Source organism: Pantherophis guttatus, chromosome 1 (assembly GCF_059756535.1).
Source record: "Pantherophis guttatus breed Tessera chromosome 1, ASM5975653v1, whole genome shotgun sequence".
Taxonomy (NCBI): domain Eukaryota; kingdom Metazoa; phylum Chordata; class Lepidosauria; order Squamata; family Colubridae; genus Pantherophis; species Pantherophis guttatus.
In genome coordinates, this window is record NC_142063.1 from 170,131,677 (window position 1) to 170,420,034 (window position 288,358).

A 288,358-nucleotide genomic window follows, 5' to 3' on the forward strand; every position below is an offset into this window, starting at 1 on the left:
TGTGTGTAAGAAAGAGGAAAAAAAAAAGGAATGTTGACTTTGGGTTTTGACAATTAAATGGGTTATTTTTATAGTGGCTAGTGGTTATTATCTGACATAATTAAAAAGTTGATATTATAACTTTACTATGTATTTTACTGCACCAAACAAAGTCAGAAATCATTGCTTTTTGTTTCTTAATTATTTTTCTCCTTCCCTCACTTTATCCCCTCTATTCCCTTTCCTTTTCCAGTTTTCCATTATCTTTTATTTCTATTTCTATTTTATATTAAGATATTATATTTATAGTCTCCCAATGGGCAGCAGGGAGCTTGCTGGCTGCTGGAGAAAAAAACCCTAGAAACTAGTGGATTGGGATTTCACTGAACTAGGGTTGCATAAAAATCTTGGTTTACATAGGAAGAACCTGGCTAAAGATATATAGATATAGATATATATCTATTTTCTTACTTATATATATATATATATCTGGTTATGAACACATCTGACTACCAAACCAAATTAACCAACCTACTCCAAGACTCCACATACAAACCCCTAAACACAGATCCCACAACCTACCTGGAAAAAACCACTAGATCCAAAATAAAAGCCTCCCCCATCAGCGAAGAGATCCAGCAAAGAATCATTCCCAGAGAGAAATCATCCAGATGCCCTACACTCTATGGTCTCCTCTAGATACACAAAGAAGGAACCTCACTTAGACCCATAGTCAGCTCCATAGGCTCACCTCTACAAAACCTAGCCAAATTTCTTGCCAAACAACTACAGCCCTATGCAGAATCCATCACCTCACACGTAAAAAACTCATTCCAGTTCATAGAGATCATAAAGAAACAAAACTTACAGCCCAGCGACCTACTTGTGAGCTTTGATGTCATATCCCTCTTCACCCAAGTGCCAATCAAAGAAGCCTTGACAGCTATCCAAAACAAATATAACCTCCCCAAGCACATCCTAGATCTGACCAACCACTGCCTATCCAACACATACTTCATCTATAATGGACAAAAATACAAACAAATAGAAGGAGCACCCATGGGATCACCCCTCTCACCTGTCATTGCAAACCTCTACATGGAACACTTTGAAACCCAAGCTCTAGAAAAATCCGATCACAAACCCAAACTCTGGCTCAGATATGTGGACGACACCTTCATAATCTGGCCACATGGGAAAGAAAAACTGGACAACTTCCTCACACACCTCAACAGCCTACACCCCAAAATACAGTTCACCATGGAAACAGAAGCTAACAACCAACTTCCCTTCCTGGATGTCTTAGTCTACAAGAAATCCAATGGCTCCCTAGGACACACCATCTACCAGAAGAAAACACACACAAACCGCTATCTGCACGCACTCTCACACCACCACCCAGCACAGATCAACTCCATAGCCAAGACACTCATCTCCAGAACAAAACGCTTAGCTGATGAACAACACCTAAAAACCGAACTACACACTAACGTACTAACATCCAATGGATTCCAAAGAAATAAGATTACCAACCTAATCCAAAAAGAAACCCCCACTAAAATCCAAGACAGAGAACAAGAAAACAGCAAAGCCCTCCTCCCATACATAAAAGGCACCACAGACAGAATCAGCAAGATCCTCCACAAACACAACATCAAGACAGTATTCTGCACAAACTGAAAAATATCCACCATCCTAAGAAACCCCAAAGACAAAATTGAGTTAGAAAATCAAGGAGTATATGAAATCCCATGCACCGCCTGCCCCACCACATACATTGGACAAACCAACAGAAGAATAAGTGCACGCATTGAAGAACACAAAAACTCAGTCAGAAAAGAGGAACCACCATGAAGATGTGGCACGACCACGAACGCGAAGCCAAACAACAGCAACGCAGCTCACCAGCTCAAATCCCCCTGCAACTCAGACTAACCCGAGTACAACCAAGCCCCTACCCAAACAGAACACACCCATAGCCAATCAGAGTACAGCCAACCACCCATCCAATCAGAGCACAACCAAACCTCCAACCAATCAGAACACATCTCCACCCAATCAGAACACAGCCAAGCTCCCACCCAATCAGTTCACATCCCCACTGGCAGTTAAAAGGAAGAAACAGCTGTGATCACACATTGCTCCTAGAAGCACGAAGCCGAAAACACCAGCCTGAAGATGACGAATGAGACTTCGTTGAAACGTTGCAGCCCTAGTTCAGTGAAATCACAATCCACTAGTTTCTAGGCTTTTTTTTCTTTCTGGCAGCCAGCAAACACTCTGCTGCCCATTGGGAGACTAAGGAGACTAAGATAGATATAGATATATATTTGACAGAATAACATCAAACAATGTATTGGCTATAGCAGGAAGGCATTTAGAAAGTATTTCAGAAATAATTCTTTCAAATTGTTCATATAATTTAGGAATAAATCATGTGGTACATGCAGATACTTCCACGCCTGTTATTTCTTTTAGATATTTAATTTATATACAAAGATACATGATATGTATGCTTGTGCAGCAATGTGTGTTGCAAACTGCAGTGTTGTAAGCACAAGCTTTTGGCATCATTTTGATTTACAAGAGTGCCTCTAGGAGAACACATAAGTGTTCTCCAAAAATATAACTGGCTGATAGCTTCAATCAAGTGCAGCAAAATTATTACTTGCTCAAGACATTTTTTTGAAAAAGCTTAGCTTAAAAAGAGGTAGTAGAGAGGGGGGCACTCTAAAAAGAATGATGGGAAAGGGGAGCAATCACACCAGTTTGCCCTCAGGGAAACCTCAGAGGGTATTTTGTAGCAACTATTCTGTGAAAGCATCCGTCAAATGTTTTCAACATTCCAAATGTGTGTACTTATGGAGTCAAAAGATAATCTCAAAAGAAATATAATTGTCACACATGCTATCTGACTGTGTTTACATTGTAGTGGTTTCAGAAAGGCTTACTCAGGGGAAACAGGGAACAAAGATATGAATGCTTATCTCAGATAAAGCATTTCAGCAATCTCAGAAAAAATGTTTAAGAGACTCCACCTTAATTGACAAGTTAGAGCTAAGTCTACTAACAGAGACGTAATCTATGTTGAATATGTAGTAAAACCGGTGGGAGGCTCTGCCCACCAATCTTGACGTCATCAAAATGCTTCTGCGCATGCGCAGAAGAGCACACGCGCATGTGAGCAAAGCGACTGCATGCGCACAGCCCAGTGGTGGGTTCCTCCCGGTTCGGTCCGGTTCGGCCGAGCCCGTAGCGGTGACGATATGACGTCACTGAACCGGTTCTCCCCCCCGCCCTCCCACCCCCCCACCCCCCACCCACGTTATTCTTACCTTTTATTTGGCCCCACCCCCAATCTATTGCTGCCTCCTGAGTCCCAGCTGATGACTAGAGGGAAAAAAACTGTTTAAACTTTTGCCGCGGGGCTTCAAAGGGCCATCCTACAGCTGATCAGTTAAAAGCAAACAAATGAGTCGGGTTGTAAGTGCGAGGACTTGGTCGTAAGTGCGAGGACCTTCCAGAAATGACTCTGGCCAGCTAGCCATGCCCACCTAGTCACATGACCTCCAAGCCACACCCACAAAATAAGCCACGCCCACAGAGCCGGTAGTAAAAAAATTTAGAACCCACCCCTGGCGTGGCCCCGCTGCGAACCGTTAGTAAAGGTAAGTAGAACCAACCCCTGCCTCTTATGTACCTACCATTACAATGCTGGGCCAAGTTGACTGTGGTTGACACTGGAGTATTTTAGATTATTCCTGGTGGATTATTTCAATCCATTTTGGATATGGCTTGTTTGGGTGGCTCAAGAGTTTAGAGCAGCCACAATAACTGATCACAAAGCCAACACACATCAGTAGTCACATACTCAATTTGGCCTCTTCTTTTGGATGGGATAGTGTTTCATGGGTGATCCCATTGAGATAAATGAGCCACTGTCTGGTTAAAATTTGATATATAACCATTCTCATGTAGAACTATGATAACTGATCTAGCCAAAAAAGGCTGTCTATAGGAGGGTTCTTATAAGAGCTTCTGTTGATGTTTCAGATGAGTTTTAGGATAGGGAACTCATTAGAATTATATATACATTTGCCTCCAGCATTCTTTCAGAACCACCACAGAGTCAGCTTTACGGTACCTGGAAGGGTTCAATGAGCTGAAGCAGCAAAGAAAGACACTACAGCTCAAATAGGGAAAATTTGTCTCACATCTGATAATGTAGAGCAAGGGTGGCACAGTACTGGTCTGTGGCCCATTGGGAATCGGGCCCCGCAAGCAGTAGCAAAGTAGGAAACCATCTCCTCTCCCCCCTGCCCTGCCACCGCCGCTGGTCCACAAAGTCAGAGAGGTTGGAGACTGCTGATGTAGAGAGTAAGGAAGGTGACCCGGACAGAAATAGGTCAGATCCATTATCAAAACAACAAGGGAAAAACATGGCTTAAGCCCCAAGCAAGAAAAAGTGATGCTCAAAAGATTCAGGCAGACGCCTTCCTAATTCACATGAATGTAAAGCGGGGGTGGGCAAGTAAATCATGGACACGTTTGGAAGATTCTGTTAATGTAGCCAATGTTGATTAAAAAATAGTTTTAGTCTTCGTATGGAGTTGATTATTTGGTTTGGTCTACATACTGGGACTGACTATCTTGTAATTCCTAAGGATGGAAATAGGCTGTTTGGGGCAGTGCCATGTGCCCACTTCATCCTTGTCCAACCTGTCTTATATCTGTATCAGGGGCAGGTTCCAAATCCCGTCGCTACTGGTTCGCTTGTGGGTGTGCACACGGGATGCTTCTGCGCATGCGCAGAAGTGTCCAGCTGAGTGGGCAGAGCCTCCCGCTGCTACCGGTTCGCCCGATCCGGTGTGAACCGGTAGCAACCCATCACTGATCTGCATACCATGAAGATCTGGGAATGGACCTGCCAAATATTACTAATCACCCCCTGAGGAAGGGGGGGGGAGGTTGCCTTTCTGTTTAACAGAGGCATTTGGAAAACAAGGAGATCCACTAGTCTCCCAAGAGATCTTTCAGAGGTAATCTCTCTGCTTTCAAGGTTAACAGCCACTAATCTCCATGACTCCATGAATTGGTCCAACCCTTTTTTGAAGTCAGCCAGGCTGGTTACCAGGACATCTCATAGTAGCAAATTCCAAAGCTTAATTATATGTTGTTAATTTTTTTTTAAAAAAAGAATCTCCTTTTGTTTGTCCTCCCAAGATTAAATGGGTAATCTTTGCTTCTAGTATTTTGGGGAGGGGAAATAAGTTCCGTGTATTTAGGTCACACATAATTTTGCAAGCCTATTCTCTATTTGTTATCAACTTTGGCTACCTTAAGAGAATCTTTCAGATCTATCTATGCTTTTTAGATTAAAAAGGCTCCGATATTGCAATCTTTCCTTCAACTCCTTGATTATCTTAGTAGCTCTCCTCTGAAAATGCACTATTCCAGATGCAGTCATATCATTGATTTGTAAGGGTATTATAATATTGGCACCTCCATTTTCATTAGCATTTCTTCTTATCCCTAATATGCTGGTGTTTTTTTTCCCCTCCAGCAGATGAACACTATATGGGCACTTTCACTGAACAATTTATCATTACTCCAAGAATTCTCATCGGTCTCTACTAGCTCTGATACCCTTTGTTTGTAGTACTTATGATTTTCGGCACCAATATGCACTGTATTATACGTAGTGGCTCATGTCAGATGACATCTGTCTTTTTCATGCCCACTCCATTAATGCAGATATTCCCCCAGCCATACTTAATTCCTGATAATATATCAATTCACTAAAAAGGACTGTTTTTAGGACAGGTGGAGTCAGAGTACTTTTTATCAGCTTTGGCTGTTGGACCATTTGTGTCTTTCCTGGACAACAATAACCTCAAACTTTCAAGTTTGATTTCCCTAATAAGCACTATGTATGACTTTCTTGTGTATCTCTTGGAAGCTTCAAGTAGTATAAAATTAATCTCTGGAATATCCTGCAGAGACCATTTTATACCAATTTTGAAATCTTTATAGTGGTTGCCAATTTGTTTCCATTTAATATAAGATTTTACTATTCTGGAAGCCCTAAATGGCTTTTTCCTAAGACCCCTGATAGAAAACCTCCTCTTAGGAGATTGGGAAGACCCTTCCTATGACAGCCATTGCTTTCTCTATGGTTGCCCTGTGGTTGTGGAACTCATTTCTCAAGATCATACGGTGATTGCCATCCACACAGACCTTTGAGAACTTTTAAAACACTCTTTCAATCGGCCTACAAAGAAAAGAAAAAAAATAGATCTTATAAACAGGGAATAGCAATGCGACACAGCGTTCATGAATGCCAGGACATCTGTAATCCACCAATAATGCCTGCACTGCTTCCCAATTCATTTAAATTTGGTGTAGACAAAGGATAATCATATTACATTATACAAGACTTGGATAGTTTGGGGGTGTGTGTGGGTGAGGGGTGCAAGTTACTCTAAATTCCCCATGGCTGTTTTTTTAAAATTGTGCTCAGGAGAAGCTTTTACTGGGATAAGTAAAAGATCCCAGCTAATTCCAGAAAAATATTAATTAATCCTATAAAAATTTCTCTTAAATTGGGAGGATTTGGTGTGACTATGGATATATTTTTGTGGTTTTCTTGGAAGGGATGAACCATTGTTTTCATTCAGAGTGGGTTTTTTTTTCAAATCTCCAAGTCTAACCTGGTGTTCCCTGGGGGTGTACTCTCAAACTATTTACTAGGCTCAATCCTACTTAGCTTCCAAGCTCTGACAAGGTCAGCCAGCCAGCCTATAGATAATCTTTTAAATACAGGAAGATCTCATGTGAGTATTGCAAATTTAGTTAAGCACAGATATGCTAGGCATTTGTGCATTTTTTTTTCTTAGTACAAATATCCCACTGACCCTGGAAACTGATAGCAATCTGTGAGACATTGATAGTAACTGAAGGTGTAAATGCAAAGTTTCTCTCCAGTGCTGCAGCATTCAATTATTCCAGCACTGCATGGAGTGTTTCTGAAATTTATGACTCATCATTTGCTTAGCAAGCATCCATTTTTCAGTGCTGAATAATCCAGTTACAATGCTAGTGTTCTTTATTTAAAAATATGTGATCCGCTAACAGTGCTTTCTGATTTTTCAAAATAAAAAAAAACTATATTTTTGCTGCTGCCGCTGCTGCTAGAACAAAAAATTGTAATCAGAAATACAAATGCACATTCTTTCTTCAATAGTGTGATAGACCATGTTCTATACAAGAGCTGTTTAAAATTAGCTGTACATCAAGCCAGATCAGCCTTGCTGTAAGGAAAAGATGGGGATTGCCAGTCCATACATTGCATCCCCACTTTTAAATTGAAATCATCATATGCTGCACTAGCATGCCACAAGGAAGAAAACTAGGGTAGGGGCCGTCACAAACAGAAATACGAAACAGTTTTTACTCATAAGGAGGGGGTGTGGAAAAGGATAAAAGCTAAGTGTTGCCATGGCAATTTTTGCGTGAAGGCACTTGTTTAAATCTATTTGATTCCAACCCTTCTTGTCTCTCTTTTGAAATGGTGTTCTCAAAATTTCCCTCATGCCACAGCTCTTCAGTGAATAATCCCTGCATAAAATGAAGATGAAGGCTGTAATGTTATCTCCTCTGTTAACACTTACTGAAAATGAGAGCTTCAGAGGAAGCTGGCATTCCTATTGCTTTTTTCTTTAAGGCTCACAGATGGCCTTGCTCTCAAGAAATCAGAACTGGGAGGGGCTTCTGATTTCATTTAACCCAACTTCCCCCACTGAAAAAAATTCCACTGCTACAAGATTCTTGACTGGGGGCCTCCAGTCTCTACTTTGAAATTTCTATAAAAATAAGATATTTTTTAATCTGTATCCTGGGTACCCAAAGCATAATTTATAACCTGATTAAATATCTCAATTCCATGCATGAAAAAAAGATACAATCATTTAATGTAAAGATATATGAAATCTTAGAAATACAATATAAACTCTCCTTTTTCTGTTGGGTTTAAGCCTGCTTCCTTATCATTATGCTCTATAGTAAATAGAATTAGCTCATCATTATTTCATTTTCAGAGAAGAGCAAATTATTATTCATTGGGCATGCTCCAGAGGTGGTATTCAACCGGTTCTGACCGGTTTTAGTGAACTGGTAGCAGAAATTTTGAGTAGTTCGGAGAACCGGCAAATACCACCTCTGACTGGCCCTGCCCCCCGATCTATTGGCTGCCTCCCGAATCCCAGCTGATTGAGTCCCAGCTGATCGGATGGGACTTCTTTTGTTGTCCTGCACAGGAACAGAGCTGAAAAGCAGGTTAGTGGAGTGGGGAGGGAATTGAGATTTTACAGTATCCTTCCCCTGGAGTGGGGTGGGAATGGAGATTTTGCAGTATCCGTCCCCTGACATGCCCACCAAGCCATTCCATGCCCACCAAGCCATGCCCACAGAATCGGCAGTAAAAAAAAATTGATTTCACCACTGGCATGCTCCTATAACATGTTAGATATAAATGCCTAACACACATTGACCATGGCATGGCAGGGGTTAACATCCATCCACCAGACCCTTCCCTTGATCCCTCCTTACCTTAGCTCCGCCTCCCAGGTATAAAAGGTGTTGTCCAGAGGTCCCAAGTTTACTCCAGATGATTACCTGTAATAGTAAACATGATATAAATAAAGATACCTGTAATCAAACTTACCTCGTGTTGGAGTCATTGGGTTAGATCCTTGGAAACCTATAACATAACATACTTAACTAGTTCAGGGTTACTATATTGTGGGAAAACTAACAGTAGGTCAAGCGACCCAATCAACCATTCTCAGGAGTTTTGGTTTAACCCAAAATAGTCTTAGTAATACATAGGGAATGCAATCCTACATCTACTAAGTCATTTGTGTGATGGAAACATCTCTTTACATTTTTCTTTCATTCAGTCATATCCAATTCACAGAGACGGCCTGAACAGGTTCCTGCACTTTTCTTGGCAAGGTTTTTCAGAAGTGGTTAGCCATTGCCTTCTTCCCAGGTGATTGGCTCAAGGTCATTCAACTGGCTTTTTGCCTGAGGTAGGACTAGAACTCGTGGTCTCCTGGTTTCTAAAGTGGTATCTTAACCACTACACCAAACTAGATCAGTTTGAAAACTTAAAAACCAATTAAAATCACATTTGCAACATTATTGTTTATTTTAGCACTAGAGATATTCACTAGGGACAAAAGACAGGATGATAGAAATATAGGAGTACAAGTGAAAAAGGAGACATATAAATGAAGAACATTTGCAGATGATCTAATAGTAGAAAATTTCCTGGAAGGAATAGAAATACTAATGGATCTGGATAAATTAAAAGAGTTTGGTGAGTTAGCTGCATTTAAAATTAAAAAAAAAAATTAGAAAGGTTAACTGCAGATGAAGCCAAAACAAAAAGATAAAAATCGGCTTTCAAATTGAGAAGAAGGTAAAATATTTAGGTATTACTAATATGCTGTAATATGAATTGTATGTTGTACCAGCATAATTATGTTAAAGTGTGGAATGAAATTAAGAAAAATATCTTAAACAGGGAAAAGTTAAAATTCTCATTGCTTGGTAGAATATTAGTGATAAAAATAAATGTACTATCTAGAATGGTGTTTTTATTCCAGACAATATCAATATTGAAATTATGTAGCTTTTAAACAATGGCAAAAAGACTTATCAAGGTTTATATGGCAGGAGTAAATAGAGAATAAAATAAGTTTTTACAAAATGCAAAAGAATGAGGATTAGTGTTATCCGGTCTTAAATTGTATTTTACTGCATATTTTTTAGTATGGATGAAGGAGTGAATATTGATAGGAAATAAAAGAATGTTGGAGTTGGAAGATTACAATTTCAGATTTGGATGACATAGTTTCCTATGGTGTGACACACTGAAGGTGAGTATAATTTTTTTTATCTGAGAACTATTTTATTAAGAATATGGCATAAATCTAAATCTAAATACAACATAAGGGGGAAATTAAGATGAAGAGAACAATTAGGTACAGAAGGATATTCTTTTTTAAAAAAAGTTTTATTGTTTTATTACTACACATTATGACAAAAACATAACATATAAAATATAAATATATCCTCTTTTTAAGAAGTGTTTCTTTGTGGTCTGCTATCCACTGTGACTTCCCCCCCCCCGCCGCCATCTCTCTCATATTGTTTCATTTTCTTCATTGCCATCTTTTTGATTGATTACAATCAAGAAGGATATTCTTTTCAGTGTTTTATTCTTTTCAATATTTTTTGATGAAATAGAGATTTAGCACACACAAAAGGACAATAGGAATTGAGAAGAAAACAGAATTTGAAGTAGAGCCATGTACAAATGACAATCAAAGCTAAAAATATATAAATTATTAAGATTTGAAACAAGATGAACAGGTTAAGGACTGTATGGCAAAATGGGCTGCAAATTTTGGTTATAATATAACTATAGGTATATGAGTGAAAATATGGGAAAATAAATTGATAAGCCAGGTAGTTACTGAGGGTGGAGGCAATGGCATTGTGACACCACTATGAAAGGTTGCCCTTATGTTGTGATGCCACAATGTACCATATGTTTCATTATGGTTAGGAATGGATGTTTATTCATATAGACATTTAAAGGTTAAAACCAGCACTTTGAATTACACCTGGAAACCAATTAGAAGCCACAGAAGTCCCTGTAACACAAGTTTAATGGCTGTCTCACCCACCAGCATGTGTGTGGCTTTGTTTTGTATTAATTACAGTTCCTGAATAGTCATTAAAGGCAGCCCAAAACACATTCCAGTGAGCAAGTTGTGGGTGCTGAAATGGTTGCAATAAGGGGACTTGTTCATTTATAAAACAGATGCCATATTGAAGCTCTTTTCCCATTACACATTTAAGCCAATGAGTCACTAATAGAGTCAGAAGTGGCAGCATATTATTATACTAACTGAATAAAAAGTCACCACCTTGGGAATATAAAGTCTCATCCACTTTCTCTTCAATGTGCCTGCAGTGAGTTCTTTTGAATTTAATCAAGGAAATAAATCTTTGCAATCTACCTATCTATCTATATATTAACTGAAGCATTTCGCACAAAATGTTAAAATGTCTCTGCAAATAAAATCATAGTCTCTTGATATATTAAAAACTAGCATATTTGTTTTGACCTATGCCTTAAAAACCAATTACTAAGTGAGAAATAGTTATTCTCACGGTTCTGAGCCTAGCCAGTAAGAAACGAGGTCACACCATTTGTTGGTAGAGCAATTCCCCTTTACTGGTCTCTCGACTTGGCACGTTTCCAAATTTGGAAACTAGCCAGCATTACCGGCTTCTGCCTGCCAGCTGATTATGAGGGCTAGGCAAGGATTGCTCCAGGATTGCTCCAGCAAAGGAGCTCCAGGTTTGCTGAAGCAAGCAAAGACTCTTCGGGCGCTGCTGCTTTACTTTACCGGGGCCAACACCCGACACCCAGCAGTGCACCCCATGCGACCCTCTTCCCCCTCGCTTGTGGCAACTCTGAAATGGCGCGCAGGGGCATAGCTGCGATGTTGCCATCTCAGATGTTGACAGGTATGCTACAAAAAGGCAACTCAGTGTCCTCCTGTTACTAGGACAATGCATATACAGAGAAAAGTGAAACTGGGATTCACCTTACGGGCACAGTCCAGGAACTCTTTTTGAAATCTCTCCATCCATATCTTAATAAAGACGAGATTCCTAATAACAGTAGCAGCTGTTTTAGTCCTTAGACCTGGTTTTCCCTCTGTTATGAAACCCAAGCAAATCCATTCTCTCAGAAGTCTGAAGATGAAAGACTAATTCCAGTTCAACCTGTTTACTGTTTTCTAATTAACCATGACTCACTGATTGCAGCAACGTTAATATCAACCACACCTCTTGAACTGAAATGTATGGACTGAAATATCAATATCTTTCATAAATGCAGGTTCTGATGCATATATTTTACTGAATCTTGCATCAATGGAAAAATATCAGGGGTATAAAATTATTACTCCATTTCACCTGTGTGAGAATCAGTTTATCAACTGTCAAGCTTTCTGTTCCCATATCTAAGGTCCAATATGCCCTATACATATTGATGGGGTTAATAGTCAAGCATCAGTTCCCACATAAAGTCTCATATTGACAGCTCTAGCTTTATTTTAAACTAAATGCTTTCAGTTCTTTTTATATGTATGTACATTTCTGTCAAGATATACTTACTAAAAAAGAGGATGTGAAAACAAGAAAAGTTTATTTTAAAAAATGAAAGAACTCCTAAATATTGTAGCATTTTAATGTCCTGTTCATACTAAGATATACACCACCACCTCTCTAGGTAATTTTGCCATTAGGTACTTCAGCCCTATGACCAGGGGTGAAATCCAGCAGGTTCTTACAGGTTCTGGAGAACCGGTAGTGGAAATTTTGAGCAGTTTGGAGAACCGACAAATACCACCTCTGGCTGGTCCCAGAATGGGGTGGGAATGGAGATTTTGCAATATCCTTCTCCCAGGAGTGGGGAGGGAATGGGGATTTTGCAGTATCCTTCCCGTGGAGTGGGGTGGGAATGGAGATTTTGCAGTATCCTTCTCCTGACACGCTCACCAAGCCACACCCACCAAGCCACACCACGCCCACCAAGCCACGCCCACAGAACCGGTAGTAAAAAAAATTGGATTTCACCACTGCCTATGACATAGGGTTTTGGGCTACAATAAAAAACTGGTAGTACTCCTCTGAGTTTGGTAATAAAGGGAATAACTAAAGTCTACTTGACTCATGTAACAGAGATTTGGAGGAGAGACGGAGATGGGCTGATATCTATCTTCCCAGCATCTAGCCTATGCTCTCTAATTTATACCCTAACCCTAACCCTAGCCCACCAATTAGGAGAGAGTATTTTCCCGCTCCAACAGAGGACCAGAATGAGAACTTCAACTGATAACTATACACTATATACAATATGTAACACTGTTGGTTCTTCTTGATGTCTCAGTGGCTTTTAATACCATCAATCATAGTAGCCTTCTAGATTGCCTGATAGATCTGGGAACAGAAGGGATTGCAATAGTTCTATTCCTATCTCTCGGATGGATTTCAAGCAATGTTGCTTAGAGACGGTTTGCTCCTTGAAATGAAAATTATTTTCCTCTAGGCTCTAATTTGTCTCTCAATGCTTTTCAGTATTTTCATTAAACTTTAGGAGATTTGGATTTGGGGCTGCCAGTAGGGTGAGGACTTGACTACCAGTAATGGTATGATTTCCTTGAATGTCTACTTATAATTAGGAATAGGTTGATAAGGGAGAATGAGTTGGAACTAAATTCAGACAAAGGTAAGATTCTCTTCGTGAAAGATCATAGTTTCAAAGAGATAGTAGATCTGGCTTTCTGAATGGGATTATGTTCTTCTAAAATAATCAGTTTGGGGTACTTTTAGATCTGACTCTGCTTCTCTAGATTAAGGCAATATCAGGATTACCTTTGATAAACTTTAGTGAATAACCTAATTGCTTCCCTTTCAGGAAGAAAATACCCTTAAAACTGTAGTGTGTAACCTTCAAGTTTGATTACTCTAAGACACACTTCACGGGGCTGCTTTTGTGTGTTGTCAGGAAACTCAATTGGTGCAGAACTCAGCAATCAGACCAGTCACAGGCTGCATTATTTCTGTGCTACAAACACTGCAACCGCTGGTAATTTGTTTCTAGAAGGAACACAAAGCACTAGGTATTATCTTTAAAGTCCATGATAACTTGGCCTCAAAGTAGTTGAGAAGACACCCCTTTCTACGTTTCCATTACCTGCTTACTGAGAGAAGTTTTTATCTAATTAAAATAATAAACACCCCTTACATGATCATATTTTTCAAGCCTATAAAACTGTTCAAATCATCGCAACATGTGTGAGGCGATGTTTCCTTCTGCAAATCCCTGTAAATAAGAAAAAGAGTTATCAATGATATTTTACATTGATTTTAATTTCTGTGATTAACAGACTCACCTGAGACAATCATCTTCATTCTAAAAGGTGATGACAATACTTTGGGTGTTTGTATATTTAATTTTACACTTTTTCAGCGTTGCTCTTCTTTCCAATTCAGCCCAGAGCAGTTTACAAAAGAGCAATAAAAACATCCTTAAAAAGAATAATCAAAGTAAAACAACAATGTTTAGAAACAAGAAATACAAAAATTAAATTAAAAGGTCCAAATGAAATTTAAAAAGGAAAAAAAATGACAAGATTACTACAGGAAATGTAACAGACACAAAAGAGCTGAAACAAAACAAAATAATCATTTTTTTGGTCCTATGAGCTTCCTATAGTACTGGTTTCCCTCTGTTTTATTAACTGGAATATATTGCTGAATAAAATTGACATGCATGACATTTTTAATAAACATTTTCTCAACTTGTCTGAGTCTGGGGGAGTTCCCAATTGTACTGTAACCAATTGTTCTATAAGAACCACCTGTCATTTCCAATCCCTGATCTACAATTGAATGCCCCAGGGCTATTTGCCTGCCTTTAAAAATCAGGCCCCCAATTACATGGGAACCATCTACCTATTGTGTATGTCTATTTCAACGACATTATTTTGGTTTTGAGGCTTTTAATTTCCTCTCTGCATCAGGTAAGCAAATATGGGGAAATCTTTCTGAATAACTTCCTTTGCCTTCATAATTATAGCTGAAGAATGAGGAAAACAAACTAAGTGATTAACATAACTATTCTGTTTGAGGTTGGCCACAGCAAGAAATGAACTACTCAGCCCTCTGTGTATCATAAGCTATCTAAAACTATTTCCTGCGGTAAGGAGCCCTTTGTTGTTTTTTAAGAGATTAAGTGGTTGAAGGGCTCTCCCAAAATCAGTCTTGCTACTCACGGTGGGAAGTCAAAAGAGTAGGGGATTGTTTTGAATCTGGGACCATTGTTATTATTAGACTTTTATCCCTTCTTATACTGTATATACCTAATGTTGTATGGCAGGAATTGGCAAGTATATCTCCCAGCACAAAATCAACTGATGAACTGCAACAAAAGGAAGTTATAAATCAACAACATCTGGAGAAGGAGAGGTTTCCCACCTCATTAAAGGGGGATTTTCCTTCCTTTCTTCCATTGTATTTCAAACTGTTATCAAAACAAAACAAGATTTCACTAAAATAACCCTTCACTAAAATAAGTCTTTGCACAAAGTTATTAGGGCATTAAAGCCTCTTATTCAAGCGGCCACAAGTATATCCTCTAGATCTCTCTAAGCAAACCCCTTCTTTGTGTCTCATGAGAACTCAGCCAAAGGGCAACCTGTCAAAGTTGACTTTAATACACTGAATTTGAATTGAATTTCAGCCATCTGAGTAGCTATTCCTCAGTTTTGGAACTCTAATTGAGCAGGGCCTACCTTTCCGCTAGGCAAAGTAAGAAATATATTGAAAAGTTTCCATGTTAAGTTAGCCTTCTTATGATGGAATGGAGGTATTATGTTCACTGGCAGCAAAACATCTTCAGCCTGCTCTTGTTTCAAACATGGCATGTCTTTATTATGAACATGATCATTTAGAAGCAAAGAGTTCATTTATGCAATAGTGATTTCTGTTAAGTATTTCTAAGGATCTAGTCCAATAACTCCAGCACAAGGTTGAGTTTGAATCAATACTTGTTTATTAACACATGTTACTTATCTCTTGCAGATACACTTCTGGAATGCAACATGGACTCCTGGACAAAACCTTATATACCTGGAAGGCGGGGTCAAGGTGAGGAGGGGTCATGGGAAGTGCTGGGTAGGTTGGGTGGTATTAACCCTTGCCCTGCCATGGGCACACAATGTTGGGCATTTACATGTAACAAATCCCCCTCTAAATGCCTAACGGTTGGGGTAGTGTGTGCGTGTTGTATATGTACACCCAATTTCGAAGTTAGGTAAGCGTGCTGTTTATTTTGTAAGGGTTTTGTTAAGATGTCAGCAATCTGCTCGACAGTCTCACAGTGTACAGCTTTGATGAACCCAATGTTTGTTAACTGCCTGACATGTTTGTGTTTGATGTCTATGTGCCTTGACCTTTGGCCCACAGCGTCTGTCGTAGAAATGTCTATGGCTGCTTTATTGTCTTCATGCACAATGATCGGATAAGTTGGTTCAGTCCAGATGTTAGAAAGCAGGTCATCAAACCACGTCAAGTTATTGGCTGCCTTTGATAGGCAGATGTACTCTGCTTCTGCTGTGAATGTGGCCACCAGATTTTGTTTTCCGGTGTACCAGTGTACCGGGCAGTTGTTAATGAAGAATACGTAGCCTGAGGTGCTTTTTCTGCTCTTTGTGTCGCCTGCCCAGTCAGCATCCGCGTAGCATGTTAATAGTGGTTCCTTGGAGTTCACCGGCTCTAAACACAGGCAGGCATCTATGCTGGGAGGAATAGGCTCAGGCTCAACCCATCCAAGACCGAATGGCTGTGGTTTCCGACATCCCGATATAGTCAGTTGACGCCATCGCTGACTATTGGGGGCAAATCGCTTGCCCCCACGGAGAGGGCTCGCAACTTGGGTGTCCTCCTGGATTCACAGCTGTCTTTAGAAGAGCACTTGACGGCCATGACCGGGAGGATTTTTCATCAGGTTCGCCTGATTCGCCAGTTGTGTCCCTTTCTGGATCGGGACTCCCTACACACAGTCACTCATGCCCTCATCACCTCCCGCCTGGACTATTGTAATGCTCTCTACATGGGGCTCCCCTTGAGGAGCACGCGGAGGCTCCAACTGGTGCAGAGTGCGGCCGCGCGGGTGGTTATGGGAGCAACATGGCGCTCCTGTGTAACACCTCTCCTGCGCGAGCTGCACTGGCTCCCGGTGGTCTTCCGTGTGCGCTTCAAGGTTTTGGTTACCACCTTTAAAGCGCTCCATGGCTTAGGACCTGGTTATTTACGAGACCGCTTACTACCACAAATAGCCTCCCACCGGCCGGTACGCTTTCATAGAGAGGGGTTCCTCCGGGTGCCGTCAGCCAAGCAGTGTTGACTGGTGGCCCCCAGGGGGAGGGCTTTCTCTGTGGGGGCACCTACTATCTGGAACGAGCTCCCCCCGGAGATACAGAGGATTCCGGATCTGCGCACCTTCCGCCGTGCTCTTAAGACCCTCTTATTCCAGCAAGCCGGCCTGGCCTAATTTTTCTCCCCTTTCTTTTAAATTTTAAATTGAAATTTTAATTTGTTTTAAATTTATTGGGATTTTAATTGTCGTGGGCTAAATCATTTAATTTGGTTTTAAATTGTTCTTAACTTTTGTATTTCTGTATTTTATCCTGTGCCTGTTCACCGCCCTGAGTCCTTCGGGAGTAGGGTGGTATACAAATTTAATAAAACTAAACTAAAACTAAACTAAACTGTATTTAAGGTATCTGAGTATATGCTTCGCCCCCTCCCAGTGATATTTTCTTGGTTCGCTGACGTGCCTGGACAAGAGGTTGACTGCTAGAAGGATATCAGGCCTTGTCCAGTTGGCTATGTATAGTAGGGACCCGATGACTGACGTATATAGTGTGTTGTCGTTGAATGGTTCGCCTTCTTCGTTCATGTGTTTCAGGAAGTCAGTCTGCATGGGTGTCTCACAAGGTTTGGCATCCTTCATGTTGCATTTGTGTAAGAGTCCTAATATTTTTTCTTTCTGGGAGATTCTGAATCCTTTTTGTGTCTTGTTGATTTGGACCCCTAGGTACTTGTTCACTTTCCGTAGTGTTTTCAGTGCGAAATGTTTCCCAAGTTTCTCTGCAAATTCGTCGCATTTCCGTTTGTGTTGGCCAAAGTATAAAATATCATCTACGTAAACGAGCACGTATTCAATGGAAGTGCATTCTCTCTTGATGAAGAAGCAGAGGTCAGCAGAAGTGGCTGCGTAGCCCATATTCTTGAGGATTTTCACTAGACATTCATACCACCTCTTTCCAGACTGCTTCAGTCCATACAGACTTTTGTTTAATAGCCAAGTATCTCCCTTTTGCGTATTTTTCCCAGGGGGTGCTTTGACAAAGATTTCCTTGTCTAATTCTGCATGTAGATAGGCTGTCTGCACATCAAATTGGTAAACTTCGAGGCCTAGTATGGATGCTATTACTAGGGCGCTCTTGACGCTTTCAGCCCTAACAGTGAGTGAGTATGTATCCGTATAGTCCTCAGGGTATTTCTGTGCAAACCCCTGTGCTACGAGTCTAGCCTTATATAGGGTCTTGTTGTCTTCAAGTTCTTTAATTTTCAAGCCCCACTTTGTTCCAATGAGTGTTTTGTTTGCTGGGGCCTTAGATGGGGTGTATACATTTAGTTCTCTCAAGCTGGCCATCTCTTTCTCCATGGCTTGTTCCCACCTAATCCTCTCTTCCTGTGGCAACCTGAGTACCTCTTCATATGAGTTGGGTGTTATCTTGGTTGTGTGTATGGATAGTACGTAATCTTCAAGTCTTTTTGGGATCTTATTTCTGTTTTGCCTTATGGGTCTACTGGGTTGTGTTTCTGTGTCGTGCATGTACCTGGTTTCCTTTTGTGTGAGTGAGTCTACTTTTATGATTGGGTGGTCTTCTTTCCATTCTTTGGTAGTTATCCTTGGAGCTTGGGTTTGTGTTTTTCGCGTGCCTTGGTTTCTGCTGTGTCTTGTTTGCCCTCATCCCTTATGTCATTTGTAATTTCCTGCCTGGGGAGTACTTCGTTGAGGTGTATCTTGGACCAGTTTGTGTTTTCATGGAATACTGCTGTTCTAGATATGACAAATCTGTTGTTTTTGTCAATGAATCTGTACCCTTCTGTTCCAGATTCATACCCCATGAACCTTAGTCTCCTTGACACCTTGTCTCCCTTACGTCTCAATTGTTTCGGAATATGCACATCTGCAGTAACCCCAAATATGTGCAGGTGTGCTATCTGGGGTTTCCTGTTGTACATAACCTCGTAAGGTGTTTTGCCCACTACACTAGACCACAGTCTGTTCAGGGTGTAGTTGGAGTATGTGAGTGCCTCTGCCCAGAAAGATTGTCCTAGCCCTGCATCTTCTAGCACGCACCTCACCATGGTCTGCAGAATACAGTTTTTTCGTTCTGACACTCCGTTCTGGAATGCGGAGAACGGCGAAGAAGTAAAATGTAATATCTCCTGTTTCTTTAACCAATTCGAAAATTCCCTTGACAAGAACTCAGACCCCCTGTCCGTCATTATCTGTTTTATCTTTGTGTTGTGTTGTGTTTCTACCCTTTTATAAAATTCCTTAAAGTTTTGAAACGCTTCACTTTTGTGGTTGAGTGTATATACATACCCATAACGACTGAAGTTGTCCACTATTGTTAAAAAGAATCTCTTTTTGTATTTTATAGAGGGCTTCATGGGGCCCACCAAATCCATATGTACTAATTGGAAAACTGAATTGGTGGTGCGTGTGGCCTTTTTAGGTCTAGATTTGGTTTTAAGTTTAGAACACTTAGACATAGAACACTCTAGGTAATTTTTACAACTCTTTACTTGTAAACCATTTGAACAATCGGTCATTTTTTGGATGACTGAAAAGCTGGCATGACCCAACTTCCTGTGGAGCAAGTGAGCACAGTTATCGTGAATGGGCTTTCCAATGGACAATTTCTCCTTGTGTGTTGCATCGTGAGGGTGTTTGTCTTTGGTGGTGTCATCTGTCTCGTCCCCCTCTATCTCCTCATGAGTATCTACCTTGTTCCCCTTATTTCCTATGTTAGTGTTGGTGTTTGGCTGACAATCCCTTTCAGGTTGGAGGTATGTTAGTCCTCCATCGATGACTATCTTACCAATGTCTTTCCCATCTTTAGTCATATAGGCCTTTCCCCCTCTGAATGTAGTCTCTATGCCCATGTCTTTGCTAAGTTTGAGTGTAGCCAATATATTGTGTGGTATTTCGGGTATGAGTAATACCCCCTCTAATTTGCCTATCCCTTTTATGTGCGTGTTTCCCTCTCCTGTCACTAGCACTTCATTCTGATTAGCTACCTTGATGTGGTGGTTCCTTTTTGTGAATGAAGTGAGGATTTTCCTGTCATGAGTAGTGTGGTTGGTGGCTCCAGAATCTAGGAGCCATGCATTCCCTTCTCCTGATTGCATGTGTGTGTTCTGATGTTCCCTAATGCCATACAGCGATCCAGGTTGGCTATCCCTGGAGCTGTCTCTGTATCCCCTCCTGTCCCTTGGATTGGGGGAGTCCCTACGTCTGTATCGTTTGTCGGGTGAGTGCCTGTCTGAGAACCCTTGTCTTCGGCCTTGTCTGTCTCTGCGCTGAGTGTAGTCCCTGTCCCTTGACTTTCTAGGGCAGTCCCTCTTATAATGGCTCCTGGAGCCACAGGTGAAGCACTCGGGGGTGTTGTAACCCCTGGTTTGAAATTCGACTCTCTTTACTGGTCTGCTCTCTTTGCGACTCATGGCGCGGTCCCTCCTTAAGCTGTCTTCAGCTATCAACCTGTTTGTAAGTGTTTCTAGTGTGAGATGTTCGATGTTGAGGCTATCTAGTTGCACTATAAAGTTGTCCCAACTAGAGTCTAGGGAGTTAATGATTATGCTTTTCTTTTATTTTTTTGTAAATATTTTTTATTTATTTTTTCAAATTTAAACATAAAAACATAACTTTCAAGAGCAAAAATCTCGATCCGGTCATAGATGGTTACCACGCTTACATTCCTTTCACAAGCTCAATTCACAATTTCCATTACATCTTTTATAAATAAACAAAAAAGAAAAAAAAAGAAGATAAAAAAGAAATTCAAAACTTAAGAAAAAAACAATTTTATCTCAAATTTCACATTTTCATCTATATAAATCCATTATATCTATCCAAAATTAGTTTCAAATTCACTTTCACTCATTTTTACATCTGCATAACAATTCTAAACGTATCTTTATTCTTCTTTACCTTATATCTTATACAAGTCATATCAAAATAATTTTTACAATATTCTAACCTCTTATTAAGTGTTTACCTTACAATTTTATCACCATTTATTCTTAGTTTCAATTCAATACCACTCCATTTTTATTATATTTTATAAAACAACATTTTCTCTAATTTTAATCCTTTGACCCTTATCCTCAAATCAGTTTACCTTAGGTTTTTTTTTTCCTCCCAGTTTACATATTATACAGATTTCTCTCAAAGGCATATTTTATTTAATCCATTTTCTAATATATTTTCCACTATATTTCCCTCTAATATTTAAGTATCTTCCAGCTTATTCTATTTGATTAATTCTCAGCTTGATCCCCTCCAAAACACCAACTATTTAGTTGATTTTAGAATAGTTCCTCAATCTCCTCCAACTCTCCTCCTATTTGTTTGACTGTTTCCAGCATTTTGTGGGCTGATTTCCAGCATAGTCTCCTCCTTAACTCCCTCCATTGTTTGGCTGATTTCCAGCATAGTCTCCTCCAACTCTCCTCCTATTTGTTTGGCTGTTTCCAGCATTTTGAATTAATTTCCAACGTATTTCCACCGAGTCTCAAACTCTTATCTAGTTGGTATCCATCCCACACATTTTAACTGTAATATAATTATCTGTTTTATATCATTTTTCCATCCTGCTCTTTCAATTTAAATCTCAGTATATGTCATAATAGTCATCATTTCCAACTTGTATTACCTTAATTCAATCACTAGCATCTGTGTATCTTGTATTTTGTTCAATCAATCCTTATTCATCAGTTTAACATTTGTTTGCAAGTTAATATTAAAATGTATTACATCAAACAGTACATTTTTTATTATTTTTATCCCCTTGATATCATCCACTATTTTAATAGCCACCTCTTGTTTTCTATTTTTATTATTTCACAACCCTTCCTGTTTTTATCCAAAAATCATATATACCTAGGCTTTTAAACTTTATCATATATACATAGGCTTTTAAACTTTACATTTCAGTTAGTCACATTTAAATTTATCCACTTTAATTCTTCCTTTTCTTCCTTTTCCTCTCTGTCCAAAGTGCTCTATTTCAAGGTTCATCAGTTCAAAGTAAAGAATTTCTGAATGTCCCTTTAAAACTTTTAAAATGTCTGATCCAAGCGTAGTGCATCAGCTTCCTGTCTTTGTTAACTACGCCACACCTACTTTTGTCAGTCTCCATTGTTAAAATCCAAAATGTTCTTTCTTTCTTCTTTCTTCTTTCTTAAAATCATCTGGGACAGAGTAGGAATCTCCAAAATCCTTATATCCAATATTAATTTCAAGTAATCCAAGGTAAAAAGCCAATTAACATGTTTCTTTTCCACCCAGAAAGGGAAATCTCTTTAATCCACTTCTCTGTTTAATCACTGGAGACTCCATGGCTATTTCTCTATCTTCATTAGCTTCATTTTCTTTTAGAGGCATTAATTCTCAGGAATATCCATTTCTCCTCTCCACTCCAGTTAAAGGCACAGTCAAATTTCAGAAATTTATTAATACCAAATCATCCAGTTTAAGTTTACTGCAACAAAATCCAATTTGGGTCTTTTACCCATTTTTTTTCCCTTTTCAATCTTTAAGCCCCGCAGTCCAACAGCCGCTTTTAATTTTGGGGTCTTATTTTCCAATAATTCCAAATAGGTACATTATTGCCTGGGTTGGTGTCACTCACCCGGCTTCTTGATTTTTGCTCTTTCTTCATCTTCTTCCTCCAGCACAATCCTTGTTCCTGGTTGCCGCAGTTTCAGGGCAGCCACCATGGCTGCCGTCCTCCTGCCGCCGGCGTGAAGGAGAAGCCTCCGGCCCCGAGGAACCCGCCTGTTCCTCTTGGCCACCCAAGGTGTTCCTTCTTGTCCCCCTGTCCCTACAAGACAGGGGAGGTCCGCAGACCTATTGGCGGCAGCTTAGCAGAGGGGATTTGGCAGGGCTCAGCGGAGCTCGCCATTTCCCCGTCTGTGTCCCACTGACGCCAACCGGAAGTCATGATTATGCTTTTCATGCTTTCTTCGGAGATTACTTCTCCTCTCTGTATTAATTCAGCCCTGGTAGCATTTAAATTTAGGACATGCTCACCCATGGGGGTCCCTATTTTGTGCTTGGCTGAATGGAACTCCCTAGATATCCTTGTGGTTGTGGCTACACTCTTGCTATAAAACAGATTGAATATTTTTTGCAGTATTTCTGCTACAGTCAATGGTGACCCAGGCTAGGGTAGATGCTAGGTGAGATGCTTGCAATCAATATGTAATAAGCCCTGTGGTGCAAGCAATCTGTATCAAAAGTCCAAGGTTTTCTTGGTGGGTCATTAATTAAGAACAATAAATTTTCCCTTAAGAAAACAATCTGGAGCTGATGATTCCACTCTAAAAGATTAGTCCCATCTAGCTTTAGTTTGGAAAGTCACCTGGCAAAGTCATTGAGTTGTGTGGTAAGTTACTCACAGTCTGGTGCTGTCCATGGTTTTGCAGGTGAGGGAACTCACAATATGGCATGGGAATGGTAGATGCTATTCTGTACTGAATTATCTCTATGTTCTGACTTATCTCTATGTTCCTCCCTTCTCTTCCTGCAGGTGGCATCTGGGCATGTGCGAGGCCCATTTCGCGCTGGAGGCCGTCCAGAGAGGAGCTCATGGCTGCAGTTCTCAGGCCTAGGCCTAGGCCTGCTGGTGGAGCACTTGACTCACCCCTGGTGGTCTGGATGCATCGTTGGACCCTGGAAGTCGCTCCTGGGCTGTGTAATCCCCGGCGAAGAATGGCTGGAGGCTCGGGATCGAAGCGGTCGTAAGTCGAGGACTTTCGAGGATCGGTGGTGCAGCGGCGGCAGCGATGGCTGGTCCTGATCCGGATGTGCTAGCTCCTGGTCTGTTGGAAAAGCCTGGCGGAGGTCGCGGAGCAGGTAAGTAGCTGGTGCATCTTTCTTCTCTTGGATCCCTCGTAGTTAGTGAGGCGGGTGGTGAGTTCGAGTCTTGCCTTTGTTCTGCACCATAGGCAGTCGGGGTTTCTTGGTCGTCGTGGAAGCACGTTGCCCCCTTTTGTAGTGATAGGGTTGGTGTCTCGTAGCCGGTGGTCATTCTGGTGCCTTCTTGGCCCTCGAGGTTTTCCTTGCGGCTTGCGGCTGGTGCGGGAGGCTTGAATGCGGAGCCAAAGGCTGCCGCTAGAGTCTCTATTGCTTTCTCTATCTTGAGCTCACTAGGCAAGTTCTGATTTACTTGGATTTGTCTATTGCAGTTGTTTTCTGGATGCTCTCCATTTGTTTTGGGGTCTTGGTGGTTTTGCGCCATTCGGTTTAAATCCCGGCTTCCCATTGGTTGCTGGCCATTCCAAGATAGCCGCCGGGAAAAGGGCGCAAAAATGGATTCGGTTACCTCGGAGTCGTCCGACTGGGCTGGCCTGTCTCTTACCGGTGCTGTATTTCCTTGGATCATCTCTGGGGCCTCGATCGCTGCTCCATGTTTCTCAAGAAGGCTCTGGAGGTCCGCGATGAGGTTTCCTTCGTTGCTGCACGACTCTATCAGCTTCAGGATGGACAGTCTGAGCTCGCTCCTCTCTTGTGGCGTTTCTTTTTCAGGTTCGGTTGTTCTCTCTTGTAGCCTCTCATCGTTGGGTAGTGGGTTCAGGTTGATGCCCTGCTGCCTCTCTGTCATTGCATCTCTCGCTGCAGCACCCCTGGGTGTTAGTTGTGCAGCCATCTGTCTGGTGAAAGGTCTTGCATTTTCCTTGTTCTTCTTTCCAGAACAAGCAGTTGATCCATTCATTTTTCAGAGTTATGGGCTTAAACCATCCTCTGCTACCAATCTGTTAAGTGTTTCTAAGGATCTAGCCCAATAACTCCAGCACAAGGTTGAGTTTGAATCAATACTTGTTTATTAACACATGTTACTTATCTCTTGCAGATACACTTCTGGAATGCAACATGGACTCCTGGACAAAACCTTATATACCTGGAAGGCGGGGTCAAGGTGAGGAGGGGTCAAGGGAAGTGCTGGGTAGGTTGGGTGGTATTAACCCTTGCCCTGCCATGGGCACACAATGTTGGGCATTTACATGTAACAATTTCAGTACTTTGTTATAATTTAAGAAAGATTGTATAGGCAGTATTAAATATGCAGTAGTAATGCCGTTTTATAAAAATTGGCTTCTCCATTAGAAACAATAGAAACAGTAGGCAGCAAAAGCCATGTAAAGGAAGACATATATTTTATGCTTAGAAAAACATATGTTTTCTAGCTCTGGATAAAGAGACATTCATTTAACTATAAATAAGGAGGCATCTGTTTTCACTTTAAGTAAGGGAACTCCATTGCTATATATTATCATTTTTTGATAATAACTCAAGCATTCTGTTCCATTGATCCATTGACTGGTTAAATCTCTCAACTACAAAACTTTACAAAAAAGGGAGATGGGGAGCAGTTCTTTGCAACTGACTTTCCAAAGCTACTTGACAGCTTTGTGTGAATAAATATATGTTCTTTGACCTCCACTGATTGTCTGGTGATTTTTACTCAGTTCCCAGCTTGGGAAATGAACAAGAGAAAAATAAATTTTGATCCTCCTGACAGTACATTTTATATAATTTTGTACATTAAAAATACTGATATTATCTTATGGAGCTTCAACTTTGCCATTTTTTTTTCAGGTAAGACTGGCACTGGGGACAGTGAAGCGACAGGCACAAATGTAACTGCAGTTGAGAGGCAAAAAAGCTTCAGTTCTTAAATTCACAGTCAACATACCCTCAGTTAAGGCACAGAAATGCTATTTTTAAAAACAAGAAACATTCCTGTAAAGTAAGCTCATTACAACGCATTTTTATGCTAGTTAGACATGGAATTTTTAATTATGTAAAACTAAACTTTTGAATCCTATAGCTGTTTTTTAAAACAAGCTCTGCTGGGGGTATGAATGGGAGAAAACCAGATACAGTATATTCTTCTCCATTACCCATCTTCCCTGTAGCTAAAGCATTGCATTCTGTAAGATAAAGATAGTCTTTTGTGACTAATTCAGGTGGGCTTGCTCATGTCGGCACAGAATTTAGATAATATAAGCAATTGACAAGATGTGTGCTGATTTGTCTGGAAGAAAAGTAGGATTGCTTGCATTTTGTCAAATATACCTTTATATAGGAAGGTGTGTCAATGCTTTACAGTATACCATTTAGTTTGCCTTTTATCCCTTGCTCAGGGATAAAGCTGGCAAATAAGAGCATGCGTTATACACTTCTAATACATCTTCTAATCAGTCAAGGTGCTATGTTGGAGGTGCGAGCCCCCTTTTTTTGGACAGGTTGCCTAAATGATCATATGGAACTCAAGCATATCTGAAAAACTACTCTACATTAGTTGCTGTTCTATAATGTGAGCAGCAAGCAAGTGTCCTAATTAACGTTTGTTAAAAATTCCAAGGAGTACTGACATGAAACAGATTGGTGGAAACTAAATAGTCCTTTGAAAATCTGCACATGCTGCAAGTCAACCACTCTAATTAAAATTCAAACGCCAAAGGAGCTATTCCGAATTACTCAGGTTTAAACAAGGTTGCACAGTTCCACTTCTCTGCAAAAGGATCTCTAATATGCAAGCATTTCAAAACACAGAGTAAACTGCATATTTTGAATTTTCTGTATAGGACTGGTAGGCTTTCTTAAAGACAAAAGTGTAAAATGAATCTTAAGAAAACATAGTATGCAGCTATTAGGGATAGATGATAATCACACTTGCAGAAGTTGAGAAGTTGGGATAATTGTGTGCCAGAATTTATTCAAGTCCCATATACTACAGTATTAAGACACGAGGTAATGGAGTTTTGTTCCTTTAGAATCAGTAATAGTTTGGGGGATTGGAGGGGTTCCTTTTGGACTCTCCATTAGCATTTTGAGAAATGTAGAGGTGAAGATTTGGGGGTGCATATTTGAGTGACTGCAGTGGTGGGATTCAAGTAATTTAACAACTGGTTCTCTGCCCTAATGATTTCTTCCAATAATCAGTTTGCCAAACTGCTCAGAAAGTTAACAAATGGTTCTCCCGAAGTGGTGCGATCCGGCTGAATCCCACCACTGAGTGACCAAGAAGTGGAAACAGTAGCAGTGTGAAAACACCTCAAGCTCACTCCATTAGCAACAATGTCTGGCCCCTCTATGTCCTCCCTGGATAGGCCACAGGGACTGAAAAGTAGAAGTGTGAAACACATGGGAAAGGTTATAATATCCTGTCGTCCTGGCCAGATGAGGTTTTGGTTAAGCCTCCACTAACACAATAAATGGTGAGTGCTTGTGAAAAGATTAATATGAAAACTGCTTGGCTACGCACATAGCAATAATGACCATGGGAGCTGTTAGACAGGCAGCCAAAATCAATGTTACATTTCGTTGTGAGAATTGGTCCTCAAGGCCTACCGCTCATATGCTGCCAACTGCCAGAAGCATTTACAATCTCTACTTTAAATCCAGGGTTTTTTCCAGCTCCTCTTTGGGGCTGACCCCAGCAGACTTTTCTGTTTGGCTTGAATGAGAGTTTGGCAAAATTGACTGATGCAAAGCTGAGCTGTCCTCTGGAAATAGGAAACCTACCACATGCGTGTGGAGGAGGGAGCTCTGCTCTCTGATGATTCATCCCAAGAGTTTCATGCTTCTAATGTCTACATCAGAAGAGAATGAGTGGAAAATGGCAATTATCCTTATGCTTTTTGACTGAGAAAGATCTGCTGGTTCTGCTTTGTCAAGTGAAAAGGTATCTGACTAGTCATTGCTATGATCGGTGTACATAAAACACATTTTTATTCAGACTAGTGCAAGAGGTCTAATTAGAAATATTCATGAACTTATTGCTGCCAAAGAGATATTTGTTAGAAACAAGCTATTTTTTTTTTAAAAAAAAGTCAGCTGTTGAGAAGAGGTTCTATTGCAAGGAGCCGGATCTTCTGTCTGGATAAATCTGTCCTCCAAGCCACATTTAATCCTTACAGAATTTGATTCCTCTATAACATTAAAATCCACAGCAGGAACCCTGATACATCTGTTGATGCCAGTACTAATGATCAATAAGTGTCTATCCCTTACAGTTTCTGGGCACTAAAAACCTTTCATTAATTTATCTCAATTAGGTCTACCTGTCCCATGATCTTCCAGGTCTTTATTGTTGTAGTGTGGTCCCCTCTTTATCTTCAAGTGGCAACTATTGCTTTCTTCCATCAATCAATCATAAAGCAGATTCTTGACCTAGAGAGAGATGACAGAACATATTGATCGCTCCCAATAACCACAAAAACAATTGGAATTGGCAACCACAAAGAACATTGGCCAAAACTTGCAAAATGGTCCCAGTGAAGACAGAATGAGGATACTCAATTTCTTGGAAGTGTAAGTTTCACTTACTGTAAATCAGTGTGAACTTGGTACCTGGGCTTTCAATGGTTTTAATGTGATACTTTTTCTATCCAATATATTCATACTGTATATGAATCCTCTCTGATATCTAGTGCTTTGAATATCTATTGTAATTTATGTACCTGAAACATATAACTTATTTATCCAATCACCGAACAAGGACTAAGAAGTCAGCACAATTTGAAGTGAAATCTAAAGAGCAGAATTTCTTCGTAAAAGTCTCATGCAGCTAAATCATAATAACCATAATTCTTTGTTTTAGCTTAGGAGGTTGGTGGCAACGAGGGAAGAATTATTCCTACTCATGACCCAAACTGAAACTGCAAAAGATATTCCCAATAATTCCCCATGTCAGGTCTTTGGTGCCTTTCTATTAAATCACAAAGTGATTTAAGAAATTAATTAAGAAATGAACCTCAACTTTTTGGAACAAATTGATTTATTAGAAATTTTGCCCCATATCCAATACAACCGAATTAACAGACTTCGGACTTTGGGGGTCTTCTAGTCCAACCCCCTGCTCAGACAGAAAAACCCTATACCATTTCAGACAAATGCTTGTCCAATCTCTCCTTAAAAACTTCCAGTGTTGGAAAATTCACAACTTCTGGAGGCAAATTGTTCCACTGGTTAATTGTTCTAACTGTCAGGAAATCTGTCCTTAGTTCTAGGCTGGTTCTCTCCTTGATTAGTTTCCATCCATTGCTTCTTGACCTGCCTTCATGTACTTTGGAGAGTAGGTTGACCCCACATATTAAAAGAAATAAATAAAAATCTTCAATATATATTTTGTTGTTTGTTTACATGTTCTTGTTCTCTGTCTGTTTAACCTATTCCCAGTATTAACCAGTGATTAACCTATACCTAAAGTGGCCATGTCAGGAATCCATTCAGCTTGCAAACTCTGCCAAAATTAAAAATTGAGCCAATATCATATAATAAAGAAAAAACAGAAAACAGAAAACATCTGCATGTGCAGCGGTGTGGGTTGCTACTGGTTCTACCCGGATTGGCGAACTGGTAGCGGCAGGAGGCTCTGCCCACCCACCCCAGACACTTCTGTGCATGCACAGAAGCATCATGTGCGAGCGCGCGTGAGCGCATGAGCAAACCAGTAGCAACAGGTTTTGCAACCACTACTAATTTGTACAGGCCCATGCTTACATGCGCATTCACACACATATATATGAATAATGCCCTCATCGGCTGCTTGTATATACATTTCTAAGATTATTTTTAGATGACATGTTTATTTTCCTGAACATGTACCTCTGTTATGCAAAAACCATTTTAATATTAGATGTTCTTCAAAAATGTTTATTATGATTATAAAGACTAGCAGGGTAAAATTTTATCCACTTTAGCACAGCATCTAATTTCACATTTGGAAACTAATTTAATGGAAATAGTGAAATTAAATGGGATTCAATTACAGCCTTCTGAATTTGAACACTGTATTTCATCATCGTCACCCCAATGCATAGTTAGGGAAGTTGGTTATGAGAAACCATTGACAATGACAAGTAGAATTTTTCATATTTAAATAAATATGTTGTAGTCTTTTGTTAGAGGCTTACAAATAATTGTAGGGACAACCCTATGTGTCTCAGTTCACAAGAGAGGATGAAAAGCATCACAAATGTTCTGCTCATTCCTGCCACCAATAAAACGATTCTAGCAGTGAAGCTTAAAATAAAACTGACAAGAGATTTATCTATTTCCTCCTTCCCTTTCAGACTTGCTTTATTGGTAGCTCTGCAGTGCAGAAACTGTATTCAACACATTACTGGATGCAGGAAAATCCATCCTTCCTGCCAGCACTATCTTTCCTATGTGTTTGAGGGAAGGAAGTATATAGAAATCTTTTTCTGTGTATGTTTTAATTATCTTTTAAGCAATAGTCATTTTATTCAAATTTTGCAAATGCTATAAGTGGACAGAAAATGATTATATATAACTGCAGAATCTTTCAGACTGGTGGTCTTTTCTTGAAATTTGCAAATGTATTAGTATGCTGAAAAAAAACCTACCTTGAGAGAGCTTGCCCTTTGCATAATGGCTGCCATGGAGATCTAAATTTTAATCTCTTCACCCAGGGATTCCCACTTTGTCTTTTTTTCTGAGAAGCTGGATACATTTGCAAACTATGTTCTGTGCTTCAGTTAACCATGCTTTCTTTTTTACTTTCCACAAAAATTGATGAAGCACCTTTGGGGCTCAAGTGCATTCTTGGAAATAAAAGTGAAGCTGAAGGTTGGCAGCTGGAAATTTAAAATACTAACTTTTCAGATGCAAAGTGAAAAGTAATTTCTTAAATGTACACATTTTGGAGGGGATGAAGGAGCCCGGACAATGCCAAGGGAGCAATTTGAAGCACATTGGTACCTTGGAATTGATTTTCATTTCTACAAAGGTAAAGGTTCTGAGAAATTCTAGCAACAAATTACTGCAATAGAAATGACAAAAAACTGCAACAGTCCACTGGATAGGTGTCTTGGTTCATTTTTACATTTTAATCTTGCCTTTATTATCTTTATAAATAACTCAAGGTGGCAAACATATGTAATACTCCTCTCCTATCTTCCCCACCACAACAACCATATGAAGCGAGTTTGGCTGAGAAACAGCGACTAGCCCAAGGTGGCTTTCATGGCAGGACTAGAACTCACCATTGCCTAGGTTTCAAGCCTGGCGCCTTAATCACTGAACCAAATTAGTTCTCACTCTTCACTCTCACATTCCCCTGAGAGTGGTATATAATAAGCTTTACAGGAAAAGGTTGGAAAAGTGCTTGATAACAAACGGGTTTAAATCATGAATATGATAAGAGGTAATTTTTTCTGTATTCTTACCTAAATTTCACAGATTGTCTAAAGCTGTGGTGGCGAACCTATGGCATGGGTGCCACAGGTGGCACACGGAGCCATATTGCTGGGCACCCGAGCTCAGCTCCGGCACACATGTGTGCGCCAGCCAGCTGATTTTCGGGCCTTCTGGGCCCACCAGAAGTCAGGAAACACACTGTTTCTGGCCTCCGGAGGGCCTCTGGTGCGGGGGGAAGGCTGTTTTTGCCATCCCCAGGCTCCTAGAAAGGCTCTGGAGCCTGGGGAGAGCAAATAACAGGACTACTGGGCCCACCGTGCCATCACGTGCCAAAAGGGGTGGAGGCACGGAGGGGGGGCACATAGAATTATGGATGTGGGCACAGGTGCGTGTGACCCCACCACGCTTCACCCACTTTTGGCACGCGATGGCAAAAAGGTTAGCCATCACTGGTCTAAAGTTTATTCCTGGTGAAAAGCATTCCTGAAGATAAAATCTCCTAGATAGGGGTTTTTTGGGGGTGGGGGATGGGGGTGGAGGTGCAGAAAGGAAGACCTTGTGTAGTAGTTTCTACAATATTAAATTTCATAAATCTGAAACAAGATCAACACAAATCCTGAAATGAGCGTTTGGAAATATCTTTCTTCCCCAAATTGAATTCCAGTAGTAGAAAAAAATTCACAGAAATCCACATATAATCCATCCATCCAGAATGATCTTGGTTTTTGGAAAACTGTATGAGTCCCCTCTCCCTTTCTGTTACCCCAATAAGTTCATATTGGGTGTTACAATGAACAACCTAATGCCCCCACCCCCATATTGCTCTGGATTACTTTTTTGGGGGTTGGGGATGACGACATACAAAGTAATCTGTAATTGGTAAAAAAAAAAGGGGGGGTCTTATTTCCTCATATGCATTTGACTGGCCCCACGAGAGCTACTACGATGTGTAGATCCATTGCTATGTACATTTTGCACAATGGATTTTGCCTTATATCTGCTATTGAAAACTTTAGTAAAGCCACTAATATTTAAAGATAAGGGTGAAGACAAGAGGAAGTACAGCAGACAAGCACCAGGAGGGCTGTCAAGACATTCTTCATATAGAGATTTCTATTGAAAGCAGTGGTTGTATCATAACAGCCTAGTTTTTCATCCAGCTGTTCTTTTCCCAAGAGCTGCAGCCATAGTTATAGGTTCCAATGTAAAGCCACTTAGTGTGCAGAGGGAGAAAGCGATGGCTCTCTTGAACAAAAAAAAAAAAAAAAAAAAGTCAAACAAGCTGCATTTTATTTATTTATTTATTTATTCAATTTATATGCCGCCCCTCTCTGAAGACCCAGGGTGGCTCACAATACACTCAAAAAGTCACTATAAAAACACTTAAAAATTAAAAACATTAAAAACATTAAAACCCATTCACACCATTCATGGCTGGATCTCGTCAGAACGCAAAGCGAGATCAACGGCCCAGGCCTGCCAGAAAAGCCAGGTCTTCACTGCTTTTTGAAAGGACAATAGGGTGGGGATGGTCCGGACCTCAGAAGGTAACTGGTTCCAGAGAGCTGGGGCAGCCACAGAGAATGCCCTCCCCTGCAGGCCCGCCAGCCGGCATTGTTTAGCTGACGGGACCCGGAGGAGACCAACTCTGTAGGATCTTAACGGTCGCTGGGAGCTATACGGTAGAAGGCGGTCTCAAATATAACTGCATATAACTCTGTACCACCTGTACAGTCCCTGTCCTATGGAACACCTTATCCATAAAGTTCTATCCTTTAAGCCTCCTGTTACGCTTTAAAGACGTGGCTTTTTCCCCAAGCATTGGGAGATTAGATGATGGCACATTAGCACAGATTGGCACCAGGTTCTTCACCATTTCTATCTATGAGATAAGGGAAGCTTTTCAAGGAGAAAAAAAATATTGAGAATATTGTATAGATCAGTAGTGGAATTTAAATCCCGTTGCTACTGGTTTGCTTGTGAGCACGCTTATGCGCAGAGACGTCTGGGCAGGTGGGTGGAGTGTCCCACCGCTGCCGCTACCAGTTTGCCCAATCCAGGGTGAACCGGTAGCAACCCACCACTGGTATAGATGAAGTCATAAGGATCTCTGTATATTACAGTCAAAATATATTTTGAATTCTTATTTAATGAGAAGAATATGAAGTATTTGTCCCTCCCAAGGTCCCTGAAAACTGATGGCCCAAAGATTGTATAAGGTTCCCCAGGAGTTGTTGAATTGTGTCTTCAAGGATCCCTTGATATCGACCATGTTGGCTGGGGGCTCCCAAATGAAACTATTACTCTGCAATTATTCCACAGAATGTAAATTCTGGTTTGGCCATCATTTTCTCAACCTCCTATCTTTTCCCATTACTTATTGTGTCATTTTTTTCAGATAAAATTTGTTAAATTTGCTAAGAAGAAAAAGACAAAAATTATGTGCCACACAGTACCTTTTAAGTGATAGTGAAAGCATTTATGGTTTGAAATACAGTATTTACTCTATATGAATAATCTTTTATTCTAATTCTCAAGGTTACACTTGTATGTAACATCTTGGAAAATAACTTATTTTTACATGTAAATTTCTTAATAATATTTGAATTATTTAATTGTTTTTGAATAACAAAGCACAAAGCAGAAACAAATAGACTTTTCTAGGCTTTCCCACTTTTTTTTTTTCAATTTGTTCCCTTGGGTCTGAAATAGATTCAAAATTGTCCCTGGTGGGAAATATGAGTGAATATCTCTTTATTTTTTTTAGATAATTCAGGGATATTTGGCTGCTGCCAAAAATCAAAACAGCCGTTCTTCTATTTTGTACTATCTCCATGGTTACTTTTTCAACATCTTGAAACTGGCTTGCAATTGTCACCAAAAAGTAAAAAAAGGTTCATTAAAGAAATCTAAGAAAATAACCGAGAAATATCTTTCAGTTAAATCACTGAAAAAACGAGATACAGTATGATTGAATGATTAATGTGTTGGACTAAGATCCAGGAAACCCAGGAAAAACAGGTTTTAAATTTAATTGACAAGTAATAAATGTCTGGAAAATGCAAGTAAATACATTTAACTCCTTTGATCTTGGCAATGTTTTATTCAACATGTCTTTTGCCTGTGCACATCTGATTAATAAAATGTTACATGCTACAGATTTTATTTTTATTTATTTAAAACATAGCCACCATCTTTCAACCAACTCCGGCTCCGTCTCAAAAATTAAAAGATACATAAAATCATTTTACAAAATATAAAACTCAACCAGTTAAAGCGTAAAACATCAGAAGTAAATAAAAACCTGGTGCCAGTCTGTGCTAATGTGCCATCACCTAATCTCCCAATGCTTGGGGAAAAGATCAGGTCTTATGGACAGCTAAGAGGCCTGCTGAGCTTTGGGGGCGAGGTGTTCCATAGTGCTGAACAGGTTGTACAGAGTTATATACATCTTGTCTGACCAGTGGTGGGTTGCTCCCGGTTTGGTCCGGTTCTATAGAACCGGTAATAAAACCGGTGGGAGGTTCCGCCTACCCGCCACAACCTCATCATGGGTGATCTGCGCATGCGCAGAAGCGCGCTTGTTCCCGCCGCGAACCGGTAGTAAAGGTAAGTGGAACCACCCGTGTGTCTGACCCTGCTTCCTCATTTTTTTGTTCAAGAGAGCCATCACTTGAGAAAGCACATTCAGTGGCTTTACATTGCAACCTATAACTATGGCTGCAGCTCTTGGAAAAAACAGCTGGTTGAAAAACTAAGGCTGTTACGATATAACCACTGCTTTCAATAGAAATCTATATATGGAAGAATGTCTTCACAACCTCCTTATTAACACTCAGCTTTGCTACAGAATATTCACATGCATAGAGTATGTACTATAGACAAGAGCAAGGCAATAAAACAGTTTATGTTTCTGCCGAGCTGCGTGGAGTGCATGGGGATTTATGTTATTCATAGAGCTGCTGTATTTCGAAAGGCTGCACAATGACTGATGATTTTTAACCCCCTTGGTTGCCTAGCCAGAGAAGACTGATTAGATATTGTGTTTCCAATTTCTTTTCAATATTCCAGGGTTGCACAGCTGAGTTGAAATGCCTCCTGTACAAAATTTCTATGCATGCTAAAGGATCAAGTTCCCACACAGGGAAAAAGTCCATTTGGATGCTTTCAGATACTGGCTTCCTCCACATAGAAAACTGGTTTAACCTTCACAAGTGTCCAGTTTTCTGCAGAATGGTGAGGAAGACTTTCGAAACAACTTTCTGTCACTGATGGGACTGTGCAACATGTGAGAAAGACAGCTAGAATTGTCACCAGGTTCTTGTGGGAAATTAATATTTCAGGTTAAGAAAATAATATTGGAAGATAATCCTTTTCTGAATGTTAGCAAATAGAACTCTTAAATATCTAAGTTATGCTGGGGAAAATCTGCTATCTTTAAAACTAATACATATTTGAATGTGGATAAGTATTATTTTACTGGTAGGGCTGTAATTCATTTGCAAGCTATTTAAATACTCTGACCACTTCCCAATACTTTTGACAGATTCAAGACTAGTAGGATCATTACTATATGTGTGTCTCATTTGAGTCTGTTCTCACGATTGTCTTGAAATATAGGAATGTGAACAGTATTCCAAGTTTATATTCCTGCAATCCACAGAACAACCAGTTTTAGATGGTCAGTGCGTGAATTGAAATGCACATCAGTGGACAGCCTGATAGGATATGCTGTGTCAGGCTATTAGCAGTGGCAGCAGAGAGGTTAAAAAGAACAGAAGGTCCTGGAAAATGTGGGAAGGCCAGCTGGGAGATGCAGAAGGTGGGAATGACAAGCAACAGCCTTGCCCTACTGAATTTTGTTTCATCTAAAATATAGAATAACTAAAATGTTCCAGGTTTTGCTTTTGTGACTGGTTGATCTGCTGAGTTGAACCAACAAACCTCTAGAAAGTTATGATTTCTCATTGTTTCATACTCCTATCTCCATCCATCACTGAGTATGGTCTGAAATCTATTTTCTTCTGTTGCTGATCCATATCCTACCTCTGTTGCTGGACTCTGCTGATCTGGGAATTGAATGTATTCTTAATTTCCTGAAATGTTCACAATACTGGGGTCTGATGCCATATTTTATAGCTGAAAAGATAGTGCTGAGCACTATGCAATTTTGTCTATTTTTTAATTATCATAAATATTTTGGTTCTTAGGCATATGAAATACAGTGAACTTCACTTTCATGGTAACTAGTGGCACATGCTGGCCAGTTGAGTTTTGGGCCTTCTGGGTCCACTGGAAGTCGGCAAACAGGCTGTTTCCGGCCTCCGGAGGGTCTCCGGGAGGGTGAGGAAGGCCATTTTCGCTCTCCCCAAGCTCCTAGAAAGGCTCTGGAGGCTGGGGAGAGCAAAAAATGGGCCTTCTGGTCCCACTGGAAGTTGGCAAACGGGCCGTTTCTGGCCTCCGGGGGAATGGGGGTGGGGAAGGCTGTTTTCGCCTTCCCCAAGCTTCTAGAAAGGCCTGGGGAGAGAGAAAAATGGGCCTACCGGGCCCACAGGGTGCCAGAAGCGGGGTGGGGTGGGGGGGTGGGGTCACACGTGCATGTGCGGGGCACATAGAGTTATGGGTGTGGGCATGTGTGCATGCAACCACCCCCCCTGCTCCTGGCACACGATGGCAAAAAGGTTAGCTATCACTGGGCTAGGTTATATTGAAACAGTTTTTTAAAAAACTAAATGGAAGCGTCTCATATTCTTTTAATCAGTTAACTTTTTATCTCTTTCAAAAATATGCATTCTTAGATATTTAATAGCTTTTTAAAAAATAAACTCATATTGGATTTGAAGAGCGAGGAACATTTTTCTGCTGCACTGTATGTGTCCATTCATATTGCATAAGCAAATAAAGCTAATTTATTTTTTTTAATATAGAAAAGCATTTATTGTAGAATTTAGAAAACATTTTCTAAATACTTGAGTGTGCATACATAATGTTGGTGTTTTGAATACCGTATTTTCCGGCGTATAAGACGACTGGGCGTATAAGACGACCCCCGACTTTTCCTGTTAAAATATAGGGTTTGGGCTATACTCGCCATATAAGACTACCCCTCTTCCAACGCACACCAAATAAAAATTAAAAAACATCAACTGTCTCACCCACAATGTAAAAGCAGCTGTGCTAGACCCAAAATGGCCCCTGCAGCAAGCAGGAACCTCACACAGCCACAAAAAGTCCAAAAACCCAAGTTTCACACTTTACACACACAAAATTCCACATACAGCTTTGTGAGATTTTGTGTGTTTGTGTAGTTAGAGTGAAACACTACAGAAACACACTAAATCTCAGAAAGCTGCACAAATATTATTTTATTTTATTTTTATTTTTATATGAAAGCTAAATTTAAAACTTCCTAAACTTTAAATGGCTAGGTTTAAAAAAGAACAACTAAAAAAAACCCCAATTAACTATTTTTTTTAAAGATCCCAAAGGGGAAAAAAACTTACCCAATAGAACAGGGGTCTCCAACCTTGGCAACTTTAAGACTTGTAGACTTCAACTTCCAGAATTCCTCAGCCAGCTTTGTTTTGCTGGCTGAGGAATTCTGGGAGTTGAAGTCCACAACTCCCTGCGCAGGGAGTTGCTTGCTGATGGAATGGATTCAGGCAAGCGAAGCAAGGCAAGCGTTGCGACTAGCAGCTAAGGTAAGCAAGCTGGAGGGGGAAAACTTTTTTCCTTTTACATGGCTCTGGCGATCCCAGCTGAGTTGCCTGATTAGCAGGCAACTCAACTGGGATCGTCAGAGCTTGGATCGCCAGAGCCATTTAAGGCTCGTGAGAGCCTTTCGGGCTGGTCTGCCTGGTTACAGGAGAACAACACCCGGCGTATAAGACGACCCCCAACTTTTGAGATTTTCATGTGTTAAAAAGTCGTCTTATACGCCGGAAAATATGGTAAGTCCAGGAAGTTTAACCTGCAATCAGAAATTAACTTTTTAAGAGTTCTATTTTTCTTTGTAAAGTTTATGAAGATTGGACATTCTCCATAGATGCCATTTATCTGACTGTAAAATAACTATCTTATAAATTAATTGTATACACAGCTTCTGTGTCTGACTACCAACATATGTAATAGATGCATGCACATAGATGAATTAATTTTTGTCCCATTTCAGATCTGACTCTACAGTTTACTATATTTAATAAACAAGACACCGCAATATACACAAGCAATAATAGGGCCAGTTTAGTCTATGGTTAAGGCCAGGGGTGGTATTCACTTACCTTCATTACCAGTTGGCAAATGTGAGAGCACACCTTCCACACATGCGCAGAGCGTCAAAAATGGGACGTGATGACGTCCGGGTGGGCGGAGCCTCCCGCAGCCACTACTACTGGTTCATCTGAACCGGATAGAACTGGTTGATACCACCACAGGGTAAGGTACCAGGCTAGAAAACAGGAGACTATGACTTCAAGTTTCACTTTCGCTGTGAAAGCCAGTTGGGTGACTTTGGGCCAGTCACCCTCTTACTGCTCAACCCACCTCACAGGGTTGTTGTGGGGAAAATAGGAAAAAAGCATGATTTCAGGTATGCCTCCTTTCACAACTCAAGAAAGAAAACCCCCGACTCCATTTTCATAGAGAAAGGTACTTTTACTGAGTATGAATTGAATGCAACCAAAGAAAAGCAAGGTCTGAGACAATAGGGGCAAAAATCACATATAGAAAGCATCCCCAAAACCCTCCCCCCAAGGGTCAAATCAGGATTAATCAATCCACATCCCCCCAAGATGTCATGTGGGGTGCAGCTTCAGATGGCACCATCCCTCTGGTATGCCAGGACGGTTGATCTTGACTGGTTATCAGCACACCTTCCAGCTGCAGAGAAAACTTTCTCCAATTCACTCCCTGTTACGAGACATCTCCACCAACTCGCTTCCCCCCTCCCAACTACCCAGACAGCTCCTCCTCCCTCTGTAACAATGGCAGCCGTAGCAAGGAAGCAATATAGAAGCGGAGGCTGACACATGTTGGATATGTTTGCTGCCTTGAGCTATTTGTAAAAAATAATAAACCTGGGATACAAATAAATAAACAAAGCAATAAATAAGCACATGCAATATGTTAGTCCAATCCTTATGATATGATGCTTTTCTTACAACTGTCCTCTAAAATCCAAAGGTCTTAAGTTTTTGGAAGGCCATAAGAGAAAGAGTCATTTTCACTTCTGGCAACAGCTGTTTTATAAGAAGGGAAACTCCACAAAAATCCTGATGTGACAGTAACTCTTCATACTGATACATCCAAGTTATCAAAACAGTGAAGTACAAACTGTGCCTCCTTCACAAAAGAGGCAATTTACTTCTAATTTACTACAGGTAGTCCTTGACTTACAACCACAACTGAGCCCAAAATTTATGTTGCCAAGTGAGAAATTTGTTGAGTTTTGCCCCATTTTACAACTTTTCTTGCCACATTTGTTAAATAAGTCACTGCAGTTATTAAGTTAGTAACTTGGTTGTTAAGTGAATCTGGCTTCCTCATTGACTTTGCTTGTTAGAAAGTTGCAAAAGGGGATCACATGACCCCGGAACACTGCAACTATCATAAATATGAACCAGTTGTCAAGCATCCGAATGTAAATCACATGACCATAGGGATCCTGAAAATGGTCATAAGTGTGAAAAATGGATAAAGTCACTTTTTTCAGTGCCGTTGTAACTTTGAATGGACACTAAATAAACTGCTATAATTCAAGGTCTACCTTTACATTGAAAAAGCAGGACAATTGTTTGTTCCCTCAGTTGCTTAGGTACAGGAGTATCATTTGAAGGTGGAGGGCTTGCTAGAATTCTTATATTATAATCTCAACATTAATTCCTTGGATTAATGATTTCATCCTAGAATCAGGGTTCTGTTTTGGCTTCTTAGGATACGCTGCCAGCTGATAAATCCTTCTACTACCAAATCTGATCTGTGTCTGACTTCCTGGCCAAACTGATGAGGTCTGCAAATACCATATACCCCTCTGGGGCATCAATGTCCATATCCACTGCTGAACTTGGTTGTCTGGTGGCATGCTGTCTGCTTTAGTTCCCTTAATATGAATGACAATGCAAACCACCATCACACCAAAGAAAAGTATGTGCGGTCAATTCAAGATGCCCTCTTCTACTAAATATGTTCTTGGATGAGGTTCATTTGCTGGTAGCTGTACAAGATGAAGCCTTCACTTTTTCCTCCAATATATGTGGCACCACTACTGCAACTCAGTCCACAGTAAAGTGCTGCCAGAGTTGAATGCCAGAAAGCAGAAGCACTTTATGAATATTTCTTACCCCCCCACCCCTTTGCTCAAGAGTTATCATTCTATGACCACTGGTTATATGTGTACTGGGCTTTCTATATCCTTTTTATGAAATATTTTTCTACTTTTGCAAATTTTAGAAGTTGTTCTGCTTTTTCTCTTATCATGTGATTGAGTGTGAGTGGTGCAACTTTAGCTACATAAGCAGGAATATTCTTTGTGAAACCACTGGTGTAGGATGCTTCTCTCTTTTTACTATTTTTAAACATTTTCTTTCTTTCTGCTTCCACTCCTACACAGTAGGCTATTGAAGATTGGATAGATTGCAGTTTCCTCCGGATTGCATGTTCTCAATTCTAGACAGCCAGATTGTTCATTCTTGGTATATACCACAGAAGGCAGACATTGATCTAACTGAATTTCACAAAATAATGCAATATGTTTTTAGTACCCAGTTTGCTTAAGTATCTTCAGGGTGGCTTACAATGTGGTTCTATTTCCAAAACCACTGATTATATTTTGTACCACAGGTAGGTTAGTTTTAATTTTGTACGAAGTTTACAACAGTCCACCTCTATGTTTATCTCTAGAAATGTTCTCATAGTCTCCGAAAACTGAAACCAAATTGACAGTTTTGAAAACTATGAAGGTATGAGACTGGCACCAGGGAGATCGATTCTAGTTCACTCTCAACCAATGGAAGCTCACTGGATTACTTTGGGTCAGTCAATCCCTCTCAACTCAACTATAAAGTTGTTGATGTGGGGGAAAAAGAAGAGGCTGAGCACCTGAACAAACATCAAGGTACAAAGCTAGCCGCACCTCCTCCAAAAATAAATCTCTCTTGTTAAACTTTTCTTGTTTAAGAACAAAATAAATGGTTTTCAGATTCATATTATGATTCATAATCTAGCTTTTGAAAAAATGTTGCAGTTCAATTTGACAAGTTTTAATGTCTTCAGTTGAATCCACCCAACATTGCAGTTGGTAAGTATAATTCAAGCAATTCCTCAAATTAGGTTACTTCTGATACAGTACATTGGCCCATTGCAAGGATGTAGCCTTTTGAAGCCTTTGATATAAGCATCTGTATATTACTATTTATTAAGGCATTTTAACTGTACCCTGATCATATGATTAGTATTGACTTTTTATACTATATTGTTCTATGCTGGACTTTGGAAATAATAAACTTTTAAGTTTCATGATTGTGGAATCCAACCCTCTTCATCAGATGACTGAAACTATTGAGTCACAAACTCTGACAAAGCAGATCTAAAGTTGATATGTAATACAGTCACAAAGATTTAGGTCTCAATCAATATGATAATTTTCTGATTGTATCAAACAACATTCTGCTTAAAATGCCTCAAGGTTCTTATGTTCAGATGGTTAATGTTAAAAAAGTAATAATACAGTAATACAGTAAAGAAATGATGAAGGACAAAAAGGGAGTCCAGGTAATATGCAGAACTGTGCTGAGAATAAAAAGCCTTAAATCTGAATAGGCAAATGTATAGACAGAGAGTGGGAGACATTCTTGTTTCTCCCATCTCCTCTCCAGTCACTTTCCCGGTATCCTAGTGACTCGTCGGACGCAGTCTGAATACAATCCCTCGCAAACCTTTCCCCACGCATCCTTCTCCTCCTGGAAGCCAGAAAGGCAAGTGGACGCACCACTCCTTCTACTTTCTGGGTAGCCCCCTCCTTCACTCACCCCCGTCGGGATGCAGGCACCGGAAGTGGGAACAGAAAGCGGTGGGCAGTAGGGAATCGCCAGGAAAGGGGGCGCGCGAAAAAGAATTTTCATGGAAAGCTTTGGCGCATGCGCAGTGGCCGCCGCCGCTGCTGTCTGTGATTTGCGCCGCGCCTCAGCTGAGGAGCGGGCGATGGGTGGGAGGGAGAGAGAGAGAGTGGGTGAACTTGAACCCCGCGGCCAGCCGGGGTTCGGCGAGCGCTGAGCGAGCGGCGGAGGACGCGGACCTAACTGCTTGCAGGCGTTGTGGACAAAAGGCCGGACGCCTGGGTTTTTTTGGGGTGGGGGGCGGTGTTGGAAAGGAGGGACCAGAGGGGCGGGGCTGAGCGCGCACGCGCGCGCGCGCGAGGATGTGAAGATGGCGGAGCTGCAGATGCTGCTGGAGGAGGAGATCCCGGGAGGGCGCCGGGCCCTCTTCGACAGCTACACCAACCTCGAACGGGTGGCCGAATACTGCGAAACCAACTACATCCAGGTACGGTGCGGTCGCTGTCTTTCCTAATCGCCCCCCTCGCTGCAACAAAGAGAGAAGGGGTGAACGCTCGGAGTGCGCGCTCGTATGCATGCATAGATGCAAGCTTGCATGCATGCATGCCATACGGAATGTCGAACTCCCTCTCCTCCCCATCCCAGGCATGTCAACTGGCCTTTGGGGCCTAGGAGGAGCTTGGAATGGCATGAGAACGAGGGGGAAGTGGAGAAGGAGGTGGGTGCTCGTTGAACGCCCACACAAAAAGCCGTTGGGTCTAAGATTTGAGAGGTGCCCCTAATCCAGAGATTTCCTTTCAGAAAGATGTGTCCTGTACACAGGCTAATAACGCCTGGAGCTCATAGCTATCTGGGATCGTTAGATATAAAATGTTTCCCATTCTGTAACTGGAAGAGTGTGCTATATTTCTGCTTGCTACACCTTGGAAATAAGGGCAAAAGGTGATTTTGGACTAATAGGTGAGGAAATTTTTCACAGGCGACAAGAATAAACCCCTAACTCCACGTGTAATGCTACTCCTTAAGAGATGCTACATGTACCTTTATTAAGGATTCCTTTTCTCTCCCTGAACGGTGTGCTCCATTTAATAACTACTGCCCTGTAATGTTAATGTTGTGTTCCTTACAATTAATAACATAATTCAAAGCTATCGTTATCAGACTGCCTGATTTGCTAAAATTGTGATTTGGCACCAGTTCTGAATGTGATGTCAAAATGCACTGAGCTTCAAGGCTCCTACTGAGACGTGGTAATGAGCTGAATATGTGGCTTGGCTATCTGATTACTGTTCTGATTTCTGCTGATTCTTCAAAGAAAAAACCCCCCTGATTTTCTCCTTCATAAACAAAGCTAGAGACTGACATGATGCTTCAATATTTAAATTGAAAACATAAGGAAATCTTTTTAATTTAGAACTTTATATGCATTTTAGTGTTGCTTTTAGTGAAATGGGCAGGTATATAAGATGGCTGGATGGCTGGATAGGTAGATAGATACATAGGTAGATAGATAGGTGATAGTCTAATTGCAACCTCTCTGTCTCATTTATAAACAGGGAGCGATGTTCTTAGTATCTATTACTCAGTGTACAGCCTTATTAATATAGCATATGGTAATATAATTTAGTAGCTTTCTGCTTGGTGATTAGAATTTTGTATTTCCAATATTTTTTCAGAGCAGTTAGTATGACCAGTTAAAACATCATTATTAAATTCTAAGATATAAAAACAAAGTCAGATTTTGTTGGGGTGATGTTGTAAATTAAGATTTAATTATGGCTTTCTGTTGACAAAGATGATGTGTCGAACAAATGAATGCAATGAATTTGCTTCATGGGCGAGTTATGAAATTGCAGTTCCTTTTTGATTATCAGATAGGTTTATTACTTATGAAATTGGTTTAGTTAGCTATCTAATCTTGAATGTGAAGTTTAAATTATCAAGCACTTAAACACATCTGGGTCTTAAGGAATAGGCAAAGAAAAGATGGGTAATTCTCTTATGTAATATTTTACTTTTCATCATATCAATTTTATAACATGTTTCTGATTTGAAGACTAAAATGTATGTGGCATTGATAAAAATTTTGAAGTTTTAGAACTTTTCTTTTTCTATGTACAGTGTAAATAAGTAAAATGTTTTTGGCAGCAAAACGTATTCATAAGTTTCTATTTTCCTGTATATGAATGTACATATTTGAAGATCAAAAGAAGAACCGATAGTTTTAAAAAGCACTAAGAAAATGTGCAGTGTGACTTGCTTATTGGATATTGAATTCTATAATCAGAAAGCTTTTGTACTTACTGTAGTCTCTCATGAGGCATGTATGGCTTCTCCATGTTATTCTTTACATACAATGAGTTTATAGTCCAAGGCGAATGTAAGATTTTTCTTTGTGATACTGTAACATAAAATGAATAAAATGTTTTTTGCTATATTGCTTTAAATTGTTGCATGCATTGAGGTTGCAAAAATGGTACCATATTGTTTATTGGTTTTGATTTTAATGAATTCTGTTAGTTTCACCTGGGGATGATTGGATTTTTGAAAGATTTTGCTGAAATAATATATGCCAAGGGAATCTTTATCAGTATGTTATATTATAAATCTGAAGTATTCCAATGAAAAATGTAGAATTTAAGGGATAATGGTCAAGGAGGAACAGTTTGGGATAGCACTTTATATATTAGCCAGCTATAATGTTAAAATAAATCCTTCCAATTGTTTTTGGGCAAATATTTGTACAAGGGCTCAGTAGATTTCTTTAGATTATTTCTAAATTTCCTGCTGAAAAGCAAAAATGCAGTCTGTACCTTCGTAGTACATTTTCAATCTGTTTCAAGCAGCTTCTTCTTTTTATTCACTCTTCATTTATTTGGTGGAGATTTTGTAATTTTTTCTATACAGAGTTCATGCTGACTTTCTATGAAGTTTTTCTATTTTCAGTCTAGTTTCTTTCATTCACTTCCTTCTTTTTTCCATGATCATTCCCCCATGTTACACTCTTGACACTACAAAAAAAAGGAGGGTCTGTCCTGCATATGGAATTGCTCATTGCCTTGCATCCTTCATTAATTCTGTAGTGAGGAACAGACTTTTTAAAAGCACATATTATTAAACAAAATTATCATCTTTCCCATTCACTCTCAAATATGTTTTCATATGTTATGCCTAGAATAACATTTTTTCCCATGTTCGTTCAAAATATTCACAATTTTCCAAAAAATGAGCTTGTCACTGTATGTATTCATCAAAACATGCCATAAGATCAGGCCATGTTCACTTAGAAGTACTATAACTTTCCTGTATCTCTTTGCTTCATTTCCTTCCTTCCTTCATTCCCTCCCTCCTTCCTATGCTCTTTACCATTTCCATATGCCATTGTTGTCACCTGTTGGATACATAGATACTAACTGCTGCCACTCATTGCTTTAATAGTATAGAGAGATTATAAATTGGGTTACCAGCTTTAATTATATCCCTGTCATGTGCAGCATTTCCAGCTGAGGACAGTGCTAGTCAGTTTTGCACATTTTGCTGTCTATGTCATTGGTGCAATCAGAGCTAGTTTTACCCAAGCATGCTGAATGTACAAGCTTGCATCTTTAACCTATAGATTTTCTTGTAATCCAATATACTCTTGTTTTCATCTCACAACTGAAGAAGTAAAGGCAGTTATTGATATATAGTCTGAGTGCAAAGAAAAACTTTAAAACATATTTTTATTTCTTTCAAAGCCTTTAAATTTCTATCTAAATTAAAAATTGAAAAATTCTGATATGCAATTGGCTCCTTATTAATTTGATGAATGACTTTTGAATTTTACTTGATTTGATTTTTTTAGGGTGGTGTTTTATTGTGAACAATCCAGAAAGCTTTGATAATTGGGCTGTTTATTTATTACAAACAAGTAAATAAAGTGCCATGTTGTCGAATGAGATTACAACATCATGGGTGAAAACATGGATAGTATTACTGGTATTATTTTACTCTTGCTTTATTAGGTGAATGAGGGATATATTACATATTAATCAAAATTATGCTGTAAATGGTTAATATAAGCAGACCCTGGGTTACAAATGAGATCTGTTCCCAAGTCTGTCTTTAAATCAAATTTGCAGATAAGTCAGAATACTTATTTAATATCATGATCCTACTTAAAATGACGGACGTAATTTGAGCCAACAAATTACGGAAGCAATACAATGTTTGCATGAGTGTCACAAAACAATGCATATTTATTATTCCATCCTTCCGAGGTTGGTAACACGAGGACCCAGATTGTTGGGGGCAATATGCTGACTCTTTAAACTGCTTAGAGAGAGCTGTAAAGCACTGTGCAGCGGTATATAAGTCTAAGTGCTATTGCTATTGCTATTCAAACCATTTGTATTTGTATTCAGTTTTTTTAATATAATAGGCCCGTGATGGTGAACCTATGGCACACGTGCCAAAGGTGGCACATGGAGCCATATCTGTGGGCATGCAAGCGTTGCCCTAGCTCAGCTCCAGTGTGCCAGCTGATTTTTGGGCCTTTTGGAAGTTGGGAAATGGGCTGTTTCCGGCCTCCAGAGGGCATCCGGGGGTGGGGGAGGCCATTTTCCTCTCCCCAGGCTCCTAGAAAGCCTGGGGAGCCTGGGGAGGAAGAAAAACGGGACTACTGGGCTCACCATGCCATTGCGTGCCAAAAGCGTGGGGAATGTGGGGGCGGGTCATGTGCGCATGCACGGGGCGCATTGAATTATGGGTGTGGGCACATGTGCATGCGACCTCCCTACTTTTGGCATGCGACAGCAAAAAGGTTAGCCATCACTGTAATAGGCTTTAGGGCAATCTAAAAGTTGTCCGAAAGTTGGATGTTCTTAACCTGGGGAGGGGAACTGTCTTTTATTTATTTATCTATCTATCTATCTATCTATCTATCTATCTATCTATCTATCTATCTATCTATCTATCAATCAAATTTCTATACCGCCCTACTCCCGAAGGACTCAGGGCGGTGAACAGCCAAGATAAAATACAGATAATACAAATATTAAAAAATCCCTTAAAATTATTAAATATTTCGGCCGAAACACAGATTAAAACACCCAATTTATAAAATCACAAATTAAAAAATTTAAAAAATTTAAAAAATGGGAGTTAGGCCAGGCCAGCTTGCTGAAATAGAAAAGTTTTGAGAGCACGGCGAAATGTGCGCAGGTCCGGGATCTTCCGTATCTCTGGGGGGAGCTCGTTCCAGATGGTAGGCGCCCCCACAGAGAAGGCTCTCCCCCTGGGGGCCGCCAGTCGACACTGTTTGGCCGACGGCACCCTGAGGAGCCCCTCTCTATGGGAGCGTACTGGTCGGTGAGAGGCTATTGGTAGCAGAAGGCGGTCTCGTAGATACCCCGGTCCGATGCCATGGAGCGCTCTAAAGGTGGTAACCAAAACCTTGAAGCGCACCCGGAAGACCACCGGGAGCCAGTGCAGCTTGCGCAGGAGGGGGGTCACATGGGAGCGCCACGTCGCTCCCATAACCACCCGCGCGGCCGCATTCTGGACCAGCTGGAGCCTCTGGGTGCTCCTCAAGGGGAGCCCCATGTAGAGAGCATTGCAGTAGTCCAAGCGGGAAGTAATGAGAGCATGAGTGACCGTATTTAACGAGTCCCGATCCAGAAAGGGACGCAACTGGCGAATCAGGCGAACCTGATAAAAAGTCCCCCTGGCCACGGCCGTCATGTGCTCTTCTAAAGACAGCCGTGAGTCCAGGAGGACACCCAAGTTGCGAACCCTCTCCGTGGGGGCCAGTGACTCGCCCCCAATAGTCAGTGATGGCACCAACTGACTATATCGGGATGTCGGAAACCACAGCCACTTGGTCTTGGATGGGTTGAGCCTGAGTCTGTTTCTCCCCATCCAGATCCGCACGGCCTCCAGGCACCGGGACATCACTTCAAGGGCATCGTTGGGGTGGTCCGGGGTGGAGATGTACAGCTAAGTATCATCAGCGTACTGGTGGTACTTCACCCCGAAACCACGGATGATCTCACCCAGCGGCTTCACATAAATGTTGAACAGAAGGGGCGAGAGGACCGACCCTTGTGGCACCCCACATACAAGGGGCCTCGGGGTCGACCTCTGCCCCCCTGTCAACACAGACTGCGACCGGTCAGGAAGAAAGGAGGAGAACCACCGTAAGACGGTGCCCCCCACCCCTAACTCCATTTATCATTTATTTTATTTTATTTATTTATTTAATTTGATTTGTATGCCGCCCTATCTCCATAGGACTCAGGGTGGCTCACAGCAATCATGTAATACAGTTCTCTTTTCAAGCGAACAAAACTAAAAAAGTCTGAACCCGGCTTATTGCCTTAATTTGTTTTGACTCCTGCTAAACAGACAAGAAAGTTATATTTCAATTTATATCTGAATTTTCTTGTGCAATATTTTCTCAAAGATGGAGCGCTATTCTGTGCTTTTTTATTCAAAGCATCTTTGTTGCATGGTTGCAGGTATACTAAAAATCTTTATGGACTACATCAGGGGTGTCAAACTCAAGGCGTCTGGTCTGCATCCAGCTCGCAGGGTGCTTAAATCCAGCCCATGGGGCTGGCCTACAAATATCAAAGGACCGGCCTGCGATGCCTCTGCTGGCCAAAATGGGCCGAGTGTGGGGGTCCCCCACGGCCCATTTTTGGCCTTCCTGGCCTCCTGTGCCAGCCAAAAGCGGGCCATACAGAGGCCTTCCAAGGCCTCCGTGCGGCTTGTTTTTGGCCGGCAGAATGCTGCTGGAGGCAAGAGAGGCTGAAAACGGGCCAAGCAGGGACCCCGGGAAGCTCCATGTGGTCCATTTTTGGCTGGCAGAGTGCTGTAAGTGGCTGTGGGGGGCAAAAATGAGGCGCAGGGGGCCCACGCATGACCCCGCACCCCGTTTTGGCCAGCAGGGTGCCGCAGGAGGTGTCCGTTCCATCTCCCCCCCCTCCAGTCTGCAGAGGAGAACTACAATGCTGATCAGGCCCTCGAAGAAATCCAGTTTGACGCCCCTGGAGTACATCATCAATTTAATATATTGGTTGGAGGAATGTGAGGTGTTCATTAAATCAGAATATCTTTAAATTTACCCCATTTGCATCAATTTACATCATTTGTGTAATTATATAATTAACATAAATGGCCTCATTTGTAGTAAAACTTGGATTTAATGGATAAACCCTAATTTTCATGGCTAAACTGTCAATTTAACAGGAAATAGACATCAAACGGGATATAGTTTGATCAGAAAAGTTTTCCATTGTATCTAATGTCTGCTAAACCAGCTATTTGGTGGACAAACCTTTGATTTAACACCTATTAAATGTAAATAAGGAATGGTCCTCAAATTAAAAAAATGTTTTACGTGAAAATTGCTAATTGATGTTCATAAAAAAATTTTCTGCATTATCATAAGATTAGAAACATACCAATTAATGGTCATTTAAAAAAAAGTGCAAAGATGTAAACAAGTAGTGCTTCTGATTGATGTTTGATATTTTTGCATCCTTTTAAAAGATTTAAAAGTATTGCTGTTTCAATACCAAATGCAGCTAAAAACTCAATCTTCTGTTTTCCATTCGGCTGTCTATAACAGAAAAAGTTGTGATTTATACAGCCATGTATCCTTCATTACCTTTTCTGAAATGCATGTGTTTTTATAAAATATTACAAAAAATATGTCATAGATAAATAAAGAAATGTAGCAAAGCCAGATTATTTAAGAAAATTAAGAAAAATATAAAAAAATGTATGGACAAGAATTACTTCATTTAATAGTACTACAATTAGTTTCTGAAATTGCTTATGTAAATTCTTGCATATTTCACAAAATATTGTCAATTATTATTTTTAACATTTTTGAAAATATTTAAACATTAAGATTTTAAAATGTTCAATATTGATCTAATTACTTTGCATGTTATGAAATTTTTTTTTATTTTAATCCTAAGGATGTTGAATTTCTGAATTTCCAGGGTGGAAACTGTTGAAGCCATAATTAAATCTAAGTTTTTTTTATGTATATTATGCAATCATCACAATTCAAGTTGAAGGAGTTATCTTCATCAATTCTGAACTATTAATTATTTTTCTTAAGCTTCTATTCTGTGAAAGGAGATACAAGCATAAGCTAAGGTTAGTTGGAGAAATTTCTGATTATATTTGCTGATTACTCTCAGCTTTCTGGAAAGCTTCTCCTGTGGCTGCCACAGGCGTGTTTAAAGCTTATCATGCCATGTTCTTATGACTCCCATGTGCTACCAAATAAAGGAAATAAATGAAGCTGTAGGATATTTTAGGTTTGATTTTTAGATAGTGAAAGCAGCAGTGCATATGACACGATAAAGGATTGAATTAGCCATTGGTGGCTGTTGAGAAGCATATGAAGTAATAGGAACAGCTAGCTGGTACAATAAGGGATGTTACAATTTATGCTTATGCCATGTGAATGTGTCCAAGAAGTTCTTTAAATAGACAATATTTGGCAGAAAAACACGGGTTAATAACATAGAATTAATCTTTCATTTCTTATGAAGGTTTATAATTTAGATTATCAGTTCATATGCAACTAACTGAAAATTTACTATTTTTAAACAAAACAAATAATAATCACTCTATCTCACACAGAATTGTAGCACATAAAATTAGTGCTTGAATATTTGTACTGTCTGTCTGAAGAATAGGTTGCCTTTTTCCCTTGGAGATAAAATAAGGATGATTTAAAATGCACTTTTAATTATTTTAGGATAATTCAGAAGGTATCTTCCCTGTGGTCATGATACCAGTCCCAAAAATGTAGCAAAAGTTCTCCCACTGCTATTAATGCCATGTAGGACATTAATATAGAATCATTACATTGAACTGTTTGGGAGGACTGCCTCTTGCTGTTCTGCCTTGGTTGGGGTAAGTGCAAGTTGACTTCTTTTGGTGCTTTTCATTGGCTTCACTTATGGTTACTTAAGAATTTGTTGTTGTTTTTCCCCCTTTAAGGCAACTATTTCATATGCTGCTATGGGCAATCAGGTTCTTACAGAGTAGCTCTAGGTTTGTTCTTTAAAATCAAATTTCCATTCTTGATTTATCTAAGACAGGGGTGTCAAACTCGTTTTCATTGAGGGCTGCATCAGCATTATGCTTCAGCTCAGAGGGCCGGGGTGGGTGTAGCCAGCTTGATGTCACTCGTGTCGGGTGTGCCTGTGGTGGCCTGAGCATTCTGCCAGCAAAAACAGGCTCCCGAGCTCTGTTTTTGGCTGCAACGACCTCCTGCAATTGCCTGCCAGCAAAAATGGAACTCGTGAGGGCTGCCTGCAGCCCTCACAAGCTCAATTTTCGGCTATGACAACCTCCTGCAACCCTCTGCCAGTGAAAACAGAGCTTGGGAGGCCACAGTCCTCCCAAGCTCCGTTTTTACTGGCAGAGGCACCGCGGGCTGTTCCTTTGCTGTTTCCAGGGTGGCCCAGTGGGCCAGATCAAAGCACTCCATGGGCTAGATCCTGCCCCCCAGGCCTTGAGTTTGACATGCCTGATCTAAGAGATTAATTAGAATTATAGCATCATAGGGCTGGAAGGGACCTCAGAGGTCTTCTGGTCCAACCTCCCTGATCCAGGCAGGAGTCTTATACCATCCCACTCAAAGAGTTATCTAGTCTATTTTTGAAAATCTCCAGTGATGGAGCAATCACAACCCCAGGAGGCAAACTATTCCACTGATTTATTTCTCGCTCTGTCAGAAAATTTCTCTTTACTTCTAGGCTGGTTCTGTTTTTAACAAGCTTCCACCGATTACTTCTTGTCCTGCACTCTGGTGCCCTAGAGAATAAGCTTATTCTTGTAATCACAAGTCATAAAATATAGCATGGATGTGAATATTCTTGTCGATGAGTTTGTTAATCTGCATAATCCAATAAGAATTTAGTTTCTCTTTAATACATAAGATATAGTATCGAAAGTTGAAAAATGCTTTGGTTTAAAAGAACCTTAACTGTTTTTTGAATAGTGCCATTTCTATTACCAGATTTGCCAGATTCTATTGCCAGATCCTTTTACTCCTTTATACTGAGATTGGCCAATGTTTCTAACATAGAAGACATTTAAGTGACATTGCCATAAATCCTCATCTCTCAGTGTTACTATTAGTCAGCCACAAAGATGTGGGCATTTCCTCTGGCAGCATTATTGCACTATTTAATAATGTTACCTACAGTATCAGGGAATATATCCTTGCTTACCTTTCATCAAGTTATATGCTACTATGTGACAGCAGCTGTAGAGAAGTATTGAGATAGCCTTGAAGAAGCAAGGCAGGAATAGTTAAGTAAACATCAGTTCAGTCCTGGGAAAGAAACTCAAGAGTATTCCACCTTGATTCTCTTTGATGTAAGAGCTGGCAGAGGGAAACCTCTTCAGGCTTTAAAGATTCAATTATTAAACCCTACCTACAACAATAGAGTTCTAGTAGTCTTTGCAGTGTCTATTTCCTGATTTGGCCAACCTCAAAACCTGGCAGCATTTCCATTTCTTTTATTGTTTCCCCTTTCCTACACATATGTATGAGTGTGAATGTATATATCCCTTTATATGATGGTGATATACATTTTTTCTTGTTTGTTTATTCAATTTATGTAGCTTATTTTATAATTATTTAAAATTTATGTAGTCTTGTCGTTTGAACATTACTGGGTATAGAGCTTGGAGTTTAAAAATATGCAAACTAACTTTGATTTAAATGATAATTATAGCAATTTAAAGGTTGGGCCTTCTTTTATCAAAGGCAGGGTTATGTTAGTATATTCTTTCTAAACTATCAGGAGGATTAGTACCAAGTTTTGACTGAATTATGATTTTGGTGGATTTTTCTTCCATTTGTTGGATTTAACTAACCTGTTATAGTATATAACATTAATTTTGCTATACAATATTGAAGTGCAAGCAATATTAAATTCTATAACAGATTTTTATAGTAAATATAGGCAAATAATTTGGGATCCATAGGAATTAGCAATTTTAATAACCAACTGCTGTATTATTTGTAGTTTTTTATTGACTCCCACTTTGTTCCCTGTTGGATAATGATCATGGAGAGGAAAAGCAGCTACTGAATATTTTTGAAGCCTGAACATTAAATGACCATGGATCCCTGTTTTTCTAAATGTTCATCCCTTGAGAGATTGCAAAAAGAAACCAAGACCCCTCTCATCATTAAGGTTTTTTAAAAAAAGAGTATAAAGAAATACAACAGGATGAAGATTTCTATCATGTTATATACAGTGTGTTTCTAGAAATGAGATACGGAATGCATAAATTCTAATAAATAATCCTTTAGAATTGTGCATTTTTGCTTCTATCAAAAGTACCTCACGTGTTCATAATATGGATTGTGCTGAACAGAGTAGTTTACTCTGATTTTTTTAAAATTAATACTAAAAAAGGAAGGAAAAATGTAAAAATAAAAGGAGTAGAAATAGAATAGAGTAAGAATAAATAAAACAAAAAGAAAACCAGCTTCATCAAATAAAAAAAACTATTAATTATATCACTATATTGCCAAACCCAAAATAAGACTGCAGTCCTGAACTGGTTGAGGGAGGGAGGAAAAGGTTCAGGGTAGCTACATCCTAGAATCTCCCAGAGTATAACTATTAGGTCAGAAGGTAATAGCAATAGCAATAGTACTTAGACTTATATACTGCTTCATAGTGCTTTACAGCCCTCTTTAAGCGGTTTACAGAGTCAGCATATTGCCCCCAACAATCTGGGTCCTCATTTTACCGACCTTGGAAGGATGGAAGGCTGAGTCAATCTTGAGCCTGGTGAGATTCGATCTGCCAAACTGCTGGCAGCTGGTGATCAGCAGAAGTAGCCTGCAGTACTGCATTCTAACCAATGCGCCACCATGGCTCATTATAGCTTTAGTCTAGCAAGATTCTGTCTATTGGGTATAAGCAAATCAAGAAGTGGACTTGTTTAGAGCTCACTGTGATATCTTTGGGCTTAGACCTGACAGATAATAACATTTCAACAGTTTTTGATATCTGTTACGTAAGTTCTTTTTGACAACAGTCCAAGAACAATGGATCCAAATTTCTCCAAAAGTAGACAAATTGCAGTTTTGGAATATAATTTAGCAACACATTAACATTGTTAAATGCTTTATCTTCATGATTTCATTCATTTATGTTTTGTAGATTGTATTTTTTTAAACTTTGAAAATTTTTGAAAGTATTGTCTGTAATTATCTAATTAATGTACTCATTTAATTTTCATTTTCAAAAGCCTATTTTTTCATCCACTATTTTTTAAAATAAGGATTCTTTCAAAAGATCAGTTTCCTATGAGAGCAAGGATTGTAGATTAATTTTTCTTCAAAACTATTAAAATATTTCTGACCAACTTCAATGCTGGAAATATGTTAAGCTTCCTATAACACTCAAGTCAAATTCTTAAGTGCCAAATAACAGCATCAAGGTGTGCCTAAATCAGTATATATTAATGTTATTCTCCATAGTGGTGGAGACAGCAGCCAGGAATGGGTTGTACTTGTCTGTTCAGTTGAAGGACTGAGTCTGTCAGAGTTGTTAAGTCCCTCCCTTGTTGTTAGGGGCTTCCAGCTTTTGACTCAGTCCTTCAGACTGGATGGACGTGTCACGTGCTTCTCTCAACCTTTTTCCTGGATGTTTATTCCTTCTCTGGATTATCATTCCTAACTGATTTTTCTTCAGATTGTCATCAATTGTGAGTTACTGGCTGACTCCCTTGAGAGGTTGAGTTGCTGCAATTTCCCTCCCGCTGGGGGCTTCAGCCCTAACCGTTGTGGGTGTGCAGCTGTCATTCTAACAGATTGTTTTACACGTGGTGGATTCCGTTGACCGAACACTGTCCGAGCTATTTGTGGAGTCTAGCGCTCCCTTGCCAGCTGTGGGACTATCTGTGGAGTTTCGTGCTTCCCTGTTTCTTGGAGGCTTTGGAAGAGCTTCATGCTCCCGAATTGAGCTGATCGGTCAGCCATTTTACACTGATCTGCATGCCGCTCGACATTTTGACTGGTTGGTGGAGCTTTGTGCTCTTGTTATGGACTGTCTTTAGTGCCAAACCAGTTTCAAGAGGTTTTTTCAGTGCTCCCTTGTCAGCTCCAGCGGCTGTACACCTTTGGGTGATTTTAAGTGCCGCACCGTGTTTGCGGGCCTCCCTTTGATCAGCCCTTAGCAGCTTTGCGCTATTTATTTATTTAATTAATTAATTAATTTTTTATGCCGCCCTTCTGAAGGACTCAGGGCGGTGAACAATCAAAATAACATACATATAAAAATGTGAAATAAAAAGCAATTTAAAATAATTAAACGAATTTGGCTCATCAGTTAAGATCTTCAGCATAAAATTTAGACAATTAGAAAAAATTTATGCCAGCCCGGCTTGGTGAATCAGAAAGGTCTTAAGTGCACGACGGAAAGTACGGAGATCTGAGATCTTGGGCAGGAGCCGGCGGTAAAGCATTTGCGATTGGCATGCTGCAGTTTGAAATCCACCATTTTGGAGCTTCACATTCATTAATTAGCACCTGTTGACAGCGGAACACTCTGCCTTCTGGTGATCTGCTACGGCCGGGCTCCGTTCGAGGAACTTAACGGACTTGACAATTCCCTGATTGTCACATTGCTGGCTGCATCAAGGGGTTTCTTTCTGTGGAGCTTCGCACTCTTATGTTTTCTCACCCCTATGGCATTTGGGAGCTTCGCGCTCTGTGAACACACCCGCCTGACATATTTCTGACGTCAGTGCTAACAACTCCTTGTGTGAGGGAGTATTGACTGCCCGCTATGAATCTTTGACACTTCTCCTGTCGGGTTACCTGAATTATCGACTTACCATGCCTAAAGCCTTATTCAAATCCCGGAACAGCGGGAAGCCAAATAGACAAAGTGGCTGACCCAGGGCTTACCACAGGTGGGGCGGTTTCCTCCATGGCAAGGGACAAAGAACCCACGGGCAGGGCCAAACAGGGTGCCAAGGGTCACTCTAAGGCAACCCATGGTGACAGCATCTCTAAAGCATCCCAGTGTGATGAAAGGCGCAGGGATCAGGCCCTACAGAAAATTTGTGCTAAAGCAAATACGGCCAAGCCTTCTGCTCGAGTATCTCAGTTGGATCCCTGCACGTCTAGCGCTTTGCAGAAATTAAACCAGTCTCCTGGCGCTACCCCAGATCAGGTCTCCTTACAGGATTTTTCCTTGCCCGGTCTATGACCAGTTGTGGGGGTCCTATTGGTGCCCCTTCGGCTTCCCATAAGGATTGTGGGACACCTGGTTTAGCCCCCAGAGTGCTGCCCCTTGATATTCTGGCTCCTATGACCGACGAGTTACTGCCAATTTCGGATCCGTCGTCAACGTTGCCCGCTGACCTTCAAGCCTTTATTGCAAGGGCGATTTGACAAACTATTGAGGCTGAATTTCAGCAGCCCATGAGGGCGGGCTCCACTATGTCTATCCTATCTGACAGACCCTCGGAGCCGGGCCCAGAGGATTTCCAATCTAGGGATCCTGGTTCACCAACCCCGTCTCGAGAGAGCTGTCTATTGTTCTTAGAGGACAGGGATCGCGGTGACCCTGACCTGTCAGATGATGAAGGTCTGGGGCCAGAATAGCCAGTGTTCACTGGCTTATTCCCCCCATCAATATTTTAAGTCCTTGTTTTTTAAAGCCACTAATGTGGCTTGACTAGGCTCATCTGCTGAGGATCCTTCTACATCTCAACCTTAGGAGGCAGGGACCCTTTGTTTTCCGAACCAGATAAATAGGTGCTCTCTGTGCCTTCTCCACGATTCTTCGTGGATGTGGTACAGCGCCAGTGGACAGCTCCGGGATCAGCCTCTTTGCTTACAGCAGCAGACAAATGATATTTTAATGCAGGAACGGAGTTAGCTCAATTACTCCAGATTCCTTCAGTCGACGCACCCATTGTGGCTTTATTGTCAACCTCCAACATTCCTGGAGAGCCCGAGGACGGTCTGAGGCTGGACCGATCACTTCAGCGGGTTCACCAGGTGCTGCATGGGCTATTCGCTCAGCCACTACGTCTTCTTTTTTCAATTGGGCAACCCTGATCTGGCTGTGGCAGTTGCAGGACAAACTGCCAGCTGGCGATATCAGACTGCAGCAGGACCTCAATAAAATCATAGCTGCAGTCCAGTTTTCGGCCAATGCTACCTTAAATTCGGCCCGATTTGCCTCCCAAGACTTTGGCTTCTGCTGTGGTGTTGCGCCGCCTTCTTTGGCTGAAGAACTGGCAGGCGGATGCCTGCCACAAGTGGTGCCTTGCTTCTGTCCCATTTAGTGGGGTGAAGTTATTTGGGGAGGCGCTGAAGCCGTTACTTGTAGAGACCAAGGACAAACAGAGAGTGTTGACTACTTCTCACTGCAGGGGCGAGTTTCGCTACTCCCCCTTTTCCTGTCGCCCTCAATTTTGGGGTTCCGACTGGGGGCCTGCGAGTAACCAGGTGCAAGGGGTATTTGGTCCAAGGCAATGGGGGCAGGCAGAGGTTGATCCCTCCAATCTAAACGGCCCTTTTGAGGGGGAGGAAGTCGTTCATTCCGACGCCACAGATAACTGCATTAATAACCCACCCATCGGGGGCAGACTAGCCCTATTTGCTGACCGATGGGATGCAATTACATCAGACGCATGGGTTAGGAATACTATATGATCTGGCTTATCCCTGGAATTCCTTTCCACTCCCCTGAGATTTTTTATACGTTGCCCAGTATCTAACGGTCGCAATAAGAGAGTCCTCATGGATTTGGCAGTGAGACATCTCCTGGACATTAGGGCTATCCAAAGGGTACCGGAGGACTGGGCAGGGGTTTAATTCCCTTTTATTTCTTGTTCCCAAGATCTCGTGTGTGTGTGTGTGTGTGTGTGTGTAGACCTGTTCTGGACCTCAAAAGGCTGAACCGATACATTGTGTATCGGAAGTTCAAAATGCAGCCTCTGTGTTCTATTCTTGATGGCATCAGGGAGGGCGATTTCCTCACCTCTATTGACCTCACTGAAGTGTACCTGCATATTCCAATTCTCCCTCTCATCGGAAATACCTAAGGTTTTATTATGCAGGCTTTCCTCAGCACCCTGTACCTTTTCCAAAGTCTTAGCCGCCTTGGCGGCTCACCTCGGGGCCATGCCTGTCCATCTCCAATGTTACTTGGATGACATTTTAATTTTGTCCTCTTCTGTACAACAAGCCACAGAGGACCTTCAAGTAACACTTCAAATTCTCACGCCCCACGGGTTCTCTATTAACATAGAGAAGAGTCATTTGACTCCTTCAACCCGTCTGCTACATCTGGGAGCGGTGATTGATTCCATTGAGGGCAGGGTGTATTTGTCCCAGGAGCGGCAGGACAGCCTCAAGAGTCCTGGTGTGTAAGGTCCAAAGGAAGTGTAAGGTGTCATTGCTCCTGCTATCACAGCTCCTAAGCAAAATGATTTTGGCCATTTTCATCACTCCATGGGCGAGATTACATACTAGAGACCTTCAATGGTTTCTTTTGCCTTTCCAGAAGGCGAGTAGAGGCAACTCATCAGCCAGGGTCTGGGTCTCCAAGGACGTTCTTAGATCCCTCAACTGGTGGCGGTCACCAGCCATTGCCAAAGGCTGTCTATTCCATGAACCCCAGCAGCTGGTGGTGACAACGGACGCCAGCCTCTTTGGCTGAGGGGCACATTTCCAGTCGCAAGTGGCTCAGGGCAGGTAGAGCGCCCATGAACGGCAATTGAGCATCAACTGGCTGGAGTTCTGAGCAGTGTATCTGGCCCTCCATCAGTTTCGGAGGTCAATATCGGGCAAACACGTTTTAGTGCTAACAGACAATGTCACCACAAAGGCGCATGTAAACTGCCAGGGGGGCACAAGGTCCAAGTCTCTGATGTTGGAGGCCAAGAGACTGGGCTTGTGAGTGGAGCAACATCTTCACTCCTTGACAGCGGAGCACATCTCTGGGGTGTCCAATGTGCAGGCGGACTGGCTCAGCCTGACGGCCATTGACCACGTGGAGTGGCGCCTGCACCCGTCACTTTCCCAGGACCTGACAGCCCAGTTTGGCGCTCCAGAGGTGGATATGTTTGCTTCCCCAGAGAATGAGCAGCTCCCACGTTTTTATTCGAGGTTTCCGGCTCCACGAGCACAGGGAATAGACGGTCTCTACAGCCCATGGCCACGGGGGCTCCTTTATGTGTTCCCCCCACCCCTCCTTCTGAGGGTGCTGCAGAAGATCCTAGAGGAGCGAGTGGAGGTTGTCCTTCTTGCGCCTCATTGGCCCAGGAGGTCTTGGTTCGCTGACCTCAGGACATTGTCTGTGGCTCCACCCTGGAGGATCCCTCAGGGCATAGCTTCGCTCAGCCAGGGGGTGTTGGTCCACCTGGACCCACAGTGGCTCCAACTGACCACCTGGCGTTTGAGCGGTGTACTCTGAGTGGGGACAATTTCTCCTCCAGGGTTATCCAGACTCTTCAGACTTCTCGGCGGCCTTCCACAGAATGTATTTATTCTGCCACTTGGTGGGCATTTTGTAATAGGTGTGACTGTAGGGGTCTCTCCCCTCTCTAGGCCTTGATAGCCCAGATCCTGGAATTTCTCCAGGACGGATTAGATAGTGGGCTATCGCCTAACACCATTTGGAGGCATGTGGTGGCTCTTTCATCTGTCCTAACTTGCGGGTCCCTTACTTCCCTATCTCAGCATCCCACCATACGGAGATTCCTGAAAGGTGCCACTAACTTATGTCCTCCCGTGGTACACAGATATCCCACCTGGGACCTCTCCATTGTACTGAAATCCCTTACGGGAGCCCCATACGAGCCCTTACGGACCACCAGCCTTCACCTTTTGTTGTGTAAGGTTGCCTTTTTGGTGGCGATTATCTCCACCAGGCGTATTTCTGAGATTGCCACCCTCTCAGTTCGAAGTGACCTCTGTGTGTTTCACGCGGATTGCGTGGTGCTTCATCTTGATTCCTCCTTTGTTCCTAAAATTAACATGTCCTTTCACAGGTTGCAGGAACTGATCCTACCCAATTTCTGCCCTAATCCTGCCCACCCCTTAGAGTGGCGTTGGCATACTTTGGATGTTTGACGGGCTCTCCGTATATACCTTAAGAGGACTGCTGACCTACAAAAAAGTCATTATTTCTTTTATTCCAGCCTCTTTAGGTTGCAGGGTCACCCCGACCACCATTGGCAGGTGGATTCGTCAAACTATCGCCAAGGCGTATGACCTGCGTTCTCTACCAAAGCCTGCACATGTGACGGCGGATTCATCCCGCAGTGCTGCCACGTCGGCGGCATGGGCCACGCAGACATCTTTGACGGAGATCTGCAGGGCGGCTACTTGGACTTCCCCTTTGCCCTTTTTTTAAACACTATAAATTGGACAAGTTTGCCTCAGCTGAGGCAGCATTTGGCCACAGGGTCTTGCAACGGGTTTATACCGAAGGGGAGTAGTTCGGGACAGTAAACTTTGATATGTCCCATTCCTGGCTACTGTCTCCACCACTATGGAGAAGGGGCATTGGTCTTACCTGAGACGCATCTTCTCGTTGGGTGGAGACAGCAGCAGCCCCACCCTTAGGCTGTCTGGTCTTCATTGCTCACTTTCTTTCTTTTTGTTCTGATACGTTGAGTCTGTTTCTTCGTCTTCTCCAAAAGCTGGAAGCCCCTAGCAACAAGGGCGGGACTTAACAACTTTGACAGACTCAGTCTTTCAACTGAACAGACTGCTGTCTCCACCCAACGAGAAGGTGCGTCTCAGGTAAGACCAACGTCCCTTTTCACTTCAGTATGTTACTGTATGTTAAAAAATATGCCCTGTCTTATAATAAACTCAAGGTCAGTTATGCCTTAGTTAGTCACTTCCTCTTTCAGTTGCTGCAATGTGTTTTACTTAGGACTATCCTTGAAGAAGATTTGGAAGCTACAATTTCCCAAAAACTGGAAACAAACACTAGTTTTTGGCAAAAATATCATAAATCATGGTTATGTGAACATAGGAGGCTGTAAATAAGGGCCAGTTGCCAAGTATGCAAAATATGATCTTGTGACCATGGGGGGCATCAGAACTTTAAATGGTTACTGATTGTAGGTCGAGGACCACCCATATTAAGACCTACCTGGTGGCAATAAAAGCGGCAAAGTGTAACTATTTTTCCGCTCTTATTGCGTCATCAGATAATCGCCCGGCCGCCCTGTTTAGGGTGACCCGCTCCCTGCTCCACCAGGAAGCGTGGAAGGACCCCTTGGAGGGTAGAGCCGAGGACTTTGTACAATATTTGTATGACAAAATCGCTCAGATTCGGGAAAATTTGGACTCTGACTGGGTAGATTCGGGAGGGAGGATGGAGGCAAGTCTTGAGAATATTATCTGGGAAGAGTTTGATTCTGTGACTCTGGAAAACATGGACAAGATACTGGGCAGACTAAGCGCGGCCACATGTTTATTGGACCCATGTCCCTCCTGGCTGGTGCTGGCCTCTCGGGAGGTTACACGAGGCTGGCTCCAGGGGATTATAAATGCTTCCTTGAGAGAGGGTGTCTTCCCTGCTGCCTTGAAGGAGGCGGTGGTGAGGCCTCTCCTCAAGAAGCCTTCTCTGGACCCAGCAGTGTTGGCTAATTACCGTCCAGTCTCCAACCTTCGCTTCATTGCGAAGGTTGTTGAGAGTGTGGTAGCGCGACAGCTTCCTCAGTACTTGGATGAATCGGCTTATCTAGATCCGTTCCAGTCGGGCTTCAGGCCTGGATACAGCACGGAAACGGCATTGGTCGCATTGGTAGATGATCTCTGGAGGGCCCGGGACAGGGGTTGCTCCTCTATCCTGGTCCTATTAGACCTCTCAGCAGCTTTTGATACCATCGACCATGGTATCATGCTGCACCGGTTGGAAGAGTTAGGGGTGGGAGGCACCGTGTTGCAGTGGTTCTCCTCCTTTCTATCTGATCGGTCGCAGTCTGTGTTGACAGGGGGGCAGAGGTCGACCCCGAGGCCCCTTGTATGTGGGGTGCCACAGGGGTCGGTTCTCTCACCCCTTCTGTTCAACATTTATGTGAAGCCGCTGGGTGAGATCATCCGTGGCTTTGGGGTGAAGTATCATCAGTATGCTGATGATACTCAGCTATACATCTCCACCCTGGACCACCCCAATGATGCCCTTAAAGTGATGTCCCAGTGCCTGGAGGCTGTACGGATCTGGATGGGGAGGAACAGACTCAGGCTCAACCCATCCAAGACCGAGTGGCTGTGGTTTCCGACGTCCCGCTATAGTCAATTGGTGCCATCACTGACTATTGGGGATGAGTCATTGCCCCCCACGGAGAGGGTTCGCAACTTAGGCGTCCTCTTGGACTCACGGCTGTCTTTAGAAGAACACTTGACAGCTGTGGCCGGGAGGTCTTTTTATCAGGTTCGCCTGATTCGCCAGTTGCGTCCCTTTCTGGATCGGGACTCGTTAAAAACGGTCACTCATGCCCTCGTCACTTCACGCCTGGACTACTGTAATGCTCTCTACATGGGGCTCCTCTTGAAGAGCACCCGGAGGCTCCAGCTGGTCCAGAATGCGGCCGCGCGGGTAGTTATGGGAGCAGCATGGCGCTCCCATGTGGCTCCCCTCCTGCGCGAGCTGCACTGGCTCCCTGTGGTCTTCCGGGTGCGCTTCAAGGTCTTAGTTACCACCTTTAGAGCGCTTCATGGCTTAGGACCGGGGTACTTACAAGACCGCCTTCTGCCACCAATAGCCTCTCACCGCCCAGTACGCTCCCATAGAGAGGGGCTTCTCAGGGTGCCGTCAGCCAAACAATGTCGACTGGCGGCCCCCAGGGGGAGAGCCTTTTCTGTGGGGGCACCCACCATCTGGAACGAGCTCCCCCCAGAGATACAGAAGATTCCGGATCTGCGCACTTTCCGCCGTGCCCTCAAAACATTCCTGTTTCAGCAGGCCGGCCTGGCCTAACTTTCCCTTTATATTGCTTTTTGATTTTATTTTAAACTGGGATGTCTTGAATTATCTAGGACCAGAATGTTTAGTATATTTTAATTGGTTTTTTATTATTAACGTTTGTATGACATGTATTTTTATCGTTCGCTGTTCACCGCCCTGAGTCCCTTAGGAATAGGGCGGTATATAAATTTAATGAATAAATAAATAAACAGTTTTTCTTGAGAACAATCAATTGATGGATCTAAAACGAAATTATAATTCCCAGCTACCATTATATAGAGCCATGGTGGCACAGTGGTTAGAATGCATTATTGCAGGTTAACTCTGCCAACTGCCAGCAGTTCAATCCTGATCCTGACCAGCTCGAGGTTGAGTCAGTCTTCTATCCTTCCTCATTTCAATAAAAAGAGGACCCTGATTATGCTGCAATATGCTGACTTTGTAAACTGCTTAGAGAGGGCTGTAAAGCACTGTGAAGCAGTATATAAGTGCTATTGCTATATATAGTGCATCTGTAAGCAAAAAAATAATAACTGTAAAACATGTATGCAAAATGTCTGATTTATTTCCAGTTGGCCTATAACTATTTATTAGTCATCTAAAAATCAACAATGGTAACAATGGGTCTGATCAATGCAATTCATTTTAAGCAAATGCTTTTCTTCAAGAACTAGTTGGAAGGCGCATCTTACCTTTCCAGCTCTGTCACGTTCCTCACCATTGTGTCCAGGGAAACACATTGTTAAAAAAAAAAGTTTCCCTGGACACAACGGCGAGGAACGTGACGGAGCTTGAAAGGTAAGACCTGCATCCCGCTTCTCGCCCATCCCACCTGCCACTCCCAAATTGCATCTCTAGAGGGAGCGGGTGGCTAAGCAAGGGGCAGGAGCCCTGCCATGCCCAGTGAGTGGGCGTGGGGGGGAGAAGAGACGGCAAGGGGAGCCACGTCTCATTCCATGCGTCTCGCTTCTCCCCCGCCCCACCTGTCAGAAATGAGTCTTTGAGAGATTTGACATATTGGTACAGCCGTGAGTGGTAGGACGCCAGCTGTGCCAGTATGATGAAGCTCGTGGCGGTGCTGCAGTTTGTGTGTGCAACGGCACAACAAGCCTTGCTCCACTGCTCCAATGTCATAAATGGATGAGGCAGTGGCGGTGACAGGACACGTCAGGGCAGGGGTGGTCAGCCGCTCGGCCGTTACGAAGAGCAGGGAGGGGAGGTAGTGGCAACGACAGGACATCCAGTCCCACGCTTGCCGCCTCCTCCAACCCCAAAATAAGACCCTCCCCGATAATAAGGTCAAGCCCTTATTTTGGGGTTCATGTACTGGGGGAAACACAGTACATACGCGGGTGTTTGTATTAAAATGACTCCTGGCGAGATTTCTTGTGGAGACATGCCTAGATCCTAGACTTTACGACTTTCCCCAGTTAAAAATCTGAATCTCAAACTTCAGAGACAAAAAGGGTCTTTATTTTTTGCCTTATCCTGATGTTACAAATGTGATTGATTTCTTTGTTTTTAAAATAACTGTAGAAGAGACATTATCATTTTTTGCTGATATATTCCCAGCAAAACATCCCCCAAATAGGAGCTAGGGTGCAATAAGGATTAAACTTTATATTTGGTAAGCAGCGTTTAGAAATTCTCTCTAATCCAAATTGAACCCCAGTAAGTATTTCTCTCTCAGAGCCACTAGAGGTAGCTCATCTTCTTCTTAAAGTTTAAGATACAGAATGTTTTAGAGACATTGAACCTTGAACCAATTTGTTTTGATAAATTGCAACCATTTTTCAATGCTGTGTCTTTCACCATGGTCCCTGGAATCCTCTGTGTATGTGTGTGTGTATGTAATTCCAACATATTTCTAACCTCTTTCGAATCATTGTAATGAAATTTCTCTGTATTTTTTTTTTAACACTTCAATGCTTATGCTTCCTATTTATTGACTGCAGCACAACCAACTATTCAAAATTTGTAACCCCTTTTGGCTCAATTCTGGAGAGTAATTCAAATGTCAAAATAGCTCCCTGGATATCTCTGGAATGTTGGGCTACTTGCCAAAATTGTTATGTCTTCAGAAGTAGCCAAAGATTCTGGCATTGAGAAGTTGGATCACCAATTGATACTGTAAAGAATTTTTCTGATTGTGAAGGAAACAGTGCTGTCCAAGTGGGTGAGCCAGAAGGGAAGGTTGCTTTTTACGATAACAAGATATGTTGTCTTCAAAATTCCAAAGTTAATAGACAAGTGGTAATAGACAATAATTGTTTTTGTTTGGTAACAAGTGGTTTCAGTATGATTTTGAACAATTCATTAGAGGGAGGAAGAAAAAGATGAGATCTTGTCATCTTAGCCAGAAGTCCAGTTTGGTCTGATTGTACTACTGTTTTCCTCTCCCCCCCATTTGTTAGGTGAATTATTGCAGTTGTTAAGTTAGTAACATGGTTGTTAAGTGAACCTGGCTTCCCCATTGACTTTGCTTGTCAGAAGGTTGCAAAAGTGTATCAAATGACTCTGGGACACTACAACGTCATAAATATGAGTCAGTTGTCAAGCATCTGAATTTTGATCATATGAACGTGGGGATGCTGCAATGGTAGTACGTATGAAAAACAATCATAAGTCACATTTTTCAGTGCCATTGTAACTTTGAATGGTGTACAAACTGTTATAAGTCGAGGACTACCTGTACTTTGCTTGGCTTTGGATTCTGTTATCTTACTGGATTGGCTTTGAGATTTGGAGGATGGTGTGGCTCCACCCCTTGTGTAGCTTGATTCTGGAAATGTTTTTTAATTACATCTGTCCACCTTAGGTATTCTGCTCTGAGTGTTACCTTAACATTTGCATTTTTTGTATTTTATCTTACTAATATTAATACTTCTTTCCTGCACTCCTGCAAATGACTCTGAGTATCTGTATCAAGACACTTGATGAAGTCATCAAGAGATTTGGAGTTAAGTGGTGTAACTAAACATGATAGTCATCTTATAAAGATAATAGTTCAGGGAAGATTGTATTTCAACCCCATGAATTGGGTAAACAGTCTACCCTGCATGGGATTGCATTATGTTCTGCATGTATATGTTGATAATAATGCAAAAAGCTTTGTGGTTAGATTATTGTCAGAATCATTTTCCTGTGCGCTGCTCCCACTATCAATGCATGGGTTAATCCTTCAGTCTTTGGCAAACAACTGAGTGAAAAGAACAAAGGTTTTTCCCCTTTCCGGTTCCCAAGCCACGCCCCTGATCCCATGATCCCCCAGTCTTCACTCAGTTGTTGGCAAACAGTAGTGATTTTTGGAGCTCCACACTTTTCCTAAAGGTATAGTGTTTCTGTGGGGTTTCCTTCCCTTTCTTTCTTATTTCTCCTAGTTGCTTTACTTTCCTCTTTCCTTAGGCAATTAGGTTTTGTTTTGTTGATTTTGAATAGCCTGCTTTTCGCGGTTTTTTTCTCACTGCGTGAATCACTATTTCAGCGACCTCCAGCTGGAAGGGGGGGGAGCAGAGCATAGCCACTCACGTAGCTCGCTCGGCTAGCTCCTGATTTTTAAACCGCTATTTCTCCCGCTTGCGGTCCTGCCGCCAATGATCCGCACCTCTCCAGCTGGCCAGCGGGCACAGAGTAGCAGCCCGCCTATTTTAAACTGCTCAGCTCGCAAGAAACAACACCGGGAGCCGAGCAGCTTTGCCCTTCATCAGCTGGGCGGCAGATTCGGAAACTCCGGCCGCCCACGCTGCACGATTGCCTCCCCATCCGCCTCTAAGAGCGATTCCGCTGGATCGGCATCGGGGCGAGGGCGCGAGGCGCAGCGGAGCCCCGGAGAGCTCAGCAGCCCTCCCTGCACCACAGAAAGAGCTCTCACCAAGGCAGTCGCGCGGCATTTGGTCGGAGCCTCGGGCCGCCATTGTGAGTCCGTCGCCTGAGTCAGGCACAGCAGATCGCCTCACCACATGCCAGCGCCATATTGGGGGACCTTCGGGCCGCCATCTTGGCCAGACTCACAAGCCTGCGCCCCCATCGACCAGCAGGAACGGCTACAGAGCCCGCCCCATGCCTGCTGGGGGCAATCAATCCTCCTCCTCCCCACCATCTGAGGAGAGAATCCGGGGCAGCTCGAGGCTCTCCTTGGAGAGATTACCCCTTGACTCGTGGAGCTACAGGGCAGGGGGTCTGCCCGAAGAATCCAGCGGCTGCAGCCATGTCTTGCTCCCCTCCGTCCTCAGATATGGAGCTGGAGCTCACCCCCCCCGCAAAGAGTCAAAAGGGGGGAAAAAGAAATCAAAGAAAAGGCATGAGAGCTCTGTCAGCAGGGCTGCTTCAGAAGGGTCCCTACCTTTCCAGGATAGGGACGCCTTAAGGAGGCACAATGCACTGGAGCGGCAGTGGGAGAGGGCTCACAAGGCAGCTTCAGCGACCCCATCCAGAGAGCCTGTGCCATTGGAGCCCGCACAGGCCCCTCCAAGAGAGGCAGAGCTGGGAATCACAAGTGTGGCCGACATTGCAGTGACCCCAAGAACTCCAGACTTGGCCAGGGCGGGTCGAAGTACACCCTGCTTCGAGGCAGGCTCAGGGGCCGGACCAGAGACTTCAACGACCCCTTCACCAGCTCAGCATCGGTCCAAGGAAGCAAGTTCCACACCATCAAGGGCAAATCCTCAGCCTCAGGGGGGGCCAGGAATGGCAACCCCAATGGATTTTCAGGCCATGTTCTCGGCGGCCCTGTCGTCCTTTTTCACTGCATCCTTGCAGCAGGTGTCTCAGGCACCTGGACAGGCCGCACCGGGCCAGGCACGGCAACACCAGCTCCAGCCCCATCCTCTTCTGGAACAGGGCCAAGGCTCCTCGTCTGAGGAATCAGACCAAGCGGAGGAGGGGCCTGAGGAGATGGAGTTATCAGAGGATGAAGGCCTAGCACCGGACACACCGGCGTTCACAGGCCTTTTTTGCCCGGCCCTATTCAAGTCCCTGCTCCACAAGGCTAGGCTCACAACCAACCTGGGAGTGCCAGGGAACGTCACAACAGCCACCCCTTCAACGGTGGGCCCTCACGACGCACTCTGCAAATCCGCAAAAGGACTGCATTCCTTGCCCTCAGCTGTTTGCGGATGTGATCCAGAATCCCTGGGGCCAGCCAGCCTCGCTAGCAATACCCAGCAACCTGGATAAGAAACTCTACTGCTCGGCCCCAGAGTTAGATGACCTTCTGGCACTCCCTTCAGTAGACCAGCCGGTGGCAGCGTTAGCTTCTAGCTCGTTGATCTCCACTGACCCTCTGGACACTCTCAAGGCAGAGGAGAAGAGGATGGAGTGGGCCTTCCGCAAGGCTCATCAGGCAGCGGGCTGGGCAATCAGATCAGCAACGGCAACTTCCTTCTTCAACAGAGCGTCGCTCATTTGGCTCCGGCATCTGCAGGACAGGCTTCCCCCTGAGGACACCAGACTGCATCAAGACCTAAATAAGATAATAGCCGCTACAGAGTACACAGCCGACGCTTCTCTGAACTCAGCCAAATTTGCCTCAAGGGCCCTGGCTTCAACCCTTACAGCCAGGAGACTCTTCTGGCTCCGGCCCTAGAAAGCCGACTTCAAAGCCAAGTGGAAGTTGGCGGCCGCCCCATACAAGGCACCAGAGCTGTTCGGCGCTGCACTAGAGCCCATGCTAGTAGAGGGGAAGGACAAGAGGAAGATCCTCCCATCAACGTACCGGCGCCAGGAACGCAGATACACACCTTACCCGCCTCAACAGCCCTTTCGTGCCAGCGCTGGACCCAGGGGGTCCTCCTCGCATCGCCCCCACTACCAGGGAGACGATAGATTTCAGGACAGACAGCAGTTCCGAGACTGAGGACGAAACCAACAGCCTAAGCGCAACTTCCGTGGTGCCGGTCCTAAGCCCGCCAGAAGGGGGAAATGACTCCAGGCCACCAGGCCCCATAGGGGGAAGGCTCATCCTCTTCCACCAACACTGGGGCAGTTCAACTTCGGACTCCTGGGTAAGGCGTACGACCTCTTCAGGATTATGCATCGAGTTTTCCTGTCAGCCTCCACACCGGTTTGTCCGCTGTCCAACGCCGCGATCCTCAAAGCTTCAGGGGCTAATGTCGCAGGAAATTGCCCACCTCCTGGCAATCAAGGCCATAGAACCAGTCCCGCACAGCCAGCAGGGCTCAGGCTTCTACTCAACCCTCTTTTTGGTACCCAAGAACTCCAGGGGCTGGAGGGGCATACTGAATCTAAAGCATCTGAATCTGTCCGTCCAATACCACAGGTTCAAGATGCACTCCCTCAAGTCCATCTTAGCGGGGGTGAGACAGGCCAACCTCTTCAGTCGGTCGACCTCCAGGAGGCTTACCTGCACGTACCCATCCATCCAGATCACCGTCAGTTTCTCAGGTTCGAGTATGCGGACCACCACTACCAATATCGCGCGATGCCATTCGGACTTTCGTCGGCCCCCCGCACTTTTACCAAACTAGTGGTGGTGGTGGCAGCCAGGCTCCGAGCCATCCCGATCCGGGTGCTCTGTTATCTGGACGACATTCTGGTTCTATCGTCCATGCCTGGCCAGGCTGCCAGAGACATGAAGACGGTACTGGAGGCATTCCAGGATCACGGCTTCACCATAAACTTCGAAAAGAGTCAACTCCAGCCGACAACCATTTGCTTCACCTGGGGGCGCTAATAGATTCAACCAGCGGTCAGGTATTCCTTTCACCGGACAGAGTCCAGAGCATCCAAATCCTGACACAGCAGATCCTGGCAAGGAGGAGGGTTGCCCTAATCCACCTCTCATGCCTCCTCGGGAAGATGGTGTCCTGCTTCGGCATCATACCGTGGGCATGCAGACACTCGAGGCCCCTCCAATGGTTCCTGCTCCCCTTCCAATGAGCGGGAAGGGCAAACTCCAAGCGGGAAGTACGCCTCACTCTCCAGGTCCGCTGGTCTCTCAGGTGGTGGATATCGCCCTCTCTGCTCAAGGGGTCCAGTTTCCTAGAGCCGGACCGATTGATACCACCGACGCAAGCCTTCGAGGGTGGGGAGCCCACCTCCACAACCTAGTAACACAAGGACAGTGGTCAAGACGAGAACGACAATGCAGCATCAATCTCCTGGAGCTCCGGGCGATGAGACTGGCACTGCGCGACTTCCAAACAACGGTGCAGGGTCATCACATCTTGATCCTGACCGACAACATCTCCGCCAAGGCGCACGTCAACAGAGAGGGGGGCACAAGATCCCGTACCCTGATGCGAGAGACCGCGGAGCTGTTCAGCTGGGCGGAGAGGCACCTGCTCTCGATCAGGGCAGACCACATATCGGGGGCAACCAACGTCAGAGCGGACTGGCTCAGTCGAGAAACAATAGATCAGGCGGAATCGCAGCTCCACCCTCATCGGTTTCGACAGCTCGCCTTACGTTTCGGAAGTCCGGTGGTGGATGTCTTCGCAACCCCGGCCAACGCTCAGCTCGCTTGTGTCACACTACCCAACACCACAAACGGAGGACCACGATGCTCTGCGCTGCAGGTGGCCCGAGGGTCTGCTGTACGCATTCCCACCAGTCCCTCTACTCCCACGCCTTATCCGGAAATTACTGGCAGAGGAGGCCGATCTGCTCCTGGTAGCCCCGAACTGGCCCCGGAGACCATGGTACACCGACCTAGTGGCGCTGTCCGTCGTCCAGCCGTGGGTGATCCCCCCACAGCAGCTCGTTCTGTGCCAGGGGGCGGTCATGCACCCAGACCCCCAGTGGCTTCAATTAGCCGTCTGGCATTTGAACGGGTCATCTTAAAGAAGGACAACATACCGGACAGCATCGTCGTCACCATCCAGGCGGCTAGGCGCCCGTCTACGGCACGCATCTACGAGGCATCATGGCAGGCATTTTGTCGCTGGAGCGCCTGCCAGCATATCGATCCAACTTTGGCAGATATTCGAGATATCCTGCGATTCCTACAGGATGCCTAGACAAGGGCCTGGCTCCGCAACCTTACGAAGACAGACAGCGGCACTGTCGACGGTCATCTCATGCGCCCCGTATCAATCGCTCTCGCACCACCCACTCATTAAGGGGTTTCTGCATGGGGCCACTAACCTGCGACCACCCATGGTTCACCGCTACCCGTCTTGGGACTTGCCGCTCGTATTGCGGGCTCTGACCAGACCACCATTCGAACCTTTAGACACGGTTCCTCTCAAGCTCCTGTCGTTTAAAGTTACCTTTTTGCTGGCTATCACCTCGGCCAGGAGGGTCTCAGAAATAGCGGCCCTCTCGGTCTGCAAAGATTTGTGTATCTTCCGTGAGTCCACGGTGACGCTACGCCTAGATCCGGCCTTCATTCCGAAGGTCAACTCGTGGTTTCACCGGGCCCAGGAACTCATCTTACCGGACTTCTGCCCTTCACCTCGAGACCCCAGAGAGAAGAGGTGGCACACACTGGACGTTCGTCGCGCAATCCGCATTTACATCCGTCGGACTGCACCCTTTTGCCGCACAGAAGGACTCCTGGTCTTCTTCAACCTGACGTCTATGGGATAGAACAGTGGTCCCCAACCTTTTTATCGCCGCGGCCCGCTGAGCGCACGCAGGGGTGGGGGCACGGCCCAGGAGCTTTTGCGCACGGCCCAGTGCGCAAAAGCGGCCGGGGGACATGAACGCTGCAGCGCAAAGGCTCCTGGGCCGTGCGCTGCAGCGTTCATGTCCCCCGGCCGCTGCGCGGCCCGGTGCCAGGTACTCCACGGCCCGGCACCGGTCCACGGACCGGGGGTTGGGGACCACTGGGATAGAAGATATCAGCAGCCACGGTCAGCAGATGGATTAAGGCCTGCATCACCATGAATGCCAGACCAGCTCCTGGCAAGATACTACCTCATTCTACCCGCAGCGCGGCCACCACGGCGGCATGGGCCACTCAAGCCTCCGTCATTGACATCTGCAGAGCAGGGACTTGGTCGTCCCTCACACCCTTCATCCACCACTACAAGATCGACGCGTACAACTCAGCCGAGGTGTCGTTTGGCCGCAGAGTTCTCCAGAAAGTGCTGACGGATGAGAACTGTGGGGGCAGTCAGCTTCCCGCCCAGGGGGTTTGAGCTTGGGTATATCCCATGCATGGATAGTGGGAGCAGCGCACAGGAAAATGGACGTTGTCTTACCTGAACGTCCCTTTTCTGGGCGCTGCATACATTATCCATAACCCTCCCTTCATGGCTGCCTGCCCGGCCTATAACTAAGACTAGTTCTTTCCTGTTACGTTAAGTTGGTGTTAATAAAGTTGAGTTTAAAAAGTACTTCATGATTTGGTTCCTTGTCTGCTGCGCCTTCGTTCAGACTGGGGGATCATGGGATCAGGGGCGTGGCTTGGGAACCGGAAAGGGGAAAAACCTTTGTTCTTTTCACTCAGTTGTTTGCCAAAGACTGAAGGATTAATCCATGCATGGATAGTGTACGCAGCGCCGAGAAAAGGGACGTTCAGGTAAGACAACGTCCATTTTACTGGAATAGTAATTTTATAAAAACTTCATTGGCTTCTAAAATATTTCTAGTATAAGTTCAAGTTGTTAGTACTGAAGTGAGCATATGTCTGGCCAATTTTTTCATAGTATTGAGATTGTTATGGGAATTTTTTTATGTCCCATACTTAGGAGTCTTTCAATGATTTAAACCAAAATTAATCATAATGAATTATTCTGTTCTCCAGCGCCCTGCTTGGAGAATCCAAAGCATGGGTAATGTTCACGTTGAGCTTGTCAGAGACTGAGTGTATCACTTTAAATTTTCTGCCTCGGTTCCGCCCCTTCTGCTCGACTGCTGTCAGTTTAGTTCACTCAGTCGAGTGGAAGAGACTGAATTTTGGCTTGCTCTTACAATCCTCATCGTTCTCAATTTTTTCTACCCACGCTTTGGGACTCTTTTCTTTTACCTTTGTTGTTAGTATTGTTATTTTCACATTCTGGATTGCTCGTATTGACTTGACTTCGGATTTCCAATTCCCTAAGAGGGGGTGAGTTCCCCCTCAGGCTTCAGCCTGCCTGGGACAATTCATTCTTCTTCTCAATTTACCTTCATTTGACGTTTGCTTGAATTTCCGCCAGAAGCAAGGCTTCCTTGTCTGACTTTAATCCTCACTAAGCCTGGGGCGCGTTTTTCAAACTTTGGACTCGATTGGAGAACGCTTAGCCTGAAGCCTTGTGCCTGGCTAGCGTTTCTCGCGGCTATTGGCTATCTGGTGTTGCTGGCTTCCGGGGGGAAATCGCTTGAGTGACCCCCGGATTGTGCCGTGGATTTTATCTCGGGGCCGATCGACCCACCGTGGCATCGCCCGATCGATTTGCCTGCCGCTCGCCCTGCCTTCGCCTCAGACTCGCCTTGGAGCGTTGGTTTTTCCGCCCGCCGCCATTTTACTTTCTACCTCTCCCGCCGACGGTTGCACTCGCCTCTTCGTTTCGGAGGGATCTTCGCTGAGACCGTGCTCTTCTGCCTTCTGGAATTGACTGCCGGGCTGCTCTTTGCTTATTTGCGGTGTTATTTTATTTTCTAAGTTGGCCCAGCCTCGCTCTGCTCGTTTCGGCATCCAGCGCATGCGCAGAATCTTCCCCTGCCGGCGAGCACCTCGGACTTCTCAGTGCTGTTCTCGGCCTTCCTGGCGTCATTCCCTCCTACACCATTAGTTGCCTACTCATTTCAGCCATATAACGCATGCACACAGACTGTGACCCTCTGCTGTAACTGTACTTCTCCAGGAGTGTTAATTCGTTTTCTGTCATCTACTCATTGCTGTGTCGTGCTGCTCCACCTTACAACTTCTCACGTCTCCTAGGACTTGCATTGCTTCCGGTTGCTTCACTTTGTGACCACCGTTTCGCTTAACGACCAAAAAAAACATTGTATCTATACTTACATACTTGACTTCTGTTGTTCTCCCTTCTGACCTCCGCTTCGTTTAGTGACCACAAAAAAAACAAAACAAAAAAAACCCCCACCTCACCTGACTTCCTGCCTCCTTCGATGGCGACCCTGGACCTTTCTTCTGATCCTGACCTCTCAGACGATCAATCTGTCATGGATCCTCCCCCTGCAAAAAAGAAAACCAAGTCACAGTCACGTTCTGCACGGGCGGCTTCCGCTCCCCCGCCATCCTCGATGCAACCCGTTTCCGGGGGTTCCCATTCATCTAAAGATGAACAACGCCGACATCGCGCTCTCGAGCGACAATTCCATGTCGCACAACAAAAAGCATTGGCCTCTGCTGCTCCGCCTTCGTCGGGATCGGGTCCTTCCTCCGCATCGATAACGAATCTTCCACCTCCCGCCAAGTCCGGGAGTGTTTTCGCACCTTCCCACCCTGAGCTGGAGTCCGGCTCGTGTCAATCGGCTAGCCGGCCTGCCCCATCGGCTACATTTACGCCTACTGCTGCTGGTTTGCGACAAGCAAATGCTTCTCAGCCTGAACCCCCTTTGGATGTCCAATCCATCGTGGCGGCTACTGTATCTAATCTAATGGCCTCGGGCACTTGGGCTCCCGCTGTTACCCAGGCCTATCAGACATCTCAGAACCAGCCCCAGTCTTTGAATTCTACGTCTTCCAGGCGTTATTATGACTATGAATGCTACCGGGACTCATTCCACAGCGAGGACTCCACCTGGGAGGAAGAGGAACATATTGACTCTGAATTTTTGGAAGATGAGGGTCTTCCGCCGGATAGACCCCCTCTGACCAGACTCTTCCGACCGGCCTTGTTTAAGTCTCTCCTTCACAAGGCCAAGGTCTCTACTAATTTGGCGGATTCCTCCGGTCAACCATCAGCGTCCTCGTCTGCCTCCCCCTCTGATGGGCTCTTTAATCTGCAGACTGCGGCTCAGGATACTATTCCTTGTCCTCAGCTGTTTACGGAAGTCATCCAACGCCCATGGAGCCTACCGGCCTCTTCGCCAGCTCCGAACGGCCTGGACAAGAGGTTATACTGCTCGGAGCCTAATCTGTAGGAGATGCTACAACTGCATTCCGTGGATGCGCCCATGGCCCAATTTACGGCGTCATCAGTTCTGACCGGCGACGCTGCGGACGGCTTACGTACTGAGGACAAACGGGCAGAAGCTCTTCTCCGCAAAAATCATCAGGCGGCCGCCTGGGCTATCAGGGCTGCTACGCCCTCGTCCTTTTTCAATCGTGCGTCCCTCATCTGGCTCCGCCAGTTGCAGGATCGCCTACCCCAGGACAAGCGCTTACACCAGGATATTAATAAACTGGTTGCGGCAGCAGAATATTCGGCGGACGCGTCACTTGACGCAGCCAAATTCGCCTCACGATCCCTCGCAGCCACTGTCGCTTTCCGCCGCCTCCTGTGGCTTCGACAATGGAGAGCTGACAACAAGTCAAAATGGCAGCTGGCTTCAGTCCCCTTCAAAGGGACGAGCCTTTTTGGCGAGGCGCTTGATCCCATACTCGTTGAAGATAAGGACAAGCGGAAGGTGATGCCGACCTCCTTCAGACGCGGGGATCGCCGTTATTCTTCATACCCTCAACGGCCGCCCTTTCAGGCAGATTCCGGACCCAGCGGGTCCTACCAATACCGTCCGCCTTCCCAGGGCCTCTATAGACCCCCGACCATGCCAACTTTCGTGACAGGGGCCGTTGCCAGTCCTCCTTCAAGAGGCCTTATCGGGGCTCCACCTCCCGCCCCTACAGGAGGGGGAAATGACTCTCTTTGGCTCCCATTGGCGGTCGTCTACATCTTTTCCGGTCTCAATGGGAGCAGACTACGACGGACGCTTGGGTCCTCCAAACCATCTGCCTCGGCCTCACCTTAGAATTCAGTTCCCTCCCTCCTCCCAGATTCATCACCTGCCCTGTCCCAGCGAATCCAATAAAACGGGACTTGATGGTGACGGAGATCCAACATCTCCTCGACATTCGGGCTATAGAGGCGGTCCCCCCAAGTCATCAAGGGATCGGCTTCTACTCCGTCTTTTTCCTGGTGGCCAAAAATTCCGGAGGATGGAGGGGAATTCTGGATTTAAAGGCGCTCAACAAATTCATAAAATACCATCAATTCAAAATGCAGACGCTGCGGTCGATAACGGACTGTATTTGTCCGGGAGACCTGATGACTTCCATCGACTTGAAAGAGGCCTACCTGCATATTCCCATTTGTGCAGCACATCGTCGGTTACTCAGGTTTACCTTCGACGGTCTGCATTACCAATACCGGGCGATGCCATTTGGCCTGTCGTCGGCCCCGCGGGTATTTACGAAGGTGCTGGCAGCGGTAGCTGCCTCTCTACGTCTGATCCCCGTTCGGCTTTATTGTTACCTCGACGACATCCTCATCCTGTTGTCGTCGCCCGACCTTGTCATGAGGGATCTCGAATTGGTGACATCTTCCCTTCGTTCACACGGCTTCACCCTGAACATCAAAAAAAGTCATCTTCATCCCACCACCAGGATTCTCCACCTGGGGGCGATCCTGGACTCTTAACTGAGCATGGTTTTCCTGTCGGAGGATTGTCGCCTCAGCATTCGCTCCTTGGTCCTCCAGATTTTGTCACTTCCCCGGGTGCTGTTGCTGTTTCTTTCGACCCTTCTTGGCAAAATGACATCCTGCTTCTTCATTGTACCTTGGGCCAGATTCCATTCCAGGCCTCTGCAATGGTACGTGCTACCATTTCAGAAGACACACCGAAGCAAGTCCAAATCCCGAGTCTGGCTACCTCGAGCAGTTCGCGATTCCCTACGTTGGTGGATCTCGCCATCAATGCTCTCCGGGTGTTTGTTCCAAAACCCTCCGCGGGCGACAGTGACCACAGACGCGAGCTTGCTGGGCTGGGGTGCCCACTTTCAAAACCAGGTCACACAGTGTCGCTGGTCTTCTGCAGAAGCAGCCAACGACATCAACTGACTGGAGCTTCGTGCGATCAGGCTCGCGCTGTCTCACTTCCAGCATCTCTTGAAAGACCAACACGTCCGCGTCCTCACGGACAACGTGATGGCGAAAGCGCGCGTAAATCGCGAGGGAGGAATACGCTCAGCTCCCCTGATGGCGGAAGCAACGATGCTCCTGACTTGGGTGGAACTACACACTCGGTCGTTGACGGCGGACCACATAGCCGGAACCAACAACTGCCAAGCGGATTGGCTCAGCCGTCAGCAGATCAATCAGGCAGAGTGGCGACTCCATCCGTCCCTCTTTCAAGAACTGTCCGCAAGGTTCGGTCGCCCCATAATCGACCTGTTTGCCCATCCGGCCAATGCACAACTTCCAAGATTTTTCTCCCGGTTCCACTGCCCCACAGCAGAAGGCACCAATGCCCTTCTCTGCCCCTGGCCACGGGGCCTCCTATATGCCTTTCCTCCCCTCCCGCTCTTGCCGAGGGTGATCCGGAAGATCCTGCTGGAACGAGCAGATGTCCTGCTTGTCGCTCCCCATTGGCCGCGCAGGTCCTGGTTCGCCGACCTGATGGACCTTTCGGTGGCCCCTCCGTGGCGAATCCCGGACCACAGGATCTCTCTCAGCCAGGGGGTCATACTGCATCCAGAGCCTCAATGGTTGCAGTTGACCGTCTGGCACTTGAGAGGATCCTTCTAACCAAAGACAACTTGTCCGAAGAAGTTGTTTCCATTATCCAGGTCTCCAGGAGACCTTCTACCACCAGAATTTACAATGCCACTTGGCGCTCTTTCGCGTCCTGGTGCGCTGCCAGACACTCCGATCCCACTTCTGCTTCGGTCTCCGACGTGTTGGAGTTTCTACATGCTGGTTTTAACAAGGGCCTCGCGGCAAACACGCTCCGCAGGCATGTGGCTGCCCTGAACACTGTTCTCTCCACCGATTCGGATGTTCCTCTGTCTCACAATCGACGAATTAAGTCTTTTCTGAGGGGCGCCTCTAATCTCCGCCCTCCATGTGTCCATCGATATCCATCCTGGGACCTCCCACTGCTCCTTCGGGCCCTCATGGCCCCTCCTTTCGAACCCTTGGGGTCTATTGGTCTGCGTTTTCTGACACTCAAGGTCGTGTTCCTGATTGCGGTGACATCGGCCCGACGGATATCTGAGTTGGCCGCTCTGTCAGTTCGAAAGGACTTGTGTATTTTCCATTCTAATCGAGTTGTCCTCAGATTGGACCCCTCATTTATCCCGAAAGTCAACTCGATTTTCCACCGTACTCAGGAGCTGATCCTTCCCGATTTTTTTCCGGATCCCAGACACCCGTTAGACCAGTGGCACACCCTTGATGTTCGGAGGGCTCTACGTCGGTACATCAAGAGGACCTCGGCATTCCGTTGTTCTCAAGCTCTCTTTGTTTCATTTCTTCCGGCTTCTCTGGGCCAAAAGGTTTCGTCTACCACGATTGGACGATGGCTAAAAGCATGTATCTGCAAAGCTTACTCCACGTCAGGCAAGCCTCCTCCGGGCAAAGTCTTTCCTCATTCCACCAGGAGTGCCTCCACATCAGCTGCGTGGGCAACTCAAGCCTCGGTTTCGGAAATTTGCAGAGCAGCCACCTGGACCACCTTGAATCCGTTCATCAGACATTATAAAATTGATTCTTTTGCGGCTGCTGACGCTGCCTTTGGACGCCATGTTCTCCAATCGGTCGCTGCTCCACTGCCTGCCCTGGCCTGTCTGATAACCCCTCCTAATTAACTTGCTTGGGTACATCCCACGCTTTGGATTCTTCAAGCAGCGTGCTGGAGAACGAACATTGCTTACCTGAATGTTCCTTCTCGGCGCGCTGATGGAGAATCCAACCCTCCCTACCTTAAGGTTTCAGGTCCGGCGCTTTGATTGTGGACTACCGTCGTCTCCTTACCTGTTCTTTGTGAACTAAACTGACAGCAGTCGAGCAGAAGGGGCGGAACCGAGGCAGAAAATTTAAAGTGATACACTCAGTCTCTGACAAGCTCAACGTGAACATTACCCACGCTTTGGATTCTCCATCAGCGCGCCGAGAAGGAACGTTCAGGTAAGCAACGTTCGATTCTTAGCAAAAAGAATCTTAACTGTAGTGTCTTGGTTAAAGAATATATTTTCCCTAGAAGCTTTAGTCAATTGTTAAAAGCCAAGATACACAAAAATCTAGAATATATCTAGTTGAAGGTAGTATTTTCGAGAACTGAACAGAAAGTCTCCAAGTATTCATTACTATTCCAGTAAGAATCTATTTTAATAATTAATCTTTTAGGAAAGATTTGCTGAATGATTGCTTAATACAGAAGAGAACCAAACCATAAGACGTTTTCATTTATGTTGTATTGTACCTAGAACAATATGGGTTTTCATAGTTTAATTTGTTTTCTTTCATGCAGTTTCTTGCTAACTTTAACATTCCATTGTTCTGAAGAAAATAACATTTTAATAGATAACCACATTTAAGAATATGTATCTGTTGGAAGATTAGTTTAATTACTTTACCATCATTCCTGTGGAGACTAGTGGCAATCAATTTAAATTAGAATGTTGTTTCTTATAGACCTCTTAGTTCCAAGACACTACAGTTAAGATTCTTTTTGCTAAGAATCAGAATAATTCATTATGATTAATTTTGGTTTAAATCATTGAAAGACTCCTAAGTATGGTACATAAAAAAATTCCCATAACAATCTCAATACTATGAAAAAATTGGCCAGACATATGCTCACTTCAGTCAGTGATGGCACCAACTGATTGGTAAAAAAGAAACCTTTGCTAATAGAACCTGAAAATTTTCATCTCAAACCCACATTATGGCTTTTCTGAGAGTTATCCTCTGTAACGTAACCTCTTGTAGGAAATCTACCTTTTCTGGCTTCCTGATTCAAAGATAAATTTGGGTCTGGCATATGGCCAGCAATTTGTGGAAGACTTTATTTTCATCATTGCCAAGTCAGACAATATAATGAACTATATTTAAATATGTAAACATTGTTTCCATTTTCTAGATTCTAATACAGGTTTTAAAGGAGCTAGTACTGTTTATTTACTAGCTTTTACTAGCCCTTTCTAAGAAAAAAGGGAATTTTGCCATCTTTGGTGAATATCATTTTAAAAAATTTTTACGTTGAGGTTATTTTTATTGTGACGAATACATTAGAGATAAGTGTAATACTGACACTGTGTTGAAAGTGATCAGTCTTTAATTTTTTCAGAAGTACTTTATTATTATACTCTAGTTTAGGGAATGTTTCTTTTTGCATTGTGGAGAAATATGAAATTATTAAAAGTACAAACAATTTATTGAAATTATATTCGGTCTCTTATTCCCATACATATTTTTTTAAGAAATAAAATGGGATTTGACATTGTTGAATGTTATTTCAGTCATATTGTTATAATATAAAGTATTTCCACTTCCCTGCTATAATACATTTGCAAATCTAATGATGAAGATTATTGCTTGTTTTGCACCAGTTTGTACCAGTTATATAAAATGTAGGACAGAACTCCTAGAAAAATTCTGTTACACTTACCGGTATTATGATTGATTTCATCTGTTAAATGATTTATGAAAATTTCATAAAAATGAAAGCTACTTACTTGGTAGTCAGTGAAGGAAAAATTCCAACACATTAATAGTCCTTCAATTTTCCATTCAAGCTCCCTCCAGAATTGAAAATTTGTACTTATATTTGTTAGCAAAATGCTCAGATATTTTTTGGTTTTTTATTCAAATTGAAAAGTACCCTTAAATGGTCTGCTTTTCTTGGGATGGTTTGAGAGACTTCTAGGAAGTGAACTGCTACCATCTCTATTCTTTGCCCTGTCCTGAAAAGCACGTTTGAAAGATCAATAGATAGACTTCCTGTTTGCTGCTGGCCGCCGCCAGACGTTCCTTTGGGATCGTCAGCTTCCACAGCCTGTCAGAGCCGCCTTCACAACGGAACGGCGGCTCGAAAAAACTCCGTTCCCATGAGGAAACGGAGATAGAGCCGGCAGGGGTGGGTAGAACTCTCTGCAGAGTCCCAAAAGTTTTTCTTTTACTTTTGGGATGGAGCGGATGAGATGCCCCATATCCCCAGCCGCTGCTCCGGGCTTTGGGAGACCTCTGCTAATGCAGAGCCAGGCGTCAAAAGCAAGCCTGCGAATTTGACAGATTACTCAAAGAAAATGTGAGCTGGACCTGTAATACTGAAGCGCAAGTATTTTACTTATCTTTTAAAAATTACTTAAGAGAATAGAGGAAGAGAAAGAGGAAAAAAGTTTTTTTTTAAAATGGCGTCTGCCGCGGCTGGAGAAGAGTTTGAGAGGGAAAGTTCTTCCGTTTTTTATTATTACAATGTAGCGGAATAAATACCACTGGCTACATTTGTAGACAAAACTCCGCTCCTGTTTTTGTTTTTCTCTTTTTCCCCTGGAGGTCTGATTGTTGCTGGCTGGAAGTCTTTTGTCTTGTTTTTTTTTTCTTCTAACAAAGCCTGCTTAGGCGGAAACATGGCACTGAGGCTTGTGAAGTCAGACAAACAAATAGGTGGGGGGGATTCCCCCACTAAGAATTTAAAGGAACAAGTTTTAACTCTTCAGTCCCAGAAACCTGATTTTAATATAATAGAATTTCTCTTAGAGGAGATTGAAAGAAGGGATGAGATTGTGAATCAGCAACTTGAAAAATTTAAGCAGGAAACTAAGGAATTGGTGAAATCCAAGTTTGACTTTTTGCAGCAAAAAATTTTAAAAGTGTCAGAATTCATGATTCGGTTGGATACAAATACTAATTTACTAGAGTCAAAAATGGATGAAATTCAAGACAAATTGGACAATAGAATTCAAAAAATTGAAAATGATTTGTTAAATATTCAGGATTATAGCTCAGAAGAAAAATTTAAAATGGATGCTGACCAAAAGTCTGGTAATGTAGAAAATCTGCAACAGAGGATTGAAAAAGAGGTTCTAAAGATACAATATAATTTCACAGAATATGCAATAAGACTTAGAGGTTTGCAGGAAAATAACAGAGATGACTTAAGGAAAATATCTTCTGAATTTCTAGCTGGGATTTTAAAGATTCAACCTGAGGAAGTGTTTTGTAGGATTGACAGAGCTTATCGAATAAACTCCTGGACTGCCAAGCAAAGGCAATTGCCTAGAGATGTGGTAATCTATTTTTCAGATAAAGAAATTAGGAATAAAATTGTGCAAAATTCCTTCAATTCTAATTTGCAATTGTATGGAAGAAAGATTTGGATTTACAAGGAACTCCCACCTAAGATATTAATGGAAAGGAAGAAATTTGGCTTTCTGGTGTCTGAGTTAAAAAGGAGAAATATTCAATTCCGGTGGGACGTCCCAGTTGGTATTATATTGAGATATCAAGGAGAAAGATACCAGTTAAATACTGTTGAAAGAGCGGAAGAATTTTATCAAAATAGGTTGAAAATGAATTTAACGTCTTCAGATATAATACAGGATAAGCAGAAGGAGCTGGAACTAAAGACAGAGATTGTACCAGATAAATTGCCTTTGGATTTATCGGATACCCCAGCTGGATTATCTACAAATTTGAGAGAAGTGCCATCTGATTTTAATGTGATGATTTATCAAGGCAAGGACAAGCATGGAAACCAATTAGAGGATATACAAGGGATAAAAAAGAAACGCGAGACACAAAAAATTAGGATGGAAGTCAAACCCACAAAAAGAAAACAAAAAAAGAAATAGGTTGTACAAAAATAGAAATTTCTAACCCAAGCAACAGTGAAGCCAGTGATTTTAAAATATGAATGATTATGTGAAAACATAGAGGAGGCGACATATTGGTCAATATCATCCTGAGGATAGTGGCAGATCTCTGCATTGCCGTAATTTTGGGACATGGAAAGAGCCTCAAATTGATGGTTTTGAATTATCTACTTTGAAACTTCTTTTTGTGTTGATAAATATATTATAATTATTTTGAATTATAAGGCAAGAGAATCACATTGGGACATGCAGAAGATCGGGTTGTTACCCAATACGATGATGGAAATTAATAATCCTGATGAAATCCACAATTATTATTATATGGAATATAATTATAATGTCACTCGGGTGGTTGTTTTTACTTTTATATATATAAGAAGATGTTTACTACTGATGGGGGCAGATATGATTGGAGATCTTGAATAAACTGTTGCATCAGCAAGCTATGTTACCCTATTATGGATGTTGGTTTTAACAATCCAGTGGAAAGACTTCAAGAAGATATTATATGGACTATAAATTTAAAGTTATTGTCTTTTCTTTTTTTATTTAGATATAATGGAATATATATATATATATATTTTTAAGTAGTGTGGGCAGTGAATTAAAGATATCAAGAATTGTTGTGTATGGTAAATTTGTAAGACAGTGGGTGAATAAGCTAGCTACAGACTGATTAGTTTAAGAAAAGGGATTTTTAAGTGATACATTTAGGGGAGTGGAGGAAATGGATAGAGTGGAATAAATGTTAAATTAGATTTTATGGGGAGCCCGCTTTGAAATGTTATTAAAGTAGGACTTATCGTATAGTTTTAAAGTGGAAGGTGGTTTTGAATTGTTGCAATAATGTATAGATATAAAACACTATTATGCTAAATTAGAAGTTATTTTATAATAGTTATAGTATAATGTGTTTGTTTTTTTTTGTTTTTTTTCTCTTCTTCTTCTCTGAAATGTATGGATAAAGGGGGATTTATAATACTTTTAGTAAGTAAAGGTCAGTATTTTGAGGAGGGAGTAAGTAATCTGTTATGAATTAGGGTTTTTTTTTGTTACGAAGAAGTCACAGGGGGGGAAGGGTGGGGAGGGGGGGTTAGGGAGGGGGGGAGGGGGGGGAAAAAGGGGGAAAAATTTGTATTTGAAAACTTTTTCAATTAAAAAAAAAAAAAAAAGAAAGATCAATAGATAAACTAAGGCACTTCAGATTTTGCCTTATTACAAAGAAGTGATTTGATTGCTGTGCACCCTAGTTCTTCTACTTCTCTGCCTCCCAGTTTTGACATTTAAAATTCTAAATGGAGTTTTTCAATGTTGTGTAATCTTCATGTCACAAGAAATTGGGCTATTTTTTTACTTATTTTTATTATTTCTTATTTCCTTAAAGGTATTTTATATATACATTTGTGATATTCTATATAAACTTCTTCGTGTTAAGAATTTCCTAAACATGTACAAATTCTATTTGTCTGTCCATCCATCCATCTCCCAAATTGGGAGTAATTATTACTCCCAATTTGTAATTATTACTTTTCATACCCTACAAATTAGGGTATTATTTCTAATAATATTGCATTTTGCATTTTAGAAAAACAATCATATATCATGAAAATCTATATCAGGAGTTCGCCGCCGCTACCACCTATCGTCGCCTCCCTGCATCCCATTTTCGGCTTCCATGCTTTCTGTTTTCGTCCCGTTCCCCGCTGCCTATCCCCACCACCTGGAATGGGCCAAAAATGGGACACGCAGAGATGGCAATGTATGGCAATGATGGCGATGGGTGGCGGCGATCCCCGCAACCTGGAACAGCTGATTGGTGGTATTCTGGGAGGTAGATCCAACCGCCAGTCAGCTGCCCGTACTAAATCAGGCTGTGCTGAAGTTCCCCAGTTTGCTGTTTATTGCAAGGAGGCAAATTGCTAGGAGGCAGAGGCCGAAGAGTGGGCGGGGCTTCAGCAACATTCGCTCTATAAGACACACAGACTTTTTTGGGGGGGAAGGTGCATCTTATATTCTGAAAATTACGTATATCTCACCAATAAGGCAACCTCTGGGAGGCTTATATGTGTTGGATGGTACATAAATCATGTACCCAGTGTAGCACACATAAGAAGCAGATACCTATCTTGAAAGCATTATTAAAAAATGAAAATGATAGCATTTTCTGCTAAAATTAAAGTCAGCTTAGTCTTTTTTTTTAAAGCTGCTGGAGGGTGTCATGTATCGCAACATTACCAGCTCATCTTCTAGTATATTGTGCAGTATAGTACTCACTTTGGTAGTTATTTTGTGAAAATGCCATAACATGCTCTCAGTATTTCAAATGAGCCCACCCTGATAGGTTGTACTGAGCACTACTTTAAAAAACAAAATGTAAAGTTTGAATTATGTAATTGAAGTTAGTGTTAGCTGACTTCAGGTAATCAGCTTACAGTAGTAAGAATACACTTGAGATTGGTTAAAGTAGAAGTATAATTATGTACTGGTTGACTCCAGTTTTCTTGCTGGTAGACAAGTCAGTTGAAGGTAGTCTTCAACTTATGACCACAGTTAAGTCCAACATTTCTGTTGTTAAGCAAGACAGTTATTAAGTGAGTTTTGACAAATTTTACAGCCTTTTTGTCACAGTTGTTAAGTGAATCACTGCAGTTGTTAAGTTAGTAAAATGGTTGTTAAGTGAATCTGCTTCCCCATTGACTTTGTTTGTCAGAAGGTTGCAAAAGGTGATCACATGAACCCAGGACACTGCAACCATCATAAATACATGCCAGTTGCCAAGGGTCTGAATTTTGATCATGTGTCCACGGGGATGCTGCAAAGGTCATATGAAAACAGTCATAAATCACTTTTTTCAGTGCTGTTGTAACTTTGAACAGTCACTAAATGAATGGTTGTAAGTCAAGGACTAGTTGTACAGTACAGAAAATCCTTGACTTACAATCATTCATTTAGCAACTGTTTTAAGTTACAATGGCACTGAAAAAAGCGACTTATGAAGAGATCAGTCCTTGCCTTTATCACCAGCATCACCAGAGTCACCTGAGCAGAATTTTGGCATTTGACACCTAGCATGTATTTACAATGGTTGCAGCGCCCCAGAACCATGTGATCACCATTGGCGACCTTCCCGGCCAGCCATCTTCTGACAAGCAAACTCAATCAGGAACTGAATTCACTTAATGACCATGTGATTGCAAAAAATAGTAAAAAAGATTGTAAAATCATGTGCAACTCATTTAACACCTGTCTGGTTTAACAATGGAAATTCTGCTCCCAGTTATGGTCATAAGTCGAGGACTGCCTGTAATGCATTTCAAATTATGAAATAATTTGGAAACTAAAAAAGCAGAAATGCTTTTTTTTCCTGACTACGAACAATACTAGAACCAAGTTACAAATAGCATCTGAATAAATCATTTTTTTTGCATATTAAATGAATTGGTGATTGCTCAGAATTACCAAGTGTGATTAAGATTACATTTGTTACTTTCATAAATAGTTCAAAATCAATTAGAGGTAGGAAACTCCTATCTCTATATGGCAGATTTTCCTTTAAGCCAGTTCTTTTATCTTTTCTTTGATGCCAGCAATTTATATAATAAAATATGAAAGAACAATTTGACCTAAGAAAGAAGTTGTGAGAAATGACTATAATGTGTATATTGGCTTAAAAAGTTGGAAGATGCACAGATTGTATATGAAAAATGTACAGTTTTGATTATTATTTTTTCTTTAGTCACCAGATAAACAACGGGCTCTAGAAGAAACCAAAGCATATACAACTCAGTCCTTAGCTAGTGTAGCCTATCTGATCAACACTTTGGCAAATAATGTTCTGCAAATGCTGGATATCCAGGCATCCCAGCTTAGGCGAATGGAATCATCAATCAACCACATTTCCCAAGTAAGATAACATACTTACTCACTTTATATTTAAGGCTCAATGTAATACAGAGAATATTGCACTGTTTCATGTAGGCAGATACAATCTGCTGTCTGTTAGTTTTTATGGAAATATAATTTTTTTTGAAGAAAATAAAATAGACATTTTTTGAATAATAAAATAACTTCTTTAGCTAGTTTTACAGTGTAAAATTCATACTTGAAATGTATGATTATTGCAACAAATGCTGAATATTACTATTACTATCCCAAAATGTTCATTTATGGCAATGAGTTTCTTCAGTTATTGGAACCTATAGCATTAAAAAAAATCTACAAAGAACCTGAAAATATAATTGTTTTCTATGATACTGTCTCACATTAGATAAAAACAATATTAGCAAGCATGGCATAAATTATTCCTTTCATTCCAGGAAGTCCATATTGGGACAGTAGTATGTTCTGCACAGTTGTAACTAATGTTAAGTTTCTGTAGAGATCTTAGAGAGCAGCAGACCTAGGTATCTATAATAGACGGTAATCAATGTACAGAAAGAATCCATGATGTAACACTGTTAATCACATAGAATGATTCATGAACATAGAATGATGTTTCTAGAAGGAATATATTTTCACTTAATGTTAGGGAAAATATAACTGTTATGAAAATGTATGTCCTTATTTTCAATTATCAGTGTCATTTGTATTTTAAAAGAATTTGTTTTTTTCTTTAATCAGTATAAGGACTATCCTGTATATCTCAGAAGTTTTTGTATGAAATTAAATTCTATTATACCAAAAGAAATAAAGCATGTATCAATTGTAGCTGTTTTATTTAATGATCTTTAATGATGATTTTTAACAATGTATATATTCATTATGCCTGCAGACAGTTGATATACACAAGGAAAAAGTGGCTAGAAGGGAAATTGGCATCTTGACTACAAACAAAAATACTTCAAGAACTCACAAAATCATTGCACCAGCCAACTTGGAGCGACCTGTTCGTTATATCAGGAAACCTATTGATTATACAATTCTTGATGATATTGGACATGGGGTAAAGGTAAGTGGTAAAATGAAATAATTCAAATGAATTAACATGCCTGTATATTTTAAGAATGCAAAAATGTTTGTGTGGAGATGCTCCCTTGCATTCTCCAATTAATAGCATGGTTTATTTATCTTTTATATTATTGATTCTGTACTGTATTGTTCTTTGTGTCTCAATGAGTAAAAAATAAACAATTCATTTGTCTCCTTGATTTTGATTTGGTTATCTAGCAGTACTGACTGACAATGCAATACTTCTTTTCTTTTTGCTTGTGAACTAAACTCTTGTTATAATACCATTGCAAGCATGATATTAATCTTTCCTTTGGTCAGACCAATTTATTTATATTTATTATATGGATTTGTCTGCTGCCTACTCCCTTGATTCTAGACTCAGTTAATTCCAGACTTGCATAATAAACAAAATTAAGGAACTAATCTTTGAATATCCCTTTAAAACAAAAAAATAAGATAAACCAGAGAAAATCTCTAGGATCCACTGGATATATGGCTCTAACAACACCTATGATTTAAGTTGCTAAATTACAGGGAGAATTACATATTAAATTTGTATGCATGCACTGTGTAGCTACACATTTAATTGCACGTGTAAAGTTTGTTCGTTTTGCATGCATCTCTGGAATACAACCTTAAATATAGAAAGTAATTAAAAGATGTGAAAACACCAATGAGAAGGAAAAAGTTAATGTAAAAAAGAACAATTTACAGTACTTGCAGTGTTTAGGCAGCATAGTAACAGAAAGGACAAAATAATATGAAGTAGTATTTTCTAGGGAATTATTTATCTTGCAAAGAAATGCATTTGTTTGTGTGGTTCTTCATGAACTAAGTATATTACTGTTTACTTCACAATCCAGAACGTAATGATTCAGATTCTACGGTGAAGCTAATTAAATTTGAAATATATTTAAATACATCTTTCTTCAGTGAAAACATTTACTATGTTGATTATAATATAAAACTATTCTGAAAGTGCACAATAACCTTTGACTGAAATGCTTACTTAGTGAATTTTCTAAAAATTGCATGCATAGGACAGTCGTATGGTGAAAATGATTTATAGAGTAAACTACAGCTATTTTTCTTATTGTTATCATATCTTCAGGTTTTATAAAACAAATACAGAGAGTTTCTGTAGCTGTTACACATATTTACATTTGGATTGTAGAAATAACATAACATCTTTGATTTATGAGATAGCATGTTTGGTTCTGTTTTTTTCCAATAATGCCATCCTGGAGGCAAACAATAATCAAATATATGTATGTCAGTTTGCACTATCTGAAATAATATTTGACATGCAAGTTTAATTTGCAACAACAGCAAAAATATATAGCCATGTTATATCATCTTTAATGTAATCATTATGAGTTCTATCTAATCTATCAAAAAATCCTGTTCTTCCATATATCTTCTAAATCTGTTCTGGAATGTTAATTAATGTTCTGGAGCAGATTAAGGAGTGTGGATTGCTCACACAAAAAAGGGAAATCTGCTTTGCCAACCGTTTCTCTTGTGCTGGTGGATAGACTGATTAAATGCAGTTCAGTCGCTGCCCCTACCTACAAGATAATGGTAATGAATAGTGGAGGTAATGACCAAATAAAACCTAATTTTAAGGGAGTATACAAGCAATTAATTTAATTATTCTGTAACATGAATGCTATAAATAGAAAACCAGAATAAAAGTATTTAGGAATAAAAATTATTTATGGAAAACAATATAGTCAGAACAGATTTTGATAATGCCTTACTTTACCTGTGCAAAGCAGAAAGTCTTAAACAGAAGCTGTGTCCAGGTTATAAATTACTTGTGATACCCGTTTGAGAACCCTGATTCAGGGAGCATATTGTGTGCTCCAAAGCATCTATTTCTCTTTAAATCTGAACTGTTGCAAAGTCCCATGGGTGACAAGCTGCTAGGCTTTTTTAATCAAGTGAAATATTACTATTTGAGAGTAACTTTATTATTGAGTCTACACATGGGTAGGGGTATGTACTTCATCAGAATATTTAATAGATTTCATTGGCATCCTTCAGTCTCAAAAGACGATGGTATCGTGCTCTGGAAAGAGGTCCTAAAACAGCATCTATAGTGTGACTAAAAAGGCCAATTCGAGAGTGGCAATCCCTTCCACACTGAGGGCAGACACATTTTGTCCCCTACCCAGCCCTCAGATTTCGCTGGTTCCGGGACTGCCTAATAGATTTAGCAATAGAAGAATGGATAAATAGCAAATCCTGTATAGCTGAATAAATTCTTTCAAACAAGGAGTTTCAGAATATAAGGAATCATGTATAAAGAATCTCTTTTTGATTTATTAAAACAGTTGTGTCCTTTTGTACACTTTTGGCTGCTTCAGAAGCTGTTCTCAGTTGTCTCTGCATATGTGTGCATGCAAAGCAGGCAAAAAGCAACTGGAAGCAGCTTGGTTTGTGCAGGTATATAGAGTTGGCTGGCACAGCAGGTGTGGGAGCCCAGAAAAAGATGCCACTGTTTTAATGATCCAAAGAGAGCTTTGTTTTAGCATGGACTGAACCACTTCTGAAGGATTTTCATAGCCCCTAAAATCTATATTGGGTGAACTTTTTCCTCAGTATTTTTAGCATGTATGAGATTTATGAATATGCTACATGTGCAAAATAATAATTTAGAATTCAATTTATCATTGTTATTTGTTAACAGATTTGTTAACAAATTCTGTTAATAATATTTTAAAACGTTATTCATTTTGAAAACCTTTATTCATAACACCTTCTGCTTTAATCACTCTTTCTATGATCTATTGATACATTATTTAGTTGATGCTAAGTGCTTAACTTTTCTTTTTCCCTTCTTTCTCCATATCCTGAAATTTCAACTAACCTTTCAATGCTTTTCTTCCTTACCTCTTTTATTTGCTTCATTTATGCATTAAGTGGTTGCTTAGATTTAAGGTAAGAAACATCAGGGCTGGATTTCATTCTTATATTTGAGACTATTACATATGGGGAGAACGTTGTTTCTTGCCAAGCTCATGGGAAGAAAGTAATCTTTAATATATTTCTTGTGTCTTAAAAATATGCTAGATACTGAAAGAACTAGATATCTAGCAAGGCCTTCAGTGATCAGATTTTACATGAAAAAAATAAAGACTTGTGACAAGTCTTCTCTCCCCCTGTGTAATAATATATTATTATTTATATGATGTGATTTGATCTCATTTATGAGCCAAGTTTGAATTTGCAAACTTATTTTATTTTGCAAAATCAAATATAACTTGGGGCATGTTTTATTTTATATGTTTTGAAGTTATACTATCAATTATTAAGCAAACTTTTGAACTGCTACATCAGTCCTACTGTTAGGCTGGTGTTGCAGATCTATATATTGTAGTTCCTTTGGAAATATATACGTTTATATATTTTCTGCTATGTTTGTTGTCTTCATTATATTAATTAGAATTTAAGGTTACTTTTAATGTTCTCAGTATTTTTCTTTTAAAATACACTCATGCCCAATATATTTACAGTTAAGTAATATAGAACAAAAAAAATGTGTGTGCCTAAAGTCCATTTACAATCAACTCCTTGAGTGCACAGAACTAATTGCCTACAAATTAGACAATTGGGCAGAAGGAGTCATGCACTGAGTAATTCTTCCCTTTTTTTGGGGGGGGGAATATAAAGTAGGAATAGATATAACAATATTATAAGTACCAAAATGAATCTCCTAATTATCCCGAGCCCTTTGATTATACTTTATAAGTAACCTTTGTTGGTTTAATAATGTGAACAGTCCTCATGAAATTCAACCTAGTGCTGGTAATTCGTCCGTTGTGGCTAACATAAGAGATGTAGATGAAAGATGAAAGGACAGTAGAGCCTCTAAAGTTGTGCTGAATTGAACATAATGGGATTTGGTACCGAGTAGCATGTGCTGCCAATTTTGGCTTATTTATGTAGTGACTTTTATATATAATTAACCAGTATTTGCATTTGGAGTTCAGTTCTGTACTGTGCTAACTATAATCTTCAGCCACTCACATACTCACTTAAATGTAGTTTACAAAGTTCTTGTGAGTCTAAAGTGGGATTGTCCTTAGGATATTACTGTATTCTTGCCCCTGGAGGAGTTGGTGATTTAACAATGTGGAAAAAAAAGACAGTATAACTGATGACAAGAAATTGCACTTATGCCAAATACATCTTAGAGTCTTAAATGTCAACGTATCACAATATATCTAACAATTATCTGAAAGGCAGTCTACCAAAAATAAGAATATGGAGGACTTATTTTCTTCTGAAGTAATCCCTAAAAGCTTGCATTTCAGCAATGGGCACAGCCATAACTGCCTCACATGGTCTTTACTAAGGTCACCACAACCACTATTACTTCTCTCCTATATTGCTGTGTTGTGAGGAATAGTGAAGCAACTTGTCTGCGTTTATACTGGCTGGAAGATTTTTTTAAAGAAAAATCTTAGAATATATTCAGTAATCTTGAATTAATATTTCTGTATATTTGGCACTGATTCCCTGGATAGTGTATATAGATAATCTAAAGTTACCAAGTATTCTGCATATATTAACTACTAATTAATTATTAGTATTGACAATCTTGTTTAACTTGATGCCATCCAAGAATTAGATTTAGCTTCCATCACCTCCAGGTTTCATAACATTCCATTATAATGGTAGCTGCAGAAAGCCACGCTTCATGGACTTTATTTATTGTAAAGGTATCCCCTTCCTTCTATATTTTTAAAGATAAATTTTACATGTTTGACAAACTAAACAAACAAACAAACAAATAAATAAAATTCAGAAGCTTTAAACTGTAGGGTGTCCCATAAACTTACAGACACCGTGAATGCATTATTAGTGTTGCTTTTATGGTAAGGAAATACAGTTGAATAACTTTATAAACGCCATGTCAAATCCCAATTCTTAAACCTAAATTGACTGACCCTCCAGTGATTCCTTCATTTAATGAGCTTTTTTTTATCTACAGAGAAATAATCACAATTTTATCTATCATATTTATGATTGATAAAAATCCTGCTTATTTCATAAAACATTTTGTTGAACATGAGACATTTACTGTTTATACCTTGAATTTATAGCATCATTTATATAGTTTGATTTACTGATATGATCAGTAAAATTATTAACTGAAAAATTGAGGTAATTAGTGCATTAATTATAACTTGGGTTTTTTTGTATTTACTATTAAGTAAGGAAAATATTTTTTACAGTCTTGTATACTACTTATTTTATTTGCAAATTGATGCAATACAATTATACATTAAAATATTCATGGTAAAAATAATTAAGAAAAAAATTAATAATATCCCAGCAACATATTAAATATAAACATATTTATCCTTTGTTACATAATACGTCATAATATGTTTTCTATAATTCAATTTATAGAAGCTTCTGGAAGTGTAGTAATATCAGTGTGAATTTAAGGTTAAAATTTACAAGTATATTTAATATGTAACGCTTATGAAAAACATTTCAAAGTTTATTTAAATATTTTTTTCTTTGGGGCAATATTGGATTATTTACCTTATAAACTCAGAATGAACAGTCCTTTCGGAAGCTACATACTTGAAATTTTAATTGCCCTTTGAATGTATGATATTAGTGATATAACCCAGCTTATTTCTGTTTTATTAAGTATGGCTTCAATAAATTTATATAATTGCAACTAAATTTAAATTTAGTATCTGTTCTTTGGGTCAAATTCTTCTGCTCTTCATGCCAGGAATGAATCCCCCATCTCAATATTCTTGGGGAAATGGCTTATGAAGAATTACATCACAAGCCATATAAAGGGAGAGGGACTGAATAGAATTCTTATCATGATGATGAAAGGACCTTATATGGAAAGGACAAGGGAAGCTGTTGGATTGGCATTTATCACTACTTCCTGTTGCTGTTGACTCCAGCAAACCTTTGCGTCCCATTAACAAATGGTGATATATGATTAATTGGATTGAAAAGATAATTGGATTCATATTTCTCATTCCAATTTTGTTATAACACTTATTAATGAGACCTCATACACTTTAGGATTTTCCCTGGAATATCTGATAAAATTATATGTAAGGCAATAATGAAAAGAAAATTGTTCCTGAAAGACACCGCTCAGAGGCAATAAAATCATATTGGATTTTCATATAATATACAGTTGTAAATTTGTATTTCTTACCAAGAGTATGTGTAGCAAGAATCAAGCTCCAAACCAGCTTTTGAGCATGTAATTGATTACATGTAGTTGAAAAACTCACATGCATATAGTATAATTAAAGCACAGCCAATAAAATGTTTCAGATACAGTTACCTTCCAATCTCATTGGAGTAGACAACTAGGGTACTGCATTATTGCAACGGTAAATTTGTCTAAAACTCCTAAGTTGAGCCTAGAAAACTCAACAACTTTCATGGAGACAGATTTGCCATGCTACATTGCCAGTGATCTATTCTGAATGTAAATGTAAACTCTGTCTCAAAGCCACACCACATATAACCATAATTTAAGTGCACCTAATAATTTTAACGAGGGTAGAGTTAGCACACATATGTATGACTAGTTTGGTTTTTTTCTTTTCCTTTTTTTGATTTGCACATTTCCTTGTCTCTTTAATGTAGTAGATCAAGTCTTTAAGGACTCTTGTTTAAGTCTGAAAAGTTTGTGAGGTTATTTTTTTCCCATTACATCTTACACAGGTTAGCACGCAGAATATGAAAATGGGTGGTCTGCCTCGTACCACACCACCCACCCAGAAACCACCCAGTCCGCCAATGTCAGGGAAAGGAACTATTGGGTAAGTATAATTGCATTTACATCAGAAGGTGGAGGGAGAGAATGTAAAGGGGAAATCTAAAACTTTCTTTTAGCTTTTACAATTGTCTCTTGGCATAAAGGTACTTAAAAGCTGCAGTCTGGGTTTTGAAGGCAAGCATAAACTTATCCATAATATCACCAAGAGGTGTTACGTAGTCATTCTGTGGAAGCCTTTGGGATAGTGCTTGCAGTTTGAATAGCTGTACACTATTTTCTGCTGTATTTGGAAAAAATGACCAGCCTGGATATCCTATGGTAGATGAATAGAAAATTTCATGACCCTGTACCATAATGTGGGGATTTTTTTTATCTCCAAAGAATCCTATTCTTTCTTCCTTTCTTCTGCATAGGGATGCCTGTTACACGTAGCATGACAGACCATCAAGGGGAATAGGAACTCTGTGCATGCCTCTTATAACCTAATCCCATCTGTCCTTTCTGCCCCAGTACATAAATAATCTTGAGGAAAAAGGGAGGGAGGGATAGTTTATGGCAGGCATGCATGGATCTCTTTGTGAATTATCTACAGAGATGCCAGCTGGGAAAGCTGGGCCTAAGGAAATCCTACACATATGCTACTCCTGCAGTGCATTGGATCCAGCCCTGTGCATTTTTGAGCAGAACAATCTAGCAGGAATTCTGCACTGCCTTGGCCAAAAGGTTTTTGTATTTCATTGTCTGAAATTGCTTCCATACATGTTTTTCTTGTGTAGGCGTCACTCTCCCTATCGCACACTGGAGCCAGTGCGTCCTCCAGTGGTACCAAATGACTATGTACCTAGCCCTACCCGTAATATCGCTCCCTCGCAGCAGAGCCCTGTTAGAACAGCTTCTGTGAATCAGAGGAATCGCACTTACAGGTATTCACTCTGCTCCTGCGCAAAATATTAACAATAATTAAGACAAACTCGGTTTATAGCAATCTGCTTTTAACCACCCCACCCCACTCCACCCCACCTCTCCACTTAGAGCTTCATAAATTCATGTGATTTCCTGGGAAATCCATTGGGAGATAGAGAGACACCATGCTGCTTATACTACGTGTTGTGTAGTGTGAAGTTGTTTGTCTTGGAACAGGTTTTTGTTTTGTTCAGAAGCAATATACAATACACTACTGCATTGTGTAACAGATATACTATTATATTTGATGTATTTATTTTTACTGCCTACTTTCTCTTTATAACTGGTGTGATACACAGCTTCTAAATGTGGTACCTGCTAACAAGAATACTGCAACTGTGAAGTTTATGTACAAAATTCTGAAGTGGTGAAATTTTGATGCTTGTGAAAGTGCTGCGAATTTTAAACAAATGTGTAGTTCAGTTGACTTGAAATGTGGCTAATATTATTTATTTCCATTGACCCTTAGAAGGTATATTGTAACAGTAGGAAAATAGCCTTGGTAAAATAGTTTTTGCAGTGTGGAATCAACCTGCAGAGCAGGTCAGCAGTACACAAGGGGAAAAAAAAGTTAACATAAACTAGAGAGCTCTCATGGCCATTTACAAAGAAAACTATTTTATACATAGATGTTTTTAGTTCAAAGAGCATTATGCACTTTAAATGAAACAGCTTCTTTCCACTGAAGGTCCATATTACCAAGACTTTCAGAAAATGCTCTTGAAGGTGTTTTTCATCATTTCATCTGTACTATTGATCCTGAACGATGTTTCCTAATTTTAGCTGAGGCATTTTAAAAACATACCCAGTTTTGGTCTCTGAAATGGCAAATTTAGCAAGCTTCTATAAATGTTGTGTAGCTGTGGTTTACCTGTTAGGGAATGGAATATAGTTACTTTGGTGGTTTGGATTTCTTTTAGCAGCAGCGGAAGCAGTGGAGGGAGCCATCCAAGCAGTAGGAGCAGCAGTCGAGAGAACAGTGGGAGTGGAAGTGTCGGCGTCCCTATTGCTGTCCCTACTCCATCCCCTCCCAGTGTGTATCCAGGTAATGTCCCTTTTATTCCTAGTCCTGTTTTGTTCTTTTGATTACATGCTCAGTTAGCCAGTGGTTTGGAATTGCAATGAAGTGTGTACAATTTACCATATCTTTCTAGTTCTGTTTAAATGGAAGTGAATATTTTACATTAATTTGGAATGTTAAGATTTATTTATAATCTTAGCTATTTTGTTTCACTATTCCATGTGACTTAATGTTGTAAGCCTCCCAGAGCCTCCTTGTGGCGAAATGGGCAGAAAATAAATTTAAATAACAACAACAATAATAATGATGTGACTAATAGCAGATATAGTTAAAGCTAGATTTTGCTAGTATTATAAAATACATACTGCTTATAGGTAATCCTTGACTTATGATCACAATTGAGATGAGAATTTTTGTTGTAAATTGCAATTGTAAATCAAGTCATCATACACAATCAATTTTATGACCATTTTTTACGGTGACAATAAGCGAGTCACATGCTTGCAAGTATGAATCCAGTTTAATCAATGATATTTTTTGCTAGAAAATAGCGAAAAGTGTCATATCTAGTAATCATGTGACTGTGGGACACGGCAAACAGTTGTAAATGCAAACTGGTTACCAAGTGCCTGAATTGTGATCATGTGACTATAGGGACGGGATGATGGTCATAAGTTCAAATTTAGGTTTTAACTGACTTTTTGAGAGGCTGTCATTAATTCAAACCATTGTTATGTGAACAGTCATATGTTGAGGATTACCCGTTAACACTTTGAATTTCAAAAATTCCTCATCGAAATCTCCTGGACCATAAGGTTCTCTTATGGATTGGTATGACTCAAGATCAGGAAGTAAAGATCAAAAATAGATTGATACTGGGGTTCCCTGAGCAACTGTTTTGGGGTTGCAGCATTTTCTTTTTGTCTAACCAGATGTAACAATGAACAACAATGTGGCCAACTTTGAGGAAATGGCTTATTTATCTTTGTGTTTATTTGTATCCCACTTTATTATTTTTACAAATAACTCAAGGCAACGAACATGTCCAACACACCTTTCTCCTATTTCCCCACCACAACAGCCCTATGGGTGAGTTCTTTCTACTTAGAAAAGAAGAGAATAAGAAGAGTCTGGTATAGGTTTGGGGACTCATAATTGTAGATTGTAGAGTCATCTTCTTTTAAGCATGTTGTTGGAGCCATACAGCAGAATCCTGGTCTAATCTTGTGAGCTTTTGTTACAATTTTATAAAAGCACATTAGTGCACTTCCAAAATGTCCTTCTTTTGTTTTCTTAGTAAAAACAAGTCTTGTTATATCACCACCGGAGCCATATATTTTCAAATGCAGTTTCTGTATTTTGCCAACCACAATGACAATAAACATGCTTTTGCTACAACTAATTTTTTCAAGGCTAATATGTTATACAGCTTACAGATTTGTTATAAGGTATATAGAAGTCTATGGAGGCATTTCTATCTAAATTTTTAGAGCATTGCTATGAATTTCTTATTGGGATGGAATCTCATGAATCTGGCCCAATTTCTGTGGAAACTCGTACACAGAGAAACTTTGCTACTTGAAATAGCACTTTTTTGGGGGGGGGGATGGCAGCTGAAGAATGTTGTGGAAGTGAGGCATTCTCACAATCTGAAACATCACCAGCCCACTGTTTCACTTTGTGCAGCCCTGAGAGAAGCTGCTATAAGCTGAAGCAAAACATCCTCAACACTGATACTCAGTATGACCTAAGCAAAATTCCAGTGCTATATGGAAGGAGAACATTTTGGGAGATTCTTTCCCACACTAAATGCTCAGCAAAGATCTTTATGCCCATTCCATAAGAACCTTTTCACTTTTTTCCATTACAGTGTTTTGCCATCCTTGCTGTTTAAGAGGGAGGATTCAATAGTTTCCCTATTTTGTCTTGTCTGCTTGCAGAAATGGGAACCGTCTGTATAGTTTGGTGATCCAACCTAGTAAATGCTCTTCTTACTTCATTCTTATGCCATTTCCTTTTAGCTAAGAAATCACTATCAAATTTCTAACTATTTAGCAATCTTGGTAACTTTGAGAGTTTCTGTTCTGTATCTGTTTCTATCTAATCATCTGGTTAGTACAGTATTTCTCTGTTATGTTTATTTTGGTCTTTGTGTGTTTGTTTTGGTCTAGTTGTGGGATTAAATATGGAACTGCATACCTAAATTTCTACTAGTACACAAACTTAACGTGCTGACTTATTTTTTAAAAGGGAAGGATTTTCTGTAGCAAAAAGCTATATAGTTTGCATGCTAATTAAAAGCTTTACACTCCTTCTGCAGTTTACCATTACTGAATATGTGACTATCTCTTGTGAAAGTTTATCTATTGTGATATGTGACTAGCATACAGGATAAAATAATGCAAAAGGAATCCCAAAATTAATTGCTGTGGTACTTGGTGTTTGTGAATTTTTTTTTTAAACAATAGAATACCTATAAGATACAATCTATACATTGAAATCTACAGGTGAATATGTATGAATCTAAAATCTCTATATCAGGGGTGTCAAATTTGATTTCATTGAGGTTGTGTTTGACCTCGGAGAACCAGGGGTATGGGTGGGTGTGGTCATAGTGGGCGTGGCTGGGGTGGGCATTTGACACAGGCCCAAGATGCATTTCCCCCCCTTCTCTTATTTCTTTCCATAGTTCTTTACGATAACCATTTCCCTATCTCTTCTACCAGATATTACTTCTTCTTCTTCTTGTGCCATGTCCGTCATCGGACGTTGGCGATCATGTTGGCAATCCTAATTTTGTCAACAGGCGTATGAAAAAGTGCTGCTGAGTTTTGTCCAAACCAGTCCCTTAGGTTTTGAAGCCATGATGTTCTTCTTCTGCCTGGGCCTCGTTTGCCTTCAATCTTTCCCTGGAGGATTAAGTGAAGGATGCTGTATTTTTCTGGGTGTCGCATCACATGTCCAAAATAAAATAATAACTTTATATTACTTTATATTGCCAGATATTACTGGCAAACATTTATTACTTATTCTTCATACTCCATTAAACTTTTTATTTCTAAATTTATAACCCATTGTTTAATAGTAAATTGCTTTTCCAGGCAGAAAAGCTATTTATACTATATATAAATAGTATAAAAGCTATGTATACTATTCAACTAATAATAAAAATATGATAGCATAAGTAACATGATAATATAAGTTCTAACAGCAGAGGTAAATTTCCAGGATAGTAAATAGAAATGGCTGTCAATTATAGATTGTTGATTGTAGATTAAATGGACCTACAGTATGTAAAATCTGGCATTAAAGTGTAGTATTAATATAGGATATTGCTTGTTTTCTATCCAGATCAGGCACTTACTTGAGGCCACATAATTGTAATCCAGTCCTCCTGTAGCACTCTACCGGCCAAAAATGTTTTTGGCTGGCACAGTGCTGCAAGAGGTCATGGTGGCCGAAAATGGGCCACATAAGGCCTCCTGTTAGAGGGGGAACCACACGTACCCTTCGCAGTCTGTTTTGGCTGGCAGAGGCACCCCGGGCCAGTCCTTTGATATTTCCAGGCCGGCCCCATGAGCAGATTTAAGCACCCGGCCCACGGGCCTTAAGTTTGATACCCCTGTTCTATATTGTAAGGTTTATATAATAAAATAGCAATAAGGCTAGAATCTATATAACTATAAATATAGATTGTACAGGCTAGTTATTGGCATATCATTCTCTATTATACAGTGAGCATAGTATTAATTTGAATACTGTCAAATTATTCCATCCAGATCAGAACTATCTATTTTGCTTGGTTCCAGAGGATGAGGAGAATTGGAAACTTTCTCACTCATACCTAAGGATACTGTACATTTCATCTGGCACTATTTGATTGGAATTTATATTCTTTTTCTAACTCTGTTCAACTTACATTTAACATTTTTAGCAAGATGGGAAAGGCATTTTATACAATTGATTATCACTTCATCTTTTTGAATCACCTCATCAATTATCAGTCTACTTCAGATTATCATTAATATAACTGTTGGGCTGTGAGATGGCTGACTTGTATTAGCATTTCCAAAACTTGTATTTTAATGAATTTCTCCCTGAGGTCTTTATGGCCCTGCTCTTTCTGTCACTGAGGAAAACTTAAAAATCCTGGTTCTCCCAACAGGCCCTGGGCCAGGGTGATTTGTGATCTTATATGTATTTACATATATGTAAATACATTGAATCGGGGAAATACCATAACAGTTAAAATACACACAATACATACACATGTATTTACATACATACATACACACATACATACATACATACATGTATTGTGTGCTTTTTAATTGTTATGGTATTTCCCTATTCAATGGTTATTTTAATCTGTTAATTTATTTTAATCTGTTTAATGTTTTATGATGTACTTTTAAATGTTTTCATGTAGTGCTTTGAATTGCTCATGCTGAAATGACCTTATGAATAATAACAGCAATAATAATAGCAGCAGCAGCAGGTCTACAGATAATCAAGTCCTAAGTTTTAATGTTTAAACACAACATTAATTTATACTTATAAAAATTTAGTAGTCACATTGAAACATTTCATTCATATCCACATATATCATGCAAAGTAATGAAGGTGAAGGCTGATTCTAACAAGTTATTGCCATAGTTAGAAATCTCTTGTTTGAATTGTTGAAGCCAGCCTATCAGTTGCACAACAGCTACCAGAATCAAATGCATAGCTAATTGCATTTTAAAATTCAGAATATGATAACACCTTTTAATGCAGTGGTCTTAAATTTTGTTTGTTTGGTTTTTTTAAAAAAAAACCTGACTGATAAGCAACAAAATATTTGCAAAGAAAAAAATGAGAAGTAATGAGTTATATTATTCTACATGTTCAAAGGACAGAGATTATCTCCATGTATGGAGTAAAATAAATATTTTTATTGAAATATAAAACAATGCATAGCATTTGTAATACTTTCTTTTATAGTAAATCTAATTTTATTAAGTAAATGAAATAGGCCTTTCCTTAATTTTGTGTTATTTTAATGGGTGGGGAGATGGCAGTAAAAAGAAAAATTATCCATTCTTCAACCCCAAATAATCAGAAGCTATTCTCTTTGTTGGTGACATGCACCTTGACAGTAAGATTGGGTTTCTCATCATAACTCCTTCACCTGATAAAAAGAAAATTGCAGTCTTTTCTTATTTCATTCCAATCAAACAGAACATTGAAAAAATGTAAATGTGTTTGTAACTCTGTCTGAGGGTCTGTCCATCAGTAGGATAGAACAGCAGCAAAATTGGTATGGGGAGAAAAATTAGTGGAAGTACAATTACGTACAAAAATGGACTGGATTTGATTGGAGGTTGCCGTGAAATACATTCTAGAACATCACCACCCCTTGTGTGTCTCCCACAGTTGGGCAGTAGCTTAGAATGCTGCTGACTGCTCTGTTGTAAGATTCCTGTCCTGCAGCCTACCTATTGCTGTTCAGTAGTAATTGCAATAGCACTTAGACTTATATATTGCTTCATAGTGCTTTACAGGCCTCTCTAAGCGGTTTTACAGAGTCAGCATGTTGCCCCCAACAATCTGGGTCCTCATTTTACCGACCTCGGAAGGATGGAAGGCTGAGTCAACCTTGTACATGTAAACATAGATGCAACATGAAGTGAGAGCAGAAAGACATGTATAGAGATGCATCTGTCTGTCTGTCTGTCCACCCATCTACCCACCCACATATTGTATAATAGGCTGCCTGACACATATACAAAATCAGGCAACATATATGTAGTCATTCTAAATAGACCTTTTTCATGCACACCCAGGCAATGCACATGCATCCACTCTGATTGGATCCTGAGACACACACAAATAGATGCAATATGAACTTATGAGGAGAAACATACACGTATCATGTTACTTTGTTACGTAGAAAAAAAGTCAGGTGCCACCTCTGGAAGTTGAATTCCAAACAACATGGTTCCCCTGTTTTTCCTCCTCCTTCCCTTCAAAGAGGGAAGTTATTAGAATCGGTGGGGTCAAATTCTTGCTTTAAAAATTTTATTTTGCGTTTTGGGTTGGGCTTTTGTTGAATTTGATTAGGAGTCAAATAGTTAATAGAAAAAATTGGCCTGGGACCATAAGCAGTAGGTCCAATTTGCCCCCCCCCAAAACACCAACATGTAAAACCACATCAAACCCTCCCCCCAAATCTGCCCTCCCCACACAAATTTTGGTCCTGCCTTCTCTGAGGCAAAGAATCACACTGTGTGGCAAAGAACCACATGGCACTCTTGTTCTATATCAACAGCTAAAACAAGACATGATTTAGGTTTATGAGGTTTTTTTGTATAGAATGCATTCCTGTTCCTTTTGTTTTTTTGTTTTTTTTAGTTTGGTGTTTAGCTGTATATGTAATGGGAAACTCCTCAGTGTAAACATTCCTGCTCTGTCCATTTTTTTTTCTTTCTTTTTTTTTCTTTTTGCTAATTTTTAAAGAATTGACGAAATCTTAACAGCAATGATTCAAAAAGCTTTTCTCCTCCTTGCTAACCTGAACTATTCCTTAATGCTGCCTCTTCCTCCTCTTTCAACATAGCCCCTGCCAGTTCTGCTGGCACTTCTCCTCTTCCTGCTACTTCTGCCTCTGCTTCCGCCCCTCTCACTCCTGCTACTGCCCCATCCTCTGCTACCCCAGATGTTGCTGCTGCTGCAGGGGGTCAGCCCCTTGCTGATGGCTTCACTTCTCCAACTCCCCCTGCTGCCTCTTCCAATCCCTCTTCAGGTGAGTTTCTGCTGCTGATTGCTGACAACTGAAAAGTGCAATTCTTGCCTAAAACTGACCAGATGTTTTGAGCTTTTAGATAGATGGATATATCCATTATTTCTCTTTTTCCTTCTTGAGTGAGGAAAAATGCCTTTTCCCCTAGAACCATATCAGAATGAAGATGATTCATTTTGGAGCTAGTGGCTTTTATTTTTCTGATGTTCTGGACAAAATTAGAAAGATGGAAGCTCAAAAGAGAAGATATTATAATGAAATGTTATATTTAATGTGTAGTAGATATGTATAAAAATGTATTGATTATATGAATAAGTATGTAACAAAAAATGTGTATGTATATAGTTGGCTGAAAGATAAATAGGATATTACTAAAAATGCTGGTATTGGAAAGCTGTAAAAGTATAACTAAGATTTAAAAGATGTAAATGTTGAATAAAAACAATTTAAAAAAATATCAAAAGATGGAAGCTACAATCAGCCAAGATGCATTTTGCCAGATTAATTCTGTGAATAGCAAACTCTGGGATATGCTCTAGTTCATATTATTAAATTTATATATAGTTTTATTTCTTAACTTCATATAATACAGCTTCTGGTATCAGCTTGGCTTATTTTATTCCTATATAAGAAGTACATAGTTTTGCAGTGAAATAAACCTTCCATATGTAATAAAGCACAATTAGGCTATGTGAAATTCATATGTTTTAAATTACAGCTCTTAGAAACTCTTATTATATTTGCACATAGAACTTTGGATTTTTTTTTTTCTTCCATTCAATCGTATCTAATTATCAGAGACTGCCTGGACAAATCCCTGACGTTTTCTTGGCAACATTTCAGAAGTGATTTGCCATTGCCTCCTTCCTAGAGTGATCAGCCCAAGAATACCCAGCTGACATTGTGCTAATGCAGGACTAGAATACAGGGTTTCCTGGTTTTTAGCCCAGTGCACTGTACCAAACTGGCTGTCATTCTGCATTACAGTACTTTCTATTTGTTCTGTTGACTGCTAACAACTGCTCATTAATTATGATCACATATTTATATTAAGAAAGCTGAAAATGATTAAGATCAAATATCTCACAAGATTTGAGATGGTAATGCTGAATGAACACTGATAGTTTTACAGTTGGCAATATTTTGCTATTTTTAAAAAATATTTTTGGCAATCAATCAGGAGAATATTTATGATTCCCAGGAGCCACCAGTGATCCTGAGATTACCAGTTCCAATCCATTGCCCTTGATTTTACCTTGGTCCTGACTTTGAAATGTTGACCTTAAGCTAGTCAATAATAAGATTGTGGAAATTATTCAAAAAAACATTTGGGCAAAGCAAGGTGGCAGCAGACTGTCCTGTACTTCTGCGAAAGAGCTGTGCATGCAGAAACAACTCTGGAAAGTCCAGGCATGAGAAATTCAACATTCTGTAATTAGCGAAACCCATTCATATGGTACTTGAGTAATACCCAACTGCTTCACAATGCAATATCTGACATGAGATTCTTCTGCATTCTGGCTCTTTACACTTTCACTGGGAAGCACTGTGGCTGAAAGAGTAGAGGATGTAGATATTTAGTTCATATTAACTCATTCATATATGCCGGTTATTAAATAATTAACTTGCATGTTATGTATGTATTGAAATGCTGACTTCCAGATTATCCATCAATTTATCTACTTCTATATTTGGCCACGTTTTTTCAGAGTCAGAATCAACTCTAAGAATGTTTTCTTCTTAAATTTGTTTAATATACTCTCATCTACATAGGATTTTTTTCCATTAGAGAACTTGACGGAAACATATGTGTTTTTAACCACTTAATTTGAATTGCATGCCTAAATTGAATTACTTCATCTAAAAATGCATTGCTCAAGGTTTTATATTTTTTCTAACCTGTCAAAATAGGTCATCCTGTTCAGTTCTACAGCATGAACAGACCTGCTACTCGGCACACACCTCCAACAATAGGGGGTTCTTTGCCATATAGGCGCCCTCCATCCATCACTTCACAGAACAGCCTTCAAAACCAGGTCAACGGAGGACCATTTTATAGCCAGAATCCAGGTAAGATAGGCCCTTGTAGAATTCCCAGTTCTGATCCATTATAGAAGAGAAGAATACTAACCAGAAGTAGCTGGATATGTTTAGCAAGAACCTTCTATATATCATAGCACATAACTAAGTCCTGGCTTTAATTTTTTTAGTATGTTTGTTTATACTAAGGAATTGGTAATGGAAGAATCAAATCCAAGAACACCTAGTTCACTCGCTTTAAGTGTCTTTTGACACAGTACATAATGGCATTATCATAATTCCTATATAATGCCTATAGAGGCATAGAACGAATAGAAAGGTACCGTACATTACAGCTGTGGTGCTGCAGTGGCTGGAATGCAGTATTGCAGGCTAATTCTGCTGACAGCCAGCGGTTTGATCCTCACGGTTGAGACTCCCTTCCATCCTTCCGAGGTCAGTAAAATGAGATCCCAGATTGTTGGGGGCAATATGCTGACGCTTAGAGAGGGCTGTAAAGCACTGTGAAACAGTATATTAAGTCTTAAGTGCTATTGATATATATGCACAAGTACATACATGTTATGTTCAGATACATATATTTCCCCTTCCCCAAAACTTGCATGTACTTTTTAAAAATGTGAAGTAAATTGCTTAGGTTTGGACACTTTTTCTTCTGCAAAATTTTTTATTTTCTTACTATTCAATATATTTGGTAGAATACTTTGTAAAATAAACTGTTGGAAGATAAATTATTGACATTTGTTATTCCATTGTTGATATATCATGGAAACTACCCAATACAATAATGTATAATAATAGTAATGTAATCCCAATTCAATTTATCTAATCAGAAGAAAAAAATTATTTAAAGTTGTTGCTTACATTGATTGTAAACTTATAAAAATATAACATTGATTGTAAACTTATAAAAATATAAGTATTTTAGTAAATGCAATTCAGGATTTAGCCACATAGTCACACTCTTTAAATGCAGTTAAATCCTCAGCCCTAAATTAATTTTGATTAAGCAGAAATGGATCAACAGTCCATATTTATATCACATTGATAAATATGGAAGAAGAAACATTTCCTCTTAGCAGCATTAATAGTGTAGCAATATTTCTATTTGCCACAATAATGTTGTATGACATTTTATTAGCTATAATAAAATAAGTATGATTTAAATGGGGCTGTTTCAGGAATATTATTCTGTAGATACTGTAGATGTTTCCCAGAATTCTAAAAAAAATTGTTTCTTAAAAAATCTGGTTATCCATTTTCAAAGTTCTGCACAATTAATATTACCTAGTTTTTAATTATCCAGTCACTCCATTGGATTTAGTAAGATGCCACATTGTCTATCCAGTTATTTCATATTTCTATACTATATTTCTGATTGGAGTCTATTTGTACTTCTTCACTGCAGTGTCTCTTGCACCACCTCCTCCCTCCATCCTACAGGTAACTCCTCAGTTACCATTAATGGGATTTGTGGCCAGAGTTCAGGAAAACAGTAAGTTTGCCTTTTTATTGATCTGTGACTTAAGTAAAGGTCTTTCAGTTTTGCGTTTTGCTTTTAAAAGAAAAAAAAAGCCTCTGACGATCAGGCAACTCAGCTGGGATCGTCAGAGCCTTTTAGTAGCATTTTTTTTACAACCTCTTTGGCCGAAAAGGTTGTAAAAAAAATGCTTTTAAAAGTTTTTTTTAAAAAAAGTTGGCTATGCCCACCCAGTCACATTACCCCACACCAAGCCACGCCCACAGAACCAGTAGTAACAAATTTTACATTTCACCACTGGGTCAACCAAATTGGGGTGGTGGTGAGATTGGTCTTAGTTCACTTGTGGCTACATAGAGATCCTAGATCATTCCTCTTTTAACTCCAGCCCCAGATTCTGGCGTTCCTTTCCCTACAGTGCTGAAAGGTATATGATATCATCTTTGACACCATACTAGCTAGAAGTTGGATTTTAATAGCTGATGGATACCAAAATTATTTGATTATCTCCATTAAACAGATTATGTACATTAGAAGAAGGGAAGCAAAGGAGTCTTGCAAATTCTTTGCTACAAAACAATCTATATAAATGTTATGCATATAACTAGCCCTCATTATCTGTAATTATCCACAAGTTTGTGTATCTGTGGCTTTGCTCATCTATCAATGAAAGTTTTGAAGAATGAAGGAAAATTTGAAGCATAATCTGTAATATTATTTACAAGATATCTCTATATTTCCACTTCGGGTTTCATGTGTAAAATTTATTACATTGCTATTTATATAAACATCTAAGTCAGGAAACTTGAATGTTTTTTTATTTTTTTAGTTTCAGACACACCTCCCCCTCCACCCCCTGTAGACGAAGCTGTTTTTGATGAATCTCCACCACCACCCCCTCCTCCAGAGGATTATGAAGAAGAAGAAGCAGCTGTGGTGGAATACAGTGATCCTTATGCTGAAGAGGATCCACCATGGGCACCAAGAACCTATTTGGAGAAAGGTTAGTTGGTTGGAGTTATAGGAGGGGATGGAAGTTTGTCTCCCTTATTGGGTCTGAATTCAGTGCAGTACATTATACAGATGCCTTTTTATCTTGAGAACTTGAGAGTCACAGGTTTTCTACTTTTTGCCAAGTAATAGCACTAGAAAAATATTTTGTTCTCTTATGTGATGTCCCAAAGTGTGACTTCTGATGTGATTGTGAAATAAAATTGTTATCAGCCATCTCCAACTCCTTTTAAACAAAATGTAACTGGCTCCTTTCCCCAAGAACCCAAACCACATCCAGATATGAATGTAATTCAGAAATTTAATTTTATGCATTCAGTTTTTAAAAATGTTTCCCTATGTCAATTACTAATAACTGTGATTGTATTCCATTTCATCTGTGTGTCATATGTAGTCTTTGACCTACATCAGCAATTGGGACCAGACTTTCCATCATCAAGCAAAGCAGTAATAAAATATGACTGCATCTTTTAGTGATGCAGTCCATATAATCCTGGTTGCTATTGTTACCATACTTTTTGGAGTATAAGACACACTTTTTCTCCCCTAAAAGAAGGTAGAAATGTTGGTGCATCTTATACACCGAATACAGCCATTTTTGGCTTCCTGAAACCCTGCCCTACATGTCCCGTTTTTTGCAAAAACAGGGCCTGCAGAGGATTTGGGAGGCCTGCAGAGTGCTTCTGGGGACTGGGGAGGGCAAAAACATGACACGTAGGGTGGGGGTGGGGGTTGGGAGCCAAAAAAACGGGCCTGTTTTTTGCAAAAACTGGCGTTTTTGCCCTCCCTAGCTCCCAGAAGCACTTTGCAGGCCTCCCAAACCCTCTGTGCGTCCCATTTTTGTGAAAAGCGGGCCTGTTTTTAGCCTCCCAAAACCCCCATGCGTCCTGTTTTTGCCCTCCCCAGCCCCCAGAATCACTTTGCAGGCCCCCCCAAATCATCTACGCATCCCGTGTTTGCAAAAAATGGGCCCATTTTTTGCAAAAACGGGACACACAAAGTGTTTGAGAGGCCTACAGAGTGCTCCTGGGGGCCAGGGAAGGCAAAAACTTTTTTTTTTCTTGTTTACCTCTTTGAAATCTTGGTGTGTTTTATATTCTGAAAAATATGGTAATTGAAATCCACAGTTGTTAGGTGAGGCAACTTCTTGCTGGTTTCTTACACCAAACTTAGTGGAGAAGCTGACAGGAAGTTGCAAGTCCTAGGCCGACAGGCAGGTAAATTGCTGCTGCTGGAGGTGAGTGAGATCAGAGACCAAGGAGGTGTGTGGGGATGTAGGGAGGGAATCTGCAAGTGGTGCTGGTCAGGGAAAGTGTGAAGAGTGCATGAGAGGCTTTGTGCAGGTCAGTGAGAGAGTGGTGGGTTGCCTGAGAATTGGAGCGAATTAGATGCATGAAGTTGCATGAGAATGAGGTGTGAGAATGTTGAATGAGGGCATGCATGACATGCCGATCCAAGAGGGTATTACAGGGAGGTGCAAGTGGCTGGCACAGCATGATTGCAGGGGGCTGGTGCACAGGTGAAGGGGACTTAGCCCAGTGACTTGTGACATTCCCTGTTGGCCTCCCCATCGACTTTCTGGAAAAGTTAGGGGACATCATAGATGGCGATCATATGATCACATGGTATTTGGCAACTGGTTATGTGATTGACTGATTGTGTGAGTGTTGGTTTAGCCAGAACACTGACGATGAGTGATAACCCCCGTCATTCAGCACTGTCATAACTGAACAGTCGCTGAATGAATGGTCATAGTTCAAGGACTACCTGCATAGTATCTTGTGGGGGGGGTTGTGTGTGGGGGGGATTGCTTTGACTCAGGGTTTACTCCTGGTTACTGACTGGATAACTCAGTTTATTTTTCTTGGCAAGATTTCAGGAGTGTGCCATTGCCTTGTTCTTAGAACTGAGAGTGAGTGAGTGGCCCAAGGTCACCCAACTGAAATTGTGGGGCTAGAAGTTTGGTGTTTGAGCACAAGGCAAAAAGGTTTTTGAAAAACTATCCACTAAATCATTTTTGTGCTTTTCATTTCATTTTCAGCCATATGAGAAATAATTAGAATTTCATTAAGTCACCAAAGCATTGTTAGTAGTCCTGCACCACATATCCTGGAAAATCACTGTTAAAGGAAAGATGTATGGATTGAACTCCCACTTCTATTATCAAAGAAACCTTGTTGCCCTGTTTGTGGACAGTTTTGAGGAATTAGTCATTTAGTAAAATTAGTCATTTTTTAAAATTTAATATTCCATCATTTTAGAATCAAAATGTATACATGTCTATGTTTTACAATGTTGTGATAGCAACTGTTTCTGTAAATGGGAAGGAACTCTTGCATGAATAGCCAGTAAAGAAAATGCCTACTTTTTGATACAAGAGACCACTTAAGTGAAAGCTGTAATTGCCTTGGGTTCAACTGCTTATTTGAAATGCTAATTTTGTTTTTCTTCTTGTTCCTAGTTGTGGCAATTTATGATTACACTAAAGACAAGGAAGATGAACTTTCCTTTCAGGAAGGTGCCATCATCTACGTCATCAAGAAAAATGATGATGGGTGGTATGAAGGTGTGATGAATGGAGTAACTGGACTCTTCCCCGGAAACTATGTAGAGTCCATCATGCACTACTCAGAATGAAGACCACTATGGCGAGAGACAGAACCAAGAGATTGTTGAGCTGCCCAGGTCCCATTGGCAGCTTGGGGGAAACCTGGGCACCTGAAGGAAGGAAGGATCATTGTAACAAAACCACTCCCCTTTCTTCCTTTTTATAAAATGGTGATTTGAATTGTTTTGAAGAATGGCTCTTCCATTTGCCAGCAGCGACCAAGCTGAATGACCAATATTAATGAGCTGACTGATCAACATGTAGATACAGAGATGTAATGAACTTGCCAGTAAAGGGATCCATTGCTCAAATTGAGACCCATTCAATCAAAATATGGGATTTTTTTTCCTCAGGAATACCATGCCTGGTATTGGGGCATCTTGGATGTTAGTGCTGAAGGCTTTGTTAGGCTATCTGCCATCTTTTCCCCCCTCCTTATTCTGCACATATTACTGTTGGATGTGTGTTATTGTACTGGCAAACATTCTGAGATTACACACCAACTGGGTCTCAGATTGGTTCCTTGCATCTCTAATACAGCAATTCTGCAATTGTTTCACACATATAGCTTGATCTAGGCTTGTAAGGAGCTGTTTCATTTCTTCTTACAGGAGGACATAACATCAGAGATAATCTCCCAATATATTGAGACTTCCAAGTCATAAACTGAGCTTCTTTTGTATCATTCAATTATTTTTAAGAAGTTGGACTAAAGATCATGAAGGACGATAAAGTTTGACATTTTAAAAATGGCCTCTGTCCTTCATATAATTATATAATAAGCAGCCTTATTCAGCCCTCAGTATGCAAAATATTTGTGAAATAGTTTAAACCTGCCCTCCTGATAGTGTTCAAAAACTGCTTTTAATCAGGTTTTAGCCCTGATTGTTGTTACAAAGGCTGACAGCAATGTTCTAAAATTACCTCATGTTTCATAATTTGGGAGTTGGAAAGGGACAGAAGTATTTTATAGAGAAAGGCTTTTGTCTGATTAGCCTGCTTCAGTTGACTATAGCTTGTCCAACTCAGAATAAGTATGTACTAATGAAATTGGCCATTTGTTCTATTTCAGATTTTGATACATAGCATAAAGGACCTTTGAAGGCAGACAAATATTGCTCAAAGATTTCCAAATGCTGTTGGTTTTCTTTGAACCCTAATTTAGAAACTGGCAAAAGTGTAACTGCTTTTTCTCCCACCAGTAAATATGTGGGTGATTTTCCAACAAGGGAATGAAAATCTGCTATAATGTCTGTAGGCACTTTAGCAACAAGCTAGAGGATATACAGAATGTGTTTATTTTTGTTATCCAGCAATCATGGAGCTATCAGATTCAGGCATGAAGTGAGGGGGAAGGTGTGGAACTTTTTTCTGTACTGTAGACCATAGTCCTTATGAAACTTGCTTTTGCTTAGCTGCTGGTTTTATTCTGATAGCAGCTGAATTGGGGGGATTATGAGCTCTGTGGTGTATTGTGAGAAGTTAAGTTTTAATCCCAGTCCAATTCTTCGCTGCTGATTAACATAATAAAAGTTTTCCCAAATACACAGAATAAGATATTTCTTTTTAAGGCATTGTAAACATTTCATACTTCTTACTCTTAGTTGATTTGCTGGGTATATTGCTCAAGATAATGTTCAGTAATCATGTGCTTGGAACACTGATTGTAGTGGTCAGCCTTCCTTTCTCACATAAGCTAGCTCTAAATTTACTAACAACTTTCTGAGTTATGCAGATTATGTTGGTATAACTTCTGTGGCTTCCTCGGTTGCTTGTTTGTGCCATTAATAAACCTCAGGTGCTACCAAAAGTCATTAACTTAACATCAATTGTTGTAGCTCCCATTAGTAGGACTGCTAATGAGATCCAGGTCCCTTCAAAGATTACTGTTTCAAAGCTTGAGACCTACTGTGATAATGTTTGTCACTGGCATCCCCAAAAAACAAGATGATCATCAAAGCTGCCTCCCCTTTTTAATGATGTCGATATTGCAGAGGTACAGAGGAGTGGGAGTTCAGTTGCATTCTGTGACCATCAGTTTGCCTTTACTGGCACCCCCTCCCCCCAACAGATGCCAGTGTTTATAGTATAAAGATCACTGAGGACCGGCTTGTTTAAAGGCATCCAGATTTGATTTGTCCAAGAAAGATTGGTATCTCTGAAAGCTGGATATATCTGTAGATGTTGGAATACTGGAGCCATTTCTTGCATAAACACTGGACCTCCAATTGAGAATGATTCATGAGAGCCTGATCTGTTAGGACAAAGGGTAGATTTCTACAAAGGACCAAGCATGATGGGTATGCATATAGGCTTTACTGTATAATATCTTATGTGTGGTGTTATGGTGTACAGTCTTGAGACACAACCTACCATATGAAGATGGGAATTCAACCTCCATCGATATACTTGTTATAAGTGGCTGTCACTGCTCCATGGGGACCCAGCTAAGAGAAGACTCTGCTCTGAGAAGTTGAAAATGCAACTATAATACTTGTTTGGCGCTTTGGAGTAGGATTCTGCTTCAAAGATCATCAGTGGCAGCCTGCTTTCTCCTGAGTTTTGCAGAGCCTGCCAAGAGGATGAACAAAAGAAATCAGGGGTTATGGCAAATAATTCTGGACAAATTTTGTGGACTTGCGTGGGCTCAGTTCTGAAAAACTAACATTTAAACATATTGGGTGTTGTGCTGCAGGCTATGAGCTGTGTTGCAAACAATTTCTTTAGAATGGAAAACCTGAGCCACAGCTAATTAGGAAAGCAGCATAAAAACATAGTTTATTCAAATTTCCTCTCCCAATTTTTCATATTCTCCTTTTTTTGTCATTATTGATGCAGTTATTGTCTGGTGCCGTGATTTTATGGTTCCATCAACTTCTGAAGAGTGCTCCCCCCCCCAAAAATAAAATAAATAAATCTTATTTTCCTTTTTCAGAAACAGGTTGCCTTAACAATCCTTCACATGTGGTGTCTTCTCTGCTGTTCTGGGAAATGTGACACTTGTTTTTGGTTGTAGAAAAGACTGCTGTTATGCCTGGAGCTCTCATGTTGAAAAGTCAGTAATGTGAATTCTTAACTCTGTCCCTTTGCAAGACCTAAACCATCAAATTTTATTCCTAGAACAAATAGAAGTTGGAAGATGATTCTGCGGCAGAACATAAATGAATCCTGGTTATGAAAGGGAGGGTTGGAGAGGGTTTGTTTTTTATTGATAGCCTTTTTGTTTTTCCTGTTTAAAAGTGCTTTCAGTATCACATGATTTTTATAAGATGCTACTCATTTGCTTGTTTGGGGAGAAACTGTACAGCTTCTATGGAGGGCAGGGCCACAGTTCCCTTATAAGAATTTGGAACTCTCTGATTGTATGACTGCTTCCTGTATCCTTCACGGGCCAAGATCATCTTCCTGCAAACTGCTGCAGAGGGTGTTTACAGATTCCTTGCCTCCTGCTGGTTTAATGCTTTTATTCTGCAATACTAATGTTGTGAAAATAATCCTTGGATTTTATGCTTATTTTTTATTTTGTACAATTACAATTTTGAATTCTGTAGAATGCCTATGGATGATGCTATGTACAAGGCCCAAAGTAATCAGACTCTGTGTGTATGTAATGTTACATAGACTGCATGTTATATCAAGACAGTGAGAGTGGTTTTTCAAATATCATTTACTATTTTTCCCAACTTATCTTTTTTCCCCACTAGTGTTTAATTAAGAAAAAGGGGTGAAGAGGAAGGGCCTGGATTTCTCCCTTGTACCTATCCTCTTTCCCTAGTTCTGCTGTAAAGCTATTAAATATGTTGAACATTCCACATTCTGTTTCAGTATCTTGTGGGGAAAAACATGTAGTAGGGAGACCAAAAAGAGCTCAGTGTCAATTTTTTAAGCTTTTCCTTGACCATAAAATGGCTTTGATTCCCTCAGCGCTCATTTTTCCAACCATGCAATTATGGCACATGTATCCATATTCATGAACATTCTTCTGCTTCTTTTAGAAAACAACATTTGTTTGCTATGGTATGAATTAGCAGCCCTTTGGCTTCATGTAGCTTCTCTACATCCAGTTTGAGCCCCTACCACTGCAAGACATGCTGTCCAAATTCATAAGCCAAGTAGTTGAATTTAAGATGGGCTTTGCCCAAATTAAAGATGGGAATGAATGGAAATGTGAAGCATGACAACCCTAATTCTTATCTTTCCATCCTCAACATATAAATGATTTGGGGAGATACCGTAATGTAGGGCCTTGGATGCATTGAGGGCAAGAATAGGAGCCTCTCCTGTTCGTATTTCCACAGGTCAAAACTCTTGATCCTATCCTTTCTGGGAGAAAAAGATTGCTCCTACAGCCCTCCAGAAGATTGGGAAGTTGAGCTTTGGCCCAAAGCCTTCAAATATTGCTGTCCTAGAGGATCAAATTTTCCCCTATGGAAAAGTGCTTTTTGTTTATCATAAAAACAAACAATATGTTGGTGCCTTCAGGCCTAAGGATTATCCTTTATAGGGGCTTTCTTTCCTTCAGTAGAAATGGAAAATTTCTTTTCCTCATTTGAGAGCTGGCATCATAGTATAGGAGGAAGAGGCAAAGAATATGATCCAGAGTCTATTATATCATTTGGCTGCTCTTTTGCTTGAATTTTACATGGTTTATAAGAATGGCATAGAGATGTCGCTTGTGGGTTTGTTATTTTACCTTGTTAAATTGGCAACATTTGGGAAGGGAGAAGGATAATTTAATGAGAAAAGTGAATGTTCTGGGTGATCTCTAACAGCTAGGCTTTTGTAGGGAGGTGAGGGAAATCTAACCTTTGCAGATTGTGTTGTGGTTTTACCTTTTATTATTTTCATAATTTATTCCTGATTTCTATGTGGAGTGAAAAGTGAAGAGTTAAACTTTTTTCACATAAGAACAAGGACTTAAGAAGTGTTTCTGGTGAACAGGACTTTAGGCATGTTTTGCTAGAGAAAAATTAAAGGTATAGCTAGCTTAGATGGTTTTGCACCACTCCAGAAGTTAAAATGTAGAAGAAATGACGTGTGTTAAATTAATTAATAATGACAGCATGTCTTCCAGTTTTGGGTTGTTGGAGCAGCCTTTGTTTATAGCAGTATTTGAAAATGTCATCAATGAAGGGAATGTTGAATTAGATAGGATTAAATTAGCTATGTGATGACAGATTTTGAGCATCCACACATATTCTGTGAGAGCTGATGTACTAATTAGAAAAATATAGACATTCTCTATTATTTTAGATTTCTCAGAGATTATACACCTGTCTTAACATTTACAGTATTATACATCACTTTTATTAGACAGGATACTGCAGTAAAACAAAAAACAAGTTGTTGTTACTCAAAACAAAGAACTTAGACTGGTGCATTTTTTTAAAAAAAAATGCTGATAGATTCGAATTTGACAAGTGAGTCCCCTTGGAAATTCAGAGGGAGCTGTTAGGTTTACCTATGAAGAGAATTTGTAAGGTCTTCTATGCCTAATTATGTATACCAGATCAATGGCAATGCTAAAATCCATGCTATAGAAGACTGGTGCCCGCCCCCCCCCCCCCAAAATATGCAGCAGAATAGGCAGCAATTCAAGGCAGAAAATATCGTGATAAATCCTGCCTGGCCCTAATGCACTACTATCACTCTTTTATTCATAGACACCATTATATTCTTCATCTATAACATGGGAAATAGCACAGAGTGATTTCAATTGGAGTCTTTCAAGAGTCCTGGCTGAAATTTCATCAACATTGGATGCTGTTTTTCAGATATTGAATTATGTGCCTCGTGTGGCAAACTTCATTTGCTATCATATAAAAAAAATAGGCATTTGATTTAAAATCAGCCACTTTACTAGTAGTGGCTCTGGCCTCTGAGCTCTTTAAGTATCCCAGTAGGGTGAGAACAGTGGGGGATTTTAGGGAAGGAGGCCTTGCTGGTTTTGATTTATTGTGTGTATCATTAAACCATTTGGGGGTGGGATGAGGGAGGAGACATAAATTTTTAATTTTTTAAAAATTGTATTTGGAATCAATTTGTTGCTGTGTACTAAACCCTCTTGTTACAAGTCCTAATAAATAAATCCCCCAAAACTTGCACTGCCCTCTTGACAATTGTCTTGAACTTTTTCATGATTAATTTTTTGCTGCGCACCTAAGTTATTACTAGATCTAAACCTATTGGTTTCTGGCTTTTTATATATGCATCTCTTTTTAGTAGTTTAAGAATTAAAATGAAGGGTCTCATAAATATTTTAAGTCTAAAAAATTATGATATGTGCTTGTTAACACTGATGTCCTTAGTGTGGAAGAGGAAAAAAGTAGATGTATTGAACTGCCAACCTAGGTTGTGGTCAGTGTCCTCCTTTGAACATGGACAGGTTGATCAATTTGAATATCTGCATGAATAGGCTGGTGTCCAAGTCACCTGAATCTCATTAGCTAAATCAGTTTTCTCATGCAATGTTGTACTAGCATATCACCTCTACCTCTGAATAGTTATACCCTACTTTAAAACTAGCCAATTCTTCAAATTGTGTGTTATTTGATGTCAACTGTTTTCTTTAGTGTGTTCACAAGAAATGAACAGTGACTGTTTTATGCTCAAGAAGTAAAAGCACTTAGTGAAGTTTCATTGCCCCTATCTTGGGTAACTTTGTTTTGGAAATATCTAAATATAGGTGTATAAATATCAGGGTGTTACTAAAAGACCACATTTACAAGATAGTAACAACACGTGCTGTCAGATACAATATGGTTGCTTTCGCATTTTCAGTTACTAGTTCCTTAAAAGGAGTTGAAAAAATGATAGTTTGGGCAACCTAGTTTTAAAACCTCTTGATACTGTTTCAAGGCTTTTGAAAAAAGGGCTCCCAAGATTTGGTGTGCTTCATCATCTGTAGTTTCCATGCAGCATTCTTTCACTGAGTTCTACTTTTCTAGTTTAATAACTATTGGGCAAACCAGAAATAGCAAAGACAGGCAAAATATTAAAACAGGCAAGATATTCTCCCTCATGCAATTAGAAAGATGATAGTATTCCATTTTTAGAAATATAGAATTCAACACTGGTGAGAATATGTATTTCGCTATGTCTACATACAGAGAAAGCCCTTGAGTCTTCCAATTCAGAGTTCTAAATTGGGATAACTGGTTCCCAGAACATTTTTTTAAAGAAAGATTACATTAAAATTCAGTGAAAATCATAATGTATAATCTTTTTAATGATGTGTTTTTTACTACATTTGGAGGTGGGAGGGTAAAATAAAACATATTTAACCTCTGGTGTGCTTAAAGAACCCCTTTTCTCAAAAAAGAATAAGTGCAGGCCCAGCCTCTTCCCAAAACACTGACACTGTTGGAAAAGAGATGTCCCTCCTTCTGCTGCAATCTTGGTTGCTATATACATTCCTTGATGCTTTAATTTAATTTACATACTGCCTTTCCTCATTAAACCCAGAACACTGTTTGGAAACAGAACTGTAGCACGGTTTACAAGAAACTGAAGTCTGCACATATTTTAAGAAACATTCTGGGTCCTGGGTAGATAAGCTGTGGTGATCTCAACCTTGAACTATGAGAAGATCCAGCTGAACAGCCACAAGTAGGAGGGGAAAACTATTTCAACAACTTCTAAAAGTTGACTGCTCAAGCTGTACAGCACCCAGCAAGGTCTTCTACTTCACTTTGGACTGCCCAGGGCCCTCCAATATCCATGCACGAATCAGCCAATAAAGTAGCAGCAGTGATGCTTTGCTTGTTTTTGGATGCTTATGTGGCAAATAATGCTATGGCCTCTGACTGTTCAGCTTTCTGTCCCTACCTTCTTCTCTGTTATAGAAACTTTAAATTTGGGTATGGTAGATCATGTTACTAATTTCCCATCTATGTGATGAACAAATCTTAAATTTTTATTTGGAGTCTTCATATGAAAGAATATGAATTTCCCGAATATTGGTGGGCAGTTTTGCCAGGTAGATGCCTTCTAGAGCAGAGGCAAATTATCCCTTGAAACAACCTCAGACAAATTTAACTATATCTTTATTGACTTGTGCATATTCCATTGTATGATTTCTTAGTACTTTCCATGAATGCATTTTTATTTCTTTACCCATGCTTTAAAAAAGTATATTTATACATATTTATAGAATATTTATATAGAAAGAGCTCTTCTCAATCATAAGTTCTTACTTGCAATGAGCTTTCATTCTTAAAAGGAAAGGATATGGGGAGGCAGTCTCAGAAAGAATGTGCAATTTTTTCCTGTAAAGCGGTAAACATACGAATATATTTACAGCACATAGCACACATTGGCTACACAGACAAAATCATTGATTTAACATTGGTGGTTTACATGTGCATAATCAGATACAAGAATCACCACCATTGACTCCATCCAATGGCTGCAAAACAAATCAAATGTTCTTTCCCACAATTTACAATCCTAAAATTTACAATTACAAAATAGGAAAAGCAGGGATAAGCAGACAAGTATTGACCTCACCCATTTTCTGGTGACAAAATACAAAGATTGGTGGGGGGAGGGGGAGGAGAAAGTATGTTGCAGCAGCACAGTCACAAATAGGTACCTTAGCATGATACACCCACATTAAAATAAAAGGCAATACCCATTTGGATCAGAAACCTTGTTTTCCAAAACATTTGTACTATGGCCTGCATTCTTGAAGATATAAGCAGTCCTTGAGTGATCACAGACTATCCTATTTTTCTTTGGTAGACAAGGTCTCCCCCAATTTTGCGGGGCTGTCCTATTCACTGCTGAGGGCATTGAATACCGTACAGAGGTTCTCTTAACTCTCCAATCTACACATTCTAATTTCCACCAGGCAGAGTAGGCCAGTCATTATAACAATGCAAGAAAGTACTACATGAGCGAGATGCTCCTTCCTGTTACATTTGTGGAAGCTTCTATAAGCTTCAAATGTATGAACTAGGGAAGAATACAGTATAATTAGTTGAAGGAAATCCAGGAACCAAATTTTAACTGAACCCTACACTGAAGCAGCAGATACCAAATAACATTTTGTACATCACATAAGACTGTAGATTACTGATTTGATTGAAATAGTTTGCTATCTAATGATAAGTTCCATAACCACAAATGGCAAGCATTTTATGCTTTAACAAAATGAGAGCTATAGTTTTAGATGAGAATCGGTTCAGCTATAATGTATCATAGGACCAACCATCCATTCATGTAAGGTTAGAGGTATACATGTATAACATATGCAGCACACATAGAAATAGTTAATAGTAGGAGATAATTGTGATGCACAATTTTCCTGCCCAGGGACCTCAGCCCAACTGTGGGCAGCCATAGGGACTGATGGAAATTCCCTTTGGTCTTAACACATTCCTCTCAATAAAGATAGAGTTTCATCATATTTTAAAAATATTTTAAGCTTTTATATATTTTCAGAAATTATTCAAAAGAATAACTTATTAATAGGTTTAGAGGGCATATAGAAGTCACTTAAAAATATTGTGAAGAATCATTTCATCCTATTAGACAGTACCTATGTATGTTAGACATACCTGCTTGCAGAATAATTCTAAGAAAAAATTTGCTTTTGGTTCTAACCGTTTTTTTTTTAAAATCTAAAACCCAATTTATATCTTTTAAGAATTAAGTATTTAAGGCTAAAAAGCTGTTCAAATTTATATTTTACTGATCAATGTATGAACCAAAAAAATGAATGCCAGCGGAAATGAGATGTTTATTCATCAAAAGCTGAATTGAGCCATAATTCAGACATTCTCTTCATGATATTTAGGCATTTAACCATCTCTGGTTTAAATATACTTGCGCTTTTTGATTTCTCAGTTTCAAAGTTGATATACCATAATCTCCCAGATTAGAGCCTTTTGGGGAAAAACTTGAAGAAAACTAGCCCTGAGCTAAAGACATTAAACGTATTTAAAGTCCTAATTCAAAAAGAAAATATGCTTGAACAATCTGATACAGAACTGAGGCCTTTGGAAAGGAATTACATTAGGCTCAGGGCAATGATTCTAGTGGAAAATACAGCCGACCTATTTGGTTCAAACCAATCAAATTGACACTGCTCTGTGATGCTTTATCATTTCTGATACTTAACCAAAGGCCCTTGAGAAGGGTTGAAAAAGGAAGAGCAGCAAGGGCAGAAACAGTGATGTACTAAAGCCAGAGGGGACAAAGAAAGTAGGTAATGAGACTTCATTATGTTGGTAATAAATACATACCTCCTTAGAGAAATAAAGTGTAGAAATCTACCTGCAAAATGGGAACAACCAGGAAAGAAAGTTCTATATTAACATTTTTTTTAAAAGACTGAAAGTCTGGGAAAAGGCATCCCTGTGCTCCTCCTCCTGCTGCCACTGCCCAGGTCAAATTCTGTATCAAAAACCTTCCTTAGCACATAATTTGAATGCCTCAGATATTTAACTAGTACAATTTTCTTTGTCATAGGTGGGTACTGCTTATTTTTTGCATATGACAGTATTTTGTTACAATTAGTGAATTCAGGCAGTACTTCAACACTGCCTGTCTTCAAAGGAACATGAAGGTTCAAAGGAATGAGGTAAACCAACTGCCCCACAGAAATTCTCTGTTTCATATCCACAAAATGAGACCTTCTCTCCCAGAGCCAACAAGTGGCAGCGGCAGCAGCAGCAACCAACAGGAATAAAAAGGCAGAGCACCAATGCATTCTCAAAGCAAAATTAAAAAAATAAAGACCCTATCATAAGACATAAACCAAATATGTGTTAAAGTACACTAATGCAAAAGTGGTTAATAGCTAAGGACACTTTGTAATCCCAAACACTTTGAAAGATACAAAAAAAGTGCCTTCTAATAGCAGTACTTTAAAAATGCACAAAATGGTATATTATTATTGCTCAGGTAAAATATTGTCAAATAGGAAAAATATGCCCAGGATACATCTGGGGCAGAGCAAATCATCCACTATGATTTCAGCATCCGATGACATAGCACCACTTTTCTGCTGTTAAGGGTTATTTTTGAAATCAAGTTCTACAAAGGAAAAAAAGTCACATTTTCTTACTTCTTTCTAGAACAAATACTCTGTAATGAATTTTTTAATAATTCTAACAGAAGTCCAGGTGTGTGTGTGTGTGTGTGTGTGTGTGTGTGTGTGTGTGTGTGTGTGTGTTTTATAGTCATTCTGAATGTCTAATCTTCAGAAGTAACTTCTGGTTACTACATCCATACCTGGATGAGACTCTGCTAACCTTTGAGGGTTCAAACTCTAATCCAAACTAGTAACTCTGGCTCTTCTTTTAAACCAGTGCTGATGTTTTCATGAACTATCAGTTACAACTGCTAATTTAAAAACACATTTTTACAATCTCCTGTATTGCACAGCACATGCACAGTAGTTATTTTAAGTTGTTTTATACATCCTAGGATATTTCTGGTTAAAACAGTGGTCCTGTAATTAGCATTTGACTTACCCACAAACCTTAGTGGAAGAAGAGCTATTTCAAAGGCTAAAAATTGTGAGATGGCTGAAACCAATGCTTTTCTTATTTAGTTTTTATACCAAAATGCACATCACTCCTGTCCTTTCAACACAATTTTATAGTTGTTTCCTCTGATACTTTTGATTTAAGCTGTGTTACTCCATGGTGTTCATCTGCCATGTTCTTTTAAGGCAAGCTATTGCATCCTCACTATTTACTGGTTTTGAATGTTCATAAAGGATTTTCCTTTTAAGAGTTTGTAATATTTGTATGTTTGATTAAGTTTTATTCTGAAGAGAGAGGGGGGGGGAGAGAGAGCGAGAGAGAGGGAGAGAGAGAGAGAGAGAGAAAGAGAGAGAGAGAGATGCACCCGCTATATGTAAACTTGTACACAGGCAATTTGATGAGCAGCACCAGTTAAAGAGAAATGGTGATCAGACATGACAGCAGCATATTTCGAGTGCCTTCTGGTACACCATTTTCACTTAACCAAAACAGACATATATGTGACAGTGAAATAAATGTTAATTTAAATCGAGCATCACCAGTCCAAATAATCCCATTGAGGGTTTGGGGAATGATGATCCGGTTTCCAATGCACAACATTCTGATATGTTCAATTCCTTACACATTCCTCTTTAGAACATGTGACTAGAACATTAAGTTTAAGCCCAATCCTACCAGTGTTTATTTGGGAGAAAGTTCTGATATATTTTAAGGGGCTTTTCCCTCTGAAAGAATTCTAGAACAGAATGCCTTTATTACCCAACATCTTAAACTGCAGTCCCACCGTACAGCATTTTTCTTTTTCTCTATATGGATTTCTCTATTCAGTAGTATTACAACCAGAATGTTTTGGTAGACTGTCTAATTTTTTCAATCAATTGATTCTGCGCAGAGACTGACAGAATTTGGCAGCCCTGCATACCCGTCACCAACTGCCCAAAGAGGTTTCCAATGATCTAAGGTGCCCCAACAATTTTGTTTTCAAAAGCAAATGACTTTTCTAATACATCATCCAATTTCTGATAAAAATCTCAGTTGACTGAAACAATAAATACAGATGTACAAAAACATTCTGGTGAGCCTCTACAATTCCAACAAAATATTTCACAATATATTATATACCTACATTTATAATACATGCACCCACATGTCCCACACTGACAGACAAGTTATTTCCTGAACAGCAGGAAAAATAGTGTTAAAGATTTTGGTCCAATCCTTATGTAGTATTTGAACTTTGAAGTAGTACTCATCCCATCCTTCACCCCAATACACAGAACACAAATAGGCAAAGCTTCAGGGACTCTTTCTGGAAGTGAATGTGGTCACTACCCACAGCTACTGTTAAAACAGACTTCAGTTCACGGCTATTAAGATGAGGCATCTCAGTACCAGATGTGTCCCGGTTAGGGTTTGCTGGCAATGCAAAGAGGGTCTCCTAAACATCACCAGTCCCTAGACAGTTTGGTGTTTTGATCCCTCTTTGGAGGTGCTGGAGGTGGGCCCCTCCGTAAGGTTGCATAGCCTAATATATGACTACCCCCAAAGTTGCTGGTCTTCTGCTTGTCTGTCAGAAGTTCTGGTGGGGGTGGGGGCAAGGCCATGTCATCCATTGTAGCAGTTGGCTCAGCTCGGGATATCCGGGCAGAGGAGAGGGAGCTATGTCGAGTGATGGATTTACGCTGCAGAGTCCTATTCAAATCAGCCAGAAAACCAGGCTGAACGCTAAGGCCGGATTTGGGCGAGGTGGGCACTTGTGCACTGACAACAACCTGTGACTCCGCCATTTCTGCTTGCGTGAGACGGGTGCTGTCGTTGCGTTTGGGACGTGTTGGAGGGGGAGCTTTCTTCCCAGATGACTTAGACCACGGCTGAGGTTGGGGATTGACGACAGCAACCTTTGGCGAGGTATTGCCTGAAAAGACAGCAGGAATTTCTACAGGAGGTAAAGGAAGATCAATTTCAGGTGGTGGAGGGGGAAAGTCTGAATCTGATGGAGGAGAAGGAAATTCCTCGGCAGCACCCTTGCCTAGTGCTCCTGTGGCAGGTGCTTTTGTTGAAATACCTGCCTGCTGAAGAACGATAGGCAGGCAGAGCTTTCCTGGCTTTGGAGGAGCTGCAGGTGGAGTTGGGGATTCCTTGCCAGGAGATCCGGAGGGCTCCGGGGGATGTGCAAATTTGCTAACTAAGACATCCACTGAAGGTCTCTTAGGTTCACTGGACTCAATTGAACTGTTTGATTTTATACTGGAATTGCGCTGAGGTGTAGGAGGCGGCTTTTTTCCTCCTGGACTGGAAGTCTTACTACCTTTTTTGACTGGAGAACCTCCTGACTTATCTGGTGTAGGGGATACTATTAATGGAGAAGAAGAAGGAGAAGGTGGAGGAGGAAATGCTAGGCTACTTTCCGGGGGTGGAGGAGGAAAATCAGGGGACGGAGCAGAGGTTGGCTGCCATTTTGGCTTGGCTTTTACAGCTGGAGGAGACTGAGGTGGTACACTCAGAGGGGCAGGTTTTAAAGGCTGGGGCTCTGAAGCTGGCATGGGAGGAGGGGGAAACTGGCTGGCTATTTGCTTCACAACGGATGGCACAGGAGACTGTGGAGAGGGAGGAAGCTTATTAGAGTGATTCTGCTGTTTGGGCAGAGTAGGTGGAGGAGATGGACCTAGTGAAGCAGGAGATAATGGAATTTGTGGGGTGGTGAAACTTGGCTGCTTCTTTACTGCTGAAGGAACAGGAAGTGGCGGCACTGGATGTGTTACAACTGCTGAGATAGATTTTGCAGTGTTTTGTGTAGGGAGAGTCATAGTAGGCTTAGGAGGAGCTTGTGGAGGTGGAGGTGCTGGCCCTGAAGGTGGCGGAGGTGGCAAAGTTGCAGACTGAACAATGTTCTGGTGAACTTGATGAATTTTGAGAGGGGGAGCAGGAGGAGGTGGCGGTGTGAATAATGGTACCGATGGGTGGGAAGACACAGGTTTCATGAGCTGTGCCATTGCTGATCCTGGGGTAGGGGGAGGAGGAGGAGGAGGAGGGGGTGGGACTATACCATTTGGAGGTACTAAAATCTGAGGTTTTCCTGGAGGCGGGAGGGGGGATGGTGGCTGCTGTATTGTGATAGGTGATTTGTAGAGAAGCCCACCATGCTGAGAGGCATTCTGTAGTCTTGTTATAGTGCTATATTTCACAAACACTGTTGCTGAGCTGGTTCCAGATGGCACAGACTGACCAGGAAGAGGGGGAGGAGGTGGGGGTGGAGGAGGCGGGGGTGGAGGTGGGGGAGGTGGAGGAGGTGGAAGGGGAGGTGATGGTTGTGATGCTGAATATGGAGTAGCTGTTTTAGTTTGTGGAGATAAAGGCGATACAAGTGAAGTGAAAGGCCGGTTTATTGAGTCCATTCGAGCCTAAAGGAGAAATGAAAGCGAAATGTTCAAAAAACAAATTCATGCAAATATCATTTATACTGGCAATTATGATCCTGTGTGCTCAATATATCTAATTAAGCTGAACTATGAAATACTGAAAAAAAGTGGCATTTATCTAACACAAGACAAAAAACTACGCAGCAGCTCGTGTGGGATCGCAATTCCACTAAGGAATGTGGACATTGCAAAAAATCTCCCTTTGAGATATTTCAAAGTGCAATTCCTTCACAATTCTAGGAAAAAAATACGCCGAAGAGCTGAAAATATATGTGAACAAGCAATTATGATCAATAGAGTGAGCGCAGAGTGAAAACTATCAAAACCTCCATATGATAGCATAAGGAAAGGCATGCACAAATATTTTGTGGGAGGAAGCAAGTAGTCAAGGAGAGAAACAGAACAGAAGGTATTGATGCGTTCTGGTCAAGGTGTTAAGGTAATTTACTTTGTAGCATGTTTGTATTAATGTATGGAACCGAAATAAGCAAATCCACATTAAAGAATGCCTTGCCCTCCTGATTATGCAATGCTTTCAGTTAAATATTATAAAGCCAAGAATTCCATAGCAAAAAAGGATCTGAAGTTTGGCAAGCAATAGCATACTGGAGATCTTCCATTCTGGGCAATGTTTCTCAGTAACCCAGGCTAAACCAGAACTACACAGATTAATGTGGGTGGCATGATAGGGTCAAATTATACTAGGACAGGTTCAAGCACTTGTGAACTGATCAACAAATCTAAAGATTAGAACTTGGGAAATGTTAGTTTGCATGATTTGGGTTGCATCATTCCCCCAGGTTAATAGTTCAAACAAAGCCCCTGACCTTAACTCTACCCCTGCTTAAGCCATCACTGCAGTGGAGCTCAGAGCTGTTCCAGGTTTTGCTTTTGCCACATGAGACTGCAGGGCAACAGGAAAAACAAGAACAAAAACATAGCATGAAACACGGGGGATCAGGGGACAGGGAAACCAATGGGGGACTTCAAGCAACTTTTCCCCACCATGACCCATTTTCAGAAGTCAGGAGGCTTTGTTGGTTTACACTTTACACTTTGGCATTTTGCATTAAAAAACAAAACAAAAAACAGGACCTTCAAATATGTCCAGATTTTGTAATGGGGACATTCCCTTGCAACAATGATTATACTTACATTAATCTTGCTAGACTCTTCCAACTGAGTTCCCCTCTTCCAAGCTTCTGAAAAGATGGAGCTAACAATACTTTGGGAACGGACATGTCCTGTTTGAGTGTCTGAAACTCCACTGTCAGATTGATTTGAGTGGTTGGACTGAGATTCTGTCAAAAGAAATATTGAAAAATATTTGCAATTTTTGTCCTTGTTAAAAAAAAATTCACAAGTACATTGGCTTAGATGGAGTATATCACACTACATTAGCATGGTGAACTGGATGGTATATAATAAAACCTTACTAAATTTGTGTGTGTGTGTGTGTGTGTGTGTGTGTGTGTGTGTGTGTGTGCAAGAGCAAGACAAAGCAAAAGCCAAATCTAAACATACTCTCAATGTACAGATTCTTTTCACTTAATCACCAATTTAAAAGGTATCATTTAGGCCATCAAGCTCAATGAAGAATTCTAAATTAAAATATTCCTAATTGAAATTGCTATAGTTTTTGTTTGAACTCATCCATTATCGGGAACTCATTTCTTCCTTTGGTTCCACTTTGAAAACATTTTTTGACACTCCTCCGCCCCCAAATAATGAACCAGAATCTGATTTTCTGTAAGGTAATTAATCAGTGCCCTGAATTCTGGGTTGATGGTGAACACATCTTGACCTTCTTCCATATGGCATACTTCCTGTTTCTTGAAAAACGCTGTAATTTTCTATTTTCTTGGTTTATCTTCATAAGACTTAGTTTCTATTCCATTCACTACCCTCATTGTCCTTCTTTGAAACAGTTTTCCTTTCTCCGAGTATGAAAGTTTGTTACAAAGAATCTCACAAAGAAACTAAATTGGGGTCTAGTCAAAGCAGAGCTTAGTGGAATAGCCATTACTTGAATACTTCAATTCAAGCAGCTTTAAACTATATCTGCTTTTTAAGCAGACATTCTAAAAAGGTTGGGGCCAACTACAGGAGAAATTTTCTGACAGTGAGAACAATCAACCAATGGAACAGCTTGCCTTCGGAAGTTGTGGGAACTTCATCACTGGAACCTTTCAAGAAGAGATTGGACTGCCATTTGTCGGAAATGGTGTAGGGTCTCCTGCTTGGGCGGGGGATGGATTAGATGACCTACAAGGTACCTTCCAACACTGTTTAATCTAATCTAATCTAATCTAATCTAATCTAATCTAATCTAATCTAATCTAATCTGCCAAGACCTTTTCCCATGTATCATCATCAAACCATAAAATTCTCATTCTATATCTGAGCAACTGACTTTTTCTTTGGCGAAGACTTCTACATCTTCCTCTACTAAGCTTCCCTTGCTATTGCTAACTTTACAGGACAATTTGGTAACAATTCTGTCCCAAGTATTATTAAATCATTTAAAGACAAAAAGTTTTGGATTTCATGCTATATGGTATTTATAACATACATAAGCTTCCCATATCAGATTTTTTTCATCAGGTACACCTGATTCGCCAGTTGTGTCCCTTTCTGGATCGGGACTCGTTAAATACGGTCACTCATGCCCTTGTCACTTCCCGCCTGGACTACTGCAATGCTCTCTACATGGGGCTCCCCTTGAGGAACACCCGGAGGCTCCAGCTGGTCCAGAATGCGGCCGCGTGGGTGGTTATGGGAGCGACGTGGTGCTCCCATGTGACCCCCCTCCTGCGCAAGCTGCACTGGCTCCCGGTGGTCTTCCGGGTGCGCTTCAAGGTTTTGGTTACCACCTTTAGAGCACTCCATGGCCTAGGACCGGGGTATTTACGAGACCGCCTTCTGCCACCAGTAGCCTCTCACCGACCAGTATGCTCCTATAGAGAGGGGCTTCTTAGGGTGCCGTCGGCCAAACAATGTCGACTGGCGGCCCCCAGTGGGAGAGCCTTCTCTGTGGGAGCACCTGCCATTTGGAACGAGCTCCCCCCGGAGATACGGAGGATCACTGATCTGCACGCTTTCCGCCGTGCCCTCAAAACATTCCTATTTCAGCAGGCCGGCCTGGCCTAACCTCTTTTAAACTGTTTCTTAAATTTTTTAAATTTTAAATTTGTCATACAAAATTGGGGTTTTTAAATTTTGTTTTCTGGGCCAAATTATTTAATTCTATTTTAATGGTTTTTTTAACATTTGTATTACATGTATTTTATCTTTTGGCTGTTCACCGCCCTGAGTCCTTCGGGAGTAGGGTGGTATATAAATTCAATAAATCTAAATCTAATCTAATCTAATCTAATATGAAATATGAATTTGTTTCTGTTTCTGTTCTGAAATAGGATCTATTTCACATGTACTATCAAAATGTCCATTGATCACCCAAAGACAATCAAGTTTAATACTTCCAATTGTCAATAACTTTGCTATTGCGATCATGAGATTTGTTACCTTTCCTATAGGTAACCATTCTTCAGAAACCTCAGAAAGAAAGTTGCATTTTTTAAAATTAATAGCTCTAGCTGATAGAAATCATCTAAATCCTCCCTTGTGGTATTGTTAGATGCTACGTGCTTTAGGATTTTCTCATATTTTAAAATTACTTTTTTATACTTACTGTATTATATGCTGGTCTTTCTTTGTGTTTGGTCTGGGACTGTAAATAAATTTATTGTGTCTATTAAATTCATTCTGTATTTTTAACCCTTCCTCTCACCTATAAAGCTAATTTCAAGCCTGGCTTCTAGAGAGTATCACTGGCAAATCTAGTAAGAACTTTGAGGAGGAGCAACTGGTGGGTTGTTTCTCTTTATTTCAGTGGGTTTCCAAGTCAACTGACAAATATCTTTCTGCAGTCAAGAAGTTTTACATTTACAGCATTTTCAAAATGTGCTAAGGCAATTAACTGATAAAAAAGTAAATTAAGATTATAGGTAGTCCTCGATTTATGACCACAATTGAGCCCAAAATTTCTGCTGTAAATTGAGTTTTTCTCCATTTTACGACCTTTCTTGCCACAGTTGTTAAGTGAATCACTGCAAGTGTTAAATTAGTAACACAGCTGTTAAGTGAATCTGGCTTCCCCATTGACTTTGCTTGTCAGAAAGTGATCACATGACTCCGGGACACTGCAACCGTCATAAATATGAGTCAGTTGCTAAACACCTGAACTTTGATCATGTAACCCATAGGGATGATGTAATAGTCCTAACTGTGAAAAATGGTCATAAGTCACTTTTTTCGGTGCTCTTATAACTCTGAATGATCACTAAATGAACTGTTGTAAGACAAGGGCTATCTATATTTTAAGAAGATATTTTCTTAAAAAGTCCACATGGACTACTCCTATTCACTGCTTTTAAAATGCAGATTGCATATTTTTCTTCCACATTAGTCTCCAGGCATAATTTTGATACCAAAGGGGATGAGGTAGAGAAAGAGAAACACAAATATTTTCATTAGTCACTGAATCAATACATATTCATTATACGTAGAAACAGCTATTTGCATTAATTGGTCTATTGGAGGTTACCTGGTAAACTAGATGAGCTGGATCCAGACTTAATACTGGAACTGGACAGGGATGTCCAGTCATATGCTGATTCTGTCCTTTTCAGAGCTTCTTGATAGTTTATATATAATTGCTTTCCATACTGTACAAAATACAAAATACGAATGCTGCTTGTTATACCATTTCCAGCTGTATGATTCAAACCCAAGACAATCCCACTGCACACTCTAATTTTATAAAAGCAACTATTGGAATGTTTCTTTTTAACTTTGATATGCCAAAAATGTTGAACTGATTAGCTTCACTAAGAAACAATAAAATAAAAATGTTAAAACCTGAATGTATTTGGGAACAAATAAAGGGGTTCCACCCATTGGTTGCACAAGCAGAAGGCAACCTGAGCAACCCTCTTCATCTGAAAGAGATTGGTATACTTAGAAAATAGCCAGATATGTTGCCCTTAGTTTCAGTATGAAGGGGTGAGGAAATTGCCTCAAATTTGCAACAGGAAGTTCCCCCCCCCTTTGTTTCTAGAAGATGCTGGCACTACCTTCAAGTCATTTTCCCTACATATAAGCTGAGCCAAACAGTCTTCCCTAATTTTACAATGCCACTGTTAAGAAAAATAGCAATTTAAAGAAGTAAAAGAATATGGGTAATGGGATCGTGTTTCAGATTTTGCTCACAAATACACTTCACAATCATGATAAATTATCATTCATTCTTCAGAAAATGCATTAATTGTAAAGTTACAGTTACTACTTTAAGTTCTCTCTTTCGTGTCCCTTGGGATGTTAGGGGTAGATGGGAGATGCTTTTAGCATCAAAGGGCAGGGAGAGAGATACTGGGAGCTGCAGCCTGGCTGCTACAGGAAAGTGATGGGTGCTGATGGCCTTCTTCCCTCCCAGACATCAGGGCAATCAAGGTAGTCTAGAGGTCAATGATAGATTAGCTAATTGAAATTTTCTGGGCTCTTTTTTTATGTTCAAGTCATTTGCTGGTAAAACATCTATTGTCAATTTTTATTTTTATTGTATTCATTTCATTTTGTTTTACACTCCGTATTCTTTTTATTGCGCATTGCCTTACTAAGGATCATAGATGAGAACGTTTGTAAATTGATGCTCACTGCCATCCAGAGTACATCTGTCATGATATCGGCTTGATTTAATTAGTATTAATCAGTTCTTATTAAGAGTGGCAGAAGAGGGCAATAATTAAAGTAGGAGAAGATAACAAATTCGGTTTATTTATTTTATTATTATTATTATTATTATTATTATTATTATTATTATTATTAATTATTAATTATTATTATTAATTATTATTATTATTTTATTATTCACATTTCTATGCCGCCCACTCTCCGAGGACTCTGGGTGGCTTACACCAAAGACAGTATACTAAATAGCATATTGCCCCCAACAATCTGGGTCCTCATTTTACCCACCTTGAAAGGATGGAAGGCTGAGTCAACCTTGAGCCAGTGAGATTTGATCCGCTGATCTGCTGAACTAGCAGTCAGCTGAAGTAGCTACAGTACTGCACTCTAACCTCTGCGCCACCTCGGTTCAAGTGTTTCCCAAAATTGCAGTGAATAAAATTAAGTTATTCTAATATAGAATTAATGCTAAAGAAAAACATGGACAGAAAGAATACCTTAGCAATACGGATGCCATTTATCCACTGATGAAGAGTTCTGATATCATCACAACATAAATACTTAATATATTGAGATTTCTTCTGAATTTGGGGATGCTGAAAGAGAAATATTTAATCTATTTTGATCGGATTAAAAATAAATAATTACAGAATTAAAATTAACCATAATGGAGACCAGTTGAAGCATATTCAAAATTAATACTATTGTCTGTATGTTATGTTTTCATAAAAAGATTAGAATAAATCTTCTAAATAAAATGAAGATATTGTGATTTTTTTAAAAATAGGGAAATAGAACCTGTACTTGGATTAGTTTTAAAGGAACATTAAAACCTCTTAAACAAAACAGCACAGGATGATATAGCAGTCATGTCATGAGATTCATGGCAAATTATGGACAATTTTCTTCGATGTTTATTCATTTGTCACATCAGAAGTATTAAGTCAATAATTACCTTTAGTACCAGACAATAGTCTGTAGGAGCTTTGTATTTGTTGCGATAATCTTGTCCATAGTAAACATTAACATGATCCAATTGAAGAAAGCACACAAGATCTCGTGAGACCTATCAATAATGACATACTTGGTCATGGACAAAGAGATACAAATCATATTAACACAATTCTGTCAAGGCTACTTTCTATATACAGTACTATACAAAAGTACAATACATTTGGTTGGGCACACCAAATATTGATTTGATTTGGATTTCTCTTCTCTTCTTTTTCTTTCCATTTTGTTAATTGATAAAAATAAACTATTAACACTATTTCTGAAAGCATTCTTAATTTACACCACTTTTGCACAGTACTGTACATGTGCAACTAAATGAATAGTGCAACCTTTATATAACAGAAACATTATTTGTATCTGTTTATTGATGAAATTTATATTTTGTCTTTTTGTTTAAGAGTGTATTGCTTCCTTTTTCTCCAGCACATCTCTGTGAAGCAGGTTGGGCCAAGAGTGAATGCTGGTGCAAACACCAGTCCAATGAGCTTTTGTGATTGATGGTGGAGCAAAACTTAACTCTTCCCAGTGCCAGTCCAACATCTTAACCACTACTTCAATCTCTTGTTCCAAAATATGGATGAAGGGGATGGCTCGTCCATTATTCCCAAATGTCCTGCATATTACTGCATTATGTAACTGCATACACCTGCATATGTAACTGCATATTACATCATTTGCAAACATTTATGTCATTTCTGTAGTACACCATTATGCAAATGATACAAATCACAATCCTCTTCAGAGATCTGCATCACAGTATCATTACATATACATAATATATCATTAATATAACTTTAAATGCCTTGTTTGTATTACTATATTTTGGGTACAAGACCATTATTTTGGGAGGAAGTCTGGGCAGAAATTTGGTCAGATGCATCTGAAGTCTCCTAAACAGAGTCTGTTTAATAAAGGTTTCACTGCATACACAAATGATGTAGCCCTCTGACAGCAATTACCAATCACTATCATCATTTAATGATACCCTCTGAAGATTAGGTGAATTTTTAACTGATAGATCCAGCTTTGAAAGAAATCATCAATATTGTGTACACTACCCCAATGGAGTTTTGGGGTTCTGTTTTTTTAAATATACCTATAGCTTCTATTATGATTGCTGGGATAGTCTTGTTTCATCTAGGCTTGGCACAACATTTTGAAACATTGGCAATGGAATCCTGAAATCCATTGTTTCAAACTCAGAATCTTTTTCAGACCACTAGTCAATTTGAAAGTGAAGGCTTGGCTACGAACATTCCCAATGGAATTTAATATTTTTGATGCCTGCTTCATAAATAAATCATAAAAGTGCATTTTACAGTGTGTTTTGTCTAGTAAAAGTCACAGTCATGCCCATTTGAAAAGATGAGACTCAAAAGGGATTTCACCTTTGCTTTTCCTTTTGGAACATAGTAGATTCCAGAAGCTCGCAGAAGAAAGTAACGTTTCTTCCAAGATTTTTTACCATCATCTTTCAGCCACAGGACTCCCTCAATTTCTGGCACTGTTACTGAGCTTCCACAAAAGCACTCCTAGAACATATGGGTAAAGGAATTGTGAAAAATGAACTTTTTGTATTCACAAGAAAATGTTTTGCATTAGTTGTCTCTTCAGTATTTCCTTTTCTGTCTCTTAAGAGTGAGGATGGGGAACTCCCTAACCCTGAGAGTATTCAGTATTCCAAGATTCTGTTAGGCCCTATTTCTAAGTAACTGATACTTCCTCACCAAACATCTCAATTATGGCACATGAATATTATAATACTATATTTTTCACCTGGCAGATAGATTTTAATGTTGAATTCTGTGGATGAGTTCTGGACTGTTTCAAGATATTCATACAGCAGACTTCCCTTTTGTAGCCCTTGGTGAAGTAGTTAACCTATAATCAACTTACCTCCAGTAGTACTTCCTTGTTCCTGTCTGCCATTTCAGAGGTTTCTCTTTTCCCAAGAAGATAATTCTGCAATAGAGAAATAGAAGCTACAGTTGACGAATGTAAAATAATAGAAATGAAATAGTTATCTTAGTCTCATCTTTTCCTGATGCTAACAAAGAGTGCTATTTGTGAACAAATCTTTTCTATATGGAAACAGATAAATTTATGGGAATAATATGAAGTCTAAAGGTAGGTTTTTTCTCAGATATAAAAACTGGTCAGAAATTTAAATGCAAATATATTTTTAATGTTTCTCAGAATTTTATTAGGAGGGGAATAGAAACATCAAAATAAATGTAAGAAATACTTCCTTTCAGATCACAGTTATGATTTCAATAAATTATATTTAATAAATCGTAGTGCATTAATCATGTAAAAAAAAACCCATAAAAATGTTTAAGCCACAATGGATGTTCAAAAGTAGAAAAAAGAGCTTTATTTCCACCCATTGATGATCTCACCATTATTTTTAACACACTATTAAGTCTTGTTTTGTTTTGTTTTATTTTAGTATTTTAATTTTTATTCTGGTCTATGACAATAATACAAGATTGAAGGAAAATCATTATACTTACTTGGGGATTTTTAAAAAGGGCATATTTTTCTATACGTTCAACAAACATGAGCTTATTTTGACTATCTCTTGTCCAGTTCAGGAGGTTTTCAACTAAATTTTCATGGTCTTCAAAAATCCTCTCTGCATGATTACAGAAATATAACAACTGTTTTAAATTCAAAATCAAGTCATCTAATTTTATAGTCTAAAGTCCTTTCTCTAAAATCCTTTCCCTAATGTCACATGACAATGCATATTAATAAAAAAGTAAAATTGAAGAACATGTATCTTTCATATTTACCAAAGACAGGTAAAAGTTTATTTTCCAATTACATGATTTCTATAATGCATAAATAAATATATATGCTTTTTTATTAGTGAGAACATATTCTACAAACCTATTTTGCATACAAATGAAGCTTTGTGTATTCATTAAATTCATTTCATGGAATTAGGAGGCTACAATTTCAATCATGGATGAAGTCCAACTCTTTGGTTCTGATTTTGCTTACTTTTATCCTGCAATCTAAAATCAATATATTGGTACATTATGTACCAATGACATACATTTTCACTCCATTATTGTGAAAATAATAAAGAAACGTTTTTCAAAAGGGGGAAAAACTACCCATATTTAGGAGTACAGAAAAAGGAATCTTAGACGTATTATTCTTATTGCAAATAATGTATTTTTAATACGTTCAATTTAATTCTATGATAGGATCAACTATAATAATAACAAAACCAACAGATTGCACCACATTTGGAATGTGTTTCTATTTAAAACTCATTGCGATATTTAAGTAGAATACTAAAAATCTTTGTATACAAAAAGATGAAAACAAATTATATACTGAAGCTATAATGCAAAGGCTCTATCCATATAAAGGTATTTTTAACAGGCTTAAAGTAGCAAGAACATCAACCATTTGTAAAAAATATGTTGTTGACTTTTAAATAAAAATGTGGATAAAAATGTGTATAGGTAAAAGCAGTATGGTATATGAAGCATGTAAATAAATCTGTATCCAATTTAATACCTTTCCCAAGAAAAACCAAGCCGTGACTATTTTATTATTGTATTTCTGATTTGGTTCATTGAAAACTTGTGGTTAAGTAATCAAAGTAGTAACACCAAAACATTATAGAAGTTTTAGCAAAACCCAGAACTTCTAGAATTATTAAAGGATCTGTACAAAAAGTTCCAAGCAAAGAAAAGTCTGTCTCAAAGCAAGCCAGCTACCTAAAGAAAGATTAGAGCAGATGCACACAGCAGAGGTGGGTTTCAGCAGGTTCTGACCAGTTCTGGAGAACCGGTAGTGGAAATTTTAAGTAGTTCGGAGAACCAGTAGTAAAAATTCTGACTGGCCCCGTCCCCATCTATTCTCTGCCTCCCAAGTCCCAGCTGATTGGGAGGAAATGGGGATTTTGCAGTAACCTTCCCCTGGAGTGGGATGGGAATGGAGATTTTACAGTATCCTTCCCCTGCCACGCCCACCAAGCCATGCCCACAGAACTGGTAGTAAAAATTTTTGAAACCCACCACTGGCACACAGGCACATACACATACTGTATACGCATACGCTGCCCTAAAATCTAATGAAGAACTAAGTTTCGCCCCACCCCATTGGTAGACAAAATAAGCAACTTTTTAAAATGTAGCATATCAACTCAGTAATAAGAGCGAACCATGAAACAAGATCATACATACAAAAAGAGCCTAGTGGCGCAGCAGACTAATAGCCTGTTATTAACATTCAGCTGCCTGCAATTACTGCAAGTTCGAATCTCCTCAGGCTCAAGGTTGACTCAGCCTTCCATCCTTTCTAAGGTAGGTAAATTGAGGACCCAGTTTGTGGGGGCAATAAGCTGACTTTGTATAAATATACAAAAGTATGAAGGCTATTGCTTAACGCATTGTAAGCTGCCCTGAGTCTCCGGAGAAGGGCGGCATATAAATCAAATTTAAAAAAAAAAATACATTATAAAGTTTCCATAACAATTTGGTACTGACAATAAATCTGAACTACTAACCCATTTGTAATTCAGAGATTGTTTCTACCAAGGACCAATCTAAGCTAAATCCACAATGTGACTTGTCCATCAAGTTGTCTAACACTTGTCTTACTGTCTGTCGTTCATCTACCATCATTGTCTTCGAGCTGTCATCGGACATGTGGACTCTTATCACAAGCTGCAGCAGAAATAAAGAAGGCATTAAATTTTGATGAATTTTTGAAACAAAATTTCTACTCAGTACAGGTAGTCCTCATTGACTGACCACTCAGTCATCAAGTATTCAAAGTTACAATGGCACTGAATGAGGGAGACTTATGATGGGACCTCATATTTCATATCAAAATAAAATAAATAAATAAAATATTTGAGGCTGTCACAGCATTCATAGGATCATGTTTTGGGAACTTTGCAACCACTTCATGATTATGATGTCATGAAGTCATGAAATTGCAATTTGTGACCTTCACTGCAAAGTTAATGAGGAAGCTGGCAGAAGGTTGCAAATGACAATCATGTGAGCACAAACTGCAACTGTTTGGGATTTGTCTAATGAAAGCACTTGGGACTGCTGTAACTGCTGTTGTAAGTCGGTGTGGTCATGTGACATTAGGGCCAAAATTATTTAATGTCTTTTAAACTCTTTTTTAAATTTTATATGTTATGTTTTATCTCGGCTGTTCACTGCCCTGAGTCCTCTTGGAGAAGGGCGGTATAGAAATAAAATAAAATAAAATAAATAAATAAATGGTTTATGACTGCGTTCCTTAGTGACAGAGTCGCCAGTCCCAGTTACTACTGTTAAGCAAGGAGTACCTATACTAGATTCTAAGAATTTTCAATGATACAATTGTATGTATAATTTTACATTTCCAACTCTATAGTTAGTTTGAGATGATTCTACCCTTAATTAGCTCCTATCTTTATGTGTCCCTAGATGCCCTGCAAAGATACCCTGAGGCCTATGTAGCAGATCAGGAGCCACACAGGAGTTAAACAGGAATGGTGATAGGGTGATTCAGGGCTGTCAAACTCCTGGCCCATGGGCTGGATGCATTACGTGCTGGCCACGCATCCAGCCCATGGGCCAGGAGTTTGACAGCCCTGATTCACCCTATCTCCATTCCTGTTTAACTCCTGTATGGCTCCTGATCATGTGCAGGCCACGCCCATGCCCGGTTTAGTGAAGGGGGAAAAAGTCCCAATACGTCACATGACGCCACCATGATGCCTTGAGATTGACAAAGCATCACGACTATAATGGATATAACGGTGAATGGATATAACTGGATACAACCCACATCCTGGAATCATTAAAAGGGAACTTTCTGTTGCTATAGTCCAAGTTGAATATGTTAAAGTTGCTTGATAGCTAGAATTGCAATGCAATATAAACTGTAGAACTAGAAATATAACCTAAGAAACAAGAGTTTTAATGCCGTATATTTTCTTCAATAGGAACTAATTGTTTGCATTGACTTTAAAATATATTAAGCAAGAACAATTTACCTTTTTAACTTGTGCTTCTTTAATCTTCTCTAAAGCAACTCTGATCTTTTCAGCTTTCAGTTTAGCAGCCTGTTCCTCCTAGGGAAAATATTTTTTTTTGGTTTAACACTGGGCGATATAACTGGATTGGATACACATACATAAATATCAATATATCAATGATTTTCCCATCTTCCCCCTTCCCAATTATATTCTCCAACAGAATACTTCAAAGAAAGAAAGTAAAGACAAAAGACAGAGTTCTATGAAATGGATTTCTACTGTAAAAGTATTTTCAAAATACTTTTGACATATACAAAAAGGTACCACATGCAGGAAGAGGGTAGAGGTGGGAGAAATACCTAGATTGAATAGCCAAGAAGCAGATTCTGACAGAGATAGAGATCCAGGAGAGGAATTTGGGAGGCAAGTTAAAAAAAAGCATAGCAATTAAAGTATTGAAGCGGACAAGAGATGATGGATAGATGATTTTTCTTCTCTGTTGTTGGTTTGATTTGCTTTCCTTTTCTCTCTCTTTATTTTCTTTTTTGTTTTAGGTAGGTGACATGACTAGAAATTAGGTAGGATAGAAAGAAAATGGTTTTTAGTAAAAGGTGATATGATTAAATGTTAGAATAAGTGATAGAAATAAGAGAAGGGGGAATGTTAGTGTATACACTTTTATATAATAAAACAAAAGTAACAATAAGATAAAACATGGAATAATTGAATAATGATAGATTGCAACTTATTATAATTGTGTATCATTATTAGAAATATATAAGTTGATTGAATCTAATAATTATGATTAATTTTATTAGTATTTGTATTAAAATGTTTGACAGCCAGGTGGCACACTGTTCACGCATTGATTTGATACGTTTGTAAAATAAATAAATAAATAAATAAATAAATAAATAAATAAATAAATAAATAAATAACTTTTTAAAAAAAGATACCACATGCTAATCTAATGTTTACAGGAAACTTCCCATCAGTATGTGCTATTCATATGCACCTGGTTGAGCACAGGGATTTTACAGTATAGTAACATTTACTATATGCTGCCTTTTCTATTTTCATGAAGATTTCTGAATTATTCCTTAGCTCTCTGTAGCTGCCGCCTGCCTCTTCAAGTTCCATCTGTATTACTGTCCAATTAATAGTGAAAAAGGCAACAGCTGGCAAAACTAATGTTCATCAGAAACATAGTAATTTTCAATGAAACTAATGAGTAAATTGATAAGAGCAAAGATAAATGAGGCCTGAAACAGTATCTAAATAAACAATTATAAAGGAAACAAGATTCTGGAGGTCGGATAAAAGCTCATCATATCCAATACAAAAAGGATTTCATGTAGTTTGAAAACAAAAATGAGAGAGAGAGTTCTGTAGCACAAATCAAATGGGAAAAATATTCCTAACAACTCAGCACTTTGTATATAAAATAAAAATATTGTAGATGCAAATGAAGTTTAAAAAAAAATTGGGATAATCGCTTGATGCATAGATTATAGAAATTATATCAATGCATCCATTTTCTGGAAGTACAACTGATTGGTACATTTTATAACTGGTATGTTAGTATTTACCACAGGCTTACCTTTATAGTCTTTCTCATTTGGTTTTTTTAAGCAAAATCACCTACCCAAAATTATTTAATTTATGGATCAATCATACTGTTATTATGGATGCATCAAACAGGATTTTATGGCCAATTTCTAAAAAGACAAGTACTTTTGATTTAGTAAAATAAATGTAGTTTTATTTATTAAATTCCCATCCTAGTGATTTCACAACTGTCCAGAAATTTTACAACCTTATTTTAAATCACAACCACAAATATTCTAAAATCTCCTAATATATATTAAAATGATAGCACCTACTTGTTACATCCTCTCTACCTTATATATATATTTCAAATCAAAAGTGTATCATTTCATAATATATCCAATGTGTTTCATATTCTCATGTTTACTCTGACTATATGACTGAGTATACAATCTTCAATCACCTCATCTGATTATACATTTTGACCACGATAAAGTTAATCAGAGTAGAAATTACAGATAAACATTTGGATAAAGCATGTAAAGAATATAGAGAGCAGTAGATAAATAATTTTGGTAATTTTGGCAGGTAGAACAATATCTCCAATTATTTATATGTGCCTATATTAAGTCACAGAGTCAAATCCTTTTATCAACTTGTCCTTACTGAAACAAATTATATTTGTTCAGTAAAATTATAAATGAGGAAATGCACAAATATTAAGCAGCAGTAGGGAAAATTATAATGAATTATGAAAATAATTTCAAATCTATATTATGGATCTTCATCATGGATAATATTGTATGTTTGTTTAAGATAAAAGAAATTCAGAAATTAGATTTCTGAATTTGCAAATTAAAAAATTGTAAAGAAAACCATGAAACTGTCAGTGTCAATGGCTCAACATGGAGCCGAATATTATTAGATAACTCCCCTAAAGCCTATTTCTGTGACAATGAACAAAGCGCAGATAAAGTTTTATTTCTGATACTTTTAGTTGGAAAGAATGGAGTATAGCTTTAAAGGTAGAGGCAATAACAAATACAAATTCCAAAAAGCAAAGGAACAGCCCATCTCTGCTAATTTTATCCCCAATTCTTTAATAGTCAGAATTAAATCCAATCCTTAATTGTTGCAGAGGAATAGTTTGAGCTAGTGATTAAGGCACCAGGCTACGAAGTGGGAGAATGTGAATTCACATCCCACCTTAGCCTTGAAAGCCAGCTGGGTATTTTGGGCCAGTCCCTGTCTCAGCCCAATCAACCTCACCCTGTGGGGAAAATAGGTAGAGGAAGGTATGTTGGATATGTTTGCCACCTTGAGTTATTTGTAAAAATAATAAAGGTAGGGTGCAAATAAATAAGTAAAATAAAAATAAATTGGATATGAAATACTAGCCATCATTTCTCCATCAGTATCTACTGTAATTCATTTTAACACCATTCAAGCAATACATGTTTTTTGCTGACATTTCAAAGTCCTACCAATGAATCATTGGAACCCATTTAACTATTTATATTCAGACTTTAGTGAAGTAACAATATTTTGATAAGAATTGCTTTTTCTGGTGAACACTCTCCATTCCTTTCACTTTGGAGTGATTTCTTCAAAAGGTAAAAATAATTTAGAATGAAAAAGTAGGAACAATTGTGGGTTTTTTTGTGGTGACTGAATTGTGAATAAAAAAGAAGCCATGTTTGCAGAGTGAATTTACCACCTACCCAATATTTTAAGTTGGGTATTTTTTATTTTTTACACATTAAAGAACAAAATATTTAATTGAAAAAAACCTGTTCTGTTTTATCTTAAAATAATATTGATTAGTAAAGTTTGCTAGCCAACACGACAATATTAGCCCAATTTAAAAGCTGATAACTATTCTTCAAACATTTATAATAATTTAATTTGGGGTCAATCAGTTCATAATGACTTAATAAGTTCACACCTTTACTTGATACTACAATCATTACTACATTTTTGATGGAAATTAGTCTGAAAAAAAACTGGCTACATAATTGCTTTAAATTCTATGTGCTTCTAAAAATGCTATCATCATCTCACCATTAAAAAATTTGTTTTTCAGACTGTATTTATTCTATATTTAAATGCTCTATAATCCAAAGCAACTCAAGGCAACATGCAAAAAAGGATATAAAAAACCCACTGTCAATAAAACAAGTGTTTTACATTTTCCCCTTTTAATTGACAATAGCAAGCTATGAAGTATGAGGAGCAAAGAAAAAATCACAGGCAGTCTGTTTTCTGAATTAACTGATTTTGCCCTTCAGAATGAGACAAGGTTAATTGCACAATAAGATCACATGTGCACACACTTATACCCTCCCCTCTCCCCATACAACGTAGTTTGATAAAGTGAGACCAACATAGTTGCAAGAAATGAATTAATGCAACCTGTTTGCCAAACTGCTCAGAAAGTTAACAACCGGTTCTCCCAAAGTGGTGCGAACTGGCTGAATCCTACCACTGGATAGATTATCAGAAAACTAGCAGATAAAAATGAGACCATCTCCAAAAATGATACTTGTTCAAATAAGTCATTCTGAATTAACAGGTCCCAGTTCTTAAAAAAAAAAAAAAAGGGAAAGAGAACATGGTGAATTTAAAAATATTAGGACAATTGCTTTTTCATTGCAGGACAATTCTTTTCACTCTTTTTATTATTTTAGATACTGGATAGATATACAATTTGATATAGTCATATACTTCTTTTGGGAGGTGTAAATTTGGTTTGACATATAGCTTCTTACATATAGACTTTATAGCACTTAAAGGGGTATGAATAATGCATATTTTTCAGTAATAAAAATCTCTGAGAATAATTCTGAAACTCAGAATAATTCTTCATTCTAAACTATGATCCGTATTCTTCTGATTCTTTAAAAGCATTAATTAAATAGTAGTTTGCTTATTTATTATTTAACCAACTAAATGCATTTCAAACTTCAGTAAAAAAATATTATTAAAAAAGCTGAAGTTAAAAAGCTTTATACTTTGTAAAGAGTTATGGTTATTAGTTATGAAATTCATCTCTTTAGAAACATGTTTGCAAGAATACTGGAATGAAAAATATTTTGAATTAAAAAGTTGTTTTTAAAAAATGCATTAAAAAGTGCATATAAATATTTGCTACATATAGAAAACAATAATTAAAAATAATGCAGATTATTAGTATACTAGTTTGTTCTTCTGTATGCATTTTTCATTACCAATATCTTTATTATAAACACTGGACAGTATTAAAAATAATGCAATGATATTAATTGGTTTTATAGTTCTCTTTCACAGTTTTTTCACTTCAAATTCAAGCTTATTTCAAAATTTCATGTTTATCTTCTGCTTTGGCATAGACCTAACGAACTCTTTTGAATCCTACCAATTATTTTCACAAGATTTTCACAAGACACTAGCTGTTGGGTATTATATGCTATTCTTTAGATGAAACAAAGGAAATACTTTGTTACTGTTTTGTTGATTTTCCCATTTGATTTTTAGTATTAATTAAATGTGCAAGAAAAAAACATTAAAATACAATGCTGTTTCTAAGCAAAATTTTAAAACAGCAAATTAGCTGTTTTAACAAATTAGCTAACATAATTGCTGAAAACAAAATTAAAACTATAATCTTTATTTCTATGGCATGCATCTAAACCAGTGGCGGGACCTGCCCAGACGTCATCAAATATGACCTGCACATGCGCAGAACCTTCTGCACATGCGCAGATGGGGTGGCATGAGTGAAGTGAGTGCATGGACGCGTGCAAACCAGTAGCAAAGGTAAGTGAAACCCACCCCTCATCTAAACATGCATCTAAATGTTAAAACAATGCTACTATTTAAATTGCACAAATGATGAATTATATTTAAACCAAAGATTGTGAAATAGCAGAAAATGACTTTTGTTCTGGAATGTTAGTTTTATTTGCTACAGAACATTAATGATGAGGTAAATAATATTTTAGTCTTTATATCTAGGGGATTCATATGGTAAAACATCACAGAATCATCCAAATAAAAAGAATGTATTGTAAATTTCGAGATTACCTATTAAACTCCAACACAATTTAATGAACTTGTTGAAAATCAAATTAATTTTAAACATACTGTATTAGCTTATTAAAATTGTGACTGCATAAATCTTAAGATTGCCTTAAACTTTCTGCTGAAGTGCAAATGTGATCAATTAACTTAAAAATGCTGTCACTCACTTTATGTAATGATGACTCCGTCTGTAAGGAACCTGAAACTTTAGTAGACTGCTGTAGCCTAGAGCAAGATTTATGTGGCAAAACTGCAATGCACTTAAATGTTGCCTAAAATCAGCTGCTGGATTCTATACCATCTATCCATACTAACTGGCACAGAGAAACCCACAACCCAGAGTCAGTGTTCCCAGATTTTGCTAAAATAAATGTACAGATCTGAAATTTAACGTACTAAATCAAATATTCAGTTAGGCTTCCTGAAATGAAATATAACAAGCCTTGATTGCAAATTCTATTCTTTATATGATATGAGGACACCAGAACCTGCTTCATATTCCTGTCCATCTTTTTTGTTTTTCTTATTTATGTATTCTGTGTTCTTTTTCATTGTTTGTTTTATTGTTCTATTATCTTATTTCTTTTCTGTTTACACTCTTCATTTCTTCCTTTTTATTGTAAGCTGCCTAGAGTGACCCCACAGGGAGTTAGCCAGCAAATAAATTTAACAAATACAAATACATATTTTAAGCTAGGATATGATGGCTGAATTCAGGACATTGTGGTTTGGTAAACTGTGGTTTATAAGGGCAATTCTGAATTCAGAATTGAGTTGAATTGAATCCTAAATTTATCCTGGATTGTTCTCAACTTTAGACGGATGTTAAGAAGAAGAGGAGGAACATGATAAGATTGTGACTTTTTCATATGACTAGAAAGCACAGTTTCCACATTATATTTGAAGTAGGCCTTTGGGCAGTTTCACTCGGGTATTTGCCATGTGTGGAGAGAATGGTGCAAAGAGGGCATATCAGCACTCATGTTTGTTCAATATGGGGACATTACTTTGGCAATTTGGGAATGCTACAGATGGCACTGGCAGCTGTCTTCATATTCAAGCACACCAAAGAGATTCCTCTTAAGATTCTTGAGTATTCAAAAGGGAAAAAGAAACAGGGGTGGGACATCTATGTGTCACATTCTCTTCCCACCTGATGTAAATGCCTTACAGGGCTTTTATGGTAGCAAAATTATACATTTAGAGGCTTCATTATTTCAATTTATTTTAAATGAATTCTTGCCAATCAACAAGTTCCAAACAATGCCAGCTTTTCTCTAGAATAGAAAGCTATTTCTACAAATTAAACTAATATTTTAATTTTCTGAGGGAAGGAGCAATTAACTTAATCTGTTGTGACAAATGCCATGCAGAACCTTGTTTCAACAGTAACATTTATTGCAGCATAAGCTTTTATGAATTATAAATTCATATTTACATAAGGAATAAGTTACTTTCTCCCTTTCACGAGCACGGGGAACACCTATCTGTTTATGACAATAGATACAATGATACAGCCATGAGAGGTAAACCTTGTCATAGACTGAGAAACTAACTTTGTCCCGGTATCTACTCTGACACTAGAAGACTTAATGTTATTAATAATAGCAAGAATTCACAAATCTGATCATCATCCACTTTAATGTAGTCATCATTACCACTAATAGCTCACCAAACTCTAGGGAGGACAACTGATATGGAACATATAGGAAACAGATACAAATTTAGCATCAGAAATTTTAATTTCCCCAAAATAACTGCAGACTACTCCAGCTTTCATGGATATTTTGTAACTGATCTCAAGATGACCAAGAAAATAACAATTTATTTTATGATAAAATAATTGAGATGAAATTTCCATGGATTAAATAGAGACAAAGATGAATTCATTATCTCAATAGTGCAAAAACATCTGTCACACCAATATATAGAGAGATTCTATTGAAAAGCACAGTAACACTGAATATACTAGCAATATTTCATTTCCCTGTAACCTTTTACTTTTTAATCTTCTCCCCACGTATGGGCAGGCTATAATTCAGAAAAAATTATGCTCTAATAAAAGGAATTAGATGTTAAGATGTACAAAATTTTCAATTTCTCATATATCAGTGACTAATCTCTATGTCTGTCTTTGTTGTCTAGTATCAAGAATATGCCAAATGATACATCTTGAAGATTAAGTTCCTTCCATATAAATTACTTGTCTGTTCTTCTTGCTGGCTTTTAGCCATAATAATGTTTTGATTTGTTCTGATCTATGGTTGGCTTCATTTATCTACTGGAAATCAATGACTTTATTATTTGTGGTGACAATCTATTTCCTTGTTAACTGACAGCAGTTTATGGATTATGATTATATACAATAATAACTACACAAAGATTTAAAATGAGAGAACTGATTAGAGCATTAACATTTATTTACAAACAGATTTCCTTAAATGATTTCAGGACCATTTTGACATTCATTAAAGCTATGTGATTTCTGTATTTGTTTTATGACACCTGGCAACAATAAATGCATTTAGATTCTATGCAATATAACATTTTGATTTAACAAGGGAAATAAACCATGCAAATAAATTTAATGATGCCTTGCTCATCTTTGACCAGAGGAAAAATCATTTTCATAAAACAAAAGCTACTAGATATAAAGTCCAAATTTACATATACACACTATACAAATTCCACTACTACCTAGGATTAAATGGTCACATGCAGGTGGGAAGTAAGTAGCATATCACCTTGGTCAGCAAATGAGAAGGCTTTCCTGCAATGTTTCTCAGAAGAAGGGAGGTTTCCCTGTCCAAATAGGAGTGCTTGTGCAGAAAAGAAAAGAAAAGAAATTAAATCACAAGAAAGCCAGTGCAGTCATTTTATAGTGTATGATCAGCAATAGATAAGAACAATTTCTCTTCTTCAACTGAAGCACAAATAGGATTTTAGGTATATTTCAAGCAAAGTATTAAGCAAGCTGCCAGAATGGTGCCATAGTTTAAAAACATCTATAAATTTCTTTCCATCCCAATTCTGAAATTTTCTAGGAACTACTCCTTAACAATTTTATAGAAATATTCTAGCATACAATTTTAGCCAGAATTTCACCCACATAATATAATGAAAAAATGGTATTTCAACCATTTTAAAACAATATAATCAAATAACTATAGCCCTGTTCAGGACTGTATTATCCAGAATGCTCAGTTTTAATCTATTCCCATTGCCACTGAAACTATTTTCTATTTCTTCTATACTAGGGGAACTCAGTATATTCCATCTATTATCATTTTTGTGGATAAACCTGTAGTACACTATTCTTATAGGATGAAATGTAAACTCTTCTATTAGCGACTATTCAGACAAACCTTCTAAACAAAGGCTTCCAAATGGTGTTTTGCTTTCTTAATGCAGCACTGGAGGTAGGCCTAACAAAGGCTGAAATGAGGATATTTAACTTTTGGTTAAAACCAGAGGTGGGATTCAGCCAGTTCGCACCACTTCGGGAGAACCGGTTGTTAACTTTCTGAGCAGTCTGGTGAACTGGTTGTTGGAAGAAATCATTAGGGCAGAGAACCGGTTGTTAAATTACTTGAATCCCACCACTGGTTAAAACTGAATTTTTCCTCACAAAGCCATCTGACTGTTTCTATGTATCCCGGAAACTAATGGTAGAGCAAACTATCTGAGGGACTGTTTCTTCTTGCTGGTCACATCTACCTGACCAATCAGAGCGGGGAGGCAGGGAATGTTGTGGGTCCCATCCCTGAGGGAGATACACCTAGTGGGACCCAGAAGAAGGGCCTTCTCCGTGGTGGCTCCCTCTCTCTGGAACATCATTTCTCCAGAGATTAGAATGGCTCCCACTCTAGCACTCTTCCGGAAGGCGCTGAAAACCTGGTTCTTCCAGCGGGCCTGGGGAACCCAGAGCGGAATGGAGCCCATTAAATGGCTCGTGTGATCTGTCGTCGTCGTGGCAGGGGGTGGCAGGTGATTTTGTTATATTGTACTATATTAATTTGATTCTTTTTGTTAGTTTTTATTGTTTTAAATGTGATTTTATATTCTGTAAGCCACCTTGAGTCGCCATGGGCGAATAGGCGGCAATATAAATAAATAAATTAAATAAATAAATAAATTGCTGCAGAGATCGTGTTCTTCCTAGATGTTGGTAGAAAGGGGCAGTGGCCAAACAAGAGAGATGCTAAAGCAGACACTTGAGAGATATGGCCAGAAACGAAGACTGAGGTAGAATTTTTGAAAGCACAGTAGTAAGAATCTGGTTGATTAATCTCCAGGTAGCACTACTATCTTAAGCAGTTTATTCTTCCATGTCACTGCACCCTTGCATTTTTTAACAAACTATCTTCAGCAATTCTTAAGGGCAGATAAACACTCTGCTCAGAGAAAAACTGCAAAAGAAACACCTTGTGAATATTTGTCTAATACCTCTTCTATAGGGATCATTCTGTCATCACTATAGTGTTTTTAACACAAAAATTTTCAGATGTTCTTTTTGACTTTTAGGTAAATTATCTACTTGGAGACAAAGATTCCAAATAACATGGCCAGTCTCATAGTTCTGTTTGGCAGTATAGTGAGCATAGCAACATTGAAAGGAAGAGCAGAAAGTGCAGAAAGACAGAAATCAGGGATCTTCCTTGTGTATTATTGCATATTACTAGTGGTGGGATTCAGCCAGTTCGCACCACTTCAGGAGAACCAGTTGTTAACTTTCTGAGCAGTTTGGGAAACTGGTTATTGGAAGAAATCATTAGGACAGAGAACCAGTTTTAAATTACTTGAATCCCACCACTGCATATTACTCTATTTCATATTACTTACTCTTTAAAATATTTGCTTTCAATATTTTGTTACTACCATTTTAAACCTACATTTTGCTTTTTTCTTAGATAATATATTAGGAAATGAACTAAGTAAAACCATTGTTGTCAATGACTAGATTTAGCTGCAAAATTTCGCAAACCAAAGCAACTGAAGGCAAGCAAATATTTTAAGGGGAAATGATTAAAAACTTCAATAAAAAGCAAAGTAACAAAGTTCTATAACCATTATCATGTTCTTCTAGAAATGTTGTTTAAAAGCATACTTAGGTAATTTATTATGCTTTTGCCTGTGCTTACTTTAAGATATTAATTTTGTAAAAAAAAAAAAAAAACCTTCATCTTTTAATGTTTTGGGTGATATTTAGTGGTTAAGACACCAGGCTAGAAAATTGTATGTATGTATGTATGTATGTATGTATGTATGTATGTATGTATGTATGTATACACTGCCCTATATATAGCATTGAAACACAGGTGATATGTGCTAAATGTCATTTTAATAATTGAAAATAAAATTTTAAAAGGGAAAAATGATTTAAGTACTTTAATATGCAGCTAGCTACATCTGTAGTATGCTTAGTTACAGATACACAATACATAAGGGTACTATTGCTACTAACACTATCATTACCACATAAATATTATTTTAAAACATTAAACTACCCAATTTTAGATAACAAAAAAGTCAGATAATTTTCTAGTCAGGAGATGGCAGTAATGTGCTTTGGATAATTAGTAAGCCCTGACATAATTGCTTAACCTTATCCTACACTGCAAAACATTCACAAGCCTCAGAATGAACAATCTATACTTGTTTCATATTGTGACAAAGTCAGCTGCAACTTTTCGAGATCAGAATAGAGCGCCTATTTCTGAACTAGATCTTATTTTCACTGAAACTGAAAGGACCTCCCTGTCAAAACTACTATTTGAAACATGTAAAGTTAAAGGGGTGCTAACCCCTTAACTCTTAGGAATTGTGTCTAAACTATTTTCTTAGTAGCATTACAAAAGTAGCTTGTGCAGCTAAAAAAACCCTTCCCAGCTATCCCCCATGCAAAAGTAAGCCAGGTCTGAGCACACTTAATTTTGTGATTGGCCCTGGGAACTAGGTGCTGTCTTACCTTGAGGGATCAATAAAGAGGGGATTTTCTTGGCCACGCTACAGAATTCTTTTGCTATGGCTTTCTTCCAGGATGTGTTTTTGATTCTCTGGTTGATTTTACAAGCCAAGCAACGCGTGGCCACATACTACTGGCCAGAAATGCTGTTTGGGCTGAAAATGGCAATGCTACTAAATTACAATCCAACATACGTCTTAAAAGACTGCCAGTTTTTACCATTTTATGAACTTGCCAAGCAAGATTTCCATATTTTATAATTTAATGCTTTTGGGATGAACTGTACTGGAGAGATTAAACCTTCATTTATACAGATTATGGATTTTAATTCAGGTACTGTTAATTTTATTCAACCCAGCAGTTTAAGTGATTCAAAAGGATGAGAAGAGCAAATGTTACTGTACTGCTAAACCAATTAAGAGTTTGTAGCAGAAGTGGGCAGCACAGAGCTACATACCCCTACACAGCCTCTGACCACAATTGACAACAAAATACAAGAATACACTAATGGGTGAGAAATAGGCAAAGCCTATATGAAACCTATCTGAAATAAATAACTTTATTACTTTTTTAAAAAAAATGGAAAAAAAACAATGTTGTATCACCTATCAAACCAGGAGCATGGAAGGTAACCGGAAAATCCTTGTATTGTGTGCTCTTAAACTACCATGAATTCATCCTTCTGTCCCTCAACAGTATTAACGCAGGCCCAGCCACTAAGGAATTGCCCACCCTGCTTTACAAATTTACTTGCTTTCTCCCATAAAAACCTGCCTAAAATTTGAGATCTGGAGAGACTCTTCTCTGAGCTTCCTCATCTATGAGACCATATTTTTCAGAATCTATTTTAGTTCCAGAGCACCTGCATTTAAATATTTAGCTTTATATACCAGGAAAAATAAACACTGTATCTACACTGGTCTTTTAAATCAATTTTCTGGTTTACATTTTATCAACTTTTCAAATTTAATTACAGTGCCCACTGCCGACAATGGATTTGGGTTTTTGTTTCTATTAATGTTTTAACTCATTGCTTTGATTCTTTTAATGTTTATTTCATTACTTCACAAAGAGTTCTGAGAAAGGAAGTAGAACTTGCCCTCTTCTGAGTTATCACTTTAATAAATGCACCCTGTAATAGTGATGACACATATTTTAAAATAAGGGCTGAATCAGTTATACTGAGATTGCTAGAAAGATTGGGAAACTGCTGACTTGTTTTCTACAGAACATGCTTTGCTAAGAAATGCTATGACTCAAAATTTATGACTTAATGGAAAATAGTATGTCAGTATATTTAAAAAAAAAAACCCTAGCCTTTTTCTTCAGTTTCCCAATATTGCATGTAAGTCAAACAGTGATATGTTAAATATGTGACCAAAAAACCTTATGAGTGAGTTTCCTTGGATATTATTTAAAAACAAAAACAAATACTGGAATAAAGTCAAAAGCTGAACAAAAAGTGAAAAATTATACAGCTGTATTATCTTGACGGGATGCCGGAAACCACAGCCCCTCGGTCTTGGAGGGGGTGAGTCTGAGCTTGTTTCTCCCCATCCAGATCCGTATGGCCTCCAGGCACCGGGTCATCACTTCAAGGGCATCATTGGGGTTGCCCGGGGTGGAAATGTACAGCTGAGTATCATCAGCATACTGATGGAAATCCACCCCGAAGCCACGGATGATCTCAACAGTATATATCTCACCAGTATGACCAGTATATTTATTTGTTTATTTATTAGTTTGATTTATATGCCGCCCTTCTCTGGAGACTCAGGGTGGCTTACAATGCTTTTAAGCAATAGCCTTCATACTTTTGTATATACCTGCTTAGTAGGGCTTTTGGCCCCCCCCAAGCGGTGTTCTATTTTATACAAAGTCAGCTTATTGCCCCCACAAACCGGGTCCTCATTTTACCTACCTCGGAAGGATGGAAGGCTGAATCAACCTTGAGCCTGGTGAGAATTGAACTCACAGTAATTGCAGGCAGTTGGCAGCTAAATACTACTTTAACAGTAGTTTAGTCCACTGCACCACCAGGCTCCTGCTGGTGTATAGTATCTTTTTCCATGTCATTCTTGCCATTCATTTGTGAATTCACTTTCAACTACGTTTCTTGTCACACAGAACTTGGTCCTCTTCTATAACATTTTTTAGATAGTCTCCCCAAAGAGAAAATGTCTCTTTTGACACTATTAACGTTTGAGTCCATCATTCAGAATATCCTTTAATATGTCCAATGTTAAGACTATTTTGTTTCATTCTATAATTGTAAGTGTAATTTATCATTTTCTTTCTTTTGCCAACTGTACAGATACAGCTCACTAGTGGAGGTGGCTGATGGGGTAAGAAGACCTCATTGTTCTCCTATATTCACTTCTCCTATATTCACTCCTTCACTCTCTGAGTTTCAGTTTTAGTAGAGTTTTAAATAATATTTTAATCTGTATCGTTTTAATGTTTTAACATTTTCAAACTTCAAAAGGCAGGGGGAGACCCTTTAAGTATGTGTGATGTCACGATACACAGATGAATGGGGTAGAGCTTTTGTATTGTGATGGCCTGATATTTTTGCCATTTTCCCTCTCCCCCAATGCCACTCTTAACGCTTACAAACTAGGGATATACATAGACCTTCAAAGGACATAGTGTAGTTCTCAGAAACTCTTCAAACATTTTTATAGAATTTGGGTCAGACTGTATTGCTATAACAATCTTTTCTCTCCGGTACACCAACTTATCTAATAGTCTTTGATCTGCTACCATATTTAGCTGCCATTTGCCTATTTAGCAGACACAACCTATTTAAACCACACAAGCAGAGGTGCACTAAGTATGGCTGCATCCTTGTCTTCTTCAGCCAACTGCTTGGGTAACTACACTCAATCCTCCAGCATCTCCCTTCTTTACATATCTCTCCCTACTTGTTCATTTGACAAATTCTGATTTCTACTACTACTGCTTGGCTACTACATATTGAGGAAAGAATGCTTCTCATTGCTAGGCTGCATTCCTACTGATTTTCCTTTCCTCCTTAATTATTTGTTTTACTGATAATACTGCCTTGTTCCCAGATCCTTTACAATTCAAAAACAACTAACATAATGGAAAATATACATTACATTTCTGACCCTCTCATATTATTATTTAGGACTATGTTTAATAACATAGAAAAGAAAGAAAAAGAAACTATGAATCCCTCATTACCATATTTTAAAGTAAAAGAGCAAATTCTGATCAGGAACTAACAACATTAAATAGTAATGTAGGAGTAAAATCACAGGCTTAAAACACAGTAGGCAATGTTCATCAGTGTAAATGGATTGCCACTCAGAATATTCTTAATCCTTTCCTTCTTCCTGAGTTTCATTTGTCATTCTGACATTTATGTTGCTCACAATGCTGTAGGCCAAAATAATATTAATAAACATATTCTTAACATTAATACAAATATGAATTGCATATAAGGAAAATTTTCTCCTTTATTTCTAAACAAACAAAATTACTGCAAATGGAGATTCATTTTTTTAAAAAAATAAATGAACACATAAATCTTACAATTCTCATACCTTCTAGCCTAGCCAATTCTAGCCAATTCTAGCCTAGATTTTGGGACAAAGGAAATTTAGTAATTTAGAAATGATAGATTTTGTACACATTACAAAATAAACAAGGATCTGGAATGACTTTATCTTCCTAACAAATGAGATCAGATGAATCTAAATCACAGTGTAATCACTGAGCGCTATGGAGTATTGATAGCACATAAAGATAGAAGGGAGAATAATGAATTAGGGCTGTTGATTAATTGAAGTTTCTTTGATTCCCCACCACAATATTTTTTCAGATTCCCCCAAAATGTGGAACAGGAAATGGAGAAAGTGGGGGATGGAGGATTGCACATTCATTTATTACATCCATATGTCATTATTCAAATTCAAATTCACAGTAGCTTACTAAGAAAAATTAAAACAAAATAAAACATCCGTACAAACAATAAAACATGCATTATCCAACTCATTCATCATGTAAGCTGGAAAAAGTCATGTCTGTGGGTTCAGCTCACAGTGCAGTGATTAGGATTAGGCCTGCAATCACTTTTTATAATTAGATGAAGGCATTTGATGAAATTAGTGTTAATAATTCATGTTATCTCTGATATAACAGGTTTGTCCTGTTCTTGTAAGAGTATGGCATTTATTTTCTTTGATCTTAAAATGATGTCAGTACAATTTAAAATCTTTTTTACATAATATATTCATAGGACAATTCATAGAATGTTTAATAGAGATTGTCCATCATTTTTGTCCTATCAGAAATGCAAATCAGAAATTGGAACATTAACTCATGTATAGTGTCCCAGGCTTGTCCTAGGAATATCCATCTGGAGTAGAAATCCATTGGATTATTAACATGGTTATAGACTACGTTGCAGGTCAAAAATGTTGTTAATATGTTTATCTTGATTGTATCTTAGGGCTTGGAATCTACAAAACAAAACAAGAATGTGTGTGTATGGTGTGTATATGAGTTTTGTGTATGAGTTTGTACTGAACACTGGAAGAATAAATCTATATTTAATCTGTGGCAATGAACTGTTGATATGTATTACTTGTCACCATTTGAATTAAGTTATTCGTTTTAGAAAAGGGTTTCAAATTATTTCAAGATTTTTAGGTTTTTCTTCTTCTTCATCATATAATTTATAAAGAATATTTGTAGCTCAGGGTTGACATGAGGGGTCCTTGGTGCTCTCTGAGCTTGCTTGTTTTCTTGCAGATGTTTCATTACCCAAACTAGGTAACATCATCAGTGCTAGAGAGCACCAAGGACGCCTCATGTCCTCATGATAAAAATTTTCAGGCCTTGTTTTTCCCTAAGAACGGCCTACAATCAAAGAATTGGCTGGTAAGAATAGCATTTAAAATTCAACACATACAGGGTACCAAATCCTCATTACCTCTTAATAACCGCTTCAGGACTAGCATATTTTTCCTTCATTGAGAACCTATTCATTTTCAAATTCCAGACTCTTTTTACTTGTCTCTTATTAAGGCTTCCACATTTTTTATCTCCTTTACCTCAGACAATATCTCTTTCTCCATTACTTGTTCTATTTCTTTCCATACCTCAGTTTTTCTCTTTGCAGTCACAATCCAGTTTACCTATCTGTCACCTCCCCAACATGGCTTCCAGGGTGGATAAAAATCAATGTTTTTTTTTTTTAAATAAAAAAAAATCAGAATTTTTTGATTTAAATCGGATTTTTTTGATTTTTATTGAATTTATTTTAATAAGAAACTTTTGGGGTAAAAATCTATCGTAAGATAGTTTTCTATTTAAGATACATAAATAATTTAGTTTATTTAGCATGAAATGGAGCTTAGTTATGTAGCATGAGGCTGTATATTCTGCAACACTGGGACTATCGGTGAGTCAACAGTAGGTCAAAGGAGTAGCAGAGATGACAGTTGCTCTTTAAAAATTATGATTTAAATCGAGTTGATTTAAATCAAGCCTTTTTACTAGTGATTTAAATCATGATTTAAATTGTGATTTAAATCAACTCAATTTTCAAAAGAATTCATACAAAGTTATGAAGTCAACTAAACTAATATCCATCTTTGCTGAATGATTCTGGTCTTTTTCTTTGCAGTTTTGGTCAATGGAAAGGTCTGTGCCATAAGAACAACTTAGCCAACATCAGAACACTGTGCAATGTAGATTGCATTAGTTAATAACAAATTGTGGTTTGTTTTTTTTTCAGATAATACCACAGAGCATCCATAACACGAAAATGGATGCTTATACTGTATATCTTGGGGAAGCCCATATTTAAATCCTTAGCTGTGCAAACAAACAAGCAGTGTTATTAAAAAGTTATTGTTTAAGATTAAATATCACTTTGCTCTTGTATCTAAGCACTTATTATCATAATCATTAATGAAATTTGTTATGGATGTCCTCTCCAGAAGACTCCTATGCAGCAACCGATAAGAGGAAAACAGGAAAATAGTAAAAAGCTGTCTCTTTATTTTATAAAGGGCCCAGAATGAACCAATGAATTATATTTTGAAGCTTAATTGCTATGAACAATCAACTATAGTTTACCTCACTGATGGGCTGCCCGTGGGAAGTCAACTCCAATTCATGAGGTCTTGTCATCTTGTCAATGTCCAGGGAGTCCATACTGGATGCTGCAGATGTGATACTAGATCTGGAGGAATTACTGATAGATCGGACTTCAGCATCACTCACAGTACCAGCTGATGCTGTCCTCCTATGTTGAATAGCAACTACAGGTTTGCTATCTTCAATTATAGATTGCTGAGCTGCTTCATCCATACTCAGAGACGCTTTCTCTAACTGTGCAGTAATGTCATCCAAAGAGAAGACAGCATGTGAAGGCTTTGTTACTTGACTAGATGAAGATAATCCTTTCATGCTACCGTGCTTGGAAGGAAGTCGGCTACCACTTGATGGTTTCTGGGTCATTTTCCCTTCTATGGGAAAACATTTCATTGATGCACTGTTGGCGGACTGTGACCCAATGCTACTGAGCTCCTGCTCTATGGAACAAAGATCTGCCATAAGAGCATCAAGATCTACAGTCTCACCTTGGTTCAAGGCTTCTGCAGTGAATGACAAGAACATAAACAATATTCCAATTCCAATTATCAGGTTCCACTATATCAAAGATATTTTAGTTTAATGTTAGATTTACTTGATTAGTTGGACCATGCAAAGCCATCAAAAAGAGGTTCTTTGGATTTCCCCCACTCAAATTAAAACAATTATCTCTTCTTCTAGATTCATGGATCAGGTTCAGAACTTGTTCACAAGTGTCTCTGCAGGCATCTGTATGCACAGCCACTTTGTTTTGCTGGGGAAAAAAAGATGAAGTAGCTGTGCATTCACATGCAGGCAGAAATAGCAGCAGTTTGGGAAGAAATGTGACTGCCTTAACAATGTTATTGATCAATTTATGGAAATTATTGTCAGGCTTTCTCTTTTTACTGCATGGGCTGTTTTTGCACATACTGTTAAGAAAAAAAAAATATTTTAACCATGGTCTGATAAACAAGTTAATGCTATTTTTGTAGAGCGAAGAAATAATGAATTCCTCATGTCCTAATTTGTTTTCTCCATATCTTCCACTTCCCAGAGAAAATGGGCAGAGAACAAATTAATTAATTATTCTGGATTAAAATATAAATCAAGCCATATTTAGAACAAGTCAAAATTCACATGCTAATAAACAATACTTATGGAGAATATTTTACTGACACGAATAAACAATAAATTTCTTTATGGGCTGCATTCATATGTATCATGCTGAGCCAAAACCAAATCAATCCCATTGGTTTAGCATTATGTGTAAGTCAAACTACTAATTTATCTGATGTGTGTTTAAATTATTTCTGCTCCAGGAGAACTTTATTTAGAAAAATAATATGTACTGTATACTTATAGACAAAATAATAAGATTTCAATAGGATTTTTTATTTGTTTTGTACTCAAATATATAACTTTATTTCCCCCCCCCAGTTGAAATAATTTATCAATCTTACCATTCAGGTTGTACATGGAAAAGCGATAAGAGAAGTTGGCAATATTAGCATCCTGGCGAAGAGGGGATCTTTTAACTGGTTCCATAGGTTTGTCTGTATCCAAACTCTAAATAAATAAATTTGAGAAAAATAATCAAGAACCATATCATATATAAATGAACATAAAGAAATACTTACACCTCAACAGGTATTTTTTCTTAGAAAAAATTGTACGTACAAAATGTTTAATGGCTACCAATAATTAATCTATGTCAAAATAAAATATTTTTATGGACCTTCATATAGGCAAGGAAAAATGTATTCAGTTATCTATGATATAGGGCCATAGTTACTACTGATTTAGTATCAGGGACAGTGGTGGGTTTCTACCCGTTCACCCCAGTTCGGGCGAGCCAGTAGCAGCGATGGTGAGCTGAGAGCGAACTGGTTTGCTCCGACCGTCAACTGGGCCCTCCTGCCCACCCCTGTGCTATACCTACCTACATTTGTTCGTTTTTAGCCCAGCTGATAGGCGCTGCAGAACGGACTGCCGTGCCTCAGCTGTTCTGAAATGCAATGCACTTGCGCAGAGGGAACCGGTTGTAACACTGGTTGAAACCCACCACTGATCAGGGACTGTCTTGGTCAAGCAAAGTTGGTGGTAACCCTTAGCACTGAAATGAGCACTGGAGCCAAGGCGGGGGTCCACAGACAGGGTAAGAGGAAGAGGAGGGAGTGAAGAGTGGGTTAAATGGCTAGGCCAGACACTACCCTAATGGTTGGAAGTGTATTCATTGGGAAAAAGGGAAATAGGGAATTTGTTGTCCACCTCCTCTTCTGGCCCTCTTCTGCCTTGTTGACTAGTGATAGGGGATTATTGGAGACTCAGAAATTATATAATAAGCCAGAAATCCAAACACTGACATAATATTAAGCATTCCAAAGGGCTAGGGTTTTTTTTAGCCTGGTGAGCTGCTTCCAATGATAGGAAGAACAACATAAGAGCAATTAAATATTCTGTGTAAAAATACTGCTTGTAAATTATAATCTCTCTTGCTGATATAACCTATATTATCAAGAGCATTGGCTATCAATGAATTGGCTAGTGGATTACAGCAGTCACATTGGCTGAAACTAAGGAAATTTTTACTATACACACACTCTGAGGATGCAAGTTATAGAAAGCTGTTATAGCAAGAAAGAGTGATCTCTTTTACTGTTTGCAGCTCATAGAATTATAAACAATCTTTAACCTGTGTGAGTTTATCCAACTCTCCAAGCCAAGCCCCAAACATCTTATCCAGATCCTGATCTTCTTTATCACTATCTTCTTCTGCACCATGATCAAGTTCTTCATCTGAGAGCTGCTCCATCTAAAAGAGAAAATGATTTTTAGAAATGTAAAAGCTTTAGTTGTTATCTCCCATATCATTTGTTCCCACCAATGTTAGCAAGAGTGGATAATAGTGAAGTTGAAATATGAAGGTCCCAGGATACGTGTCCCAGGAAAATGTTGCAGGATCCAATTTGGGTCGGTCCATCGAGAGTGAAATTTCACTGAGTTATAATATTTTAGGAGTTGTTCTATCCATCCCTGGTCTTTGCTCCTGACAAACTGCCCATTCAATGAGCCAATAGGTCTAGCTGACATATATTTCAGTTTTGTCATAGCAGCAAGCCAAAACTATCATTGCTCTTTTCTTTGTAATCCTGTCTGGCATAGTTGCATGCTCTCTACTCTTTAGGGAACTACCATTCTGTTTCCCATTCTTCCATAATCTCTTTTTCTTCTCTGAATGCTTAAAGCATGTTTCATCTTTAAGGGACTAAAAACTTTCTAAATTCCAATGGTGCAGAATATCTTTCCTGAAAGGTCAAAAAGGACCAAGAAGAGTGCACGTTCCCGTCCATTTCCCAACAAAGGTTATCCAACTACAGCAATCAATGGTGACTCAATCCCATACCCAGCTCAGAAACCAGATTGTAAGGGATCTGGATAATCCACTTCCTCTAAGATAGTTTTTAGGTGATTTTATTAAAAAGTAGCCTCCTCATCTAGCAAAATGCCCTTGTGCTTTATTGTTTCCTTGTTATTCTCTGACTGTCCTGGTTGATTTATCTGCTTAACTAAAGTCAATATTCATGAAACAGGAACTTAGTGAGTAATCCTACTTTGTTAGCAGACTTTCCTACACTATACAAAATGAGTTAGAACAATGTTCGGGTACAGAGTTCACTTACCATCAACTTTTAAAACCTCATGTAAAAGGTAAACTAGTTTTGATTTCTATAGATATTTAAATAAATACCTATTGCTTTTTAAAGATTAAACTAGCTTGGATTTTTTTCCCCATTCAGAGAACTATTTCTTACTGCATGTGTTTAGTATTAAAGAGAATGTGAAACTGGAATCTAAACTATCAGTGGAACATTGCTACTCACTGTCAAGCAAATAATCTTGATATAATATAAGCTTGAAAACTTTTATGTCATTTTAGTTTGGAAGAAAGAGGAAGACATTGGCAAAAAAAATGTATTGTATTTTCCAACATGGCACTGGAACATCTGATGCTGGTCTTAATAAATCTAAATAATGGAGATTTTAAGCTTAGAAATATTTTGTCATTAAAACAGTAAGATTTTTTTTTACATTATTCTTTTTGCTTAGAAAATACCTTCATAAGCATATTTTGAAAAATTCTGAAGGGCTAATACTAATGCAACTGTGTTGTAACAGCATTCAGTGTTTAAATGACACCCCCCCCACCCCCCATCATTGATAATGCTCTCCTGTCCTACTGCCACCCACTGCCATTGTCAGACTGGCGGAACATGGCCCGCCAGCTGTAAAATGTCCAGGCGGGTCTGCACTAGACCAAACTGGGAGCAGTAGATAGCAATTTTATATTCTGAATGTCAATATTTCTGGATAGTAGAAATAATTTTCCCAGTGCTGCTCTATAGCTGTAGAACTCCCTTTCTATGTTACTATGAACTGACCCTATAGGAGAGAATTTCAAATATACACCAAATACTCACCAATGTTAGTCTGCTGTTTTTTAATTATATGCAATAACATGGATTCTTTCTCTGTGATTTGTCAGAAGTTTTCTAATTTAACATCTTCTTTTACATATATTTCATTTCATTGTTATACACTGTTGTCATGAGCTTTGCCTTAAAATCCAGCATGTAAACATGCTGAATTATAAAGATTCAAAATTGTTTTAAGGTGTTCATGTTATTCATAAAAACATAAAAATATAAATTTGCAAGCAAACATTAATCATGTGTTAGATCTGGACAACTATGAATATATAATATCCATAATTATGTAGTTTTTCTAAGACAAAGTAGGCATGGAATGTGTCTGATTATTACACCATATCATTTTTGGATGTATTGAAAACAACCTAACTGGTTATTTTCTAACAAAACCAAATACCCAATTTGACAGAATAGCCGACATATTTTTGCCAACTCCTTTTAAAAATTATTTTAATTATAGAATTAAAAAGAAAAATGAAGTGTGGTACAGATAAAATAAATCAATACAAACAGATAATACAGAGAACCAAATAAAATTAAGCCTTTATGAAAACATTTAGATATGTCTATAATACATCCTTACACATTGGTGCTTCTTTCAAATCCAAAATGTTGTTCTAGATTTCTTAGCCACAGATTCCAAGTGTCTGTTATTATAATAATATGCTGGATTTTATTTTATATTATTTAAATTGTTTGCCTTAAAATTTGTCTTGACTTCTGGCAACTGGTCTGGACAAGTTCATGCAGTTTTCTTGGCAACATTTTCAGAAGTAGATTGCCACTGCCTTCTTCCTAGGTATGAAAGTAAGGGAGTGGCTAAAAATGACCCAGCTGGCTTTGTGCCTAAGGCAGGACTAGAAGCCATGGTCTTCCTGTTACCAGTCTTAATCATCAAACCAAATTGGCATTTGGTAATCACCAAATCTGCTGGCATTAATACATAAGAATTGATGCTTTTCCAAGGACAACATCCCCCTATACATTAATAAAAAAGAAAGCCACAAGAGCTGCTCCTTACAGAAATATATCAACAGTATTATTTCCGATGCAGAACAAAAAATTCTCAGGCAAGATATGTATTTAAGGAAGCACTTCACTTTGTTTCAAGTAGAAGACAGATATATTATCTTGTCAGGACCTTATGATTATTGTCTTAAGGAATACATGTTTAAAACCAAATGAATAGTTTTTCCTCAATAATTTATGTTGGGTTAATGAAAGGGAAGAATGGAAAGCACTCAAAATGTAGGCAATAACCACATTAACAATGACAAAGCAGCTTAATATAACTTGTCGAAGATGTCACTGTCCTAGATTTCTTCAACAGAAAGATATGTAAATAAAATCTTTCGTTTGGCTTTTTAATACATGTAGGCAGGTTTAAAATCTGAAGAAGACATGTATATTGCCAATACTGACTGCTCAAAAACTAATAATATCTGCCCATGTCCATAATCTGTTTCTCTAAAGGTCAGGGGATTTACAATTATATTTATCCAGGGGAAAGCATAAATTTAATTTTGGTTACAGATTATGAAAGCTTTTAGCAGGCCTAAACGTTTATTTATTTATTTCCCCCCAAATCGTACCAAATTGGATCTTATACTAAGAAGAGCCACCAGCTGCCTTGAAATTGGGGGTGGGGGACGGGGGAGAGCAGAGACCCTATTCTCCTCATCCCATCACTTTACTCAGGCCTCTAAAAACTTCACCAAGCAGCCAACCTAACATGGATATTATGTAAAGGAAAAAGAAACAAACTCCAGTCTCATTGATTATAAGAAAACTGAGGCTTGAATCCTGTTACCTTCCTTTGAAAGCTACTAAAAGCATGCTGAATTGGTATTTGTTTCCCTTGTTTTCACCAACCCACCAAGTCAGGGTTGAAATAAAAAGGGAAACAAGAGAAGGGAAAGGAGAGAGATTGGAGTAGAAAAGGGATTATACATGTAAATGACAGCTATTCCATTGCTTTATTTCCTAAATGTTAATTAATACTTTATTACTGATAATTTATTGTCTTTATTTAGATAAAGTTAAAAATCTAATATCTATATTACAAGTAACATACTCATTTATCTATTGTGTTAATATACTGGGAGAAAAAATGCCACACAGCAGAAGTTAAGAGCAACTGTACAAAGGGCTGGTGGTGTCAAATTTGTGCCATGGACACTTTGCCCCCTTTGTTATTGCTTTAGAGCACTGCATACAAGCACACCTGCTCATGGTATCAGCATTTACGGAAGAGTGATCAAAATGGGCAGGAGGGCAGCCCTACCCCTCAATGGGTATAGAATACAGGTAGTCCTCAACTTACGACCACAATTGAGCCCAACATTTCTGTTGCTAAGCAAGCCAGTTAAGTGAATTTTGTCCCATTTTACAATCTTTTGTGCCACAATTGTTAAGTGAATCACTGCAGTTGCTAAACTTAATAGCACAACTGTTAAGTAAATCTGGCTTCCCCATTGACTTTGCTTGTCAGAAGGTCGCAAAAGGTGATCACCAGGACACTGCAACCATCATTAATATGAGTCAGTTTCTAAGTGTCTGAATTCTGATTAAGTGACCATGGAGATGCTGCAAAAGTCGTAAGTGTGAATAATGGTCATAAGTCACTTTGTTTAGTTCTGTTGTAACTTTGAACGGTCACTAAATGAGCTGCTGTAATTCCAGGACTACCTATAGCCAAGTGCGAAATGATGAATCTGTTTTGAGCAAATGGTGTGTGTATGTACACACACACACACACACACACACACACACACACACACACACAAAGGCAAAAGATAGTAAATTCCAGTATCTAATGCCAGACTAGATTAAAATTTACAAGAATCCCTGCAGCAAATCCAATATTTTGTATTTTAAAAAGCAGACTTTTTTGTCTTTTGCTTTGTGATAAAAGATTTACCACTCCTGGCAAAATGTTTTGAACAAAAATTTGGAAAAGCAACTAATCGTCTCCATTTCCTCTCTCTAGCATTCTATTGGACTCCAGTTGAGTGCCAATGCATATATAGGGAGAATTTTTCACAATGAGAATTTCTCAGAGGGGGAAAGGTTGAAGTGGACTCTTTTTGCAGTTGTCTCTGCTCTGGTAAATTTGAATATAAGCACTGAGGTGAGAATATGGGCAGGGGTATGGAACATGAGATGGAAATGAGAATTCAAAGGAATTAAGTTGCTGTTTAGGACTCAAACCATTTGTTACCAAGTTTTGCTGAACAAGGCATTTATCTTCTCTCCTCATCAGTCCTCCATTTACTTTGCCTTTTTTTGGTGGCCTGGCAAAACTAAATTCTGGACCTGAGGCGCAAATATTCTAGGGACATTACTCCTGGGAAATAAAACAATAGCAGCTCAGTTCAATCTGACTGCTGTCTATTAAACACTACAGCCTAGATGTTAAGCAGAAATAAAACCAGACACACTCTGCCCATAATCTTGCTATCTGAAGACATAGCATGCTGGGGAAATGAAACTGAAATTACTAGATGCCAGTCTATAGAATGCAAATATTACTCAGTCTCAGAAGGTTAAATATGAGTGCAAAATTATTAATATACTGACTACCATTTATATTTATACAAGGAAAACCTTTAAAAGAAAAGCTCACTTACGAAAACAAAACAGCATTTAGATGCTGCAATTTTTAGGTTATTTTTATTTTCTTTTTAGTTTTTCCTAAAACCTGTTCAGTAAGTTAGAAAAATGAAAATAGTGGTACCTAGACTATCCACATAAAAGGAAAACAGTACTGTAGATGTTTAAGTGAGCGCATTGATCATGCTGAAATAAAACAAACAAACCGAACAGCAGGGTTATTTAGCAGCTGCTCAAAGATGGCTTTATTTAGATAAACAATGCCTTGTGCTACCAGAATTTCAAGGATCTTCCCCAAATTATCAAAAGAGGCCTTCTGAGAGACTGAAAGAACAGCCTAGAATAGGAGGGGCTGAGAGGTCAATTCACTCCTGTCATCCAAGTCACAGAACTGCTTAATGAGAATACTTAAAACACTTTGATTTATAACGATAAACTTCTTACAAATAACCCTCCGCTTTAAAGATATTCAAAGTGTAGTAAACAATCTAAAATAGAAAATATGCATTTACAGTTATATATTACTCTCACAGAATCAGTCACCAAGTTTCTGGATTTTTCCTTTTTCTAATTCAAGCTTCAAATTAGTCTATACAGCTTTACTTTTGGTCCAACTTAAAATTCAGGAGCTGTCTCTCTGAATACTGACATCCAAAATACCATCCGCCAAATAAAACACTGCTTGCCAAATAAAATGGACTACACTAGATTTGCAAGTTTCTGTCCAAAGGTTGGAACCGCAGAATTTTAAGAGTGGAACAAAAATTATTACAATTGCTTATGTTCATCTTTTCTTAAACATCTGACATTATAGATCATTAATCTTGTATTCATATTTGTTTATAAAAATTTGTAAAAATATTGTACAAGAACATATAATGGACACAGGACCAAACATTTCAAAGAATTGTTATTTTGCACAGCTAAATTTAAAATAAAGTTTAAATTGACATAAACAGACTTTTGAGACCAACTGCCTGGAAAAGTCTTTCAATAAAATTTTAAGAGTATGTTTTAGGAGGTAAAAAGTACTCTTAATATCATCGCAGGCATTTTTATTGCCCATCATGATTATGAAGAAGCAATGACTATTTATTTCTTCCAACTATGAATCAATACAAGAACAAACCTAATACAGATGCTCTCTGGTATGGTCCTGACAATACTTAGCCTAAAAACAATGTGCAAGGAGTTGGAAAACCATACAATCCACAGTCTAAGAAAAAAACAAAGGAAATACAGTGAAACCTAAATTCAGCAGCTTGGTGATTGTTATTCCCAAACTGCATCATTTGCAGTGATTTGCATAATTTGTGTGATGACATCATTAAATGAATGACATAACCTGATGGAAATGATAATTTAACTTTATAATTTAAAGTTTATTGCATTTTAATTTAAATTTATTGCATCAACTTGACTAATTCAGGTGCAACCAACTTGTCCTTTATTTCTATTTCCAGACAGAAAATTTGTCTGTTGTATCTGAAGCCTACTGAATGGAGTTTGTTAAATCCAGCATTCAGTCCACATTATCTATACACCCTGGAATAAAGTAGTGGTTGCCACACCAGGAAAAGGCACCCTTTGTTCAGTTGTTGGATTTGTGCCGTGTCTGTTTATATGAATGTATTTTTAAAAATTGGAGTACATAGGCTGATTAGGGTTTCAGCATCAAACCAGTTTTTAAGAAGAGATATTGAGTTTTGCATTCAAATTGTCTCTCCTTACATTTACCATTTAGGCAAGTGATAACCATTAATACAGGTAGTTCTCGACTTACAACCGCAATTGGGCCCAAAATTTTTGTTGCTAAGTGAGATATTTGTTAAGTGAATTTTGCTTCATTTTATGACTTTTCTTGCTACAGTTGTTAAGTGAATCACTGCAACTGCTAAATTAGTAGCATGGTTGTTAAGTGAATCTGGTTTTCCCATCGACTTTGTCAGAAGGTCACAAAAGATAATCACATGAACCCGGGACACTACAACAGTCATAAATATGAGTCAGTTCCCAATTTTGATCATGTGACCATGGGGATGCTGTAACGGTCGTAACTGTGAAAAATGGCCATAAATCATTTTTTTCAGCGCTGTTGTAACTTCAAACAGTCACTAAATGAACTGTTATAAGTTGAGGACTACCTGTATTAGTATCTTGTAGTGCAGGGATGTCAAACTGGTGGCCCGCAGGCCGGATGCGTGACATGCAGGCCACGCCCACTCTGGCTTCGGGAATGGGAAAAACATCGTGAAACGTCACGTGATGCCTCGAGTTTGACACCCGTGTTATAGTGGATAGCAAAATATACAGGCGATTCTGCTGATGTTGCATTCATCTCACTGGCTATAAGCATAATGTCAATTTTTCCTTAGTGTTTACAGCGACCATTCACAGACACAACAGTGATGAAAACGTTATAACTAGTTCTCACATTTACAACCTTTGCAGGTCTGTAAAGCAAAGGAAAGCTGAAGTAAGGTTATAAGCACATTCAGTTTCATTTAGCAACTGCTTTGCTTAATGACTGCTGTCCCAATTGTGGTCACTAAACGAGGACCTCTTGTAGTCACAATTACTTTTGCCTAAAATACAAGGTTTATTCTTGACTTTTAAAAAAAGTTCTTGGCCCTGATGCATTCAACTGTCCTGGGGAGAAATATCTAGGTCAATCTGAGAAGAACAGGTGATCCTGAAGCTAGGCATAATTGTTCCCAAAAATAGTGTGTTATTCTTGCAAGCCATTTTGAGGACAAATTAAATTGGATGCAATGCCTATTAGATGTATCTAAATTTGTAGGGTCTCAGAATATAGACAAGATATTTGAATTGGTTTGACTGGCTTCTCTTTTTGATTATTAGTTATTGGATTGTTAATATTAACTTATTGGATTGTGTGAAGTTCGTACTGATTCAGCAGTATAAATGTAGAATAAGCAGTATTTTTTATTTATTTATTTATATACTGCCCTTCTCCGGAGATTCAGGGCGGCTTACAATGCGTTAAGCAATAGCCTTCATACTTTTTGTATATTTATACAAAGTCAGCTTATTGCCCCCACAATCCGGGTCCTCATTTTACCTACCTTACCTAGTATCAGCAACAACAGCGTAAGAAGGATGGATCAATGACTGGAACCAAGCATTTATTAGCTTCTCTTCAAAAGAGTGTTGTTGCGAAGTCGTGTCCAATCTATCGTGACCCCATGGACAATGGAAGGCCTGGAGGCCTACTATCCTCTGGAGTCCATTTAAGCTCACGCCTACTGTTGTGTATTCGGAAGGACGCACACACACTGAGGCAGGCCTCTGCAACAACTGTTTATTAACACAACAAGTTCGTATTTAACATGTCTCGTAACAGAGAGACGTGGAGAACGGAACAAGCAAAAGACTCCACACCGGCTTTTTTATAGCTAGCTGTCAGATTGTGTATCCAATCCAACAGCTGATATTTCCCGCTACTTTTGTTGCTAGCGGCTGCTCCAATCAACACTCAGCAGCGCTAGTCAACCAGAATACTCAACACTCCTTCCCACCTGGACCAGAACATGCATAATCAGCCAGATACGCCGGCCGGCGTCGGCTCCGTTCAGAGCGTCTAAGCGCCGGTGTGGCAGAATTTTTTGTAATAGCCCCGGACGGAGCTTCCTCCCTCTCTGGCGGCAGAACTTCCGGGGGAAGCGCCCCGTCAGGCGTCGGATGAATCTTGGCCGGCGGTTCAGGAGGTGGATGATCAGTGTCGTCTGGTGGGGCCGTTTGCCCCCCTCTCATGGAGATAGACGGACAAGGTTGCGCATCCGAAGCCTCTCGGGGGTCGCCTGCATCCGCCACGCGTCTCATTAATTGGTTAATGTGACGTTTCCACACTCTCCCATCAGAGAGCTGGATCCTATAAGAGTAGGGGCCTGTTAATTGGACAACCTGCCCTGGGAGCCACTTCTCACCCCGGTTAACATTGAGGGCATAGACCAGGTCTCCTACTACAAAAGACCTAGCTGGCAGCTGGAATCCCGTGCAACCCGACAGGTTAAAGTTAGGGTGTAGGCGGTCCAAAGTGATTCGGAGCCGTCTGCCCATCAGGAGCTCGGCAGGGCTGAGTTTAGAAGTAGGTGTAGGTGTAGAGTGTTGAGCCAGGAGATATTGATACACCCTATGATGCCAATCAGAACCCCGTAACCGCAGCAAGGCTTCCTTAGCTGACCTCACTGCCCGTTCCGCCTGGCCATTCGCGGCCGGATGAGCCGGGGCCGTTCGTGCGTGGCGGATGCCTAGTCTGGCCAAGAACACCTGGAATGGCGCAGATGTAAACTGAGGGCCGTTATCAGTTACTACCGTGTCTGGCAATCCATGAGTTGCGAACAACCCTTCCAGGATTCTGATTACAACTTCAGTGGTTGTGGTAGTCATAAGGGACAGTTCTACCCATTTAGAGTAAGCATCAACTAGTATAAGGAATGTGCGTCCCAGGAAAGGGCCGGCGAGATCGAGATGCACCCTCGCCCAAGGGGACCTGGGCGACTCCCACTCTTGTACGGGGGCGGCGGGAGGAGCAGATCTAGATTGTTGGCACGTATGGCACCTAGCTACCCAGTCCTCAATCTCCTTATCAAGGCCGGGCCACCACACATAGCCTCTGCCCAAAGCCTTCATGCGCACCACGCCTGGGTGGGCCTCGTGGAGGCAAGCTAGAACACCCTTCCGTAGGTCAGGGGGAACCACAACCCTATGCCCCCATAGAAGACATCCAGCTTGGACAGACAACTCATGCTGTCTGTGGAAAAAGGGCAAAAATTCATCATTAGGGCGAACCAGTGGCCAGCCCCGGCGAACCCAATCCAATACCTGAGACAGCAAAGGATCTGCCGCAGACCGGGCCCGCACCTCCCGAGCTGTCAACAAGGAAGGGAAGTCATCAATTAAGAATACAGGAGCCCCGGGGGCAGGATCTTGAGCTGGGGAAGGGAGAGGGCAACGGCTAAGGGCATCAGCGTGCCCAATGGCTTTGCCGGGTTTGTACAACAGCTGGTATGAATATGCAGCCAGGAACTCCAGCCATCTTGACATACGGGGGGACAAGATAGGTGGAGTTTGGCGGTCTGCGGCCAGCAAACCCAACAAGGGTTTGTGGTCGGTCACAAGGAAGAAGGAACGGCCATACAGGTAATCGTGGAATCTCCTGATTCCGGCCACAGCTGCTAGAGCCTCCCTATCGATTTGACTATAATTCCTTTCCGCTGCAGACAGCGTACGGGAATAATACGCAATTGGGGCTTCGGTCCCATTAGGTAATATGTGACTCAAGACAGCGCCTACCCCAAACGGGGAGGCGTCACATGTCAATGAGACGGGCAAGGTGACATCATATTGCACCAGGACGGCATCCGAAGTGAGCACGTCTTTAATAGCCCGAAAGGAGGCAGCCGCCTCCTTTGACCAGACCCAGGGCGCTTTCTTGTCCAGGAGTCTATGGAGTGGCTCCGCCAAGGAAGCCTTATGTGGCAAGAAGACCGCATAAAAATTGAGGAGCCCCAGGAAAGCCTGAAGCTCCACCTTGGAGGTAGGCACAGGCGCCTTTTTAATTGCTTCCACCTTGGAGGGCGCAGGCCGGATACCGGTAGCGTCAATAAGGAAACCTAAAAATTCTACCTTGGGCACCCCTATGTGGCACTTCTCCGCCTTGAGTTTGAGCCCGGCGTCTTTAAAACGAGACAGGACTGCTCGTAATTTGATGACGAGATCTGCCTGATCCGCAGCCGCGATCAGGACGTCATCAAAATAAGGCACGACACCCTGCAACCCATGGAGCAAGCGCTCCATAAGGCTTTGGAAAATGCCCGGGGCCACACAGACCCCGAACTGTAGACGATTACATTTAAACGCCCCGCGATGTGTAACTATTGTTTGAGCAAGGGCGGTGGCATCATCAACGGGGAGCTGCTGGTAGGCTTGGGCCAGATCCAGCTTTGCGAAGACCTTGCCCTTGCCTAGCGAGTGCAGCAAATGCTGGACAACCGGGACAGGGTAATGATTAGCCTGCAGGGCCTTGTTGAGGGTCGCCTTGTAATCGGCACAGATCCTGATGGATCCATCGGATTTTAAAGGAATTACTATCGGGGTTTCCCACTTTGAATATTCAACTGGCTGCAGGACGCCTTGCGCTATTAATTTATCTAGCTCTTGATCTACCCTGGCCCGCAGAGCTAGTGGCACCCTGTGAGGCTTAAGTCTGATTGGGGCAACCTGAGGGTCAAGGGAAAATGAAACGGGTAGCCCTTTGTATTTACCCAATTGGCCATTAAAGACTTCAGCAAATTCCCGGGTCAACTCCGCAGCAATGTCCATGCCGGTGGCATGGACGCCAGACACCCCCAAGTTAAGAGCAGCAAACCAGTCTAAACCCAGCAATGTGGGAAGACTATCCCGAACAACGATCAATGGGAGAGAACCTGTAAAAGAACCATAAGACACAGAAAAGGACCCGCAGCCCAGGGTGGGGATAGGGCGACCCTGATAGTCCTTCAGTTTGACAGTGCAGGGTCGCAGTCGTTTCCTCGGAAAAACGGGGACCAGAGCCTTGAGCGTGGACCACGCAATCAGCGACCGGGAAGAGCCAGTGTCCACCTCCATTCGGCAGGGAGCGGACTCTAGTAGGACATCGAGGTAGATTTTGGATCCCGATTGTCTTGCAGACGCGTGACTGACGCCAACAGCATCGACCTCAGAGTCCTGGGACAGGTCAACAGCATTCTCCCGGCGGACGATCCTCTTCGTTTTCCGCATCTTCGGTACGGGCTCCCCCTGATCGTCAGAACGGGGGAGGGCAGCCTGGCAAACGCGTGACAGATGACCACGCTTGCCGCAACACCGGCAGACGGCTGTTTTGAACCGGCAGTCTGCACGATTGTGTTGGCCGCCGCAACCTAAACAGCTGCCCTGCAACGGTTTGGGCAGAACGAGCCGCTGTGGTTTGCGCACCGTCTTAAGGCGTCCCACCTCACCTTCTGGCATGGCAGCGTCCTCAGCATCCGAACTCTCGTAGTGGACAGCGTGTGGGGGTGCAGGTGGAGGACCCCCCGTGGGCTGGGCACGTTGGATATCTGCTGACGATTGAGCTGACATTTCAGCCGCTCTGGCCTCGTCCAAGGCTATTGGCAGAGTCAGGTCAGAGCGAGCCAGTAATCTCCGCTGCAGTTTGAGGTCTCTAACGCCGCACACAAGCTGGTCTAAAAGCATCTCGTCCAGCTCACGGAATTCACAGTTGAGCGCAGCTGTTCGCAAGGAGGCCATATAGTCGTTCACGGTCTCGCCAACCTTTTGAGCTCGCTGGTGGAACGCATGGCGCCGGGCGATTTTAGAGGGCGCCGGGGCATAATGATTTTTTAATTTGGCTAGTAACGTTTCCCACGGCACCGAAAAAACGGGTTGCGGAGCGGCCAGGGCCTTGGCCGTTCTAAAAATGTCCCGGCCACACGAGCTCAGGAAATAGCCTCTCTTCCTGGCGCTCGATAGATCTGTTAAATCGTTGGCCTGGAGGAAACATTCGAACCTGTCTACATATTCATCCCATGTTTCAGATGCAGGTTCAAACTGTGTAAATTGCGGCAGAGCGAAAGCCATTTTTTACCTCAGGATGGATGGCCTGTGGGACGCTCTTCTCCTCGGCTGCCAAGCGGATCCACTGATCACAGATTTAAGAATTAACAGGCTGCCTCAGCGACATCCCACCTTCGTCGCCAGTTGTTGTGTATTCGGAAGGACGCACACACACTGAGGCAGGCCTCTGCAACAACTGTTTATTAACACAACAAGTTCGTATTTAACATGTCTCGTAACAGAGAGACGTGGAGAACGGAACAAGCAAAAGACTCCACACCGGCTTTTTTATAGCTAGCTGTCAGATTGTGTATCCAATCCGACAGCTGATATTTCCCGCTACTTTTGTTGCTAGCGGCTGCTCCAATCAACACTCAGCAGCGCTAGTCAACCAGAATACTCAACACCTACTGCTTCAGTGACTCCATCCAGCCACCTCATTCAAAAGAGTATGGCCCTAAATTTGAGGGCAGAAGTGTGACAACTCCCGAAAAACATTTACTGGATTGGAAAAATGTTACTAATAGGCTGGTGGCAAATATGTTGTTCTTAAGATGTTGAGGACAAAGTGGTAAATGGGATCCAGATTTTTTTAATGGTACTGGTTTTCTGAGACCAGTTGAAATAGGGGCCAATCTGGAGTTGGGCACAAAAGCTCTGACCAAAATATTAGATGGTCTCATCAAAACAGGAGTGATAACTCTTAATGGCTAATTTGCATTCAATACCACACACCTTAACAGTCTTATGGAGAAATTAAGAATGAATGGGAGTTATCAGAAGTAACACTGTTATCAGCCTTTTGTGTCCAAGCACAGTGCCATTGAACTAAACCCTACTTTTTAATGCCCTCTGCTCTCCTTGCTATTCAATGTATGTAGCAAATGTGGAAAATTCCACCCGAAGAGGTTCAGATACTGAAAGGATTAATGAAAAGCTAGTTTAATCTGTCCATCTCAGGAAAATCCAATGCTAAGGAACAAATAAAAAAGATGATTTTTCCTTTCTTGGTGGGCTTTCAGAATCAGAAGGAAGTGCCCATTTTATCCAAGAATCACTGAAAGGAAAAGTTCTCAGGCAGTAACAAGGGAGCTGAATCCAATGAATTAGAGTAACAAGGTCAGATCAGGGAAGCTTGAAAAAAAGCATTGTCCTCAAGCTGATAGTTATTCAGAAGCCATTCATTCTTTTTTTTTCTTTAAATTATCTTCTAGGTCTCTGACATACACATATAGGCATAATCACAGACAGATTCTAAATGAACGATCTAATAGTGAATAAACAAACCAGTTTTGCTCATCCTGGGAAAGAAATTTAGCCCTTAAGTCTTGCTGCCAATCCAGCTAATGAGGGAAGCAAGTAGTTAATGGCTTCCACCCTGAAAAATCAGCAGCAGGGACGGTTTCTCTGGATTAAGTAGCTGATAGCAAGCATACCCTATCTATTTGGCCTTCCCCCAAAAACTCTGCAGCAGAATTTAGGAAAGGGCTGTGTGTTATATTTGTAAGGCCTCACTCACTGCATACTATGTATTTGTAACCCTGCAAAATGTTTAGATTAAACCAGGGGTGAAATGCTTCCGGTTCGGCCCGGATCACTCGATCCGGTAGCGATGGAGGCGGGTGGTTCGGAGAACCGTAGCAAAAATCCCTGCACCCCCCCCCATGCCCAGCTGAGCTGCACGATCATCAGAGGCTTTTTTTTTTACTTTTAAAAGCATTTTTTCTACAACTTCTTCCGCCGAAAAAATGCTTTTAAAAGTAAAAAAAAAAAAAAGCCTCTGATGATCGTGCCAAACAGGTTGTTAAGTGGGAAGTGACAAGAGTTCCAGATAAGAAGAATAGGGTGGCATTGTGTGTGTGTGTGTGACAATGTGGGTTGGGGAGGTGCTATGACAGGCAATGCAGCCCATGCACAAGTGGAGCAGGCCGTGCAGCTATGCAGGGAAGCCAGGGGAAACGGTGCAGTGCCTTATGAACATGGCGAGTCATGGGACAGAGGGTGTACATCATGTGAGTTCAGAGAAGCCAGAAGGACCTATTGAAGCTAACCACAACCTTTTCTGCCAGCTTCCCCATTGATTTTGCTTGTGGAAGGTGGTAGGATAGTGCAAATGGCAATGGGATGGCAATGGCATGATCATGGGGTGTGGCAACCATCATAAGTGTGAGCCAGTTGCCAAGCAGCCAAATTGTGACCACCTGACTATGGGCATGGTGCAATGGCCACAACTTAAAGGATTGGTCATAAGTAATACTTGTTTGGTGTCATCCCAACTTCAAACAGTTGCTGAACTGCAAAAAGCTTACCAATGGTAAGTAAGCAAGGACCAGCTGTTCAGTTTTAGAAAGCAGTATTCAGATAATACATAGCTTCTTTGTTTTTGGCAACAGGCCCGGCAAAACGAATGGCAAAATGGTGCCCGAAGGCAGTAACAGACTGGATGGAAGTTAGCAAATGAAGGTTCAGTCTGACCAGGGCAGAAATGTAGAATTCCTCAAAGTGAGACAGGAAGCTATTCAACTGTTGTAAAGGGTGGCAGGAAGAAACCTCTGAGCTAAGCTGGTTGGAAAGGGGAAGAATCCCTGTGATTTAGCTTCAAATGTTTGGAAAAAAAAGTCACCAGAAGCTCAAATGGCTTGTGTAACTGTGATTCTGAAGGCGAAAACTTTTTTAGGGAGCAATGTCTGTCTGGTACATATATTTCTAAAGCAAACAAACAATCTGGTCAAAATTATCCACACTCTGGTAACTTCCCAATACAGGACTGTCGTTAAGGATGATTCAGAAACTTGTGCTACTACATAATTAGATTGTGACGGTTTTAATAAGGGGTATAATGATAATATTATATACTCTCCAATGCATTTCTGTACTTAGTTCAAAATGCTGTTTGTTTCCTTTAGGTCATATTGGTTTTTAAAAGTAATCCTATGGTAAAATGTTCATATAATTTTTCTTTGTATCTTTCGTGCTTTTTCATCCTGCAAGTGTACAGAATATCTACCCTCTTCCTTATGAATGCCTTCAGAGCAATGCTTATAGGGTAAGCGAGGAAGTGATTAGCCACTTAAAGCAAGGGTCCCCAATCCCCAGACAATGGATTGGTGTTAGTCTGTGGCCTGTTAGTAACAGGGCCGCACAGCTGGAGATGAGCAGTGGGTGAGCGAGTGAAGCTTCATCTGTATTTGTAGCCGCTCCCCCAGAGCTAGCATCATCTTTCCAGCTCTACCTCAGATCATCAGGCATTAAATTCTTTGGATTTGCTTGTCAGAAGCTGGCTGGCAAGATCACAAATGGCAACCACATGAACCTGGGACATTGCAACCATTGTAAATACATGCTGATTGCCAATTACCCAAATTTTGACTGTGGAGATGCATCAGTTGTAAGTGAGAACACCAGTTGTAAGCAACTTTTTTCTGTGTGACTGTAACTTTGAACGGTCACTAAATGAATGGTTATAAGCAGAGGTGGTATTCAGTTGGTTTGGACCGGTTCGCCTGAACCAGTAGCAGAAATCGCGGGTGGGCCCGCCCACTCTGGCTCTATGCCATCCTGTTTAGGCATGTTTTTAAGGCCGGGCGCATGTGTGGAAGGTATGCGTGCCAGCAAAGCACATGTGTGGAAGGCCGGGCGCATACACGTGTACACATTTGTGAATTGGTAGTGACAGTAAGTGAATACCACCCCTGGTTATAAGTCAAAGACTACCTGTGTATATCTACAGACATAACCCACAATTACACTATATCTCTTATACCTGCATGGCTTTCTATCTATCAGATGCCATTGATACGAAGACACAAAGTGACTTTTAAATAAACTGTTGTTTTAAGAAAGTATAGTTTGGAATAATCCTTTAATAAAAAAAATATCTATTTATGAATGTATTAAAGAAACATGGTCTCAAATCTATTAAACAAAGCGTGTAAAGATTTAGCATTATTGAAAGGGAGAAATAATGAACACTTTCTTATTCTTGCTGAAGGGACTCTTTATATAAAGATTTAAGTGGCAATTATGCTAGTGCTTAGTTTTTAGATTCTCTGCCATAAGAGACATTGTTGAACTGTACAATGTGAGTACTTATCCAGTAAAACTTCAGAGAAGCTGCCAAATTCCTTTCAACAAGGACTCAGTATCAGCATTTCAACTGTGGCCTGTTTTTCGTTTTTATAAAGATAGATTCAGTCTTTTAGCTGCTACAGTAAAAACATTTCCCCATACTACTGTGTATGTGTGTGAGTGTGTATAATTACAGCCAACTACCACTAAGGCTAAAGTCAATGACACTCTGATTCCAGTTAAAAATTCTTGTTTCATTAACAGTCGATATTTTTTGCTAAATTACACCTATTATACATTTCTGTAAAACAAATGCTTTAAAGAACTAGCAAAAAGAAAACTGCAGGCTCTGCCTGCTTATATTTGCATAAGCTTCTTTAATTGGAGTTTTAACAAATTACTGCAAAGAACACTGCATTACTAATGAGTCTCACTTTTAACCCTCAGTCTGAGGCATTTTTTCCTGCAGCCATTCATTAATATTTCAGCATATTAACTTTACACAACTCTTTTGAAATCCTTACTTCTCAAGAACCTTCCCATTTCCTAGCTATCTTTACTTTTATAAATATCTGAAATCAACACTTTATATTTCTTGGAAAAAGTTTAACAACCTGCAGCCATTGGCTATTTATGATGGCCTATCTGATACTTAATAGATCTGGCTTTCTATATTGTCTGATGCTTGCATAAAATAGTTAATAACATTTTATAATCTGCAATCCAGCTAGTCCTTGACTTATGGCCAGCCATTTAACAACCATTTATAGGTATGACAGACCCTCAAAAGATACCTACAATCTGATTTCAAAGTTGCAATGGCTACACACACATACATACACACTGAGCAGTCACATGATCACATTCGGGACACTTGGCAACGAGCTCACATGATTGCAATTTTTAAATCAATTTTTACTGGTTTTCAGAATTTACTTCTGATTTCCAGCAAAAAATGCCTATTGAGTATAATGGATTCGTTTAACGATGACCACATTCACTTAATGACATCTCTGCTCACATAGCGGCCACTGCAAATGTAATAAAGATGGAGTGCCTTCATAGGGTGAACCACTTCAGAAGGAGCGTTGGTCCTACCTGATACGTTCCTTCTCATTGAGTGGAGACAGCAGCCAGTGTGGGTAGTGCTCATCCAATCAGCCTGAAGGACTGAGTCTGCCAATTATTCTTAGTCCCGCCCTTGTTGCCGGGCAGGCCAGCTTTTGGCGAAGACTTGAAGACAGACTCAGTGTGTGGGATAAGAAGAAACACTAGAAGACAGATAGGACAGGAATACAAGTAAGGTCCAGCCCAAGAAAGGGAGGGTCTGGCTCATGTCTCCACTCAACGAGAAGGAACATATCAGGTAGGACCAACACTCCTTCTCCATTGAGAGTGGAGACAGCAGCCAGTGTGGGACATACCCAAGTTCACTGTCCCGTAGCTAGGGGAGGATCATGCTGGACCGCAGCACCTTTCCCGGCAATAACCCTTTGAAGGACCCGGCATCCAAATGCAACCTCAGCCGATGCAAACTGATCCAGCTTGTAGTGTTGAATGAAAGGGCCAGGCGAATGAAAGGGCCAGGCGAAGTCCACGTAGCCGCCCTATAAATTTCCAGCAAAGGGGCCTGCGTCGCCCAGGCTGCCGTCGTAGCTGCGGGTGGAGTGAGCCGTCAATTTCGAAGGACACTGGAGAGACCGAATATCGTAGGCTGAGGCAATAGTCTGTCTAATCCAACGACCGATGGTAGACGACGACTTTACATCCTTGTGAGGTAGGTAAGAAGGAGACAAAGAGCGATTCCGATCATCGGAAGGGAGCCGTCCTCTTTAGGTAGATTCGTAATGCCCGCCTGACATCAAGGGCGTGCCAACGCCGCTCCCGTGGGTGAGAAGGCCGGGGGCAGAAGTCAGGTAGGATAAGTTCCTGTGAATGGTGAAACACAGAATTGACCTTCAGCACAAAGGTAGGGTCCAAACGGAGGACCACTCAGTCTGCGTAAAATACACAAAGGTCTGAACGTGTGGATAAGGCAGCAATTTCTGAGATGCGGCGGGCCAAAGTTATCGCTACCAAGAAGGCAACCTTGCAGGTGAGAAGCCTGAGACTGGTGGTCCGGAGCGGCTCGTATGGAGTGCCTGTAAGGGACTGCAAGACCAGGGGAAGATCCCAGGTAGGGTATCGATGCAGCATAGGAGGGCACAAGTTCTTGGCACCCCGTAGAAAACGGCGGATCAAGGGGTGCATGCCCAGGGACGACAAGGAACCGCAGGTAAGCACCGAAGATAAAGCGGCTATTTGCCGGCGGAGAGTGTTAGGAGAGAGACCTTGGCCAAGGCCCTTCTGTAAAAACATGAGAATATGTACAATAGATGGTTGGAACGGTGCTACGCCGATCTGGTTACACCAGTCGCAAAAAGTCCGCCATGTGGTCGAATAAATGCGGTCCGTAGAAGGGTGGCGGGAGGATTGTAATGTTCGAATAACGTCCGCCGGAATGTGTACCGCCCTCAATGTGCTCCGCTCAACCTCCAAGCGGTCAGGTTGAGCCAGGCTAGGTCCGGGTGCATCAGAGCGCCCTGCAAGAGGACATTGTCCTCGAGGGGTATGCGCCATGATGGGGCCACCGATAGGGACACGAGGTCGGCAAACCAGGGCCTCCGAGGCCAGTGAGGCGCCACAAGGATCACTTCCACTCACTCGGATAGAATTTTGCGGATCACCCTGGCAATGAGGGATGTCGGGGGGAAGGCGTACAGGAGGCCCAATGGCCAGGGAGTCCGAAGAGCGTCGACGCCAGCTGCACGAGGGTGTGGATACCGAGAGAAGAACTGCGGAAGTTGGGCGTTCTCGTGAGTCGCGAACAGGTCGACTACCGGATGGCTGAAGCGACGAGACAGGGTCTTGAAGATGCGCGGGTGGAGACGCCACTCCGCATTGTCTATCCGCCAGCGGCTCAGCCAATCTGCTTGAACGTTCTGCACCCCGGATATGTGTTCCGCTCGTACTGAACACAGATGGCGCTCCGACCAGAGTCCCAATGTCATTGCCACCACCAGGATTTCGATCTGGTGCCCCCCAACTTGTTCAGATGCGCCTTGGTGGCGACGTTGTCCGCAAGGACGAGGACGTGAGCTCCGGAGACCAGATGACGGAATGACTTCAGGGCAAGGAAGACCGCGTGTAGTTCCAGCCAATTGATGGGGCGACGAGCTTCCGAAGGCGTCCAAGTCCCTTGAGCCAGTTGGCCTTGGCAATGGGCTCCCCAGTCCAGGAGGCTGGCATCTGATGTCACCACCACCCTTGGGGGGTCGAGGAAGAAGCAACCCGCAGCGAGAGCAGGGGAACGCCACCACTGGAGAGATCGGCGTACCGCAGGAGGAATCGGAATTGGTCTGGATGCGGAGCCTCTGCCCGCCTTCTGCAATGGCAAGAGAAACCATTGGAGTTCCCTGGCATGCAGCTGAGCCCAGGGAACTATGGCTATCGCAGAGATCATTTTCCCTAAAAGCTGAGACAAGACATAGGGAGAAACGACCCGACACCCCTCAACCCGGGAGACTAACTGCCTCAGGCTATTCTGCCTATCGGGAGAGAGAAAAACCTTGCCCTGAAGGGTATCAATCAGGGCACCCAGATGTACTAGACTAGTAGAGGGAGAGAGATGGCTCTTTTCCAAATTAATGGAGAAACCGTGAGCCGCTAACGTCTCAACTGTCAGACGAATGTCTAGGGCAGCCTGCTGGACAGAGGGGGACAACAGCAGAATATCATCTAAGTAACACAAAAGGCGAACTGAACGAAGGCAGAGACAAGCCGCCAAGGCAGCCAGCACCTTCGTAAAGGTGCGGGGAGCAGACGAAAGGCCAAACGGCAGAGCCCTAAATTGGTAATGTATTCCGCCATAACAAAACCTCAAAAACTGTCTATGGGAAGGGAGGATAGGGATATGAAGGTAGGCCTCAGTCAGGTCAATGGAAGAGAGGAGATCGCCCCTCCGAACACCGTCAAGAATGGTCTTTAAAGATTGCATTTTAAATTTACGGTACACGACGTACCTGTTCAAACGTTTGAGGTCTAAAATAGGACGCCACCCCCCTGATGACTTAGAAACTAGAAACACCCTTGAATAAAATCCCAAGCCTTCCTGACCAGGAGGCACAGGTTGAATAGCCTTGATAGTCAGGAGATGCTGAACCGATGAGTCCATAAGGGACCTCCTTTCGGGATTACGAGAAATCGGACAGCAGACAAAGGTGTTGGGGGGGGGCAACAAATTCAATGGCCAACCCAGATCTCAAGGTGGCCAGGACCCACTTGTCTGAGGTGGACTTCTCCCAAATGGCGGCGAAAAGGCCCAATCTACCGCCAATGGGAGGGTTCAGAATGCAATCAGCGATGGCGACAGGCAAAACGACCTCCTCCCCCTCGAAAGGGCCGCCGGGAAGCAAAGGGACGCCCCCTGAATGACTTATCATTAGAGCCCCGTTGCCTGTTAAAGGACCTATCTCTCCTAAAGGAGGGGAAGGAAGAAGAGGAATAGCTTCCCCCTGTCAGCACCTCAAGATAGGGGTCGAGGGGCATATGGCGAGAAACGTGACTCTCCTCTACGGTAGGCAGCTGCCAACACTTTCTTTTTGTCCCTGGTTTCTGTGAGGAACGGGTCTAAGGCGTCCCCGAACAGCCTAGGTCCCCGGAAGGGAACCGATGCCAACTGCCACTTGTGCCTGGCATCTGCCTGCCAGTGCCGGAGATACAGCAAACGACGAGCCGTAACTGCAGAAGCCAAGGATTTTGCAGCAAATCTGGCAGCATTCAGGGTAGAGTCAGCGGAAAATTGTACAGCAGCAACAATTTTGTTCAAGTCCTGCCTGACACGGGCATCCCCCGGGGTCAACTTTTCTTGTAATTGACGCAACCAAAGCAGGGTTGTCCGATTGAAGAAAGAGGATGTGGTGGTTGCCCTAATAGCCTAGGCAGAACTTTGAAAGGCTTTTTGGAGCACCTGATCAGAGCGACGCTCATCAGGCCGAAGACCCTCATTGGGTTCGCCAGGGACATTAGCGTTGGGAAGTAGCGCAGCCACAGAGGCGTCAATCGAAGGCATTTGAAGAAGTGCTTCAAGATCCGAAGAAACGTGAAAATTCCTCTTGTCATTTGAGGAAGGAAGAGCAGCCGCCGGAGACTCCCACTGACGTTTCACTACATCCAAAAAGAGAGGAGGCGTAGGAACAGAAGTAATAGGCCGAGGAGGTTCTGCAAACATTGGGTCCAAGGATCCAGAGGAAGACGGTGCTGGAGCAGGATCAGCATTAGGTGAGGATAAACGAGCCATGTTAATGGCCTTGAACAGTAATGATTTGAACAAGGCCTGCGGGAAAAGTCCTGTGAAGGCAGGCTGATCCAGGGGAAGGTTCTCATCCTCCGACAAGTCAGAATCAGGAAACTCCACATCAGTCAGGGCCGAAGGATGGCTTGAATGAGAACAAGTAGGCAAGGCGGATCGAGCGGAATGAGAACAGTCCTGGTCTCCACGGCCTGACGCAATGGGAGAAGCGGCTCTCACCGAACCATGGTGACTGGAAGAACAGGAACGGGCAGCCAAAGACTTCTGTACCGCTGCCTTGATCATTAGCTGAAGCTGATCTGGGAGAAGCGGGCAAACGACAGAATCAGAAGAGGGAACAGGTGCAGAATCCGCAGTGGGAGCAGCCTGTACAATCGATGGTGCAGAAGACGGCAGTTGAATTGCTGAATCAGAGCCCCACAAATTGTCGTCAGAAATAGTGACAGGACAGTCCTGCAGAGACAGCTGGTCAGGAGTAGGAGAACGGGGCGCAGCCACCGGAGCCGAATCCAATGGAGCAGAAGGCGGTTGAGGAGCAAAAGAAGGCAACTGTGCGCACGCCTTGTCACATAATTTTGTCAAAACTTTGGCCCTACGTTTCTCCACCTTAGAAGAAGAGGACAAGTCATGTTTGTTTGACTTGTGGTGGGAACGCGATGGGTGAGAAGCTGTGGATGGAGCCCTGGGGCCCTCCTGGATTGATTGTTGGGTAACAGACGTGAAGTTTGATTGGCCAACCTCACAGGCAGTAGCCCTTCGGCCGTGCTTGGACTTAGAAAGGGCCTTAGGCATTGCAGGCAACCAGTTCACAGTAATCAATATAGATTCAGGTGGTAGTAGAAGACTACCCGAGTAAAATTCACGGCCCAATAAAAGGGCTCTGAATGATGCAAGGGAGCGTGAAAAACTCCACGGAGGGCAGCAGAGAAGAAGTTGTCACACCACGTTCACAGGAAGGAACCAGCCATTAAGAATAGGGAGCGTAAAAACTCCACAAATTGGTGGGTGTGTTAGTAAGGCCCAAGGAGGTCATCCCACACTGGCAGCTGAAGGGGAGGCCGTCAATTAAGGAAGCGGCGCAGTCCAATGGCCGTTACTGGTCAATAAACGGGGGCGTGAAGCTCCACCAACCTCCCACGATGAACAGTGCAGAAAAAATCGGGCCGCTGCAGCGCGAACGGGGGCGTGAAGCCCCACAGAGTCAAATATATAATGGCAGAAATTACGGGCTGCTGAAGCGCAGAGGCGGGGGCGCAAGGCTCCTCAATTGAGATTAAATGGCCCGTAGTAAGGAAAGCGCTTCGTTGTGAGAGATCTTTTTGCTTATCCAAGAGGCAATCCGTCAGAAGTGCGAATGTCGGCCTCCCAAAATGGTGCTGTCAACGGCGGGAAAAGGGGCAGTTTAAAATGGCCGACGCCGATACAGCGCGCTCGCCGAAGCTGGAAACAGTCAATGGAAGCGAGACCGGCCTGATAATGACGAGGGCAGAAGGGAAGGCAAAACGGGGCGAATGTCCCTCGAAGATCAGCCACCAGAAAAAAGCCCGGTCCCTAGGGGAACGAGAGGAAGGAATCCCCACCCACCCCGGCCAAGCCGGAGGAAAACGAAGACAACGAAAGACCCAGGCAACTCACAGAATCAATGTCAGAAACAGTCCAAAGTCATCTAAAATAGCAAACCAATGTCCAAATCGAAGGAGCAATCCAGTCAAACAGTCCAATGTCAAAAAACCAGAAATCCAATATGAATGAAAGGAGAACAGAGAAATAAGTCAGAGAGAAGTCCCACACGCCAGTCAACGCTGAAGGACTGAGTCAAAAGCTGGGCTGCCCAGCAACAAGGGCGGGACTAAGAATAATTGGCAGACTCAGTCCTTCAGGCTGATTGGATGAGCACTACCCACACTGGCTGCTGTCTCCACTCTCAATGGAGAACCGCGATGACTTACAACTGTAATTCCAGGCTCAATTATGGTTGTAAGTCGAGAACTAACTGTACATCATTACTGACGTGAATTCAGCTGAATGTGTCATATAACTGTACCTGTATCTTGGGTTTACTGTGGAAAAAGTGGTTGTAAAATAGGGTAAAGTTCATAACTGCCTTGTTTAGCAATGGAAATTTTGGGCTCAATTATGGTCATGAGTTGAGAGCATACTCTTACAAGTAAGGAATATTTAGAAAAGGTAGAAAATATTTATTGTAATAAAATAACATTTTTAATAATAATATTAGTCAATTGCAAAAAGCAACGTTACTTTACTATGCATCCTGCGATTATACCTTTAATGCCATCAAACAGGAACATCTGTCTGTCCCAAGTCCTTTGGATAGAAATGCCAAATCCATTTTAAACGGGACTGACTGTGCAACTAACCATAGTAAAACGTCTAGGCCTGACTTTTAAGAGGGAGAGGGAAAATAATAAAAATGTTTTAAGATTTTAAGATCACTCTGAGCGATTAGTCTTAAATCTCTCATTGAGTCAGAGAAAGAATTACTCTGACTCAATGAGAACAATTGGATTTTGATTCTATTCTTTATAATTTAAGGTGCCCTTTCCTCTCATTGGTTAACTAGGATAATAACTCAACGTTTTGCTTATCTGAAGGCAACCATAGGTACCATATTCTACCAATACTAATTGGAGAAGCTTTTATGGTTAAAAAACTGCCAGCAGAATAGGCGCAGCCTAGAGCGGAGTCCCAGGCTAAGGACTCATGCCTCCTCTTACAGGACAATTCTTCCTAATTCTTACAAACTATATATATATAGTGCTTTAATTTATATGCCCCCTTCAGGGCGGCTTACAATGCGTTAAGCAATAGTCTTCATACTTTTGTATATTTATACAAAGTCAGTTTATTGCCCTCCACAATCTGGGTCCTCATTTTACCTACCTTTGAAAGGATGGAAGGCTGAGTCAGCCTTGAGCCTGGTGAGATTTGAACTTGCAGTAATTGCAAGCAGCAGATGTTAATAACAGTGCTTTAGTCCACTGTACTACCAAGGCTCTTCAAGCATACTGCAATGGAAAGGCACAATGAAACAAATTCTGGTTTGAGTTTCAAGGGCCAAACAGTTTACCAATTCTGGCGTAATAGTAAACTATGGCTCATCAGAAGTACGAAGTTAGGCATTCTTGAGGAGAAGGAGAAAGTATATAAGTCAAAGGCTCAGGTCCAGTAGACATTGTTAAAGCCTAGGAAGCAATTCTCTACATTTACATATATAGGTTAGTCCTCGACTTATGACCACATTGTGCCCAAAATTTATGTTACTAATTGAGACATTCATTAAGTGAATTTTGCCCTATTTTATGACAATTCTTACCACATTTGTTAAGTGAATCATGGCAGTTGTTCAGTTAGGAACATGGTTGTTAAATGAATCTGGCTTTCTCATTGACTTTGCGTGTCAGAAGGTCGCAAAAGGTGGTTACATGACTGCAACTGTCGTAAATATGAACCAGTTGCCAAGCATAAGCATTTTGTTCACGTGACCACGGGGATGCTGCAATGGTCGTAACTGTGAAAAATGGAGATAAGTCACTTTTTTCAGTGCCATTGTAACTTTGAACAGTCACTAAACGAACTGTTGTAAGTCTAGGATTGCCAGTATTTCTTCAACATGAAGAAATTTAATGCAGCTAAGAATATTTTGTTTCTAAAAAAAGTATTTAATTGAAATATTTGAAGGCTCACCCTTCCTTTTCCTTAGGAGATACATGAAGCATTTCCCCAGACTATGGCAAAGAATGTGAATCTGTGCTATATCCTATGAGCCATGGGAAAAAATATTTCTACCGCCACCAGACATGAAACTAACCGTTCAGCCCAATGCATGTTGTTTATGTGAAAGTAAACAGAGCTGAGCTCAGGCTTAGTTCTTAATGTAATTTAGGTCTTGCTGCATTTTTAAGTACTAGAGAACAAACAGGCTTGGGCATTAACTATGACAACAATCGATAAAGCTTTCAGTGCAACTTTTTAAATTGTAGCATTATAGGAATGCATATATAAAAAACATTCACAATCATTTTTGTAAAGAAACAAACATCCCTAGATTGTCCAGCCTAAGTACATTCTTATCTGTAATTAATAACAAGTCATATCTGTGTTATTTCAGTAAAAATATAAACTCAAGTGCATATTTTAGAATCAAGATAGAACATATTTTCTGGATCAAATAACCACTAACCATTAGTGCAAGTTTTCTAAAGCTTTTCAATTCCAAACGTATTTCTGAATTGCAAAATACATCTGGAATAAATATCTTGTTCCACATCTAAGTTGCAAGCATACTATATTTTACATGGGACAAAGAAAGCAGAAAATGCACTGCTGTCTGTAATCACAAGCTCATTTCTGGACCACCAGACCATCTTTGGAATGAGCAATTTCCATTTAAAAATAATGACTATGTAGAGTTTTTTAGTAAAGAAATGAATCATAAAGTACATAATATAATCTGCAATTTCAAGTATGGCTGATAACACCTGATTTGATAAACAACTAAAAGCATCAGAATACTAAAACGTAACACCTATAATGTTGAAATCTCACTTGTAATACTCTAATAACCTTTTCTGCATAATTATTTTGATAATCATTAAACAATAGCAATGTTGCAACTGCTGAACAATTCTGCTTGAGGCAAAGGAAATTCTTAACTTCATTTAACTAAATTCTTTATTTAACATAACCCAGCCCTAGTGATGTTAATCTTGTACTAGATCAAGAATTATAAATATAGTTAGATACAGTTTAAAGTAGTACAATAATGAGGGATTAGGTCACACAGAGATTTGACTTCATTTGATATGCAATCCCAACCATAAGGGAATTCTTGCTCACCTGCTTATTGATGTCCTGGTATATACCACTGGCTACTCCAATGTGGGTTAGCCACATCTCTACAGCAGTTACATCTTTTTGTAGATGGACAAAGTCTTGAAATCAGTTAGATATAAAACCAATAGTTGACAAGAGTCACTTTGAATACTGAGTAGCACATAAATTAGACAGACAGACAGACAGACAGCTATAGAGAACATCATATAAATGAATAATACCAGATAGGATGGAAATACTTAGTGCTGTGCTGGACTACACTTTCTGTGTAAGCTCATTATAGCATCAACAATTAGTAAATGGAATTCATTCAGAATCCCAAAATTATTAGTTTCTTTATTTAAAAATCATTTGTCACAGATGTCCATACTTCAATTGCTAATTATTACTAAAGTAACAAAAATAATGTTGCTAATGTTCACATTGCAGTAGAATGACTAGTCCAAAAACAAATTATTTTTGTCTCTCTGAAATAGAAAAACAAAGTTAACTGGATAAAAAATTAACATTTTTAAAAATTTGGAATTATTTCTTATTCTTGAGATCCAAAGCATTCTCTACAATCTAGCACTACAGTTCAAAGGCATGTACTTTTCTTTAGTCAGCCTTTCACATGATCTGTTTTTCACAAGCATACATTACAACTGGGAAATCATGGACTTGGCAAAGTATCTTTTGCGGTCAATGTGACATCTGTCCATTGGTCATAGTTTTCCTTTAAGTAGCAGCCATGTCTATTTCATGACTACAATTGTAAACTGTGTGAATGTTTACTCCTAGAAAGACAAAATCTGTTATCTATTTGGTTTCGGATAGGATGGCCTGTTTACATGGTTTTTAAAATACTGAACTGCAGACTGGCTTTTGCATTTTCTTCTTTCACTTTTAACAAAAAACTTATAGTTACCCAGCCTCTAATCAAGCATGCAAAAATTAGAGGTTTGGGGACAATTACATAGTTCAGTATCTATATAGTAAAATATGCTAATTACAATATTTAAAAAACTGTTTCATAGTGAACAGTAACTTCATAATGATTCATCTCAAAAATCTTTACATGTTGCTGAAAGACATACAAACGAAGAAGGAAGGAAGTTCTTACTCTTGGTTAAACAAAAAGCCTATTATGTCATTTTAGCAGCTGTGCAAAATATTGGCATGGTTAGATGGACACTGTGTGTGAATAACATCCCAAAACAACAATTATTTTCCTTTCTTCAAAAATATCTTCTTTGGCATGAAGACACGGATCTGTTAAGAATTACATGAGCCAATTCTAGGACACAAGGTACAGACATTCATATTACTGTAGTTTTAACACTAAAAATTACCGTATGAAGAACATAACTGCAATCTGATTTGAATAGCCATAATGGTCATAATGTTATCTTAATAAAATGCTTCAAATTATTACAGAATTAGCTTAAATAATTTGCACATGCATTTTAATTCCTTTAATGTTTTAATGCATAAAACATTATTTTAAAAATTTGGTAGTGAAGAATCATAATATGCTAATCCCTTTTAAATTGTTCCAATAGTTCCATATGAAGTTCATAAATAGACCAATTGGAAGCAGAAATTATTAGTAGGTGTTTGTTCATTCGTTTACTTTTAAAGTTATCTGAATCTACTGATCTTACATGTTCTTCTGGCCAATCAGTCAGCTATGAGTGTGATGGCATTTAGGGTAGACTCTAATATTGCCAAGGCATTACAAAAAATATATTTGAGTTCTAGGAATGTAGAATACACGCAAATGAAACTCAAAATAATTTTACTTCAACTGTGTTAGGTATAAATTGAAGTAGAAAGGGGCTGTGACTGGGATTCAAAACTTAAGGACGTTACTTTCCAAGACTCCCAGCAATTCTCGTTTCCTGGCCTTGCCTACCTCACAAGGCTAACAATGAGAAATGACTGGCTGCAGTTAGACCACATATGGTACATTTTCTTCTTCCACAACAAGGAGTTTGTAAAATAGTTGTTTACTATCTGTATTATGTTCTAGAGTCTTTTTAGCTCATCTGCAATAATTGAAATATTCTATCATTTTAGTGAGCAATAGTCTGCTCACTAAAAAAAAAACAAACCCTAAATTTTCTGTTCAGAGGATATACATTTACAACAGAAACTATTTCGCATTGATGACTAACAAATGATTTACTACAGGATGTATTCAGAATTTAGAGCTAAGTGAGGATGACAGCCTAGGCTCCTCCAGATGTTGCTGAAGTCCCAACTCTCATTAATCCAGTCACCATGGCCAGTGTCCAGGAATAATTCTGTATGATGCAACTTAATCTAGCGATTGAGAGGGACTAATCCAAAGATATTACCCTTGCATTATAAATTCTATAGGCTCTTTTGGTCAACTATTCTAATAGCAACAAAAGTGTAATATAGCCATTTGTTGCTGAAAGGTAGAGTTTGCTTTTGGTGTATATCACACATTTAAAAGGCTATTCTGTTCATTACATGTCTCTGGATTTCTAAGACTATTCAGGAAGAAAACACACCAGATAGTCTAAGCTTATATATGCCAAATGCACATCAAGAAAAATAATGAAAAATATTAGGCGGTTATTCCATGACAAAAACTTAATTTTTTTTAAAAAAACTTTTTTCAAGAAGTCTCTAATATAAATAAAAAAGTAGAAAATCTAATAATATAAATACACACACCAAGTTGCCATAATTACATTGAATAGTGATCATTGAAGTTTAAGCAGTTTTTCATTAGAATGAATTACTAGCACACTGAAGTGGAAACAAAAGAATTGATATAAATTTTTCACTACGTGGGCTTACTTCCATGTTTTATTTAAATTAAATACAGCTGGAAGGTTTTATGTAGCAAGGCTAAAAATAGACTTCTGTCTATATGACAGGGGAAATACTTTTGCCAAACTAATTTCTCTTGTGAAATAATCATCTGCAGAGCAGTACATTATTCATTCTCAAAAAAGCTGTAGAACATCTTCTGTGCATAAAAGTGTCCAAAATAAATTCTGTAAACCAATATCCAAACGTTAATCAGTTTTTATATAAAATTAAATTTTGTGAACCTAAAGAGAGAAAGTGCAGTAATCAAGAAGACAACATAATAGTTTTAACCATATGAATGCTGAATAAGAATTGTCTCTTGCCATTATAGAAATGAAGCAGTTCATTAGGAAAACCTTTTACATGCTTATATTCTCAAGATAGCAGAATGCTAAAAACTTGCTCTAGTTACAACTATTAAAAGCAAAATGTTTTAGTTAGTACATGACTGATTTTCCTACATGTTTAGTTTCATATTTTCCCTATCAAACAACACAGTTTTACTAAAAAAATTTTTAATATGCTTAACTTAGTCTTGATTTAGATTTAATGGATTGTATACCAACAATGTTTATACATTGACAAACTGTAATCTGGAACAAAATCATACCATATTACTCCAATTCATCATCACTCACATACGATCGAGAAAGTTAGTGAATTTTGTAAAATAATACACAGGGGGGTACAGAAGGGAGGTGAGCAAAGGAAGTCCTATTGTATGAGTGGAAATCCGTACATATAATATTGGATATAACCCAATATGTGTACCATGTGAATTTGTAAAAGGAAGCAGTTGAAAACTACAAATGAATGCTGTAATTTCCTTAGGATTGTTACAATATATTTGAAAAGTTGTTCTTCCAATGTTTTTCCAATGTTCTCAAACTGAATAGGTTTTACAAATGAAATTTGGAAATGACATAGAAATGAGCGCTTTGGAATATTAAATTTTTATCCTGCCTTTATTACTTTATAAGGAACTCAAGACAGCAAACAGACATAATATATCTTCCTCTTCCTATTTTCCCCATGACAACTTGTGAAATGGGTAGGCTGAGAGAGGGTGACTGGCCTAAAATCACCCAGCTGACTTGCATGCCTAAGGCAGGACCAGAACTCACATTCTTGTAGTTTCTAGGCAAGCACCTTAGCCCCTATACCAAACTGGCTTTATTATTAAGTAATATTTAATAATTATATTAATAATATTAATATAGTAAAAATAATAATAAAACACCATTCCTTGCAAACAGGAACTGGTGAGAGCACAAAATAGACAAAATAATAGAAAATGAAGAAAAATAAAGAAATAAAAAATAAAGAAGTTCTCTGGGACTTTAGAATTCAAACAAGTATCTGCCATATAACACCAGATTTAACAATTGTTGATAGGAAAGACAAAATAGTCTGGATAGTGGATTTGCAGTACCTGCAGACAGCAGAATAAAAGAAAAAGAACTGGAGAAAATAACAAAATACAAAGACTTGCAAATAGATGTAGAATGATTGTGGCAAAAGAAAGCAAAGATAGTTCCTATCTATAGGTGCCTTGAGTGCAATCCCAAAACATCTGGAGCATCACTTGAACATCATCAGTATTGACAATCACTATCAGTAGATCGCAAAAGGCAAGGTTACTTGGAATAGCTTACTTCCTACAATATCAAATTACATCTACCTATCCTTGGAAAGGACTTGATAGGTGGATTAAAATGCCAAATCTAGTCTAAATATCTGGCTATGCAACCAACAATAATTAATATTAATTGCTTTAATCTATAGTTTCTTTCTTCCAAAATTCTATTGATAAGCACTAATTTTATTTATTTATAACATCGCTTGACCTTTACATTTTGTCACAAACATATACAGTATTTCTATAGGATTCAAAACAAGTAAAATCATGAGATACATTAGATTTGATCCAGACTTGTTCTACAGCATAACTTAAGTCTTGTTTATTTTGACTATCTAAGTATGATTAAATATAGAATTCACTGCTAGTCATCCACTAGTGGATTCACAGGAGAAAGATCTCCCTCTACAATCACAATTTCTGTAGCTTTAAAAAGGAAATTATTGTTTTGCTGTCATATGTAGTTTGTCAGCAGAAGATTGGCATTGAATTTCAATAATATTTATCCCATTATTAAGGCCCCCAGAATGTAGCAACATAATTCAAAACTATGTGATGTGCTTTCACAAATCAGTTTTACCACCACTACTATTTACTCTGAAGAAATTACAAGAAGCCCAGATGTTTTATTTTCAATTGATGGCACCAATACCACAGCAATGTAAACATATTTGACAGATAATATTAATAAAGTAAAGCTTCCATTTGAATTTCAAATGCGTATCAATTATTTTCTCAACTATAAGTTCAACTAAGAATTACTTAAAGCCAAGTTAGATTGACTGAACTGTACTGGTGCTGCATTTATTCAATAGTATTTACAATAACAACATAAATTATATACATTTTTAATCACATAAATTATCTACTTTAACAATTTACAGTTAAGAAATTAACATTTTACTGTCAAATTAATTAGCATGTAATTATGTTTTGAATTATTTCGCAAACAGTTGACAACAGGATAAATTTGGTGTATCATAAGTGTCACAGGTGCAGCATAGTTCAATTTCTATAAAGCATTGGGTAAGTTCTTTCATGATTGTCTTCATTACTGACACAATGTACAATGTGAGTTGAATACTGTTAATTTCTGGTAAATGTTTTCAGAGAATATCCATTAAGCATCAAATAAAATTTTGCAGGGCTGTGTGCTGGACTCAATGTCAGGATTCCAAGTAACACCCCCAATGAAAGAAAACTCCAAGGCTTGAAGTTCCTCAAAGTTCCATTTTATTAGAGATGTCATATTGGCATATCTGGGAAAATCTGAATCTGAAAGCTTCCAGGTTTTCCCCACCCAAAAGAAAGTCCAAGTCCCTGCCTAGCACCCACATGTCCATCACATGGTCCAATCAAAACACCATCCCAACTGGATATGCCTCCCAGTTCAAGCCCTCCAGGGGCAGGGCAAGATGTCCTTGACTCTCTGAGAAAGGAATGTTAGTTGGACTATATATCACACATGCTGCATACAATCCCCCCTCCCAATTTCCCACAGTAGTAAATATGGCAGGCCTGAAGGCCCAATGCAAAAGATGGCTTCCAGGCCTGACACTCTAAGCCAGTGATGGTTAACCTTTTTGCCATCGCGTGCCAGGAGAGGGGGGGGGAGGGATGCGTGCGCAACCCCCTTCCCCCTCCCCCCCGCTCCTGGCACATGATGGCCTGGTAGGCCCGTTTTTCTTTCTTACCTGGTTCCAGATCCTCTCTGTGTATCTGGGAAGGGCAAAAACAGCCTTTCCCACTCCCTTGGAGGCCCTATGGTGGTTGAAAGGGCCCATTTCCCAACTCTCGGTGGGACAGGAAGTGACATTTTTTGCTGTCCCCAGCCTCCAGACCTCTCTAGGAGTCTGTAGGAGCCTCTCTAGGAGTCTGTAGGAGCCTCTCTAGGAGTCTCTGGAGGCTGGGGACAGGAAAAAAGTCACTTCCTGTCCCACCGGGAGTTGGGAAATGGGCCCTTTCAGCCTCCGTAGGGCCTCCAAGGGAGTGGGAAAGGCTGTTTTCGCCCTTCCCAGATACACAGAGAGGATCTGGAGCCAGGTAAGAAAGAAAAACGGGCCTTCCCCACCCCGCCCCCAGGCCCTCCAGAGGCAGGAAACAGCCTGTTTCCCTACTTCTGGTGGGCCCAGAAGGCCCGAAAATCAGCTGGCCGGCGTGTGCATGCGCCCCAGAGCTGAGCTGGCGTGCCCACTAATATGGCCCCGCATGCCACCTGTGGCATGCGTGCCATAGGTTCGCCATCACGGCTCTAAGCTATTCAGTATTTTGCTGATGGAATAGTGAGACTGCTTTTAACATTTGCAGGTGATACAAAAGCTAGAAGAGGTAGCCAACTGATGACAGAATCCAAGATGATGGCAGCAGTAGGTCAAGACCACCACCAAGTTGAATTTTGCTTTTTAAGTAAAAAACAAACAAACACGAATATGAGGGGAAATCATCCCATTCCGCAGCACTCATGCACCAGACTTGTAGCTTCCTGCAATAGCTTCCACATTGATTTTACTTATTGGAAGTCAGCAAGAAATTGCATATCGTTGTTATGTGAGGTCCTTGCTTAACAATGGCAATGGGACAGGGTGATAAAAATCAATGATTTTTTTAAAAAAATCAAAAAAATCGGATTTTTTTGATTTAAATCGGATTTTTTTGATTTTTATCGAATTTATTTTAATAAAAAACTTTTGGGGTAAAAATCTATCGTAAGATAGTTTTCTATTTAAGATACATAAATAATTTAGTTTATTCAGCATGAAATGGAGCTTAGTTATGTAGCATGAGGCTGTATATTCTGCAACACTGGGACTATCGGTGAGTCAACAGTGGGTCAAAGGAGTAGCAGAGATGACAGTTGCTCTTTAAAAATTATGATTTAAATCGAGTTGATTTAAATCAAGCCTTTTTACTAGTGATTTAAATCATGATTTAAATTGTGATTTAAATCAACTCAATTTAAATCAAATCCACCCTGCAATGGGAACCGTTTGGATTTCCATTGCTAATTGATGAAGTCATGTGAAATTGTAATATATGACTGCATTGCTTAAACACAAATTCTGATCCCAATTACCATCAATAATCAAAGATTACTTATCCTGCTTCTTTAGTAGAACACACTGCTGGGAAGTGCTGGAGGCATTTAATAAAGACTGAAAGACCATGTATTAAGGATGTTGTAGCAACATGTTGCATTAAGCAAAGACTTGAGCAAAAGCAAAGACAGTACTGATAAATAAATCTATCCAGGTTAATGAGATTCACATGATTCACACTGAAGATGCTCTCAGGACTAGGAGTGCCTTTTCACTCCTGATAACCGCTTTGCTAGACTAATGCAATGTACTATACATGGAAAACCTTTGACAATTGTTTGTAAACTTTGGCTAGATCAAACAGATGCATAAGATTAGTAACTCAAGACTGATAGATGTGCTCTTCCTGTGACTATCTCCATCAGATATCCAGTCTGACCTAACTGAAAACCATCTCTGGATGCCCTTGCCAAGTAAGAGTAAGGGAGCTATAATGGAGATGGTCTTTTGAGTTACAAAAAAATACTTATAGAATACTCTCTCTCTCATAGAGGCAAGTCTGGTTATTGCTGTATCAGTTTTCAGCATCATGTAAAGGTATTCCTTTTCTCTCAAGTATTTCTATACATCTGTCAACCTATTTAGGTAGTCCAGACAGGAAGCAAACAGATGGACTAATTCTACTTTATTATAAGGTTACATTAGCAGACTACTGCAACTCTGAAAGTAGCTTTTCTCCCTTTGATTTTTCAGGACAAGTAGCTAGAGAAGGTCTCCTCTGAGACATTTGCCATGTTATCCACATTCCTTTTGCGAGCTAAACTGCCTCAGGTCCAACCTGTCTCTCAAGGACATTCCCACATGCCTACAACATTTATACCCAGTATGGTTTTAAGTGCCTGCGGTAAACTGAAATAATGGGCATTGATATTCCCAAAGTACTTATAAATTCCACTTTATTGTTGTACAGATTAGAAAATGATTATACGAATTTTTTTTTTATTGAAAAAGTTTTACAAATACAGATTTTTCACTCCTCCCCCCCCTTTCCCTCCCTAACCCTCCCTTACCCTCCCCTACCCCCATGACTTCCCCAGGGTGAAATCCAAATCCAAATCACATTATATAATACTTTACCGCCCATCTACTCTACCCCCTGTGTACTATACATTTCTTCCTAACATACAATTATTCTACCCCATATATACTATACATTACTACACAACGTTCAGCTAAAAGTTATCTGGTACATCCTGATTTAATATTTATTCTGCATAATTCAATAATAAATAAATAATCCATCCGTTTCTCCACTCCCATACATAGATCTCTTTTAAATATGCTGAAATCTTCGCCAAAGAACTGGCCACCTTCAGAATCCAATTTTAATGCTTTAAGTAATATTGTAATTATTTCAAAAGAACTTATTTTGGAAGGCATCTTAAGAGGATTTTATTTACCCATATATACAGTAGAACCATAGCTATGTCAGCACAAGCATCTATATTTCTAGAATACCAATAATGGCTTATCTTAGAAGGAGAATTTATCTGACTTACTTCTCTGTAAATATAGGTATAATATAAAGAAGAAATGAATTACAGAGACAGTAATATTTCTGTTTTGCATCTTATTAAGTGAATAATGCTACCTGAAATAAATATGAACATTTTAAAAGCATTTTAATATTAAAGGAAAAACCTCCTTCCTATATATTCAATCCAAGCTGTATTTCAAAGAAATTAGGGAGCTAACATAATGCAAAAAGGTAAATAATCCTGCAGATAAGTGGCCTCAACATTAAGTTTGGACAGACACTGTAAAAGAAAGAGTTGAGGGGTAGCACTGAAAAAGAAAAGCAATAAAGATTATATGTGTTAAAGAAGGATATACAATGATGCTGTTTAAATAATTTGTTCATGTTTTCTTTTAATATACAAATATTTCTACAACATCTACATGTTGAAAATTGCAGACGAGACCCTGATGCCCTCCTGACATTTTGGACCAACTGTTACCAGCCATAATCTATTTTGTTAGTAACAGGGAACTGGGTGATAAGTATATTCTGGGCCACTATGATAATGAAAGAATCAAAACTGGTATAAGCAGGAGATAATACAGTGTGGATTTGTACCATAGCCATAAAATACACAGAATAGTACTTCTTTTCAAAGTGTTACACAACTTTTATATATTTTGCTTTGCACAGCTGCTTTCTATATTCCATGGAAACTGACTCTTGGAAAGTTCCACAGAATACTAATGTGGTACAAAAAAAAAATTGAAGAGAGGAAAAAAAGAGAGAAAAATCATAAAACCAAATTAATTTTTAAAACTGTATAGCAAAATAGGTCCAAACAAACTTTTTGCCACATAAGCAGAAAGTCCTTAGTGAGGATATAATTTAATAGGAAACAAAAAATAATGAGATTTTTCAAATTACAGAGCATTCTACCATTCACTTTGGAGTGTTGTGCTACAGTAAAACTGAAGGCATTTAAAGCCACTATGAGTCCATCAGAACGTAATGATTTATCCATCATTTCTGAAGGATAGTAGTAAGTTCTTCCCTTGCTGGGTATACAGCCAGAGGTGGGATAGCACTGGTTGAAGAACATATATGGTCTTTGCCCTTTGGCCTTTCTGTGTACAACTACAACCTCTGTTCTTTCGCTTTTGCCCTTTTTGAGACAAAGGAGCCTCAGATTCACAGGGGATTTATGGCCATGATTTTCCCTTACTGAGGTTAGATTGCTCTCCCTGACTACAGAGATGACAATACAGAACAATCCATTGGTCCCTACTATATACTTCAAGAGACAACAGGAATTTAATAAGGTTTTCTGGAAGAAAAATTGACACCAACAAAATAAAACAGAAATCTCCATAGTCATACTGAAAGATATAACAGAAGGAATATACAGAGTTGCTACAATATTTATGGGTTTCCACAGATGTGAAAAACTTATTTTATGCCAGGGAAAGTATATGGGAGAATACTCTGAAGTTGTCATAGCAAGTAAAAATAAGCAAACCATCCTTAATAATCCAATGGTGAAGAACTATTCAGATTCATGATTCAAAATAACTGACAGAACAAATGCAATTTCTCCTGAAACCTACACAGGACAAAGAAATTAATCAACCAATGTCCTTGCGTTATAAAGTTTATGACATGTTACTAATGAAAATGCATATTGACTTAATGTTTTGATTTAGTAAGAATAATGTTTGGATGCAATGTATAATATGTACTGGAAGTGACATCTCAGGCTCAGATTCTGTCCCTGAGAAATCCAATGTACAGGAAGCCCCTAAGGGTGAAGAATGCTGTGTCTTTCAAGGGTGGTGGGAATGTAAGAAAGTAATGATGAGAGCATGGGAACATCAGTTAGAATCTTTTCCCATACAAAAAGAGAGAGAGAGAGAGAATGGAGAACAAAAGAAGGCAAGTGTCTGATTTCAAGATCTTTTAAAAAATCAATAATAAAGTCATATTTCTGGACTGATATTTGACAAGTTGTTCAAGTCTTCCAAAAAATGCAGGTGGACTGGGAAGGGATTTGCTTTCTTTAAAGAAAAACTAATTTATTCTAGATTATTTGTATCATGATTCAAGACTCAAATTCTGGATCTATCAGAAGATCTCCTGGATGCAAATCCATCTGGTCACAACTCTACTTCTAATGACAGAAGCTTAGAAAACACTGCAAACTACAGCAAATAGCCAGCATCTGAAAATAAGGCAATTTTATTTATCTCTGCTCCCTTTCCTCCAAGCTTCAGCTCTTGCTTTGTAGAATCCCTTGAAACCAAATGTGACTAACATTGTGATCTCTCACCATTCACCCTATTTATATTCTACTAGAATTCTTGTGTTTGACTGTAACCTTCAATTGATGAAATGGTACGTCATAGAGCAACATTTTTTTGAGTTGGAATACCTCAAATGGGCTAAATTAAAGAATGTTTCCCGAATTCAGGAATCCATGACTTCTGTGGGATTGAAATTGGCAAAGTTGTGGCCACTCCAGTGCTGCCACATCACTACCTTGCTGCAGTCACATGATTGTATTTCTAACACTCCCTGTTGGCTTCCTACAAGGAAAGGGAATGGTAAATCTGGCAAGAGAAGTGAGTCCAGCTCCCACTGCTTTCTTGCCCACCTTTGGTTATTCTGCTTTTCTGTTTAGCTAGGGAAAAATGTCTAAGCAATGATCCAATGGTCTCGGGTTGTCTCGCTGACTAACGTTCTGACCCCTCACCATTCAGCCCATTTCGACTAACATTTATTTATTTGTTTAAATTTCTATACCGCCCTTCTCCAATGTAGGACTCAGGGCGGTGAACAGCCAAAGTAAAAACAAGACATACATACAAAACATACAAAATCTAAAAACTGTTTAAAATAATTAAATAATTTTGGCCGTAATTAAAACATTCCAATTTAAAATCCATTTAAAATTTGACTCAGGCTACATTCTGATCCCTTGCCACTCACTCCACTTGTTTGCATCACATATAGATCACTATCCTGCACACTAGATATAGCCAACTTTAGCATAAATATTATGTTAGCTGAAGGTATAAACGCTATACCAAGTTTCTTTAGGTACATATTAATAGAACAGAAAGATATGTATTATCAATTATCAAAATATAAAATTAATTAATATTTGTATGCTTTCCTAAATATTTTAAAATATCACAAGAAATAAATATATTTGTAGTCTGATCCTATGCATGTGTATTCAGTGAAATTTACATCTTATTACCAAATAAAGTATACATTGGAATGTAGTCCTGCTCAGCAATACAGCCCTATTTACATGCGTAAAAAATGGAACCATTCCCTACTGTTCTTTTCTTGGAATATCTGTTTGGAACCAATTTGGCAAGATAAGCGAAGCAAGCAAAACCATTAGTGCGCTATACTGAATGCAAAGCCAAAATATGCACATTAACAGCCAACATTGTTGGCTGTTCCTGGAGAGAGGGGAAAAAACACATTTGAGACACTAGATTCTGATTCAGCATTTTCCACATTCTTATCCTTCTCTTCATCCTTCATTTATATAGACTTTTTTCAGCAAGTAAAATTGAAACAACAGTTAATATAGCATTTGTCACATATACATAGTTCTGAGTGCTCCATCATTGGAGGTCTTTAAGAAAAGATTGGATAGCCATTTGTCTGTGATGGAATAAGGTCTCCTGATTTGCGCAAGGAGGTTGGACTAGAAGACCTCCAGGGCCCCTTCCCAACCTATGAATCTATGATACTATACAGTATATCCCTCCACACAATAATGAATTGAATCCCACTATCCATTTTCCACTGTATGATTACAAGTTTTAAATTTGAGCATTAAGAGGAAAAGGAACGATAACTGTGCAGACTATAAACAATCATATAAATTATTTATCAAGCTAGACAAAAAACATAAACCTTTTGAAGTCTTAATTTTATCATGTGTCCAGTACTAAGTAGCCTTTCCTCTAATCTGCTTTCTGTAACATCTTTGAATGATTAAGAGATTTTGAGGTTTTATACATTTCTAAAACTTTCAGGTTGGCATAAGTATAGTTTTAATATTGGCTTAAGATATTCAGTACAACCAAACTATATATGACTGTGATTATGGATATTCAAGTCTAAAGTTAATTTTATCATGGATTTGGCAAGATTCATAAATGATTACATCCAGATATTCCCACTACAGTTGATCTTAGCCAAAATAGGGAGGGTGACATAGGGTATTTATATTTATCAAATGGATTGTTCCTTCTATTAATTATTTTATTATTGTGTTTAGCTCACTTACTGTAACATATTTAAAAGTTTTGTTTCTTTATTGTTAATTCACTATTTAATGTAAAAAAAATTCTTTTGTATTTCTCTACTTTTTAACAAATACCATTTAAAATACCAAAACATTCTAAAATTAAATAGATTTCCCCAATATATTTCAACTAATGTTTAGGCACAGTTTTGAAAACACATCTGCGTTCATCATCAAATGGGATTGGTGAATGCAATCCTCTTAAATTCCCTTGGTATTCCAACAGCTTTCAATATTATCAGCCATGATACCCTTTCAAGGAAACTTGTCCAATGAAAATATTGCTTTGTGAGGCTTGTCTCATACTTGGGGACTTCTGGTCAAGCTTATGGTGTTTATTCTTTGGGGCTCTGCAAATCTCTATCACATATTAAACAGCTACTGAAAGTGCAGTTGTTCAATAATCTAAAATACAGTGCTAGCAGTTTGTTTTTTTTAGAAATTCCTGACGAGGCAGTGGAAGTACCTGATCATCATGATACTACATGGACCTGAAGATTGATAAACTAAACTTTAATCCAGACAAATTGTAATATTGGTAGTGGGCGGTTCATCAATCTATATAGATAGATGTTCAGCCTGTTGTGGAAGTATTTTCTGTAACATAGACTGCCTTTAACAACTTAGACTGGTTACCAGCTGCAATCTTTCCTAGAGGGAAACAGTTTGTTATCCGTGATTGTGATCTCTAATTTCTCATTTAAATGGCCACAACACATTATGTGTAGGGTTGCCCTTGAAGATGGCCTGAAAATGTTACCCCGTGTCTGCAACTGAGTTTTAATAACTATCTGTATACCACTAAACTCTATTTGTCTGTTTGTAACCTTCAATTAACAGGAATGGTGCATCATAGGGCAGCAATTTTTGAATCAAGATACCTCAAATGTGCTAATTTAAAGAATGCATACAAACTTTGGGACCCTTTATTCCCAATGAATTGAAATTTCACGGATTTTCAGATCAGTTGTATTGGCAAACCTCTAGCTACTGCAGTACCACCCGGATCAGCTACGATCACATGACTATGATTTTCAATGCTCCCTGACAGTTTCCCATAAGCAAAGTCAATGGGGAAACCAACAGGAAGTCAGAAGTTGCTCCCTGCTCCTGGTATATTATATTGCAACAAGTTTTGATATAATGTACTTCAAATTCCCTTATTTAAAGAATGCATAAAAGATCCCAGGGCCCATTACTCCTATTGAATTGAAATTTCCACCATGATCAGACCAGTTTATTCCCACATTTCTGGCCATAGCAGTGTCCCATGGTCACATGACATACTCTCGAGATGATGAACATCCAGCATTCAGGTTAAAAAAATAGCCAGCCCAATTATGCCACATCACAGGATGACCCAACAGGTCATAGGTTGTCTAGTATTTACTGAAAGGAAACCTGGTTCATACATACTCCTGAATATTATTTTATGATCATTTTAAAATAGAAGCATCATTTTAGATTTGTTGACATTGTGACAATGAAGGCAGATTATATTGCTTTTTGTAGAAGAGTAAATAAATACAGGATCTTCCTTTTGGAAAAATATGGTTATCTCACATCCAAAATCAAAATGTTAGTGCTAGCCTTCATAGCAATGTTTCAAGTACTACCTCTTCCCATATTTTTCTACCTGACATAAGCATTAAAGCCTCTGCATTCATAACTCTTGGCTATGCAATATCAAACTGAGAAAAGGCAATAGCACTATTTTTCAGCCCCAGCTAAAAATGTTTAATTTTCCCTTTTAATTGCGTACACTACTGATGCAACTAATAGTTTTATTTTGAGGCTTTTTCTCTGCTACTTTCCAATTCTATTATAATTATTGTCCTGTAATAAATCTGTATTAAATTTTGCAGGATCCAATCTGGGTCCAACCCACTAACCGACCCAGATTGGATCCTGCAACATTATCCTGGGACATGTCTATCTGCATTCATTTGTGTATTAATTTCAGCTCCACTGGCCAAGAGAAACTGTTAAGAAACTAAGCAGTTTTTTTAAAATTTCAATTTATTTTACAGATGATCTGTATACAGGCTTATGGAAGTTAGGTTAACTGCATTCAAGAAACTGTTCTAAATTAAATTTACCTAAAAACTTCATTTTATTCCTTTTTGCACATGCCAACATTACTATATTACTGCAAAAATCATCACTGTCAAGGTCAAATATTAAGAGACAATAATCTATTTCTCTATCACTACCAGCAATTTTCGCTAGTCAATAACATCTTAGCTTTAATGAAAGTACCGGTAACTACCGTGTTTCCCCGAAAATAAGATCCTATTTTTTTGAACCCTGAAATAAGCACTTGGCCTTATTTTCATGCGCTCAAAAGTCCGATTGGGCTTATTATCAGGGGATGTCTTATTTTGGGGGAAACAGGGTAGCTACAATCTCAAGATATTTCAGTGACCTAGCCTATCATTATTTTTAAAAACAGCTATGTGAAGGCATTCTAAAAGGCATGGTACATAGCAATCAACTCTTATTAACTTTTATCACTTAACCCGTGTTGGATTCCTGAATAATTCCATACAAATTTAGATATATTTATTGGAAGCTGGGGATGAAAACTATATTCATTCAAGCTCCACAGGGTGGAGTCTCATTGGAAGCAGCAACATCTCTGTATCTCAGCACTGTAACAATCTTTTTTTTTCTGCCTCAGTGCTGGACAAACCCTTTTGCAAGTGGCATTTGCTTTTTGATTATTCCGCTTGAATCTCTCTCTGCCTGTTTGACAGCTATCACTACGAATGCCACTGGAAGAGATTTCAGACAGGAGGGGGCCCAAACAGAGACTAGGCAAACCCATTAAACGTTAACTGCTCCCAGAAGGAAGGCGTGAAAGGGGAGAAGATGGATCCACAGGCAGTGGTTTAATGCACTCATAAACGAGAAAAGGACATAATGTTTCTTTCCCTCAAGCCTATCCCTTCCTGCTCATCCCTTCCTACTCATGAAGGCATAATTAACACCCCCCCTCCCCAGTATAGTATCTCTTCTATGGGTGGTTAAGGGATTCTATTTCCATATGCACATGCGCAGTAACTACCCCAGCGCTCTTCAACCCACTCCTCATATAGAGTCTGCACGACAACCAGCCTTCGACCTGGCTCCTGCGTTTCTTGAAATTGTGTATTTCTTAAAAAAGATTTCAGGGAGAAATGGAGTGGGCCATTTGCATTCTTCTCCCGGGAGTCAGTTCAATGAATGGGCTTGTAAGCCCTACCCAGTCGGGAGAAAATGGGTGTTCCCCCCCCCCCCCAATCTCCGAGGCAGGGAAAAAAAGAAAAAAAAAGAGCCCGATCCCAGGCTCCCCTTTCACCCGGCACCTTAGTTGCCCGCCTAAGGCAGCCTCTCCGGTCCGAAGCAGCGGCGCAGCCACCCTAGCTCGGCTTTCGTCACCCCACCCGGGGCTCGACCGCCTGGAGACGGCAGGCGCTCCTTCGCGAAGCCTCCAAAGGCGAAAATGGGGAGACGGGGTGATTCGTCTTGCCCTCCCCTCCTTTTTCCCGGGTGAAGGAAAGAGAGTGCTCACGGCTGCGACGGTGGCGGCGCTCCTCCTCCTCCTCCTCCTCTCCTAACGCCCTTGTTGCTACCGGCGGCCGCTGGCTTGAGTGGCGGAGCAGGCTGCTTGTCTCCCTTTCCTTCGCTTCCCTTCCCGCTGTGGCTGCGCTGCTCTCTCGAAGCCGAGCCAGACGAAGGTTCCTCCCCGCGCGAGATGCCTCTCAGCCGCGCGCTCCCTCGGCGCGACCGCAGCCACCGCAAGCGTCGGCGAGCCCCTCCGCCGGCCGGGATTTTTCCTCTCCCGCAGTCGGCGCTCACTTCCGGCGCGCAGGCCTCGCCTGCTTCACCGCGCCTCCTCCTCCTCCTCCTCCTCTTACACGCCGCTGCAGGAGGGAGAGCAGCCAGCTCCCGCCTAGCTCCATTCAAACGAAGCCCTGTCGCCCCCACCGCCGGCTCTCTCCCGCCACCAAAGACTGTTTCTAAACCCTGGGCCAAACTCTAGGGAGGAGAAAAGCGCCTCTGGGCATGTATAGAGGTCTTTCGGACTCGTGGCCGCAAACCACCAGCATCTCGAGGCTAGGGCCACCTTTGGCGATCTGGAATGGGGTGCAAAAACCGGACAGGATAAAAAAAAAAGCGTATGAATCAGGACAATGAAAACACCGATTACATTAATAAGTGCAACTGATGTAATTCTGGGTGTAATGCTTTAAGGCACATTTAAAATTGCACCTTGGTAGCACATTTGGAGGTGAGCTAGGTGCTGCAGGCTTTGGGAGGGAGCGCACCCGTGGCTAAAAGGAAAGAGCAAATCACGACGATGCTCAGTTTTTAATCGGCTAATCCAAATGGTGAACTGAATTGCGCACTAATAACATTTTTAAAAACTAGATTCCCTACTAAATAAATATTCATGGACAATTTTTTTAAAAAAAGTTATTACTATTACAATAAAAGCAAAATAAGCAGAAACAAAAATAGGGATGACAAATAAAACAAAACGTCATACTTTAAAAAATCTGCACTGCTTGCCTGATGCTGAGTTACATGATAGATGCTGTAAAAGAAAAGAATGGTTACTGCTGTTGTATATTGTTCCCTTGCAGTCCATTAAAATATTGCTAATTCAGGATCACAGGAGTGGGGAAAGCATTGTGATATCTCAGACACTGTAATTTATCTGGCATCTGTGATTGTGTGTACAAAAATTAGTAGTGTTGAAGCCTGATTTGCAGATTGGAACTTCCTGTGCTGTGAAAACTGGGTTATATATTTTGACAACGTTCCTATTTTGCTTTGTTGGTTACTTTACACTCAAGTGGCATAGAAAGTTCTGGGAGTATTTCTTCTGGGAATGAACTAAACATTCTCCAAATTATTATTTTTTTGGCACATCCATAGGTTCTTGGAGGGAAGAAACTGATTTGAAGGAAGAACTGATTTGGGAGGAGGGTTATTGTCTATGTTTAGAGATCATAGTCACTGTGGTTTATAGTTGCTGCAAATTCATTTAGTATGGTGTCTGGTTCCTGCCTGCCAGTTCACATAGAAAACAAATGGCTATTTTTATTTTTTTTATGTTGTTTACAGTACCATTGTCTGCCCACAATTTTTGTTTAGGCTTGTTTTCCTGGTTAATGAGGGTGGGAGTCATTGACAGATATTACAAGAGTTCTAAAACAAATACTAATCTAGCATCTGTAGTACCGTAGTTGGCAAGTTGCACAGAGAAATTTGTGTGAAAATGTGGATTTATTCTTAGGCCATACAACATAATGAATGTGTTATCTAAATATACACAGTCTTGCAAGTTCACTTCGTTACATTAAACAGGTTTTGCTGGTGTTTTCCCACAGCAGTAGTAATTTTCACCTATTAAGAGGCTGTATGACACCATACCATGTATCTGTGGAAGGCATCTTTCCTAAAAATGCATTAAGGACTTTTAAACTAAGGAACTTGCCCTGTCAAAACAGGTAAGAACTATGAGAAAATAAGAAAAGAACATGTTATTATTTTAATTACATTTGCTTTGGCTTACTTAAAACAGGATACTAGCTACGGTATTTAATAGATTTTCCAGAAATGAATTATGCAGAGGAAGGAGAGATAGGCCTATGGAGACATTTTGGGAAGAGGTTCCTAGTAGAAGGGAGACTTGACAAGAAAGAATGAAGTTTTTCAGGCAATAAGCAATTGAAGGGAATGGGTTGGATGGGCAAAAGGAAAAGAGCCTTGGTAGTACAGTGGTCTAAAGCACCCTGTTATTAACACAGCTGCCTGCAATTACTGCAGGTTCGAATCTTACCAGGCTCAAGGTTGACTCAGCCTTCCATCCTTTCTAAGGTAGGTTAAATGAGGACCCAGTTTGTGGGGGCAATAAGCTGACTTTGTATAAATATACAAAAGGATGAAGGCTATTGCTTAACGCATTGTAAGCCGCCCTGAGTCTCCGGAGAAGGGCGGCATATAAATCAAATTTTTTTTTAAAAAAAAAAGGAAAAGAACTGTACTAGAATGGAAAGAAGAAGAAAATATGGTAGTTTCAAAGCTAAAAATGAGAAGACTTGTGTGGATCAGAGAATGGACAAAAAAAAACAGAATTGGAATTTTTAGGAGGCTTAACACACAGGTCAAAGTGACAACAGATAAGTTACATAAACACTAGAATATCAGTGCAGAAGATTGTACTGTAAACTTTTAAGTTAAATGGAAAGGCTCAACATAGTATAAAATCTGAAGAAATAGATCTGTATATTAAATCAATACTGTTATCAATATCAATAATCTTATTATTGCACATTTGGAGACTTGGATGTCTTGCCAAGTGGTAATATTTAGTAAGTTTCTGAGAGAGGTAAAATTGGAACTAAACTTCTGATTCAGCATTTAGCCTGTTCTAGAAACTGTATACCGATTCAGATTACAATGTGTCAGCTTGAGGATATTCGTAATGACTTTTGAATGTAATGGTTCATTCATTTGTGCGATGGCATTGATGAACTCAGTCACCAATAAAAAGGACATAGAGATACTATTCGGATGCCAAAAAGGAAAAAAACTCTACCGACAATTGTTAGTCAACCTGTTTGACTGGTAGAAAACAGCTCCATGTCTGGCTCTAGCCAGCTCAGAGAGGCAGTCTGCCAAGCAGTGCCAACTCAAGAGACACACCCTTGTAGAACCACTTGCCTGCTGGCCAAGGGAGGGTGCACCCATGGAGCAGTGCCCAGGCAAGAGTAAATATGGAAAAAACTAGAGAAAAAGCCAATCGCCCTCGGCCTAGACACAGACACACCTAGTAGCAACTGTCTGTCAATGTAAACTAACTGAACAGATAATGAAAGCAAATGTTATGTGGTTGTGGTGATTAAACAGGAATGATTAACATTTCTAAAGCACAAGAGTGTTCAAGGTGCTTCATATACTATATTTTCTTCCTCTCTCACAGTTTTAGAACTCAGGGTTATCAATTGCAACTAGATGCAGAGAACTTTCAGATCATATTTATGTATTTATGTCTTTCTTCACATGGTACGTAATAAAATGGGTAGCGTTTGCTATTGTGGAAATGGCAATCAGTTTGGATGGTTTCACAAGGGAGCTGGGCAAATTCATAAAGGATCTGGCAATCAATTACTCTTAATAATGATGATTATTTCCCTCCTGAATCTTGGACAGTAATGCCTCTAGTAGCTGTTAGGAAGTGATATTGAGAAAGGTCTACTGGTCTACAACCCAGCTTCAGGAGCTTCCTAAATGACTATTCTGTGACACTGAATGGTAGATTAGAAGGGTCTGTGGCCTGACTCAGCAGGAGCTTTTATGTTCTTATGTCTCAGTAATCCTTTTAACTGTCCAGTAGGATAAACTGCATTGATTCCATGTTACAAATTTGATGATTAATCAAGAACGGTGAGACTTGTGACTTATCAAAGAGCTTTCAGAGGCACAGTTTGCCCACAATGCTGACAATAACATGGCTTGTTTTGTTTAGCAGGTTGGATGAATCCAAATATGTTCTAAACTACATTTCATTAATTAGCGACACAAAGAATTATTTAACAAATCATAGTTAAAACAGACTAAGAGCCGTGGTGGTGCAGTGGTTAGAATGCAGTATTGCAGGGTAACTCTGCATTCCACTGCTAGGAGTTCGATTCTGACTGGCTCAAGGTTGACTCAGCCTTCCATACTTCTGAGGTCGGTAAAATGAGGACCCAAATTGTTGTGGACAATATCCTGATTCTGTAAAACATTTTAGAGAGGGCTGTAAAGCACTATGAAGCAATAGTGCTATTGCAATTGCAATTGCTATGGCTTGACACAATTAGCTTATCTGTCCATGAATTTATATTTGGAGCTGGGGAAATTTTATTGGAAAGACTAGGCTCTTCTGTGGCATCTCTGGTCTGAAATGGTTGCTAGCCCTGCCTTGTGGGCTTTATTATAAATTTTATGAACGTCTATGGAATATTTTATTATTTAATTGATGAAATATATTGCTGATATGAATAGACCAGTAATCAGGTTTATTATGATTACTGATAAAAAATTTTCATATAAAACTATAAGATTTAATTGCCTCTAGAATATGTAGATTATATTTAAGGTAGGATTTAGCAAATGTAAGTATGTGTTAGATATGGTTCTAAGAAATTGTAAGACATAGTTTGGTGGAACTTGTTAGATATCGATTCTGACAAATTATCTTTGCTTTTGAAATGTACTTCAGTGGATGGTTATGTACTATAAAATGTAGACATGGATATTATATAATGTCTCCTAAATTCTGCTGCATGACCTCATGAGATCTTCCAGGGAGGAGTATGCCAGCAGGATCACCCAATGCAAACTGTACAGCTAAATCAATCAGGCACCTATACTGGGCAACAGCAATATAAGAGACCACTCTACACGGTCTTCAAAGACTAGGTTGTATTGGTCTATTGAACCTCACAGCAGCACTGAAGCAACCACAGATTTGCCAAATTTCAATCCCATGGGAGTTATGAGCCCCAGATTTTGGATGCATTCTGTTGGTTAGATTATTTGACCTACCTTGGTTCAAAAATTGTTGCCCTATGTTGCACTGTTTTGCCCAGTTAAAGATTATAGAGTTTTAGTATATAGATTTGAAACTGACAGAACATGCAAGCAAAATGAGTTGTTTCTGGTTAAAGACTGGAATGCCAAAATTGGATATACCTGATTTGACTCTATAACCTAAGAAACCAAAATGAAATGGGAGAAGAACTGGTCAATTTGTATCACTCTAGTCTAGTGAATTCTTCATTGATAACACAGTTGATCAGCAACCACAACTCCTGTATATATGGACTTTTTTTTACTTCATGGAGTACACAGAAGCTGAACTAACTATATTATTGGGGGAAGGAGATGGAAAAACTCAGTTGTAAAAACAGAAATATGGCCAGACCTGAGTGTGGCCAAACTGCTCCTGTGCAAGTTCAAAGTTAAGTTAAAGTGGAAGAAAAAAGCTAAAAAATTACCATAATGTGATTTTGAACATATATCCACATTTTTCAAGGAGAAGATCAGAAAATGCTTTGAAGTCATGAACCTCAATGACAGGAAATCAAAAGAACTGTGAAATAAAATCAAAGAATTTGTTAAGGATAAATGTAAAACCAGACCAAGAATCAAAAAAGCATAAAGAAAAAATAGTGGAAATTGCCAAGAAATGAAGAGAAGCAGAAGCCAAGAAAGACAACAGTTTCAGGATGGAACTTAGCAAAGAATTTTAAAGAGCTGTTAGAAGAGGCAAGAAACTGTTACAGTGACATCTGTAAATACACTGAAGGTAGAAACACATAGGAAAAAAAGGAAAGTCTTTCAAAAGACTTTGGTCTCAAAGGACTCAATGAACCGCTGAATCTTTTTCTGCCATCAGTTTTTTACATTTCTATGTAGAGTTATTACCAAGTTGGAAAGCTATAAAAATTGATGGATTATATAGAAATTTGGCAAACAACAGAAGAAGAATCTATAAAGGTTCTAATTAGGGAAATCTGGAGAATGACACAGTGACCAAAAGATTGGAAGAGGTCAATCTATATACCAATGTCAATGCAAGGAGATTTAACAGAGTGCATGGCAGCATACATTTGCCTTAATTTCACCTGCTAGCAAAATAATGATTAAGATCATCCGCTGTAGATTAGAACCCTATGTGGAAAGGGAGATACCAGATGCTCAAGTTGGCTTTTAAAAAGGCCAAGGAACAAGAAACATTGCAAATGCACATGGATAATTTAAAAAGCCCAAAAAACTCCAAAAGTAATAATTACAATATAATTTATAATAAATATAAATAAAATATAAGAAAGACCAAACTAATGACAACAGGTACAGCAATAGCCTGAATGAACAATGACATTAAAGTGGTGCATAGCTTCTACCTTTTAGGATCTAGTTTCAACAGTGGAGGAACCAGCAAGTCAATAAATATCTTGCCCTCTGTCATTTGGCAGGGAAGCCATGAAGTTCTTGGAAAAGAAATTCTGATAGCAGGATATGTCTATACCTAAAAAGAGCAGAGCAGAGCAGGCAATGTTTTTCTCTGTGACTCTCAATGAAAGTGTAAGTTGAACTTCGAAGTAGGAAAGAAGGTATTGATGCTTTTGAACTTCAATGAGAAGACTCCTGAGAATTCCATGTCAATGAGTGGGGGAGGGGGAGGAGAAACAATAGAATTATTGAACAAATCAATGCAGAGTTCTCACTCAAGGCACAAATGGCCAGGCTCAAATGATTGTACTTTGGACCTATTACGTGAAGACCTAGTTCTCTGGCTCTATTGCTGGGAAAAAGGGAGGGAATGAGAAGAAGCAGCAGCAAGATGAGCAAACTCAAAGCAGCTATGGGTGCACCATTAGAAGATCTGAAGGGCCAGGTTAGATTGGCATGGAGAAAACTGATGTGGTTACTAAGAATTGACATTGATTTGATGGCACATAATCAATCATATAATCACAAAGTTTCTGGGTTTTTTTATGGCTTCTTACCATAGAAAGAAACAATCACAAGAAGCCACATTCTCTTTCCAATTTGCTCTATATTTATCATATTGACAAAAATAGTTGGAAGAAGGCAGTCACATTTTATGTACCAATATAAATCTAATGCATATTTTAAAAGGCACAAACCCCATATTTCATTAGAAATGCATCAAATTACCAGAGGATTCAGCATTCAAATATATTAAAACATAAGAATCTTGCTGGATATTTTCAGACAGTTTAAAGACGATTGATATTAAAATTGATAAACTAACCTAGGTTGTTTTGACCCAAAGGCGTCTCTTTCATGAGATTTTTCCCAAGTAGATATAAATCTCTTTTTCCTTACAGCTCTTAGTTAATTTTTTTCAGCACATCTTTTTCATTTGCTTCATTGTGAATTTCATTTTTAACTGTCTTACAAATAGAAATCTCAGTATTTTTCACTTTGACTATGCATTGCAACTAGTTTTCATTTGCTTATTTAAATTTGGCCAAAGCATTTGTCCCCATTTTTGCAGCTGCTTAAATTGTTGGCCTTATTCATAAACCAAGCTAACATCCATGATTGAGCCTCGGTGGCGCAGTGATAAGAGTGCAGTACTGCAGGCTACTTCTGCTGACTGCCAGCCGCCAGCAATTTGGCAGTTCAAATCTCACCAGGCTCAAGGTTGACTCAGCCTTCCATCCTTCCGAGGTGGGTAAAATGAGGACCCAGATTGTTGGGGGCAATATGCTGACTCTGTAAACTGCTTAGAGAGGGCTGTAAAAGCACTGTGAAGCGGTATATAAGTCTATGTGCTATTGCTATTTCTTGTCAAGAGCATCTGACAGAAATCAGACAATTGAGACCATAAAAACAATTACCCCACTTTCTAGATTTTAAAAAAAAAAATAGTATTATCACTGTATTTCAGAAATTGTTGCATTAAAATCAAATCCTATAAATGTTTTTATTCATTAAATTATCTCTGTTATTTCATATCTTGGCATTTTAATTTTTTTGCATTAAAATATCTGAAATCAAATTTATGTTATGAACCAATCATTTCAGCAGATAAAAATGTTGAATTCAGTGCTGAGTTTGTTCCATTAGGAAATGCAAGCTTTCCTTCTAAGTAGCATGGTCTAAAGTGCAGTTCTAAACGGTGACTTATTCTATCTCTTTCCGATAGATTAAGAAGTGGGACACAAAGTTCTTATCACTGCAGAGATGATCCTGCTGACCAGCAACATTGTTGTGTAGAATTTGAATGCGACGATCAGTATTGTAAACCAGCTAACTGTATCTGTAGTCCTCAAGATGTTCCTTTTTTTAAAATCAAGGACTTAAATTTGTATCCAACTGCTTAAGAGATTCTTGAACACCTGATAAGAAAAGTTCACTTGCACCCACTTACTTAACGATCTTAGCAAACTCCTCATCCCACTGCATTACTTTTCTATTGTAATTTATTTTCAGTACACTTTAGCTACATTAAGAACAAACTACTAAATACTGCTATGAAATAAAAACATAAAAAATATCTTCTCTTTTATCTGCTATACAGAGCAGATTGAAACAAACTGAAGGATAAAAACTGGCCTTGCAAAAGCAGCTACATATAATCCTATTTTCTTCGCACAAGCTTATAATTCACCATGCATTTAAGACCAAAAGAAGTACATTTTGGAGAGAGATGAAGAACAATGAGATACACTTCCATTAAGTAGGACATTTTATAATCTAATAAGGTTTTGTTTAGACAGCTGGTATTCTGGTTCATAAAAGTGCTGTTGATTTATCTATTGGGTTTCAATAAAGTGGCTGACATGAGCAGTGTTGTGGCCACTTTAGAGATCATGAAGAGTCAACCTGATCTCAAGATTCAGGGTTCCATTAAGAGTGGTAGAATGTGAGACTATTGAGATGGATCTGTCTCACAAGGGTCTAATCCATTAGAAAGCTCTCTTCTACATGATTTTGTTCAGCTTCTACGTGGGCATACAGGAAATCTGCCTAGGAGCTGCTGTCCACTGTGATTGGCAGGTAGAGGTTTTTTTGCATATTCTGGAAACAGTTATTTCACTATTCCTGAATTTCTTACCAGTGATAATAGAAAGGCTTCAAAATGTGTAAAGTTATATGTCCATGCATGACAAATTTGGGAATAAAACTGATTTTTTTTATATTCACTGATACATTTTGAATTGTCTTTATATTGCCCATGTTTAATAGTAATCTATTCCAGTTGCTTCCAGGTTTGTTTGTTTTTTTAATTTGATTTATATGCCGCCCTTCTCCGGAGACTCAGGGCGGCTTACAATGCGTTAAGCAATAGTTTTGAAAATTTCTGAACATGTCAACTTCAGGTCCTTAAATTCCCATCAATAATCATGAGAAAAGAAAGGGAAAGGGAAGAAGGCCTATAAGAAAGAGCCACTATGTAATTTCTTAATTTTCTGTGATTTCCTTGCTCCCCTAAAATATAAGTCATCTAGCATTTTTATTTTCTAATAAAATAAAAAATCAAAACTATCTTGACCTTCATTTTACAAGAAACAGATTAAAACAATCTAAGAAAATAAAAGATCTCAGAGTTTGATGAGCACGGGGATATGGAGCATCCCGCTTACAGACACAATTCTAAGGATTAGAGTACTGTAATAGGGCCTTGGAACCAGGAGGTTGAGCCAATGACTACAGAGGAAAGATGTATTTTTAGGAGATCATTTGAAGGAAGGGAGATGGCCCCATACCATGGTACACATTTTTATTAACCTGTACACTAATTTCCATAATTAGGTGGTCTCTTCAAGTATTGGTTGGGTCGAGCACAAGGGCTGGACTGCAGGAACATAGTAAGACTCTATATTAGGGGCCCCACACTTCATATCTTTGCAGTACTCCAGAGGCAACTCCTGAGCAGCCTATCCACAAAATGCCCCATTTGGAAACTGGAATTTGATTTGTTTTTTCTTACTCCGTTCCAATATTTGAAAGTGGAGCAAAGCTGGACCATTGGCTGTGCCTTGTAGGTGGAATGAACAACAGCACTTTCTAACTTGCAGGCCCAAGGAAGCTATTATTTTGTGTCTACTGCAATTAACGGGGAAATGGGAAAGCAACTAGGAAGCTTAAAATAGGGAAAATGGAATAAGCTGGCAATAGAGGCAGAGGAACCAAATTCTAGATGAGGGAGATGCTTCATCAGCAAAAGCTCTCGGGAAATGCCACCTCATCCCACTGCATGCATGGCCAACCCCCACCTTTATCCCCCAATATTGTGGTGGCAGTAGGCTAACCCTCACCTACAGCTCTCCCCAGAATGTGGGTCCATGGTTGGAGGTTTGATGACAGACTGTGGTTGTGGTCCAGAGTGAATCTCTTACTGCCTGTGATATGTGGGGATGGCTTGGTAAACAGGAGAAAGATATGTAGCCTAGGCAACAAAATGAAAAAAGACCTCTCAGTCTGTAATTGGGGGAAGCATGGGAACCATTTCAGAAAGGATCTCCAAGACTAAAAAGAGACGAAGGGAGAAATATTTTCAGTCTTTCAAGATCCTGTTTAATGTAACCGTACAGTAAAGATAGTGCCGATGCTCCTAGTTGTGCTTCTCTGAACTGCCTCAAAGGGCTAACATCAATCTTGCAAGACTGAAAATATTTTTCATCATCTTCGTTCTTGCTGTTTCATTCTTTTTCAACAGTGGTTCTGAGCTGACCTTTGCAAAGCAGAGCTGCCTGCCCTATTTCTACTCACAAGTCTGTAGAAAAGTTTCAAGAACTGACTTCTGAATACTAATGCTTCTCCCTTCATCCCAGAATTTTAACTTTTTTAGTGGTACTGTAGAAGCTTGAGATTCTTTATTCCATTTAATTGTACTCTCTCTGCTTCCCAAATGATTGTATAATCTTACAGGATCAGAGCATCCTCCAGCTAAATACCAGTTTATTTATTTAACCACCAACACCACCCCGCCATACTAAATAAGGACAGAAGGCTATCTCACATACATTTTAAGTATGCATCCACAAAAACTGGTGTCATTTGTAACTCTCATGAAATTCAGGGTCATACACAAATGTATTACAATCCAGGATATCTGGTTATGGAAGGTTCTCCCAAGAGATGATCAGCTAAAAGCCCGTTGCCATGCCTACGACATTGGGCAGTGCATATTTATCTGGAAGGCCTTCACCCACAATCAGTTGAAACAGTCCTGATTGTCCCTTACCTTGTTCTATTCTAAACCTCCAAACTGCAAATGTAATCCTTGATGCCATGACTATCTAATTCTTCTGTATTGCTACTGAGCTCTTTGCTGAATAGTTTTCTGAGTGAGATTCAGCAATTTTTAAAACCAAGCAGGTACCGGTAGCTTTGTTTCATCTAGGGAAGCATGTTTGCTAAGGCATAAAGAGGACAATGCTTAGTGTTTGTTGCCACCTTGGCAGATTTTTAAAATTTCTTGTCTCTTCCAAAACATCGTTGTAGAACATACCTATCATATCTGTTGAGTGCATTTGTTATTCAGAACTGACTTTCTCATAAACTCACCTGTTGAATCATGTTCAAACACTTCTTGCCCATACAAGATTAACGTTGATGTTGACTTTCCAATCAATCAAAAAAAAATTTATCTGATGAGTTAAGATTCTTGCAAATTTTGAGCTCAAATTAGCAATCTATTTTTGAAGTTTTATTGTATAGGCAGAATTACACATAGTAGCCATTTCCTCACTATAAATTTATATCATATGATTCCTTCTCTGGAAATTACAAGGGTCATGTGGTGGGAGCCTCACTAGCTTCAATGACATTGAGAATGACACCTGCATGTATTTCTTTTTAAAATGTTTGAAAATTACAAGTAAAATGTATTAGTTTAATTTCTTAAAAGGCATTTACATGTTAATATTATACATAAATTACAAAAAGGCCTATATGTTTTAGAAGGAAAAACAATCTAATAAAGAAAAAGCCCTATATTTACTTAAAATAAAAAAGAAAAGTTAAGAAAAAAGATAATATGATTTTAAAAAAATAAAAAGATTGTTTATGTAAACTAGAAAAGAATAAAATAATTCTCAAATATTAATATTATATTACATTTTTCAAATTCATCATTATAGTGTAATTTGAAAACAATGAATTAAATCTAGATCATGCAGAATCATGTTCTCTGGTTTTACCTCTTTTGATAAATTGCTAATTCAAAGGCTGAATGTTGACAAATGTCATTAAGTCATCTTGTGGAGTCTACCACACAAATTTTCTTCCAGCAATACATGATCACCATTTTTCTGCATTCAAGTGCAATATATACAAAGTATCTATAAGAGTCATTTTTGAGTTATAATTTGACAAAATATTGACATCTTCAATCCATAACTTAAGAACCCATTTTGCCATAGTAGCAATATCTAATCACTAAATCAGGAGCCCTGGTGTCACAGTAGTTAAAATACAGTATTGCAGGCAAACTCTCCAGTTCAATCCTGATGGGGCTCAAGGTTGACTCAGCCTTCCATCCTTCCAAGTTTGGTAAAATGAGGAAGGACCCAGATTGTTGGGGGCAATATGCTGACTCTAGTACGTTTAGCAACAGCAATACCATTTAGATTTATATACCACTTTAAGCAGTTTAACTGCTTAGAAAGGGCTGTAAAGCACTATGAAGTGGTATATAAGTCTAAATGGTATTGCTGTTGCTAAACGTACTTGGATGCATGTGACTTCTTGTTTCAGAGTTCCTGGCCTCTAAAGTTAAGGGAACAATCAATCTAAGAGTAATGCACAGTGGCAACACAGGTAAATGGAACTCTGCAGTGTGAGAGAAGCTGTTCAACATAGAAAACTACTTCTAAACCGTTTGAACTTTCCAGGTCAATCATGTCACTACTTTCACAAAATAATAACAGCCATCAGACAATGTTGTCTTAAACAACGGACTCAAACGTCACAGCAGCAGAAGTCCCAAACTGGTTCCTTGACTCACAAACAAGCAATAACAAATTACTCCATTACCTCCATGATACACTTAAGAGGGTAATTACCCCGCAATTTAAGAACCTCTGACAAAAGGACAACTCCAAGGTCAAAGTTGAAAGTAGTCAGTGGTAAACAATTTCTATACTGAAAAGATATGGACAAGTTCTAACATTGAGGCACGTTTTGCTGTCTAGTTATGAAACCACAGATCAGAAGGCGTAGGGGGAAAAAACTATCAAACTTTTGCAAATAATTCTGTAAATTGATCTGGTAAGTGAAAATGAAATGTACAATATTTTATATTTTCATAATAACTGATATTAAGTGGGTCAGAATAATTGGCCAGAATAATTCAGATTACTGGTTGGATGATGATAATGATGACACAAAATATTATTCGGAGCATAAAGCCATACGAAGAAGTACAGTGGCAATGATATACAAGAAGGACAGTACATTACTAAGTATATGCTCTGCTGAAACCCCATAAATGACAGATTCACAGCAATCAGAATTAGTGAATATTCAGCAAAGAGCAGTATTGTGCAAGTGCATCCTTTGATATTGGAAGTCATTAAGTAATTCTACAGCAAATTGCAAGAGAAGTTAAATGCAGTATTTAGAAAGGACATACTACTTTTAACAGAGTTGAAGAAATGGAAGAACGTGAAGTTATGGAAATACATGGATTTCAATAAAGCAGAGCATACATCTATTACCTATTTCAAGCTATTTTAAACTGAGAATTTGCACCTGAACACCACTAGATATAGTGGTTTTTAGATATACTAAAAACAAATCTACTACTAAGAATCATCTAAGAAATAGATAGTGAAGAAATACAGTCCAATCAACTAGAACACTTGCAGTGCAGACTGTGGAACAGACCACAAATTATTGGAAAATCTAGATGATAAGATTAGAAAATTAAAGTAGATAGATGTAGAGAATGCACCACATCTAAATATAAGATCAAAGCAGGGGTGAAATCCAGCAGGTTCTGACAGATTCTGGAGAACCGGTAGTGGAAATTTTGAGCAGTTTGGAGAACTTTTGAGTAGTTTGGAGAACCGACAAATACCACCTCTGGCTGGCCCCAGAGCGGGATGGGAATGGAGATTTTGCAATATCCTTTCCCCAGGAATGGGGGGAGGAATGGGGATTTTGCAGTATTCTTCCCCTGGAGTAGGGTGGGAATGGAGATTTTGTAGTATCCTTCCCCTGGAGTGAGGTGGGAATGGAGATTTTGCAGTATCCTTCCCCTGGAGTGAGGTGGGAATGGAGATTTAGCAGTATCCTTCCCCTGCCATGCCCACCAAGCCACACCACGCCCACCAAGCCATGCCCACAGAACTGGTAGTAAAAAAATTTGGATTTCACCACTATATCAAAGTAAGGGACAGATTTGCTCTATTTAATTTATTCAGAAGTGATTCTGAGGATTTATAGGAAGAGATAAAAGAGACACTCTGAAAATTGATGCAGAAAAAAACCATCCCAAAATTTCAAAGGTGGCTTTTAGCAAAGGCTATCATGATAGCTATGGAAAGGCAGAGAAAAAAACCTCGAGTGAGTAGAATAATATACAAGTGAATGAAGATGTTGTTAGCATAACATAAAGAAGGCTTAGAGGAACTAATTTGGAAAGCGAATGTGAAAAATTAACAACTAAGATGACAAAGGTAATGTCAATCAGCTCAGCTAATGTACTCATAGTTGATGGCAAAGAAATTAAGACTGATGATAATTGTTTTCTTGCTCAAGAATAGAGAGATGTATGCTGGAGACATAAAGAGATGAATCTTAGAAAAGAAGGAAATTCTTATCCTGATATCCTTGGATTATGAAGCATAAGGATATTTCCCTGACAATAAAAAATAGAATAATTAAAGCATTTTTAACTATTTCTAGTTAATAATTTATGGTATGAAAGTTACCTTGAAAAAGAAGCAGACAAATATGATAAATACCCCTTTAATGGATTTGGAAATGGCTACAAAGATTATCATAGACCACAGGAACTAATTACTTACTTGGCCTTCATTTCAGGGTGGCTCTATACAGGTGAATTTGGCTACAAACGATCAGACAGCAACCAAACTGCATGTTTTGACCTTTGAGCTTAAGATATTGAGAGAAGGAGAAGACTATTTCTTATTACAGTGAATGTGCTTTCCCATTGTTAGTGCCAGTAATACTTTCATCTGTTGTTGCCCGCATAGGTTAATTCATGATTTGAGGAATGATGGCATCAGGGAGGTAGGAGATCTCTCTCTAGTAAGAGCTATGCATTATCATTAGAGTATGTAAAGTAAGGCAGCAAAGGAACAGGGAAAGGACAGGAAGATTTGCAGAGAGGTCTATTGCAGTCAGCATTAAGGCAAAGCTCTAGGTCCGTGATGGCGAACCTATGGCACGCGAGCCAGAGGTGACATGCAGAGCCCTCTCTGTGGGCACTCACACCGTCGCCAGCTGCTCTTCTGGTTTCTGAAAAATGGCCTGAAAAACGGGCAGAAAATGGCCAGAAAATAGCCCCAAAAATGGCTGGAAAACATCCCGAAAAAGTCCCCCAAATGGCCTGAAAATACCTCAAAAAACATAAAAAAACACCAGGCCATTTTTTGGGCCAAAAACAGCCTGAAAATGGCCAAAAAATGCCCAAAAAACCAGTGTATATGTATGCCGGCCAGTTGGTCTTCGGGTTTCCGGCGCTCTGGCGCACACATATACATGTGTGTTCTGGTTTGGGCACTCAATGCCGAAAAGGTTCGCCACCACTGCTCTAGGTTCTTAGCATATGGAAACTATGCTTGCCATAATATTAAACTGGCAGAAAAAAAGAGCACCTGCTTTCTATATATTAGCATAGCACAGCATATGACATAGCCTAGTTTCACTTGAATCTGAAAAGCTTCCCTACTATAAACAAGTGAGAAAGACCACCATTCCATTTTCTAGTAAATACACTTTCTCATTTGTCTATTATTAGCACCTGTCAGAAGCATATACTTCCAGTTAGATTTCTTGGCATTGTTCATATACAGTATGTGGATTCATCCCTTGAAGTTTGGCATGTATGAAAGAGCCTAACAAATATAACACCAAGAAGAGAACTTGTGTTCCTAACAGTATCTCCTCCCTCCCCCACAAACACATCCTGTTTCCATATTCAGCTGGTAATCATTCCAGGCAGAGAAATCAAATGATGTAATACCAGTGTAAATTAGTTCTTTGTTTCACTAGCCACTTTTCCTTTAACTACATTTTTTCAACTTCAGTCTGAGAGATTTGAAAATACTGAACTCTACCTTCTCTCAGTATTCTTGCACTCTGTCTCACATACACGTTAAATCCCACCTTTATTTTAACTGTTATTTTATTTAGATACTAGCTTTAGTAAAACCTTCACAAATAAGTCAGAAAAAGATTGAGCAGTTAGAATCCTATATACTGTAGTATACAATAACAGCTTCCTGTACTGAAATATTTGCACTGGTTGCCAATCAAAGTTGTTGATGTGAATCATTCCAGCTCTAAATGGTTAAAAGTGTAACTCATTGAGGGTCTATTTCTACTGTTGTGAATTTGTCTAAACAGTAAAATCTTCTGGAGAAGATCTCTGCTTGTCACAGTCTTTTATCTACAGAATGTTGGGCCTTCTCCTGTTTTCCCAGGCGGTGGAATGATATTCTTTCTTCCTTTAGAAGAGTAGCCAGCATCATCCTTCAGGATCATTCATTTGAATTTATATGTTGAAACTTGTTAGTGGCTACTTTGTATTTTAACATATTTGCCTTGAGAGTTATTACAAAGTTGAGATATACCTCACAAAAATACAAGTTTTCAAATTGTAATTTGAGATGACCTTGGTCAAATTCTGAAGCAAAATTATTGATGTCCCTAAGGAACAATGAGAGAAAGAATAAAGGGTCCAGAAAGAAAATTTACGGGACCGCCTACTACCACCAATAGCCTCCCACCGGCCAGTACGCTCTCATAGAGAGGGACTCCTCCGGGTGCCGTCAGCCAAACAGTGTCGACTGGCGGCCCCTAGGGGGAGAGCCTTCTCTGTGGGGGCACCTACCATCTGGAATGAGCTCCCCCCGGAGATACGGAGGATCCCGGATCTGCGCTCCTTCCGCCGTGCTGTGAAGACCTTTTTATTCCATCAAGCGGGCTTGGCCTGATCTCTTCCCTTTTTAAATATGTAAATTTTAATCTGTTTTTAAATTATTGGGGTATTTTAATTTGTCTGGGCCAAATAATTTAATTTGATTTTATCGGGTTTTTAAATTTTGTGTATTTATGTATTTTATTGTTTGCTGTTCACCGCCCTGAGTCCTTCGGGAGTAGGGCGGTATACAAATCAAATAAACTAAACATAAACTAAAAGGAAAGAAATACAATAGGCTAAATGCATTTGCAGGAAAAGAAGAATTAAAAAGGAGGTTTGAATGAAACAGGTATCAGAAGGAGGGTAAAAGAACTAAGTTTCACTTTGTGAGGAAATTTTAAACGTAAAACATGGAAGGTGAAAAGATGAAATGAAAGAAAATTACATGAGAAAAGATTGTAAGAGAAAATGGCAGCAGTGTCACAGCCTATTATGACTTACCTGAATGGCTGCTCTCTAGGTATTTGTGGCTGCCTGTGGGAGCTGTAATCCAAAGAAATCTGCCAGGTGCCAGATTTCTGGCAGGTTGGGAATGGCTGATTTAAGTTGTCAGTGGACTTTTGTGCTGCAGACTAAATGTACTCTCCAAATTGACCTTGCCATTTTCCCTCCTGCACCTAAGTACAGCACAAATAGGCTTTAACAAGATCTTATTTCTGTCATGTCCCCATGATGTAGCCTTCAACTCCCCCCTCCCCTGGCCAGTCATTGAATCAGACTTAAAATGTGCTTAATTGTAGTGATGTTAAACAGTCCTTTCTCCCTTATTCCAGTGTTATACAGTGGCAGTCCCAAAAGATACAAAATATGTTGAGGGTGAGGGAGAACTGGGGATGGGGATGGAAATGGGGGTGGGGATCGGTATTTGGAAGTAGACTCAGCAATGGATGGATAACCTCAACTCAAACCACGGGAAGCAAATTTTTTGTTGTTGCTTCCCATGCTAGAGCATTTTCATCATTTACAAGATCCTCCTGCAAAGGTACCTTTTGTTTTCTGGCATGTGTTTCTTGAATGAATAAACCAACAAATAGTGGATGCTAATAATTACTGGAATGTTTTTAATCTCTTTTTTTACAGCCAAGTCTACCATGTGATCATTGTCAAACTACCAACTGAATATTGTTCACTGACGTTTTTCTCACTTCATGTTAAAGTGCCCATTGAGAAAATAGCATATTATGTAAAATTATGTGATTTATTTATCTCTTATTGTTGTGTTTTTAGTTGATAAGTCTTTATTTCTGATTTCAGTCATTTTCTTTCCCCTTTGTCTTTTGCCTAGTATTGCATTGCCTTCTATGGAATAGCGACTAGTTTGTTTATTAATAGAGGAGGAGGAAGAGGAGATGGAAATGTCCTAACTATAACCTAGGGGCAAAACTGGGGTACAGGCCTTAGTGCAGGGAGAACAGGTAGCATAAATGCTTATCTATCTGTTTTTCTGGCAGTTTACCAGTTACCTGAAAACAGGCTGAATTCCTTCTTCTGCTCCAGCATGATCTCAAGTCTCCATCTTTTAAGATCAGAATCTAATGCACTGAATCTTCAGCACCTCCTGACCACAAAAGGGACAGCAGAATGTGGAAAGAGAGTTAAGGATGGTCTCTGTATCTCTCCTTTATTTATGACTCTGCCCCTGCTCCTTATCAAGGAGATTGCTAATTTGAGATAATTTCCTTCTGTCTTTTGACCCAGGCATATACATCCTGCACAGATCACACATTCTTGGAAGCTCCTCCTCTAACTAGGTGTAGTATTTGCCTATCCCTGTAATACTGTGAATAATGCTCTTTCTGTTATAGTTATAAAACCTGCATTACTAATCCTTACTCAGATTGAATTCCTGCTCTCAAGCACATGCACAAAGCAGCCTTTAACCAGGGCACATTTCATGAGCCTCAAACCAGGCAACCTCTTATTACCAATTGGAGAATCAGAATAGTTGCGTACTGTGTCCCTGGGAAGAAGGAAGCAGTGGCTTTTTTTTCCCAAGAAGAAAACTGTTTTCATTTTCTTAAGTGGTTAGGTATAATAAAGAAAAATGCCTGTTTGGTTCATTTTAGTTCAGTTTTGTTTATTAAAAGCACATGAAAACAGGAAATGTTTTCTGTGACTGGCATGAATCACTCTTAACCCGTGAACTCAGCTAATTAGAGAAAAATGTATCGTAGGCAGCTTCCAAAGTACAGTAGACAATATTTAGGAGGAAGGGCTTTTCCCTCCCCCTCTGCTGAGGCCAAAGTCCCTCAGTATTGCACAACAGGGCACATCTTTTGCAACTCTGTAAAAATAGAAAACACAAGGAGTTGACATTGGAAAAAGGATCCAAATGAATAATTAGAAGAGTAAGAGTAATTATTAAGGTGCCTAAGAAAAGTAACAATTACCTATCCCCCCAGGGTTGACCTTGTTTGGTTATGTAGGAAGTTAGCGCCCACCCATCTCCTAGGAAAATGAGATATTTTAGGAAATATTAAAAGGGCAGAATATTTCCCCTAAAAGGGAGGCAGAAACTCAGCCCCCACCCCTTTGTCAATGGGTCATTAAGGCCTGGGCCAGTCTATTTTAACAAAAATCTACATCCTTCAGGCAGAGCCATAGTATGAATTGCCCAAAGCCCTTTCATTACATCATCACCCAGCAAGAGTCAACCAAGCCTGGGACTCAAAAGACAACCTACAAAGTTACCCCTGCATGGCCCTATGGGAGTCTGACAACCAATCAGAACACAAGCTCAAATTCAAAGCCCAACAGAGGGCATAAAACCCAGGTACTCTCAGCATCTCAGCCCGTTTTTGCCCAGGATCTCAAGCCATGTGATCCTGTTCCTCAATAAACCTTTCCAAGCAAGTTCCGTGAATCTAGTGTCTTTTTCCCCACTTGGAACTGAACCCAGATGGACATTTCTCCCAACAGTTATATGTTAAGTATGTGCTATTTTCAAATGTTTTCGATGTAATGTCTTTAGCAGTGGTCACATGTCTGGGCCTTCTACAACTGGGCTGCTGCAAACATCTAGATGAGTACTAGATCCCAGCAGAGAGATAGAAAGCAAGCTTTAGCCTGTTGCTGCTAACCATTGGGCATCTGGAGATTTGGCGGGGGGGTGGGATGCTTAAAGAAAAAATATAGCCACAGAGATTGGGATCAGAGTAATAGCAGAAGTATAACCTTGTTTCCTACAGAATTTTTCCACCAAGAATCTAACCAGAAAGCTGTTATTGGATCCAAAGGTAATGGCTATAGTTAAACAACAGCTTTATAGGAGGGCAATTTTTTGCTCTAAGACATACTTTAATCCTAGAGTGATAAAGGGTGTAGGTAGCAAATGGGCAAAAATATGACAGAACATTTTTTTCAAATATCGAAAATTTGTCTTTATAGAAATGGAACCTCAGGGAGAAGACCAATCACACCTATGGTAAAAATTCTCCTCTTCCATTTATTTATTTATTCTCCTTTTGTTCTGTTCAATAACTGAAACTCTGGGGACATTTAAAAAGTTACTTATTTTCTACTTTTTCATAAACAAAACTTGTCACACATTTTAAGTTAATGGGAAAAGTCTTACAACAAAACCAGTGTTGACGTTGTTACTGGATTTTTATGCTTCATAAATAGCTCAAGGTGGCAAGCATACCTTAATGCTCCTGCTTCCTATTTTCCCACAACAACAACCCTGTGATGTGGGTTGGGCTGAGAGAGGGGGACTGGCCCAAAGTTACCCAGCTGGCTTTCATGCCTGAGGTGGGACTAGAACTCCCAGTCTCCTGTTTCTAGCCAGTCACCACTATATCAAACTAGTACTTCATATCTGTCTGTCCGTCTACCCACCCACCCACCCACCCACCCATCCATCTATCTATTTGTCTGTCATGGGTTTGGTTGAGTGTGTATGTGTGGTGCTTTTTCTGTTGTAACACCTTCCCTGTGGAACAATCTCCTCTTTGGGTTGTTGAGAAATTCGTGGAAATAAAAGTGATACTGGAGGCTGATGCTTTGCAGCATGTCAAGTTCTCATATTTTAATTGTTACTGTTGATTGCAAAGATGTTGCAGTAGCAAAATGGGTGGTCATATACATTGTTTAAATAAATAAATCAGAAAGGCAGTGGACCTGGTTACTATCAAGGGAAGGGCCTGTAAACATTGTGATGCCAGTTTAAGGCAGAATCTGCACATACAATTCTGCTTTTGTTCCATTAAATGCTCCTTTTACTCTTCTTTTCTTCATAGATATGGGTGGCAAATAACTTCTCTTAAAAACACTTTGCTTTCCAGTGCTCCAGCCATTTGATTTCTGTAAACAATTTGCCATGCCCTAGTGGCATCTCAAGAGAATCTGTATAACTCAGAGGACCCAGAACAGACTCGTCTTCTGCCCTATTCTCCAAATGATATTTCCCATGGATTTCCCATTTTCTCTTAACTGTTTCTACAATGGCTGTTTGGAGTATCTGAGGCAACAGCTACAAATGGCTTCGATTTTGTGATAATGCACTTCCACGGTACCCTGAGGAATATTTCCCGTGCCTTCCAAGAGCATGCTAGCCTACCAGTGACGGGAAGACAGCTGTGCCAGACTGAAAGGCTGGCGAGGCTGCTGGGAGGGAATGGAAGAAAAAAGAAGAATAACACCCAGTTAGAAGGAAACCCACAGCGCATTAATTTGTGAAAAACCAGGCAAAGGCTAAACACTCTGCTAGGAGCTGTGACAGGAGGGGATTTGAACAATGTTCTTGAGGAATTTGTTTTATTTTCCAATATGCACCAGTGGGGGTCCAAAATGTAAAATTAATGATTTCACTATGCTTCTTTGTAGAAATGCAGACTTACATGCGGTTACCAGGCAGAGAGGAAGAAAAACATCATTGAGAGCCGTGAAAGCCTCTGCAGTGCTGTAAGTGGGAAAGTACACACACTGGTTTCAACACTTTGTTGTCCTCTTGTTTATCCCTCTTTATTTCACTGTGTGGCTCGTAGCTGCATTGTGAAGCCATTGGATAGTGTGTGGCATTCCTTCTCCCGTGTCACTGTGCTAGAGTTCAACTCTCATGGCTTATTCACAGAAGTGGGGGCAGGCTAAGCTTTTCCCCAGCTGTAAAACTCTCCAATGGGCATCCATGTTGAACGATAGATATTGATAGAGTCTGCTGCTTTTTTTTTTTTTAGCCCAGAATTGAAAAGCCCCTTGAGCTAAGTGATGGAGATTGTCCATGTTATCTTGTAGATGTGGCAGTTTATACCTAGAATGATCCATTTGCATCGTGTACATGGAACTGCACTACAGACTCACATAGAGAATCTCATCAGAATCCTTAGCTAGAGGAAGTTGCCAGATGTTGTATGTAATTCATTGTGAGGCCAGTCAGGAAAAACAAACCGAAGCCACCCAAATCCTTTTCATCCTACAACAGCTAAACCAGAGCTTGTTGCTCTAAGACCCCTACAGTAGGAATATGACAAACTGAGGAAACCTTGATTCACTGAAATTGAGGAAGATGTAAGCTGGGAAAGTAGAGTTGAAGAAACTGAGATTAATCCAAGATTCCCAAGGCAAGGGAAAACAATGAAATATATTTATTGGCTTCTGAGTAAAGATGTGCTAAATGCATACAATAGGTAGCAAAAGTCCAGCCCCCTTAGGCCAACCAGAATAGGATTGGTTTGTTTTCCAGAAAAGATGTTGCTTATTTAGGAATGATCAAAGATCATGTATCAAATAACTAAGCAGCATGTAGAAGAAAATAGCAACCAATTTGAACATTCAAGGTAATTTATATAATAAATTTCTATGGGTTAGACTTTTGGAACATGTGTGTGAAACTTATGGGCAAATGTATATTTACACGTTAACAATAGCTCACTCCTGTCTTGTCAAAAGAGTTATCATGATATTCTATTGCCCTAAATGATGTTTTTTTCTTTAGGAATGATTCTTTAAGATCTTTCCAAATTGTTTCTAAATAATTGCTTTTGCTTCATTACTGCAATTATTTCTCCCCGATGTCCAACCCTAGCTTTGTCAGGCTTGTTGCAACTAAGTCTAAATGTGTGTCACTGAAATAATTATCTCTTCTTCTCTGGCTTTTTTACAGTATTTATAAATTTATAACCCACTTTTCTATAAAGGCTATATCTACCTTCTCCAATTTCCATTTCCTTCTTCATTCCCTTTAATCCTTTTTTCATATTATAATCCTCTTTGACAGAGAATGTCCTGTCCTCCTTTATAAAGCATCCCAAACATGACTAGCATTATATAAATAAGATAGTCACTTTTATTACTTTAAATCGTTAAAGCCATTATCCTCCTCTTATTAGCACAGGATAATTGCTTCATATCCACTTTCTTAAACCTCTGATTACAGATCAGTCTTATGGATGGATGAAAAAAAAAATGTGCTACTATACATATTTCTTTGGGAGTTTATTTAGAGATTTTCCCCCCAAGGGAACCCATGATAAACTAACATCAGCCGCAATTCAGGTTATTATACTTCCTTTGTCCCTCAAATTAAGTAAAGTCAATTATGGGAATATTGGAGGTTGCATGTTTTTTAAAAGTTTAAAAGTTTTCTTTTAAGCCTGTTTAACTCATTCAAATCTCACTGTCCTTACAACAGCTCCAGACTTTGCAGATAGTCCCACCATCCTTTTTCTGACACTTCCTGATCGTGTGACAGAGCAATATTACATGTCACATGGCCATTCCAGAAGATGAAAGAGAAGGGAAGAAGTTTCTATATAGACTGCACAGTGCTCTGTGGGCCATTCTTCTTAACCATGGAATGCAGCTAGAGACCTTTGACTACTTCATAGATTTTTGTTTTTTTAAAAAGCCTGAATTTCCATCTTCTTTATCTGGTTTGTCAATAGGAGATGGGGGAGGTCAGGGGGTGGAGGTTAAATGCAAAACACTCAAATTGTGTTGTCAAAATGGAATTTTTTGCAAATCTACTCTCTAATATAAAGAACAGACACAAAATTAGACGTTTGTGTTCTCAAGTTACATGATGGTAAAGAATGCTCTAGAAAACTAGATAAGTCCTCCAAAATATAGTATAGATTCTCCTGCTTGAGCAGGGAGCTGGACTAGAAGACCTCCAAGGTCTGTTCTGTTCTGTTCTGTTATAGCATTGAAAGGCATTCATGGAATGTCCAAGCCTCAGGAGGTCTCCTGTGATTCCACCAGAAGCTCTGCTCACCATGATGTTGATCATTAGTTTTAGAACTTCATGAGAACTTTGTTAGACATTCTAATTTCATTAGAAGTTAAAATAATGGCTGCATCTTGAAACAAAACTGTAAAACCTTGTATGTCTTGACAAAAGAAATTATGTTGTAATCTCCAAATATACAGTAGTTTATTATTTCAAGTTATACACTCCTTTTCTTAACAAAATATTTTCAATAAACAATATTTGAAAGACATGTTGTTTGCTTTATTAAGTGATACATTTGTTTAAAAGGAATATTATGGCATCGGACCTGGGTATTTGCGGGACCGCCTTCTGCCGCCAATAGCCTCCCACCGGCCAGTACGCTCCCACAGAGAGGGACTCCTCAGGGTGCCGTCAGTTAGGCAGTGTCGGCTGGCGACCCCCAGGGGGAGGGCCTTCTCTGTGGCAGCACCTGCCCTCTGGAACGATTTGCCCCCGGAGATACGGAGGATATCAGATCTCCAGGCTTTTCGCCGTGCCCTAAAAACTTTTTTCTTCCATCAAGCAGGGCTGGCGTGAAACCCCCCCCCCCCCCGTTTTTGAGATATTAGATTTTTAATTGTTTAATGGGTTTTAGTCGTAAGGTTCTTAATTTTTGGCCAAAGGGTATAATTCTTTTAAATTTTTAAATTTTGTATTGGATGTTTTTTACTTGGCTGTGCACCGCCCTGAATCCACTAGGAGAAGGGCGGTATACAAATTTAAATAAAATAAAAATAAAATATAAAGTTTTAATGACTCTTACTCTATGATACTGTATAAAATATTTCCTTTTTTTGGGAGAGCATTCCTGTTGTAACAATTTATAAGGCAAAGATATAAAGCTGGCAATATTAGAAATATTGTGTTATGCCACAGTTTTATTAGCTATGTTTTGTTGAATAATTCTTAATATATAATGTCTATATACCACTTTAAGCCAGGTATGTACAAACCAGGGGTGAAATCTAAAATTTTTTGCTACCGGTTCTGTGGGCGTGGCTTAATTAGTGGGCGTGGCTTGGTGGTAAGGTGACTGGGTGGGCGTGGCCAAGTCAATGTCACTTCTTTGCCCTTTTTTAACCTACAAAACACAACACAACACAACTGGCTCACCCACTTTTTGAAATATGATTTCTTATATGCTGAATAATCATTGCCTAAAACAATAATTAAAGCTGAAATTTGGGGTAGTGTTATTGCTATTATTTCAATATGCTGCCTTTCTACTCTGTTAGGCATTATAAGACTGCTTTTAATTAAGCATGAGCTCCCCATCAGATTGCATCGTGAGAGTTTACTGTAGCAGGCAGCAAGTAAGTTGATACATTTTTGTATTATTTTAGTTGAAAATCAAATACAAACCATCTTCCTAGAAGCACAAAACCCATCACTTGATTTTATTTTGCATTTCCTTTGACAGAATTCTAGTATCTCATGGTATATCTACCATTTGAATTTGCCTATTTCTTGTCTATAAAATCCTTATTGTGATGCATTTTTTGGTGTTTTGGGGCAGAACCTGGATTTGTATGCATTCCATATTCTCAATATGTCACGTCTAACTGATTTTTTAAAACTACATTAACCTTTATTTTTATTTTATTAGTTTTATTTTGTGACTTTATTTTACCACAAAAATCCATGCCATCCAAATCTCAGGTCATGTTCTTCTAACTCCAAAAGTCTTCTATTTCTCAGAAACACACACTCTTTCATACAAACCAAACAGCAAGCTGCAAAATACCATTTCAAATCATGTAAAACAGATCCTCCGTTTTTCTTTGCATCTTATAAAACTTTATATTTAACTCATGTTTTTCCCCCTTGCCATACAAACATGAAAGGCATGAGATTAAAAAAAAATTGTGCCCATCTCATCAATACCACTCATACCACTTCCTTATTTGCCTTTTGCTGTTTAAATGTTCATCTCTTTGAGAATCTTACCAATTCAATATACAATGATTATTTTTATCTTCCCCTTTCTCTCAGCCCATTCACTCTTCCACCCTTCCTATGTATATAGGAAGTGTGTGTATGTACAGTACGTCTGTATACACACACACACAATATTAGAGTTGTGGTGGTGCAGTGGTAAGAATGCAGTATTGCTGGCTAATTCTGCCACTGCCAGGAATTTGATCCCGACCAACTCAAGGTTGACTCAGCCTTCCATCCTTCTGAGGATGGTAAAATGAGGACCCAGATTGTTGGGGGCAATAGGCTGACTCTGTGAAACCACTTAGAGAAGGCTGTAAAGCACCATGAAATGGTATATAAGTCTGAGTGCTATTGTTATTATGTTAAAAATAATTTCTAATTCTATAAAAATAAAGATGACACTCAGTTTAGAATTCCCGACTTCCTTCTTGAAAAAAGGCAATGCTATGAGAAAGTTGCCAATGATCATTATCAAATGGCACAGGTACAAAAATGATTGCAAAGGGAAAACATAAGTGAAGTAATTTATATGTTACAGTCATCCTGGATTTTATTTTATAGTTTTACCCTTTCAGATACCTGAGCATTTAGATTATTTCCCTGTGCATTACTAAAAAAATGCACATTTGCTCCAAGCTCCTTATTTCTTCCAAATTTTGCTATGACAATTAGGAAGCAGAAATGCTCAAGGGTTCTAATTAATGAAAGGGTCTCTATTTGACAAATAGTCAAGGGGAAATGATATTATTATTTATTTATTTTTATTTATTATATTTCTATACCGCCTTTCTCCCGTAGGACTCAAGGCGGTGTACAGTCAAGAAAAATATAGATACACAAACATCATAAAATTGCTAATTAAAATTATTATTATAACATAGTTTGGCCCAATTAAATAGAACCTAAAATTAGATAACATTTTAAAAACATTCACATGTTCATATGTTTAGCCCCGCCTGGGACATCAGAGTTTCGAGGGCACGGCGGAAAGCACGGAGATCAGGAATATTTCGTATCTCAGGGGGCAGTTCATTCCAAAGGGTTGGAGCCCTCACAGAGAAGGCCCTCCCCCTGGGAGTCACCAGTCGGCATAATTTGACTGACAGTACCCTGAGTAGTCCCTCCCTGTGAGAACGAACTGGTCGGTGGGAGGCTATTGGTGGCAAAAGACGGTCTCGTAGGTACCCAGGTCCTAAGCCATGGAGCGCTTTAAAGGTGATAACTAACACCTTGAATCGCACCCGGAAGACCACCGGGAGCCAGTGCAGCTCGCGTAGGAGAGGTTTACATGGGTGCAACAAGCTGCGCCCATAATCACCTGCGCGGCTACATTCTGGACCAGTTGGAGCCTCCGGGTGCTTTTCAAGGGGATCCCCATGTAGAGAGCATTACAGTAGTCCATATGGGAGGTGACTAGGGCATGAGTGACCGTGCGCAAGGCGTCCCAATCCAGAAAGGGATGCAACTGGCGGATCAGGCAAACCTGATAAAAGGCACCCCTGGCCATGGCTGTCAAATGATCTTCTAAAGATAGCCGTGAATCCAGGAGAACACCCAAGTTGCGGGCCCTCTCTGTGGGGAGCAAGATCTCATCCCCAATTGTCAGTGATGGTACCAGCTGACTATACCGGGACGCCGGAAGCCACAGCCACTCGGTCTTGGAGGGGTTGAGTCTGAGCTTGTTTTTTCTCCCCATCCAGATCCGCACGGCCTCCAGGCAACGGGACATCACAGCAAAGGCATCATTGGGGTGGTCTGGGGTGGAGATGTATAGCTGTGTGTCATCAGCATACTGATGAACACTCACCCCGAAACCACGGATAATCTCGCCTAGCGGTTTTACATAAATGTTGAACAGAAGGGGTGAGAGGACTGACCCTTGCGGCACCCCACAAATAAGGTGCCTCAAGGTCGACCTCTGCCCCCCTGCCAACACAAACTGCGAACGGTCAGAGAGGAAGGAGGAGAACCACCGAAGCACGGTGCCCCCTATTCCTAACCCCTCCAGCCGGTGCAGTAAGATACCATGGTTGATGGTATCAAAAGCCGCTGAGAGATCTAATAGGACCAGGATAGAGGAGCAACCTCTGTCCCGAGCCCTCCAGAGATCATCAACCAACGCGACCAATGCTGTTTCTGTGCTGTATCGTGACCTGAAGCCCGACTGGAACAGATCCAGATAGACAACTTCATCCAGGTATCGGGTAGTTGTGCCACCACACTCTCAACAACCTTTGCAACAAAGCGAATATTAGGTTCAAAGAGTCCAAACATTTTGACTGGAAATACCTTGATGTAATGTAGGTGCTTCATAATATCTAATTCTAATCCTTGATAAAAATGCCATTTGTGTTGGATCACAGTAGTAGTTACTTTAAAATAAAGCACAAGAAAAACTTTTCGCCGATCTTTTTGTACTATAATATAATTCAATATACGTGCTTAACATTCCATGGTATTACATCAATTGATTATGGAAGCTGCTGAAATGATTTAGGCTGTAATGCTTTAGCTGAATTAGGAGCGTAAAACTATTAATTATAAGGGTATGATTGTATATTAATTATAAGGATGTAGTTATACTCCCTGCTGAATATCAAGTTGGCAGTACTGTTGTTCTCAACTCCAAAAGAGCCTTCCTCTGTATTCCTGTAGCACACTAACTGTTGCCTTCTTGAGGACAAGAGAACTGCTTCCATAATACATATCTTGGGCTAGCTACGATATTTTACATTGTCACAATGCTCCAATCAAATAATCCTTTGAAATTACAACTGGATCTAGAATTTTAAAGTCAGGTTCTTACAGGAGTTCATTTTGACTTCCTCTCTGACTTCATCTACTCATAAGATGGTTTGAAAATATGTGTGTGTGTGCATGGGTGTGCACGCACACACAGAAACCTTCAACTCAGTTTTCTTTACTACTGCTCACTGTCTAGATTAATCCCTGCAGTTTTTTTGACAAGGTTTACAGAAGTGGTTTGTCATTGTCCTTGCTAGGGCTGAGAGAGAATGACTGGCCCAGGATCATCCAGCTGGCTTTGTACCAAAGTGGGAATAGAACTCATGTTCTCCCAGTTTCTAGCCTGGTGCTTTCACCACTATTATACAACAGAGTGTCTCGCATAGGCAGAAATACTGATCTAATAATAGCCTTAACCTGCTGTGGAGTCTGGATTGCTTGCGTGGATCCTTTCTTTGTACTGTCACTTTGCTTGAATCTCTGGGACTTCTGAGCACTAACACTAAACTACTGCTGTACTCAGGACATCTGTCAAAGGTTTTCCAAACAGCCAGGATAAAATGCCATCCAATTAGAACAAAGTTATGGAGGCAGAAATTGTGCGTCCTCCACAATCTCTATTATGGCAATAGCAATGGTACTTAGACTTATATAGTGCTTTACCGCCCTCTCTAAGCAGTTTAGAGTCAGCATATTGCTCCCAACAATCTGGGTCCCCATTTTAGCAACCTCGGAAGGATAGAAGGCTGAGTCAACCTTGAGCCATTTAGAATTGAATTCCTGGAATGAGCAGTGAGTTTGCCTGCAGTATTGCATTCTAACCGCTGCGCCACTATGGCTCATGCTGAATGAGGCTGACAAAGGGTAATGTACTTATTACAGGCCACATTAATGAATGTGACTACTGTAGTAGAGTTGCCGCTGATTTTTTTTTTCTCTTCCATCTGATAGCAGGAAAATAGCCAGCAATCACTTTTACTAAAGTGGAGTTGGATAGGATCAGACAATTGGATATGAGTGCTTACAATAGCAGGCTTGTAACCACCTGCAAAGTTGTCTGACTAAACATTGCAAGGAATCAAATTCTTTCCTGGTGGGTAAAATAGTAGAGCATACAATTGTCATTGGAGTTATCACCATGATACTTACAGCCACCAATAATGCTTCCATAATTGAATACACAAAATGTCCCTCCATGTCTGGAAAAGGTGAAAATTCCTTGTCAGCAAAAGCAGTAGAAAACCAGCTGCACACATCTAGGATAAGCTAGTTCTCCTTCCTGCTTTAAACTGGTCTTTCTTCTTGTAGGACAGATAAGTTTCTTGTTTAGCATGTTTACAGTCAGCTCAGATAGAAGGGTTTGGGCTATTTGGAAGCTGTGGGTGAAACCCTATTATCTCAGCTGACATGAAAAATGCTGTAACAATGAACTTCTAAAATAGTAGTAGTAGTAGTATGTGTGTGTGTGTATGTGTATGTGTATGAGTCTCTGCAGATTTTACTCCACTAGTTGTTGCCAACTATAGGGGGCGGTGTTCATCTCCATTTCAAGACTCTTGAGCTAGCGCTGTCTGAAGACCTGTTTCTGCAGTCATGTGGCCAATGCTGTTACCTTCCCACTGAAGTGGTACCTATTTATCTACTTGCCTTTGCATGCTTTCAAACTGCTAGGTTGGCTGAAGCTGGGATGAGAATGGGAGCTCACCTCGTTTCACAGCGCTCAAGTCTCAAACCTGGGCTATCAGCTTTCTAGCCAACAAATGGATAAGCCCTCAGAAAGCATTTTCTTTCCTTTCTTGCAATATAAAACTTTTTTGATCTATCAGTTGATTTGGGACCGAATGGGAGGAGTTTGCAGATATAATGTATTCAATGAGTTGAGTTTTGTGTGTGTGTGTGTGTGTGTGTTTTATATTTGGAGGGCCTGGTTTATTTCTATATTGCTTGCAATGTCTTACAAACCACCTTAAAGATTATTCAGTGAAAAAGCAGAATGTGAATCTTCAAAGTAATTGAGTGAATCAGAAATTCAGCATAATATCAAGGACATAACATGAAACTTTTGTTTGAGAAATATTTATTTTGATTGATTTTATGTCAATCAACTGTCTGTCTCAACTAGTTATTGAGAAATGCCAAATTTAGTCTAGAGTAAGAATTTCATGAGCAAGTGAAGAATATGGGGAAAGCAAGAAAATATGGCATCTATTTTATTTATTTTATTTATATGCCAGCCATCTCACTACTCAAAGCAAATCTAAGAATTTTTAGAATAACATGATTTTTTGGGGGGGGGGAGAAGGAGGAGGATGAGGAAGAGAAAGACTGCTGGTTTTTTTAGAAATATGATTATGGACTTTTATAAAGGGAAAAAATTTTCCTGACGCAAAAAGAATAAAATGTAATAACTGTAACCAAGAACTGTTGAAGTAAATGGTTAAGAGCATTAGCTATAAGCCCTATGGCTGAAATCTGAGAGTATATTTAAGCTCTTGAGTCTCTGGGGGACTGGTTAATATTTTTTTTCCAGTTCCACCAGTACCTAAAACATGCTGATAAAATAATAATAACACTTAACTAAGGGCAAGTACTAATGGCACCATTGCAGTAAGGATTACTAAACTTTGAAATACTCTCTGAAAAAATTTATAGCAGTTTTTAATGACATCATAATAATCAGTGCTTAAACAGAATGGTAGATAAAAAATTAACATGCATTTTCATCTAATATCATGACAATTCTATACAATGGTGTATTTTAAGCACAAATTCATAAAAAGGCCTCATAACTTAGTATAAAATTGGGAGGGAGGGAGGGAAGGAAGGAAAGAAGAAAGGAAGGAAGGCAAAAAAGTAAGAGAAGTATATCAGTTATTCAGGTAGGCTGCTGAAGTTAAATGACTGGATCTGCTCACCTAAAATCCAGTATAAAGGATGAAATGAAAAGAGTTTAATGAGAAAGATAGGCTGACTTCCTAAATAAAAAAAGATGGTTGCACTCTGAAGGCAATGGGGATGATTCAATAAAGGCTTGATTCTCACTTCACAAGAGTCCTGGAAATGGGAATATACATCTCAGTATGAGAACCTTTGTACTAACATTACCTTGGGCACTATCCTTTTCTTTGCTCGTTGTGAGTAAAATAGAAGCAGATAATTGTAGTTGTGGTTCTCAATTGCCCATAGTCAAGCCAAGAGGTGAAGTAAATGTTTTTTCATGTTTGGATTTGATGAAAACTACAACAGGTGCTAAGCAGAGAGAAAAGATTTGTTTTCTGTAGCATTTTCCTCTTTGCAAGCCAATTATTTACTTTTGTAAGGTTACAGTTGTGTTGCAAGACTCAAGTTCCATGCTGTCAGATGTTTCCCAGATGTGGGGTAAGGTTCATTGCAACTGGTAGTAACTTTCATCTGAATGACTGGGATAAACTTGTAAGAAGCAACTTCTGATATTTTCCCATAGTGATTTTTTAAAAGTATATACAGTCTAAACTTTTCCAGTTTTAGAAAATGAGCATTAGATTGAGTCAAGTATTTTAAAAGAATAAATCATTCATTTTTAAAAATTCAAATATGTTCAAAACAATATCAAAAACTATCACAAATAGTGGTGTATCATCACCACCATCATCTTCCATACAGTACTACCTTGACATGGTTGTTGGGCTTGTGTCCTTTGAGAGATGAGAGGTATGCCAGATATTCCCCCATAACTGGGCAGGTCTCATCAGAGGAGTCAGACAAAGAGTGTTTCTCCCATAAAAATTATGAGATGTAAGTTACAGAAAGCCATATTGGCTTGGTCATGGCCCGGGTTAATGAGGACCGTGCCAGATGTTGGGAGTTCCTGGACATCTGGTGAAAAATGGGCTACAGGACTCAGGACTGTTGGCTGAGCAACCAGGGCCAGTAGCTGCAGAACTCCTGGAAGGAAAGGTGTTTACCCATCACAAATATACTGTGATTGAAAACAAAGAAATAATGATCTGTTGTTAAAGATCAAGTCCAACAAGAACAGGATATTTGAAATGAATGCACCAGTTCTGGAAATAATAACATCCAGAATCAGAGATAACAGAACAGAGGCTAGCAGATCAATGTCGATTTATAATATGAAATACAGTATTCATAGAAGCAGAACTGAAAGAACTGCAAAGGTCTACTTTGGGCAGAGAAATCAAAGCATTGCCAGAAGTAACTCAGACTGTAAAGGCAAACAAGAGAGAGTTGGTAGTAGAGGAATCCAGTAGAGAGATAGAATTATTTTCATTTGGAAACTAGGTACCCTCTCCTCTGCCTCAAAAAGAACAAAGATCCCTTAACTACACAAGAAGAATTGAAAAAAGAATCACTGAGCATCTAGAAGAGCACAAAAACACAGAGTAAGGTTGCCTGCACTGAAGCTTGTTCTAAAAAAAATGGCTAGCTCCTTTCCCAGTCCCTCTTCCCCAGAAAGGCCAACCTGTTTCACTTAACAGCAAACTGGTCAGAACCATGTTTAATATGGAACATAAAAACGGAGGTAATAACAGGACAATAAACTATACATTATGTTTGCTATATGTTCACAGCTATATTAAAATCTTGTTCTATAGGGCTGGGACCAGTAAGAAAGCATGCCAAAGTAAAAATCTACCACCCACATTTCTGACCCCTATTTGGTATATGCCACAGAGCAAAGCAGGGCTTCTCTCTGCATGAAAATAGGGGCAGAAGAGTGATGGGTTAGGGAATGGATGATTTAGTGCCAGATATTGTTAGCAGAAGACTCTGGAAGGGGAGAGAAGGGGTGGCACTTCTCTGATCCCACAGAGAGAAATTTTATATATCTTATCAGATATATTTTACAGAAGTGTAGTGAAGATTCTAAAATTTATTTTTTAATTAAACATTTTAAAGAAAGAATATAAGCAAAGGAAGATAAAAGGTCATGCAAATGTATAAAAGATTGAAATACAAGTAGGTAAACAAGGGATCTAGAATGTCCTGGGGATTCAAGTTTTCCAATATATTATTAAGTACTTATGAATTATAAAATATGTTATATTCCTTTTATAAAAATAAGGATCACTATTCAGCTTTAAATTGTTAATACGTATTAAGTATTAGGTTCAACACTAGAAATCACTGTCTGGAATTATAAGCTACAATAAATGGGCTGAGTATTTAAAATGAGGTGGCTGGATGGAGTCACTGAACCAGTTGGCATGAGCTTAAATGGTCTCCGGGGGATGGTAGAGGACAGGAAGGCCTGAAGGAAAGTTATTCATGGGGTTGCAATGGGTCAGACACGACTTCGCAACTAACAACAACATTGAAAATCTTCCAGATTGGGTTATCCCATGAAGTTAAAAAAATAGATTCTATCCTGGAAAACCCAAATTGTGGATGCGGCACAAATCCATGTTTTCAGTTACAGGATAGTCCAAGGATGGTTTCCAATGAGAACTGAATTCTAAATCAGTTTTACTTTTAAGATACACAATTATTCTGTACATCAGAACAAACTTCCCAAGCTGGGTTAACCAATTTTCCAAGGTGGAAATCAAATAGACTTTCCAATAAGACTATATAATATCCTTGCATCAAAAATTGATGCAAATTGATTTGCAAGTTATGTTAGGCTTGCAACAAGGTAGCCTAGGCAAGAAGCACAACCAGATGCTAGTTCTATCTATGTTAGAGGTTATGCTGAAGGAATCATGCAAGTCTGAAAATATCTCTCCCATCCCTCACTTTTACCCTCTCTAAAACTAGGGAGGACAAAATAGCAAATACAAATGTAATAAATATGCTAAAAAAAAAAAAAGAAATCCCATAGTTGAAGGAAGTAAAAATGTCCCCCTCAACAATGGAGCCAAGTAGATAGGTCTCCAACTCAGAGGAACATGGTGTTAGGCTGAAAACTAGAAATGGCACAGCGAAATCGAACTGAGTTCAATCCTTTATTTGCTTACGCCTAATCAACAGAATCTTGCCAAACTCAAGCTACAATCTTCTAATTAGATATACTCTGAGAGAGTCTTGTGTGAATTCAAGCTACACTGAACCTCTTTCCTACTCTCTCATCCAGCTTGGGTCTGCACAGTCTCTTGAGCCAGGTCCTTTTCTGGGAAACCTCTTGTGTTGCCCAAACTCTCCCCTACTGCTCCTTCAGATGCACATTCCATCAGATCCGGTCCTGGTCACCTAACCAGTTCTTAAGGGCTTTTTGGAAAATCAAAAGGGATGGGGCTGACTTAATTTTGGGAAGATTATTCCATAAGGCAGGCACTATAACAGAGAAGGCATGTGTCCTGGGACCCATCAAATGTAGATCTGTAGCTGAAGTTACTCACAACACATTTTCTCTGTGAAATCGATGGGGTGGGCTGGTATAAGTGGGAAAAGGTGGTCCCTCAAATAGCCCGGTCCCATGCCATGAATTTATATTTTCTGTTTAAATTCTCAATACACACATGCTCCCTAAATGTAATAGATTTTCTGTCATTTATTGTGGACATTACAAAGGTTCTGCTGTGGAAAGAAAAACTAAGAAAAAGTACACTGTATCCAAATAATAATGGTCATGCAGCTTATTGCAATACAGATAGTCTTCGACTTACAATAGTTTGTTTAGTGATCATTCATAGTTATGTCACTGAAAAAAGTGACTTATGGCCATTTTTCACACTGCAACATCCCTATGGTCATGTGATTTATATTTGGGTGCTTGACAATTGGTTCATATTTATGATGGTTGCAGTGTTCCAGGGTCATCTTTTGCAATCTTCTGACAAGCAAGGGTAATGGGGAAGCCAGATTCACTTAACCACCATGTTACTAGTTTAATAACTTCAGTGATTCACTTAATAAATGTGACAAGAAAAGTTGTAAAACGGGGCAAGACTCACAACAATTTTCTCAACAACATAAATTTTGGACTCAATTGTGATCATAAGTTGAGGACTACCTGTATGTATACTGACAGCTCAGGACAGAAAATAAAGGGCTGTTGCTCTATAGTTACGTTCAAATACTGTGTTTGGCTTGAAGTTTGGTAGAGCAGGAATCATGCTGCAATTTTTCTTTCTTCAGTGGAACCATTTTTTCTGTGGCATTTTTCTTGTTAGTTCATCCTGATTCCACCAAACTCATCAGCAGGATTTTGTACTTCCATTTTTACCAATATTGAAAAATAGATAAAAATCTGAGTAGCATTCATGCAGCCAAACAGTTTGCTTTGCTTTTCCTTTGTGAGGTCATGCCTCATAATGGTGCTGACAAGTGCATGAGCTCACAAAGGAGAAGTAAATAAAACTTCTTGGTGGGCTAAATGAAAGCTATTCACTCAGAGTTTTTTCTCTGTTGTGGGTGCTGAGTGTACTGCTCCTTACTCAGGATTGGTTGCTTATATTTGCTCTTGTTTTTATGTAACTGTATTTACATAGCTTAGGTTTGCTTTACTTTATAATATTTATTTATTTGTTTATTTATTTATTTACTTAATATTACACCTATTTACACACTATTTATTTATTTATTTATTTATTTATTTATCTTTCTATCATATTTAAAATATTTGTTTATTTAGTTTAATTAGGATTAGTTTAGTTAAGTTCAGCACCTTGAGTTCATCATGGAGATTCCTGTATTATACAGAGAAAACCCTCTTTGAGGTAAGAGATCTTCTCTTTATTTATTTACTTGTCAACTTGCATTTCTGAGTATAAGATGTAAGATTCAAGCTCACATTTTCAGAGTGTGGCGAACTGGTGGTAAAATTATTTGAAACCCATCTCTGTGCATACCCCTGGGATGTGCCAGGGATAGGATAACTTAATATTTGGGGGCTGTTAGGCTCTAAATGAACAAACTGAGATGGAATCTTATGATGTTTGTCCAAAAAAAACAAAAAACAAAAAAAACCCTCTCCGTGGAACCAGAACAGTACACGTACCAATGTCTTCTGTGATAATCAGCCTAGAACCATATCAGAGGAAAGATGGATAGATCTGGCACAGACTGGCTGATTTAATAGTATTTATGTACTGCTAACTCCATATGAATTCTTCACAATTTACAAACAGTTGCGTAAAGCCCATGCAATTAGTAGACAGGAGGCCCAGAATCATCTTATACTAATCTAGTGATGGGAGGATCCCATCTGACCATGCTGTCATCAACACTATCTCTCACACCAACTTCAACTCAGACACCACTGCCCCAGTAAATGAACAAATAAATAAGTAAAATCCCAAGCAAATTCAGTTTTAGCTCCTATCATATCAGCCTGATTTAACTTTACAGAAAACAGTCTATTATGTGTTGCTAGCTGCTGAGACAGAGCAGGTAAAAATGAACCCTTTTCACTAACGTATTCCATAAATTTATATGTATTAAGAATTCAAATCAAATTTTAATATAGTTCCTTCCAGATCCCAGTTTTGAGATAACATAGTTTCTTAGAATAATTATATGGACTATATGCAAGATAAATATTGTTTTTAAAAATCTATTTAGAGCTAGAGGATTAAAGTTTTATTCCTGACTGATCCAAAAGCAAATGTGATGGAAAATCTTTGTAATATTCTGCCTAATTTCCACCAAAAAGCTATTCATCAGCTTAAATTATTGTCTATTTCAACTTGGCTAGTTTTGATTGGACAAAAATGCTATTTGATAAATAATTTAATGTATTAGGTTTTTTTTATTTCAAAAAAGGAATATATGGTTTCTCTTCAAATATAGGGTTAAACTAATGTGACTCTGTTCTAACCTACTTGTTTTTAATCTATTTTAGTGAATATTTCAACTTCAAAGATACCTGTAATCTTTTTTGGGACTCCCTCCGCTTCTTGCTTAACCCAATCAGAGACAACCAGGACTGGCTGGATTACTGTGGCTAAGAAATGCAGTCATGTGACATCGCACTTTACACCTCTTCACTTAACATCGGCAATGGCAATCAGCCCCAATTTGGTTCCAATTGAAGTCAAAAGATGATGACCATCTGTATTATGAATATTCCCCTTTACCATCAAATATGCTCCTGAAGCTCCTTGACAAAGCAAAGGGGCTCGTGTGATTAAAGGAAATTGTTGGCTATGTCGTTGGACATATATATGTCCAGAAGGGTCACCCAAGGTGAATAGGCCATGATGGATTCCCCAGACTAACAGCGATCGCATCTGCCAATCCACATTGGACTAGCATGGCAGATTATAGTCTATCCTTCCACATGCCAATACAACCTCAAAAATGGCCCTCATTCCCTGGAGGCCCTAGGGCAACTACCCATGGCAGCGGAAAGACTTGCCAGAAGGCAGAGGGTGCTAAGAATCACCGGGCAAAATCAAGCTGCCTTTGGACATAGGAATGGTCAATATTTGAACAATGAAAATGAATGCTCGACTAGAACAACTGCTGATTGAACTCAACCATGTGCATTGGGATATTATTGGATTATGTGAAACATGATTAAAAGGCAAAAATTTAGTTGACTGGGCATTTACTCTACACTAGGGGGTACTTAGGATGGTCAATGTGATGGAGCTGGTTTTCTCATCAACCAAAAGCTAAAAGACTTTGTAGTAAAATTTCAAAGTATATTGGACATAGTAGCCCAATGCATCATTCAATTGAACAAACAATAGAAGCTTCAAATCATCCAAGCTTATGCACTAACAATAAGCTACAGTGATGATCAGATCAAAGAGTTTTATGATGATGCGGCCCGGCTTCAAGACAAAAAAAAAATGCTGATACAAAATATTAATGGGTGACTTTAATGCAAGAATAGGAAGAACAATAACTGGAGAAAAAGCGACTGGCCCGTATGGAAATGGTGAATGAGATAATAGAGGCAATAGACTAGTAGATGTTGCTGAAGGGGCTTTATATCATGAACTCATTTTCCAAGAAAATCTTTTGCAGAAAATGGACATGGAAGTGTCCATCTGGGTACACATGTGAAATTGATTACATCATGTTAAGGCATAAAACCATATTCTGCAATTGTACTGTCATCAATCACTTTAACGTTGGAAGTGACCATAGAATGTTATGAGCTAAAGTGAAGATAGACTGTTGAAAAGAGTGTATAAAAATGATAAAGACATCATGAAAAAGAAAACTAAAGTATGATAAGCTGTTAGAGAAGGGCAGCAATTTTGAGATTAATTTATCAGATCGCTTTACTCTATTACAAGAGTTGGAAGAGATGAAAATTAAGGACCAAAATGAACAAATGGCCAAAAATGTCCTTGGATCTGCTGTATCTATAGCACCACCAGAAAAACACTTTGTACAGTCAAAAATGTCTGTTGAATCTATTGATTTAATGAACAAATGATGGACAATGAAGAATACTGGAAATTTCACCAATAAACTGGAGTACATTGAACTTTGCAAGATAATAAGAAAACGTATCCAAGAAGAAACACATCAGTTTAACATAAAGCTTGTGAAAAAAAGCAATTGAAGAAAACAAAGGAATTGATAGAGCAAAATGCAAACTTACAAATATAAGAAAGAAGGTTTTTGCATTAAAATGTGAAGATGGCTCTGTTTGTAGAACAAGACAGGAAATGTTAGAAATAATTGGAAAATTCTATTCAGAGCTATACAAGGATCAAGATCACTCAAAAGTAACAACATCCACAAAAGAGGAAATGCCAGATATCCCAGGTATCAAGTGCCATAAAATCAATGAAAAATGTCAAAGCTTCAGGAAATGGCTGTGTTATGATTGAAATACAGAAAGCTGGTGGTCACATTTTACACAAGATGCTAGCAAAGCAGAAAGAGAAGCCACTGAGATGTCCAATGCATGGAAAAATGGTGAAGTGATTCTTATACACACAAGAAAGGGGCCCAAGATCATTTTAAAAACTATTGCCCAATAAGCCTTATTTCAGTCACCTACAAGGTTTTCACCAACAAAAAGAATATGGAGAACATTAAATGATGCACAGCCAAAGGAGCAGGCAGGTTTTAGAAATGGTTACAGCACAATGGATCACATCCAGGTTGCTCAGCAAGTCATTAAAAGGCACAATGAGTACACCATGCCTCTGTGCATGACTTTCATTGACTACAAAAAGGTGTTTGCCTCAGAATTCCAGCAAGTAATAACCAATGCATTGCTCAAACAAGATGTAGACACTGCTTACATAAACTTACTACAATCAATATATCAAAAAACAATAGAGACAATTTGCCTTAATGATCTTAAAGTGGAACATAGAACAAGGTATACGACCAGGTGATACAATATCACCTATCTTTTTCTCAGCCTGCCTTGAAGAAATATTTCACAAACTAGACTGGGCAAAAGATGGAATAAAAATCAATGGCACCTATTTAAACTACTTAAGATTTGCAGATGATGTTGTTCTCTTCTTACAAGACCCAGAAGAGTTACAAAGATACATATAAGAGCTGCACAAAGCAGCTCTTATATTTTATTATTACATTTAATAAATTCACCAAATATTTTTTTTTTAATATCTGGAGAAGAACTTGATGTAGTAGATTACTACATATAGCTTGGCCAATGGATCTCAATGGAAGGTGATACAAAAAAGGATATTGAATGGTGTGCTAAATGTGGTTGGCAGGTAAGCTAAGCGTAATTTTCCAGAACAACCTCCCTCTGTGTCTGAAGAGAAAAGTTTTTGATCAGTATGTGCTACCTGTTCCAACATGCACCAGAGAAACATGGATACTAACCTCACAATCAATACAAAAGCTATGAGTGGCACAAAGAGCCATGGAAAGATACATGGTCAGCATCACAAGATAGAAAGACCTGCACATGGATTAGAGAATAAACAAAAATATATGATGCCATCAAAAGAGTAAAAGAATTGAAATGGAAATGGGCTGATGACATAGCAAGAAAAACTGATGGCAGGTGGACTAAGGCAGTCATAGAATGGATTCCACTTGATAAAAAGTGTCCACAAAAGACCTAAAACAAGATGGAGGGATGACATCAGCAACTATTGTGGGGCCAACTGGCAAAGGAAAGCTCAAGACCGAATTGATTGGAAACATGCAGAAGAGGCCTTCATCCTGCAGTGAATAGACAATAGCTAGAATGATGATGATGACACTCCTGAAGAAATTGCTTTTGACATCCCCTTCCCATCTGGAGGTCAAAGTAAGGAAAAGGCTTCCAGCAATTTGGATACCATGCAGGATGGCCATGCCCTGAAAACTTCTGTCCTCAAAATGTGGGGTGTTAAGAAATAAAACCTCAAGACCGCCCAGAAGGAAGAGACATCCAGTCTTGACAGCCAAATTAACAAGTTTTATCTGGCCAAATGGGAACATCTGCCAGCAAATTAGCCTAGTTAGCCAGCAGGTTAGCAACAGCTTAGGAAGGATTCCATGGATGGAAATCTTAAAGGGGAAAACAACTCACAAAACTAAGGAAACTCTGAAAAATGAGATTATAAAAGACCAGTCTAGTACAATAGCACTGAGAAAGAAAAATAAGAGACCCCAGATGAAACCTGCATGGTTGCATAAAGAACTCTCTGAAAAATTGAGAGATAAAAGGGACAAACATTAAAAATGGAAAGAGGGACAAATTAAAACAGAATACCAGCAAAATGTCTGAATCTACAAAGTCAGGAAAGCTAAGGTTCAGAATGAACTAAGACTTGCAACAAATGTCAAAAATATTTTTTAAAAGTTTCTTTCAGCATACAATAAACAGTCAAGGGAAAAAAAACAGTCTACTAATGGGAGAAGATGGCAAGGAGGTGCCAGGTGCCAGGGAGAAAGAGGAACTGCTTAATTCTTTCTTTGCTTCTGCCTTTACACAAAAAGAAAAAAAAATCAAAAGCAATATCGTAAAAAACAAAATAGGAATGCAAATCAAAATAGGGAAGAAAATGGTAAGAGAACACCTATCCACTCTAGATGTGTTTAGATTACAGCCAGATGAACAGTGTCTCTCCCATAAAGAAATTGGTGAGGCGTAATTTACAGAAACACATACCAGCTTGGTCATCACCCAAGTTACAAGGACAGTGGTAGGTGATGGAGTTCCTGGACATTTGGTCAAAATGGGCTTTAGGACTCACAACTGCTGGCTGAATAACTAAGGCCAGCCGCCATGCCCAAAGTAAATCGAACTGTAAAGGCAAACCAGGGGGAATTGGCAGTAGAAGAAGCCAGCAGAGTTATTGAATTGTTTATATTTGGAAACCAGGATCCTATTCTTTGGTTCAGAAACAAAAAAAATTCTCTAATGAAAGAAGTAGAAAAATTGAAATAAAGAATCATCAAGCATGTAGAACAGCAGAAAAACATTGGAGAAAGTGGCTGGCATTGAAGCTTGTTCCAAAGAGATAGCTAGCACAAGCATTAAAAGATGCCAACACTGCAATTTCAAATATAAGCACCAGCTGACTGCAAGAAACAAACCAACTAATGTACAGCACAGCTGTAGTTATAACTGAACACCTATGATGCAAAATCAATAAAGAAGAAAAAAAGCCATCAAAATGGAAGATCAGACTGGAAAATAAGATCAGCAAGCTGAGATTAGATGCAAGCAAGTCAGAACAGATGAAATAAAAGAAGCTGAAGAACAAGTAGACCAAAGAATACCTAATCAAGAAATACCACTTAGAAACAAGGAAGATCAAGGAAGTACTGGAAATAATAAAGCAGCAAATAACACATGTAGCCAAGAAGATCAGCAGATGCAAATTATTTTAATTTTACAGAACCTCCATTTTAATCTAATCAGAATCAAGTTCCTAGAAAAAACAGGAGTCAGTGGAAACATTGGAAGCTTTATGCAAAGATCAATGGCTCAATGGAAGACAAGGTTGCTGGTCAATGGGGAAAGAATTGGAGAAGTTTAACATCAAGAGACAAATCTTCAAAGGAGACTCACTATCTGTTATTTGTACTTTTGATGGTGCCACTAACAAGTATTTTGAACAAAACAAATTGTGGCTATTAATTTGCAAAAAAAGGGTTGAAAAATTTCCTTTTGCTCTACATGGATGATTTAAAACTGTTTGGAAAAACAAAAGCTGAATTGAGCTCACTGCTGAAAAGCACTGAGGAGTTTAACAGTGACATTGAGATGCAATTTAGCAATGAGAAATGTGCAACGATTACTGTTAAGGCAGGAAAAATGATGGATTCGAACTTGATAGTGAAGAGTTGATAAAAGCAGTAACCTCAGAAGAAGAATACAAGTACTAAGGAGTTTTAGAAACCTCTGACCTGTTGCACAACCAAGTTAAGAAAGCTATATCAACAAAATACATAAAGTGAGTCTGGTAAATCTTGAGACAAAGCTAAGTGGAGGAAATACTACCAACGCACCATGTTCTGCATCCAAAAAGTGATATTCATCGATTATACTTGCCCAGATCTCAGGGTGGCACAGGACTCTTACAGGTGAAACAAACTGTGGAAGAAGAAAAACATGGCTTAAATGACTACATGAAAAAAGCAAAAGTTTAATGCACATCATTCTTTTACTTGTTGAGCTTCATAAATAAAATTATGTACATGTATGCGTGTTAGTCTGTCTGTGTTTGCGTTGTGTTTATTAAGAACTGATGTAGAGCAATAACTAAGATTACAAAATAAAAATACCCCACCACCATATCAAGTCTTTGTTCCTTTGTGAACTCAGCAGGCCATCCATTATCTTTCAGTCTCCACTCAGCACTTATTTTACAGATTTTTGTTAGGACTGTCTCTAAGATGAAGGGGTACTTAGAAACATAGCAATTGTGAAAATGTTCTATTCCATTTGTTGCAAGGCTATCCCAATACAATTTTAATATAGCTTAGCAATGATAGTTAAAGGACTAAGACTACTGTATATATAACTCAGTATTTGTTATCCATCACATATTTTAATGTAGTGTTTGTGTGCTGTTGTGCTGAATAAAGGACGGTGCCAGGCATGCCAATGTGTGCATTTTTGATGATAAAAAGTCTGAGTGCTTGCCAGTAGCAGCTTGCTGTCAGTAAAAATGCAACTGAAACAGATGCCAAGTGCATCAACAGCTTGAGTGTGATAAACTTTTGATTTGTCAAAGGCATAAATCATAACAAAACTACATAGGTGCAAGCGCATGAAAAAAAGTCACTATTATATTCAAAACCCAAGTTCAATAATGTCATCAATCATACATTCTCCAGTTAGATTGTTAGCATCGTTGTCTGAGATGAAATATCAAAGTGAATGCATTGAGGAGTTATTTATTTTGTTTACTGAAATTCGTTGGCTGTTTTGATCTGGTATGTACCATCAAGACTGAACTTAATGTAAGTGTAGAGAATAAGAAAGATTCCTTTGACAGAGAGGGTTGATTTGTGACCAATGGAACAAATGCCCAAACATGGTTTAGGTCCAAAACAAGAAGAAGGCATCCAGGAAAGACTGAGGTAGATACCTCCCTAATTCGCGTAAGTATAAGGTGGGGGGTGAGGTATGTAGAATAACGTATAGCCAGACTTAGAAGATTTGGCTATTTAGCCAATATTAATAAAAGTAGTGTTACCTTTCTTGAGGACCTGATTTCTTGGTGGAGGCCTGGTAGAGTCCTATCTTATATTTTTGATGTGTATGTCAGCTATAACTATACAATATTCACTATTACACCAGATAGTGAAGTGATTGAATTGCATGACCCGCAAGCTGCAATGGTGGAAAGTGCTCAGATTGTAAAGTTGCTTTTTTCGATGCTATCTTTCTGTCTTGTATGTAGTGCATTTGGTATCAATGTATTAATGTATTATGTATGTATTATTTCTGGAGAAAACCAAGCCAGTCATAGCAGGAGAAATGAATGCCTACTATTTTCCCCTTTGCACATAAAGAAATGATATAATTATGGATATGGTAATCAGTTCTAAGTTGTACCCATGTAAGATCATCAAAGGTAACAAGATTGCAGAAATGTCAAAAGCAATAAAGGTAAAGGTTTCCCTCACACATATATGCTAGTCATTCCCGACTCTAGGGGGCGGTGCTCATCTCCGTTTCAAAGCTGAAGAGCCAGCGCTGTCCAAAGACGTCTCCATGGTCATGTGGCCGGCATGACTAAATGCCAAAGGCGCACAGAACGCTGTTACCTTCCCACCAAAGATGGTCCCTATTTTTCTACTTGCATTTTTTACGTGCTTTCGAACTGCTAGGTTGGCAGAAGCTGGGACAAGTAACAGGAGCTCGCCCCATTACACAGCACTAGGGATTCGAACCACTGAGCTGCCAGCCTTTTGATCGACAAGTCTTAGCCACTGAGCCACAGCATCCCTTTTGTCAAAAGCGATATTACTTGTAATAGAACAAGTAGTCCTATTATAAGTTCTCCCAGGAATAATATAACAGGTCACAACTTTACAGCACTCTCTGAACGGTTTAGGATCAAACTCCTGGCTGTGAGAAGAATTTGTCTGAAATACTATACTTTAACCACTGCGCCACCTTGGCAATTCGGCTGGCCAATTTATAGAGTGGAATATAAAGCTCAGGGTTTTTTTGAATTGCAAAGGTGGAAATGTTTTCATGCTTTTCATCTGGTTCATGATTAAACCACGGTCCCTTTCACATTTGCAAACATATTTGATGGTTAGGGCCTCATGTGAAAGGAGTTATTCAAATTCATGACATTGTAAATTACCCAGAATCACCCAGGATAGAGAAGCAGTTGGCATGTAAATTTAACAAATAAAAGAAATGACAGACAGACCTATACTTCCTTTCCAAGCACATAAGGACCCTCCCTGATTCTACCTCTAATTGAAAAAGGAACCATGGACAATGGAAAAGTGGGCTGAGAATCCAAGCGTTGGGGTGTCTGTGTCAGGCAAACAAAGGTGGTGCACAGCATCTGGTGTTGTGGGGGGCACACAGCAGGTGAATGGAGGTGGTGTATGGTGGTGGGAGCAGCCAAATTGCCTATTAGGCATCAGGTCTGAGTTGCAATGGTGGGGGGCCTCTCAAGGCATGCACCACCACTGTTCACCTGCTGCGCACCTCATGCCCCAGCAACGCCAGAAGCCATGCACCACCACCATTTGTCTGCCAGCCCCTTCCAGGGCTGGGATCCTACCAGTTGAACAACCAGTTCCCTGAGCGTGCGCTTCCTGCATGCACTGTTGCTTTGCTTGCGCTCGCATGCGCAGTTTCCATAAAATTGAACTTCCCCCCTCCCCTCTGATCCTGGTGACAGATCTGCAAGGTCCCGAGCAGCGGGATGGTTTTGCAGTTTTTTTAAAAAAATCCTGCATCGCATGCTGCCCCCCGCCGCAGTCCCTGCGATCACCCATTGCCAATCGCATGCTATCCCCGCAGCACCATTGCTTCTGCCTGCCACTCGATTGGCTGTGGACTATTTGTCCCATGCAGCCAAAGCTCCAGGTCAAATGGTGTCTGGGCAAATGGGCAGAGACAAAGGGCCAGGGGTGGAGGGCCAGGGGCCCATTGGCCATGGAGAATGACCAGGGGAGGGCCAGCAGAGGAGGAAAGCTGGCTGTAAATGGGCTGAGGTGGGTGGCTATGGGTGAAGGAGGTGCGGCCAAGGGTCCATGACTAAACATACCATTCCATCTGGAGCACACTCACTCTATCTAGCCTACTGGACAAGCAGATACTCTCACATAGAGTATACCTACCCTGGCCCTGTGACATATGGGGCTTTACAGGTGAAAACCAGTATCTTGAATGGCACCTGGAATGCAGTGGAAGCCAGTATAGCTTGCACAATAGTGGTGTTATTCAGGTGAATTATGGGGCACCCAAAACTTTTTCTGTCACTGCAGAAGAAGCTGAAGCTTCCTGATGTTCTTCAAGAGCAGCCCCATGTAAAGTGCATTACAGAAGTCTAAAGGGAGGTGACTAAGACATGACTGAGTAAGACCTCCCAGTGCAGGAATGGGCAAAATTGGGTGCAAATTTAAGACATATATGCTATGGACTGATACACTTACTGTAGAATGCCTGAAAGCTGTGATTAAACTATTTCATATAGGAGTATATTATTCCCAGAATGTAAGTTCCCCTCTATTCTAAGTACTTTCAGCATCCAAATGCATTTTCTTTTATATTATGCTTCAGTTCCACATTTACTTGACAGATGTGCTACATGAGCAGAGAAAAGCCATCCGGTTGCTGTGTCTTCTATTCATTGCATGTATAAGAAGGACAGTATATCTGTCACAAACAGCTGCAACCGAGTTCAGTTAACACTGCGTGGAAATAGCTTTGCCCTTTCCAGGTTGGCTATTCACTAGATTAGGATAAAGTATATTACTATTTTATGTCATGCTCATTGCCTTTGATCCAGCATGAGAGAACGGCAAGAACAGGATTATTATTATTATTTTTTTTTATTGAAAAGGTTTTCAAATACAAATTTTTCCCCCTTTTTCCCCCCCTCCCCCCCCTCCCTAACCCCCCCTCCCCACCCTTCCCCCCCTGTGACTTCTTCGTAACAAAAAAAAACCCTAATTCATAACAGATTACTTACTCCCTCCTCAAAATACTGACCTTTACTTACTAAAAGTATTATAAATCCCCCTTTATCCATACATTTCAGAAAAGAAGAAGAGAAAAAAACAAAAAAAAAAACAAACACATTATACTATAACTATTATAAAATAACTTCTAATTTAGCATAATAGTGTTTTATATCTATACATTATTGCAACAATTCAAAACCACCTTCCACTTTAAAACTATACGATAAGTCCTACTTTAATAACATTTCAAAGCGGGCTCCCCATAAAATCTAATTTAACATTTATTCCACTCTATCCATTTCCTCCACTCCCCTAAATGTATCACTTAAAAATCCCTTTTCTTAAACTAATCAGTCTGTAGCTAGCTTATTCACCCACTGTCTTACAAATTTACCATACACAACAATTCTTGATATCTTTAATTCACTGCCCACACTACTTAAAAATATATATATATATATATTCCATTATATCTAAATAAAAAAAGAAAAGACAATAACTTTAAATTTATAGTCCATATAATATCTTCTTGAAGTCTTTCCACTGGATTGTTAAAACCAACATCCATAATAGGGTAACATAGCTTGCTGATGCAACAGTTTATTCAAGATCTCCAATCATATCTGCCCCCATCAGTAGTAAACATCTTCTTATATATATAAAAGTAAAAACAACCACCCAAGTGACATTATAATTATATTCCATATAATAATAATTGTGGGTTTCATCAGGATTATTAATTTCCATCATCGTATTGGGTAACAACCCGATCTTCTGCATGTCCCAATGTGATTCTCTTGCCTTATAATTCAAGATAATTATAATATATTTATCAACACAAAAAGAAGTTTCAAAGTAGATAATTCAAAACCATCAATTTGAGGCTCTTTCCATGTCCCAAAATTACGGCAATGCAGAGATCTGCCACTATCCTCAGGATGATATTGACCAATATGTCGCCTCCTCTATGTTTTCACATAATCATTCATATTTTAAAATCACTGGCTTCACTGTTGCTTGGGTTAGAAATTTCTATTTTTGTACAACCTATTTCTTTTTTTGTTTTCTTTTTGTGGGTTTGACTTCCATCCTAATTTTTGTGTCTCGCGTTTCTTTTTTATCCCTTGTATATCCTCTAATTGGTTTCCATGCTTGTCCTTGCCTTGATAAGTCATCACATTAAAATCAGATGGCACTTCTCTCAAATTTGTAGATAATCCAGCTGGGGTATCCGATAAATCCAAAGGCAATTTATCTGGTACAGTCTCTGTCTTTAGTTCCAGCTCCTTCTGCTTATCCTGTATTATATCTGAAGACGTTAAATTCATTTTCAACCTATTTTGATAAAATTCTTCCGCTCTTTCAACAGTATTTAACTGGTATCTTTCTCCTTGATATCTCAATATAATACCAACTGGGACGTCCCACCGGAATTGAATATTTCTCCTTTTTAACTCAGACACCAGAAAGCCAAATTTCTTCCTTTCCATTAATATCTTAGGTGGGAGTTCCTTGTAAATCCAAATCTTTCTTCCATACAATTGCAAATTAGAATTGAAGGAATTTTGCACAATTTTATTCCTAATTTCTTTATCTGAAAAATAAATTACCACATCTCTAGGCAATTGCCTTTGCTTGGCAGTCCAGGAGTTTATTCGATAAGCTCTGTCAATCCTACAAAACACTTCCTCAGGTTGAATCTTTAAAATCCCAGCTAGAAATTCAGAAGATATTTTCCTTAAGTCATCTCTATTATTTTCCTGCAAACCTCTAAGTCTTATTGCATATTCTGTGAAATTATATTGTATCTTTAGAACCTCTTTTTCAATCCTCTGTTGCAGATTTTCTACATTACCAGACTTTTGGTCAGCATCCATTTTAAATTTTTCTTCTGAACTATAATCCTGAATATTTAACAAATCATTTTCAATTTTTTGAATTCTATTGTCCAATTTGTCTTGAATTTCATCCATTTTTGACTCTAGTAAATTAGTATTTGTATCCAACCGAATCATGAATTCTGACACTTTTAAAATTTTTTGCTGCAAAAAGTCAAACTTGGATTTCACCAATTCCTTAGTTTCCTGCTTAAATTTTTCAAGTTGCTGATTCACAATCTCATCCCTTCTTTCAATCTCCTCTAAGAGAAATTCTATTATATTAAAATCAGGTTTCTGGGACTGAAGAGTTAAAACTTGTTCCTTTAAATTCTTAATGGGGGAATCCCCCCCACCTATTTGTTTGTCTGACTTCACAAGCCTCAGTGCCATGTTTCCGCCTAAGCAGGCTTTGTTAGAAGAAAAAAAAAACAAGACAAAAGACTTCCAGCCAGCCACAATCAGGCCTCCAGGGGAAAAGAGAAAAACAAAAACAGGAGCGGAGTTTTGTCTACAAATGTAGCCAGTGGTATTTATTCCGCTACATTGTAATAATAAAAAACGGAAGAACTTTCCCTCTCAAACTCTTCTCCAGCCGCGGCAGACGCCATTTTAAAAAAAAACTTTTTTCCTCTTTCTCTTCCTCTATTCTCTTAAGTAATTTTTAAAAGATAAGTAAAATACTTGCGCTTCAGTATTACAGGTCCAGCTCACATTTTCTTTGAGTAATCTGTCAAATTCGCAGGCTTGCTTTTGACGCCTGGCTCTGCATTAGCAGAGGTCTCCCAAAGCCCGGAGCAGCGGCTGGGGATATGGGGCATCTCATCCGCTCCATCCCAAAAGTAAAAGAAAAACTTTTGGGACTCTGCAGAGAGTTCTACCCACCCCTGCCGGCTCTATCTCCGTTTCCTCATGGGAACGGAGTTTTTTCGAGCCGCCGTTCCGTTGTGAAGGCGGCTCTGACAGGCTGTGGAAGCTGACGATCCCAAAGGAACGTCTGGCGGCGGCCAGCAGCAAACAGGAAGTCCCCGCAAGAGCAGCCCCATGTAAAGTGCATTACAGAAGTCTAAAGGGAGGTGACTAAGACATGACTGAGTAAGACCTCCCAGTGCAGGAATGGGCAAAATTGGGTGCAAATTTAAGACATATATGCTATGGACTGATACACTTACTGTAGAATGCCTGAAAGCTGTGATTAAACTATTTCATATAGGAGTATATTATTCCCAGAATGTAAGTTCCCCTCTATTCTAAGTACTTTCAGCATCCAAATGCATTTTCTTTTATATTATGCTTCAGTTCCACATTTACTTGACAGATGTGCTACATGAGCAGAGAAAAGCCATCCGGTTGCTGTGTCTTCTATTCATTGCATGTATAAGAAGGACAGTATATCTGTCACAAACAGCTGCAACCGAGTTCAGTTAACACTGCGTGGAAATAGCTTTGCCCTTTCCAGGTTGGCTATTCACTAGATTAGGATAAAGTATATTACTATTTTATGTCATGCTCATTGCCTTTGATCCAGCATGAGAGAACGGCAAGAACAGGATTATTAATGGGGGACTTTTAGTTTATTTAATTCAGGAATACAAAACCTGTAGCCCTCCAGATATTGATGAAATATAACTACCATTATATCTCACTACTGCCATACTCTAAACTTCTGGGCCTTTTAGTTTAGTAGCATCTGCAGGGCAGCAGCTTCCATATCTCTAAGTGAATTTGCTGGTGTATCAATTTCCAGGATCTCCCTCTCTCACACTCAATTTTTATGCCAAGGAACAATAAATGTACCTATAATTTATTTCTAAAACCCAGTATATTGAATACATTAAATTGGAGCATATCCCATTCTTGTCCACTATGATACAGCTCTCCAGCCATTTCCTATTTATAGAACAAGAATTGCTGAGCTAAAGAGATGGAACTGGGCTAAGTCTCTTCAAAGACATTTATTTTTTTGGATAGGGGAAGTTGAAAGGAGGTCATGGATCAATAGATTTCTAGTAGGGCAAATGTATTTTCAATTCTCATTGGTTTAAAATGGCAAAAGCAAACTTTTATTTTCCTCTTTTTCATCAGGAAGATATAATCACAAAAGCTAAGAGGGGTAGAAAGAGTAAGAGTATATTTGCGTGTGAAGGTTTCTATGAATCCTTCATGCAAACTTCCTGGATTCAGATATCCCTTGTTCCTGAATTCTATATAAGTTTCACTGCACTACTATCTTGCATCTGACTGGACCTCAGAATTCTTTCGTGAGCAAAAAAACAACAACAACAACAAACAAAATACAATCCTGTCTCTCAAACTGTTGGCTACTTCCATCTTGCTTCTTCACAACTGTTCGAATTGGCCATTCTTGAGCTCCCAATCCCCCCTGCCCCTCCCTGCCTTAAGTTCTTCACTCTTTTGTATCATTTGCAATTCTGCTCTTATATCTCTTCTCGAAGGATGGAGGCATCGAGGAGAAATAGTGCACGATTCTTGTACTCAATACCCCCAGGCAGCCTTAATTGGAAGCACCTGTTCAGTTTTACTTTTTCTGCACTTGCTACAACTGAAGATAGGTCACACCTCTTTTTCTCTCTCACACCCATTTCTTCACTCACCAAAAATATTTTATTGCAAGTGTGTTGACTTTCTGGTTTGAAGACTGGCATGTGTCTTCCACGAAGCAGGAAGACTAGAATGTGAGAACATGATCCAGGAGGACATTAATTCACCTTGCTTGCGCTCTCTCAACTTGTATAGTAATTATTAGTCATCACATCCATCCACACACACACACTCTAAAATAGAGAGAAAATGTGAAGATGTGGAGTTAGCAAGTGGTGTATGTGTGTTTCTGTGTAGATCTAGTTTATGGAAAGAAGCACGTATTGCCCAGAATGTGCTTTGTTCTGGTTGTAAATGCACTGGCTCAGCTCTGTGACAAATGGTCGCATGATTATCCTCTAGAGTCCATTAAGACAACATCATGAACAGGCAAGCCTTTGTACAATATTTAAGTTTAGTAAGGAGAGTAATCACTGTGGGTGGGAAATAAGGGAGTTCCTCCTATAAGGAAAGCTTTTGGAAACAAAACAAAATACTTCTAATTATTACGTTCCTTAAATAAAATGTAGAACACTTTATACTCTCTTAAATACAAAACAAATGCTACACAATAGACAATATTATTGAACTACAGTAATTAAAAAAATAATTATATCATTCTCTTTGATCACTATCCAAGAAATTATCCATTTCTGTGCCTTATTTGATTTTAAAACATGATTTATTTATTTAGCTTACATTTACATAACTCAGCCTGCTTTTTAAACTATATGCAGATTATCTTTCCTTAATTCTTAGCGCATAGCACAGCTAAAGATACTTTAAATGTGTTAGTCTTTATTCATTTTTCAAAAAGAAATAGTTGATAATAATAGTAATGGTCATTATTATTCATTTTGGAGCCTGAATATAAAGTCAGTGGTGTATTCCAGGTTTAAAGCTAATATTCTGGATCTAACTTGCATTTATCAAGGATAATTGATTATGAAGTACCATACCAAAGGTTCAGCCATTACAGAGGCAATGACTGACTCTGATTGGCCATCCATATGATATAGATGTGTTTTGTCCAGCTTCCCATTTATTCCTTTATGAAAAGCAATTCTGTCACTCTCCTCTCTTATACAAATTATAAGGAAGTATTTTTCCTTTTTTTCTCTTTGCTTTCATAACAACATCTTTAGCAATATTTGATTGTGATGAGGAATTGTAATCAGTCCTCTTTGGTTTGGTTTCCTACCAACATGAAAATATTTGTCAAGGAAGCTCCCACACAAAGTGATGAGTGTATTTTCCAGGTAATAGTGTTGTTGCACAATGATTACAAATTGCCATAAACCCAGTGACAATTTTGTTCAGTCTTAAAGCAGTCTCCCTCTTCCAGAAACCATACTTTTTTAAAAAATGGAGGGCATAAGCATTTTAGAGGATTAATAACCCACTTTTACAATGCTCATTACATTTTTTTAAAAAAAGGTCTGTCAAAAATCTCCACTTTGCTGCCAAATTTTGACTGTGCCATCTTGGAGGATGCTGAGAAGCTGTGGGCAGTCTCTGGAGCATGGATGTCCTATTATCAACTTCAGAAATAGGATTTACAAAAAAGAGAAACTCGAGCACACTCTATGAACTTAAAAAAAGAACCGGGCAAGGCAACAATTTTTCAAGTGCTGAATTTTTAGATTGCAGAGAGAAGATTACTTTTTTTCATTTCCATATCCTTGAAAAGGTCCCTAAGGAAAGCAGATATGATATGCAAATTAAATTGAGTTTAGAGAAGACAAAGGATAGGAACATTATTTATGAAGGTTTCCAATATATGTCTTTATTTATTTAGGTCTATTTTTATGTTTTTATATTTATTTATACTATCTGTGCACCTTTATATATCTATGAAACATGGGCAGGACAATTCATACCTGTCACTGGGGTGCTTTGATGGCCAAGGTGTTGCACTCTGCCCAAGGCCAGCCAGGTAGAGGTGAGATTGAGGACCGTTGCAGTTTTTCATCATTTTCTTAGACTTGCTGCTTTAAAAAAAAAGCTTTCTATCTCACTATGAGAAATGTGAATTTACTTTCACCTGCTGAATGGCTCATCTAATGCTCCCTCATCCCTGGCTGAGAGAAGGATTGAGAGAGTTTAGAATTTGCTGACTCTTGTAGCACACAACCTTCCTTGAGTCCTGCTGTACCTTCTTAATAAAATTTCCTGAAATGTTCATCTTAACAACAACAACAAAAAAAAGTTTATATTTATCTACTCTAGTGAAATATGTATCACCCCATGCACACTTTGAAAATGTTTTGGAAGAAGTCCTCTGGACTTTGCATGAGATGAAGCAGCCAGCTTTTTCCCCTCTTTTTTTCCCAAGCTTCTGAGCAGGCATGTATGGTCCTAATTTATTTATTGTTTATTTATTTATTTATTGGTACAATTTATATGCCGCCCTTCTCCGGAGACTCAGGGCGGCTTACAATGCATTAAGCAATAGCCTTCATACTTTTGTATATACCTGCTTAGTAGGGCTTTTGGCTCCCCCAAGCGGTGTTCTTTTTTATACAAAGTCAGTTTATTGCCCCCACAATCCGGGTCCTCATTTTACCTACCTCGAAAGGATGGAAGGCTGAGTCAACCTTGAGCCTGGTGAGATTCGAACTTGCAGTAATTGCAGGCAGCTGGTGCTACTTAACAGCACTTTAGTCTGCTGCGCCACCAAGGCTCTTTATAAACCTCAGGCGCTGAGGTTAGTTGCAAGTGGATAGGAAAAGGCATAAAATGACTAAATCCAATCTTCCTTGGCAAACACAGTCATATAGGCTAGAATCTAAGGAGAAAAGTAGAGAAAAAATAGCTTGAAAATGAAAATCTTCTAAACTAGATTTCCAACAACTCCTTCAAATCAGCAATGGTTCTACATCCTACAATACAAACACTGAAAAATGGATTTGACTTTTTGGTTTAAGAGAAGGGGGGAAATGCTGATAAGCTGTGTATGATTTCTGGAAAGTTATAAAATAGCCTCGTCCTAAAAAAGGAAGAAAGAAAAAAAGACCAATATATCTGACAGATGTCTGATACAGAGGAGTGGGGTTGAGGGGAAGGATTAACCACAAATATGCATAAATAAGGACTTTGGTTCAAGTTCTGTAGACAGGGACTGAATGGCACCATATACTGATCTCAAACAAACTACGGAAGGAAATGGTCGCAACTATTCTGCACATGCTATGCTACTTCCCAGCAGTAGTACAAATCCGATTTACTCCTAAAACTCAAATAATGCAATTTACCAAAAAGCTATGAAAGAAAAGCACAGAAAGGAAAGGCAGATGCAGATCTAAGAATTAGCCTGCCCACCAGGCCAAGGGTTCTTGTGGCCTCTGAGAAATCCAGGCAGGCCAAGACATTCATGCAATAGTTCACTGTTACAAAAGTGTGATTTTGTTCCACTTCACTCACATGCTCCACTCATGCTCAGCTTAGCACTGAAAGAAGCAGGGCTCTGCAAACACCCTGTACATCCTGCTCTTTCTCCTTTCCAGAATGAGAGTAAATGATCAAAGCGTGCAAGTATTGAAGTGAAATTTTCCTATTGTTGACCAGGCAGTCTAGAGGGAAAGCTTTCTGTTGGATACTATGCCAGAGAAGTGGTTTTGACCTGCAAGCAAATGAATTCCGTTCATGAGTAACCCTGTTATGAATGAAGCTTCTCTGGTATTGCCATAGCAATGCCCAGCATCAAAGCCACATCCAGGGTGCTTGAAAAGTGCTAGGAGCTCCATTGCCTCTTTAAAAATGACTACATGCATCCAATTGCTACAGTGCTTCCCACCACAGTTGTGGTTGGGGTCCTTCTGTGAGAGAAAACACTACCTCACTCCCAATTCTGGAGGCCAAGAGCTTCTGTCTGTGTGGCAGCTCCAAAGCAAGCCTCACCCCCAGGGGTGAAATCCAGCAGGTTCTGACAGGTTCTGGAGAACCGGTAGCGGAAATTTTGAGCAGTTCAGAGAACCGGCAAATACCACCTCTGGTTGGCCCCAGAGTGGGGTGGGAATGGAGATTTTGCAATATCCTTCCCCCAGGAGTGGGGAGGGAATGGGGATTTTGCAGTATCCTTCCCCTGGAGTGAAGTGGGAATGGAGATTTTGCAATATCCTTCCCCTGCCATGCCCACCAAGCCACGCCCACAAGCCACACCATGCCCACCAAGCCACGCCCACAGAACTGGTAGTAAAAAAATTTGGATTTCACCACTGCTTACCCTACAGGGGAATGACCAGTCAATGGAAAATAGAGCACTGCCAAATACTCCTTTTTGTTTCACATAAGGGAAAGGCAAAGGTTTCTGCACATGGGAATGGAGATGGGGAAGAAAATGATTGAGGGAAATGCCCGTTAGCAGTTATCTAGCACAAGGTATTCAAACTTCTCCAGGCTGTGGAACCTGCTAGGTTTTTAACCCCTGGAATCCCTGATGAACCGGCATAGTTTTTGTGACAAAAAAAGGCTGCATCTGAATGAACTTTCCCTTTTTGTCCTCAGTCTATTATGGAATTCTTTCAATTTGGAAAATCCTGCTTTAACATACCAGATATTTTTTTTAAAAAAATCTCTATTCTCCCAGAAGCTTTATTGCATGCAGAATACCTGCATTCTCACAGAGCTAAAGCACCTCTCCTTTGATGTATTCTCAATACATGCATAGAGAATCAAATATTGTTTCTTAAAAAGAAAGAACAAAACACCTCCTTGTCTTAGAAGGCAGACTGTGGTTTTTCGAGCATAACCTCAAACCTTGAGGGAAGGGATAAAGTACTGAGGAATGTTCATCTTCTCTTACTGTTATTGTAAGCAGCTCATTTCCATCAGAGTTGGCAATTACAGGAACTATAAAACTGAGTTATCTTGTTTTCCTTTTCCTTCCACAACTCTTTTCCTTCTGTGTTGTTTCTTTTGAGATCTTTAAGCTTTCCTGAATGGTGCTCATTCCAATGCTGGAATGCATTCTCATTTGGCAAGCTGCCAGACTCCAAACGCCATCTGATTTTTATTTTATCAGATTTTAAAAATGAAAGGAAAAACCTAGGAAGCTGCCTAGGAGGGGAAAAAAAATGGAAAATGGAAATAGCTTCCTGGGAAAGCAATGGGTTGATCCACCAAGTTGTCTTTTTGTCACTAGATGTTTTGTGGGGTTACTAGATCCAGCCTGCAAAGACCATTGTATAGACACAAAGACCATTGCTGCCCTTTAGTGGTCATTTGGAGTTTTTCATACCATATTTAATGTTTAGGTGGGGTTGTGTGTCTCTTTCTGGGTCTGTGTGCATCTTCGAGTCAATTTTGACTCCTGATAGTATCAGCATTACAAAGTAGACCAGGCAGAAAATGTGATCAGATACGCTACTTTATTGTGAAAGTACTTGTCTCCCCCCCATCTCTTTTACAGCCCCCCAAAATAGGGACAGTCTTTTTTGAATTTCTTCCACCCACATTCCTGTGGTGGACTAAGCTGCCTTTTATCTGACCGTTCCCTTGGCTGTGTCTTCTTGCTCTGTCTACCAAGGTTATTCCGACATATCATTTACTTGGGTAACTCTCTCCAGTTTTCTTGGTAAAGTTTTTTCAGAAGTGGGTTGCCCTTGCCTTCTCAGAGCTGAGAGAGGGATTGGCCCAAAGTTACCCAGCTGGCTTTGTGTCTAAAACAGGACTTGAACTCACCAACTCCCAATTGCTAGCCTGCTGCCTTAACCACTACACCAAACTGGCTCTTTTGCAATATTTCGTTATAGAGCAAGTAATCATTTTGGATGAATGCCTAAATGCCTAAAATACATTTGCAAAATGTGAAATGTGTCCACTGGCTGAAATAGCTTTGGGATCCCTACTTAAGTTTAAACTGAAAACTTTGAGTTGAAAAATATAATATAAATCCCTTGTAGAAAGGCAAGAAAGAATTAAAACTGTGTTGCACCTAGATCAGCAAAAAGAAAAATACTTAGCATTTCTGTCTTACTTGGCATTTTCTGCCACTCTGATCTGTGCATATTTAAATCTCAAACAAAAAGCTTGTTGATGATGCACAGAAATGCATGACCTGTGATGGCTGTATTGAGGAGTTTGTAGTGAATACACAACAAGTGCAGCATTTTGCAAAAGGATTGTTAAGTTGTATTCTAGTTTATGTTTTTTTTTCCAAAGAGAAAACAGCCCTTTGCTTTAAGAAATAGAGGACATAGACACTAACAGTATCCTGATTAGTGTATCCTTTTTGGCCTGACCATTTGATGGCCTGAGCATTTCAAATAGGCAGTCTCTGCTGCAATGAGTAGATTGACTGAACAGCTAAAATTAGATTTATGGGTTCACACCTAGATTTAGCTATATATCGGGGCAACTCCAGAAAAATCATACCCCATGATGGCAGTCATTTTATAACTAAATCCCTGCATGCACTATTTTGTGAGTGGGCCCATAACTTGGTTTCTAATATACCCCCCATCATATGAATAAGGCAAAAGGTTTCTCTCTCCATGCCCTAGATCTGGCTATCATATCTCCAAGCATTCCCTGGTTCCTCGCAACCCTCCAAAACCTCCTTTCCTTTGCAAACCTAGGCAGTAAAGATGCCCTTGAACTCTGTGGGAATTATTTCTGAATGAACTCACATTGAATTATGATACTGTACTTTCCCCTTGCCTTCTCCTTTCCTAAATTCCCAACTTCTCTCAGATGCTTGCTTTTTAGCTCATTTACTTTGTTCATCCACCCCATAAATTTAATCCCTCTAGCATCCTTCTCCTCTTCCATAGCCCATCTTGAATTCAAGCACTATAAATTTTAAGTGCCCTTTTGATTAGCAATGTCTATCCTTAATTCCTTTTGTTCCCTGTATTGTGTCCAACCATCCTTCCTTCACTTTAAATTTGCACCCCTTCTCTGCTTACACTCTATTTCCTTAGCTTGTCCAAAGCACCCTGGGAATCCACCAGTATTCAGCCTGTTCCTCTATAAGAGTAATGGTTTTTTTTTAGTGAAAAAGATGATTCTCCTGTCCTTACAGTAATTGAACAGCTAATTTTTTATTCTCAGAAATTCTGAAGATCCATGCAAGTATTTCATTGAAAATGAATTAAAACCTATTTTACATGCAGGGGAAAGTTCAGTACAAAGATTATAGCACAATGCTACAACCGTTTCCATACTTCATTAGGGATTCTCAAGCTTTGGAATACTATGACCCATCCATAATAAGAAATGAATTTGTGTGGTCACCATGAATATTCTTTTCATTGGGATTAAGGTTGGACAAAGAAATACACTTTTATTTATTCGCCAAATTTATCACCCATCTGACCAACGGAACACTACATACTAAAAGATATGTAACTTCATCATACTTGATTTAACCTTTTATTCATCCTTTTCCATTTTGAAAATTTAGACAATTAAAATAATGGAAAATATATGGAACTTCATTAATATGTATATTTTACAGGCACTCCAGAATGTTTATAATACAAAATGTATTACTACCTGCTCCAGCTGAAGTTCAGCTGGTGGGAAACTATCTGCCAATCATAGCACTGTTGTGATTGGTGAAGGTGTTGAGAGATGGCTAGAGGCAAGGCTTTAACTATCTCTCAAAACTCATTCCAGTCTTTGTTCCCTGCTTTGTGCAAGCCATTGCAGACTTGCTCAGGAAAACTGAGATATATGCCATTCTTGATCTGAGCTGAATGGTCAATAAACTCATTTTCACTATCGTTGCATTGGATGGTTTTCATTATCTAAATATGGCACCCATTAGTGTGCATGTATTATGCAAATGAAAAATATATTATAGAAATATAATTCTGAATAAATTAAGATATTTGTTGGGATCCAGTGAAACATCCTACTGAGGCTTAATTTTTTCAAGACAGAAATACTGATTATATGTTTTTTGGTAAGTGACATTTTAGCCTACAGAAAAGGACTTATTTTTTTCCTAAAGGGAAAAAAACTTGCAGTTTTGCTATGTAACCAATTAAAACAATTTCTCTACAATCTTAGTTTCTTTACAAATGTTTCTATGTTATCTATTTATTCACTGATGTTTTACATCATTTTGATCTATCAGTTGTTGTCACTGATTATGACGGTGAGAAATCATCTCGACTATCTATTTAAACTATGTTCATTAATTGCACTCAAGCAATTGTCACATCTAACTTGGTCTTAAGTCAATGTTCTTTAGTAATTTACAGTATGTTATAAACAACTAAATGTGCATATGGACAAAAAGCTGCATCCCAATCCACTTTCTCTTAATAAATATATCATGTAACAGTTCTTAAGTTTTAATTAACACTTCAGAATATACATAGTGTGACATGGGCATATGAATGTAGATATCATAGATAGGAGATTCTCCATGCAATGCTTTCTAATCCCTTAGTTCTGAAATGCCTCCCTGTTGTAAAATATTCAGAAAGAGTCTTGTCATTTGTATCCCTTTTATTCGATTAACTGTGAAAGCAAAGTCTTTCACTGTTCCACAATGGGTCTGCTTTATTATTCATCCCACATACTACTTGAATACAAGAAACACAGCGCAATTGTGGTCTGTTTCTTTAAAATAATTCCCAAGGTACTCTAGAGAGAACACATCAATTACATCAAATGACTTGTGTAAAAAATCTGATGTGACAAATTTAATATGAAGTGGTTATTGATACCACACAAGAAATGTATGGTTGTTCCTTTTTTCATTTGTTGTCAAAAGCCATCAACAAATCCAGTGTCAAGCTTCTAGTTCAGCACTACGCAACTTTCCCAGAGTCCAATACCATACACAACCTGCTCCTTTGACCAGCATGAGGGCCACAGGTGATATTATTGAAGAGCTACAGAAAGTGTCATGCTCAGTTCTTCAATACATTTCAAATTTGTTGGGCGGTGATTAAGGGTGAAAATTATAGAAGGAACCTTCTGGGATTGGAAAGCAATGGGGAATTTTAACGTCTTTCCCATCAGATTAAAAACAACAACCACCAGTCTTGAAAATACTGTTGGAATTTGGTTTCAGGCTATTTTGCAGGAAAGTTGCAAACTATTGGGAGAACCCTTTTGCATCCCAAGGACCCCTGCTTTCAGTTTTATCCCCTATTTCTTATTAAAAATAAAACAAAATTTATCATGCTTCTAAAAATGAGCCATTTTGTCCTTTGAGCAATTTGAATTGGAGGAGTCCAAATGGGGCCAGCTGGCATTGTAACAGGTTGGATTGGGCCCATTTGCTGTATAGAGACAAAGGATGCTTTCTCTCTCCCTAGCCAGTGCCTTTGACTGGCATAGTGGTGGGGACTAAGGAGGCAGAATACGGTCTATTCCTCCAAAGTGCAACTGTTTTTCCTACCTTTTCTTCTTGCTGCTTCTTCTCCATCCTATATAACAATAATGTGTGGCTTCTTTCAGTGTGAAGGTTACACCAGACATCCATTTTGCCTCTCTCCCTGAATAAAAAAAAAGAAAAAAAAGTTGAAATGGTGCCGGGGTGGGTGGGTGGGGGTGAGAATAGTCCTGGCAGGTTGGTGGGCTACATGCAATCTATGGGTTCCTTATTTACCAGAGAAGAAGAGGGTAAATGAACAGTCATGAGGCAGGCAGATTCTCCAAGTGGAGCTGCTAAATGCAGTCCCTCTCTTGCACTGCCCAAATGGCTATGATGAAATTCTAGGAATTCAGGGGTGAAAAAACCAAGCAGAAAGTGATGAGTCTATTAATGAGAATGATTGCAGAGGAATGAGGAGGGTTGAATGTCAGGAATAAACTCCTTCCCCAGGGATATTTTCTTTTCTTAAGAGCTATCATGAATGCAGGCAGAGCTAACTTTGGCAGAGCACCTTGTTTCACATAAGCTGAATGAATCTAGAGCAAGCCATACTGCAAATGATAACAAATTCCATTCATTATACATGTCCTGATATGTATGACTTGAATCCGTGTGCTTTTATTTTCTTTCAAAGACATCCTTTCGTTCTCCTAGCCTCTAACATTTTACAAATATTCAAGTGGCATTTTTGATAGTTGATTAAAGCAGCGATTTCCTATCAAGTCTTTCACCTCCCTCTTTAACATTGGCATGGGTTGTGGTATCATCCATATGGTGATGATTCCCAGTTATATATCTCCAACCCTGTCTGGGCAGGTGCTGCTGTTGCTGTGCTACTGAGTGCCTGAAGGCTGTAAAGGTCTGGATGGGGAGAAACCAACTTTGATTCAACCCTAACTGAGCTCGTATGCAATTTGGGGATCCTCCTAGACTTAATGACTCCTGCTTGAGGAGCAAGGAAACAGCCATGCTGGGGAGGGGGGCACTTTGTACAGATCTGTTTTGTGTATAAATTGTGTTCCTTTCTGGACCAGGAGACCTCGTAATCATTCGTGCCCTGGTTACTCCCTGTTGGATTACTGCAACATGGTTTATATGGGGCTATCCTTGAAGACCACCCTAACATTACAACTGGTCCAGAATGTGGCAGCATGTGCAGTGCTGGATGCCTTTAGGTTTAGCCATGTTATACCCCTGTTGCGTGAGTTGCACTAGGTTGCAGTTTTCTTCAAGTGCAATTCAAGGCACTGATTATTACCTTTAAAGCTATTACCTGCATGGCACCAGGTTATCTGTGGGACAGCCTCTCTCTCTAGATGTCTGTCCTGGACACGGTGGGCATAACCCTAGTCCTCTCTTTTAAATGTTGCCCTCTGACTTACCCAGGAAGCCCCTGCCCTATGATCCCCCTGAAGTTCAGCAAGTCACCAGAGTTTGATATAAGATGGGCAGCTACATAAATGTTACAAATCTTTACTTAATTATTTTAATCCACCTTTGTTATATATTGATAAATGTCATGATAAAATGCCTAACTGCCATGTTTCCCTGATCCCCCGGACCCTCAAGGGTTAACTAACCACATATCCCATAATCCTTATAACCACTCCTTACCTCTTAACCCCTCCTCCTGGGTATAAAAGGTCCAACCGCATGGTCCACAGTTCATTCCAGATGTATACCTGAAAGAGAAAGGTACAAGGTCAGTGACCTCCAGTACCAACTGATCAACAATAAAACTACTGAAAAGAATTGGGCTATGTCTTTGAGTTATTGGGCTAGATCCAGTTTCTAACAAATTGGTAGCAGAGGTCGGTTGCCCATAACTCCAGACAATGACTGAACCCAACACCTACCCAGAAGAAGCAAACAGAGCACAGACCAGAGCTCTTACCAAGAAGATGGCTGAGAAGCTTCCCACCAAAGCCACAGCCATGGAGGAGACAGAAGCTGGAAGCGAGCAGGACTCCAGCCTGGACTCACAATCAGATGAAGAGGGGCCATCCAAGGAGATCACCGCCCCGGAAGAAGAAACAGCACAAAAAATGAACAAATTCAAACTCTCCATCCTGAAACTGATGGAGGGAAACAGCGACAAAGAAAACCTCATCGCGGACCTTCAAAGCCTCTTCGAGCAACAAGAAGCAGCGATCGAGGCCCCAAAGACAACCGAGAAAGAAAAGCCAGCAAAAAAGGGTAAGCCACCCCAACCTGATGATCCTGAGCCGGCAGAATCCATTTCCGTGCCCACTTCCCGGCGGCCATCTTGGGATGAGCACCAGCCAATGGGAAGCCAGGATTTGAATCCCTTGGCGCGAAAATGCCCGAACCCCGAAACAGACGAGGGGAGCTCAGAAAGCGACTACGAAGAACCCAGCTCCGAGAGCGACCACGAAGAGATCGCAATAACAAAAAGAAAAACGCCTACCGATCTCGAATTGCAAAAGGCAATCGAGACCATCACCGCTGCCCTAGGCTCCGCTTTCGAGCCCCCTGCAGCACTAAAAAAATCAAAGAGAAATCCTGGAGGGCACAAGAAGGCCAGGGCAACCAACAGAGACCAGGCAACCGAGTCACAGCACACAAAAAACTCAGCGCGCACCAACAACCGGCACAAAAGACCGCCCACCTGCAGGAAAAATCAACCGCAGAACTCGAACTCACCACCCGCTACACCGGCAACGCGAGGCCCGAGGCAGAAAAGAAGAACCGGCTACTCACCAACGCCACGACACCCATCAGGCCAGTCCACACGACCAGGGACCAGCGACCACGAGGGAGGATCAGCCGCCGCCGCCATCGCCGCCGAGCCGCTGGGTGCAGGGAATCCTCAACCTACGACCTCCGCTGCTGCCGCGCCGCCGACCCGCGAAAGTCCTCGACTTGCGACCGCGTCGCCCCCTCACCTTCTCCCCTTCTTCGCCGGGGATCCGGCCATCCAGCAGTGGTGTCCAGCCTCAGGGGGGATCTTCGGACCCACCGGGGGCGGGTCCAGCCTCCCACCGACAGGCCTAGGCCTAGGCCTGGGAGCTCCAGCAACAGGAACCTCACCCGATGGACTCCAGCGCGGAATGAGCTTCGCGCATGCCCAGTACCTGCCTGTAATAAGAGAAGCAAATTACATAGATACAAGCAAGTACAGAATGGCCACAGACATCCCAAAGCCTTATTGTGAGTTTAATCACAACTTGGACCATGGACAGCTCCCCCCAGTAAGTAACCTTACTAACATTTCTGGGGCAAATTATGCCAATTTGCCAAAACTGCAGTTAGATGGGGGTAATATTATAGAATGGAGCCAACAATTAAGGGTTGCTCTCATGAGAGAGAATGCACTGTTCCTAGCTAACAAACCTCCCCAAAAGCCCTGGTCATTGGAAATTGACTGCATTCATCACAGGGCATTTTGTATCATGTTAACCTCCATTCCATCTGCCATGTATCCATCTATTGAGGACAATCTAACTGTTTATGATATTATGCAAAAACTATGTAACCTGTTTTATAGCCAAAGCAGAGCCACCACCACTAGACTATCTAGGGAGTTCCACTCCACCAAGCATAAGGCAGGGGTCCCCATGAGTGAGCACATCTTAAAGATGAATGCTGCAAGGGCAGAACTCATGCAGAGGGGGGAAATCATCACTGAAGAGAGCATGATAAGCATAATCATAAACTCTCTTGATAGCAGCTGGGACATCTTCATGACCCAACTAAATAGCCTCAACTTGCAATACCTCACACTAGGCGCACTGACCAGTCAGCTCGTTGCAGAGGACACTCTGAGGAGGGAACGCCAACTAGCCAAAGGGGACCCTAGACCCACAAAAAGGGTGGATTTCCAGGATAGGGCCAGGGATACCTCAGAATGTTATTCTTGTGGATCAAGGAACCACTTAAAGAAGGATTGCCCCAGGAACCATAGGGATAGGGGACAGCACGACAGTAGAGGGGGAAGGTCACCCGAACGCAGGCACCCAAAGGAAAGAGGGCGAGGGTGGTCACCCAACCCCAGGAAACACCACGAGCGCAGAGACCACTCCAGGGACAGTAACTCTGGCTCCATGTATGGGATCAGGCACGATGACCCAAATGACAAACATAAGGCAGAGAGAAACACATGGCTCCTGGATTCAGGGGCCACAAGTCACACTACTTGTAACCCAGAGCTGCTAGACTCACTCACAGAAATAGACTCAGAAGTAAAGGTAGCAAACCAAAGCAAGGTCAAAGTAGTGGGAAAGGGAAACGTACACATCACACAGGTAGGGGACCTAAAAGGAGTACTGTACGTACCAGAAATCCCCCACAACGTGCTAGCCATCACAAAGCTGACACGAGACACAAATATAGAAATAAAATTTAAAGATGGAAAAGCACACTTGATCAAGCAAGGGAAAGAGATAGGGAAGGTAACCATACACGAGGGGCTTCCCTACTTCACACCCAACGCAAGGGAGGAAGAAGACATTGATACCAGCTCAAACCACAAGGCAGATAGGTATCCAGAAACAGAGGGGGTGCAGCAGGAGGCAGGATGTAGCCATGAGAAGACAAACAAGTCTGTATCTATCGGCAAACCATTGCATGATAACTGCGCCCACCTCCTACACAGGAGACTGGGACACATAAGCTTCCCCATTGTAAAGAAAATGACGGAATGTACCGAAGGTCTCAAAGTAAAGAACTGCGAAAACTACTTAGAGTGTTCAGTTTGTAAGCGTTCCAAGATCAAGGTTAAGGCCATCCCCAGGGGATCCAAACGAACCACGGAATACCCCTTCCAATTGGTGCATATGGACTTGGTAGGGCCAATGAAACCCTCTGTAGGACATAGGAAGCGATTCTTCCTCACGATTGTAGATGACTACACCAGATACGGGTATGTCTACTCCCTCAGACACAAAAACGAAGTGTTCCAAAGGTTTAAGGAATTCCACAGAAGAGTAGATATGCAACATAACATGAGAATAAGGCAGATAATGACTGATAGGGGGTCAGAATTCATGGCCAAAGAATTCACAAGGTGGCTGAGGGAGCAGGGCATAGCGCATTACACCTCTTCACCTTTCTCTCCCTTTCAAAATGGAGTCTCAGAGAGAAAGAACGGAGTGTTGCAAACCATGATGAGATGCGCCCTGGAGGATGCTGGGATGGGGCAGCATTTCTGGTCAGAGGCAATACACTACGCTAATTACACCCTGAATAGACTGTGGTCAAGCTCTATCAATAAGACACCATACGAGATGCTATACAACAGAAAGCCCAACATTGCACATTTGCACATATTCGGCGCCCCAGCTGATGTCCACATTCCCAGACAGCTAAGAAGAAAAGGGGAAAAATTATCAAAAAGGCTAAGGTTCGTGGGTTACGAACCGGGCACAAAGGGCTACAGATTTGTCGACAACAATAACCGTTTTGTGGTTTCCAGATCAGCCAGTTTCCACGAAAACGCAAACTGGTCGAGGGTACACTCCAACGACATCCCAGCCAATAGGGTCACGTTCGAGCATGGCCAAGAGGAAAGGGAGGCCAGAGAGGTCACAGGGCACAAGGCCAACCATCGCAAGGCAAGCGTCAAAGGTTGGAAAGAAGGGCACCCTTCACTGAAGATAGATGACCTGACGGACAAAGAGGCAGACATCATGCAGGAGACCGAGCCAACCCCCAGCAGGCCAATCAGAGAAACCAGAAACAAGCTACCAAAGAAGTTAGAGGACTACGTTATGACCATCCACAACACCCATTTCACGCCCAGCTCATATGAAGACATCCTCGGGCTCCCCCGGGAGGAGAAAGAAAAATGGATGCTTGCCATGGAGAAGGAGATGGAAAGCCTGAAGGACCTTCAGGTATACTCACCTGCCCAAGTTCCAGAGGACAAAAAACCAATAGGAACCAAATGGGTGTTCAGGGTTAAAACATTAGAGGACAACAAGGTCCTATACAAGGCAAGACTAGTCGCGCAGGGTTTCGCCCAAAGATACCCCGAAGACTATACGGACACCTACTCGCCAACCGTCAGGGCAGAGAGCGTCAAGAGCGCCCTGGTGGTGGCCACCATCCTGGGCTTGGAGGTCTTCCAGTTCGACGTACAAACAGCATACTTGCACGCCGAGCTGGATAAAGAAATATACGTCAAAGCCCCGCCTGGGTACAACAAAGACAAGAACCAAACCTGGCTGCTGAATAAAAGCCTGTACGGGCTCAAGCAGTCGGGCAAAAGGTGGTATGACTGCTTAGCCAAGGCCCTCAGATCCATGGGCTTCGAGGCCACCTCAGCTGACAAATGCTTCTTTACGAGGAGAGAAAACGACTCATTCGAAGGTGTGCTCGTTTACGTGGACGACATCTTGTACATCAGCAAGCACAAGAACAGGTGTGACAAGTTCGCCACTGACCTGGGTAGCCACTTCTCCTTAAAGTCACTTGGAAAGATTGACAGATACCTAGGGGTCCAAGTGATAAAAACCAACAAGGGCTTCCGACTCTCCCAGAGGGAAAAGATCATCGAGCTGCTGTCCAAATGCAACATGTCCGAAGCAAAACCCAGCGAGACCCCCATGCAACCCGAGTTCCTGAAGACCATGTATGAGGAATCTGAACCTTTCACAGACAACAAACTATATAGATCAACGATAGGGTCACTGCTGTACATATCCAACTGGACCAGGCCCGACATCGCCTTGGCCGTCAACCTGCTGTCCAGACATGTAAGCAAACCTACGGTAACACACTGGAACGCCATCAAAAGACTACTTAGATACTTAAAATTTAGTGCGGATGCCCTACTCTGCCTAGAGCCAGAAACATCCAAGGAACCAAAGCTAACCTGCTATGCTGACGCTGACTGGGCTGGGGACATAGAGTGCAGGAAAAGCACCTCAGGCTACGTGCTACTACTCAACAATTGCCCCATCCACTGGTACACTGGAAAGCAAAAACTGGTGGCCACATCAACTACGGAAGCAGAATTTGTTTGCCTATCAAAGGCCGCAAACAATTTAGTATGGTTCGATGACCTGCTCTGCGACATCTGGGCTGAACCCTCATATCCCATAGTTATCCACGAAGACAACAAGGCAGCGATAGAAATCTCTAGGGCCGATGCCATAGGTCAGCGTTCTAGGCACATTGACATTAAATACAAACACGTCAGGCAGTTTTCAGAGATAGGCTTCATTAGGGCAGTGCACTGTGACACAGAGGAGCAAACAGCAGATATCCTCACTAAACCCCTACCACACAAACAACATGCTTACCTCATGTCAAAAATGCGTGTTTGCTTATAATTCATGCCTGTACCAGTGTATTCTCTGTATGTATGCTAACACCGCCTCAGGTACCCAGTTAGGCATTTAGAGGGGTTTTTGTCATGATAAAATGCCTAACTGCCATGTTTCCCTGATCCCCCGGACCCTCAAGGGTTAACTAACCACATATCCCATAATCCTTATAACCACTCCTTACCTCTTAACCCCTCCTCCTGGGTATAAAAGGTCCAACCGCATGGTCCACAGTTCATTCCAGATGTATACCTGAAAGAGAAAGGTACAAGGTCAGTGACCTCCAGTACCAACTGATCAACAATAAAACTACTGAAAAGAATTGGGCTATGTCTTTGAGTTATTGGGCTAGATCCAGTTTCTAACAATAAATAACTCAAGAAGATGAACTCTAGCACTCCTCCCTCCTCTTATTTTCTCCAGAATAAGTCTGTGAGGTGGACTGGACTGAGAGAGAATGATTGGTCCAGACACCTAGCCGATTTTCATGCTTAAGGCCAGACTATAACTTATTGTCTCTTGGTTTCTAGCCTTGTGCCTTAACCACTAGACCATAGAATAAATAAAATATTGTTTTGCTCTCTTAGTATTGAAAGGAACATTCTTGTAGTGAAGGTAGTTTTGACAAAAAAAAATCATTACTCCCTCTTGAAGTATTAGGGTTTTATTAGGAATCTAGAAAGCATATTCTCACAATTGCGATATATTTGCAATATATACAATCACCTTCTTTCCACTTGCAATATAATAGGAGGGTTATGATCTCAGGCTAGTAACACCACAAAGAAGAAATGTACATTATTTTTGGGAAGAAACTTCCAAAAATTTTACTTTCTCTTCCATTCTCTGGCTCCAGCACTCCAACTTTTCTTTCTCAGAATGCAAAAACATGGAATACATCCGTGTGTGTGTGTGTGTGTGTGTGTGTGTGTGTGTGTGTCTTTCAAGTCAACACTGACTCCTGGCAACTGCCTGAACAAGTCCCTACAGTTTTATTGGCAAGATTTCAGAAATGGTTTCCCTTACTTGTTTCCTACAAGTGAGAGAGAGGGACTGCCCAAGGTCACCCAGATGTCTTTGTGCCTGAAATAGAACTAGAACTCATAGTCTCTCAGTTTCTAGCCAGATCCTTTAACAACTACACCAAACTGGCTCTCACATCCTTTACTGAAGTATTCTGGAAATCAAATTAAGTTCACCTTGATTTTATATGAATAATTTACTTCAAACTTACTTACATTGTTTGCCCAGGGAGAACATTTTTCCCACTTGCAATAGAATCAGTTCCTTTGTAGAAGATTGTCATCTTCGTCAACATCATCAACATAATCATTGCAACCACCATGAATCTCATTACAGTAATTCTTTAAGGAGTTCAAGGTGTTTCCCTCCCGTCTTTAGGCTAAGAAATGGTGACTCATGCAAGTCCTCTCCCACATTCTCTTGAGCTAACAGCAGATTAGATATACTCCCAGCCACAGAACACAATGATTCTCACTATTTGGGTACGCTCATATTACAGAACAGTCTTTCTCAATCATATTGCCTGGATTGATGTTGGGAGTTGTAGGACAACACACTTGGAGACCAGTGAGTTGAGGAAAGGCTGGAATGATGTCATCTAGTACTGTGGGCCTTCAGCATTTCCTGTGGAATTGAAAGAGTTTCAATGTAGTACAATCAACATCCTCTGTATGTTAGGTCATGATGGACAAACTGCTTTTTGGAAACTTGTCCATAAATACTGGATTGCTTGGATTAACCCTTGATAAACCTGAAAATCTTTCATTGAAATAATAGCTAGTATTGCATCACATATGTATTCTTTTTGAAAAAGAGAAACTGCAGATTTTAAAAACTTTCTTCACATAGGCACTGCTATTATATGTGTTAAATACTACTGTTTTGACCAACACACAAATTTAGTTTTGGTTATTGCTTTATATTCAAGAAATCAGTCTTGCAACCAGGTTCAATCTCATCAATTACAAAGTAAAAAATATATGTTCTGTACTCTAATAATCCAGATCCATTGTTTTAGAGCAATGCAGAAAGGAAGATGTAATGAAACAAAACAAAAAAAAAAAAAATCTGCAGAAAGTAAATGGTATTATTAGCTTTTTTTTCAGAATGGCAGAATCTATATACTACTAAAACTCTCATTCCCATAACTTTAACTGGGTGAAACGGTGCATCATAGAGGAATAATTTTTGAACCAATGTATCTCAAATGGATTAATTTACAGAATGTATCCAAAATCTGGGATGCATGACTCTCATGGAACTGAAATTTGGCAAATTTTATCAAAAATATTATGACATAAAAATGATCATAAAATTGTTTATGGCATAATACAAAATATCATAAAACATTTCTTGTGCTTATGTTCAACATGGTCTATTTACTGTCAACGTAGATACATCTCTGTGTGTATCCTGACTTTTCCAGTGAAGGCAGTACATTAGAAGCTCTGTCATTGTTGAAGGCATTAAGGAAATATCTTTGAGGGGATTTACCCAGTGGGTCACAGGTTGTCTAATAGTAATTAAATTTCACTTAGCTGATGGCTTGGGGATCACCTATATGAAACAAGGGAGTTGAGGAACCATAAGCTAATGAATTATTCCAAAACAACACAGACACTGGCTGAGATTTCTTTTTCTGTCTGACACTTGCTTTGACTTTATTAGACATCATAGCTCACATTTGCTTATAGGTGGCATCACAGAAAAAACATGTGATGCTGCTGTTGCTATGGCATTTAAACGGTCTCTTACTTAAAGGGAATAGAAGCTCACAGTCTTTAAGTCACACTATTAAGCAAGATCTCTCTCTCTCTCTCTGTGTGTATGTGTATATATGTGTGCATATATGTGAATATTTCAGATTTATATGATTTTTCATTTATATTATTTTCATGATCGTGATTTATATTATATATATATATATATATATATATATATATATATATATATATATATATATATATATATATATATATATATATTTGTTTTCTCAGGTTTTCGCGGGTGTTTGTATGTAGGTCTTTGGTTATTCGGGTCTTCTCCCACGTAAAATTGGAAGTGTCTTGGCGACGTTTCGACGAAGTCTCATTCGTCATCTTCAGGCTGGTGTTCTCGGCTTCGTGCTTCCAGGAGCAATGTGAGATCGCAGCTGTCTCTTCCTTTTAACTGCTAGTGGAGGTGTGAGCTGATTGGGTGGGAACTTGGCTGTGTTCTGATTGGGTGGAGGTGTGTTCTGATTGGTTAGGGGCTTGGCTGTGCTCTGATTGGCTGGGGTTGTGTTCTGTTTGGGTGGGGGCTTGGTTGTGCTCAGCTTAGTCTGAGTTGCAGGGGGATTTGAGCTGGTGAGCTGCGTTGTTGTTGTTTGGCTTCGTGTTTGTGGCCGTGCGAGCTCTTCATGGTGGGTGTCAGTCTGCTTTATGTATGGATTGGAGGGGTTTAAAGTGGCTAATGATGCAGCTGCGGTCTGGCTTCTGGTCCTGGGTCGTGGCTCATTATCAGTGTGGGTTTGAGTCTGCTTTCTGCGTGGATGTGTGGTGGTGACATCAGGTGTGGCACTCGTGAGTGTGGGTCTGGTGTCATTCGTCGTGTTAGGGACTCGTTTGTCAATAAGGGCGGGTTTCCAAATGGCTGGTAGGCGGGAGGTATTGTCTCGTTTGTTCATGCTGTGTGGGCGTTTTTCTATCTCAATGGCTTCTCTGATTATTCTGTTGTTAAAGTGTTCAGTTTTGGCGATAGTTCTGGTCTTTTTAAAGTCAATATCATGTCCTGTGGCTTTAAGGTGTTGGACCAGGGAAGAAGTTGGTTCCTCTTTTCTGAGGAACCAACTGAGCCAAACTCTGGCTCAGATATGTGGACGACACCTTCATAATCTGGCCACATGGGAAAGAAAAACTGGACAACTTCCTCACACACCTCAACAGCCTACACCCCAAAATACAGTTCACCATGGAAACAGAAGTGAACAACCAACTTCCCTTCCTGGATGTCTTAGTCTACAGAAAATCCAATGGCTCCCTAGGACACACTATATACCAGAAGAAAACACACACAAACCGCTATCTGCACGCACTCTCACACCACCACCCTGCCCAGATCAACTCTGTAGCCAAGACACTCATTTCCAGAACAAAACGCTTAGCTGACGAACAACACCTAAAAACCGAACTACACACCCTCACTAACGTACTCACATCCAATGGATTCCAAAGAAATAAGATCACCAACCTAATCCAAAAAGAAACCCCCACTAAAATCCAAGACAGAGAACAAGAAAACGGCAAGGCCCTCCTCCCATACATAAAAGGCACCACAGACAGAATAAGCAAAATCCTCCACAAACATAACATCAAGACAGCATTCTGCACAAACCGAAAAATATCCACCATCCTAAGGAACCCCAAAGACAAAATTGAGTTAGAAAATCAAGGAGTATATGAAATCCCATGCACCGCCTGCCCCACCACATACATCGGACAAACCAACAGACGAATAAGTGCACGCATAGAAGAACACAAGAACTCAGTCAGAAAAGAGGAACCAACTTCTTCCCTGGTCCAACACCTTAAAGCCACAGGACATGATATTGACTTTAAAAAGACCAGAACTATCGCCAAAACTGAACACTTTAACAACAGAATAATCAGAGAAGCCATTGAGATAGAAAAACGCCCACACAGCATGAACAAACGAGACGATACCTCCCGCCTACCAGCCATTTGGAAACCCGCCCTTATTGACAAACGAGTCCCTAACACGACGAATGACACCAGACCCACACTCACGAGTGCCACACCTGATGTCACCACCACACATCCATGCAGAAAGCAGACTCAAACCCACACTGATAATGAGCCACGACCAAGGACCAGAAGCCAGACCGCAGCTGCATCATTAGCCACTTTAAACCCCTCCAATCCATACATGAAGCAGACTGACACCCACCATGAAGAGCTCGCACGGCCACAAACACGAAGCCAAACAACAACAACGCAGCTCACCAGCTCAAATCCCCCTGCAACTCAGACTAAGCTGAGCACAACCAAGCCCCCACCCAAACAGAACACAACCCCAGCCAATCAGAGCACAGCCAAGCCCCTAACCAATCAGAACACACCTCCACCCAATCAGAACACAGCCAAGTTCCCACCCAATCAGCTCACACCTCCACTAGCAGTTAAAAGGAAGAGACAGCTGCGATCTCACATTGCTCCTGGAAGCACGAAGCCGAGAACACCAGCCTGAAGATGACGAATGAGACTTCGTCGAAACGTCGCCAAGACACTTCCAATTTTACGTGGGAGAAGACCCGAATAACCAAAGACCTACATATATATATATATATATATATATATATATATATATATATATATATATATATATGATTTTTTATTATCTGAAAATACTAGATTATGCTGGTCAAAGTCCCAAAGACCAGTTTACTGATGAAAATATTAGTAAAATGGGGCAAAGCGCGTGCATGAAGTGAACTGATGGTAACACCAGTTGAAACCCACCACAGATGTAGATCTATTGGGCATGGGATTGCAAAAGAAGCCCTGGACTTTGCATGTATCATGATCCTTTCCACACATACAAAAGAGGAAGGACTTTGGACATAATGCTGTCCTGAACCCCCAGATGGACATGCCTCAATTTCTGTTTCTCCCAGGGGATTTGTGAATAGGTTTGGGTTTTTTAAAGACTGATATAAAATGCACATGCATAAAAGAATAGTGTTTCTAATCTAAGCAGACAAAATATTGGACTGATCAAATCAACAAGGTATCAAGAACTCTGAAAATGGCAAGAAGTATGACATACCATTGTTCTTATAATGTGCAGGATTATCTGAGTATAAGAGCAGACCGTACATGTTTCTGTAACACCTTCAATATAAATAAATACATTAGGGCATTAACTTTGATAAGAACTGGCTTTATCAAAAGTGGAAGGGTTTCTTACCTACTGTTCATGCTGTTACAACATCTGTTTGATTCATAACTTCAGCAACAGAGTGGTCAATGCCTGGAATATACTACCTCACTCTGTGGTTTCATCCCAAACCCCCCAAAATTTTAACCTAAGACCGTCTACTGTTGACCTCACCCCATTCCTAAGAGGTCTGTAAAGGGCATGCATAAGAGCACCAGCATGTCTATCATCCCTGTCCAAATGTTCCCTTTATTTATATTCATTTTATGTATTCAATCCATGCTTATACTTATTATCAAATACGTTCTTGACAAAAAATAAATAAATAGATAAATAGATAACTGGCCACAGTGAACAGCTGAATGTGTTTTGCATATTTAATCTTCTGAGCCCTGCCCCCATTTTAAAGAATTTTAAGGCTGGAAAAATCTTATCCTGAGATCTTGAAGAAGGAAAGGCAGTTGATCTGAAAGTGCATATGTATTTTAACTAGTTGATCCAGAGCACAGAATGTGATATTGCTTTATTGATTAAGTATACTTATCATCCACTCAGTAAACAAAGATCTCTACATGAAATATAAAACTAAAATAAGTTTAAAATGACAAAGCAATACCAGTCATTAATAAACAGCACAGAAATAATGTAAAACATCATATGTACTATTCTAGTATATGATGGACGTGTTAGAGAGTTAAATTCAGTAGTTCTTTTTAGTTCTTTCCCAAGATATGCTATGCTATGCTATGCTATGCTATGCTATGCTATGCTATGCTATGCTATGCTATGCTATGCTATGCTATGCTATGCTATTCTAAGCAAAGGGCTGAAAGAATGCTAACATCCCATTTTTTTGTTGAAATAGCTGACTTAGATGCAAGACTGGGCTTAGCTCAGCTATTACTGAATGCTAATAAACATTAGTTGTATTGAAAGTAAAATGTAGTTTTATTAAATACATGTGAAAAGCCTTATTTCTGTGTAACCTAGCAGACATAGACAGACAGATAGATGGCAAAAGCTTCCTTGTATCTTAAACATACTCCTTTAAGTAATAACAAGCCACTTGGGAAATATTAATATTATATTAGCATTACGTAGCAAAATTATGAAAAATTCATATTAAGAACAAGGCAGTGGAGAAGACCCTTCCGTTCATTTATCTCCTATCTCTCATAGGACTTTAGTGATCCGATAGACTTATAGCTACAAACAAATGATGTAATCTTTAATAAGGTGCCTCAAATCAGATAAATACAGAGCTGTGCTCGCTACAGCCTCCACCCTACCCTCATAACAGCAGTTTCTAGCATAAACTCCATTTGTTGTCAGGAGAGTCTCCTTTGCGTTTACAGGAACACTGACATTTCCAGGACAGCCAAAAATTTATTTCAGCTGCCATTGCTATATGCAAGGAAATACTACAATTTTAGGACTTCACCAATAGACATTTTTTCTACGTATAAATGTAGCTATTTTTATAGGTTTATTTTATTTGTTAATCCAATTTATATTGCCACCTAAGTATCTGAGAAAGGTCGGGAGAGAACAAACAAAAATAAAGAATTACAATAAAATAAAAACCAACTAAAACAGTATCAAGGCTCAGTTAAAAACATAAACATCTATGTTGGAGCTCCCAAACTTCCACTAAAAACACTTTCAATATAGTCTGCATATAGTACTGCAGAGAGCTAGGCATTTTATCTTACTAATCAGATTTTCTTTCTATATGCAGGAAGCTGCTTAGTCACTGTATATTTTACTGATTTAAGCAAGTTATTTTTTTCTGTACAGATTTTAATAGGATGCAACCAAAGAAACATCTATTTGCTGTACATTAGCTCTTACTTTAATGCTTGCTTTGGCAAGTTCAAACCCTAAAGTCCAATAATGATCCTGCTGAAAAGCCATAGATTTTAACATGTGAATGGCAGTCCTTTGGAGACGAGCAGGAACCAGTCAGTGCTAAAAGACCACAAGTGAAAGTGACTGGATCTAACTTAAACTAAAAATTCAACATGGCAGCCCATGTCTAATTTGAAATTAGATTTTTTTTTTTTTAGAAAAATACATATTTGAGAGCATTTCTAGCATGTGGTGAGGACTTCTGAATTCCCCAGCAATGACAGGGTTCCCAAAAGACATTGGGTTTCTCTGCTCCCAACTCAGAGGTGTGAGCAGAGAAGATTTCGATATGTCCATCCTTAAACATCTGAGACAGCAAAGCAGGATTTAATTTTGTCTTCCGCATCAATTATGGACAGGATTCACCCTGTTTATTTACTGAATGTGAAAGCCTTCCAGTCTTAAGCTTGTTGTTTTCCTTTAAAATGACTACACTCTTGGTTTTCCAAGCAACACAGAGACAAAGTGTGTCAGAGGCTGGAAAGTCATGAGAAACATGCCTAATGGGAGACAAAAGCATCTTCCAATGGTGGGATTCAAAATTTTTTACTACTGGTTCTGTAGGCGTGGCATGGCTTAGTGGGCATGGCTTGGTGGGCGTGGCAGGAGAAGGATACTGTAAAATCCCCATTCCCTTCCAATCAGCTGGGAGGCAGAAGACAGAGAATAGATGGGGGGAGGGCCAGTCAGAGATGGTATTTACCAGTTCTCTGAACTATTCAAAATTTCCGCTACCGGTTCTCCAGAACTGGTCAGAACCTGCTGAATGCCACCTCTGGCAACTTCCCATTCTTCCAATGTACTAAGCATAGGATAGAGCTCTCCAATTTATTTATATATAATAATTTCTTTACTATTATGAAATACATTAGACCAAGTTAGGCTCTGTAGAATAACTGGACTTGATCTTCAAAAAGACTTCAGGAGCATACTGGGTTCTTCTAATTGAAACACCACCACCACCACAATATTGAGGCAAGACTCGGCTGGTTATTCTGTAATTACTACTATGTTCATTTCAGGTCTCTTTGCAACAATACTTTTGTTTTCTGACAATTAATCTCTGTCTTATTATCAAAGTTTTACTCCTGAAAACAACTTCTTAAAACAAATAACAATTTCATCTGTAGAAATAATATTTCTAGATGTTTATCAGCTATGTTAGTAAACTGGAAATCTTGTCCCATTTATTGCTCCACTAATGAAAGCTGTTCATCCTAAAAAAAAACAGGCATGTTGTTACCTTTCCCTCAACAGGACCAGAAATCTACCAGTCCTTCATGTGGATTGATTCATGGTAGTAATGCATGTGTGTATGTAATATATGACCTCATACTCTACATGGTACAGATAGTCCTCAACTTACAACAGTTTGTTTATCATTGTTCATACAATGGCATTGAAAAAAGTGACTTATGACTATTTTTCACACTTACAACTATAGCAGCATCTCCATGGTCACATGATAAAAATTTCAGTCACTTGGCAACTGACTTGTATTTGTGACGGTTGCAATGTCATAAAATCCCCTTTTGCAACCTTTTGACAAGCAAAATCAATGGGGAATCCAGATTCACTTATCAACCGTGTTACTGCAGTTATTCACTTAACAACTGTGGCAATAAAGGTCATAAAATGGGGCAAAACTCACTTAACAAATTTCTCACTTAGCAACAGAAATTTAGGGTTCAATTGCAGTCATAAGTCAAGGACTACATGTACTGGGATCAGGTTTCTAAATGTTTCAATTAGAATGAATTAATTCAGTCAGTCTACAGCATCCTTTAGTACAAGAACTGAGTGATGGACTCATATGTTCCTTTCTTCCAATTGCAAATGTTTTCCCTGTGTAACATTAACCACTGTGGCTATGATCTCTGACTCAGCAAACATTGATTGTCTTGCAGTAGTCAGTGGGCTTCTGATTCTGGACGGCAAAATAAACACTAGCCATTATTTCTTAATTTGGATTCCATAGCAAATTAAATAAGGGGATAGCCATAGATAAGAATAGATTCAAGAAAGTGGCTGGTCCAAGATTCTCTATGGATAATTATTTATATTGGGCAAGGATTTGTATGAATATATGCCTGTCCCTTCTTACATTGTATTTGTACTCTTCAGCTTTGAAATCCCTCTTAAAAACAAAGGAAGGTTTTCTAGCAATTTTGCTGAATTTTAATTCCTTGCTTGGAATGCTTGCATTAATATGGTATAATCAGACAAGGTGGTGAGGACTGTTATAATATCTCTTGCAGTTACAATCGCAACATACCGTGTTGTTTCAAGCAGCTGCTTGGATTCTGCAGATCCCTTTTACCTTCTGGGGAATAAACGTACTTCCTCCCTAAAATATCATAAAACTATTTCCAACATGAAGGTTGAAGGAAACTGCCAGCAAATAAAGATAGGGTTCTAAAGAGATAGTCTTTGGATGAATCATGCAGCATATCATATCAGAATGATTCCAGTCTTTGGAGTCTGGTAATCATCAAGACGTCAAGCAATTCCCATGTGATTCTTGTCTCTTTTTCATTGAGTCAGAAACACTGCAACCGTTTTGCTAGCTGAATTTCCATATGCTTTGCTTTTAGAGTTACTAGTTTCTATTTGCCTTGTGTGTTTGGAACTATGTGCATATATTTGGAGCTTGGCAGTTACTCTGAGTCTATGGAATTGCCAAAAAGCAGTTGAAAGCCTATAGAATGAGGCTACCAGGTTTATGTAGGCACTCCAAGCCACTGAATAACATCTTCATGCCACAATTTTGTTAATAGGCTAAAATCATTAGCTTTAGGAACTCTGTTCACTCCAAGAATGCATTTATAAAACTTGTTGCTCCGATGTCCCCACGAACCAGCAAAGCATCTGTTAGCATCTCAGTGCTGGAACACAGATCTTGTTTTCTTGGTCATGGGCAAAAATTCCACTCATTTTTCCTCTGCTCATTTGGACACCATATACCAAAAGTTAATTTCCATTATGAAGTAGGAAGTGGTCTGAGCCAAAAATGTTTCATGTGTTGACCCTAAAGGCTCCAGTAGCTTGAATGATGGTGACCTGCACTCTAAAAGACTAGGACAGTTAGAGAAATGTGGGGCTCTAAGAGAGGCTTCCTGAATTAGTCTAATGCAATGTATTTTTCAAATTTATACTTAAATTTACTTACTGTAAATTTCAAATTTATACTTAATCAGTTCAATCCAGTTTGGAAATCTGTGTCAAAAACAGGCTTCTGTTTAAAGATCTCCTCATGGCACCTAGCCTGCAGGATATTCCAGGGATAACCAAAGATACCCCTTCCTATCAAGGAGATGGCATAATAGTGTCTATAACTTTTAGCATGTTAAAATGCTTCTTTCTTGGTATGATCACAACTGAGCCTAAAAGTGAGGCATTTGTTGTGAGTTTTACCCCATTTTATGACCATGCTTGCCACACAGTGGTGGGTTGCTACTGGTTCGCCCCAGTTGGGGCGAACAGGTAGTAGCAGCGGCGGGAGGCTCCGCCCACCCACCCGGCCGTCATCAAATAACTTTGCGCATGTGCATAAGTGGTGAGTGTGTGAGCAAACCCGTAGCAAAGGTAAGTGAAATCCATCACTGCTGCCACAGTTGTGGTGAATCACTGTAGTTGTTAAGTTAGTAATACAGTTGTTAAGTGAATTTGCCCCCCTCCCCCATTGACTTTGCTTGTCAAAATGTTATCATATGATCCCAGGATATTGCAACTAACATAAATATGAGTCAGCTGCCAAGCATCTGAATTTTGATCATGTGACCATAAGTATGCTATAACGGTTGTATGTAAATGTGAAAAATGGTCGTAAATCACATTTTTCAGTGCAGTTGTAACTTTGAATGGTCACTAAATGAACTGTTGTATGTCGAGGACTACCTATACTCAGAATGGCAGCTTCATTTTTTTCTTTCCCCAAATTAACATTAGCTGGATAATTTTATAAAAGTTAATTATTGTCTTTATCTTTCTATCAGAAAATTGGTCCCTGTTCCCTTCTAGTTACATGGTATTGATATATTGCTGCAGATATATTACCCAGGTATGCAAATACTATAAATTCCAAACTGGAAGGTACAATCTAGGTCTTTTGTGTTTTCTCTATTTATCACCAGACTCAGTGTCAGAATGAATGAAATAGTTGGAAAATAAGCAAAGCAAGGAATTTAGTGAGTTGGGAAAAACAAATTGGAGTAACCTGTTTCTCTTTGTGTCCTTTTCATGAATCCCCCCCCTTTTTTGTTGAAAATTACAACAAGCTTTGAAAGGTTAGTTTCTCCTTTCTTCTCTTTCCAGTGGAAATATTGGTGAATATTTTCCTCATGAGTACAGGAAGTATGTCCCTGTATTTGTTTTTCTCCAAAGCACACAAAATATTTGCAAATACTGATCAATAAAAGGCTCCTTAAAAAACATTCATGGCTTAAAACTTGACTTAAGTGGCCTGATGATAAAATATAAATGTTTAATGTATATTCCAATATTTAAAAGCCTATTTTTGACTGATAGAGCATTAATAATGGATAATCACTTTTTCAACTAACTTCTTAATGTTGTTCTATGGTACAGTACAAGATATAAATTAGGCTTGACCCTGAAAAATTTATGCTTATATGGACAGGGTCCCCCTGCAATCTGCATTTTCTCTTTCAGATTTCTATTGTATCACTTTTACAAGAGAATACACCTGAAACAAAGACCTTTTTCTTGATTTCAAGCAGTAAGAAAAAACAACAACAATAACAAATTACAAATAGTTCTGGAGTTAAATTCTGCCTTCTAAAGAGCTGTGACACAAGCCCCTTCAATAATGTGAAACAGACATTGTCACCATATTTGCCAATGGAACATCTCAGATTTAGCATATCTGAGCTCTTAGACTGGGCTCTTTCCCCAGTCAGGATATTCATCTAATGGGACAATTAAAATGAGTCAGACCTCTGGAAAATAACTTCTTCATTTAATTTCCAAGTGACAGAGGGACTTTAATTCCAGAATAAACAATGTTTTGCCACTGGATGGAAAAAAAAAAAAAAGAAAACGACAAGTTTAAACAGTCTACCTACGTTGGCTAAATATTGCAAATGGCAAAAAAATCTCAGTTCACTGCCCCCATCAGCATAGTACCCTCACATAGGAAGAATCCAGCTCAAGTCAAACATGTGGCTATATTGCTATGCTTTCAGCTACTAAGGGGAAACCAAGGAAAAAGACATTTTATAAGCAAAGAGAGAAAAAGCTTAACACATTGCTGACCTTTGTCTCTCCTCCAGACAATCTCCTCCTGTCCTCCATTCAGACAGGTCTTGGACTGTTAGATATAAATTGAGATGATTCCCTAATCCAGATGGTTTGGTGGGCAATATTCTTGGGGCCAATGGTTATCACTCAAGGCTGGCCAGGAACCAAGGCTCCAAAATAGATCTTTTTCTTTTGTGTTCCAGAGGCTAAGGAATTTGGAACCTGCTTTGTGTAGATTGCAGTGGTGGAAGCCAAGAAATACTGTGTTTGTCATATATCTCCAAATATTCAAAATAACAATGTGAAGTGTGATACAAATGTCACAAAAGGAAATGCAAGTTTACGCTATACCAAAAGAAGAAGCTTCCAAATCACAGTAAGATGTCTTTCATCAGATGCCAGAAGTTAGCATTTGTTTTCTACCCTGCCCTGTCCCCTTCTTTGATTGCTCAGCCAAAGAATTTAGTCTTATGTGATGGACCTTCATCCCTTTTTTTGAGAAGGGGTAAGAGTCCTCCTCTCCATCTGCCCAGAGATTAGTAGTGAAATGAGATGTTGATCAGGAAAGAGAAGAAAGAGGAAGCAATATTTTACACAACAAATTAAGAAGCCAGAAATAATAGAAATAGAAGTCAGTGGGAAATAAGGATTTTTAGTAGGAACATTTGTGACTACATTAAGTTTTATAAATACATTGATGCTACTTAATGAAAATCTCAAGCCAATTTATCAAGAATAGGTAACTTGTGAGGTGCTTCCCTTTCTATCTTTTCTGCTTAAAGAGGTGGCTGGAATCACGAGGGACTGGTGGCTATAGTTTTTGGTGGTGCAATGATTAGAATGCAGCATTACAGGCGAATTCCGCCAACTGCCAACAGTTCAATCCTGACCTAGTCAAGGTTGACTCAGCCTTCCATCCTTCTGAGGTTGGTAAAATTGTTGGGGACAATATGCTGACTCTGTAAACCGCTTAGAGAGGGCTGTAAAACACTATGAAGTGGTGGTATATAAGTCTAAGTGTTATTGCTATTGTTGCCCGATCCACTGAGCCTCGTTTAGTTGGTATCATGCTGCAAATGTTCTGGAGTTGTACAGGAGGGCCTGGCTCTTCTCTCTGTGTTGCAGGTGGCCCATGAGGAGGACTGCAGTGGTTTTGGACAGTTTATCTACAGATATTGAGGGTACTGCTCCTACCTCCAGATATTGAAGGTTCAGCTCTTTAGGAGTTTCTGAATGCTGGTATTTTGAGTTGCAATGGATTTTATAATTAGATATAATTATAAATGATATAACTATAAAATAGATACATTAGATATTCAGATCAATGACTAGACTAAATGCCGGTCATTGGGCTGAATGAGTGTAGGTTGCAATGGTTTTTATGATTAGAGTTGTAGTAATTCTCTCGAAAGAAGAAAAGCTAGTCTACAAGAACTCATATTGCTTAGGGAATACTGTTGTGTCACTTCTGTGGGAATTCAACTTGGCGTTGGATGGAGAAAATAAGAAAATGGTGAAGGAGTTCTGAACTGATGAGCTTAAAAAAAACTGCCAATTTTGTTGCTTTTGGGAAATGGTTACAGTAGTGTTTTTACATCTGGTCCTCTTTATATGGGCCTTCCACCTATTCAGTATTTGTTCAGCTTTGCAAACCTAGGTACTTTCAGCACCATCTTTTCAACAGCAAGTGACATAAAAGCTGTCCTCCTTCTGCTTAGATATTTGGAGCATGAAACAATACAAATGTTTCCATAGTATTTTGCTCCTTCTCCCCCCCCCAACTCCAGTTATTTAGTCTTGTCGTTCCCTTGAGAATAAAAGACCATTACAGTTTCCTGTTCAAAACAAACAACTGAATTTCAAGCCCAGGCCCCCAATCTAAGGCTGCATTACTGCATGTTCTGAGAATAGCCCCAGACGGAGTTGCTTCAGTCAGTTGCTAGAAAAGGATGAGCCAGACAAGGAAAATGATTCCAGGGATAGAATCACAACTGGGTTCTCTTAACACCGAAAATCAAAAGTCTGTTTCTGTCTTATTTAGTGTCTCTAGCCATTCAAATGAGCAGAAGAGGGTCAATGGTGAGTGTTTGTGTGAAATCAGGCAAGCTTTTTTCAGGAAAGGGCTGTATGAATATTTGTTTTCCCAATTGTCCTCTAATTTAGCAACCAGAAAACTCTTCAAACTGCTTTAGTGACTGTGATTGCTAATGACTGGAAATCTAGAGATGAGGACCTAAATCCTTGTTCTAATACAGAACCATTTCCATATACAAAATCTGAAGTAGATCCTTAACTTGTCTTGAAACTTTCTTCTGTTTTTAAACAAGTTTGTGGATGAACATGTATCAAATTGAATCGGAAGTGGGATGTTCCCATGGTGAACAGGGTTATGAATAGGACCATACACATAATATTATGAATAGGGTCGCAAGAGATCTGAATCAATGGACAAAATGGAATTAAAAGACCAGTCACAGAAATAGATGAAGGATTTGACATACCATATTCACAAAGAAAATCACACAGACCTCAAATTAAATACAGCAATGATGATGATGATGACGACAATGATGATGATAAATAATTTACAATGAACACAGTAGCAACAACAGAAAGTAAGAATTAGAATTGCAGTAGCAGATCTCTCTTAGTACCAGGAATCTCTTAAAAGTATCAGGAATTTTTTTTTATTGCTGCATTTGACACACTGGAAACAGGTTGTACAGTTTTCATTTGTAAAGACTTGGAAATGCACAACAGAAAGCAAGAGAAAAATGGGGATTCTCGGCATGTTGAGTTGGAGAAGATCTTTGAAGTTGCCTAGTCCGATTTTCTATTCACAACAGGAATCTTTATTTAAATGCCTCCAGTCTATGACCTGCAGGGCCATTGCTTACCTTTACAGAGTTTCTTGTGATGTTTTGCTATTTCACGTTACATGTTATGTTAATTATGACTGCAGATTTCAAATAGGAAAGAGCAGCAAACGAGTCAATAAAGGTGGTGAGAAATATGTCCTGAAAGGGCACTCATTGAATTTTATTGAATGGGTAACTCCATCTCTCCAAACAGGTGGCGAAACAGGAATAATAAACAAATTATAGCATCCCTAACAGGCAAACTTAAAATAAGAAATAACAATATGTTTTACATTTACTATATGGAGTTAGCTTCTTGGAGATACATTGATAAATTGCACAACTCCTCTGGAGGGAGATGAGATGTACAGTGTAGGGAAGATGTATTATGTCTGGCATGGGAGACAAGGAGAGGCAATGAGAGCCATCTCACTTTCATATGAGCAGCTAATTAAATAGCAGATGAATATCTGAGATAAATTCATTCATTTATTCATTTCTTAGGTTTATGTTTCACTCTTATATTTCACAGATTTGCTAGTCTATCTCTGCTGTCAAACATTCACAGATTTGTTAATACATAAAAAGTCTGAGACCACCAAATTTAGGGATATTCATTACATTGGTGTTATATCTATTTATGAATTGGAAATGATTTTAAAATTAGATCTATACAGCTAAGCCATGAAAGATGTGGCCTGATATGTATGCAGCCTAACCAGTTACTACTTATAGTGCCTGTGAATTCTGGAATTTATAGTCCTAATTTAGCTGGGAAGCACTAGGTTGGTATGGTTGGCATTCAGCATCAGACCACCATCCAAACTGTATACAATAAAAGAGTCTTTTTCACTCTGTTTTTATTCTAATATGGGCTTAACAGTTCACTGCTGGTGCTAAGTCTGTCGATACGTATCCAGCGCCAGTGTTTGCTGAAGGTATGAGAAAGCAGAAAAGGGTTGTCATAGCAACTGAACAAATTCTAGAACAATACACCGTGATAGCTAAAACATCTAATCA

The 288,358-nt window shown here is 39.7% G+C and overlaps 2 protein-coding genes and 3 long non-coding RNA genes across 31 annotated transcripts; 3 read left to right on the forward strand and 2 right to left on the reverse strand.

Moving 5' to 3' along the window:
- Nucleotides 1-6,215: 6,215 nt before the first annotated feature.
- Nucleotides 6,216-42,260, reverse strand: LOC117673757 (uncharacterized). The gene is made up of 5 exons (XR_009621541.2): nt 42,187-42,260; nt 28,063-28,171; nt 14,019-14,153; nt 8,587-8,652; nt 6,216-6,250 (listed from the first exon to the last, which is right to left on the reverse strand). It is a non-coding gene; the product is annotated as an uncharacterized LOC117673757 (long non-coding RNA).
- LOC117673762 (uncharacterized) lies at nt 9,814-25,957 on the forward strand. Its single transcript, XR_004593563.3, has 5 exons — nt 9,814-9,920; nt 15,709-15,774; nt 23,523-23,848; nt 24,846-24,911; nt 25,592-25,957. It is a non-coding gene; the product is annotated as an uncharacterized LOC117673762 (long non-coding RNA).
- Nucleotides 42,052-116,607, forward strand: ABI2 (abl interactor 2). Of its 25 annotated transcripts, none has more exons than XM_034431166.3 (13): nt 42,299-42,700; nt 86,603-86,770; nt 87,638-87,814; nt 90,742-90,759; nt 94,540-94,637; nt 95,371-95,517; nt 96,478-96,602; nt 97,611-97,667; nt 103,177-103,362; nt 105,271-105,429; nt 106,808-106,894; nt 107,709-107,882; nt 110,352-116,607. In XM_034431166.3, the coding sequence occupies exons 1-13, from the start codon at nt 42,584-42,586 to the stop codon at nt 110,525-110,527; spliced, it is 1,689 nt and encodes a 562-aa protein (XP_034287057.1). In that variant the 5' UTR covers nt 42,299-42,583; the 3' UTR covers nt 110,528-116,607. The 25 variants fall into 25 exon arrangements, with proteins under 25 accessions (XP_034287189.1, XP_034287207.1, XP_034287180.1 ...); XM_034431175.3 differs by having other exon boundaries at nt 96,481-96,602; XM_034431185.3 differs by lacking the exon at nt 90,742-90,759 and having other exon boundaries at nt 42,293-42,700.
- A 1,919-nt stretch (nt 116,608-118,526) lies between these two features.
- On the reverse strand, nt 118,527-203,055 carry RAPH1 (Ras association (RalGDS/AF-6) and pleckstrin homology domains 1). 3 transcript variants are annotated; one of them, XM_034431135.3, is made up of 15 exons: nt 202,725-203,055; nt 158,551-158,670; nt 157,319-157,424; nt 155,859-156,379; nt 146,527-146,601; nt 138,194-138,271; nt 136,703-136,862; nt 134,688-134,809; nt 134,071-134,136; nt 133,563-133,706; nt 132,116-132,226; nt 131,658-131,756; nt 130,019-130,139; nt 126,568-126,713; nt 118,527-125,394 (listed from the first exon to the last, which is right to left on the reverse strand). In XM_034431135.3, the coding sequence occupies exons 2-15, from the start codon at nt 158,668-158,670 to the stop codon at nt 123,439-123,441; spliced, it is 3,825 nt and encodes a 1,274-aa protein (XP_034287026.1). In that variant the 5' UTR covers nt 202,725-203,055; the 3' UTR covers nt 118,527-123,438. The 3 variants fall into 3 exon arrangements, with proteins under 3 accessions (XP_034287026.1, XP_034287018.1, XP_060544098.1); XM_034431127.3 differs by having other exon boundaries at nt 202,519-202,750; XM_060688115.2 differs by lacking the exon at nt 146,527-146,601.
- Nucleotides 203,056-224,689: 21,634 nt separating this feature from the next.
- On the forward strand, nt 224,690-227,298 carry LOC148116625 (uncharacterized). Its single transcript, XR_015732007.1, has 2 exons — nt 224,690-224,768; nt 226,495-227,298. It is a non-coding gene; the product is annotated as an uncharacterized LOC148116625 (long non-coding RNA).
- The last annotated feature ends 61,060 nt before the right edge of the window (nt 227,299-288,358 follow it).

What these genes read in the sequence shown, in the direction of transcription:
- ABI2 (XM_034431166.3), top strand. Translation starts at nt 42,584, where the DNA reads ATGGCGGAGCTGCAGATGCTGCTGGAGGAGGAGATCCCGGGAGGGCGC. An exon ending in CAATCAACCACATTTCCCAA is followed by an intron (nt 86,771 to 87,637) that starts GTAAGATAACAT and finishes TTATGCCTGCAG; the next exon opens with ACAGTTGATATACACAAGGA. An exon ending in CCCTCCCAGTGTGTATCCAG is followed by an intron (nt 96,603 to 97,610) that starts GTAATGTCCCTT and finishes AAATAACTCAAG; the next exon opens with GCAACGAACATGTCCAACAC.
- RAPH1 (XM_034431135.3), bottom strand. Translation starts at nt 158,670, where the DNA reads ATGGAGCAGCTCTCAGATGAAGAACTTGATCATGGTGCAGAAGAAGAT. An exon ending in TTCCATGTACAACCTGAATG is followed by an intron (nt 156,380 to 157,318) that starts GTAAGATTGATA and finishes CATTCACTGCAG; the next exon opens with AAGCCTTGAACCAAGGTGAG. An exon ending in CCCTTTTTAAAAATCCCCAA is followed by an intron (nt 134,137 to 134,687) that starts GTAAGTATAATG and finishes TCTCTATTGCAG; the next exon opens with AATTATCTTCTTGGGAAAAG.